Genomic DNA, 286,424 nt, shown 5'->3' with positions numbered 1-286,424 from the left:
TATGAAACCAAGAACTGAAGTTACCCCCAAATAGATGGAGGTATATCACTTTTGTTTCTAAGATTCATGCAGAAGGAATGCCTGTCACACCAAGTGCTCCAACCAGAGGGAAGACAGTTTTTCCACATCCCCCTGGAATGGATGAAAGAAAATTAAAAACAGCAGGAAGCTGTTATGCCTATTTTTATGTCATGAGAACTATAGTCAAGGTGTCCAATGGAACCGTATAATATAATTATATGTGATTATTATATATAATCATATAACATTTCTTGTGGCTAGCTTCTTTTGCCTATCGTAATGTTTTCAAGGTCAGTCATGTTATACCGTGTATCCATACTTCATTTTTTATTGCCAAATGATATTCCATTGAACAGCCATACCACATTTTGTGTATCCATTTACTAGTTGATAGACATTTAGGTCATTTCCCCTTTTTGGCTACTATGAATAATGCTACTATGAACCTTCATGTACAAGTTTTTGTGTAGACATATGTTTTTAATTCTCTCAGGTATTTAGAGGTTCTGGAACCAATTCTAATGTGTATATGTGTGTGTTTGGGAGGGGTGGTTTCCCATATCACCAAGCAATTTTTGGACTCCAGATAAGTATCTTAAAATTCAATTCAATTCTCACGCTATCTACCCAGAGATAGCATCACATTCTGTAAGTTAAGCACTCAGTCCTGCCTGCAACACTGCCCCCTCCTCCACCCCACTTCAGCTGCCAATCACCAGTCCAGGTTGTCACCTGGGCTTTGGACCAATTGGCTATAGATTGAAGGTTCCAGTGACCCCTCCTTGTGTTCAATTAATTTTCTGGAGTGGCTCAAAGAGCTCAGAGAAACATTTTATTTACTGAATCACCCATTTCTTAAAAAAGGCTGTAACTTGGGAAATATATTTAAAATATATTTAAATTAAATTCACCAGGTAAATCTTTATGATTTTTTAAATTTTCTGTCTCTGGTTATTTATCCCTTATTATTTATTCTTATGGTATTTTTTTAAAATTTTCTTTAAGTGACTAAACACATTTACTTAAAAAAGAATTATGCAATAAAACTAACTTTTTTATCCTTTTGGCATATAAGTCTATGAACTGTAACAGATAGATAGATTGATCAATCTGTGTAAACTCTACCATAATCAGGATACAGAATACTCTATGATCTTAAAGAACAAAACTCTCATGCTATTTGTACTCTCCCCCTATTCCCAGCCCCTGTCAATCACTGATCTGTTCTCTATCACTACGATTTTATCTTTTAGAAAATTACATGTTAAAATAATCATACAGTATATAACCTTTTGAGACCATCTACTTTTACTAATCACAATGCCATTGAGATTCATCCAATTTGTTCCAAGTAGCAATATTTTTTTCCATGTTATTGCTCAGTAATATTCTATTTTATGGATGTAACACATTCATCCATTGGGGAACATTTGTGATATTTTTGGTACCTGCTAAGGTACCTGTATACAGGTGTTGGGGGGAACTTAAGTTTTCTTTTTTCTAGGATAAATTCCCAAAAGTAGGATTGCTGAGTCATATAGTAAGTATACATGTAGCTTTTTTAAAAAATTGAAGTACAGTTGACATACAATGTTACATTCATTTCAGGTGTACATCCTAGTGATTTGTCAAGTCTGTAAGTTATGCTATGCTCACCACAAGTGTAGCTACCATCTGTCACCATATAACACTATTACAATACCATGGACTGTATTCCCTATGCTGCACCCTTTAATACAGTGACTTATCCATTCTATAACCAGAAGCCTGTGACTACCACTCCCCTTCACTCCTCTTTGCCCATCCTTCCCTGTTGGGCAATGATCAGTTTGTCCTTTATTTATGGGTCTGTTTCAGCTTTTTGTTTGTTTATCCACTTGTTTTTGTTTCTTAGATTCCACATATAAGTGAAATCATGTGGTATTTGTCTTTGTCTGACTTATTTATTTAGTATAATACTCTAGGTATAACTTTTTAAGAAAATGCTAAACCATGTTCTAGGTTGCTATACCATTTTGCATTCACATCTGAACTATAACCAAACACTTCTAAGCACTGTTTTCCAAGGTGATACCATGAGACATGTCTAAACACTGCATGAGAAGATGAGCATAGAGTCTTCCCTGTGAAGCCCTGTGTTTAGAAATGTGTGGTTCTTATAGTTCATTCTCCTGTGAGACATGTTTTAAAAATATCCTTAGGAGAACTAAGTATATGAGTGCATGATTTTATTTATTTACATTTGCCTGGTACATTTGCCCATCTTTTGGTGCTTCTCTTGTATTCTGTATTGATTTGGGTTTCATTTTGTGATTTATTTTGAAAACCTTTTCTAAAAACAAATGGGAGGACTCATTTGCAATTATCTGTAGGCCAGATATATTAAGTTGGAGCTCCATCTCAAATCCTTTTTCTCTTTCAAATTCTTTTTAGCTCTTTAAGTGTGTGTCATTTTGGTTGCCTGTCTCGTTTCTAACTTCCATGTCCCTTTATAATATGTTTTATTCATGTCTATACTTTCTTTTATTCACTTTAGTATTCTCACATCTTGTATTTCTGCTTTGTGATCTTCCTTCGTGTATGTTGTTGCTTCATAAAGTTTTGGTTTTTTTTTTTTAATTCATAGAAAGATGTTTTGTTATTGACAATTTTATGGCAACAATTTTTAGATGAGTATTCTTTCCTGTTAAGTTTTGCTGATCTTACTCACTTTTCTCCATTTTTGTCTTTGTATTGATGGCATGCCAGCAGTTTTTTACCTCATCATGTCTTGAACCGGATTTTTCATTGACAATTTCTGGGAACTGCCAGTCTCACTCTTTGGATGTTTTTATACTATTTCCTCCTTTGTTCTTGTACATTGCCTCCTGCTCATGCTCCCTCCCTTCTACACCTTGTGTGGGTCTGGTTATAAGTCTATCACTCCTAGTATGTCCCTTACCCATAGGAAAGGAGATTTTGTTATTGTCTCCTGAGATCTGCTGGACATGACTCTTCTCCAGTTTCAGCTTCTCCTGCATTGCCCCATGTGGTTTCTGAGCAAAAGTCAGTTTATTTTAATCGTCCTTACACAGATTTTGAGTCTATAGATTACCATGCCCTCCTTTTGCTGAAGGTGGAGTCTACACCTTTTTTTCCATTATCCTGCAAATTTTGTAGTCTGTCTGGGAGGGGGCAAGAGAAATTACTATCGCATGCCACTCCCATGTTTGTTCCCCAACTCTCAACACCCCACTCTATAATGATTTGGTTAAGGCACTTGTGGTCTGTGAGACCACAGCCATCATTTCTAAACTAGGTTCACAGTCACCCACAATGGTTTGTCTCTAGCCACCCATCTTTTTTTTTAGATTTTTAAAAAAATGTTTGTTTATTTTTGAGAGAGACGAAGTACAAGCAGGGGAGGGGCAGAGAGAGAGGGAGACACAGAATCTGAAGTAGGCTCCAGGCTCTGAGCTGTCAGCCCAGAACCTGACACTGGGCTCAAAGCCATGAACCATGAGATCATGACCTGAACTGAAGTTGGACGGTTAACCGACTGAGCCACCCAGGCGCCCCATCCAACCACCCATCTTATATGTCCAGGCATCATTTTGTGTAGTCTCAACATGTTGTCATTCCTAACAACAGATAGAAGAGTTGGCTCTGCATATTCAGATTATATTCATATTCATACATATTTTTTTGTTGTGTTAATTCATCCACCATTAACATTTCCTTTCCTTTACCTTGACATTATACAGGCCTGCCTGGTATAGAAACATTCCACAGAGGGTTTCCAAGTAGCTAATGCAAGGGTGTGGCTGCCCTTTCTAGGATCATCTATTTCCTGGAGAGTGGCCCTTCTTCTCAGTCATTTTTACAAGCTCATCCACTTCAACAGAGCACATTCTTTAGCACTCTCCATACCTTCAGATCTTACCAGAGCCATTTGCTTAAGTGCCATCATCAGCATATGACATGTTGTTCTAAATTTGTCAAGCACCTTCACAAGGTTGTCTCCCCTGAAGGTTTATTGTCTTAGAATATCACCACTGTTATGGACTGCATAACATTCGTGTCCCCCAAAATTCATATAGTGAAACCCTAACCCCAATAGGATGGTATTAGGATGTGGGGGTCTTTAGGAGGTAATCAGGTGATGAGGCTGGAGCCTGCATTATAAGAAGAGGAAATGAGTTAGCCCTCTTTTTCCCTGTCATGTGAGGATACAAATGAGAAGTCAGCTGTCTATAAACCAGGAAGAAGTCCCTCACCAGAATCTGACCATGATAGCATCCTGATCTTGGACATCCAGCCTCCAAAACTATAAGAAGTAAATGTCTGTAGTTTAAGCCACCCAGTCTGTGGTAATTTGTTATAGCAGCCCAAACTGACTGATAGATGCCAGTGGGTGATCGCCCCTGCTTGGAGCCAGTGGACACTGGTGAGGTTTTCAGGGTCCCACCCCCTTCTACACTGTCCATGTCCCCCCCTTGGTGGTCAGGCTCTCAATCTGCTCCTATCCCCTGATGAGGACCAGGATGTTGCTAGCTGGAGGCCCAGAGCAAGTTTGACTGTGGTGGGGGAATAGGTGCAAGGGCTCTGACGCCCACAGGGCCAGTCTCTGGGGCTGCCTGATCACCACCCCCTCCCCAGCCACCTACCTCTGAGTGGGCCAAGTGCTCTGGCTCTCTAATTTCTAATAGAAACCTCAAGAGCAAATACGTGTAATTCCTGACAAGTTCCTGTTCTCCTCCCTCATGACAATTTATGTACAATTTACCTTCTGGGAAGGAACACCCAGCCCCTGGCACAGCTTCCTTAAGATTCCTAATTTGTCATCCATTCCAAGAGAAAGGAAAAATAATTCATTACAGAGTGAGTACTGAGAGTGAGGTGAGATGAGGAATCTCAACCCTGGAAAGGGTGATTTGGCTGAGGGGCCCCATATTGCCCTGGGTGTATGGCTCCTGGCTGCCGGCTCTGTTCTCTACACCCTGTTCTCTACCTGACACTAGCCCTGTTTTATGGCCCTCTGGACTTCCCATGTCCTGACCCTCCTACTGCCTATAGTCAGAGGGCTCTTACAATGCATCCCATGGGGGGTTTTGCTCCATTTTTATATGGCTTGGCCTGTCTGCAGCTTTTAACTCTGTTTTTTTATTACAAATGTAATACATGCTGGTTACAGGAAAATGCAACTAATACATAAGTATGTTAAGTGAAATACACAATTTTCTTTTCTCATTGCCTTCCTCCAACCCTGATTTCCATTTTCAGGGGTGACCACTATTGACACCCTGGTGGATATCCATCCAGATTATTTTCTGTGCACCTGCAAAAATACACACACACCTATATATCTGTGTTAGATACTGTTGGTGCTGCCTAGATTTTCTTCCTCTGGCCAGTGTACCATCCAGGCTGCTATTGGTTCAGAGTTGCATCCTCTTTTGGAGAGCCACCCTCAGCAGAAATGATCTGCCTCATCGAGCAATGTCTGGAAATTCTTGCCCATCCCATGGGGTAACTCCCAACCAATGACTGAATAATACAGGTACAAAAGCCTGACCTCCTTGCTATGAGGTGGGCAGCTCTGTGGTGCCATTCATGTGCCAGAGCTCCTGGTGGGATCAAGTGAGGCTGGACCCACGATCTTGCCTGGCTTCTTCCCTGTCCCTTCCCTGCTTCCCTCATCCCTTACGGGTTCCACCTGAGAGCACTCAACAACCCCCTTGCACATGAATGTACATGTATAATGTATAGTACATAGGTATAGATGCATATATACACATAGGTATTTTCAGAAAGGAGCCCATGCTTATCCGAACCATTTGGTGATTTACTTTTTTCACTTTGCAGTGTAGCATAGATACCTCTGAATATAAGTCTATTTTATTTTTATGGCAGCAGAGTTCTCACTGGAATGGACTTCCCATAATTTAAGTAATCAATAGTCCTACTAATGAAATTGAGTTTGTTCTTCATTCAATGAGTGGTACAAAGTGCTACTGCATGCCAGGTGCTGCCTTAAGCACTGGGGTTGCCTCCAATTTTTCTCTCTTACAAAAAATATTAATTTTTTATGCATATTCAAGCACGTGCGTAAAAGTGGCTTTGAAGGACAAGTTCTTGGAGGTGGATTTGTGGATCAAGGGGAAACTGCATTTACGGGGTTAATGGTGAGCTCTGATGATACCTCTTCGCTAGGTATCTATTTTCCTCTTTCTAACCTCTTCTGCAACCCATCCACCTGCTCACTGAATGCCTAGAAACCCTCAGGCAGCCAGGACTTTCTGTTCAGCCCTCCTTGCTTTCAGGCTCTTCTTTCCCTGGGCTGCATCCACCTGCCCTTCCTGCAACACCAGGCATTTGGATACCAAGGGCTCCTAGATCAGCTTTCTCCCAGGTCCCATTTTACATAGGAGGTAATTGGGACTCAGACAGGGTAAGTGGCTATACTGGTCAGAATTCTCCAGTAAAACAGAACCAGTGAGAGATATATAGATATATATATAAGAAGAGATTTATTATAGGAATTGATTTATGCAGCTTTGGAGGCAGAGGAGTCCCACGATCTGTCACCTACAAGGTGGGGAACCAGGAAGGCTGGTGGTATAATTCAGTCTGAACCTGAACTCCTGAGAAGGAGGGGGCTGGTAGTGCAAGTTCCAATGTGAGTCTGAAAGCCTGAGGACCAGGAGCACTGATATCCAAGGGCAGGAGAAGATGGATGTCTCAGTTCAAGCAGAGAGTGAATTCACCCTTCCTCCACCTTTTGGTGGATTGGATGATGGGAAGGGCAATCTGCTTTATTCAGTTCACCAATGCAAATGCTAGTCTCTTCTGGAAACACCCTCACAGGAATACCCAAAATTATGTTTTACCAGCTGTCTGGCATCCCTTAGCCCAGTCAAGTGGACACAAAAAATTAACCATCATAGTGACCCACTTTTCTGGACCCCCTTGTCTAGGTTTCTACCAAGCATCTCCACTGGGCTGTCCCAGAGACACTTCAAATTCACCAGGTCCCAAATCATTTTGGGACATGTCCCATCATCTTAGAAGTAAGTTTCTCAGGATCAAAGAGAATTTGGAGAAAACTGGGGAGAACAGACCATTTTTACTGGGTCTTAGTTCTTCTCTAAACGGTGACTACATTGAGTTGAGCCCCTCCAGTGCCTGCTGCAATACCTCATTGCACAGGAAGTAGTAGATAAATGTGAAATAAATGAGGAAGTGAGATTCCATGCTCTTTCACTAGGAAAATGTATGACTTTCCTGATGTAGCAAAAATTGAGACAGAAACCTGAGGCTGTCCTTTGATTTTCTTTCTCTGAATAATTGTTTTAAGTGAGAGTGACTGGTACACTGCTGGGGTCTGTGTTTGTTGGTAAACCTTTTCAGAGGGCAGTTTGGTAATCTCTGTGGAAAGTCCCCAAATTATGCATGCCTTTAATTTTACCTATTGAAATTCTAAAGAAAGAGTTTAGGATGTATGATAAGGTTTAGTCACAAGACTTATCTTTGTGAGGGCTATTTAATATGGAAGATAAGTTGAAAAGAACCCATGTGTCCCACAATAGGAGAGTGGCTAAATTCTGGAACTTGCATACATTGGAATTCTGTGTAGCCATCACTATTTATTACTGAAGTATATTTTTTATATCAAAAGGGAGTCATAATAAGTTATTAAACTGAGTCCTATTGAAAAATAGTATGTACCCTATGGGAAATTTTTAAAACAAAAATGTATATACAGGCATATTTGAAAATATCTGGCAGGGCCTTGCTACTCAAAGTGTAGTCCCTGGACCAGCAGCCTCCATACCAGCGAGGTCCTGGTGCCCTGCAGCACAGCATCCACTCAAATGCAATGTCTGTGTGTGGGACCATGAGGCATTTCTGTCTGTCCTGTTTGCTTATTTATTGGTGACAAATGTATATCATCAGCATAATGAAGAAAGAAGAGGGATGGATGTTCTCTCAAAGCGCACTGGTGGGCTTCACTGTCTTCGAAACTTTCTGGGCTCTTTCCCATCTGAAAGGGTGGCAGGCTGGCCAGGTCACTGCAGTCTGGGTTCCTGCTGAGCACCCTCATTTTAAGCCTCAGCCCTTCTTGGGTGCATTTCACTCTCCCAGGCTGGCTCTTGGCTTAAGAAGTGGCATTTTCAGAGCCACTGCTTTTTTCTAAGGGGCTCTGATGCTTCCAGGGCAGGGCATGAGGTGGAAGGCACTCAGCACCCACAGTTCGGGCACAGCCAAGGCCTTCTGGCCAGCCTTCCTACCCCACTGCATGGTCTTCCCATTAAGATTCAGGCTAGCTTGGTGGATTAGGTCATTTCTTTTCCAGTAAGCGAGTTGGCTACTTATGCATTCTCCTGTGGCACCACCGCCAGACACATTTCTCAATCCTCTTCCGCTGGTCGGACAAGGCCAGGAACAGGCCGAGTCCACCTTCCTTATGTCAATCTGTCAGGCTGTGGCAGGTGGCTCCTTTGGAAGGCCACCGCCCTTGTCCCTGGCTGTCCAGGAGACCGTCTGCCTCCAACTCCAGTGACGTCAGGCAAATGCTCCACCTGCAGAGGAGAACAGCTGCCTCTCTGGAGTGTGACTCCTCCGGTCGGAATCCCAAGACACATAATGAGAGCATGACAATAGTTGGCGCCTCTCGGCGTGCATTTACATGGGGCGGGTGATGTTCTCCAAAGCCTCTGAAACAAGGAAGAATTTCATCCCCCTGGCATAGGGGGAGACCGAGCCCTCCTGTTTCTTCTACTTGAGCAAGGAGGGACCTGGGTTCCTGTCCAGCTGGAGTTCTAACAGCTGGTGACCAGAGAGTGGAGTTGCCAGCGCAAATATTTGATTACAGCCTACAGTTTCCCATAATCAGAGTGACCATTGTTTTTTCAGACCCTAAGAAAATGCTGACCTGTTACCTGGTCTCACTTACTTTATTTCTTCCTTACTGAGCACTGATCTCCCTTCAGGTTTTGGACCAACTTATGTGGGTGGGTTTTGGGGAGGCAGAGAGACTCAAGATACCTACGATGGGTTTGTACTTCAATGAGCCTACCACATGGACGGGAGGGTCACCTTGGCTGGATGGCACCTGAGATCAGCCCTTCTCACATCTTTGCCCACAAATCTCCTAGGGATCCTGAGGGAAATGCAGATCCTGACCCAGGAGCTGGGCTGGGCTGGGCTGGGCCAAGCTCACGGTGCAAATGATGTGGCTGCTCCAAGGACACGTGCTGGGGACCAAGGCCTGAGAGGACATTTGGGCTCATAAGCTCATTTTCAGAAAAGTCCACCCAGGAAAGGGGAAGCTCCATGCACACAGTTGTGATTGGAGGAGGCTGGGTGGGGTTAAAGCTTCTCCCTGCCCTCTCTTCCTCCATCTTTGTCATCCTGTCACCTCTCATGTCCAGCACCCTGCAGTTGGCAAATGCTCCTATGTGGCCCATGCCAGCCTAAGGGATTGTAGGCGATTTCCCCCCCTTGGCACTAGCACGTCTGGTCCTTACTGCTGACTCTAGGGACCTGGTCCTGCACCAGGGTCCTCAGGGCAGGACCATTATCCCGCTGACTTCACCAGAGTGGAGTACGTGTGGAGCCAGCATCATCAGAAAGACATGGGGAGGGGTGTACTATACTGTTCTAGCACTTTCCTGTACATTCCCCCCAAAATGTCTAATAAAACCAGAGGACATCAGGATTCCTTGGTGACTCCTCCTCTCTCCTCTCTGGGCTCTTTTATTATCTTTTGTTTCCTTCTCATCCCCATTTCTCACCACCCCTGAGGACTCTGTGCTGGCCTTCGGGGTCCCAGGTCTCTGCTGACCCTCGTACAGCCTCATTAGTTCCTTAGATGATGGCTCAACTCAGGGCTGAACTTTGTACTTGATTAAGTACATGGATCTAATGAGCCCCCAGACGTAACACAGCAACATTCATTACCCTGATAAATACGACCCCTTATAGTGTGCACATGACAACGCCATAATCCCAGAGCTCCTGTGAAAGGAACTCCCAGACGTGTGTTCTTCCTGGCCTCTTGGGGCTCTTCCCAGAGGCAAGACAGAAGAGGAGGGAGCAGTGATTTCAACATTTATTGATTGATTGATAGAAATATCATTAGACCAGCCTTGTGTGGGATCAGGATGAGGTGGGGTTGGAAGGGATAAAGAGTCATATCAGACTTGGAACTCTTCCTGAAGGATTACTCTTTGGGGGAGAGGGAGAGTGCCTGGCTGAAGACAAGAAGGGGTAATAAAGAAGCAGTGCCCATCTGGAGTGAGTCATCCTGACTGTGAGATCAAGAAGGGCTTCAGGGAGAAGACAGCTTCTGAGATTTCAGTGATGAGTTAGAATTGGGTGGATGGAAGAAGAGATGGGAGAGAGCACCGGAGAAGGGCTGAAACAAAGGTTTGGAGACCTCCCACTCACACTGTGTTTAGAGAGTGCATGGACGTCAGGCGGTGGGCCTGTGTGCCCGGTGTGGTGGAAGATGAACCCAGGCTGAGAGTTCAGGGCCAGGCAAGGCAAGGGACCTGTGTCTTGAAGGCAAGGCAAGAACCATGGAGGTCATAGGGCAAAAAGCACTGGTGCAAGGAGGCACTCAAGTGTTGAAGGAAGAAATGATCAGATGTGTACTTTAGTTAGCTTTTTTTCAAAATGCATTGGATGAAAAAGGACCCCATGATCAAACAGATATAGGAAACACCGCATGACTCCAAACTAAATGTGTTTATTTGCTGTGGGAGGCTCTGTCTTCTCACCAACACAGTGAATCTATGTTAGACATTGAGAAGAAAAGTTGGCAATGAGCAGAGGGGTAGGGGGGAGCGCAGCCTTTTCCATTTACATGGGACTTTGTGGGTCACTGATCCATAGAATACACTCTTGGGAACTGCCACTCCCAGGGAGTACCCCCTCCAGGCTGTGGGAGGGTGGCCTGAGAGGGCCTGGACCAAAGGTGGGAAGACCGAGAAGGGAGTGTTGTGGTCATCGGAGGAGGAGACCAGAGCCTGCTCAGGACAGTGGCGCTGGGGATGCTGGGGAGGTGAATGGTCACTGGGCACGGCAGAATCCTCCCTGGGGTGACTCCTAGTCACTGTGTGCTTCCTGCCCCTTGGTGGGATGGGGCACCTTGGAATAAGATCACAGGACCAAGGAGACCTGGAGCACCAGCCCTGAAAACCCTGGCGGGGACCCCATATCCATTCCTGCTGTTTCCTTTCTTTCTGGTCATGGGCTCTCCTCTCCCAGAAGAAGGCAGAAGGCTGTGCTCAAAGAAGAAAGGCTCCACACCCGCTTCATACTAATCTTGACCGTGTCTCTCCAAAGGGATAAAAGGCCTCCTGTCTAGGCCCTGCTTTCGTCCTCTGATGCCCTGTCCTCCTCTCTGACCCCAGGCTTACTGGGTCCCAAGCTGCTCATCTTCCCCTGTCACTGCTTCTCAGAGGCAGGCAGGATTTCAGTCGTTCTAACCCCCTCCGGTCTGCCAATCTCCACCACCACACGCTGGTTAACGAGGTGGGGAGGGGGGGGACGGAGGCGGGGCCCGCGAGGAGCTGGGGGAGGGGTTAGAGGAGGGCAGGGGAGCGTCCCCACAGCGGCTGAGAGGAAAGCCAGCGCTCCAGTCCTTCTGGGTCGTCTGGTAACCGCTCAGCCTAGCCTCCTGGTTGAACGCTCCGCCCTGGTCCCTGCGCTGGCCCGGCCGACGCTCCTGCCCACAACGTGTCCCGCACAGTTGCCATCCGTGTCCCCTTGCAGCCTTAGTCACAGTCCGCGTTAACCGCTGCCCCGTGGACCGGTCTCCACCCAGCCGAGCAGCCCCACGCTCGTTCGGCCCGCGTGTCTCGTGTGCACACGGGGGTTTGCGCTCACAACCACGCACCGGGGCCCGGTCGCCCCTGCGTCCGTCCCTGCAGGCCCTGTGCGGTGGCCTGGTCTCTCTCTGCAAGGGGCACGGAGGTGACCAATCAGGCTCCTGAGGCAAAAGGGAGGCCAAGGTGTTATCTCTGGGGGGGGGGGTGTTGGGAAAGTCGGGGAGACCGTGGCTGCGAGGGGAGTTGGGGGCGTGGGCCAGAGGGTGCGCGCTGCCATCGGGGGTGGGGTGGGAGCGCGGGTGTGGAGGCAGGCCACCAGCCCCATCCCTCGCCTGGGCCCCCCCACCCCGGGTTCCAGGGGACACGGAAGGACACGCTGCATCCTCAGAGCAACAGGATGGCCAGCTGCCCCCTCCCAGTGCCTGCCCCTACTCTGCGCTCTATTCTGAGGCAGACGGAGCTGACAGAGCAAGTGAGCCGGATGTGGACTTTTGCTTTGGAGCCTCTTCCCCCACCCCCATGTACAGGGTGGTGTAGAGGGGAGAGGCTGGAGGCAGGAGAGGCGGGGAATGGCCTGAGGGTAGAAAGGAGGCACCTGGGCGACAGAAGGCAGGTGTGGGCTGACCTCCAGCCCAAATATGACAGGGGGTGGGGTGGGGTCTTCCCTCTGTAAGAAACGAAAGTGCCCCCAAGCCTTTCTGCTGGAAAGGGAACACCTGTGGAGAGTTTGATGCCCTTGACCTGCAGCGTCCTTGTGGACCCACATGCGAGGGCCCAGGCACACCACCCCCCAACACACACACTCAGAGACGGCCCAGCTGTGCACAGACCCTTCCTGAGCACAGAGCTGGGGTCACAACCTCAGACAGCTGCACAAGGTTTTGTCCTCCCGCCCAGGCCCCTCAGTAATCAGCAGGAGTGTTCCTGGCACAGCCCCTACTGTTGACGCCATCCCTAACCCCCATCCCCAATGAGTTATTTGAACTTGTGACGCCCTCCACCTGCAGGGCCAGCCCAGTGATGTCACCAGCTGATGTCACCACTGTAGAGGAACAGAGGCACACTACAGTTTCCCCACCTTCCTGCACCTGGCCAAATGCCCAGGTATGTGCTCCCCCCCCCCCCCCCCCCCCCCCCACTGCTGCCGGAGGGCGGTGGCTGTTTGGCAGCCCTGAGGTGGCTGACGTTGCCCAGGTTGGGGCTGCAGGTGGAAGGTCTGAGCCAGATGTCAGAAAGGGCACAGACTTGCTGCTGGGGGCCACTGGGAGGCCAGGGATGGAGCCCGCCCCCTCCTCTTCCTTCTCCTCCTCCTCCCACCCTGCGGATGGCTCCAAGGAGCCGGGCAGGCCACATGTCATCCACACACATCTGTCCCAGTGCAGTCTCCCTGGCCTCTGGCTCCTGCTTAACTCAGACATCGGGAGGCACCAGCAGGAAGCAGACAGTGACCGGGGAGCATTTCTTCTCCCTATTCTTCCACCTCCAGTTTCCCATGGTTGGCGGGACTCTCTAGCAAACCCCTGGCTTCTGTCAAGCCCCATCTCCGGGTGACAGCTACCCCGCCTTTGTCCCTTCACACCTCAAGAGGTCACTGGTCATTCCTCTTTTGGTCTCCTTAGCCCCTTCCCCACCTTTATAAATAGACAATCAGACGCTCCCCCATTGGACTGTGCTGTCCTGACTGGTGCCACCGGCTGGATGCTGCTTGTTCGTACGTGGCTCTCGCTGGATTCATTCCATTTCCCGAAGTGTTGACTGAGTGCCTACTGGGTACACTAGGCCTGTGTAGGTGCCAGGAAGACTTGGCTTACCATCGGCTGAACCAAAATTAGGGGAGAGATATGGTAGAGAATTGGGAGCCTGCGGTCCCAGTACCCTCAATGGGCTCCCCAACATCTCAATGCGTGTCCCAGAAGGGGAAAAATGGTAACTGTTGGCAATCTTGTGTCATGGCCTCTAAATGAGCTGTATCAACTGAGAACATACGTAAGTCACAGTCCACATTATATTTCATAACAGTCCAGTGCTATCATTTTTCATTAGAGGCTTTTTTTTATTCTTTAACATTTATTTATATTTGAGAGACAGAGAAAGACAGAGGACAAGTCGGGGAGGGGCAGGGAGAGAGGGAGACACAGAATCCGAAGCAGGCTCCAGGCTCTGAGCTGTCAGCACAGAACCCCATGTGGGGCTTCAACTCACAGACTGCAAAATCATGACCTGAGCCGAAGTCAGATGCTTAACTGACTGAGCCACCCAGGCACCCCTCATTTTTTATTTTTTATCAAGACAGTCAAATAAAACCATCCCTGAAGAGGTTAGACTGTCCTCCCACCATTTTTGTCATGCTCTCCTTCTGCACACAGGACAGGAGATGCATGCCCCATGTGCAACACATACACACACATACGCAGGCACACCAAACGTTCTATATTTCTGCGGGTACAAACGTATGTACAAAAACACACCAAAAGGTCTAGAAGCATCCACATCAAATCTATACCTGTGCCCCCTCTGAGGTTGTGGATGGTGGCAAGAGGGGCATTTAACTTTATCTATAAGGTCTGAAGTTTTAACAAAAAACTGCATTAATGTATTCCTTGAGTAATTAAAATGCAGTAACTTGAAAGAAAATCTAATGAGGACAAGATGCTCTTCAGAGATAAGATCCTATAACATTGAAAATATAGAGAATGCTCAGGAATTGTTGTAAAGCCAAATAAATCATTAGATAAGTAACTAGGTCGGTAGAGAGAGAGATATGATAGATAGATGATACATAGATAGATGATTGATAGATAGAAAGATAGATAGATAGATATCTTGATCCCCTCTTATCCAATCAGGTCTGCTCAGTCACTGTTCATTGAGCTTATGGTCTAAAGAGAGGAAGATGGACATCAGCCTTCTATTGATGGTGTGTCCCAGGAGGGGGGCCTCTGCAAGCCCAGTCAGGATAATGCAGGGGAGGCTTCCAGGAGTTACTCTAAGCAGAAACCAAAAGGCGAGTAAAGTGTAGGTAGTGGCAGGGATGGGAAGGGGAGAGGCGGCCTCAGTAGAGGGAGAAGCACAAGAAATCCCTGTGGATGGAGAGACCCAGTGCTTTCCCCACCTTCCCGTCCTGGAGGAAGGGGCCCAGTCCCTGACCACCGTGAGCCACCACGGTTGAAAGGGTGCAGGCTGCATCTGGGCCCTGGGCCTCACGTCACCACCTGCTAGCTCACTCCACCTCTCTGTGTCTGAAAGAAGGATCTAGACCAGATGATTTACAGGAACCTCTTGTTCCTCTCTGGAAGGGGCTTGAGGCTTCTCAGGTTGTTTACCAGGCCCAGAATGTGTCCCTCTTGGGGCCATCCTGTCCCATCTGCACAGGCCTGTGTCTCCTTCTCAACGCCCTGTGGCGGTTGAGCCCAGTTTCAGCCCCCTCAGCCCGCTCGTGAAAGACATCAGGAGCTCAAGGAGCATCTGTCAGGTGGATGGAAATGTCCAGTCTTGGATGATGGACTTGGCTCTTGATTGAGGCCTCCACTGAAGGAAAGCTGGGCCTCTCGGGGGATCTTCCTTCTTCCTTCTCCAGGGATCCTGTAATCACAGCTGGTGAGAAACCTATTTTTCCTAATTAGCGCTTTAATACCTCATGCAAGCCATTAACAGGCTGCTGCAGTGGATACACATCTTTAGATGTAATTAGTAATGTCGTTAGCCTAATCCATAATCAATACGCAGGTAATTACTTCCTTGGGTTTTTATTTAGTCCTTGGGGTCTTGGTGCCATGAGGAATATCCATCTGCAGACGTGCTAATGGGTGTGTGTGTTGGCCACTGACAGCCCAGCTCACCCAAAGACCCCTCAGGGGCACGGCTCGGCTGAAAGGACGCTGATGGCCAGATAGTAAGCTCTGGTCCTTGTGCCCAGTGAGGACTCTTTGGAGGCTGTGGCTGCAATGCCTCCTGGGTCCCTAAAGGACTCGGGCCCTTGCTCTGGGACTACACAGTCTACTTCAGAAACAAGGTCAAAGGATGGTCCCGGGGCCTGGGAGATCTCAGACCATGGGCAGTGCCCCCTGCATTGCCACCCTTCCAGAAGCATCTGCGGAGAAGCAAGATGCCGAGACATCTTTAGTCTTCCCCATTCCTCCTCCATGTGCTTCCGCAGCTCTCCCTGTCAAAGTCCAGCACACCCATGGCCTGCCTCCTCGGCTTGCTAGGAACCGGGGCTGAGCCCAGAGAGTTTTCCTCCCTCTCTGAGGCTGGTGGCAGCAATGGTGGCTCAAGGTCAGACCAGAGCGACAGGAGAGGAGCCTGTCGAAGGCAATCCTTACGAATGGGCTCTCATCTGACTGTAATTGGAACTAATATTGAGGCTCCGCTTCCAGGAACTTCCCCAGCAGACGAATCCAGGCCTCAGAGGTCTGGGCTGGAATGCTCCGAACGCCGGCCATAAATCTCTCCCCAAAATGACGATGCACAAGCTAATTGCTCTGGAGGCACACAATATGTCACTCTGCATCCTCCCAGCCTCTCTCCACTTGCTGGGAACGGGGCCAGGGAGAGGTGGACGGGAGTTGGCAAAGTCACCGTGAAGGAAAACATTTTAATTCATTTAATTATGAGCCTCTCAGAAAACGGAGCTCTGTTTCTTCTTGAACTGGTCAAAGGAAATGAGAAGTGACACTTTCCCACCCCCACTCTCCCTTGGCTGAGGAAGCTCTGAGTTGGAAGTGTTGGGTGTGGACAGCACCAGGCTGCGTACATCCAGGAGCTGAGCCCTGGGGGGGGGGGCCGGTAGTCCTGCTGAAGCAGGTCTGTGTCCCCTGCCGCTGACCAGCGCTGCCCCTGCCCCCACACACAGAGTCAGCATCATTCCTTCTCTTTCCCTCCATAATGCATATGGCTCCATGTTGGATGTACCCTTTGGTAGTGTGCTAACCTTCTGTACACTTTCTTCCTTTTCTAAGGGTGTGTATCCTCCCCCAGGATGAGTCTCCCCAACCAGCCTGCTCCATTTTAACGAGCAATTGTTGGCCCAGGAGGCTCCTTCAGGACGCTGCCGACCATGGCTCTACCCAGGCCATGGACTCTGGGCAGCCTTAGCCAGGTCAGGGGGTGAGGCATGTACCAGAAGGGCTGTGGGAACTTTATACCTCACTTTACAGGGCAGTCAGTGTAGGCCAGCAAGGGCAAGACACGTGGCCTGCCTGTGCAGGAGCCAGTAGAGGAGCCAGGTCTTGGTCCCACCCTGCACTTCCAGGGCTGGGACCACCTGTTCCAGGCAGGGAGTTGGGGGTTAGGGGCAGGACTAATGTGTGTGTGAAGGACCACAGCTGGTTTTCCCTAGGAGGGGTGAGAGAGAGCCCTGCCCTCTGGTCAAGGCTGCAACAAGGAGGGAAAATGGACTCTTAGCGGCTTCCTTAGTTCCTCTGCCTCAGTGGGTCTCCTGCTGACAGGCCTGGCCTCTGCCCATGTGCTGCTGCTCCCCCAGCACAGAGACCCTGGCCAGTCTGGCCTGCACCACGCGGGCCTACAGACAGCACCCAACAGTGTCCAAGAGGCTGGAGCCAGCCAGCCCTGAGCACACATACATCTATTTGTTGCTTACTGAGCCTGAGCTGAAACAAAACAAGCCTGTCCCGTGGGGCCCCAAAGAGAAGACTGAAAATAAACATATAAACAAATACACATCAGAAAAATTTAGAGTGAGATGTGCGCTATGAAGAAAATGAAACAGCACCCATGAAGCAGCAGGGCAAAAGCTAGCTTGCTCTTGGTTTTCGGTATGAATACAGATCTTGAAAGCAGGGCCCTGTGAAAAACAAAGATGTTAAAAAGAGAAGAAAAAAAGAGAAAAAATGAAATAGTGTAATGGGAACGAGAGTGACAGGGGCTGGCAAGGTGGGGCATCATAAAAAATGTAGGCCTCTGTTTCCGATTCTGTGTCTCCCTCTCTCTCTGCCCCTCCCCCGTTCATGCTCTGTCTCTCTCTGTCCCAAAAATAAATTAAAAACGTTGAAAAAAAAAATTAAAAAAAAAATGTAGGCCTCTCTGTTGAGGCAGTGACAAGGAGAAGCCAGCTGTGCAAACAGCTGTCTAGGGTGAGGGAAGAGCAGAGCAAAGGCCCTGTGGCAGATATGGGTATGGAGTGTTCAGGCAAGAAGAAGAAGGGAGCACACAGAGTCAAGTGAGCCAGGAAAACAGGAAGACCAGAGAAGTAGGTGGCTGGCCTCAAGAGCATATGGCCTAGGTTCCATTCTAAGTGCAGGACACTAGGGTTCAGAGCAAGAGTTGACCTGGTTGATCCTTTTAGAAGAGTCAGTCTTAGGGGCCCTGGATACCAGCCTGAGGAGGTAAGATTTTATTCTGGAGGAGACATGAGGCCAAAATGGCTTTTGAGCAGGGAACTAGCAGATCATTCCTGCTCATCTTTAGCCCCTTGCCCTGCCCAAGCACAGACCCCCTGCTGGCAGTTGTGGGAACCAGCCCCTCCTTGGGGAGCTCACCGAGCTGTGCAGGTGCTGGGTATTGCTGTCAACACAGCTCCACTCCTCCCAGCTGGGAGGTCTGGGACAGGGTTTCCCATCTCCCATTCTCCATTTCCTTCTCTGCAAAAGGGAGAGAAAATTTTAGATGATAATCAGTGACTCCAACCAAATACCACACAAAAGATTGTGGTCCCACTGCCCCCTTTGTCATCAAAGGCTGAATAGCGTAGACTTCCACTGTCACCAGGCTGTAATGAGGTGCCCCAGCTCCCTGTAGGGGTAATGTGAGAGAGGACCAAGTAGAGAGCCAGGACACTCATTTCCACTGGGCAGGAATGAGCCCCCTCCATCCCATGGTGTCAATAGGGGCCACACAGGAAGATTCAGATTCAAACTCTCATAGGTCAAAGACAAAATGTCAAAAGAAGTAAAACTGAATGAAGTAAAAATGTAATGTATTAAGATTAGTAAGAAACAGCTAAAGTATGACCAAGAGGAACATGTATAACACTGAATGTACACATTAGAAAAGAGGAACCAGGGGTGCCTGGCTGGCTCAGCTGGTAGAGTCTTTAACTCTTGACCTCAGGGTCATGAGTTCAAGCCCCACATTGGGCATGGCGCCTACGTAAAAAAATAGAATAAAATAAAATTGGAGTTGAAAAAGAAAGAAAAGAGGAACCATATTAAATCAGTAATCTACACTTCTTCCTCAAGAACTTAGAAAAAGAAGAACAAAATAAACCCAAAGCAAGTAGAAAGAAGGGGATAATGAAAATAAGAGCAGAAATCACTGACATTGAAAACAGAAAGACTATAGAGAAAATCAGTGAAACAAAAAGTTGATTCTTCAAAAAGGCCAATAAAAATCACCAATATTATGAATAAAACAGGGTATCACTACAGACCCCGAGAACACCAAAGGATATTAGGGAACACTGTGGGAAACTCTACACACAGAAATCTGACAACTTATATAAAATGGTTAAGTTCTTCAAAAACCACAAACTACTACAACTCACTGAATATGAAATAGATCATTTGAATAGCCCTATAACTGTTAAGGAAATTGAAGTAATAATTTAAAACCTCCCAAAAGGGAAATTTACAGGCCCAGATGGTATCGCTGGAGAGTGGTACCAATGTTTAAAGAAGAATTACCTCCAATTTTATACAATATCTTCCAGGAAATACAACAGGAGCAAACTCCTTTCAATATAATTGCTAGTATTACCCTGATACAAAACCAGACTAAGATAATACAAAAAAGAGGGAACACTGTAGGCCAAAATTCCTCATGAGTACAGATGCAAAAATCAGGAACAAAATATTGGTAAACACAATTTAGTAATATATAAAAACAATTATACACGATGACCAAGTAGAGTTTATTCCAGAAATACAAAAGCTGTTTCACTATGTGAAAGTCATTTTAATCCACCCTATTAACAGGCTGAAAAAAGAAAAATCATATGATTCTATCAATTGAGGCAGAAAAAGCATTTGACAAAATTTAATACCCTTGGGAGAAAGAGGATATGAGGAATGACTGCTTAATGGGTATAGAGTTCCCTTTCAGTGTGAAAAAAATGTTCTGGAAATGGATAGTAGTGATGATTGTGCAAGGTAGTGAATGTCCCATATGTCACTGTAGAATGCTTAAAATGATAAATTTTAAGCTATGTATGTTTTATGACATTAAATTTTTTAAAAAAATTCAATACCCATTCATGACAAAGTTTTTAGAAAAATAACAGAGGGGAACTTCCTCAGCTTGCTAAGAGTATCTACATAAAACAGACAGTTATCATAATACCTAATAGTGAAAAACTGGATGCTTTCCTCCTAAGATCAAGAAAAAAGCAAGGATACCCACTCTTGCCACTTCTACTCAACATTGTGCTGAAAGTTCTAGACAGTGCAATAAGGCAAGAAAAAGAAATAAAAGGCATTCAGCCTAGAAAGGAAGAAATAAAATTGTCTCTGTTCGCAGATGACGTGATTGTAAGAAATAATAAAAATTATAGAAATTATAAGAAATAATTTAAAAAACCCTCTTAGAACTAATAAGTGAACTTTAGCAAGGTCATATGATACAAGATAAACATACAAAATCCAATGTATTTCTATATACGAGCACGAACACGGAGACACTGAAATTAAATTAAAACTAGACCTACCACATGATCCAATAAACCCACTTTTGTGTTTATATCCAAAAGAAATGAAATCAATATCTTCACAGTGATATCTGCACTTCCATGTTTATTGCAGCATTACTCACAATAGCTCTGTATGGAAACAACCTAAGTATTGTAAATAAAGAAAATGTGGTATACATATATAGTTATTTAGCCATAAAACAGAAGAAAAGCCTGTCATTTGTGACAACATGGATGAGCCTGGAGGACATTATGCTAAGTGAAATAAGCCAGACAGAGAATGACAAATACTGTATGATCTCACTCATATATGGATTTTTTTTTTTAAGTCAAATCCAGCGAAGCAGATAGTAGAATACTAGGTGCCAGAGGTTGGGGCTGGGGTTGGTGGAAGAAGTGCAGAGATGTTGGTTAAAGGCCACAAACTTTCAGTTATATCAGGAATAAGTGCCGGGGATCTAACGTAAAGCATAGTGCCTATAGTTAATGATACTGTGCTATATACTCTAAATTTGCTTACTGAGAGTACAATTTAAGCTTTCCCACCAAACACACGCAAAAAGGCAATTAGGTGAGGTGATAGATGTGCTGATTAATTGTGGAATCATTTCACAGTGATCTTCAAGTCGTATGCTTTAAGTACATACACTTTTATTTGTTAATTAGATCTCAATAAAGCTGGAAAAGTTACCTTGCTATTTAAAATCGCTCAAAGGGGCGCCTGGGTGGCGCAGTCGGTTGAGCGTCCGACTTCAGCCAGGTCACGATCTCACGGTCTGTGAGTTCGAGCCCCGCGTCGGGCTCTGGGCTGATGGCTCAGAGCCTGGAGCCTGTTTCCGATTCTGTGTCTCCCTCTTTCTCTGTCCCTCCCCCGTTCATGCTCTGTCTCTCTCTGTCCCAAAAATAAATAAACGTTGAAAAAAAAAATTTAAAAAAATAAAATAAAATAAAATAAAATCGCTCAAATAGGGGCGCCTGGGTGGCGCAGTCGGTTAAGCGTCCGACTTCAGCCAGGTTATGATCTCGCGGTCCGTGAGTTCGAGCCCCACGTCAGGCTCTGGGCTGACGGCTCGGAGCCTGGAGCCTGTTTCTGATTCTGTGTCTCCCTCTCTCTCTGCCCCTCCCCCGTTCATGCTCTGTCTCTCTCTGTCCCAAAAATAAATAAAAAACGTTGAAAAAAAAAAATTTAAAATCGCTCAAATAGATGAAATGCCGAGGTGTAAGTCAAACAAAAACACATACAGGACCTGTGTGCTGAACACTACCAAACACTGATGAAAGAAATAACAGAAGATCTACATGATGGAGGCACATACTGTACTCATGGATTGGAAGACTGAGCATGGTGAACATTCTTCTGGAATTGATGTTCAGGTTTAACACAATTCCTATCAAAATCCCGGCAAATTTTTTTTTGTAGATATAGACAAAATCATTCTAAAATCAATATGGAAATGCAAAAGAACTAGAATAGTTAACACACTTTTGAAAAGGAGACTAGAGTGAGAAGAATCAGCATACGTGAGTTTAAGACATTATGCAACTACGGTCATCAAGACTTGTGTAGTATTGGCAGAGGGTCAGTTACATAGATGACTGGGGCAGAATATAGAAGCCAGAAATAAACCCACAAATTGGCCCAACTGATTTTTGAAAAAGGTGCAAAAGTAATTCAGTGGGAGAAAGATCACTTTTTCAACAAATCACTTTTTCTACTGGATCAATGTCAATTGATTGTACTGGAGAAATCATAAGCAACCCCCCCACCCCCCGCCAAAACAAAAAACAAAAAACAAAAAACCCCACAACCAAACCTTAACCTCACACCTAATAAAAAATTAATGTAAAAAGGATAATTGACTTAAATGTAAAACTTAACACTATAAAGCTTTGGGGAAAAAAGATAAAAATTTCAGGATCTAGGACTAGGCAAAATATTCTCAGATTTAACACCAAAAGCATAATTTATTTTCAAAAATGGTTAAAGTGGACTTCATCAAAATGAACAAGTTTAGCTCTGCAAAATATCTTATTCAGAGGAGGAAAAGACAAGCTACGGTCTGGGGAAATATATTTGCAAGCTACATACCTGCCAAAAGAATAGCCTAAAACATACGAAGAATTTTCAAAATGCAACAGTGAAAGAAATAACCCAATTAGAAAACGGGCAAAGGGCATGAAGAGACATTTCACCAAAGAGACGACGAATAACTACATGAAAAAGATGTTCAACATCATTGGCTATCAGGGAAATGTAAGTTAAAACCACTAAACACCAATCAGAAAGGCTAAAATAAGAAAGTAGTGACAACACCAAATGCTGGCAAGGGTCCAGAGAAACTGGATCACTCATACACTGCAGGTGAGAATGTCAAATGGTAAAGCCATTCTAGGAAATGTTTTGGCAGGTTTTTTTCTTTTCTTTTATTTATTTTTGGGACAGAGAGAGACAGAGCATGAACGGGGGAGGGGCAGAGAGAGAGGGAGACACAGAATCGGAAGCAGGCTCCAGGCTCTGAGCCATTAGCCCAGAGCCCAATGCGGGGCTCGAACCCACGGACCGCGAGATCCTGACCTGAGCTGAAGTCGGACGCTTAACCGACTGAGCCACCCAGGCGCCGCGGCAGTTTTTTAAAAAAAACTAAACATGCAACTACCATATGATCCAGTGACTACATTTCTGGGCATTTATATCTGAGAAATGAAAGTTGATGTTTACTCAAAAATCTGTTCAAGAAAGTACATAGCAATCTTGTTTGTTTGTTTGGGGTTTTTTTGGTAGTAGCTGAAAACTGGGGACACCCCAATATCCTTCAATACGTGAATGGTTAAACAAATAATGCCACTACCGTGGAATATTACTCAGCAATAAAAAGTAACAAACTGTTGATATAACCATCAACCTGGACGAATCTCTGAAGAATTATGCTGCGTGAAAAAGCCCAAGCTAGAGGTTACATACGTTATGATTTCATTGTATAACATTCTTGAAATGACAAAATGGTAGAAATGGAAAAGAGTTTCATGTTTTCCAGGGGTTAAGGATGGGGTAAGATGAGGGGGTCAGGAAACTCCCCTCCTTGGGGAGCTAGGAGGGAAGTGTGTGTCGACAAGTTTCAACATGAGGGATCCTAGTGGTGATGGAAATGTTCTGTCTCTACTGGACCAATGTCAATTGATTGTGACATTGTAGTATAGTTTTCGCAAGATGTTGTCATTGGAGGACACGAGGTAAAAATACACAAAATCTATCAGTAGTATTTGTTAGCACTGCATGTGAATCTGTATTTCAAAATAAAAAGTGTAATTTAATTTTCAAAAGTACTAAAACAGTTGCCTAGATTTAACAAAATTAAATAAACCTGTGGATTTAATGACATCTTATAAAACATCAAATCAAGGCTATCTTTCATTAGTTATTTTAAAAATTTAATCCAAGTGATATGTAAGCATTGTCTAAAACATTTGAACATATTACAAAGTTTATAAAGAAACATGGCGGCCCCATGCCCTAATCCCCCCTGCTCCCAAAAGCATCCTGTTTAAGCCTTTTGGGTCTTCCTTCTGCAATTTACCTTTATGATTCCAAGTAAAGTGCCTACACTACTGTTTCTTGATTTTTGCATTTTAGATGTTGCCTAAGTGATGGACTTCCTTCCAAGGAGACTGAGAGTTTCGTCTCTACTTCCTTTTAATGGAGTTAGCTCATGATACCCACTTAAATTCATGCTTTCTTTTTAACACATGGCTAAGTAACTGTCTTTCACAGCTGAACCCGATCTTTTTCAAGTTCATTCATCCAGTCATATGGTGAGTGTTTATTGGCACCTACTGTGTTCCAGACACTGCTCTAGGCGCTGGGGACACAGCGCTGAACAAAATAAATGGAACCCCTTACGTTCTTGAGGGTCAGGGAGCTGAATAAGAAACAAACGCATTCATATTTTTCTGGTGTTAAATGCCACTGAAGAGCAGCAGATGGGGTGCAAAATGCTCTTCAGCAATAACCTAACCACCAGATATTATATAACAGACGAGTTACCAAGAATTCACTACATCGGTTATAAAAAGAACGTGTCAATACAACAGATACTCATTGTGCGTTTGCTATTATTCTAAGTGCTGTATTAGAATCTGAGTTTAGTCCTTGTCCCAAGGAAGCCCACCGTATAAAAGCAATTCTCTGTGTCGGATATTTCTTTGAGCGCTAAGTATTTTCAAGCGTGTTGTGACTTTCACGTGTGAGTCAAGAAACAGTGCTGACCTACCAGCACCACCTTTTGGGGATAATTTGGCCTTTGTGATGCTTCTTTTTATTCATTTTCACTGTCATTTTTCCAAAATCATGCAATGTCTCTTGTTAGGGTTTTTTAGTGGAGCTGGGATTAAAATGTTTCTTTGATATCGTAGCAGACATAGATATATTCTTTTCCAACTCACATTGTAGTTTCCCTTAAATACCAAGAATCATGAATAAAATAAACGTGGAGTTTATTTAAAACAGGTGTGACAAGGTTTAGGCAGAAGGGAGAGAAAACAATTCTAACCTAGAGGCACATAGGAAGCATCTCGAATTTAAAAAAAAAAAAAAGGCAATGAGGGGCAGCTGGGTGGCTCAGTCAGTTAAGCGTCTGACTCTTGATTTCAGCTCAGGCCATGATTTCATGGTTTGTGGACTGACCCCTGTGTGTGGAGCCTGCTTGGGATTCTCTTCTCTTCTCTCTGCCCATCCCCCACTCTCTCAAAATAAAGTGAGTGAGTGCTCTCTCTCAAAATAAATAAGTGAACAATGAACAAAATTCTTCCTGTGCCTCATTTATAAATTAAACGTTATCGTAGGCATGTATGCTTCGGGAAGAACTTAGTGTGTACATAAAGTTCAGTACTATTGGCCGTTTCAGGCATCTGCTAGGGGTCTTGGGTAAGGGGGGGGGTGGAGACTACTATACAAACTCGACCTTGATTGGTACATCAGGGATATTTCTTTTAGCCAGTTGGCCTATTTATGTATTTCACGTAACTGTGTCTCCACTTCCCCCGGAAGAGTTTATCCAGTGAGCTTGTTCCAGAGAAACTGAGGCAGTGGAAATCAGAACTACGGGATCAACAGCATCGTAGCAAATCCAACAGTTGGTTGCGGATCCGATTACCTTCCTTTACAGTGACCTGAGACATGTGAACCATGACATTCTTTCCAGGCCAGGGCAAGGCAAAAGGTGGACAAAAGAATCATAAAAAAGTTTCATGGTGTAAGAATTAGGAAAAGGATGGTCAGAGAAGAAAGGAGGAAGGGAAAGAAATGTTCTTGACCTGACGTCTTGGGAGGAGGCAGCCTACTTGGATTTCTGCTACTCCTTTTCCTGGTCAGTTTGATTTTGAGGTCTTTAGTGTTTGTACATTTTGTTTAATGTCATGTGCCTGTATGTTAAAGATGGGACAGTGCCTATGTATTGGAATATAGCATAGTTTGATCTCAAAGTTAAGCTGCTTTCTACCATTAAAAAGAGGAACAGACCTAATGCTCAAGTACTGGACTTTTAAAAAATAGTTACCTTGATCAAGTGTTGAAGACCCAAAGTTCACCTGGTAGCAGCCCTTCTCACAACTATTAAGGGTTGCCAACCCTCAGATCCATGCAAGTGTGTGTGTGTGTGTGTGTGTGTGTGTAACAGATGGTGAAAATATCCTATAGGTGCTAAAAAGGGAACAGTGTTTTGCACCTTGTCAGCCTTTAACCAAACATAAGGACACAGAATTTAAAACTGGAAGTAGAATTTAATATCTGTGTAGTTATTTCCTTTAAGAAATATTAAAAGCTGAGATACAGAAGCAAATCGGTGCCAGGAATGAAGTAATGGTTCGGATAAAGGGCTGCTGACTCTAGACTTAATCATCCCAGCGACTTTTGAACCCTGCACGAGTCTCTCTGCAGAGCCTTACTGGCCACTAACAGGATGGGCTACGGGAGGGCTTCTCTCCCCGCAGAGCTGTGTGAGGAGGGCGCACTTAGAGGCCTGGCAGGTGCGGGCGAGCCCCGTGGGTTTCTAGAAGAGGAGCTCATCTGGGCAGGAGAAACACCTGTGCAAAGGCCCCGCGTGAGAGTAAGCTTGGTGTGTCCCCAGGCCAACATGCTGGAGCCGTGGGAGCGAGAGGGACACTGGAGCTGACAGCAGACGGCCAGTGGGCAGCCAGCTTGCACCCCCTCGTGTCCCCGGGGTCCCTTCTTCCTGGGAAGCTGGCCTTGCTTCCCGCTTATCGACGCCCCATCCCGCCCCTTGTCGGCAGCTAAGGTCCAGCGTCTTCTACTCTGTGGAGTCAGGTACCCCCCATTTTCTCGGCTTCCGTCTTCCAAAACTCTGTGCCCCCTCTCCCCTGCTCCCAGTTGCTCTCTCCTGCTGCATACCTCCCAGGGGGACACGCGCCAGCCCGAGGAGCCATGGGGGCGGCAAAGACCCGGGAGCCCACGTGGAGGGCTGAGGCAGAGGCACAGACTTCTCGGGGGAGATGGGCTCGAGCTGAATTTGAACGAGTAGGGAGGAGGTGAGGATGCTGCCTCCTTTAACAGCTGGGCTGTGTCGTCCTTGTCACGCTCCGGTTTCCCGGCCCAGGCTATTTTGGGTCAAGCTGTAGGGACCCGCTGCGGCAGCGTCGTGGGTGGTGAGCGGCAGGCTCGCCCACCTCTTCCAGCTGGCTGGGAACGAGGCCAGGCTGGTCCCTGCTCGTGCTGGGCGAGGGGTCACCACCCTCTGGAGGAGAGCAGGGAGAAGCCCTTGGAGCCGGGGTAGTGGCCGTGGCAGGGAATCAGTTCCCGGTTAACACAGGCTTCTGAGGTGCTCGGTCTGGGGAGGGGACAGGTATCCAAGCAGACGCCTGCCGGGCCCCGATGCAGTGTGCACAGACTCACGCGGGCCACACCTGTGGCCCTGGGGTGGGCTGGGGCCTGGGGAAAGGCTTCACTACAAGCAACAGCTGACCAGGCCCTAAAGGCTAAAGAGTTTGTCAGGCTGGGTGGTTTTGCGTAAAGGGCAAAAGGCAAGGAATGAGGCTCTGGGACCACTGGGGAGGTGGGAGCCTTACGGGCTGGTGCTGCGGGCATGCGGCGGGGCCAGGAACCAGGGCGCCTCCCATGATGGGCGCACGTGCTTTTCTTATTTGCATGCAACCTTACGGCGACCTGGGAGGTGGCCTTCTGCCCCACCGAGTGTGTCTCTGGCCAGTTCCACCCTCTCCGTCTCAGCAGTCACTACCCCTGATGACCGAATGAAGCACTCTTCACATGGATCTTCTGAAAAGTCAAAATGCAGCCCCCGACACTTGGATGCAGGGAGCAAAAGAGAAAGACAGAAATGATACTAATACCGACTCCAGTCTCCCGCCCCTGCCCCATAGCAGAAACTCCAGAGTCCCAGGGCAAAGGCCAGATGGCATTAACAGCCGAGGGACAGGAGCCGGCACCTTCGTCCTGCCCCTGCCCCGGCCTGGGCTGCTCTCAGAGACCCGTGGGGGGTGACAGCTGCACTGGTTGGAAGACTGACCCTTGCCGTGGTCACTGGGACAGAACCTGCTGCTGTCCCTCAGAGCAGGGATGTGTCTGCCAGCGGCTGGGCTCCTCCTGGAATTCAGCAGAGGACGGGCTCTGTCACCGAGCAACTGCACGTGAACGAGTGGGCTGGGCCTGTTGATCACGGTGGGGCATGTTTCGATTCGTGGGTCATTTTGTTCCAAAGCGTGTCTCCTCAAAACTCAGAATCGCCACATGGTCCTGTTTACTTAAGAAAACAAAACAGGGGGAAAGAATATCTGTAGGGAGAAGGTCCCTTCCTCAGGCTGAAACCTGCTTTACCATTTTACCATCCCCAGCTTTGCCCTGCACCTGCCATGCCGGCTGAGCCAGTGCATGTGGGTGAACACACGGGTTCCCTCCCCTAATGCCCAGACGGTCCTGCCAGGGAGCCTCCCTTGTCCTTCTGTCACAGGGAAGGGAAGAGGAGGCACAGGGGAGATTCAAGGTCTCTAAGCCCAGTGGAAAGAAAAGAAAGTGTTGAGAAGGGCCCCCGCTGCTACAGCCCTGGGTCTGGTTCACCTTCTACAGCAGCCCGCTTCTGTTGGTGTTATGAAGGTCTGGTGGGCGTCTGAATATGAGGATTTCTCTGCTCTGAGTGAAGCATCCCAAAGCTCTCTCTCCTTACTGCCTCTCCCCGGAGGGCCCCATGGGGGTCAGTACTGGAGGGCAGCCCGGTTGATTTTATTTTATTTTTATTTTATTTTATTTTATTTATTTTATTTTTTTATTTTTTTAGTGAAGATTTTTTCCTTTTTTATTTTTTATTTTTTTTCAATATATGAAATTTATTGTCAAATTGGTTTCCATACAACACCCAGTGCTCATCCCAAAAGGTGCCTTCCTCAATACCCATCGCCCACCCTCCCTTCCCTCCCATCCCCCATCAACCCTCAGTTTGTTCTCAGTTTTTAAGAGTCTCTTATGCTTTGGCTCTCTCCCACTCTAACCTCTTTTTTTTTTTTTCCTTCCCCTCCCCCATGGGGTTCTGTTAAGTATCTCAGGATCCACATAAGACTGAAAACATATGGTATCTGTCTTTCTCTGTATGGCTTATTTCACTTAGCATCACACTCTCCAGTTCCATCCACGTTGCTACAAAGGGCCATATTTCGTTCTTTCTCATTGTCACGTAGTACTCCATTGTGTATATAAACCACAATTTCTTTATCCATTCATCAGTTGATGGCCATTTAGGCTCTTTCCATAATTTGGCTATTGTTGAGAGTGCTGCTATAAACATTGGGGTACAAGTGCCCCTATGCATCAGTACTCCTGTATCCCTTGGGCAAATTCCTAGCAGTGCTATTTCTGGGTCATAGGGTAGATCTATTTTTAATTTTTTGAGGAACCTGACACTGTTTTCCAGAGTGGCTGCACCAATTTGCATTCCCACCAACAGTGCAAGAGGGTTCCCGTTTCTCTACATCCTCTCCAGCATCTATAATCTCCTGATTTGTTCATTTTGGCCACTCTGACTGGCGTGAGGTGATATCTGAGTGTGGTTTTGATTTGTATTTCCCTGATAAGGAGCGACGTTGAACATCTTTTCATGTGTCTGTTGGCCATCCGGATGTCTTCTTTAGAGAAGTGTCTATTCATGTTTTCTGCCCATTTCTTCACTGGGTTATTTGTTTTTTGGGTGTGGAGTTTGGTGAGCTCTTTATAGATTTTGGATACTAGCCCTTTGTCCGATATGTCATTTGCAAATATCTTTTCCCATTCCATTGGTTGCCTTTTAGTTTTGTTGGTTGTTTCCTTTACTGTGCAGAAGCTTTTATCTTCATAAGGTCCCAGTAATTCATTTTTGCTTTTAATTCCCTTGCCTTTGCAGCCCAGTTGATTTTAGACGCGCAAAAGGATCCTGGGGAGAATCCTGGGTTGAGGAGTCTGCTCCCTGCATTCTAAGGTGCAGACATGAGCTTCCCCCTAGCCACATGTTCACTCAGCAGGGCCGAATGGCAATGGCTGGGAGCTTCCCTGACCTCTAGGGCCTTGGCGTGAATTAGGAAGAGGAGGCAGCCCTAACCTGAGTTGGGGTGCACAGGGCCCAGTGGGAGCACAGCCCTGTTCTCCCAGCAGGTGCCCCCACTCGGGGTATGGCCCAGACAGCTGTGTGCAGCACCCCTGCAACGGGGGTCCGCGGGCTCACCGAGCAAGCTGGCTCCTAGGTCTGTGACTTCTGCAGAGCCCAGGCTCGGCTGAGTGTCCCACGTCCCAGAAGAATGGCAGTCTGTCCACCCTGACAATATAGCTTCCTCTTGTGGGAGCTGCAGCTCTGGGCCATGGGGAGGGTGCTTGCTTTCCCTGCAGGAGTCAGGGCCCGGCAGGTCTGAGAGAGGGTGATGTAAGGGCTTCAGACTCAGTGTGGTCTCTGCCCTTGGTGGCTGTGGCCTTCCTGCATGTGTCCCAGTCTGTGGAGTAGCGTTGTGTGCCCTTCACGGGCTCGCCCACGCGCTCCCAGCCCTGCTGATTAATTGCATAATTAGCCAGAAGCTACATGTTGCCACTCAGGGGGAATTTGGTCTAAAAATATTTTCTTGTGAGAAACACAACAGAACCTAAAAATATCCCTGCTGCAGTTGCCCAGGGATGCCTCCTACTTGGGCCACCCCAAGCTGTGACTCAGTTTCTTGGAGAGTCTGGGCTTCAGAGGCTGTAGCTGGCCAGGCCTTACTTCCTTCAGGGGTGGGTGAGCTGGGATCGTCCAACCTGTCCCGGCATTGCCAGGTTTCGCAGATGCCTGCTTCCCACCTTGGCCTAGAGGCTGTCCAAGCGGCTCCTGTTCGCAGACAGAACTTGCAGAAGCCAAACTTCAAGGAGACCCAGGCCCTGTGATATGGGATCCGGAAAGGGCTTCCTCACCCTGTCCAAGCCATCAGGGAAGGCCCACAAAGGGCTAAAGCTGGACTGGTGTAACTTTGCAGGCCAGGTGGAGGGGACAGTTGCAGTCAAGTTCACAGGTAGAAGTCCCTGCTGACCTGTGCAGGGACCTGGGAAGGAGGGTGGAGTGGGCATAGGGGGAGCACTTCTGCAGCTGAAGCCCCTGCTTGCCTGGCTCTATGCCCACATGGGACTTGGCCAACTGGCTGCATGTCTGGTGGCCAGTGGGACAGGCAGGAGTAGGGACACTTTGAACACGTGTGTTTTCCGGGCTTCGGTGCATAAACGCCCACAACCCCACTCTGGCATATGCATCTCCCAGGGAGGGTGTATCAAGGGAGGTTGGGATTCACTCTCTTGCCCTTCTCTTCTTCCCTTATGGTCTCCTTAAATTTGGGTCACCACTTTCCGCTGCGGGGCCATGCGCAGGGCCCCACTCGCCAGTCCTGTCCAGGGCCCGTGTGCCCTCCATCTGATCCCAGGTGGGTGGCTAACCCTCTGTGCCCCCAATCCTTCCTCTGGCTGAGGGGAGCATCTGAATACACATCTGGGCCCTCCTCTCTGGTACCATGCCCTTCCTGACCACACGGAGAGGTGGGGGCCAGCCAAAGTGGGCACTGCCTTCTCCCTGGCGAGCTTACGAGTGCTCTGGGGCCCCCTGGAAGCAGAGCAGGTAGGGGGTCTCTGTAGCCCACCCAATGCTGAGTCTCTCTCAAGCCCAAGTTGGGGACAGAGATGGGTGTGGAGTGTAGCCCGCCAAGGAACACGTAGCTCAGAGGTCACACCCAGCTGAGCTTGACTATGGGCACTGGTCTTGGCCAATGTGTGAACTTTGACACATTATTGACAGTCACTGAGCCTCATCTTCTCCATCTGTGAAAAGAGTGATATTGCCCACTGCTTAGGGTGTGTGAAGATAAAACTGACAGTTGGTAAGATGTGTAAAATGCCTGGTGATTGATAGGTTTTGATACATGGTGCTATATAGTCATTACCTGAGTAAATCGTCTCTCCAGAGATGCCCATGGAGGTTCAGCTGCAAACGTTTACAAAGATGTAAGTATAAGAGCTCAAACTGTTAAAATCTCAGCAAACATGGGTGTGATTTTTCACGTTCTCGGATCCAGCAGTGGTTTATTAGATATGACATAAGGCAAGAACCAGAGGCAGAGGTCACACACGGAAGTTTTGGATGGGGGATGGTTGAGTTCATTATCTTGATTGTGGTGATGGTTTCATGGGTGCATACATCTGTCAAAACATCAAACTGTACACTTTAAATATACACAGTTTATTGGATGTCAATTTTATCTCAAGAAAGCCTTTCTTTTTAAAAGGTATCTGAGCATCCAGATGTTTGTATCAAGTCAGACAGGTGACTCTATTTGGAGGAGAGTTCTTCAATGAGCCAGTTTACTCTTACAGTCTCATATTCTTGACTCCAGCCCCATTAGAGGAACTTATTGAGAAAGAGACTCACTGCTGATAGCAGTGACCATAGATGCAAGGAAAGGGAACAGAAAACCTTTAAAAGCTGTTTTGACACGTAAATCAATGGAGCAGAATAGAAAACCCAGAAATAAACCCACAACACTACGGTCACTTAATTTTTGACAAAGCAGGAAAGACTATCCAATGGGAAAAGGACCATCTCTTCAACAAATGGTGCTGGGAAAACTGGACAGTAATATGCAAAAGAATGAAACTGGGCCCCTTTCTTACACCGTACACAACAATAAATTCAGAATGGATTAAAGACTAAATGTGAAACCTGGGACCTTGGCCATAACAGCTTTTTCTAGATATGTCTCCCAAGGCAAGAGAAACAAAAGCGAAAATAAATATTGGGACTACATCAAAATAAAAAGCTTACGTGCAGCAAAGGAAACAATCAACAAAACTAGAAGGCAACTATGGAAAGGGAGAAAATATTTGCAAATGACATACCCGATAAAAAGTTAGTATCCAAGGTCTATAAAGAACTGAAACAACATCCAGGGGCACCTGGGTGGCTCAGTCAGTTATGCATCTGACTTCGGCTCAGGTCATGATCTCACGGTTCGTGAGTTTGAGCCCCATGACAGCTCTGAGCTGTCAGCACAGAGCCTGGAGCCTGCTTCGGATTCTGTGTCTCCATCTCTCTCTGCCCCTTTCCTGCTCATTCTCTCTCTCTCTCTCTCTCAAAAACAAACAAACAAACAAAACCCTCAACATCCAAAAGACCAAATAATCCAGGGAAGAGATGGGCAGAAGACATGAACAGACATTTCTCCAAAGAAGACATCCAGATGACCAATAGACACATGGAAAGATGCTCATCATCACTTACCATCAGGAAAATACAAATCAAAACTATGATGAGACATCACCTCACACTTGTCAGAATTCAACAACACAAGAAACAACAGGTGTTAGCGAGGATGTGGGGAAAAAGGTACACTCATGCACTGTTGGTGGGAATGCATACTGGGGCAGCCACTGTGGAAAACAGTATGGAGGTTTCTCAAAAAGTTAAAAATAGAACTACTCTACAATCCAGCAGTCGCACTACTGGGTATTTATCCAAAGAGTTAAAAAAAAAAAAAAACATTCAAAGGAATATATGCCCCTCTATGTTTATAGCAGCATTATTTACAATAGCCAAGATATGGAAGCAGCCCAAGTATCTGTCAGTTGATGAATGGATAAAGAAGATGTGAGATATATATATATGGTGTGTGTGTGTGTGTGTGTGTGTATATATATATATATATGGTGTGTATATAATATATATATGTGGTATATATATATATATATATATACATATATATATATGTATATGGTGTGTGTGTGTGCGTGTGTGTGTGATGGAATATCATACAGTCATAAAAAGAATGAAATCTTGCCATTTGCAATGACATGGATGGAGCTAGAGAACATAATGTTAAGTGAAATTAGAGAAAGACAAATACTGTATGATTTCCCTCTTATGTTGGAATCTAAGAAAGAAAACAAACAAAGAGAAAGAGAGAGAGAAACAAATCAAGAAACAGACACTTGACTATGATGAACAAACTGATGGATGCCAGAGGGGCGATGAGGGGTGGGGCATGGATGAAGTAGGTGATGGGGATTAAGAAATGCACTTTTGTCATGATGAGCACCTGTAATCTGTGATGTATAGAACCGTTGAATCCCTATATTGTACATGTGAAACTAATATAATACTGTAAAGTAACTGGAATTTAAATAAAAATTAAAAAAAGAAAAAAAAATAAAAGCTGTCTTGAGAAGAAAGTCATGGGGTGCCATATGGTACAGGGGGACCAGTTTGATAGGCCTGGCGGTTATCCTTATTATTCTATGCAGTGAGACCAGTACTGTGGCTTTCAGTACCTAAAACAGATGTGCATTCTAAGAAGGAGACTCTTTAAGAAATCATGAAATAAATGCCTTAAAAAATCTATTAAATAGAGAACTATACCTGCAACGTCAAGAATGATCATTTTTAAAATCACTGAATGTATTATAAATGTACATTATCTTCTTTTAGTTGGTAGTTTATAGTTTTACTCTCCTAATGATACCTTTGAATGAACAAAGGTTCTTAATCTTCCTGTGATCGAATTTCTCAATATTTGCCTCTCTGGTTTATGATTTTTATTTCCTGTTTAAGAAATCCTTCCCAGCTTGAATTCATGAAGACAATTGTACATATTCTCTTCTAACAGTCTTCTATTTCTTTCATATGTAGGATAACTTTTTGTAATGGTGTGAAATAGGGATATAATTTTACTTTTTCCATATGTATTTGCAATTTTCTAAGGACCATTGGGCCATTCTAAGGACCATTTCTAGCCCATTTTGCACTGATCAGCCATACTAGCTCAAGCATATGCAGGTGTCCATATTATATAGTTTATTTCTGGGCTCTCAATTCTATTCCTTGATTCGTGTTTGTGTTTAGTTATTTTTGACCACGAACATTTAATTTTCTTAGTGTATTAGTTTGTTTGGGCTTCTATAACAAAAATACCATAGACCGGGTGGCTTATTTATTTATTTCTCAAAATTTATTTCTCAAAACTCTGCAGGTGGGAAATCCAAGATGAAACACTGGAAGATTCAGTGTCTGGTGAGTGCCTACTTCCTAGTTCATAGATGGCAATCTTTTCACTGTAACCTCACATGATGGAAGGAGAAAGGGAGCTCGCTGGGGTCTCTTTTATAAGGGCACTAATCCCATTTATGAGGTCTCCACCCTTATGACCTAATTACCTCCCAAAGCCCCACTTCCAAATACTATCACTTTAGGGATTCGGTTTTAATGTATGAATTTGGGGGGAGGGGGATGCAAACATTCAGTCTATGGCACTTGGAATATATGATTTGTGGGTTCTTCAGGGAGAATTTGCTTTGTACCTGTGGACACCACCACTATGCATAATGAAAATTGAGTTACCGGCTCAAAGTTTCAGACCACTAAGATCTTGTGAATTAAGACTGGAAACCTACAAGAAAGCCACTGGCTTATGTTTATAGATTCTCAGCAGGGTTTGTTGGTTGGTTGGTTGGTTGGTTGGTTGGTTTTTGGTTTTGGTTTTGGGTTTTTTTTGCCTGTCTCCTCTCAGCACTGATGATCAAGGTACCTGATATTGTTATTCCCTTGAGAGAAGGAAGGTTTATTTCTAGTTTACCCTTCCTCTGAGAATGTAGCTGATTAGGGTCCAACATTGTGGGGATATTCTATAGGAAGCTGAGCCAGTCATGGGTTTTGACTTCTGTCCACTACTCACCGAGAAGTCGTGAAACTCAAAGTTCGAGTTTACTTTGTTTGGCAAATTCCCTCAGGCCAAATGCTGGCTTGCCTGTCTGACTTTTTGTATTGTCTGAATGTTATGACTTGAGAAGTTCTTGCTTTTTGGCTAATTCTTTAACGTATTCTAGATTATTTTTATATTTCATCCACATTTTTAGTGGAAGAGCGGATCTAGGTACTTAGCCAATAATATTATCAAAAAAGTGTGCAGAATGATCCGATTTTTAAATTTCTAAATTATAATTTGAAAATTATGCAGTGCGTTTTGTCTTCTAAGATTCTGAAATATGTGCAAGAGATGTTTTATCCACAAAAGGGCCTGACATCCCTTCCTTTCTTCCTACTCCCACCCACCCTATCCAACTCCACCCATAACATGTGCTTGTAGCTTGTGCAGGGCCAGGGAGTCCTGGAGCCCTCTGTGTCCTAGATCGCACTTCTGACCTTCTTTGGGTCATGGGCCCCTTTAAGAATCCATGAAAGCCAGGCAAGGACATAGAGACCACAACATAGCAGACAGTTTTTGTTGGCTACAACTTCAGGAGGCTTGTGGATCCTGTGCAGTGGAATCCCCTGATTCTGGGATAAAGACTGCCTCCACCCCTCTGTCCTACATCCGTGGGATGGCTATTGGCAGGGCAAGGGGGCAGCAGGAGCTCAGCTGTGGGTGAACCAGCTGTGTCTTTGTCACATGCCAAGGCCATGATTAAGGGCTGCTAATGCAGAGTCAGAGGTGGCCTGGCCCTGGCCCCCAGCTCCTCCGGGGCTCCTCTCAGAGGAGGAGCCAGAGACTCAACAGAGATTCTGGCCAAGGAGTGAGGTCTCCGGCGGACATCTGGACCTATGAGCCATGCAGAGCATTGTCCTTGGCAGCAGCCAGATGGTCGGGTCAGAGCCTGGGCCCTTCCCAGCTCACATAAGCTTTGGTTGGGAGGGAGCTTCTCAGGCCAGGACCTTTCTTGTCCATGTCGCAGCCGTGCCTGGCACCAAGCACCTTGCTAGAGGCCTCTGTCCAGCTGTCAGAGTGGGAAACTCCTTCCTGTCCCGGGCAGCCTTTTTGGACTTGATGAGATCAGATGGTGGGAGGGAGGCTTTCATTTCTGGGGCTCCAGGACAGACAACTGGGAGCAAAAGAAAACACTTTGGGTGGACTGAGTGCCCACAGGGCCCAGAGGAGCAGATGAGCTCAGGTGAAGGGAAAGGCCTTGCAGAGCCAGTCCAGGAATGGCCAGGACAGCCTCCACCCCACCCAGTCCGTGCTGTGCCTCACTCACTGGGAAAACAGCCACCCCTGACCACCTGCCCACCGGCCCCTCCTGCAGAAGATACTCCAAAAAGCAATTGTTAGAATTTTCTCAGGGCTAATAGCGGTTGCTGGCTGTCTCCAAAGCACACTCAGCTGTCCTTGGGGCTCAGCCAGCCCCCCACACAGGAGGGACGAGGCCCCCGGAGGCAAAGGCTCAAGCCACACAGTGCAGGCCTTCTGTCCCGGGGCCTCCTAAGCTTCTTTTTAGGTCTTTCTGTTGATGCAGTATTAGCTTTGCGATGTTTATAAAGATCATCCTGATGGTATATTAAAACCCACATATTGTTTTTCCAACGTAGCCTCACTCAGAGGTGGTCCGGGCTCCGAGGGTGATGCTGCCTGGTGTCTCGGAGCCGACCCTGGCTCAGCCTCCTGACCATCATTCCCCTCTCCGAGGAAGATGAAACAGTTTCGGAGGGCCCTACACAAGTCCTGCCCTGTTCTAGCTGCTGCACGTGTGACCTTGGGCAAGATGCTGGCCCTCTCTGGGCCTCTGTTTTCTCCTCTGTAATGAGAGGAAACAATTCCTGCCTCTCTCAGCGTGTGTGATGGTTTAACAGAGTGTCTAATGTTTATGCCATATCATCGTTGTTTCTAGGATGTCCCCAGACAGTTAGGTCTGAGGCCTCCCACAGACTGCCCCCTCCCCGACTCCCAGCAGGCCCATCCCATGTCCACACTCTTGGGCTGCCGGTCTCCACAGGCTTCTCCGCTGGGGGTTCCTGCTTCAGGGACCAGTGCTCCCGTCCTGGGGCACGAAGAACTGGGAAGAGAGTTCTCCAGGGCCCCCATCTGCCACACACTACCGGAGCCCCTGCCCAGGCCTTACTGTGGCCACACATCCTACCTCAGCCAATGGGAGCTGGGGGAGAGCAGACCAGTTCTCTGTGCCTCGAGCCCAGTATGTTGACCTGATTTACTGATCAACACTGGATCAGCCTGGGCGCCTGAAACCAGAGCCTGCTCTGTGCTAGTGTGGGGAGCCCAGCTGCTCCCCGCCAGCTCCAGTGAGTATCCTCTGGACCCCAGGCGTGCCTCCCGTAGCCCTGGCCTTCTGTGCTCCCGTCCGGTGTGGTGCTTGTTCACAGGCATGGACCCCGCTTGGGCTCTGTGTCGCCCTGATAGCGCCAGTCTAATGCACACAATCCCTCCTCCAGCTGGGCCCCTTCCCCTCCCTTGTCTCTGCCAAGACCCCTTTGCCCTCCCCTCCCTCCTCCTCAAGCTGGGCTTCCCATGCCTCAGGGCTTCTGCATCTTTCTCCCTGGGGCAGGCTGGGCCTGAGGCAGGGGTGGGGAGAAGTGGGGTGAGGGGCTGCAGCTACAGCTGTTATGTCAGGATGGGGACCAGGAGTCCCTGTGAGGGAGGTCTGCCAGGCAGGAGGCAGTTCCTACCGTGCTCTGGGCAGATGTGTCATCCTCAAGCCGAGGTTTCCCGGGGACAGCAGCCGCGGCCAGGTGGCCAGCTGTGCTGGCTCGCAGGCTCGGAGACCGAGGGAGTGCTGACGTAATGGGGCTCTGGCCTCCGCCCAGAGGCCCCCCATGGTGAGGTGCCTGCTGTGGCACGTGCTGTCACATGGTGGGGGGAGGTGGAGGGGAGGGGGGATGCTCACCCCAGAATCACAGGGAGGAAAGAGCTCTTCTCTCTCTGGGCACCCTTCCTGGCCATCCCTGGCCTGAGGTCCCAGGACCGGCCTTGGTCTTCTCTGCACGAAACAGCAGTGATCCCCACAGAGAACTTTTCTGAGTGCTCACGGTTGCCAGGGCTCATCCCACGTGCCATCAATGCCCGGACTCTACTCCTCCCATTGCACCCAGTCAGAGGGGCCAGTGGAATGAAGGCTGGTTCACAGCCCTCCTCTTCCCCACTGGAGCTCCTCCTTCAGGGTAAAAGTCAGACTTCCGTGTGGCCTGGGAGGCCTGGCAAGGCTACCTGCTGCCACTCACCCCCACACCAAGGTGTGGCTCCCCAGGGATACCAGACCCAGAGCACAGCACCACCTGCAGAGGCCCATGAGCATCAGGGGCTGGGAGGCCCAGCACCTACTGTGCCCACCTCCCAGGAGCCCCTTTTAGCAAGCGGCTGGGGCAGCCCAGGGAAAGGAGCAAGGACAAGGGAGAGAGGCACAGGGGCATCTGTGCGGATGGGGCTGTGGACCCAGAGGAGGCCTCTCCACCCACACCAGCCTTTGGCACATGGCAGACACCAGCCTGTCCATCCACCCGATCTCCAGCACACAAAGGAGCAAGACAGGTTGAGGGTCGGCGAGGAGAGCTGACCAAAGCTGGGGAAACTGTTGGGAGCCATGGGGCCTAGAGGGCTCAGCTGGCCCAGTCGGGAGCAGGGCCTCACAAGCTGGGGCGGTCGTTCAACCAGAAGGACAGAGGGCCTCAGGACACCTTTGGGTGGGATGGTCAGGTTTCAGTAACACGTTAGCCACAGTGGTGATTGAGGCTCTCAGAGTTTGCTCATCAGAAAATGGGGATGATATATTCGTCATAACGGATTTCTGGGAAGACAAAATCTTCTGGTCTCAGAGCGTGGTTCCTGCACAGAGCAGATCTTCAGCAAACCTTCCTGCCCCAACAGCTGATTTTTTTTTTTTATTAACTCACAAATAGCTTTATTTTATGTGAGTATAAAGTAATTACATTTTAATTGAAGCAAATTTGGAAAGTACAAAAAACTGTAGTGAAAACAAGGTATTTAAAAACCTTGGCTCAGGGCACCTGGGTGGTTCAGTGGGTTGAGCATCCGACTCTTGGGTCATGGTCCCAGGGTTGTGGGATCGGGCCCCGCGTCTGGCTCTGCACTGACTGTGGGGGCTGCTCGAGATTCTCTCTCTCCCCCTGCCCCTCCCCCCTGATTGTGCTCTTTCTCTGCCTCTAGAATTAAAAAGAAAAGATTAAAAGAACCAAAACAAACAAAAACAACCTTGCCCCTTCCACCACTCCTGACTACCAGTTAGGTCCCTCCAGACTTTTCTGATATGAACTTCTTTTTTTATAAAATGTTTATGTGTTTCGAACACATTCTCTTTCACTTGTGGTAGTAACTCAAGCATATCTTTGTGTTACTAAAGATTTTTTAAAATATGATTTTAACATATGTGGATATACTATAATTCCCCATTAGTATACATTTAAATTTGTTTCTAATTTTTGCCATTATAAGTTGAACTACTTGTGAACAAATCCATACATAAATCTTTGGGTGAGTTTCTGATTATGTCCTCAAGATAAATTTCTAGAAGAGGAACTTTTGTGTCAAAGGATATGATCAGTTTTAAGATTACCCTCTAGAATATTTATGCCCAAATCCACTCTCACCGAGAAGTATGCCCTACATTCTCCTACATGGAATGTTCAATTATTTTTTTTAAATACTGCATTTGCCTTTCTTAGAGGTGGGATCTTATACTTTATTGTTTTAATTTGCATTCCTTGCGAGTAAAGCAAATATTGACTCTCAATGCGTAATTCACAAGTATGAGGCAAAAGCTTATCTTTTTCTCTTTTAAAATCCACTTGATTTCATTTCAAGCTTGGAACTTCTGTGTGGAGCTGCTCTGGGGTCCTGGGGTCTCTCATGGAGACTTTCCAGACTCAGTGACTAGTTGGCACTGGTTATCACTGGGACACCCGAGGTCCTAGTATACGCACAGACCCTTCAGGTTTGCAGTCTTTTTTTTTTTTAATTTAAATTTAAGTTACTTAACATATAGTGTTGTCATGGCTTCAGGAGTAGAATCCAGGAATTCATTTCTTAAATAGGACACCCAGCGCTCATCCCCAAAAGTGCCCTCCTTAATGCCTGTCACCCATTTACCCCATCCCCCACTCCCCTTGCCTCCAGCAACCCTCAGTTTGTTTTCTGTATTAAAATTTTTTTAATGTTTATTTGTTCTTGACAGAGAGAGAGAGAGAGAGAGAGAGACAGGTCATGAGCAGGGGAGGGGCAGAGACAGAGGGAGACACAGAATCCGAAGCAGGCTCCAGGCTCTGAGCTGTCAGCACAGAGTCCGACGTGGGGCTCGAACCCATGAGCTGTGAGATCATGACCTGAGCCGAAGTCAGACGCTCAACCGACTGAGCCACCCAGGCGCCCCTGTTCCCTATATTTAAGAATCTCTTATGGTTTGCTTCCGTCTGTTTTTTTATCTTATTTTTCCTTCCCTTCCCCTATGTTCATCTGTTGTGTTTCTTAAATTCCACATATGAGTGAAATCATATGGTATTTTTCTTTCTCTGCCTGACTTATTTCGCTTAGCAAGGAAGAAGTCAAACTTTCACTCTTCACAGATGACCTGATACTCTACATGGAAAACCCAAAAGACTCCACCAAAAAAACTGCTAGCACTGATACATGAATTCAGCAAAGTCGCAGGATATAAAATCAATGTTCAGAAATCCATTGCATTTCTATACACCAATAACGAAGCAGCAGAAAGAGAAATCAAGGAACTGATCCCATTTACAATTGCACCAAAAACCATTAGATACCTAGGGATAAACCTAACCAAAGAGGTGCAAGATCTGTACTCCGAAAACTGCAGGTCTGCAGACTCTGCTTCTCCTCTCCTTGGCTCTAAAGTCCTCCTCCGCAGCCACAGGGCCCCCTCCTCCAAGCAGGAGCAGGGGTCTGCATTGCTCTGCTGGTGAGGCGACCGGACCCCAGCCGGCACCCCTCCCAGGTTCTGCGGAACCCTTGCCTCCTTTCTGCTTCTCCAATGCTCTCTGCGTCTGCTCCTCTCAGGACACCCAGTGTTATCCAGTCGGGGTTTTAAGCTCTTTGGGCACTGGCTGTCCTCTGGGCGCTATGCAATTCCAGAGAAGCCAAATACCAAGCAGCAACTCCAAAATCACCCTGCGACTCTGGCCAGGATCCCCTGGTTCTCCACGTTTCCCGGGGCTGCCTTGCCTGTCTCCTCTACAACGTGACTGCTTCTGTTCCCCACTCACGTTCATCATCTCCTTATTGAATTAAAAGAGCTCTTTATACAGTAAGGACAGCAAGGACAGCAATCCTCTGGTTATCATACATGTGACAACATTTCCCCTGAGGGCGGCATCGTTTGCCTTTGAACTTGGCTCAGGAGCCTTGTGTGTTCATTTTGTTTTGCTTTCCAATTCTGATGTGAGTTGAATCCTTCATGTTTTAAATTGTTTTCACTGGGCTTTTATGGTTGGAAAGGCCTTCCCCACCCTCACCATTTAGCTGTCTATGGTTTCTGTGTTAATCTTATAATTTAAATTGGTCCGCGGTGCCTTATGGGGTATTAGGGGGTCATCCTCCTCTGACACCAGGAGCCACATAGCTGACTCCTTCCTCCTGCATAAAGTCTTCTGAAATCGTTTCCTTCTTCCTCCCGGGCCTGGCAAGCATTCCCGCTGCACAACAGAATTTGTCCTAAACAAAGGGATCTTGTCACCTAGGGCATAACAGAAACGTTAGGTGACGGCTCCATAGCAACCAGGGCTCAGGCCCTCGTCTCCTGGCTCTCAGCGGCCAGGGTCCCCTAGGACAGGGAGCCTGTCTCCGCTCCTGTTCTGCTTCTCACTAGCGTCCTCACCAGAGCCGCGTGCGAAGCGGGGCGGGGTGAGGGGGGATGAGCAAGGAGCCGATGCAGGACAGAGGCCGAGGGCAGAAGCTGGGGGTCTTTGAATGGTTGCGGAGGCCCGCGCTTGTGATGGGGAGCGGATGCCATCCTTCTTAAGATGTCATCTGAGGGCCCTAAAGTAAATTAGGAGGCACTTTTAGTCACGGTAATTAAAGGGGAGACAATTACCCAGACAAGGAGCCCTTAACCCCGCGGAGTCAGTCAAAGACACGCGGCTGTGCCCGAGGGTCCCGCCAGTGCGGTCATCTCCCCCACCGCTGGCCTGCCCTCCAGCCCTTGGTAACTGCTGCCCAGAGTGCTCCCCATGGGGGCCCAGCCTCTCCGCTGAAGCGGGGGAGGGGGTGGGGCTGGGCCCCCAAACCTTCTGTGTGGAGCAGCTATTTGCTGACCCCAAAGCACCAGCTTGGGGCTCAGATGCAAAGAGGGGGCGGCTATCTTGTGTCTGGCATCTGAACAGAACGAAGAGATCCATCAAGTGCAATTAGGTGAACAGCTCCTTCCTGCTCTGTTCAGCTGACTAATTCAATAGGAGCCAAACCAGAGGCCTGGGCCCGGAGAGGCCCTCCCAAATCGAATGAAGGCCATGCTTCTGCGGCCCCAGCACGCCAGCATTAACATGTCAGCTTCCGCTCAGCCCCAGACTCGCCCCGGAGTCAGGCCGGGGCCACCCCCACCGCCAGGGATGCTAGGGCCAAGCCGCCACCAGCCGGACCTCCACCCCACAGGCACCCTTCTGCCAGGCATGGGGCTCAGGGCTGCGTGTCTGGGAGGGGAGGGGCTTGTAATGCCACAGACAGGGCACCGGCTGTACCACAGCACTCCGCCCCCCCCCCCCCACGCCTGTCCACAGCTGAGGTCCTCGTTAGAATGCCCTGGTCTGAGCAGTGTTGCCCCAGGTCAGGTGGAGGGGCAGGAGGAACTCGATCATGGGCGATTTCAACCACACCCCTGCCCAGCAAAAGCCCCCCACAGATGATTTCTGTGCACCCCTGGGTGCAGGCTCCAGCCAGTTCTGGGGAGGGAAGGCATGGGAGAGAGGACCAGTGGCTTTCCTCCTGGGGCTCAAGCCCAGAGCTGTGTCCCAGAACCCCCGTGTCCCTCAAACCCCAGCCTGGATGTAGTGGGCTCACATGTTAGACCCAGTGAGGCCTGGCATCTCAGGACTTGTGGGGATTTCAGAGAACACCAATCCAGTCCCACCCACGCCACCGCGGGATGCCGTTAAGAGCAAGGCCCCACCACGGGGCACCAAAAGCACTGAGTCCAGCTCGGGGGTAGGAGACCTGGAGACAAGAGACATTTATGACTTTTAAGGATATGGCACTGCAATGCATTTTAACCTCTTAATGTGGGTTTTAGAAACCATTTGAATCAGAGTGTTTTCTCTATAACTCATTCAATCCCACTGGATTTCAGGGGCACCTTCTGGAGAGAAAGGTGTAGCATGCCCCTCACCAGCGGGCAGGCTGGTGCAAGGAAGAGCCATTCTTCCCTCACACAGCCCAGTCGAGGTCCAGCGTGCCCCCGACACCTGTCCCAGCATGCCCCCAACCCCGTTGGAACTAGGGCTCTCTGCTCTGAGCACACCTATTCCGTCTCTGGACCAGCATGCCTGGCCAGAAGCTCCTGAAATGATTTACTATTCATAGACTTTTAGGATAAATAGGTCCATACCTTCAGCACCCTCTGTTGAAGTAATTGGGGTTTTTATTGTTTTGCTTTGTTTGTGTGTTTTCATTATTGTTGCTATTTTGGTTTGGTTTTTAATAAAAGTAAGACCTGCACATGATGAATTTCAAATAAAACTGAATTGGTGAAATAGGTGAAATTAAAAGTAAAAGCCAACCCTCCCCACGGTCCCTCCCAGAGTCACTGCTGTTAACCACTTACTGTATTTACTTTCAGAGAAAAGGTTTATGCATCAGATTATAGGTGTTTTTTGAGAGAGAGAGAAAGAGAGAGAAAAAGCCCGAGTGGGGGAGGGGCAGAGGGAGAGAAAGAATCTTAAGCAGGCTCTATGCCCAGCATGGAACCCAACGTTGGCTCCACATAGGGCTCGATCTCACAACCATTAGATCGCGACCTGAACCAAAATCAAGAGTCAGACACTTAACAGACTGCCCCCCCCTCCAGGTGCCCCAGATTATATGCTCTCCTGAACCCGGTTACAAATGGAACTTCCTTTTGAAGGTTCCATAGTGGATTGACCACCCCCCCCCCCACTTCTGGATCCACGTCCTATGACTCGCCAGCTTCCCAGTGATGGACATTGAGGCTGTTCCCAGCCGTTGGCCCCTGCCGACAACACAACAGGATATTTCACTCATACAAATTTTACCTGGCAAATTCTGCAAGTGTATTCTTAGGATAAATTCATGGTAGTACAACCCAAAATAATCCGCCTGCTCCCAAGAGTACATGCAAATAAATTTGTAAAGAAAACTTGCCAAATTGCATTTGATATGGGCCGTACCAATATGCCTATGTTTCAACGGTGCAGACTATCAATGCTCTCAAATGAAAAGAGCATCTCATCTATTTTGCATTTATCTGAGTGAAGTTGAGTGCTTTTTAATATTTTGGCCCCTTTTTCTATTAGATTGTCTTTTTTTCTTTTTGGTGTATGAGAGCTCCTGGTAAGCTTAGGGAATTGAACCCCTCGGTTGTCATATGTGTTGCAAATATTTTCCCTTGTCTGTTGACTTTACCAAACCAATGTTTTAAAATTTTTCTCTGAAAAAATGTATCAATTATTTTATTTTATTTTATTTTATTTTATTTTATTTTATTTTATTTTTTAATGTTTATTTTTGAGACAGAGAGAGACAGAGCATGAACGGGGGAGGGTCAGAGAGAGGGAGACACAGAATCCGAAACAGGCTCCAGGCTCCGAGCTGTCAGCACAGAGCCCGACGCGGGGCTCGAACTCACGGACTGCGAGATCGTGACCTGAGCCGAAGTCGGCCGCTCAACCGACTGAGCCACCCAGGCGCCCCTGTATCAATAATTTTAAAATCAATTTTTAATGTTTTGTTTTTGAAAGAGAGAGAATGAGTAGGGAAGGGACAGAGAGAGAAGGAGACAGAGGATCCGAAGTGGGTTCTGTGCTGTCAGCAGAAAGCCCAATGTGGGGTTTGACGTCACAAACTGTGAGATCATGACCTGAGCAGAAGTCGGATCCTTAACTGACTGCACCACCCAGGTGCCCCAAAATCAATTTTGTTTGGTGATGCTTAGAGAGGCCTTAATTACTTTTTTTAAAAAAATCTACCTTTACTTCCAATAATGTTATGGTTTTAGGTTTTATGCTTAAATTTATGTTGGGAATTGAGTTAGAGTAAAATAACTTTATTCTATCTAAAATATAGCTTAATTTCTTCCAAATGGCGAATATGTGGTCACATCAGTATTTATTGAGGGGTCCCTCGTTGCCCTTGTTGCCTAATGTGACCCTATCTCCTACTGAATTTCCATACATTTTGGCATAAGTTTGGACTCTGCCCTGTAAACCCGTAATGCAGTACCCATCTCTCCTAATGACTGTAATTGCAGAGTGGATGTTACCCTTCTTGTACAATCCTTTTCCTGTCTTTCCACGGCAGTTCGGTTTTCTTCATGCAAGTCCTATGTATTTGTGGTTACGACCCTTTCTGGATGGCTTTTGCTTTTATGAACTACTTTGCATATGGGATGTTTTATTCCATTATATCTTTGTTTAGTTGCCGTTTAGGTGTTGGAAAACCCCCGCTACGTGTGTATTATTTTTGTTAGTAGCAACTCTACAGAATTCTCGTACTTTCAGCTGTTTGGTTTTGGCTTGTTCAGCAGTCAGTCCTCGGTCAGCATTAAGGATCACTGTAGCCCACTCCCTTTTCCTGTGTCCCTCTTGATTGGCTACTTCCGGAACAGTATCACACGCCAGTGGGTGTCCTGGCCTCACTCTTCGACATTGGTTGCCATAGAGCTCTGATTCTGTTGCTTTGTGGGTTGGTGCATGTCTGCGTGGATTCCCCATCTATTCCCTATCTTATGAAGAGTGATGGCGGTTGAATTGTGTCAAATGCCTTTGTAGTATTTACTAAAGCTTATGTTTTCTCAGGGGCTAACATTGGGCATCGATATATTCCTCGACAATCATTCTTTTTGTGTAGGCATTCAACTTTGCATAGCAATTTTGTGAAGCGGGTCCTCTTAAATTGCTTTTGCCTTTGCAGTTGTTCTCTTGTTCATTTCTACTTTCCTTTCTCATCCCACTGCCAACCACGTTTCCTCCTTGTCTTCTGTGTTGGGAAGCAACGGTCTCTGGCCCGGCTGGCCTCTGACCCCAGGAGGAGGGCTGCCCGGTGTGTGCTCTGCTCCTGCCTAGGCTGGTCAGACCCCACCCCTGCACGGTCCAGGCCAGTGAGCTGTTTCCTGGTTGGTCCCTGGGAGCAGGGCTGTGAGAACCGAGCCAGGGCTGGAGATGCTGCTGCCAGGGGCTGCTGAGGAACATCCCACTGTCCGTTTGGGGTCTGTCTGGTTTCATTTTATTTTATTAACTCTGTATTATGGATGATCCCAAACATACATAAAAGTAGACAGCATTGTATTGTGACCCCCGCCCCACCATCATCCTGCCCCCAGCCATCAACCCACGGCCCTTCCTGCTCAACCCCACATCCCGGCTACTCCCCTTTTATTATTTTGAAGCAAAACCGGATATCGCATCATTTCAGCCATAAACCCTTCACCGTGTATCTTGAAAAAATAGACACGTGTAAAACGTCACCACAATACTGGTATCACATCTGCAAAATTAACCATAACTCCTTATTTTCATTAACTAGCCGATCAGCGTTCAACTTGCACTTGTCCCTTTTTACAGTGTGTTTGAACTGGATCCAAGTAAGGCCCACTTGTCCAATCTATCATTGTTGCCCCTGCTCCATATTTTTTTCTTTCATAATAGTCACTGAAGAAACGTCTGCCTGTGGGGTCCCTCCATCTGCATTTGGCTGGTTGCGGCCCTACAGTGGTATACGACGTGTGCCTCTGTCCTGTGTATTTCCTGCAAATTGACAGTTTGATCCAGAGGCCACAGGAATTTTGAGCCTGTGATAGTGTGTGCTTCTAATATAGGGGCTGACAAGCTTTCCCTTGAGGGGTGGACAGTAAGTGTGTTCAGCTTTGCAGGCCGTACGGGTCTTTGCTGCAGTTACTCAAGCAAAAACAACAGACAACATGCAAACAAATAGACACGGCCATGTCCCAGTGAAACTTAAGTTATAAAAACTGCCAGTCTGTGGAAGAAGCCCACGGGCTGTAATTTGCCCGTCCTTGAGCATCAGTCACAACAGCAGAAAAGTCTCCTTGACTCTGCCTGATGCAGCCCTATGCCTACTGGAATGGCATCCAGTAGGAGGGCACGGGGGCCAGCCTGTCTTCCCCTGCACAGAGTGGGCATGGGGTCCCCACGGTGCTTCTGATTTCTCACCTCTGACATCTACCTGCCAGAAGGACCCCAGGAAAAGAAAAATCTTCTCTCTCTGGACACATTCCAAGAGCAAAGCTAAAGCCTGGGCAAAGGGCTGTCTTGAGCAAGTTGACAGTGGTGACGGGGACAAGAGACTGATTCCCTGGCCTTGTCCCCTGTGCTCTGAGGTGGACTGGGGGTGGGCTGGTTGGGGACCCTCTCGGCCCCACCTCCAGCTCCAACATAGTCACTATGCAGGTCTAGCCTTCCCAGGGCCATCACAGGTGTGGCCGGGGCAGCCCTTCTGGGTGCCCCAGTATGCAATGAGCCCACCTCTCCCTCCTCTGCAACCTGGATCCTTATTGTCAGCGTGGACCGTGGGAAGGTTGGGCTGCTCGGGGAAGGCCACGGAGAGTCCCAGAGATGTCACTTTGGGTGAGTTGTCCCCGACAGGCCCCAGGGTGTTCCAGGGTGGGTCTGCCTGGGTGCTGAGGTTGCTGGGCACGATCAGGGTCCAGGGGGACCTGCAGTAGGTAGGAACCTGGCAGTGGTCTTTCCCTGAGGTGGAAGCTTATTCCAGAGGTGATGCGAAAAAGTCCAGTTCATACACTGGTCCACTCCCTGCACCCCTGTGCCCTCTAGGACCCCAAGATGAGCGAGGCAGAGCTGGCTCCTTGGGAGCCCTGACTCTTTTTGCTGGCAGACAAGGCCGTGGCCTAGATCCAAGTGAGCAGCTCAGAGACCAGCGGGGCCCCCAAGGGTCTCACTCAGTTGGTGCCAGAAAATGGCACCCAGGCATCCTATCTCGGGCAGCTCAGTGCACAGGTAGAGGCTTTGAACTTTGTAGAGCCCCGTGCTCCCTCACAAGAACACGCCAGGCCAAGCAGAAGGAACACTGGGCTTAGGGTCTCACATGAACCCCCGGGGTGACGCCGCACATCTTAGACCTGACTCTGCAAGCCCCAGTTTCTTCACCCGCGAACTGGAAAGGGTCTGTCTTGGCCCCAAAGTCATCATGAGTGTGAGTAAGGTGGGCGTGTGTGTGGCTGACATTTCCTCGGGTGCTCACCTGCTCGCCTTTCCAGGATGCCCCAGGGAATGACAGGCACTCGTCAGCCAAGCCTCATGCCACCCAGCCTTCAGCACGGGAGGAACGTGCTTCTCCAGAGAGAAAGAACCCACCCCAAGGTGAGGGCTGGCGCCAGGGTGGGCCTCTTCCCTTCTGTCGGGGGCCTGGACTGACACGGCGTCAGTCTTTCCTTGACTCCGCTGTCGCTGCTTGGGCCTAACTCCAGCCACAGGGAGTGTGTGAGGAGAGAACAGAGCCGGCCATGTCGCAATTTCACAGCGTTATCTGCAGGCCCAAGGTCGGGGCTGGACCCCTAGTGTGCCCAAAGTGAGGAGGTAGCCCTGTGCGCTTGGGCCTGGCGGGTGCTCCAGGGGCAGCTGAGTGGGCAGCCGTGGGGCCTGGGCCACAAGCTGCCACATCAGGGCCTGTTTGACTGAAATCTAGATGGTGAGGCTAAAGCCTCCAGTGCTCCAGAAGCTCAGCCCACACCCTCTTTCTGGCAGTACCTGCAGGTCTGGGTGGGCCTTTGGCCTTTGCCTTTTAGGTGAGAACTTGCCATGGTCCAGCGATAGCCCTGGGGTGCTCGCTTACCTGGGGTGGGCTGGGCCAGGTGCTATGCAGGGATCACCTCAGCCAACCCTCCCCCAAACCTAAAAAGAGTCATTGTTCTGGTTATCCTCACTTGTAAACGGGAGACAGAGGCTCAGGGAGGTCTCCTGGGGTGAGCATAAGCTGGGGCTCCCTTGCAGAGAACCCCAGGGCCAGGTCTCTGACCTACACCCGAGTGCCTGCCCCTGCTCGGAATCCTGACCACTTCAAATATGGTTCTTCTGTTGAGCAGACTCAATCCAACCTGAATCAGAATGATTTTGAATGAGAGGAACCTCTTATGAGTTAACTCACCACTGCACAATAAACCCTTAAAGTGGACCCCTTCGGGCCGCTCTCCCCCCAACCCTGAGGAAGGAGGGCCCAGGGGCACCTTTCTGACTCACCAGGAGAATCAGGAAGCCTGTGCTTCCTTTATCAGAAAGCTGCCACGTTTCCCAGTAGGAAGGACTGGACATCATCAAATTCAGTTCTGTTGAGTTCTTTTCAGAACATATTTAATTTGTGCCCAATGAAAAATATCCTTGAATAGGGTGCTGTGCCACGTGGAACTGCTCTTGGACACAACCAGGTGTTTTATGGGGTCAGGGCAGCAGCCCCAGAGAGCCCACCTCTCACCTCTGGAGCACCCACCGCCTCACTAAGGGAAGAGCCAGCACACCTGGGCACGTCCAGAGCCCAGAGGAGCAGGGCTTTGCTGGCTCCAGGACTCACCTAGGAAGCTTCAGGCTGGCCGTTGGTCTCACAAGCAGCATCTGGAAGAATATGACCAGGGTGGGAAATGGGTGATGCCGAGGACAGTGGGATCGCATTAGCCTGGGTAAAGGACAGAAGCCATTGAGAGGGAATGGCCCCATAACAGCTGTTGGCCGTCCCTCCCAGCATCCCCAGTCTCTCCCGTGGGCCTGGAAGCTGCCATTAGTGGTCCGGGGTCATCAGATCCTGGTCTGGTAGACAGCAGGCACCAGCGACCCCCTTAGCGGGCATGGCTGGACACATAGCCCCTGCCAGTCTGGTGGAGAATAAAGGGGTCATCGGGTGAGAAAAACAAGACTCCCTAATGAAGTCGTGCCAGCTCCACCGGGCAGTTGGGAAAGGCTCCTTGGTGAAGTGATGTCTACAAGGGTGAAGGGTGGGATGGGAACGATGGGGCAGGGCACTTTACCCCTGAATATTTCAGCCTGTATCACACAAAAGTGAGGACATTTCCTTATATAACCATAATTCCATTGTGCTACCTAAGAAAACTAAGAATCATTCCAAAATATCACAGAATCTCCACTCCATATTCAGATTTCCCAAATCAACCCAAGAATCTATTCTATGGCCTTTTAAACAGTCCAAATTGGGGTGTCTGGGTGGCTCAGTCAGTTGAGTGTCTCTCTTTGACTCAGGTCATGATCTCACATCATGGGTTCGAGCCCTGTGTGGGGTTCTGTGCTGACAGTTCAGAGCCTGGAGCCTGCTTGGGATTCTGTATCTCCCTCTCTCTGTTCCTCCCCTGTTCATACTGTCTCTCTCTCTCTCTCTCTCTCTCTCTCTCTCTCTCAAAAATAAATAAAACATTAAAAAAAATTTTTTTAAGTTCAAATCAATCTGGGACCATGCTGTCATTTGGTTATGCCTCTATGGTCTTTTTTTAAAAATGTTTTTAATGTTTATTTATTTTTTAGAGAGAGAGAGAGACAGATATGAGTGGGGGAGAGACAGAAAGAGAGGGAGACACAGAATCTGAAGTAGGCTCCAGGCTCTGAGCTGTCAGCACAGAGCCCGATGCAGGGCTCAAACTCACAGAGTGCGAGATCATCACCTGAGCCGAAGTCAAAAGCTTAACCGACTGAGCCACCCAGGCGCACCTCCATGGTCTTTTGAGTTGAGAACAGCCCTTTCCATGAAGAATCCAGCCTGATCATTTCATGGAAGACCTGTGTCCAGGATCTACCTCATCATGTCATCAGACTTGTTCCTCTGTCCCCTATATTTCCTGTAACTAGGAGTTAGCCCTGGTTAGGGCTACTTCCTAGCCCGTTTAGGGGGGACTGTCTCATGGGCAGGTGCTTCCTTGGTGGTGACCAGAAGGCTCTCAGTGAGGTTGTCCACCATCAGTTTGACTTCATGGTGAGATGCCAACTTCCAGGTCTCCCCAGTGTGAGGGTTCAGTTGCCTTGAAGGGAAGTTTTTTGTCTTCCTCTCTTGGACTGACAGAGCTGTGGCCCACCAGGAACTTCCAACTTGGGATCTTGGCATTCCTGACAGGGCCAAGAATCAGGGCCTCCACTGATGACCACCCAAGGACACCCTGCCAAGGGACAGGTGGAGGCTGAAATCCAGCCATATGCCGCTCTCCAAGTTGGCAACTGGCCCAAGGCTGGCTTGGTCCAAGTAGACCCAGATCAGGATGGAACGTCCTGTCCACTGTGGACCATGCCATTGTCTCTGACACCCCTGCTTTTCCCTTGGGGTTAGGAGAATCATGTCCCAAATCCCCTGCTCCCCCAATTCACAGTGGAGGGAGATAGCCTCACAGTGGCTCTGTCTTCACATTCCATCATCTCTGACTTCCAAAACCCATGGCCTTCCCATTGACCTCCCTCAGGACTTTCCAGAAACCCTGTCCAGGTTTCTGGAAAGGCCAGGAGGCTGGGGCTAAGCACCCCTCCCTGACCGAGCAAAAGAGAGGAATAGGTAAACACAGAGGACTCGGTCCCCTCATCCTTGCTGGACTCTGAGTGCCTGGGGGTGAGGCAGGCAGCCTGGGTGGAAGGGGGTAGGTCCCAGGCACAGCAGCTGGGCAGCCTACAGTGGCAGCTGGACCTCCCCCAGGACTCAGGGGCCTGTGTGGGAAGAGGAGGGCCAGCTTCTCCAGGCAGGGGTGCCAGCCTCGCCCTCCAAGCTGCCCTGGGCTAACCCTGAGCCATTTGAAAGGGCCCCTGAGATTTCCTGACTAGCGCATGCCCTGGAGCTGAGTGCAGCCCAGACTAATCAAGCAGACCATCAGTCACTCACAGGAGCCTTGAGAGCCCCTGCCTCCTCCAGTCTTCCCACACAGACAGCCCCCACCTCTGCAGAGCCCCAGGCACCCCACATTTCCTTTCTGAGGCCCTGCGCCTATGAGAGCCTCTAACACCCGCACCCACACCAGCTCAGAGCCGCTTTGGGGAAGACGGGTATGGGGCTTGGAGGGAGAGGGATTGTTCTGAGGGCAGAGGGCAAAGGGAGGCATAGGTGAGGAGGGACCCTGCCCTGTGGTAGGGGTCACAGGCTTCTCCCAGGCCCACCCTGGGCCCAGAGACACCTGCATGATCTACTTCCTCATGCCGGGAACCCCAGGAGGGGACTGGGACTGTCAGAGCCAGCAAGTGACAGACTGGCCAGACCTAGATCCTTCTGAAGTCCAGAGAAAAGACAGCCAAGTCAGGATCGGGGCAGACTCACCCAGGGCAGTGGTGAGGGCTGGGACTCCACCTCATTTTATAGATTTACACATGCAGACACTGAGGCAGGGGGCCTAGCTGAGGCCCTGGAGCAGGATTTGAAGCCAGGACACCCCTACCCCAACCTGCAGTGCCGGTTTGCAGGGCTCATCCATCCCCGGGGACACCCACAGTGCCACCAGCAGCCACGTCAATGCCCAGGGTCCAGCAAGAGCATGGTGGGGGCACTGACCAGGCCGAGGCCGGCAACTGCCTGAGAGGGAGCTCAGGGCTGTGGGATGCATGTTTCCTGGGCAGAGGTTTTCTGGTCATTTCAAAGCAGTCCAAAGATCTGGGCATCCAGGACAGGGGACACAACACCTTCTGTGAGCATAATGAGGCCATTTTTACCAGGCTGCGAATATGGATGGGGTCGCAGATTGGACCTATTGATTAACATTCACTTCGGGGACACATCATGAACAGATGAGAAATTCCCGACGGCTCGATGCTCGGGGTCCCCATTCCCCTATATATCAAGGGGAAGGAGATGGATTCCCCCACCGCCCCCCTGCCTGCAGCCTCCACATCGACAGCCCCCGCGGAGGGTGACTGATGGGGGCCCTGACTATTGCTGTTGCTGCTTCCTGAGCCAGCCCGTAGAGCACAGGGAGGATTGCAGGCTGGATGAGGGGTTAATGCAGTGCCCCTTATCTCCAACCCCGCCGGGAGAGGATGCTTTTCTGTAACACAGCCGCCAGCTCTCCCTTCTGCTGGTGGATGAGACTGATACAGGGCTGCGTCCTTGAGAAGCAGAGTGGGGGCGGGGGGGGGGGGTGCTCTGAAGGGAAGTAACCGGTGACTGCATGTCCCTACCAAGGGGCAGAGGCTGAGCCAGGGGGCAGGGGCTGCCTTTCCATCTGGTGGGAGGGCCAGGCAGAATGGGGCCAGCATGTGAGGGTGGAAACTGGGAGTCTGAGTGCCCTCCCTAGTCAAACCCCCACTCGACCTTACCGCGCTGGACTCCTGGGCAGGTTATCTATCCCCTCTGAGCTCTGGCTCCCTGACCCATGAAGTGAGGGGGATGATGATGGTGTCTTCCGGGGATGGCTGAGGAGGAAATTCACTCACCGGGGAAAGTATTTGGTGGGGAGCTGGCAGCAGGGTGGCATTTCACGGAAGCTCTTGTTATTAGGAAGCTTGAGGAAAGGCCAGGGGAATTTGGCTTTCCTCCTGAGAAGACCCCAAGGGGGCAAGTGCCTGAGCCTGGGGGCAGCCCCTCTCTGATTCAGATCCTCTGGTAGCAACTTCCTCTTCCTGTGACCCCTGGAGTCAGAGCCCTTGAACAGACTCTGGGCAGGGCTGGAGGCCACAGCTGGACATCACCCTGTACCCTGAGACCTTTATCTTGTGGCACAACACACTCCCCAGTGGGACTGGGGGCTCTTCTTCACATTTTGGGGGGACAGGAATGCAAAGCCTAGTTCCATTCCCCTTTCCCAAGCCTGGAATAGCACGTGGCAGTGCTCATCCAGCAAGCTGTGTAGCTGCTTGCAGACGCTGGGCAAGTGTTCATGCTCATTAAATTTCTAACATGCCGCTTCACATAGAATCTCACCTGTTACATGGAGCTTTGTGGTTGACCAGGCGCTTGATCGTCCCTAAGTCTCCTCTGCTTATGTTATATCCCTGGGAAGAAGGCAGAAGTCAGGGTAGAGACAGGCGGAATGACTGCTACTATTGTACAGAACTGGAGGGACTTAGCAAGCATCCAGCTGGCCTGAGAACTGGGTGGGGAGGGGCAGTTCCACCAGGGTCAGAGACCAAGTCTTGGGAGGGGGCACCCAGGTCCTCAGAACAGGGTTCCTTCCTTCCTTATCGATCATGTCAGTCTCTAAAAACACTGGAAATAACTTTCAGCCTTATTAATGTTCTTGTTACGTTTTAAATTTTACACGAATGTTTACTTTTTGGCACTTAAAAAAAATTTTTTTTTTAACGTTGAGTTATTTTTGAGACGGAGAGAGACATAATACGAGCAGGGGAGAAACAGAGAGAGGCCGGTGGACACAGAATCCGAAGCAGGCTCCAGGCTCTGAGCTGTCATCCCAGAGTCCGACCTGGGGCTCAAACTCACAGACTGCGAGATCACGACCTGAGCCTAAGTTGGACGTTCAACTGACTGAGTCACCCAGGTGCCCCTAGCACTTCTTTACTTATTCTTCCTGTTTATTTTAAAAATTTTAAAATTTTGTTGCTGTCAATTAATGTGTTCAAGGCTATACATTTTCCTCCAAATCCTGCTTTAGCTACATTCCACAAGTTTTGATATATAGTACTTTCTTGCCCTATAATGCCGAAAGATTGAAATTTCATCTTGACTTCAGTCATTTAGGAGTACATTTATAAATTTCCAAGCATGCTTTTAGAGAGTACTTCTTAATTGTTCATTTCCAATTTATTGCATTGTGGTCAGAGTGCAGGCTATATTATATCATTATTTAACTTTCCTGAGACTTCCTTTCCTTTTACTTACCATTTTTTTTGTCTCCTTGAGCTATACATTTCTGATTTTAAAAGTGTCCTAAGGCTTCCAAGGGGCTGGAGAACGTGTCAGTTTTATGCAAATTGTACTGAATGTGCAAGATTGTGTTATTAAGTGCACACAGTTTGTGGTCGGTGAATCTTATTGGCAGACCTAACTGTAGTGTCCTTTATGCTCATTAATGTTTTCTGCCTCACATCAGTATGTCTGCTATTACTATTCTTGTGTCAGCTTTTTTCACATATTGGTCTAGGATTTTCTGGATCTACCTTTTATTCCTTTCCTTTCCTCTATGGTCTGGTTTTAGGTGCATCTGTGATATCTGTTTCATTCATAAGGAACCAAGATCTGCTTTGTTATAGAGACCTTAACTGGTCCTATAGGACCTTAGGAACAATCCTTAGGAACAAAGAGCCTAGAAATATCAGTGTGGTGTTTGTGCTACACTTGCACACCCACACCTCACACACACACATTCTCACACTCACACATGTACTATTTTGATTTTATTTTATATTTTATTTTATTTTATTTTATTTTATTTTATTTTATTTTATTATTTTATTTTATTTGAAAGAGAGGGGGGGCAGAGATGAATGGAGCCGGGGAGGGGCAGAGGGAAAGAGAGAAAATCTTGAGCAGGCTCCACACTCAGTGAGAAGCCCAAGCCAGGGCTTGATCCCACAACCCTGGGATCATGACCTCAACTGAAATTAAGAGTCGGATGCTTAACTGACTGAGCTACCCAGATGGCTCTATACTCTTATATACATGTGTGCATGTGCACACCATACACTCACATACACACCTACATGTATACTGATACCCACATACACACACCCTCACACACACTTGAAGCAGGTGTGATGAACAGGAAATTTCAGTTTAAAAAAGCTAAAGGTTCCTACTTGGGTATTATACACCCTGGAGAAGATGAAGGAGATGACTGTCATTAGCATGGCTCATTACACACAGAAGGAGGCTTGGTGACAGGGCTGGGTTCTAGTCTCTTTGTGTGACCCTTGCTGACTGGGTGAGGCCCTTTTCTGGCGCCTTTGTTTTCCCTTCCCTAGATTTAGAGGCTCATCTGAGGGCATTTCCTGCTGAGCAGTTTCTAGCCACCCTGAAGGGGCCTGCTGGGAGGGGAAGTGCTCCCTGGGGGCTTTTGTTAAGAGGACATTAATGGGGAGGAGGGGTGGGAGGGGTCTTTGGAACAAGTGGCCAGTGGGATCTGTGGTCCCCTTATCAGTCCACCGCATGCCATGGACACAGGGACACACACTTCTGCCTCCAGGTGTCAGACCAGGCAATTTAATTAAACAGAAATTGAGCAGTCAGCAACGTTGACATCATCGGTCCTGGAAACTGAATTGTAACCATAACTCTAGCATCTCTTTACCTCCTTCAGGAGTTCTAAAATTTTTCTTACAGGTATATCCTTTCAGTGCTCTGGGCTTCATTTGGTTACCTTGGCAGAGGCTGGCCCTCGCAGGTTAGATGCACCTGCTTGTTTGCTGCCCCACTCTGGCCTCACTGTGTTCCCACCAGTAATTAAGCCATTTAAGAGATGTGGGAGCTTCAATAGCAGTAATTCAATCTCCCTTGTTTACTGATCTCTGCCATTAGTAGAGTTGAAAGCAAAATGTTTTAATTAAAAAGATTGGCAATAAGTTGGTGTAAAGCCATAATTTGCGCAGGGCCCCTTCTAGAAAATGACTTTGCCCTGTCTTGGTTGCTATGACAACTAATGGACCTGATTGTTCTAGTGAGAAGCAGCGGGTCTGGCCGGACGGGAGTGAAAGAGGGGCTTCTGCAGGGGACAGAACCGAGAGGTGAAAAGGCCAGACCTCTTGGTAGGCACAGGGGGGTCTTTCAACTCAGAAATTCCGTCTTGCATTTTTGCTGCCATCCTCTTTGGCTTGGAGAGTCTGTGCCCCCGTTGTGGGACCCACCAGAGTCTATAGGTGCCGTGGCTAATGCCGGTGCTGGCCAGTGCTGTCTGCGCTTGGCTGTCCAGCCTGGAGCAGAGGATGAGAACAGCAGCAGCTTACCTTGGAGCAAAGCCGGGGGAGCCTCCCTGCCTCTGAGTTGTGCAGATATGTCGAGGGGCAATGGCAGCTTTGGGTAAACTCACTCTGAGCTGCACCCTCCCACACCCCTTCCCCAACCCAGAGGTGGCAACAGCCAGGTAAGGGGTGCTGGCACTGATACCTGGCCTCAATATGCTGAATAGTGGCCGGGACACCCAGAGAGCTAGGGTGCTGGCCTGGAAAGAGCAGACTGGCCTGAGGGCAGGTTTCACTCAGTGTCTAACCATGAGGGCAGGTCCTCCTGGAAGAGGTAAGCCCCTTGTGGAGCAAAGGAGAGGCATCATGGAAAGGAACCAGGAGGTTCTGATTCTTAATTCCTCATCTGCAAGCTGGGAATAAAAGTATCTTTCTCTCAGTCCCTCTAAGGATCTACAGGGACCCCATGTCTAGCCCGATGTGTTCTATTCTACAGCTTTGCTGGTGGGTATGTTGGTGGGGAGGGGTCAGGGGCCATCTGCCACTCAGACTCTAAGTCTGCACTGAGGATCACTGGGCAAAGTGGGGGGACTCTGAAAGGGCAGAACACAAACTTCTGAACATCTGGGCTTGAACACCAGGAGAGGGGCCCGTGTTCTGTCCAAGCAGGAGAAGGTGAGGTTTTGGGGGGAGTGAACTAGAGAATGTAAAACAGGGTACAGTCATGGGCCCTCACACAACAGTACTTGTAGACTTTGCCCTGGTTCTGTGGCTTCCAACCCGAGGACTGGTCCTCTGTGCCCTGAGTCACAGCTCAGACTTTGAAATGGGGGATGATACCACATTTTCACACTGTGCCACACCTCTCCCCACCCTGCCAGGGCAGGGAGCTCTACTCTGGCAGCTCCAGGCCAGGTGACACTCTCCAAGGAGCAGCCCTGACAAGGGCGATTGAGGTAGTGACCCCACGCACACAGAGGATAACTGGTGGGCAGAGGGTGGGCTGTTTCTGGATGGTGAGCTCAGGTGTGGGGCCCCACACATGAAAACAAGTAGCTCTCACTCCGGAAGCCAACGAGAGGTGACCATCCCAGCATCCTCCACTGTGAGGAGAACAACCTCATTCCCAGACCAGTCCCTAGATCAGATGCCAGGAAATGCTCTGTCCCCACTCTGTGTTGCCCACCACAGATATTCAAGAACATTCACCTCCACTCCCTTCCAAGAGCTATCTCAGAGGGGGCGGGGGAGGGGGTGGACTGGTAGAAGGCAGAGCTTTCTGGAGCTGGGGAAATGGGCGGGGGGACCAGGAGGCCAGGGTCCTCAAGCCCTGGCGCCTGAGGGCTTGTCTGACCAAGCTGAGAGCGCTCCTTATCAGCAGCCAGGAGGGCAATCGATCATGTGGCGTGGTACTGGTGTGGAAGGACAATAAAACCGATATTAACTGCGATCCAAATCTGGCATGCTTGGGACTCTCAGCCCCACAGGCTAGAGTGCACTGAATGATGGATCCAGATGCAAGGGAAGGCAAGCCCGCTTCTGAACAGGAATGAGATAAGAAAATGCCCTGGTTTATTTAATTTAATGGATCGAGCATTCAGAGCGTCTATTATTTGCTAAGTGCTATGGGGGGGGTACAGAGACATATGAGATACAGTCCAGGATTTTCTGTCTGACAGGCAGGTGCAGGGCCCTGCCCTGGTGGGGATTTAGAGGGGGCATGGTGACAAATATCCTGGGGATCGCTGGGGACCAGACTCAAGACAGGGAATGGAAAGGCAGCATGTGAGGTGGGGAGAGCTGTGTGTAGCTGTGTAGAGGAAGCACCAGTCCTAGCCCAGCCCAGACGGAGTTGATGACCTGGAGCTTGGGGCAGACAGGCCTTCTGCCAGGAGACAGCTCTTTCAGCACCAAACTGCGCCCTCCTCTCCCTCACTCGCAGAGGTAGAGCACCCCGAATCCGTCCCTCTCCTGTGGTCTCATTCAGCTCCTCCCTGTCCTTTGCCACATTTCGGACTGAGGCGGGGAAGCACATCTCTAAGCTTCCCCCACTCAGCTCGGAGGGGCTGGCAACTCAGACCCAAGCCCCGTGCCCATACTCTCTCTGGCCCCGCCTCCCTGCGCCCCGCCTCTCCCTGGCACAGCCTCTTTCTGGACCCGCCTCTCTTCCTGGCCCCGCCTCTCTCCCTGGGACCCTCCTCTTCCTGGCTCCGCCTCTTCTGGACCCCGCCTCTCCTGAACTCCTGTCTCGCTCGCCAGCTACTTCCACACTGTGTCCCCTTGACGCCTACAGCATCTGGTACCCAGGGGCCAGAAGTGAACCAGGATCCACCCCAGGTCTCCCTGCCTGAACTGAAAACCCCGGTGAGTCCCCTCACCACCGTTCCCTCACCCCCCACATCCAAGCTAAGGACGCCCATCTCCAGACTACCAGAACACACTTTCACCTGGACCTCTCCCTCACCTGGCCCCTCTCTCGCCTAGACTCCGCCCCTTAATCACCTCAGCTGCCAATCACACTGGCTTAACCAGCCTGAGCTGCCCCTTTCCGCGGCATCGCATCGGAATCTTTTTAAGCGCGCTGTTGGGTCCTGTAGTTCTGGCCTTATTTCCCAACGGCTGCTACTGCAGCCAGGCCAAGCCCGCCCTCCTCACCCCTCTACATGACCGTCTCCTGGCCCCTTGCCACCCTCCAATTTCATCTCCTCTCCTGCCTCAGCACCCACCGATGCTCCGGCCACTTCTGCCCTTGTCAACCTCACCACAGGTGTCCACTTGCTGGGTCTTTGCTCAGCTGTGCCTTCTGTTTGGTACCCTTTATCCCATATCCCCGTGGGTTGCTTCCTTCCCCTCCACGCCAGCACCCCTCAGGGGCTTTCCCTCCTGCCCAGCCAGAGCCCCCGCCCTGAGCCCTCTCTCCACTTACAGGGTTGACCCAAGGATTAAATGAGGGATATGCATCTAAGTCTTTAGGACAACGTTGGGTGTGACTTGTATTGATGTCATTGACATTGAGCTGCTGAATCTGTTTGGGATAATGCAGTCGAGGAGGTTAGGGAAGGCAGGGAGGGCGGATGGCACAGAGCCACCTGGCCACCATAGACTTGGCTCTACTCAGAGCAGGCTGTGTCTTTTGTCTTTTTTTTTTAAGTAGGCTTCACACCCAGTGCAGAGCCCGATGAGGAACTTGAACTCATGACCCTGAGAAAAAGACCTGAGCTGAGATCAAGAGTTTGATGTTTGGCGCCTGGGTGGCTCAGTCGGTTAAGCGTCCGACTTCAGCTCAGGTCATGGTCTCACGGTTCGTGGGCTCGAGCCCCGCATTGGGGTCTGTGCTGACAGCTCAGAGCCTGGAGCCTGCTTCAGATTCTGTGTCTCCTTCTCTCTCTCTGTCCCTCCCCTGTTCGTGCTCTGTCTCTCTCTCTCTCTCTCTCTCTCTCTCTCTCTCTAAAAATAAACATACATTAGGAAAAAAAAACCACTTTGCTTAAAAAAAATAAAAAAGAGATGGACGCTTAACCAACTGAGCCACCCAGGTACCCCACAGAAAGTGGACTGTCTTAAACAGAGTCCTTCTTTCTGGTGTTTCTCATGCCTGCCTGCCATTTCCTCCCTTACTCAGCAGTGTCCTTGCCCTTCCCTGCCCCACCTCTGTCGGCCAGGGCTCTAGTTTCCTCGGTTTGGGGCTGGGGGAGTGACTGGGATGGCACAGTCCAATGGTCCCCACTTACATATGTGCCACATGGACCCCAGTGCCAGACTCATTCCAAAGAGCCAGGTCCCTGATTTGATTTGGCTCTGGCCTCCTGGCACCTCTCGCCCATATCCCGGGGCCTGAGGATAATTGTAGAAAGTAATTCTATTTGAGGAACAATCGCTCCAGCAATATGACGGTGCACTCAAAGCTAATGGATCCAGCGCCCTTGCATACTAAGGACGAGTTTCAGCTGAACACAGGGTGTTCCTCAAGAAAGGTCTCATTACCCATCAAAGCTCTGCTCTCACCGAGCTCTCAGCAGGCAGGCAAAGAACGTGAGCATTGAGGGGAGGTGAAGGCTCAGAGATGACATGTGCCCTCGGCTCCTTCTGGGGGACCAGGAGGGACTGGGGCAATGGGTCAGCTTGCAGGAAGCACGGGCCCTGGACAGGTGCTCTGCATACCTAACTTCAGCCTCCCCTTGGAGGATTGTCGTTGCTAGCCCAATTTACAGGTGAGTAAATTGAGGATGGGAAAAATAAAGGGATATGTCTGAGTCTTCACAGCTGGTAAGTAGGGAAGCTGGGATCTCTCCAGAACATTGCTCACATCTTCCCCGACTCCTGCTTTCCTTTTGTTGACTCAGTTTCCCACTTCTGCCTAGCTTGTGGCACTGCCTCCTCACTGTTCTCCCTGACTTTGGTCTCCCCTCCAGTCTATCCCACACCTACCAGTTTGACTCATGAAATACAGAAATGATGCTGTCACCCCCCCCCATTAAAATTCTTCACTGCATTTCAAGAGATGCTGGGGCTCTTTGATGCAATCTTTGCTGGCATCCCTGTGCCTAGCCCCCACCTATACCCCAGGCCCACCCCCACCAGCCCTCTTCTGGCATGCTGTCATGAGCCCAGCCACTGTGCGTCCTGTGTGGTGTCCTTTCAGACCCAGACACTGCTTGCCTCCCAGCCGTGCTCTCTGCTGCTCTGTCAGGCTGGAAAGCCTTCCCCATGTCCTGCCCAGGTAATATCCCCTCATCCTTTGGGAAGGATTCTGCTGGGCATGTCTTTCCCTGGGCCTGTGAATGGCACTTCACCCAGAAGCTCTTGCTTTGATGGTGCTTCTCATCTGCACTGGGGGCTTCTCCAGGCCAGGAGAGAGTGGGGTACAGTACTCAGAGGGCAGCTCCCGGCAGCCCATGAGCTCATGCCCAGCACTGTGCCGACTCAGCCTGTTCAGGCTTCTCCGTCACTCACTCAACACATATGGATTGAGGGTCCACCTTGTGTCAGGCCTGGCTCTGGGCACCGGCCACAGCTGTGACAAAACAAACATGAACCCCGCCCAAAGGGCTGCAGCATTCACTGAGGACAGACATCATTGAGGTACCAGGTGTGGGGTGAGGGGGTGGGGTATCAGAGCCAAGTCCCTGGCTGGGGGAGGCCTGGTGGATTAGAGATGAGTGGCAGGTCAGTGGCAGGAGCTTGAGGGAGAGCGGAGTGAGGTCACAGAAGTTGCCATGGGGAAGGATGGGTAGCCACTGCAAGGTCCTGACTTATGCCCACCACTGTGGCTTCTGGGAAAAAGATAGACTGTCGGGCAGATGGGCACAGAAGAACAGGTATAGGCTGGTGCAGGGACTGAGTAAGAGACAATAGGGGCTTGGATAGGGTGGGCTGGGAGGTCAGATTCCAGGTTTATGTGAAAGGTGCAGGCCATGGGATCTGCTAGAAGGTGGGATGTGGGTGATGAGAGAAGGAGGCACCCAAGGAGACAACGGCACTTATAGCCTAAGAAACCAGAAGGATGGAGGTGGCATCAGCTGGGATCAGGGGAAGGAGGGATGCTTACTGGGGAGGGAGATCAGGACAGGTGACTTTTGAATACCCACTGGACATCCAAGGGAAATGTCTATGATTGGACATGAGCCTACCATGGTGGTCCCACCCTGGGACCCTATCCCTGGCCCCCTCACAGGATCAAGGCAGTGACAGCAAGTGGCACATGCCCCCCCCCCCCGGAGTCTGTCCTAGAGGTCTTGGCAAACTGTGATGGGTCCTAGGCACCGTATACACACGCCATTCACACAGGGGTGCCTAGTGCACGTATTGTCCCCGAGGGCTGGCCCCTGCTTCAGGGGACGTTCCCTGGGAGCCAGCACACTGGCCTATATAGAGCAAGGGTCATGTCTGTGCCTTTGATGGTAATAGGGGGAGGGCAGCCTGGAGGCTCAGGAGAGCTGCTGCATGCCTTCCCTGGAATCAGTCCCCCGAGGGGTGAACTCCCTTCCTGTCACTGCTATTGAAGGATGACTTTTCTTCTCTCCACAAGCCGGCAAATTAATTCATGCCATCTATTTTCCCGACTCGGATCAAAGGTTGTCAAATTCCTTTACCCACTTAATGATCTGTAATATACCTTTCCATTTCCTGACCAGGCTATTAGATGAAATAGAATTCATAATAGCCTCCCAACAGCATCTGTGCACCTGTGTACATATGCAGGGTCAGACAGGAGACCCTAGGAGCCTCCTCATTGAGGATACCACTTTTATTAAGAGATTCTGCAAACCTTATGGTACTCTCGGTGCCAGATTCTGTGGGTCATGTGAAGCTGAAAATATGGCCTATGTGCCACTACTTCCCCTGACATGGCCATGGCAGACATTATTAATCAATTGTAAGCACTCTTCACCATTGAATTCAGACAAGGCTTCCCTATACAGCCATCAACAGATGATATCAGTCCCAGCCTGGACTAGGAAAGTGCTTAACCACCCAGACAAGAGAAGATTTTACCACACTGCCTCAGTTCTTCCTTCCTTTCCCTTCCCTTCCCTTCCCTTCCCTTCCCTTCCCTTCCCTTTCTATCTACATTCCTTTCTTCCTTTTCCTTCCTTTCCTTTCTTTTCTTTCTTTCCTCCTCCCTTCCTTCCTCCTTTCCTTTCCTTTCCTTTCCTTTCCTTTCCTTTCCTTTCCTTTCCTTATTTCTTCCTTCCCTTCCCTTCTCTTCCCTTCCCTTCCCTTCTCTCTCTTTCTTTCTCTCTCTCTCCCCCTCCCTCTCTTCCTTCCTTCCTTCCTTAAAAAAAAAAAGTGCATTGTAGCTCCTAAGCATGGATAAAATTAGGTGACCAGGATCCTCCAGCTGAACCTCCAAGCTGTTCAAGTACACCCAGCTTAGAAGCCTATTCCAGAGCCTGGAAAGAGTAGCCCCAAGCCTCCTTACCTCCAACTTCACAGGGCTGTTGTGTAGACCACCCAAGCACCCAGGCATGCAAACACCTTGCCAGACAATGCTGGGATTGGCAGTCAGCAGTGATCAGGCGATCCTTAGAAGACACACACTGAGTTATCAGCCTCACCCTACTGGCTTTGTGGCATTGAAGAGTGAACATCAAGGCCAACCATCAAAGCCCATGGCCACCTCACCTGGCCTTCTTTCCCTGCAAGGTGGGCTTGCTTTCTGGCCTGAATGTGACACCTGCTTGGGGCACAGATTCCTGGTGTCTCCCTGGTTGTTTACCTTGAGAACAGTGTCTGTGCTGGCCTCTTGTCAACCTTGGCCTCTTTGGGCCTGTCCATTCCCTCCCTCCTCTCCTGGAAGACCTCTTCCCTGCTCTGACTCACCAGGAAGGGCCTCCTCCCCCAACTCTTGTGAGCTCAGCCCATACCAAGAGCAGAGGAGGCCAGGACAGGGTCCCTGAGAGTGGGATGAAGACAGATGCCTCTAGAAAAAGCCAAGAACCCACTGTCAGCTTAACTCCAGGAGAAGTCTTCAAGAAGAAGAGAGGAAGATAGAAGGAGGATCAGCCTTGAGGGTCATCCTGAACTGGTTGCCTTGGAGGCCATACGACTTGCCATATGTCCCTTTGTCACCCAGCCTCTCCCAGACCCTCACGATTTTCATCAATCACAGCGTGGTCTTCCTGGGCCTTCAACCGTGCTCTGGAGCAGTGAGGCCCGCTTCCCTCACCCCTGCCTCGACCTGAGCCTTTTAAGCAAATCAGCAATGTAATTATTGATCTGTAAGAGAAAAGGAATTAATACGGCCTCCCACATCCTTTGTACATAAGAGTATTTAACAATGAACTCTGCTTAAACTTCATAAAAGCCTCTTCAGCAAATCAGCACACAAGTATTGATCTGGAAGCCCGCCTGTGAATCCCAGCTGTCTGCCTCTCCCACTGAAGGACCATTAGTTTGTCTTGCCGGACTCTCCTTTTTACGTTTATGGCCTGGCACTTTCTCCTGGGACGGTTTCCTCTGTTTCTCAGCAAGGGCTTGGCTCCCCGATTTTGCTGACCCTCCCTTTTCCTGGAGTCCAAGGTATCGACTCCAGAGCATACCAGGCGGGTACTCTCAGGCTCACATTCTGCAGGCTCATGTTGGGCCCAGAACCCCAAGGACCAGCCTGCCTGGGGGACCCTTGTGTAACACAGCTGGAGTTCTTAATGTTCACCCACGTGTTCACCTCCCAACGAGGCCAGGCATTCCCATCTCTACTTTGCAGAGGAGAAAACCAAGACCCGAGGTGTACTGACCCTCCTAGAGTCACGACAGTAAGGGCCAGGCACCAAATTCAAACCAATGGCCTGAGCAACTTCCTTCCTGGAAGTGTAAGCCAGGGACTGGCATTGCCCACAGTAGAGCAAATTGGGACAATTGTCCAGGATACCATGGGCTCTAAGGCCAGATGCATCCCTGAAGGGGACTCTTTCAGGCACCAGATGAGGCCAAGTTGTGCAGCAAGGCTCAGCCATAGCACCCACTAGACTTGCCTCCCACAGGATGACTTTGACCCTTGACACCTTCCTGTCCACTCTTGACCCAGGCTATCAGCCCACCCATGTGCCCGTGAAATGGGGGCCCTGTCCTGTATAACGGGAGTGGCAGGGGCTAGTGGTGGGAGGGTCATTCCTACCTTGCAAAGCAGTGCTCTTGGCTCGTGCCGGCTGCATGGGGCCCTCAGCTGCCCAGTCCCTGGAGCAGGGCAGCCTGGGTCCCGTGGCCTCACATCTACCTTCCCAACTATGGCTTTGGAGCCTGGGTGTAGAATCAGGGTCTGTGGGTCTGGTCTGGCTCAGGCCTAATCTCAGGGGCCCCAGAACCCCTTCTCCTCTGGCTACAATAACTGCCTCTGTGAAATGGGCTTTGGCCTTGGTCTCTAGGAGCCCGCTAGCTCCAGCACCCTGCACAGCAGCAGAGCAGGGGTGGGAGAGCCCCCAAACCACAGACCCCAAGTCCCTTAGAAATGCTGGGCGCATATAGGTGCCCAACCCTGACAGCCAGGAACTGGCTGTGGCCGTGCCCACCTCAGCCCATCCTCTGCGAGCTACCAGCCTGCTCCTTGTCTCTCTCAGTTTGGCCTGGGCCTCAGTGCTTCTCTCCCCTCTGGTCCCTTGCACTCTTCTCTCTGTCTGTCTTTCTTCAGTCTTTGCCTTGTCTTCTTCCCATTTCCCTGTTTCTGTTTTCTTCTCTGCCAGTCCCTGTTTTCCTTTCTCTCAGTCTCTGCTTCCTTTCTGACATTAGGTTTGTCTGTCTAACCCGTCCCCACAACAACGCATGTGCAGAATTCCCTGGACCTGGATTGGTGATGGTCATGGCCAAGTCTTGGGAAGGCCCTGGGCTCTGGGATGCCACGTACCTGGAACAGGGGTGGGCCATCCTGTGTGGGCGCCTATGCCTCAGGGGCTCAGAGAAGGCATCTCCTGAGAGCCCGTTGAGGCTGGGCCTCACTCCTCCTGGGAGGTTGTGGGGCTAGCTGGGGGCCCCTAGCCTGCTTCACTGTACCTGGCGGGGTCCTCACTGGACACAGCTTCCATCATGTATGCTAGAATGGCGCCTCTCCTGCCCTGCAGGCCTCACTGGTCCCACTGCCTTTCATGGTACTTTGTAGGGCCTACATAGTCAGGGGGTTGGGGATGGCTCTGCTCAAGAAGATTCTGGGGAAACCAGAGGACCCAGTGGGTGCCGTGTTTCACAACATCCCTCCCCACCCCCTTCCACTCCTGGCTCTTACTGGCAGGGAGAGGCTCAGAGGGTTGACCAGGATCCTGCCTCTGGATGGGCCATCCAGGAGCTGAGGGTCACTGCTTCCTCGCCTCCAGCCCTGGCCTGGCTGGGTAAGGTGCTGTCCTCAAGCTCAGACAGCTTTGTAGAGTGTGGGTCCCCAAAGGCATATGCCTTGGTGAGAGAACATTTAAGGACCGTTGGTGCACTGGGAAGGAGGGGCTCCACTGGACCATGGGCTGGGCACTCGGGCTTTAGTAACCTGCACCCATAAGGGCAAACCAGGCTGAGCCAAGGAGGGGCAGGCTGAATGCCAGGCTCTGTTCAGGGTCTGCAGCTATGGAGAGGGGGTGTTACACCTTGGAGTGCCCTGCCAGCTCAGGGTCTGTGTCCTCAAGCTTCATCAGGATCTTCCTTAATTGCAGGCTGCATCAGGAGGGTGTTCAGGCCTCAGCACAAAAGGGTAGAGTGGGGTCAGGTCCTCAGATTTTTTAAGAAGTTGAGGTGGGGCAGCTGAAGGGTCCTGCTGGTGGGGGCAGTCCTGAGGTTAATGCTCCCAAATCGGTGACCCCCTAGAGATGCGGTGCAGAAAGCATTTTAAGGAGCCTCAGTACAGCTTGTTTACTTTTGGCTCCTAAAGGTTGTAACTGTTGCAAGGGCAGGGACAGTTCCCAGAGGGATTCTAGAAAATGAAAGACCCCACTCTCCTGGAGCTGACCACACCCATACTGGGTCAGGACATACCGGGGCCCACCGAGCTCCATCTGGGGCACCCCCCTCGAGAGGGCCCTGGAGCTATGCCATTCCTCTGCAGAGATCCCCACCCGGGTAGGGGCCTTCCCCTCCCTGCCAACCACAGCCCAGCTCTCCTGCCCCCTTGCCTGCCCCCCTGCACAAGGTATAGGAGACTTAGAGACCCAGTCAACACCAGCTGTGGGCTGTCAGAAGGGTAACCCGCCCTCCCCCCTCCCCCTCTGCTTCCTGCTGCCCTGAGATCAAAGGGTGTCTCCTGGGTGGCAGTTCCTGTCATCAGCCTTAATGGAAGCTCTCCCGATTAGTAGAGGGGCTGGAAGGAGAGGCAGCCAGGCGGGAGGTGGGAACATCAGATCTGGGCTCCAGAGTTGGGGGGAGAGTACAAGAAGGTTCCTTTCCACCCCAGGTCTAGCATGGGATTTGGTAGGGCTTGTGCTGTGGTCCTGTACGTGGGCCTGCCCCTCCCTGGGCCCCTCCAGGATGCTTTAGAGCCCTCCTATGTGGAGGTGACATGGGGTGACAGAGTAGGGGGTTGACACCTGGGCCCCAAATATGTCCTGCTTCTCCTTTGCATAACCCTCAATTGGGTGGCCATGCCCCACAGTGTCCCTCATGAGTGTTCGAGAATGGGTATAACTGAGAGCCCAGGCCTGGGCCTGCATCCTCTCTGACCTGTGGCCTGTGGACCTTAACCACTCTCCCTTATGTGATGGGTACAACTCCAGGCCTGTAAAGCTAGAGAGCCACTGTGCCTGCCCAAGTCCCTTGAAGCCCTGTAAGATACACAAGCACATGGGATGACGAGTCTCCCAGGGTGTGGAGCCCAGACCAGGTAGCAGAGAGATGGCTGGCTCGTGACTCAGAGGTCCCCAGCCTGGCCTGGCCCAGCTGGCTATATGGCTTGAGCAGGCCACCCTCCCTGGGAGTCAGTCTCCTTGCCAGGACGTGAGGGTCGTGGCATGACCCCATCCTCTGGACACTGTGGTGGCCCGGTGGGGCCCGGAGCCCTTTGTCCTTGGTTCCCTCCCCCTGGGCCAGAAGGTTCATGTCTGTCAGCTCCTAGCACTTTGCTGCCCCAAGCCAGATCCCCTTCATAATTCAGTTTAATGCAATATGGCACCACTTTTATTGACACTGCTCCTATCAGGAGACTGGTGAGAGTGATGCCTACCTGTACCTTCCTCACGTTGCTGGGCTGGCATTCCATTTTCACAGACCCCTGGGGCACCCCCAAGGATAGGATGTTGACAGAAGCCTGGGTGGTTATCCCAGTGGGCCTCCTTTCATTTCCTGAGAGTGGGGTTGGGGGAGGGCAGCCGCCAGTCTCTGGGTTCCCAGAGTCCAGAAAGCCCAAGCCCTGCACTGGCCTGGCTAGCAGCTCTGGTTCAGGGGCAGGTGCGGGAGCTGTGCCCTGGCACCGAGGGCCAGGCTGAGCCGAGAGGCGGGGCGCCAGAGGGCCTGTGCATGGTGGTGAGGCTGCTACTCTTCAGAACTTTGCTGTGGGGTAGAGACCATGGGCTCCAGTCAGCCCCGTGTGCAGGACCCCACATCTCTGCCACACAGGGAAGGTACTGGAGCCTCAGACCTCCTTCCTGCATCCCCCTCACACCATTGCCTCTTCTGGGCCACAAGGTGAGCCCCAATGTGATTTGAGGGCCAATATCACTTCCTCTGATATACCAGCTCAGAAATACCAGCTGGAGAGCTTAACTCCCAAACTGAACACCCCTGGGCGGACCAAAGATTTTTAACAAACCCATGTCACCTCTGGGCAGGGTTAGGCCCAGAGGGGCTCCCCGTGGGTGGGTAGATGCATGCACGTCCATGAGAAAAAGGAACCCCGTTCAATGGCCCCATGGCTTCCCGTGTTAGCCAGCCCAGACCTGGCTTGTAGGGAAACATCTGCTAGTGGAGGGTTGGGTGTCCCCATGGGGTCCATACTGCAGCACCGCAGACCTCTCTCTGGCCTACATGGGATGTGTACCTAGAGATGTCCATGCCCATCCAGCCTGGGGGTGGCTCCAAAGAGATGTATGGACAGCAGGCCTGAGGGGCTTGAGCTGGCCAGGGACCCCCCAGAACTGCCCATGTCTTCCCACCAGGAAGTAAGCACCCCGCCTTGTCTCTCTTGAAACAGGTCTAGGAACAAGGCAGTCATAACTGTGGGAAATGTTGATCGGAAGCATGATAGAGCCTGCATTGCTCTGTAGGCCACCTGGAGAGTTCTGGACAGAATAAACCCTACAGGCCAATGTACCTGTGACAGCTACCCTCCCACACCAGGTAAGATCAGCCCGGTGTGCCACCCAGTCATGAGGACAGTCTGTCACACGTTGCCATCTGAGCTCTCTCAAGGTGGAGGTGAGGTTCAATGGCTAAAAGAATGACTGATGGAGGCAGCCACGTGGAGGCTGGAGGGGTGGTAGAGAGGGGTGGGTGCAGTCCTGGGCAAGAGCAGGTCAGGGGAGGCAGGTCAGAAGAGGTCATGGCGGGCTGTGACCACCACTCCCGGAGAATGGAGCTCGGAGCCAGTCCCACATTCATCTGGCTCTGCACTGCCAGCTGGGAGTGGCTGTGCTCTGCTTCACCGATAGTGTGGCTCAGGTGGCCTCAGACAAGGCCACGCCCGTGAGCTGTGGCCCAGGATGGAGGGAAGATGTTCCTCCCCGCACAAAGCGTTCAGGGAAGCAGCTCGGCCTCAGCCCAGCTAGGCCCATCTGAGGTGCAATCGACCTGCCCAGCTGAGCTAATGGGACCCTCTGGGCATCGGGTTCAGGGGCGGGGTTGCCTGTAAGCAAGAATCGCGGGTGCTTCATCAGCAGGCTGCCTCATGCAATATGTAACAGCACATTAACCTGCACTCCAGGATGGAGCCAGCACGGCAGAATCTGCTGGTACTTGGAGGAAGAGGCACAAGAATGGGCCTGGATGGTTCCATAGCATGCGAGGCTGGGGACGGGAGGTCTGGACCCAGTGGCAGAACCTGAACGCCCTGTCCTTTCGGCACCCCCTTTGCTTCCGTCTGTGGAGCTTCCACTCACACCAGCGTTACTCCCACCTTCCCCGTGGAGCGCGTTGGTAATCACTTGCAGATCCCCCTCCCACTGTGGCTCCAGGAAGCCACACCAAGCTACCCGAGTGGACAACAAGGTTGAAGCTATTCTGACACTTTGAGCTCTGACGCCCCATAATTCTAGGGGGTCCCTGGTAGTTACTGCACCTACCTCTGCTACCTGCACATTCACAATGTCTGCACTAACACCTTCTCAGCTCCTGGGGAAACCAGACCCAGGAAAGTCTATATTTAAGACACAGAGCAGGCAATATGATCCTATTTTATATGCCAGGAGACTGAGGCCAAGAGAGAGCCCGACGTTGTGCCAATCTGCCCAGATACCCATGGTGGGAATCCAGACTTGGAGGCGGCTTCCTGACCTGCTTTCAGATTTCCCATATAGGTTCCCAGCCTCCCTTTCCTCAGGCCTGTAGGTGGTACCTCCACTGCTCATACCCTTAGTGATGGAGATGTCTCTGCCAACAGCTGTTGCTCTTCAGGCCTGGGCACCCCCTGCCTTCTGCCTCATGGGCCATCTTATGCCAGAGTCTGAGACATGGAAAGACACATCACTCTGGAGGCCACCAGACTAGGAGTCAGGGGAATGGATAAGTGTTCCAGCTCTGCTGTTTGCCAACTAGGGGAAGTTAGGGAGCCATTTTGCCCCTTGGAGCCTCAGTTACATTGTCTATAGTGTGGTGTTGCACCTGCTGTGTGAATTCACTGAAGTGTATGTTTTAGATGTCCAGGGTCCTGGCAATGGGTAGAGTCAACACCTAGAGAACTCACATCCCCTCCTCTTCAAAGCTACTTTGTGAACCAGGAGGAGGACTCAAGTATTCAAAGGAAGACCCTTTGCCATCAGCTCAGGAGGCGGCAGGAGGTAGATCCAAGTTCAGATCCCAATTCTGACCCCGGGTGCTGCATTGCAGTCATCAGTTGGGTTTCGTGCTGTAGACCTGTGCTTCCTGATCTGTATAAAGGGCACAGCAGGCTCCATTTCAGCAATGCTATGTCTTGGAGATCCTGGAAATCCTCTACACACACACACACACACACACACACACACACACACACACAGACATGCCTTAGAAAAACTGGGAAAAATATAACAAGCAACATTTAAATACATGGCTGAGCTTTTGAGAAAGTGAGGGACATTTCCAGGGATATATATGAAGAGAGAGAGCCCCATTCCCTTACCTGATATTGCACTGATCAAGAGGGAGGCAGGGGGGTGGCTTGGGGAAGGACTGAGGCTTGAATATACTCACAAAGAGACTGCATTGTGTGATGTTAGCATCCAACTACATGAACCTTTCTTGAAGGGCTGTCATGAAATAAAACAACAACCATCCAGTTAAAACATCACAAAACTATAAAACTATATCACCCAATAGCTGCATACTTTATTATCATCAGAGAAACAAATGTTCCTCAGTTTGGCAAATTTTGTAAATTGGTCATCTGACAAGTTCTGTCTTCATCAAATTGATTTTTTGAGAAATTGACTTTTGGCAAATTGGTTTTCAGTAAATTGGCACTTTGGTGAACATGTCAGCCTGCTTCTAGTTTTAAAGGTCCTCAGAAGAAAGAGGTCAAGGGCTTGGGCCCATGAGAGGCAGAGAGTAGGAATTGAGACCTAGAGAATAGGCAAATTCCAGGAAGTGATGACTCCAATGCTAAATTCCACCAAATATTTAGAGAGGAATTAACATTAGTTCTTCTCAGACTCTTCAAAAACACAGAAGAGGAGATATGCATGCTAACTCTTTCTATGAGGCTAGCATTACCCTAATACCAAAGTCAGATAAAGACATCATGAGAAAAGAAATTACAGGCCAATATTCTCTATGAATATAGATATAAAACTCCTCAATAAGGGGCACCTGGCTGGCTCAGTCGGTTAAGCATCTGACTTCGGCTCAAGTTCCTCAATCATGCTCTCTCTGTTTCTCAAAAATAAATAAACATTAAAAAAATCCTCAATAAAATATCAGCCGACCAATTTGAGCAGCATATTAAAAGGATTATATATCATGACAAGTGAGATTTATGCCAGGAATGCAAAGATAGCTCAATATAATAAATCAATCAACATAATAAAGCCTATTAGTAGAATGAAGGGGGAAATACCCAACATGGTCATCTCAATTAACACAGAAAAGGCATTTGACAAAATTCATTACTCTTTATCAATAGAAACACTCAGAAAACTAGGAATAGAAAGGAGCTTCTTCAACATGATAAAGGGCATTTATGAAAAACCCACAGGTAATATAGCCAATGGTGAAAGACTGGAAGCTTTCCTCCTAAAATCAGGAATCAGACAAGGATGCCCACTTTTACCACTGCCATTCAACACTGTACTGGAGGTTCTAGCCAAAGTTATTAGGCAAGAAAAAGAAACAAGGACATCTAAATTGGAAGGGAAGAAGTAAAACTATCTCTATTTACAGATGGCATGATCTTATGTGTAGAAAATCCTAAGGGATCCACAAGAAAAGTACTAAAACTGACACATGAGTTCAGCAAGGTTGCAGGATACAAGATCAATAAACAGAAATCAGTTATATTTGTATATTCTTGCAATGAACAATTGGAAAATGAGATTAAGAAAACATTCAATTTATAATAGCATCAAAAAGGATAAATTATTTAAGAATAAATTTAACAAAGGATATACAAGCCTTGTTCCCTGAAAACTCTAAAACATTGTTGAAAAAATTAAAGACCTAAATAAGTGAAAAAATACTTCATGTTCTTGGGCAGGAAGACTTAATATTGTTAAGATGTCAATACTACCCAAACACTACCCAGATGCAACACAACCCTATTAAAATTCCAAAAGGCTTGTTTGCAGAAATGGAAGAGCAGATACCCAAACTCAGATGGAATTTCAAGAGGCCCTGAATAGCCAAAGCAATGTTGAAAAAGAAAAAAATGTCGAAGACTCACACTTATAGCAAAACTCATTGCAAAGCTATAACAATCAAAACAGTATGGAGCTAGTATCAGGATAGACATACAAACAAGTGGAATAAAATTAAGAGTACAGTCTATGGTCAACTGATTTTTAGCAGAGGTGCTAAGCCCATTCAATGGGGAAAGAAGTCTCTTCGACAAATGTGCTGGGACAACTGGATATATATGTGCAAAAGAATGAAACTGGACCCTTACCTCACACTATATGCAAAAAATTAACTCAAAATGAATCAACAACCTAAATATAAGAGCTTAAACCATGAGACTACAGGAAAGTATATAGGTAAATCTTCATTAACTTAGGTATGGCAATGGATTCTTAGTTATGACATCAAAAACCTGAGCACCACCACCAATAACAAAAACAGATAACTCTGACTTTATCAAATTTAAATGTTTTGTGCATCAAAGGACATTAGCAGGAAAGTGAAAAGACAGCCTACAGAATGGGAGAAAATATTTGCAAATCATATATCTGATAAGAGTTTAATATCCAGAATATACAAAGAACGTCTAAAACTCAACAACAAAAAGACAAAACAACCAATGTAAAAATGAGCAAAGGACTTGAACAGATAGTTCTCTGAAGAAGATATACAGATGCGAATAAGCACATGAAAAGATGCCCAGCACCAGTAATCATTAGGGAAATGAACAAAAAAAAGAAACTTCAATTAGTTACCACCTCACACCTACTAGGATAGCTATAATTAAAAGCAAATAAACCAAAAATGGAAAGTAACTGTTGGCAAGGGTATGGAGAAACTGGAATCCGCTTACATTGCCTGTGGGAATGTAAAATGGTACAACGTCTGGAGGAAGAATTACCATATGACCCAGCAATTCCATTCCTAAATATATACTCAAAAGAATAGAAAACGGACTCAAATACTTATATGTCAATGTTCATAGCAGCATTATTTGCAAGAATCAAAAGTGGAAACAACCCACATGTTTATGAACAGATGAATGGATAAATAAAATGTGGTGAGTACACACAATGGAATAGTATTCAGCCTTACAAAGGAATGAAGTTCTGGTACATGCTATTACATGGATTAACCTTGAAAATATTATGCTAAGTGAAATAAGCCAGACATACAAGGGCCAATATGGTATGATTCCATTATATGAGATATCTAAAATAGGCAAATTTATGGAGAGAAAGAAGATTCGAGTTTATTGAAAGTTGGAGGTGGGGCATGGAGAGTTATTGCTTAGTTGCCATAGAGTTTCTGTTTGGGATGATGAAAAAGTTTTGGAAATAAATAGTGGTGAGGTTTGCACAACATTGTGAGTGTATTTAATGCCATGAAACTGTACACTTAAAAATGGCTAAAATTTTTAAGCCATTAAACTTAAATATATTCTATATATTCTATTACAATAAAATATCCTATTACAATAAAAAATGTTAAGGAAACAATGGTGAGCAAACAAGTTGGTAAATCTGTGGGGAGATCCAATAAAGCATTGACAGTTCAAAGAAAAACAATAATGATTAATTTGTGGCCGTACAAACACGACAAGGCTGATATATTAAGAACAAAATCCAGTGCATATTTAAGGAGTGGGGCAGAGAGGTTGACTGTGTCCAGAACTAGTCTGCATGTTCTAGTACACGGGTTAAAACTTTCAGGGCAATTTATTAAAGTAAAAGAAAATATGACTTCTGCATTCGTTTCCTGTGGCGGCTATTACAAGTTACCACAGATGTGGTGAATTACAACAACGGAAATGTTATTGGCCCAGAGGCCAGAAGACAGAAACCAAGGTGTCAAGAAGGCAGGGCCATGCTCCCTCCTAAGGCTTTAGGGGAGAATCCTTCCCTGCTTCTCTCAGCTTCTGGTAGCTGCGAGAGCTTGTGTCTCAGCACTGCAATGTCTGCCTCTGTCTTCACAAAGCTTTTTCTTCCGCAAGTCTTTGTCAAAATCCCCTCTGCCTCTCTGACATAAGGGTACATGTGATTGCATTTAAGACCCACCTGGATAACCCAGGATAAGCTCCTCCTCTCGAGACTGTTAATTTAATCACATCTTTGGGGGAACCAGTTGTCAGCCTACCACAACTTCCAAATATCAGGAAGAGGAAAAGGAAATACAGAAAACTCAGTCTCTCAAGTAGATGTTAGGAGAGCAGAGGGAAAATAGAGGTCTAGAAAAATTCAGGACAAAAATTAAGTGATGGAAATAAATTCTCATAGATCAATGAAAACAACAACCACAAGTGTACTGAACAGCGACTGTCAGATTGGACACAGAAGCAAAATCCAGCCACATGTTGCTTACGAACTTCACACTGGAGCATAGGAGGCGAGAAGACGAGGGAACCCTGCCACATAAATACTAATTGTGGCCGTGTTCATCTGCAGACAGCATGGACTTGAAGACACCAAGTGTCACTGGAGACAAAGAGGGCCATTTCTAGAGAGTGAACCAAAGGGAGAAAGTGTAGCCTGCTCGAATGCATTGAACCCTCACTCCTGTGAGGCCAAATAAGTCAGAGCGTGTGACCCAGATTTATGAAGAAAAAGGCATTTTCCTGAAGGTTGTGGGGGTGTGTTCAAGATCATCCCAATCCAGCTTGGCTCCTGGAGAACAGCTGGACCCTGTTTTGGGTGGAGCCGCCTCAACAGCCTAGGGGCAACCCAGTGATTAAGCGTGCCTTAACTCTCCAAGCCAGGAATTGCCCAGATCACCTTCGGGGAGACTGTGGGTGGAGGGGGAAACGAACCCAAGTAATTGAATGTATGGTTTGAATGAAGTCTATCGTTGCTGAGAATGACACTAGGTAAGAAACAGAGTTGATTTACAACCAGTGGTGACAGAACTACCGTGAGGCTTACACATGGCAGAAATGGAGAAAGAAGGGCTGACTCCTGGGGTCCCCTGTGGGGCAGTGACCAGAGCAGAGCCTGGCTGGTCTTGGCGTCGGGGGCCTGGTGGGATTCTGCTCCTTTCCCTCAGGGCCTCATCTGAGGGATGGGGGTGGGTGTGCTGAACCCTGAAGCCTGGAGAGCATGAATTCTGTGTGAGGTGGGGCCTCACTGTGAGCGGCCCAAGGCCAGGACTTTCCCTTCTAGGGATGTTCCTTCCTGATCCCAGAAGCCTCTATCTCTTCATCCTTGGCCTACAGAGACCCTGTCTCCAGAATGAGCAGAAATCAGAATCTACCCTTGAGGACATCATAGGCCATCCTGTGGGCTGGAAGGCTTATCAAGGGCTTTTAAGACTATAACCTCTCTCCAAGCTTACTAGCACCTTCCCTGCACCATCCCCCTCCTTCACACACACACACACACACACACACACACACACACACACGATGACTTTGGACTGAGTTCCACAAATCTCAGCATGTATTTCAATATTATAAGAGCCTGTATTGATTTTTGGAAGAAGCCACTTTTAAACTGCATGTGAAGACCATTCTGTCTGGAATCTTATGCCAAGTCTAGGGGTCTCCATGTGAGGGCCATCTCACCAGGGCATGGGGAGTTTTGCCCCTTTCAAGGTCATCCAGCATCCTTCTGCCTTTCCTGGACATGCCTTCCCCAAGGCCAGCCCCTTGGGGTTCCTGGAGAGATGTGGTCCTCTCTTGGAAGGAGAAGGTCTTCCTCATCACCCTTAAAGCCCCCCACTCTGCCTCAACACCATACTGCATGCACATCCAAGATTGCTCCAGGGACCCTGGGCTGACAGGCCACTCAGCTTCAGAAAGAGCTACCAGTCAGCAGGAGCAGGGGAAGCGGCACAACCCCCCAGCAGGAGGCAGGTGGCAGGGTGGTCTGGGACTGGGAGCCAGATAGCCTGGGTTCAGATCCCAGCAATGCTTCTGACTGGCAGCAGGCCCTCTCTGAGCCCCAGTGCCCTAGTCTGTATACTACATGGGTCACTGGCTATGGGCAGTACACCTATGTGCAGAAGATGAAGGAGGCTCAGAGTGTGAAGGGCATGCCCAGGGGACACACTGCTAAGTGGTGTCATCTGCATCCAGGCCACACAGCCTAAGCTTGTCCCAGACCAGGTGTGTGAATGGAAGCTGGGACACACTTGGGACTCCTGGGCCTAGAGTCTAAGAGCCTGTGATAGTTAATTTTATGTGTCACCTTGACTAGGTGCCCGGATAATTGGTCAAACAGTATTCTGAGTGGTTCTATGGGGGGTTTTTTGGATGACATTAACATTTGAATCTGTAGACTGAGGAAAGCAGATTTTCTTCCCTAATGTGGGTGAGCCTCATCCAGTCAGTTGAAGGCCTGCATTCAACAAAAGCCTGACAGTACGCGGAGCAGAGGGCAACTCCTCCTGCCCGACTGGAGGAGCTGGGACATTGGTCTTTTCTGTCCTTCAGACTCAAACTGAAATACTGAGTTGGCCTTCAGACTAGAACTTATACCATCAGCTTTCCTGGATCTCCAGCTTACCAACTGTGGATCTTGGGACTTCTCAGCCTCCATAATCATGTGAGCCAATTTCTTATGTCAGAGAGAGAGAGAGGCAGAGAGAGAGAGAGAGAGAGAGAGAGAGAGAGAGAGAATATCCTATTGATTCTGTTTCTCTGGAGAACCCTGACTAGTATAAAACCCAAAGATGAAGTGTGGCCCTGGGGTCACTGTGCCCAGAAAGGATCCACTCCTCCTATGCTCCCAGGCAGGGCTCCTCCTGGAGAGCAGGACCACACTGATGCCTCAGCCAGAGCTTCTACAGTCTGTAAGGTCAGCAGCCATGGGCTTAGGAAACCCACCCCGAGGTCTGTGCTACTATGAGGAGAGGCAACATGGGCTGTGAAATTCAGTGGGCTGAGGTGTATGCCTGACTCAGAAACTCAACCAGCTATGGCCTGGGGCACGCTACCTACCCCCTGTAAGCCCCAGTTCCCTCCCTGTGAAATAATGATTTAAAAGCACTTACCATGGGGTGGCACCTGGGTGGCTCAGTCAGTTGAGCACTTGGCCCTTGATTTCAGCTCAGGTCATGATCTCACAGTTCATGAGTTCGAGTCCCATGACGGGCTCTGGACTGACAGTGCAGAACCTGCTTGGGATTCTGTCTCTCTGCCCTTCCCCCTTCCCTCTCTCTGTCTCTTTCAAAATAGATACATAAACTTAGAATAAAAAAAGATTCTCTCCCTCTCTGCCCCTCTTTCCTGCTTGCATACTCTCTCTCTAAAATAAAATAAAATAAAATAAAATAAATAATAAAGTAAAAATAAAAGCAATAAAATCCTTGCAGGATTTTAAATGCCCAGCCCAGTGCTTGGCACATAGCTGACACTGGATAAATATTAATTGGTGGCAGAAAAACTAGAGACAACTGACCACCACAAAAAGGTTGTGCCCTGTAGCTGAAGAGCCCAGCTCCCAGGGCTGCATGCTCAGAGGCCCCTGGCCTAGAAAACCTGCCAGTGTCCACTAAATGCCTCTCATAGACACTCCAGAGGGCTCGCCCAGCAACAGTGCTCAGTGCTCAACACTCCTTAGACTAACCTCCAGGCCGCCTGGCCCAATGTGGACATTCTCCATGGCCAGCCCGGCTTATAGCTCCAAGCTGAAGTGGAGACATGGTGTTGAGGGTGGCAGCAGGGCCGTGGGTCCAGAACCAGCCTGTCCCTCCTGGGCCACTGAGCTGTCATCTTGCTGATGCTCTGTATTCAGAGCATCACATCCCTTTGGGTCGGACAGCCGTGGTGTACAGGGTGCAGACAAGCAAGAGGGCCTCTGGCTAGGCTGCAGAGCCATGGCCCTTTGTGCCTCCCATGTCTTGTGCACAGCCAGACCATTACCTCCTTTCAGAAAGAGCCTTTCAAAGAGGGAGGGCTTTAGAAGGAGGAGTTTCCCAGCAGAGATTTCACATCAGCCCCTTGTGTAGGATTTGGATCATTGATTTTATTGATAAACAGAGAACACCGCTTGACAAAAAACAAGGGAGGGCTATTATAAATACATGAAGATGGAATGGAGCCTGTTTTCTGAAGGCAGCAGGGCTGTCAGACTTGTGCTGAGATGCCCCTTGCTTCCTTCTGCCTGGGCCTGGGTTCCATGCGAGGAGAGGCGGTGACACAGCGCCACAGTGGATCTAATGACTTCCTCTGGTGGCCTCACCTTCCTCCCTGTGAGGGTCTCCAGGTCTGCTGCTGGGGTTCTGCCCTTGGGAAGCTTCTTCTCTGTGTAGGCAGCACCTGACATGGGCTAAGGCATATTTTTAGTGCTAGAATGCAGGGAGGGGGAATGCCCTTAGGGAGTGCGTTCTGCAGGGTCCTGGTAGGAGAGGACATGCTGCAGAGAGGGCCTTTGGCCATGGGCCAGATTGGTCCCAGAAGGGCCAGGTGGGGGTGGACACGCAGGGAAGGGACTGCCCAGCAAGAGCCGGGCCTTGCCAGAGACTCATGGTCATTCACCCCAAAGACAGGAAAGCACTGGGGCAGGATACCCATTCTCCACTTTGGGATCGTGCCCACCTCCCAGGGCCCCATGAGGGCTAGAAGACATAATGGTGCTATCCAGCCCAGGATGTGAGAGGACCCCCTGGCTTTCTATATTTTCCATACTATGAGATGGTGTCACTGCTGGGAGGAGAAAGCTTTTCAGACTGACACTCAGCCTGGCCCCAGTAGGGAGGTGAAACTCCACCTCAGGCTCTGTGTGAGGATGGGTGGGGGTGAGGGGTGGGGGTAAGGGGTGGGGTGGCAAGTTTCAGGCCTGGTTGTCATCCTGAGTAAAATTAACAAAATAAGCAATGAAATAGGGAACATTATTACTAACCTTACAGAAATATAAGGGTTCAAGAGGAATAATATGAATAATTATATGTCAACAAATTATATGCCTAGATGACATAAACACATTCCTGTAGAGACAAAGACTACTGAAATGGAGTCAAGAATAAACAGAATGTCTGAGTAGACCTCTAACAAATAAGTTGATTATTATCCCAATTATTACCCACAAAGAAAAGCCAAGGCCCAGAGAACTTCACTGGTGAATTATACCAAAAAATTTTTTTCCACATGAAAAGATGCTCAATGTCATTCATCACCATGGAAATACAAATCAAAACCACACTGAAATACCACCTCACACCAGTCAGAATGGCTAAAATGAACAACTCAGGAAACTAAAGATGCTGGCGAGGATATGGAGAAACGGGAACCCTCTTGCACTGTTGGTGGGAATGCAAACTGGTGCAGCCGCTCTGGTATACGAAATATTTTAAAATGAATTACCACCAATCGTTCACATACTCTTAGAAAAAATAGAATAGGAGGGAAAACTTCCCATCTCCTTCCATGAGACCATTCCATGATTGCAAGACTTGATGAAGATACCACAATAAAAGAACACTATAATAGACCAATATCCCTTATAAATATAGACACAAATATACTAACAAATCAAATCCAGCAACATATAGAAAAAAGGATTATATACATGAGCAAGTGAGATTTATCCAGGAATGTAAGGTTGGTGTAACACTGAAAAGTGAAGCAACCTAAAACACCATATTAACTAGAATAAAAGGGGAAAATCCACATGATTATCTCAATAGATGTAGAACAAGCATTTGATAAAATACAACACATTTTCATGTGACAAACAACCAGTAGACTAGGAATAGGAGAGAACTTCTTCAAGTTTCTGAAGGGCATTCATGAAAAGCCCACATCATACTTAATGGTGAAAGACTTGTGTTTTCCGACTAAGGAACAAAACAAGGGTGTTTGCTTTCACTACTTCTATTTGATATTGTACTGGAGGTTTGAGCCAGGACAATTAGATGAGAAAAAAAAAGCCATATAGATTGGAAAGGCAGAAGTAAAATGATTTCTATTTATAGGTAATATAATCTATAAAAAAAACCTTAAGGAATCCATAAGAAAGCTATTAAAACTGATACATGAGTTCAGCAAGTTTTCAGGATAGAAAATCAGTAGACAAAAATCCTTTGTATTTCTATATACTTGCAATGAACAATTTGAAAATGAAGTTAAGAAAAATTCCATTTACAATAGCATTGGAAAGAATAAAATAGGAAAAATTTTAATAAAATATGTGCAAGACTTGTTCACTGAAAACTATAAAACATTGCTTCAAGGCATTAAAAAGGATCTAAATAAATGGAAAGACATCCCATGTTCATGGATTGGTAGACTCAATATTGCTAAGATGGCAATATTTCTCAAATTAATCTACAGATTAATCCCAGATTAATCCCAGATTTTGTTTTTGTTTTGCTTTTGCTTTTTTGCAGAATTAGTCTTAAAATTTATACAGCAATTCAAGGAACCCAGAAGAGAAAAAAAACAAAAACACAAAACTTTAGAAAAAAGAATAAAATTGGAAGACTCACAACTTCCTGATTCCAAAACTTACTACAAAACCCCAATAATCAAGAGAGTGTGGTACTGGCTAATGACAGACATATAAAGCAATGGAGTGAAATTGAGAGGCCAGAAGTAAGCACATACGTTTATAGTCAATTGATTTTCTACAAGGGTGCCAGGACCATTCAATGAAGAAAGAGTAATCTTTTCAACAAATATTAAAAACATGTATAACTGTGTATCTACATACAAAAGAATGAACCTAGATCTCTACCTCACCCCATGTACAAATTTAACTCAAATGGATTATAGACCTAAATGTAAGGGCTAAAACTATAAAACTCTTGGGAAAAAGCCCACAGGAGTAAGTGTTCATTACCTTGAATTAGGCAATGTTTTTTTAGATATGACATCTAAAGCCAAGTGACAAAAAAAAAAATAGATGAATAGAATTTCCTCAAAATTATAATCTTTGGGGCTTCAAAAGACACCATCAAGAAAGTGAAAAGAGAAGGATGGAATAAATGTTGTAAATCATATATCAGATAAGGGACAGGAATCTGGACTATATAAAGAAATCTGACAATAATAAAAGGACAAACCTAATTATTAAATAGGCAAAGGATCTGAATAGACATTTCTCCAAAGAATCCATACAAATGAATAATAAACACATGAAAGGATGCTTGACATCATTAATCATCAGGGAAATAAGTCAAAACCATGCTAAGATACATCTTCATACCTGCCATGATGGCTAGAATCAAAAAGTCAAATAACAACAAATGTTAACAAAAATGTGGAAAGATCACAACCCTCATACAATGGTTCAGCTGCTTTGGGAAGCATTCTGGCAGTACCTCAAAAAGTTAATACACCTACTGTAGGACCCAGCAATTCCACTCCTTAGTATCTACCCAAAAGAACTGAAATACATTACACACAAAAAGGTACAGAGATGTTCACTGGCTGTATTATTCATAGTAACCCCAAAGTGGAAACTACCCCAGTGTCCTTCAACTGATAAACGGATAAACAAATCTGGTGTATCCATACAATGGAATATTATTTGGCCATAAAAAAGAATGAAGTACTCAAGTGCCTGGGTGGTTCAGTCGGTGAAGCATCCAACTTCAGCTTAGATCATGATCTCATGGCTTGTGAGTTCAGGCCCCACATCAAGCTCTGTGCTGAGGGCTTGGAGTCTGGAGCTTGCTTCAGATTCTGTGTCTCCCTCTCTGTCTGCCCCTCCTCCACTCTCTCTCTCTCTCTCTCTCTCTCTCTTTCTCTCTCTCTCTCTTTCTAAAAACCAAATAAACATTAAAAAAATTTTTTAAAGAATAAAGTACTGACACATGCTACAATATATATGGCTCTTGAAAACATGCTAAGTAAAAAAAAAAAAAAAAAAGCCAATCACAAAAGACTATATACTGTATGTTTCCTTTAACATGAATGTCCAGATAGACAATCTTTAGAGACAGAAAGTAGATTAGTGCTTGGCAGGGGCTGGGGACTGGGGAAGGAATGGGGTGTGCTGATAATTTGGTTTGGTACTTAATTTGGGGGTGATCAAAATGTTCTGAAATTAGATAGTGTTGGTGGTTGTACAACTCTGTAAATATACTAAAAACCACTAAGTCTATACACCCTTCAGAGGGTGAATTCTATGGTATGTGAATTATAGCTCAATAAAGACATTATTTTAAATTGCCATGTGTTTCAACAATTTTTAAAAATTTCTGTGCTTTAAAAAAAATTTTTGTTCTTGGAATCGGTCTAGAGCCCAGTGGAAGTTGCTAGCCTCTGACTCATTGTTTCTCTCTTTCCCCTTGCTTGTTTAGGCCAGGTCACTGGTGACTTTCCCAAAAAACCTCTTCAAAAAATCTGGGAGTCTGGAGATCCCCAAGCTGGGCCTCCCGTTCTGCAGCCTTGGCAAGACTCGCCATGTCCTTGAGTAATGCCTGTCCCTGAGAACCATCACCCCCAAGGTCCGCTGAGTCAACCTGAACAGCAGGGGGCAAAGGAGTTAAGGGCCTGGCCCTGCCCTGGCTCTGCCTCTTAACCCCAAGTGCCTACTCGTCCTGTGAGCTATGCATCCATACTGCCTACCTCCCAGCTCCAACACATGCCGTCCCTGGGCTTGTCACACCACAGACGTTCTGGACTCCCAGGACTCATTTTTTAAGGCATCTGAGTATCCACATTTCTCAGGAATCATTCTCAAAAATCCCCATTTCTCCCTAATGAATGCTCCTGGCATCTACTGGTGGTCCTGAAATGGGCCAAGTCACTGAAAGAACCATTTGTCAACTCTGTCCTGACAACATCACTGGGGCTGCAGGTAAGTGGATGCCAGACTCCGGGGTCTGGGGTCTGGCCCAGCTCTGCTGAGGACTCCGGAGGGGACCTTCTCTGTGTATATCAGAAGGTATCTGAGTTTCAATTCCCACAAAGGCAGATGCCGAGACAAGGATTTGCTTCAAGGCGTCTATCTGGCAGGTGTTTGGGGGAGGCACAGTGAGTGAGGCAACAGAGGAGGACGGCTTGGGATCCCAGAGAGCACTCAGGAACCGCAGAAAGTCTGGCTCCAGAGCCCGAGTGCATGACATGGCTGTGCCCCTGTCTCTTGGCCAGTTAAACTCACGTGAAGATCCGAGATATAACGGTGAAAAGCTCTGACGCAGAGTCAGTGCTCTGGAAACAGCAGTTGCTATGATAATAGTTATGAGAACCCCTGTGAGGATTAAATAACACACTGAGATAGCCCAGTCCTGCATCATCTCATAGGAAGGCTGATTTCTCTTCATTCGCACGTCCCTAACCAATCTGCCCAGCCCCACCTTGCTGATCTCCCAGAGGAGGTCGTGTGTGTGTGTGTGTGTGTGTGTGTGTGTGTGTGTGTGTGATTGGTTCCTCCCCCCTACACTCCAGCCTGCCCGGGACCGCTGCAGAGGACCTGAAGCAAGTGCACAAGGGAGGCAGCCGTGTTCCACTTGGCCCCAGAGCTAATGGAACCGCTTCCATCACCACCAGCCTAGGCTTTAATCATCCACGCTTTCAAGTGGAAGGCAGAGCTCCCCAGACGCCAGATAGGCCATCATCTTCCAACTGGGGGTGCAGAACAGGGCTGATGAGGAGAGACGCTGGACCTTCTTTGCAGGCAGACCCCACGAGGGGCCAAGATCACCTCTTGGCTGGGAGTGGGGCATGATGGTGAACAACAACCAGAGGCAATGAAATCAATCACTCCCCCTAACCGCAGCTCCCACAGACCCAGGTGGGGAGGGAGTGTCCCCCACCTCCAGATGGCTCTGGGACATAAGGCTGGCAAGGCAGAAAGCCAGCCCTGAACTGGGACTGCCTACTCCATGGTTCTCCAAATACGTCTTGGCCTCAGAGCCTTGTTCAAGTGAAACGTTACATGGAGACCCAATGCATAAAACTGTCTGCTTGACATCAGCCTAGGGGCTGCTCCCTTTCTGCCCTGCGCCCCCACTCCCAGGCTGCCCCTAAGAGAACACTGAATAGCACACTTGAGTGGTCCCCTGTCACCCTGCCCTACTTCCCTACAGTGACCATGATCTGGTGGACGGCCACCGTCTCCCCAGACCACACCGGCCCTTCTCACAGCCTCCTCTCCCACCATTCCCTTCTCCCCCACATCCTCCCACCTGCCCTTTCCACCTGCCCGTGGCCCTCCCAACCCAGTGCAGAATGAGGCAAGGGAAACATGCAGTTAAATGTTGTGAAGCTTCTTCCTTTCTCTGTCTTCCTTTTTTCCCCTGTGTTTTCATTTGATGTTTAATGTCCTTCTAGGTAAAGAAAAACTAGAATGTTTAATTGTTGGTATGAACTTTACCATTCATCTTTCTATTGTCCTATGCCAGTTTTAAATGCAAGCATAAGAGTATTTAATTCATATGCAGAATCAGTAAAACTTCTGTAACTTGCAGGTGCACTTTAATGGCGTGAACATGTCATACAACAAACTGTTTCACTTTCACTCCTTGCCACCACAGCACATTCTACCAACACTCTCCACCTCAGGAAGGAGGTGAAAGAGACAGGAAGGAAAGTCACTCACTTTTCCTCTCCTGTGTCACCAGGGCCCAACGATGCTGGTTCTAACAAAAAGCAGGGCCTCTGCGGCTGAGCACCCCCCCAACCCACACACACACACCTCATCCGCTGTCCACAGGACGAGCTCTTTGTCCTCCCTGAATCCCAGCCCCACACGGTCCACCAGCACCCTGTGCTCCTGAGATTTCTGAAGACATATGCAAACAGGGCTCTGCCCATATCCACGTATCTCCCCGATCACCCATGCTCCCTCAGCCCAGGACAGCACTTAGAGGACACAAGTTCAAAGATAAAGTTATTAAGACTTTCGGGTTTGCTACAGCTGAGCATTGAACCCAGCACAGGCTCTTGAGCGCAGGACCCTGTACCGCTGTGAGCACGCCTGCTGCCCGCTTGCTTTCTCCCTTGGCTGACTGATTCTGATTCCACATTGCTGGGACCTTATGGGGTAGAGGCCCTCCCAGTGACCCAGGGCCTCCTCTCTCAGGGGCTCCTCCTGCCACCCAGGCTGCTGTTTATAGGTGTGGCTCTCCCACTAGACCACAAGCTCCCAGGGGCAAGGCTGTGTTGGTCCGGTTGGCCACTGGCCCCAGTCCAGAGTCTGACACAGTCACTATTTGTTAAACGAACATATAACGAACAAATAACTATTTGTTAAACGAACATATCAACCGCTCACTGAGTATTAGTTGGGCACCTAAGATGGGCCAGGCGCCTCCGGAGTCAGGGAAACTCTCTCCCAGCCCTCCCCTGCTGCCCTGGGGCTCCTGTGGTGGGGAGGGGCAGCCTGTCCCCAGAAGGAGGCCTCCCTGACTTGGAGCTGACCTGCTTGTCCCACATTATCGATTTTCAATTGACCTCCACCTTCCACTTTACGCTTCAGAGCCTCTGCGGCCTGAAACCTCTCTGAACAAACCTTCACACCCTGGGAAGACCAGCTGGGCACCCGGGTCGGGTCAGGTCAGGTCAGGTCGCAGGGTACCCTCGCCTCCCCTGGGGAGTCCTCAGGCCTTCAGCCATCAACACCCAGACCATGACTTCTTTCCTTTTTTACGCTTTTATTTTGAAAATCTCAAATCTACAGAGAAGTTGCGAGAGTACAATGAATTCGCGTGTACCCTTAAATTCAACAATCGTTAACAAGGTGAGGACACCCTCTTGCAGGAATACCACACAATTATCGAGGCCAGGAAATTGAACAGTGATGCGACTCTGCTTTCTAATATTCAGTCCATATTCAAACTTTACCCATTGTCCTGACATAGAGATCCTGCATTTCATTCGTTTATCAGGTCTTTTCATTAAGGACCTTTTCAGAGAAAGGAGGGAATCACAGCCCTGCCATCCCGCCAGGCCCCTTTCTCTGTTCTCATCCCCATGCTTCCCATGCATGTGCAAATATGTACACACACGTGTGCACGCATGCACAGGCACACACACTGACACACACACACACACACACACACACACACACACACACACTGGTCCAGGGTGGGGTCTTGAGGTCTGCACACAGACCCTGTGTCTGCCACCTTCTCACACATGTTACCCCTTCAGGCAGCTAATTCCCCTCTCATGTCTGCATTACAGTCCTTATGGTAGATGTGCTGTGCTTTGTTTATAGATTTTTCCAGAGAAGGAGGGCTATCCCTGCCTTCCTTGACATCATAAGGCCTACTGAGTCTGAGTCAAGGGATCCTCTGAGGGGCCTCCCTCTGGGTCAGGGCCCAGTCATCCCTGCCATGGGTATTCTCCTCCAGGCCAGCCTTGTTCAGGGCCAGCTAGCCTGTGGTACAGGAGTCGACCCTGCCTCCAGAGACATCGGCAGAACTGAAGGAGTGAGTCTGGGGCGTGTAGCCGTAACCCTGACTTAGCAGGAGGCGTGGGGAGCTGCTGGCACAGAGCAGTAGGTTCCACCCCTGGGTGAGGCATTTGAACCCAATGATTCTGTGAGTCTCAGCTCCACAAGACCTTGGGCAGGTTCCCCGGCCTCTGGAAGCCTCAACTGTGCCCCTCTAGAAAATGGAAAGAATAATATCTATTATAGGAAGATTAACCCATGCTCAAAAAAACCTTTCCTATCATTCTGGAAATGTATTAGGTGCTCAGTAAAACTTGGCAACCACCATTACCATCACCCCTTCCTTCCCTTCTGAGAGCACAGAACCCGGACTGGGCATGCTGTCTACAGGGCACTCAGGCATTTTGCCATCTGCCCTGCTTTCTCCTTTGTGCCAGACGAGTCCAGGAGTCAACTCCTGTACCAGCAGAAGGGTTTCTTGTGAGGTTCCCAGGCCCTGCGAGCACTACACCTTCCTCTGCAGATCCCCCTACTGTCCATGAGCACCCACACGTGAAAGGACCAGAAGAGGGCCGGAGCCCCAGACCCATGTGCTCAGTAGCCCCAGGGCACAGAGCCCAGCCCGGCAAACAGCAGCATGAAGCCCAGGTCCCCTACTCTTGGCAACCAGGAGAGGCTTCCTGTGGACGCCACCTTCCTTGGCAGTGGAAAGAACAAGGAAGGTGCCTGTTAGGGGCATGGTCCAACCCAGTGACACTGCCCAGTGCAAGTCTCAAGCCCTACGGGCTGCATGCAGCCCCTGCGGAGATAGTAAGGTGCACGAGTCCACTCACAGTGATGTGCTCAAGGTGACCTGTTGGGTCAACTGGCGAAGCCAGGCCTCTGTGCCTCCAGAGATCTCAGACGTGCACACTTGGCCCCGACACCAAGCCCAGACCCCATCACTCTGACCTCTGGGGCGGCCCTTCTGTGCCGCCTTCTCTGTGTGACAAGCCTGTGCCCCACCCAGGGTGAGGCACATCACTGACACTGGGGGACTCTAGGGCCATTGTGCTTCGCTCTTCCCAGGGCTTTCTTGGTCACAACGCAGACAGTTACCAGGTTACTTCCAAGCCTACACAAGACTAGAATTGTGGCTCCTCGCTCAGATTTTGCAAACAATCGGCATTTACTGACAGAGGACCTGCCGACGTTCAGTTGCCCTGTTTTTCCTGCCTGCCTACTTTTTCTTTGTAGTGCAACCTTGTTTTCCCAAAGATGATGAAGACTATTGCTAACATATTTGTATTGATCAGATTTACTTCTCACGACTTCGTTTTGAGAGAGCAGGCGTGTGGATGAGATGCCGTCTGAGATCAGAGAGCCTGCTTCTTGCAGGGGCAACCAGGCAAGCAGACATCCTGGGGAACGTGGACTTTGAGCGGACCCTCTGGCTCAGGGACAGGCATACTGGGAAGGGTGACCTGTACAAGCACCGGGGTGAAGGTGGGAATGAGCACAGGTGATGCGAGAAATGGTTGCGGGGGCCCAGCGGGAGCCAATGCTGGACAGATGGGTGGAGTCAGTCCCAGCCGGGCCTCAGCCACTACGGGGCCTCCCCGCCCAGCCCCGTGCTGGGGTCACAAGGCGTGAACATGATACTGTGGCAAAAGCTCTCTGCACACCGTTGCTCGGTGGTGATTGTATTACTGTCCTTTCAGGCCCTCCCCCGGCAGACGCAGTGGTTCGGAGCCTCCCTCCCTGGGGTCCACTGTGAGCAGACACCATGACCAGCTTCTTGGGGTGGGGGTGGGGGATGCAGGCCCCAGAACGACAACCCCATCTCAATTACCACTGCACTCTGACATGCAAACATGGACAGGCTCCAGCAGGAAAAATCAGACCCGACCACAGAGAGCGCGGCATGGTGCTGGGTGCCTGGAACGGATTTCTCTTCATACACAGTATGCACGTTAGAGGCCAAGAGTGAAGCTGCTGCCTGCCGTTGTCGCAGCACACACACACCTCTACCCCTGGCCCCTGAGACCTGAGCGGGCCAACTGGGGGCCAAGGTCAAGTGGAGCCTCTGGGTGCCCATGCCATGGGCTGTGAAGAGAGACCGGAGCTGGCGGGCAAGGGGACCAGCAGGCGACGTCCTAGAACACGCACAGGGCTCGAATTTCTCATCCAGGGGCGCCCCTCACAGCCCTGGCCTGGACCCTGCCTCTCCTGACCCTAGGGCAACTCTTTCCCTCCCCCAACCCCCTCCCCCAAAGCAGCAGAGAGGAAGAAGGGAGGCTCTCAACCCTGGGAGAGGGGCCCACTGGGGACGCAACTGACAGCTCTCACTCATTCTTAAAACCACTCAGATGTGAGGTCATCTTATTGTCTGTGTGACAGAGACAAAACCAAAAAAATGTCGAAATAATAGCACCCCCAGATTTTTCCCCTCTTCCTGTCTGTACTGGGCCCTTTCTTTGCTCCTGGGTCTTGACTGGGCTGAAAGGAACACGGATTTCCCTTGTGAGGTCTCCTGGTGTTTGTTCCCACAGAGGGTGGTTGGTTGTGAGGGGTAAAGCAGATGATTACAGAAAGCAGCCGGTGCCTGCCGGCAAAGTCTAAGCCTAGCTCTGGTGTAAACCTACCTCCTCATCCAGCCAAAACAGGAAGGGTGCGTGGAGGGTTGCACGCAGCTCCAAGCTGGCCTGGGTTCTAGAGTCAGACGCGGGTGGGCGCAGACAGGGGTGACCTCTGGGTGGGGCTGGAGCCACCAGATCCCTGAGTGGCTTCCTGGTTGAGGGCGGAGCTGGAGACCCCAGGGGCCGCCCAGAGGCCAGAGCTGGACCCGAAGTGAGGGCCGGCATGGCCTGAGCACGCAGGGACCAGGACTGTGACCCAAGGTGCCCGTGGGAGCCGCCCTCCAAGGGCGGTGGGGAGGCTTTGTGGGCTCAGGACCAGTCATGGGCTGAGCAGGTTGGTGACTTGTGAACCTCTGAGATTGGGTCCTGCCAGAGGCTTGCCCTGTTCTGGGAGTGGCATCAGCTGCTACCTTCTCCAGCACGACTTTTTAAAAAAAAAAATTTATTTATTTTTGACACACAGAGAGAAAGAGAGGGAGAGAGAACAGGGGAGGGGGAGGGGCAGAGAGAGAGGGGGACAGAGGATCCAAAGTGGGGATCCACTCACTGTGGGGCTCGAACTCACAAACGGTGAGATCGTGACCTGAGCCAAAGTCGGATGCTCAACTGACTTGAGCCTCCCAGGCACCCCTCCGCAGGTCTTTTTGAGGCCTATGGGGTTTTTTCCCCCAGTTAATTCCTTTGGTTTTCTTTTTTGGGTTTTTTTTTTTTTTCCTGCTTAAAGTTTACCATAGAAAAGTACAGAAACTAACAGACACCAGTGTCAGAATTTATAAATGTTGAGACCTGCTCGTGTTTTGTTCCGAAGTTTTCAATTCGTAGAACAGAAAAACATTGCAGATGACCCTCCCTTCTGACTCAGGGTACTCTCCCTCCCCGCCTGGCCAATGCTGGCATGGCCTCGGGGGCCTCTCTGCAGTCCGCGTGTTCGTATTTGTGAGGCATCTAGACTCACACATGTACGCACGTGCAGGAACATGCAGAAACATGTACACGTGCACGCATGTGGAAACCGCTATTTTTGAGCTTATCCACATTGATGCATACAGATCCGATTCGTTCATTTGAACTTCTCCATGAGGATTGTAGCTCACAAATATCTCACACTTTGTTTACCCACTTCCCCCATGATTTAAGTTATTTCTGATTGTGTGCCATCACAAGCGATACCATAATGAGCATTCTTTTTCAGCCTCCCAGTGGTACCCAAGGGTATGTGCCCAGGGTGGGATTTCAGCATCTTTCCAAAATGCATTGTTTCAAATTCACACGTTTTTGCTCTCCACTCCTCCAAGTGGTTGGATTCATTTACACCCCTGCCCGTGGGCGTGAAATTTCCCACTGCTCATCATTTTATCTACCCTTGGGATTATCAGACACGATTTTGGCCTAAGCTGATGGATATACAGTGATATTTCATTTTTATTAATTTGTATTTTCTCGATAATGAGTCGAGTCTCTGATTCCATATTTTCATTGGCCATTCACGGTCCCTCTTCAGTGGATTGTTCATTTTTTGATTTTGCCCACATTTCCTATAGGTTGTTTGTATTTTTCCTTATTGGTCTTTGCGTGGCTGATCCTGCGTGTGGTGTATGTATGGCAAACAGCTTCTCCCTGTTGGTTGCTTTTCTTCTTAAACTGTTTTTGAACACCACAGCGACTGCATAGCTCCCGACAGTACACCAACACGAGTTTTTCAAAGTCCATGGCACCCCCTAGGTCAGAGTCTTGCTGGGCCCTGAAGCCCCCTCACGCCCATCCAATCACTGTCCACCATCTGATCCATTAATGAGTGGATTCTGCTAATACCTTTCCTAGCACTGTAAACCCTTACTCACCAGAGGGACGTCCTCCCGGTCATGGGGTAATTATCCCCTTCATGCACCATGGCTTCTATTTCTTAATGATTTCGTTGAGGTTTTTGTATCTGTCTTCAGAAAGGAGAGTGCTCGGTGGTCTGGGGTTCTTCATTTCTTGCTGCCCATCAAGTTAAAGTATTCATGATGGACTGGCTCTGTAATAACTGGTTTCCAAATATGAGTTGATTATTAATCTTGGAAGCTGTGTTAGGGATAACAGAAAGCAGCAAAGGAACGAGGTTCAAGTGAGGGTTTCTCAGTGGTCCCCGAAGCTACAGCCGGGCATCAGGAGAGCCACGATGGGCCTCACTGGTCACCTGGGCTCTCTTCTGGCAGGGCATAGATTCCCCTCCACTCATAACACCCTTAACACCTCTGCCCAGTGCTGCCCGAGGGGATCTCCAGGACCATTGGCTTTATGGGGTATCGATTAGTCAGGGTTTTCTAGAGCAACAAAACCAAAAGGATCTAAAAAGGATATATATTATATACAAAGGAAAATGTTTATTATAAGGAATTGGCTCATGCAAATTTAGAGGCTGAGAAATCCCACCACCCACCCTCTGCCGGCTGGAGACCCCGGGGCTGCTGGTATGATCCCCTCTCCTCCAAAGGCCTGAGAGCCAGGAGCCCCAAGAGCAAGACAAGACGTGAGATCTCAGCTCAAGCAGTAAGGCAGGCAGGCAGAGGGGCTAATTCCTGCTTCCTCCATGTTTTGTTCCATTCGGGCCCTGACAGATTGCCCCCCACACACATACTCACGCTGGGGAGGGCAATCTCCTAAAGCCCACCAGTTCAGACACTAACCTCATCCGGGAACACCCTCACAGACACACTCGGAGATGGTGTTTCATCTAGACACCTCCTAGCCTAGTTAGTTTGACACATAAAATCAACCATCACACCCACCAAAATGTCTCGGGGGCCCCAGGCATTTGGGACACGCTGGGTTCTATCGAGCTACACAGGCTTTTACTCTTGTGTGTGGGGCTTCTCAGAACTTCTCTTATGAGTCTCCAAGAGCGGGACAGGCAATGACACTCCTAGACCTCTTGAGGCACAGGCCTCTTCTTTCCATGGGGCACGCTGGAGGATGGTCTGGACTGGCCCAGACACCTTCTCCACACTCATCCCTCTCCAGTATCTGTGTTCTGCCTGTGCTGGCTCAGCCTCTCTGTGCAGGAGCTCTGGAGCTCTGAGCTGGGGTGGGAGCACCAGTACCTGCCCAGCATGCAGCCGTGTTGGGCGAGGTGGGTGTCAGAGACTCGTGCCCTGTCTGCAGTCCAGGCCTGTCCTGAAGGAATCCCACGAAGCAGAGGGCGTACCCAGGTAACACTCAGGTTGGTAGCTGGGTTGTCTCATGCTCTGGGGGATGTGGCCAGGTCATAGGAAACACGGGGTTCAGGTTACAGCATTTTCCAGCTCCCATCCCCTGAGACAACACGTGTACCTAGAAAGCTAGAACAATCCATGCCATGCCTCCGGGAAAGGCAGCTGGGAAAGACACCAAGGGATGTAGGAAAAAGCACCACCCAATTCAGAACAGAAGAGAGCTCTTAGGCAGCCCCATGCCAGCACTTGATTTCATAGAAGGGAAAACCAAGGAAAAGAGTGCAAGGCTTGTCCACAGTTGCACAGAGAGGGCTTGGGGGACCGCCTGCCAGGTGAGGACTGTGGAGCCCCAGGCTGGGTTTCTGGTCAGCTGCACGTAGGGAATAAACTGTGCCAACATCTTATTACACGGAAGGTGTTCAGCTCAGCCCAGAGCCAGCAGAGTTAGAACAGGGACATGGAGGGCAAAATAATAACATGAACTGGCTTGTTTTTTTTATCATTTTTATCACTTGGATCCTTTCCCATAACACTGCAGCTTGGACCTCGGGTGGCCCCAGGAGCAGGCAGACGTCCCGGGGCAGACGATGCTCCCGGGAGATATCTGAGGCCTGGGGGGTGTAGGGGACTGCCCTGACCCAAGGGGGCCCACTCCAGGTGCTAGAGAGCCTTTCCTTCCAGCCGCCCTTGTTTTTAATCCTTCCTGCATGCCAGGCCGGCTGCTGAGGGCACAGTGGAACACCTGGAGAGCACGTGGGTCCTGAGCTCCCTTGGGTGGCGGCAGGGGATGTGGGGCCTACCCAGAGGGTACCAAGGGGCTGGCGTGTGATAGTAGCTGCCCCCACGGGCATCCCTAGAGACCCCCCACGCCCACCCCAGGCTGGATGCAGGGCTCAGTGCACCCTCTCCCTGCAGGTGGGCAGCTTTCCGAGCTTCCTGCTCCTCTTTAGCCCGTGGAAAACCCACAGGATTCCTGAGGGCTGGTGCGCTCCATCTTCCCAGGCTGGAAAATCTCAGGAGACTCCAGGAAAAAAGCAGATCCCTTGGATCTGCTCAGAGCCAACAGTCGAGGCCAGAACAGAGCTCAGATTTCAGCCATGATAGTACCTATTTCTCTAACTCCTGGCACCGGGTTGGGCTTCTCAGGCCCACGTCATATCACGGGATGCTCACAGCTGCTTCCTGAGGTAGTTGGGGAAGACAAGGTCACCTCCTAGTTCACCAGCTTGCCTGAGGTCCCTCCACCGAATGGCTGGATTCCAAGGGCCCCCCTTTGAGCCCCCCCCCTCCCCCAACCACCACCCAAATCCACTCAGCTCCAGCTACTGGCTCCTCAGCAGCAACACTTTCTAGCACTTTCTCTGGGCAGACGCGGCCCTCAGCACTTGACAAGCATTTCAATCCTCACAGTGAGCCTGAGAACGAGGTAGAGTTGTTCTCCCCATTTGCCGGGTGAGTATACTAAGACCCTAGAGAGGTTGAGCCATCATCGTTAGAGTTGGGCACCAGAAGTGGGACCTTTGAGCTTCCACAGTGCTTAGGCTGTCCATGATGCTGTCTCTTTAAAACAGAGTAAACTGTGCCGCTTCTCTGCACCAGACCCCTCAGTCCCCGAGGAACAGCTGCATACACGCACGCGCGCACGTGCACACACACACACACACACACACAGGCACACGCGCACCTGCAGGGGAGCCCCGCCCCGAGCCCGCCCACAGCCGTGGCCTCCCCAGGCCCCGGGAGCTAATTACATCACAGGAAATCTCAGTGTGAGCCTCACATCATCGGAGATGTCCCCAGCGGATGGTTCGAGACAGAACACATGTGGCAGAGCCCTTGGCCAGGCCCAGCTGCAGCAGATGTCCACCGCAGCTGGAGGGCAGCCAGGCCCCAGGCCACGTGCAGCTCGTCCAGGGCAGGCCCGCGGCCGGGGCTCTGCAGAGCAGTCGGAACACAGGCCTTCAAGCTTCTCCACTCCCCGGGCTCCGGCCTGCTGCACAAGGCTTCACACTTTGAGGCAGAGTTTCCTGCCTGCTCCACGGGGTCACCGTGACCCTTAGCGAACTGAGCCCCGGCGTGCGCCCAGCACGGAGGCACAGGGAACAGTGTTCAGGACAACAGGAAACATGATCTCCACCCTCGAGGAGCTGACAGCCTGCTGAGGGGCAGGACAGAGTCGACTAAGCCAGGACCACTCAGTGCATGTGCCAGACGGGTGAGTCTCCGCCTTTCTTGGGGGAGAGGCAGCAGCGACCAAGTCAATGAAGAAGATGCTACCCGACTGTGACAAGCAGGCTAGGTGAAGAGGACAGGTAGGGCAAACAGGACGGGAGTGCTCAGGGAGTGCCCCCTCTGGAGAAGGGTTGAGCTGAGCAGAAAAGTCAAGTGGGAAGAAAGGGGACCTGGCAGCCAGAAAAGTGCAGGGGCCCCAGGTGGCAAAGGGCTAGAAGGATGAGCCAGTAGTGTGGTCGCAAGGAAGGAAGCAGCCGAAGAAGGAGCAGGGGATCTGGAAGCCATGAAGCGCCCTGGGGGCCATCACAAGGAAAGCGGGATTCTACTAACAACAGGAAGCCACTGGGGGCTGGGGGGTTGGTGCGCAAAAGCGTAGCAGGACCTGACTGTCATTTTGGAAAGCTAGCTCGGGCTAATGTGTGCGTGAATAGGGGAGGGGTACTACGGGGCCCTCAGGGGAACAGGGAGGCCGGTGAGAGGCTTCTCCTCCAGTCCAGCATTGGGATGGTGGTGACCAAGGTGAGGGTGGCGGTGAGGGTGGAGAGAAGGGAGGGGTCCAACGGAGTGGGCTGAGGGCTGGCTTCCAGGTGGCAGGAGCCAACCTGAGCTCCTGGGCTGGCCTGGGAGGGGAGCGCTGAGGCAGAAGTGGGCAGTGCCATCCAGGCAAGCATGGGGAGGAAGCGGCTTAGGGCATGGAGTCAAGAGTGGAGAAAGAAAGGAGAGGAGGTTCAGGGATAGGATCAGAATCAGAGAACCTCAGAAAATTCATGGGAAAAGGATTCTCTGGTTTTCAGTCTCCCGCAGTGAGACGAGAGGCCAGAATTGGCCCCCAGCCTCCCATCCACTATAACCCATCTCTCTAGAACCCCAAAGCACCTCCTAAGTTACCATGGGGTCCACGGAACACACTTTGAGAATGCTGGAGGCGGCCAGCTGTATTGGTTTGGGAGTCACCTAACGGTAACCTGTATCCAGAGAGGGAAAGGGAGTGGCCCAGAACACACAGTGAGTTCGAGGTGGGGCAAAGGCAATCCTAGGACAACAGAGACCAGCCCAGGGCTCCTCATTTATCCTCCAGAGTTGACTCCCACTGCTGAAGCCTCCCTCACCTTATGCCTCACCTCAAGTCTCTCCTTCCCTCTCGGTAGTTCCTGGCTTTGTCACCAGCTCCAGCGGCTTCTCCTCCCTGCTCCTGGGTGTATTAGGTCAGAGATATGGAAGTCTGCGAGCAGTAGGGGCGGGGCGGGGGGGCAGCCCTAGAAGCATGTATCGGTAGGTACGGGAGAGGCCTATGCCTTAGGAGACTCCAAACAAGTGGCCTCTCGTTCCTGGATGAGGCCCCCTGACCTGTTCACCTCCCCGCACTGAAAGCCCTCTCAGCATCTCAGCCAGGAGCCCCTGAGGGCAACTTCCCCAAGTTCAAGGCAGGCAGGGTTAATGCCAGGCTTTGCCACCCCACAGAACTCCAGGAGGTGCCGAGCTAGCGGGCTCCTTGCAGCTGGCTGTCACGTCCGGGAGGCTCACACCGAACTGGGATCCCAGCAGGAATCCCTACGTGAGCATTTTTGAGCCCAGTGCGGGTCTGGCCTGGAGATCGTACCACCCGAGGAATTCTCAAAAGTTGAAGAGAGGGCTCTGCCTTCTTCCCCCTGGTCCTGCACCTGCCCCTGCTATGACATCACTGACGTCTACTCCTGGTCTCCTGAGCAGCCCACATCTACTTGTCTGACCAGCCTCAGCCACCAAGGGGTTGAGGGCCCCAGTTCCTGCCACCTACTGTCATCTGCTCGTGTGCATGGAGGGGAGAGGCCCAGCAGCCCCTCACTCTGGGCTTCACTAGAGCTGGGGCAGAGGCAGAAGTGGGGCACCTCCTGCTGGCCCCCCACTTCTTCCCCTGGGCCCAGGCATGGAGGTACCTCTCAGGATGGAGGCCACACCGCGGGAGCTGGCAGTGCGGGAACAGCCAGATCTCAGGTGCCTGACCCTCCCTTCTCCCTCCAGCCCACCCTACAGCTAGGGGTGCGTTGGCTTGCTGATCGGGAGATCTGTGAGGGCACTGGCACTGTCCCAGGAGACACCTCAGCCCCATCTCTGGCCACCCCGAGCTGTAAGTGCACCCTGAAGGGGAAGTTGGCACCCAGAAACGAAAGCTCTATCCAATCAGGGCTTATCTCCTAGATTCTGGGATCCTTGCCAGGACCTCATGGGTCCCATTCCCTGGTCAGGAGCCAAATGAGTCCTCAGTCACTCATCCACAGGGCCTCTGGAAGCCCAGGTGATGCAAAGTCTTCTGACCCCCACTTAGATGTGTCTTTTCTCCTCTGCTCTAGGTCTTGGTTCTACTCCTGGGTGTACCCAGAACCTCCACATCTCTCTCCTCACAGATCCAGGACCTGCCGGGTTGTGTTGGAAGCTTCCACCATGGTACGTGCCTTCCCACTCTAGCCTTTGGCCATCCTACCACAGCCGTGTCCCAGACCTTACCCAGGGGCCTGAGAGACACAGGCAAGAGACTTTTAACTCCCTGTGCTGAGAGAGACTCATATTGCCCCCTCCTCATCTCACTGGCCTCTTTCCCCGTCCCAGAGATTTCAATGGTTCTACTGCTTCTGTATGAAAAGAGAGCCCAAGAAGGGACAGGCAGGGCGGGCACTGGGCCTGTGAGATCCTCATTCTCCTGCCTCAGCTAAGAAATGTTCCACCCACCAATCCCTCTCCCTCCTCCTGTGTCCCCTTCCTTTTCTACCTTTCCTGGGAGGATGCTGCAAATGTCAGGCCTGGCCCCCAGGCAGGCTCTCAGCAGCTGGGAGCTCCCATTCTGTATGACAAAAACTTTGAGTGCCCACAGAGGGGATTCCCGGCAGGAGGGATCAGCCCCGCCTCTGGCAGGTGGAATCTGGGCTGGGGGCCCACAGCATCCACGCCCCACCCCACCTGCCCAGCCAGGCCTGGCGGTGGCCCACTGGGCAGCTCCATCCTGGGAAGAAGGTGGCTGTGCTCTCCTGATCCACAAAGGCGCGTAGCCCTTTGGAGGTGGTTGAGGATGGCGATGACTAATTGTGTCAGCAGTTGGTCTCCACTGGAGCCTTGTCCCGATTAAAATGGAAATGCTTCCTGTGATTTGCGGGCAGGAGCTGGAGTGGAGGGAGTGGGGATGTTTACGCAGATTTGCAGGGATCCTGCCCGAAATGGATCCGCGGAGTAAAAGCGATTTATCTCAGCGAGTCAGGGCCTGCAGGGTGATTTAATTAAGGCCAGATCAGCCATAGTCTTTGGCTTTCCCGTGCCCGGCATCGCTGGGTGGCGGTGCTGAGCGGGCCCTCCTTCCCTCTCCTCCAGGGACCAGGGAGGTCGGAACACACTCCTGGACTGTGAGGTTGCTCCCTCAGCTTGCCAGGCCCGTGTTCAGGACCCTGTGCCTGGACCGCATCCCAGGCGCAGTGGGGAAGAGCAGGATGCCTACAGTGTGGCCCTGGAGAGGGTCAAACACGTACAGTCACCTCTCTAGGGCTTCCCACATGGGCACTCATCACGCCTCACAGCACAGCCAGGTCAGCAGCTGCACGGAGGGTTTGTGAAGTCACACGGCCAGTAAATGACAGAGTTGGGACCCACATCCCAGTCAGTGTGACCTGTGACACCGTGATCCAGGGCTGAGGACGTGAGACTCAGGGTGTAGTCAACTTCTCAGGAATGCCTGGGTGAGGACTGAGGGAGAAGAATATTCTTTGGGCCTCAGGTGGGCCTGGCTGTGGATGCTTCGTCTTTGAGATAGGTCCTAACTGATAATGATGACTGTTAGTAATGGCATCCGCCAGTTGCCGTCCCACTCCTGGCAGATGCACACACAAAGACACGAAGGAGAGGAAAGGGCACACCAAAGCCCGGGAGAGACGAAGGCAGGGCACAGTCGATGGAGCCGGTCAGGAGACCCGCGTGGGTCAGCAGGCATCTGCTCCATGAACTGTAGTCCCGCCCGTGACAAAGGTAGTGGTCTCGCATGGCCCTCCATCCATCCCGCCTCTCAGAGCGCAGCGTGGGACCAAGCAGAGCCTGGAGCATCCCCACGCCTGCCAGGGGGGCTGCTGCCACCCCTCCTTCTCAGCGAAGGAGAGGGGAGAGGCTGACACCCCTGGGCCTTGCCCGCCTTTGGTGTGCAGACCCAGCCACTCTGGGGCGCCGGGGGGCCAGAGGCAGAGGGCATAAGCTCTGTGCAAACATCCTGCCTTCTCCCCAGGATATTGTCTTTAATAAAAGACCATGGAAATGTCAGCTAGTCTAAACAAATAGCCAAGTTTTATGGAGGATGAGCAGCCTGCCTACAAGCGCCTCCAGGGCCTGCTTTTCAAGGTGGCCTTGGAAAATTGTGTGCCAGCAAGGAAATGTGGAATCTTGCCTGTCGGGGTGAGCATTTAGGATCGTGACAACTGAGCCCAGAAAGGCAGGGCTTGCAAGGTCCCTGGGGAGGAAGGGGCAGGTAGACCCTGGGCCTGGTGTGGGGTGACTGCCCTTTAGGGTCTAGGTTCCCATCAGACGGGGCCTCCCTCTTCAAGACCCTCAAGCAGGGCCGACCGAGGCCCTGGGGGCAATGGGGTCGGGGGTAGCTCTGACCACAGACACCTCTTGGGCCTGGCGTCCGTCCCTCCCTCCTGTGCCCTCCTGTGCAGGGGTCTACTTCCTGGACCCTCATCTTCCGTCTTATTCATTATGCACATGTCTGTGTTAGGGAAGGCACACTGAAGGCGGGGGAGAAGGACGCCCAGAATAAAGAGGGAACTTACAACCAGCTCCTGACAAACTGGGGACTGGGCCCGGCTGGGAGCTGCAGAAGCAGCTGCTGGCTCAGCCCCCGACAACAATCAGGATGCTGAGTCCACTCAGGGTTTGCGGTGTCCCCGGGGTCCTGCTGCAAACAGCAGGCTGTGAGCGCCCACACTCCATGACGAGCAGCTCCAGTCATGCGCAGAGCAGGCGTGCGGGCTGATGTCACAGACGAGAAAGGCTTCCAGGGTGCTGGGCCCTGTGTGGGTTCACACGGCTCCCACGGATTGTGGCCACTTGCAGGGAGAGGCACCGAGTCAGCTCTGGCTCAGGAGAGTGAGGCCCTGAGAGTGAGCCTCAGAGGGCTAGCGGGTCACTTTTAGGGCAGCAGTGAAGGTGATCCACACGGCCTTGGGGCCTCATTGTGGGCACCCCACCCTGCCCCGTCACTGATGAGGACGGTCAAGCCCACCCCAGGCAAGGCCACCGAGGCTGTGTGGGTGGATGAAGAGCCAGCACCGAAGCCAGTGGCGAGCTCCCCAGCCAAGGCAGGGCCTCTGGGGTGGCCATACAGGGAGAGGGGCACAGGCTTTACAGTCCTGTGGCCAGGCTTGAATCTCAGCTCTGCCCCTGAGGGGCCAGCAGGGAGACCTTGGGCAGTAACTCAGGGAGCCACCCAGCTTCCCCATTTCCTCATCTGTGAAGGTGGGGAATGACTTCCACCTCACGTGCTGTGAGGAGGAGAGTGGGATGATGAGCTGGGTGCCAGGCACAGAGCAGAGCACTCCGGAGGAACATCCCCCTCCTCGGGATCCCTCTGAAGCCGATGCCAAGGCAGGCCCTTCTCACTGTGGAGGACTCCAGCCTCGGGCCTCTGGGAGAGGGGTCCAATGTGGCAGATGGTCTTTTCCCCAAAAGCCCACAAAAATAATTCTGGTCCCTCATGTTATCCTGGAACCTGCCACTCCTCCCCCAGGAGGGGATCTGTTTCCTCTCCTGTTGAACTCTTGGTGAGGTGGGGATTTGGCAGGGAGTGGGCCTTTGTGGCTGGCTGGCTGAATAGAATTTTGCAGAAATGACACCAAGTGAAATCAGAGACTAGGTCAGACAAGGCAATTTGTTTTCTACCCAGTTCTCTCTCTCTCTCTCTCTCTCTCTCTCTCTCTCTCTGGAGTTTCACCCTTGGTGGCCGCCATGTTTGGGAAAGCCCATGACTCCCAAGGGGCCGCACGGAGGTGGTCAGCCTGACAGCCCCAGTGCGGGTCCCAGCAGCAGCATCCATGGCCAGACCTGGGAGCCACAAGTCTTCAGATGACTCTAGCTGTGCCAGCCGACTTCAGTAGGACAGAGACAAACTGTCCCCACCAAGCTCTGGCCAATGTGCCGTTTTGTGAACTGAATCAACATTGTCATTGAAGCCGCTAATCTGCGGGGTGATTGGGTATGTACCAAGAAATAACTCAGCATTCTGGGGCTGGGCCTTTTCTCCTGAACTCACAGAATTGGGGCCTGAGCATGGGAGGCTGAGTGCCAGTGTCCCCAACTCTGCCTCTCGTCAGATGAACCTGGAAGACCCTGGTCCATGAAGCCTGTCTCAGGAGACAAGGCCCCAGCAAGCATTCTGTCCCTCCTAGCACGAGGCCCCGGCACAAGGCTCTACTTGCAGTCTGGTTGACTTGTGCAAGAGAACCTTGTGCCAGGCAGGACTGTCATTTTTCACATGAGAAAACTGAGGCTCCAGGATCGGCAGAATCCCTTGTCTAACGCGTCCCCATTTGACCTTGAAGAGGCATACCGGGGAATGATTTAAGAGCCTCTGCTCTAGATCACCCCCATGCCAGCCATGGCCCCACATTGCTGGGGCAAAGCAGCAGCTTTCAGCCACAGGCGCCCCCATCAATCAATATTTTTAATTACTTACATGATTGACTAATAAAATTCTCCACTGACTAATTGATTTTTTGATTAAGCGAGAGCCTCTGTTTTTATTAAAAGGCTACTTAGATGAGTTTTTTTTTCCCCCCACTAAAATGGGAGGTTGTATGTCTTTTGGTCATTTTGGAAGAAGAAAAATGGGAGGGGGCAAGACCAAGGGAGACCTGGAGGCCAAGAGTACAGGCCCAAACCGAGAGGCCCTGTGATAAATTAATCGACAACCGTGCTCACCATCTGCCCGGCCAGACACCCAGAGTCTCCAGCAGTGGGCTAAGTGCTGACCAGAGGGACCCTCAGACTTGGGCAAGCAGCTCTGGAAACACACTTTACCCGAGACAGGCTCAGCCAGAACTGTTTCCAGTGTTTTTTAAAGTGAACTGGAAACTTCCCTTTGTATTTTTTTTAAATTTTTTTTAATGTTTTTATTTATTTTTGAGACAGAGCATGAATGGGGGAGGGGCAGAGAGAGAGGGAGACACAGAATCGGAAGCAGGCTCCAGGCTCTGAGCCATCAGCCCAGAGCCTGACGCGGGGCTCGAACTCACGAACCGTGAGATCGTGACCTGAGCTGAAGTCGGACGCCCAACCGACTGAGCCACCCAGGTGCCCCTTCCCTTTGTATTTTAATAGAAGTATTGGTTTTTATTTTTATTTCTTTAAAATTTTTTTTAATGTTTATTTATTTTTGAGAAAGAGAGAGAGCATCAGAGCATGGGCAGGGGAGGGGCAGAGAGAGAGGGAGACACAGAATGCAAAGTAGGCTCCAGGCTCTGAGCTGTCAACACAGAGCTGGGTGCAGGGCTTGAACCCACGAGCCATGAGATCATGACCTGAGCTGAAATCAGATGCTTCACCGACTGAGCCGCCCAGGCGCCCCAAAAGTATTGGTTTTTAAATGATAGAAGTAACTCATTCTTCCTGCACAATTTGGAAAAGACAGACAAATCTAACAAAACAACAAAGCAATAAGAGAAATCTCTCAGCCTTGGGCTGTGGCCTGAGAGGGCAGCTGATGGGGGCACTATAGTGTGCTTTCCCAGGGGTCCAAGGCCCCAGAGAACTGTCACCATAGAAACCACTAATGTCCCTGGGCCCAGAGAAATCTGCTCAGGGCTACCACACTGGTGGGCCTCTGTTTTATTTTTTGCTTTACCACACCTTTAAAACTGTGATGTGGTTTTTTTTTTAATGTTTATTTATTTTTGAGAGAGAGAGAGAGAGAGCAGGGGAGGGGCAGAGAGAGAGGGAGACAGAGTATCCAAAGCAGGCTTCGCACCGTCAGCCTTGAGCCTGATGTGGGGCTCAAACTCACAGACTGTGAGATCATGACCTGAGCCACAGTCAGACGCTCAACCAACCGAGCCACCCAGGCACCCCAAAACTGTGTTTTTAAATGGCTCCAGAGGAGCCTGTCCTGCTGAGGAGCCATTGTCTTATGGACACTTGTCATTGACTGGGGAAGACAAAGACAGGTCATGGTTAGAGTGAGGAAAGGTGGTTGTTTGGTGAAGGAGGGACAGGGAGTAGAGGGCAGGCCTGGGCTTTAGGGAAGGGCACCCGCCATGGCCATGAGATGGCCCGGTCCTCAGGTTCCTCCCCGGTCCCTCCCCGATCCTCAGGTTCCTCCCCTGGAGCTCAGTGCTTCTGCAGGGGTTCTCCAGGGCCTGGCCGGTCCCAGGTCTCAGTGGGTAGGCACTTCTAATGGGAAGGGTGCTGCATTAGTTCAGCTCTGGGCCCCAGGCTCACCTCTGCCCGTCACATCCATAGTTACTGCCATGCTGCTCGCCCTGATCCCACTCTGACCTCATCTTTTATTAACTGCTATATTTCCAGCAACCAGAACAGTAGGCAGCACATGGGGACTCAGTGACGACGTGACAAGTGAATGCTGAATAAACCCACCTTACCCTTGAACACTCCTTCTGAGCCAACCCTGGAGCTGTGAGATGATGACCTAGGCACCTGCCCCCTTAGGAAGCTCATGGCAGATGTACAGAATGATGGGTGATGGCGCCCCCTCCGTGTCATGCCAGCCCTGTGCACAGAGACCACTGTAATGTCCTCATGGGCAGAGGTGGGGCCTACCACCCAGAGGTCTTGTCCACCTAACCAGTGACCAGGTGGCCTGCCCTCAGCTGGATGTGATGCCCCTAGACCCAGGCAGGGCCCAGAGACTTTCCCAAGCCAACCACCATGTCTGTGGGACCCAGAATGTCTCTAGAGTAAATAAAATAAAATTCACTGGGTTTTTTTCTCATACGAAAATAACATCTGCTCAAAGAAAAAAACCAGAAAGAGGTCACTTGTCCTCCTCCCCCAAGTGCTAATGACATGGGAAGGAAAAGTGGGGACATTTCAGGGATGCAAAGGCAGAGAAGAGTGCCAGCCACTCCTCTCTGGATCTTAGAATGTCCAGGGGACACATTCACATCCAGGTGCACTGTGACCTCCCCATGGCTGGCTCCCCTCAGTGCAGTGAGTCACTCCCTCTTGGAAGTGCTTCCCTCCCTGGCCAGGGCCAGAGAAGCTGGAGCAGGTGGCCACAGTGGGATCCTAGCCCATGCAGGAGGCCCTCGAGTGATACCCACCCCGAGTGGGTATACTCACCTGCCACCCACCCCGAGTGCCTGGTCCCCTGGCTGGCTCCACACTCTCATCCCGATGGGTGGACTTTGGAATGTCCCAGGATCCTCAGTTCTTGGTCCTCTTCTCTGTCACACTCCTTCCTCAGTGATGTCATCCGAGCTGTGGTCTCAGTGCATCTGTGTGCTGATGCCACCCACGAAGATCACTCTGACTCTCTCAAAGACACCCCAAGGGTAACTTGAGCCAGCTCCTGACTAATCCCACTCACGCCAGTCCCCCCAGATCTCCTCCCCATTGTAGCAGGTGGCAGCCTCATCCTTCCAGGTGCTCAATTCAAAGCCCTGGAAGCTAAGTGACTATGACTCTGCCATTGTCCCCCAGCCTCCCTCAGCAAACCCTCCGAACCCACCCAGGGGCCTCAGCCATGCCAGTCTGCCTAAACCACTGTAATTGCTCCTAATTGGTCCTGCACCCACTTGGTGCCTGGCCAATGACTGTTAACACAGTGATCCTGAGAAAGCAGAGGCTGCTCTTTATCTCCTGGCTCACTAGCCTCCGTGCTTCTCACCCTCTATCCTCTAAAGGAAACCCATCATGTTCACCATGGCCTTCAATGCCCACAGAACCTGGTCCTTACCTCCTTGACAAACATGTCTCCCAAACCCTCTCCCTTCTCCCTGTGCTCCAGACACAGTGACTTCCTGAGGCTCCTGGAGCCCACCAAGCATGTTGCTTCAGACCCCCAAAGCAGGGCAAGCGTGTTGCTTCAGACCCCCTAATAGGGCCCGAGACAAGGACTTGGGGCAATTTGTTGATTTGGAAGGGGACGCAAAGAGGCAGAATTGAGAGAGAAGGAAAAAGCCAGTTGAGGGGTATGTCATCAGTGGTGGCTGGGGGCTGCTGGGACCCCCTGAGAAGCTTCCAGAATCATCCACCTGGAGGATATGCAGCTGGGGCATTGTCCATGCTCCTGCCCCACTGCATAAAGGCTGCTACAGCTTTACTTGCCCACATTACGAGTCTGCCTTAGGAAGACCCCAAGGCAGAAAAGGGAGAGACCGAGGGCATGGCTTGAGGGGGACCCCATACTGGGGGGTGGGTCTGAGCACACAGAAGTGTCTCCCATAGCTGTGAATGAAGACAGGCAAGCCAAGGGCTGTACTGGGGACACCTGAAATCTTTGCCATCTGAGTGCTGTCTTAGGGTCTGGCCCAGAATGTCCCTACTCCCTGGTGTCATGCTGCTCACTCCTATCAGATCCCTGCTTGAAGTCACCCTAGAGCCGTCCCTGAGCCCCGATTGATGGGGAAGCCCTGTTGCTACCACTCCCCATCCTCCTGATTCTGCACTAATTGGGATATGAGAGCAGCTCTCATCGCCTCCTCACATAGTTTATATTTATCAGTTTAATAACCAGCCTCACTCACCAGAACACACACTCCCCAGAGCAAGAACCGCTCTACTCTGTTTTGTTTACTATCCCCAGTGCCTAGAGCGGATCTACACACAAGAGACACTCCATACATCCCTTTTGATGGACAAGTGAATGAGTTTCAGCAAAATGAAAAATGGATCCAGAGGAAAGATGTAGAATAAGGGAAACAGCAGTGGTCACATTTGAATAATTTGTAGGCATTTGTTATGGAAAAAAATTCAAACATACAAAGTAAACAGAAGAGTACAATGAACTCCTGTGTACCGTCACCCAGTTTCAACAGCCATCAGATACCTTTTAGCATTCTTGTATCATCTATAACTCCATCAACTCCACACTCCACTCAATAACTATCTTATAGGTAAAATTTGCATACATTTTAGAAATAAACAAGGAGAACACAAATGAGAAAAGCAACAGTTACTTATTCTGAACTTGCTATAGCAAAAGAGTCAACCATGGTCACCTGCATATTGGCAAAGACTCAAAGGCAGTGGAAAAAAAGAGAAGGCTTCAGGTACACCCTGCTTGGAGGCTGTGGGCCTTGGGAAAGCTGCAGGCAGGCTAACAATAAGCTGAGCATCCTTTGTGATTGGTTAGGGGGAGCACATTTAGCTTCCTCTTGTTGGTCCTAAGTTGTAAGTGGGAACCAAAATTAGGGAAGGTGTCAGTTATTAAAGCCTTGCCATTTTGGGCCAGTTGTCATCAAGGTTATTGTTTAGCTTCTTGGATTGTCACTAGAGATAGCAATCTGGCTTCCTGCAAGACTGACTTCTAGCAGATTGGCTTTCTGGGCTGGTTATTGCAGATACGGGGTTGGTGTCCTGGGCAGGTTGTGGGTCAGAGTTCTATTTTTAAAATATTTTTTAATGTTTATTTATTTTTGAGAGAGAGAGAGCGCGCACGCATGCACATGCATGAGTTGGGGAGGGGAAAGAGCAAGAGGCAGGGAGACAGAGAATCTGAAGCAGGCTCTGCACTATCAGTGCAAAGCTCAGCATGGGGCTTGAACCCACGAGCCGTGAGATCATGACCTGAGCCAAAATCAAGTCAGATGCTCAACTGACTGAGCTACCAAGTGCCCCCAGAGTTCTACTTTTATATACAGTCTGACCATTGTCTATTTGTACATTCAGTTCCTCAATTGAAATATACAAATATTAGCTGTATCACTTTGATAAATGGCTATACCTATGTCACACATACTCTTGACAGGATATAAAACAAGGTTTAAGTTGTTTTTAATGGCTAAAAACTGTGAAACTTAGATGTTCAATTAATTCTGTGTAAATGAAAAGAGGCTGAATGAAGGGGTAAATGAAGGAATGAAAATTTAAATCCTAGATCCTTGCAATATGGGAGGTTGCAAAAGGGAGAAGAGGACAGTAGATGTACACTATGATCCTTATTTCTTTTTTTTTATTAGTTTGTTTTTGTTTTTGTGTGGGTGTTTGTTTAGTTTTAAGAGAGAGAGAGAGAGAGAGAGAGTGCACAAGCAGAGGAGGGGGCAGAGGGAGAGGGAGAGACAGAATCTTAAGCCGGCTCCATGATCTGTGCAGAGCCCGATGAAGGACTCAATCTCACAACTGGGAGATCATGACCTGAGCCAAAATCAAGAGTTGGACACTTAACTGACTGAACCACCCAAACACCCCTATAATCCTTATTTCTTGATAGAGGAAATACAGTGGTGATTAAACTTAGACTTGATGGAAAAATGTAAATTTAAACATTTGTATAAAAATTTAAGAGTAACTACAAGAAAAATAAAAATAGAATGGGTAGCTTTCAGTAAACACTAAAACAAAGATAACTTAATTCTATCATTTCTTTGAATAGTTTTTGAGGTTTTACTATGTCCTGGGCACTGTTCTAGGTGTTGAAGGTACACCAACGACAAACAGATAAAATTTCCCGCCCTCCTGGAGCTTACATCCTTATGAGAAAAATGAAAATAATCAAAATAGATAAGTCGGTCTATAGCATATTAGCCAATGATAAATGCTATGGGAATAAAACAGAAAAGGGGATGAGGAAGTGCCACAGGTGGCTTGCAGTTTCAAACAGAGTGGTCAGGAGACTGGGCAAAAACATATTCCAAATATATACTGTTTACAAGACACACACATACACAATACACAAGAGATTTAAAATACAGCAATAGAAAAAAGTGTACCAGACAAATGCTACGAAAAAGGTAGATATGCCCATGTGAATTTTAGACAGAATAAAAATCAAGATGAAAAGCATTAAAAGGGACTCAGAGTGGTACTTCATATTTGTGAAAATTACAGTCTATCAGAAAAGTGTAAGAGTCATAAATGTGTATGTACATAATAACTTAGCTTCACAGTCAGCTTCCTTGACTGAAAGATGTAGGGAAATTGAAATTCACAATCAGAGTGGGAAATTTTAGGACATATTTTTCAGAAGTCAGCACATAAGAGACACCAAAGAGAAACGAATACAAAAATTTTGAATTACTATAAACTTAACCATAAATATGAAAAAATTTTACCAAAAAACAAAAATTCACTTTTGCTTCAACCACAAGTATCACATATTAATCCTCAAAACATTTCCATTGAATTCCAAAATCAATATTCCTAAGACTACTATTTGTAGCAATGAAATAAAAGTTGAAATTTAATAATGAGGGAATTAAGCTCCAAAGTCTATCAACTTCAAAATGTTTTTAAAAACTTCTAGGTAACTCTTGAATTATGTTCTGATATATACAGTTACAAAACAATGTCATTTATATTTAAACTGCCTCTAAACAATGCCTCATATGTTTTATGAGTATATATGCATGTACTAAATGAGCAGACAAAAATCTGACAATGTGCCATTATTCCTCCCACTAAGCGCAAGTCAAAACTCTGGATATTAAATATGAAACAAATATAAGAAGACTCAAAAAAATGAGTGAGGAAGGCAGGCTAGCTAGGGACCTCAGGATCCAAGGAAGGACAGTGGTGGTTTCCCTGGATTTTCTTTTTGCCTTGTATAACCCAGACTTGAAGCTGAAGAGTCAGCAACCCAGAAAGCCCAAAGAGCATAGACCAAAAAAGCTCCAACAAAACTGGCTTAGTCTACACCAAGGACAGGAAAGGCATAGCCTACTAAGACAGAAAACTTTAGACAAGGGGCGCCTGGGTGGCTTAGTCGGTTGGGCATCCGACATCAGCTTGGGTCATGATCTCGAGGTCCTTGGGTTCAAGCCCCATGTCAGGCTCTGTGCTGGCAGCCTGGAGCCTGGAGCCTGCTTCAGATTCTGTGTCTTCCTCTCTGTCTGCCCCTTCCCCACTCATACTCTGTCTCTCACTCTCAAAAATAAACAAACATTGGGGAAATTTTTTTTAAAAAAAGAAAGAGAACACTTTAGACAATCACTATTCTACTCCAACCAATCATCACAGAAAAAAAAAAACCAAAAAAATGACCCCAACTACACCCATACCAGCAAAGGCCTAGACCTCCACCAGTCTCAGAGAAGGCCAAGTGTGCTTCTGGGAACTTCCATTCCAACTAGCTGTGTCAGTGAGGACCACATAGAAGCCAGAATCCCCACCCCCACCCAGCACTAATGAGGATCGCCCATCCTCACTTCAGGTGTCAACAGAGGCTGAGTGAGGAACCTGAGCTTCTAATTCTACCTGGTTAGTGGAGGAGCTTCCCCATTTTCCTTGCTAGAGCAGTGACAGGAAGACCCAGCTAAAACAGAATGTTTAAATAAGATCCAGAGACTCACAGCATAATATGAAAATGTCCCAGTTTCTACAGAGAATTACTAGTCACACCAAGAACCAAGGACACTAAATGAAAACAGACATTCAACAGATGCTGACAGCTAGATGACAGTGATGTTAGAATGATCTGGCAAGGATTTTAAAGTAGCCATCATAAAAGTGACTCAACAAGCAATTATGAATATACCTGAAACAACTGGAAGAACAGAAAGTCTCAACAAAGAAATAGAAGATATAATGAAGAACCAAAATAAAACTTTAGAACAGAAAAATACAATAACTGAAATAAGTAGATAGGCTTAACAAAGTGAAGAGGACAGAAGAAAGAATCAGTGAACTGGAAGGTAAAACAGAAGTTACCCAACCTGAACAACAGAGAGAAAATAGAACAGAGCTTCAGGGACCAGAAAAATGGTAACAAAAGATCTAACCTTCATGTCATTCAAATCCCAAAAGGAAAGGAGAAAGAGGGTAGGCTGAAAAAGTACTAAAAAAAAAAAAATAGGGGCTAAAAACTTACCAAATTTGGCAAAAGAGATAAACCTGCAGATTTAATAAGGTGATTAATCCCAAACAGAATAAAAACAGAAATCCATGTCATGACACACGATAATTAAACTTGTGAGATATAAAGACACAGAAAAAAATCTTGAAAACAGCTAGAGAAATGATCCCTTCAAATGACAGTGCATTTTTCATCAGAACCATAGAAGTGAGCATGAAGTGAGCATAGTATTTTTCAGATGCTAAAAGAAAAGAGCTGCCAACCCAGAATCCCCCTGTGAAAATGTCATTTTCACTTTTGTCCTCAATCTCAGATGAAGGAAAACTAAGTGAATTCATCACCAGGAAAACTACCCTGAAAGAATGACTAAGGGAATTTTTCAAACAGAAAATAAGCAATTAAAAGAAGGAAACTTGGAACATCAGGAAAGAAGAAAGAATGTGGCAAGCAAAAATATGGGTAAACACAACAGATTTTTTTTCTCATCTTGAGTTTTCTTTTTTTTTTAACGTTTATTTCTAAGAGATGGGGGGCGTGGTGGGGAGAGAGAGAGGGAGACACAGAGTCCTAAGCAGGCTCCAGGCTTTGAGCTCTGAGCTGTCAGCATGTAGCCCAATGCGGGGCTTGAACTCACAAACTGGGAGATCATGACCTGAACCATGAGAACATGATCTTAGCCAAAGTCAGACACTTAACCAAATGAGCTACCCAGGCGCCATTCTCATCTTGAGTTTTCTAAATGATGTTTAATAGTTGAAGCAAAAAAAAAAAAAAATTGGCATGCAGACCTAGTTCTAAATGTATGAGGAGGAAATATTAAAGGCAATTATGTTATATATGAGAGAGGGTAAAGGATGTAAACAAAGGCATATTTCTATTCCTCATTCAAACTGGCAGAACAGTGATGCCAGGAGAGTATGATAACTTATGTATATGTAATGTAATACCTAGAGCAACCACCAAAAAAGCTATACAAAGACAAATACTCAAAAACACTAGACATACATCAAAAGGGAATTCTAAAAAATGTTCAAGTAACCTGAGAAAGTCAGGAAAAACAAAACAAAAAATTTAAAACGGAACACACAAAAAAAATGGAAGACTTAAGCCCTAACATGTCAATAATTACATTAAATGTAAATAGTAAGGATATACTAACTAAATGACAGAGACTGGCAGAGTGGATTTTAAAATATGACCCAACTCTATGTAGTTTGCAAGAAATTCCCTCAAATATAATGATATAAACAGTATGAAAATAAAAGAATAGAAAAAGGCATACCATGAAAGAATTAATCAAAAGGAAGCAGTAATGGTTATATTAATATCAACTAAAGTATTCTTCAGAGCCAAGAAAATTAGCAAAGGCAGAGAGAGACATTATGGAATAATAGAGTCAATCCACCAGGAAGACATAGCAACACTAAATGTATACACACTAAACAACAGAGCTAACAAAATATGTGAGGCAAAATCTAAAAAACTGGAAGGAAGGGGGCGCCTGGGTGGCTAAGTCGGTTGAGCATCCGACTTCGGCTCAGGTCATGATCTCACAGTCTATGAGTTCGGGCCCCGCGTCGGGCTTTGTGCTGACAGCTCAGAGCCTGGAGCCTGCTTCAGATTCTGTGTCTCCCCCTCTCTCTGCCCCTCCCCTGCTCATGCCCTGTCTCTCTCTCTCTCTGTCAAAAATAAATAAACATTAAAAAAATGTTTTTAACTGGAAGGAAAAATAGACAAATCCATATTTATAGTCAGAGACTTCAACAATCCTCTTTCAACAAGTCAGAGAACTACAAGACAGAATTAGCAAGGATATAAAACCCAACACCATCAACCAACAAGATCATATCAGCATTTATAGAACACTTCAACCAACAACAGCAGAATTCACATTTTTTTCAAGTTCCTATGGAAAATATACCAAATTCATCATATCCTAGACCATAAAACAAATCTCAACAAATTATAAGAATTGAAATCATACAGTACTTTATATGACCACAATGGAATGAAATTAGAAATCAATAACAAAAAGACAACAGAAAAATCTTGAAAAATTAGAAAACCAAACAACTCCATTCTAACTCATCCATAGGCTAAGGAGGAAGTCTCAAGGGAAATAAAAAAAATACACTGAAGTGAGTGAAAGTGAAAATATAACCTATCAAAATTTGTGGGACACAAATCACTACAGCAATGATGAGAGCGATGAGAGAGAAATATATAACACCAAATGCATATAATAGTATCAGTTTACTAGGGCTGCCATAACATATGCCACAGACTGAGTGGCTTAAACAACAGAAATTTATTTTCTCAAAGTTCTGGAGGCTTGAAGTCCAAGATCAAGATGGCAGCAGGTTTGATTTCTTCTGGGGCCTCTCTCTTTTGGCTTGCAGATGGCTGCCTCCTCTCTCTCTCTCTCTCTCTCTCTCTCACTGTGTGTGTGTGTGTGTGTGTGTGTGTGTGTATCTGTGTCCTAACCTTCTCTTCTTACATGACTGCCAGTCATATTGAATTAGTGTGCCATCCTACGACCTCATTATACCTTAATTGCTTGTTCAAAGGCCCTATTTCCAAATACACTCACATTCTGAGGTACTCAGGTTTAGGACTTCAACATATGAATTGTTGGGGTTGGGGACGTAATCAGCCCATAGCACTTTTCAAAACCCTAGAAGAAAAGTGAAATAACTGTAAAGCAAGTAGAATGAAGGAAACAATAAAGATTAGAACAAAAGTCAATGAAATTGAAAACAAAAATAATAGAGAAAATCAATGAAACAGATTTGGTCCTCTGAAAAGGTCAATAATATTGAGAAACTTCTAGCAAGACTGACAATGAAAGAGAGAAGTCACAAATTACCAGTTAGGAATGAAACAGGCAATTCTCAAAAAGCTAATAATTGCGAACAACTCTACACACATAAATTTGAACACTTAGACAAAATGGACCAACTCCTTAAAAAACACAACTACAACAACTCATCAAGATAAAATGGATAATTCGAATAGGTCTATACTATTAAGGAAATTAAATTTGTAACTTTAAAAACTCCCCCAAAGAAATTTCCAGGCCCTTATGGTTTCATTGGGGAATTCTACCAAATGTTTAGAGTTAACACCAATTCTAAACAATCTCTTCCAGAAAATACAAGAGGAGGGAATTTCATTTTATGAAGCTAGTATTACCCTGATGCCAAAACTAGATGAAGAATACAAAAACTATTGATCTCAATATCCTTCATCAGTATAGATGTAAAAATACTTAACAAAGTAATAGCAAAGAGAATTCAGGGGGAAAAAAACATTTTTAATTTATTTTTTTTTAAGTTTACTTATATTTTGAGAGAGAGAGCATGCATAAGCAGGGGAGGGACAGACAGAGGGAGAGGGAATCCCAAGCAGACTCCACACGCCAACATGGGGCTCAAACTCACAAACTGTGAGATCATGACCTGAGCTGAAATCAATTTTAGGGGTGCTTGGGTAGCTCAGTCAAACATCCAACTTCAGCTCAGGTCATGATCTTGTGGTTTGTGAGTTTGAGCCCTGTGTGGGGCTTTCTGCTGTCAGTGCAGAGCTGACTTCAGATCCTCTGTTTCCCTCTCTCTCTGCCCCTCTGCCCTGCCCCCATCATAAATAAATAAATAAATAAATCATTAAAAAAAAGAATTTTAAGGGTGCCTGGATGGCTCAGCCAGTAGAACATGTGACTCTTGATCTTGGAGTTGTGAGTTCCAGCCCCACGTTGGGTGTAGAGTTTACTTATTAAGATAGATAGATAGAGATATGTTTTAATTAAAAACTTAAAAAATAATGAAAGAATTTTATACTATAACCAAGTGAGTTTTATCCCAGGATTGTAAGGCTGGACATTTGAAAATCAATCAATGTAATCTACCATATTAACAGGTTAAAGAAGAGAAATCACATGAACATCTCAATTGGTGAAGAAAATACACTTGATAAAATTCAACACTCATTCCTGAAAAGAAAGTTTCAGAAAAAATAGTAACTGAGGAACTTTCTCCACTTGATACAGAGCAGGTATAAAAAAAAAAAAATCTATAGCTAACATTATACTTAATGGTAAAAGACTGCTTTCCCCCAAAATTAGAATAAAACAAGTTTCTTCATCCTCACCATTCTCATTCAACATAGTGCTGGAAATTATAGCCAGTGCAACAAGAGGGTCGGAGAGAGGGGAAGGAAATAAAAGACATGCAGATTGAAAGGGAAAAAATAAAACTATTGTCCCTGTTTGCACATAACATGACTGTCTAGGTAGAAAAGCCTAAGAAATCAACATAAAAAATCTCTTAAAACTAGTAAGTGAGTCCAGCAAGTTTGCAGGATACAAGATAAACATACAAAAAAAAAAAAAAACATACAAAGTGCTATATCTATACACTAGCAACAAATACATGGACACTGAAATTAAAAATAAACCACTTACAGTAACTCAAAAAAAGAGATATTTATATGTAGATCTAGCAAAACTTGTTAGCCTGAAAACTATACAATACTACTGAAAAAGATCAAAGAAGATCTAAAGAAATGGAGAGATATGGAATAGGAGACAACATACTAAAGATGTTGATTTTGTCCAAATCAGTATATATGCCTAACACAATGCTTATAAAACTCTCAGCATAATTTTTGTAGATATGTATGAGATTATTTTAAAATTTGTATAGAAAGACAAAAGAACTACAGTAGTTTAAACAATCTTGAAAATGAAGAATAAAGTAGAAGAAATCAGTGTACTCAATGTTAAGATTTTTATGTTGCTGCAATAATTAAGACTGTGTGGTCCTAGCAAAGGGAGAGACACATGGATTTATGGAACAGAACAGAGAACACAGAAATAGACCCACAAAAATACGCCCAACTGATTTTTGACAAAGGTACAAAAGCAATTCAATGAAGGAAAGATCACCTTTTCAACAAATGGTACGGGAATAATTGGACATCCTTAGTCATAGATCTGAACCTTGACCTAAGTTTCATATCTTATACAAAAGAGAATTCAATATGGATCACAGAGATAAATGTGAACCTTAAAACCAAAAAAAAAAAAAAAAGAGAGAGAGAGAGAGACAGAGAGACAGAGAGAGAGAGAGAGAAACTTTGAGATCTAGGTCTAGGCAAAGAGTTCATAGACCTGACATCAGAAGCATGACCTTAAAAGGTAAAATTAGTAACTTGAGTTTCATCAAAATTTAAAACTTTTGCTTTGCAAAAGACCCTGCTTTTAGGATAAAAGGTAAGCTATAGAGTGGGAGAAACTATTTTGTAAACCACATATCCAACCAAGAACTGAATCTAGAGTATATCATTTTATGCCATTTTGTAGGACATTTTCCTACTTAAAGAACTCCCAAAACTCAACAAGTAAAAAAAAAAAAAATTCAATTAGAAAATGGGCAAAAGACATGAACAGACATTTCACTGAAGATGATATATAGGTGGCAAATAAGAATTTGAAAAGATTCAACAACATAAGCTGTTAGGGAAGTGCAAATTGAAACCACAATGACACCTCATCATCAGAATGACTAAAATAAAAAAGTGGCAACACCAAATCCTGATGAAGATGTGGAGAAACCAAGTTAGTCATACATTGTTGGTGGAGATGTCAAATGGTAGGGCTGCTCTTAAAGACAGTTTGACATTCTTAAAATAAACAAAAACAAAAAACTAAACAGGCACCTACCACACAAGCCAGCAACTGCAATCCTGGATATTTATCCAACAAAAATTAAGACTTACGTTAACACAAAAACCAGTACATAAAAATCTGTAACAGCTTTATTTGTAGCAGTCAAAATCTGGAAAGAGCCCAAATGTCCTCCAATGGGTAAATGGTTTAAGCAAACTTCAGTACAGCTATACCATGGAATACTATGCAGTAATAAAAAGGAACAAGCTATTGATACAGGCAACAACCTGAATGAATCTCCAGAGAATTATGCTGAGTGATAAAAAACCAACCCCAAAGGTTACATACTATATGATTTTATTTCCATAACATTCTAAAGTGACAAAATTGTAGAAATGGAGAACAGATTAGTGGTTGGCAGGGGTTAAGGAAGGATGGCGAGAGAAAGTGGGTGTGGTTATGAAGGACAACATGAGAGATCCCTGTGGGGATGGAAATGTACTATATCTTGACCATATCAATGTCAACATCCTGGTTATGACGTTGTACTGGAGCTTTGCAAATTTGTACCAATGGGGAGAACTGGGTAAAGAGGATATGAGATCTTTGGGGCTCCTGGGTGCATCAGTCATTAAGCATCTGACTTCGGCTCAGGTCATGACCTCACGGTTCATGAATTCAAGTCCCATGACAAGTCCCAGGGATGAGCTTGATCCCTGCTTCGGGTGAGCTGGAGTCCCACATCCGGTGAGCTCGTACCCCACTTCAGGTGAACACAAGCCCCACTTTGGGTGAGCCCGAACCCTGCTTCAGGTGAGCCCCACTTCTCTCTCTCTCTCCCTCTCTCTCCCTCCCTCTCTGTTCCTCTCTCTCTGCCCCTCCTGGGATTTTCTGTCTCTGCCCCTCGCTCACTTGTGCCTGCTATCTCTCTCTCTCTCAAAAAAAGAGTATATGAGATCTTTCTGTATTATTCCTTACAACCGCATGTGAATCTATAATGATCTCCAAATAAAAATTTTAATTTTAAAAAAATGATGATGAAATTAGAGGCAGACTTGAGCTCTAGCTATACTGTTTAATTACTAAAGATTATACATGTTTCATACTCTTGCAGGGGGAGGGAAAGGTGATAGATTTGATTCATAAAAATGTAAAACATCTGCACAGCTAAAGACACCATAAAAATCAAAAGACAAATGACAAAATAGGAGAATTATTCACCAAGTACAAAAGAGAAAAGAACTTTAATACAAGTTCAGAAAATATTCCATTTAGTGAAACAAAAACAATTTAATAGAGAAATGATTCACAAAATAACTAGAAATGACTAACCTGTGAAAATATGCTCAACATTGCCTGTGATGAAGTGAATACAGATTAAAATACCTGTGAGATACGATTTTGTACGTAACACTTTGGCAAACATAATTTTTCCCTTAAACCTTTTATTTGAAAACAATTCTAAACTCAGTGCAAAGAACTCCCTTTCACCACTGGCCCGTACATTTTTTTAATGTTTTTAATGTTTATTTATTTTTGAAAGAGAGAGAGAGAGCATGAGCAGGGGAGGGGCAAAGAGAGAGAGGGAGACACAGAATCCGAAGCAGGCTCCAGGCTCTGATCTGTCAGCACAGAGCCCGACGCGGGGCTTGAACCCACAAGCTGTGAGATCATGACCTGAGCCAAAGTTGGACACTCAACTGACTGAGCCACCCAGACGCCCCATCCACTGACCCATATTCACTGGACTGTTCGTATTTTGCTGCATTTGTTTTCTCTACCTCTCCCTTTCTGTGTGTGTCTCATATGAATACATACATGTATACATATGTACATATATTATATATATATGTGGTTTATTTTCTGAATGATTTGACAGTAAGTCGCACACCTCCATGCCTCCTTACTCTTAAATTTTTAAATCTATGTCTTCTACAAACAAGGACATTTTCCTACTTGACCACGATACATTTATCAAGTGCAGGAAAACTAGCATGAATACAGATGTTATCTGTTAGTCATACTCTCATATATTATCTGAAGTCATACTTTAATTCTGTTAGCTGTCCTGATATTGTCCTTAATAACAGTTTTTTCTAGTCCAGGATCACTAATTGTCACAGCCCAGGAGACCCCTGGAATCTGGAGAAGGCTCTGCTTTACTTTGCTTGCATAACGTTGACATGTATGAAGGGGACTGTCCCTTTATGTTGTACAATGTGCTTCAGTTTGGGTTTTGTGATATTTCCCCAGGATTAGATTCAGATCATCAATTTTTGGCAAGAATGCCTCAGAAGTGCTGCTGTGCCCTCTCAGTGGGTCGCCAACATGGCCATGGGAGTGTGGTTCATCGCTGGTGATATGGACTCTGATATTCACTGGGTTTCTCGATTATAAAGTGGCTTTTTTCCCTTCTGTGATAAAGAAGTGTTTTTGTGGGAAGATACGTCGAGTCTGTGGTTCCTGTTCAAACTTTCACCCACAAATTTTGCATCTGTTGATGATTCTTGTCTGATCGATTATTATCGTAACTGTTGCCAAATGAAGCTTTTTCTAAATTCTGTCTACATGTATTAGCTGAAATTCTAAAAGTACAAGCTTTTCCTTTTTATTTAATATCATTACAGACTGACTCATGGAGTTTTAGTTTCAATCGCTATAATTCATTGCTATAATTTAGTCTGATGCTCAAAATGTCCCAATTGGGTCAGCGGGAGCTCCCTCGAGTTAGCTTGTGCCTCCTTGACATGTCCCTGTCATTCTTTGAGTGCTTCCTTACTTTCTGTCACATCAAACTGTTCTAAGCTCTTTTTTCGTTGTTGTTCCTCACCCCAGCCCTGGAATCAGTCATTTCTCCAAGGAGTCATGATTCCTGGTTCCTTTTAGGGGAGACAGTATTTAGAAACCAAGCTTTGGGCTACTGGGGTGTTTGCAACATTTGTGAAGATTAAGTGTGTCCAAGTTTAGTGAAGGCATAGGGAAAGAGCGCTCTCGTTCTCAGTCAGGGAGAGAGTAATTGGTGCAGGAGTTTAGGAATGACATTTGGCCACACCTGTCAAATGCAGGCTTGGACACAGCCGGGCCACGTGTGGGAGTCTCTACAGCCCAAATTGATGTACAAATACACAGAAGCAACACATTGGAAGTAACCAGTGTCCGTCGACACAAGGTTAGCTAAAGAAATCATAGTACTTTCTTCCTAAGGAAAAGTCAGCATACGTTGGAAACAATGAGCCAGATTTAAGTCCATGAGTTATTATTGGATAAGAAGTAACTTACAGACTCTCGTGTAGAGCCTGAATTTTTTCTATTTAAAATAAGATGTGTGCGGGGCGCCTGGGTGGCTCAGTCGGTTAAGCGGCCGACTTCGGCTCGGGTCATGATCTCGCGGTCCGTGAGTTCGAGCCCCGCGTCGGGCTCTGTGCTGACCGCTAGGAGCCTAGAGCCTGTTTCGGATTCTGTGTCTCCCTCTCGCTGACCCTCCCCTGTTCAAGTTCTGTCTCTCTCTGTCTCAAAAATAAATAAAACGTTAAAAAAAAAAAAAGATGTGTGCATCCTACATATAAGTGTGTTTATGTAGGGAAGGCTCTGAAAGGACACACTCTAATCTCCTAGGTAATGCTATCCCTCTGAGTTATGGGGAGAGGGGGGTGGAGGTTGAAAAGATGGGAGCAGAAAATTATACTTTTTATTTCGTAAACTTCTGAACTATTTGAAGGTTTTATAGCAGCCTCGTATTTCTTTCATAACTTAAAAAAAAAAAAAAGCATTAAGAGATAATAGGTAAAGAAGAGACAAGCCAGCTCCCAGCCCAGGAGACTCTCCAGTATTTCTGAATAGAAAAGTAGCTTTAAAAATAAAGAAAAAGACGTTCATCAGAAGTAGGGTCAATCAGCTTTGGAAACAGAGGAAGAAAAAAAGAAAGAAAATCTTGGCAGTGTTTGCTCATACGTGCCCTGGAGCAGAGGAGGGGCCTTGGCCCAAGGTCTTGGCTCTCTGTGGAGTGGCCCCACAGGCTCTCCCAGACTCTTGAAGATTCCGGGTGTCTAGTCCCCTGTTCTGATCCTGACTCCCCGCCCTCCTTTGGAAAGTAACTGGCTTTCCCGGAGTAGTGCATGGAGGGAGAGAATGGGGTGGCCAGGAGGCTTAGGACAAGAGGCCTGAGACCTGGGTTGTGCTGTTCTTCCTGGCTTCCTCATCTTATAGACAGATAATACCACCACATGTGATTATGAGCACCCAGAGCCACACTTTCCGAAATCACATCCTGGGTCACAGCTTACCAATTTGGACAAGTTCTCTCAATCACTCGATGCCTTCATTTCGATACCTATAAGATACCCGCCACGGGGCTGCAGGAAGATAAAATGAGTAAATATGCCAAGTGCTTAGGAGAGTAGCTGGCATGTAGTGAACACTCAAAAAAAATGAAAAATAAAACAACATTTGTAATTATTAGCAATCCTAGCTGTTACAGCAGGCACACCCTTGTCTCAGAATGTAATGGAAATGCAGCTAGAATTTCAGTGTTACTTGTGATGCTGGCTGATAGTTTGCTGTAGTGGTGTTCATTAGCTAGGAATCCTTTCTATTACAAGAATTCCAAACACAGCAGCGTAAACAAACAAGGCTTTGTTTTGCCTCAGTTTACAAGAAGCCTGTAAGTAGAAAGATGCTGGCTGGTGTTCAGCACCTCAGCCGTGTCAGGGCCTTGTCTCGGCAAGTGCTTAGCCTCTCTTTCATGCATTCTGCCTCAGTGTTGCAACATGGCTGCCCCAACTCCTGGCATCGCATCCACCTTCAAGGTAGGGAGAAGAGAAATGGAGCGAAAACCAGAAGCACCAGCCACATTTGGCTCTTCTATTAAGAAAACAAGCCTTCTCAGAATCCCCCAGCTGACTGCCAGTTATGTCTCATTTACCAGAACTGTGTCTATTTGACCGCACTTAGTTCAAGACGGGCCGGGAATATAGTTAGCTTTTCAGCCTCAATAGTGCAGATCATAATGGAAAGGAGGTCGGGGATGACCTCCGCAGAGCCTGCCACAATTTCTTTGTCCTATTAAAGAAAATTCCGTGTGACCATCTTTTAGTGGATCAGGAGCAGGTGGTGGCATTCAGCAAATGTTTCCTCAGCAGTGAGACCTTTGTAGTGTTTCTGTCCCTCTCCTGCTCTTGGGGTCCGTCTAAAGAGAGGCCCACCTGTTGTGAAACAGGAGGGGAACCTCTAGCTACACGGGCCAGCTGGTTGCTCACATTCTCTTGGGAACTCAGCAAAGCTGGGAGTAGTGCAGACCAGGATCCAGGGCGTCCAGAGCCTCCAGGTCCAACTTCCCAACTCAGCCAACCCCCTGCCAGAAACTGCCATCGCTGCGGCGGAGGGAGCCAGAAGCAGTCAGGCTGCTGGCCCCAGCCCTTGGCAGCGAGGGCGCCTCTGCTCATTTCCTTCTGGACTGGAACCTGTTTTCCATCTTCCGGGCTCCCAGGAGCACGGGGCAGGCCGGCCTGGAATTAGGCGGCTCCCATGTGTGACAGCCACAGCCTCCCTCCACATCCGCTGGGCAGGCCAGGCTGATGGTATCTAGTTCCTGAGACCCTACAGTGAACCCAGACCCCAGATACTCTCTCCTGATAACAGCCTCGCCTTTTTCATCTCTTTTAACGAATACCAACCACTGGCTGAAACCCAAACTCCTGGCCGAATACCAACTCCTGGCTGAAAACTTGCTGCTTCCCAGAAACGAGCCTGGTCGGAGACGGATGGTGGAGGAGGAGAAGCCGGCTGCGTGCCCGGGGCTTCCTGCCTGCCCCCCCCCCCCCCGGGGAGCTTAGCGCCTTCTCTGGGGCCCTGTTCCTCATCAGTAAAGTGAAGAGAGCGGACCAGAAGCTTTCTGGGATTGCTGTCCTCTGTGCACACTCGGTGGTTCCCCTGGCTCACCCATCACCACGTGCTGGCTCTGAGGACAGCCATGGGCCACCTTTGGCAGGAAAGCCACAGCCACGGTCCCAGGTCTTGAGGAAAGGCAGTTTGTTATTTGTGAGTTTGTGGGAAGTGCACCATGAACACATCTGCACCAATAGAGGAGATGATATCTCTCCTAGAGGCCAGAAGAAAGGGAAAATTCGATTTTCCCTGACACCCAGCCCTCTGTTTCTGCTCCTACTACCTGTGTTCTCGGCCATTGAGAGGAAGCAAATCCTCCAGGGCACAGATGAGGAGGAAGGGGAACAGAAGCTGTTTCAAACAAGGGACTTTTCCTCAATTCAGTAGCAAGTTTAAGCTTTCTTTCAGAAGGACTTTAGCCCCCTGACACGGCAATACGTTGGCTGCTCAGGGCACCTGACGTCCTATTTGCACCACCTTGATCCCACTCCTAGTGGATGACTAATCCCTTTCCTCCACAACATCACTGCCCCACGCAGGCCTTCCTCGCACACCCCTCACACAGCCTGTGAGAATGTGCTCTCACTCACTCCATTCTCCAGATGAAGAAACTGAGGCTTGGGAAGGTAGTCCCTTGCCTGAGACCATGGCCGGAGCCTGGGCCTGAGCCTGATCTCGCAGCCAGGATGTTCAGCTACCCGCTGCTCCCTCAGCAGTGACCAGCCGCTGTGTCCCCAGAGTCCCTGTCCTGCCCCCAGCACCTCCGAGGGTCAGTCAAGGGTGTCTAGGGCTGGCCTCCACTCCGCTCTGTAAAGCTTATCAATCTATTTCTTTCAGCTTCTCAAACGCCACATGAAACAAGGCTGTAGATGCAACATGAGATTAAAGGCTGAACCTCGTCCAGGTCAGGAAATTCCAAGGGCAGTCTCCCAGCTCGGCTCCAGCTCCCTCGGTCACCCCCAGGGTGACTTGTCTGCCGGCTTGCGCGGTGGGATGTCAGGGGACCCATGCGTGCCGCAGGGGCACCCGCACCCTCCGGAACTTCCTGAGGATCTGATGCTCTGATTTCCCAACCGGCTCTTAAGGACATTTCCAGCTCCCTCTCTCGGGACAACTTCCAGCCAGCCTCCCTCATTGCTGTGTCCTGATGTTTCCTTCTCTAGCCAAACCATTCCCATTGGGTTTATACACTGCTATTTCCCCATCTTTAAGACACCCCTCTGTTGTACTCACTTTGTTCCTTCACCTGCTGTCCTATTTCTTTGCTCCTCTTGGCAGTCAAACTGGTTCACATTGTGTTCCTATATGTGGTTTGCCCCTTGAACACTCTCTCGAGCCCTCGGCAAAAGTTCGTGACACTCTCACTGCCAGTGACCCTTGAGTTGCTAAACCCAAGTCGGCGCTTGGCCTCACCTTATAGACATCAGGGTGACTGAGCTCCCCAGCCCCTGGTCCTCCACGCTGTCTTCACCTGCATTCCAGGCTCCCTACCGTGGCCCTGCCACCCTGGCCTCCCCTCCACTCCCTCCTGCCTCCCATCTCATGGCTCAGAAAGTCTCCACATGCCGCCCTGCCCAACCACCTCAAGTTCAGACGGGCGCCCAGAGCTTGAACCCCAACCTCCCGGCCTCACCGGGCCTGCTTGCCTCCACCTTCCTTCTGATGCAAAAACAGCTCTCTTTCCTTACACACACCTCTCATCTGGTCGCCTGTGAAGGAAACCCAGGACCTGACGCCTCTGGTCATCTCCCTGCTGCCTCCCACCTGCCCAAACACTCTTATTACCCCCTGAATCCTGTTGAAATGTGCAACTCCTCAAAGACCGCACGGCTCCCTTTTGCAGAGCTCAGAGCAGGAGCCCAAATGCCAGCATGACACCCCCAGCTGCTCTCTCCCTTCCCTCTGCCTCTTGCCCCTCTTGTTCTGTTCCTACAAACCTTGTCTCCTGAGCTCCCACAAAATACATGTCCCCAGTTCTAGCTCTGCCCCTGGGGCACCATGGCTCTCCCTTCTTCAAGTCTTATCTCAAATACCTCCTTCCCTGGCACCCCATTTTAAACTGCACCCCTTACCCTGGCACTCTCTATTCCTCCCTGTGTTAGTCAGCTTTTGATGAGTAACAAGCGAGCCCAAAACCTTGTGGCTTAAGAAAACAACATTTGTACGTTATCTCACAGTTTCTATGGGTCAGGGATTGGGTGTGGCTTAGGTGTCCCTCTGGCTCAGGGTCTCTTGTAGGTTTCAGTCAAGGTGTTCGCTGGGCTATGGTCACCTCAGGGCTGGATCTGCTTCAGGCTGCCTCATGAGGCTATGGGCAGGAATTGGCTCCTTGTGGGCTGCCCTCAGTCCCTTACACACCGGCCCACCATAGCACTGCTCCAACATCAAAGTGAGCGAGGGAGAGTGGGAGTGCATGTAAGAGACTCCCAGGCATTCGCAACCTAATCTTGGGAGCAACTTCCATCATTCTGCCTGTTCTGTTCATAAGAAGCAACTTAGGGTGCCTGGATGGCTGAGTTGGTTAAGCATCCGACTCTTGATTTTGGCTCAGGTCATGATCCCAGGGTTGCAGGATCGAGTCCCAATGTCAGGCTCCATGCTAAGCATGGAACCTGCTGGAGATTCTGTCTCTTCCTCTGTCCACTCCCCCCACCCCACCCCCATTCACTTGGGCTCTCTCTCTCTCAAAAGAAGCAAGTCCTAGGTCCAGCCTAGGGAGGCTGGACTCAAAGGGAGGGCAGAGGGGAATCACACAAGTATGTGAACACCTGGGGGTGTGAATACCTGAAGCCACTTCTGACACTGGCTACCACACTGTTTTTCTTCTCATCTAACATACTATACAGTTGGCTCATGTATTTTCTTCATGGTCTGTCTCCCCAAGTAGAATGCAAGCTCCCTGTGGGCAGGGCCTTTTTGTGTCGTTGCAGGCTGTATCCCTACCACCTCCAACAGCACCGTCACAGCACAGAGCAGGTGCTGAGTAAATGCTCGTTGGGTAGGTGCTGGTGAACTTCAGGAAGCGCTTTACAATGCAGCCTGAGTGACGGCCATCCACCCCGAGGGTACTTTCCCTGGGTTACAGAGTGATCTGGTGACAGGCACTGAAGATTGTTCTGTAAAAGTAGGAAAGGCTGGGGCCATCCTGATTACCACAGCCACGGCGGCCAAGAGATCGCAGTCCCACCCCCTCTCTGAGCCTGGGCCTTGCTCCTGGGAAGTGAGACTCAGTCCCAGAGCTTGAACTCATAGTCTCAAGGGCTCTGTAATGCAGTTGTGCTAATTTCATTCTTTTAAACTATGTGTTTTCAAACATTTTTAAAAATCATAATTTGTTAAAAACATACTTAGGAGACAGTTTGGCATTCTCTGCCAAAGCTTTAAATGCACCCAGCGAGTCCAGAGCCTGGAATATTGATTTTTCACTATATTCACACATGAAGGCAAAGACATGTACAAAGGCATCCAATGCAATTTTGTTTACAGTAGCAGAAGAATGAAAACGCTAAATGTCCTCAAGCAGGGCAGCGGTTAAATAAACTGTGGACCAGCCACACAGTGGAATTGCACATGGCTGTAAGGAAGACCAAGGGAAATCAGATGTCCTGATGTGGGCACATCACCATCTCGTTCATTCATTCCACCAGTCAATATTTGTTGAGCACCTACTATGTTCCAAGTATTGTTCTAGGCACTAGGGACACAGAAGAAGGAGGTACCTGGCCTCAGAGGTTTACATTATAGTATAAAATCATATACAGGTGCAAAGATACATGCAAACAAAGACAATAATGAAATATAACAGGGTTCTAAGGAAAGCAAAGCAGGCCAGGGATAGTGTGGGAGCATATGACTAGGAGAGGCCTGTTGAGGAGCAACATCTGAGCAGACACCTGGGGAAGTGAGGGAAAGGCCAAAGCATGCAGGACCAGTGCCCCCAAGATACAGGGAACAGCCAGTGCAAAGTCCCCAAGCACAAACACACTTGCTCTACTCTGGGAAGAACATATCAGGCCAGAGGGGCCCAAGTAGAGTGAGGAGGCGGAGGGTGAGGCCAGGGAAGGTGGGTGAGCTGGGCTGGGGGTGGGAGGACAACCATCCATCAGAGCAGGCTCCACTCACCCCCAGGCTGCAGGCTTGGGTAGGGCAAACTGACATATCAACCCCAGTAGGCAGGGGGCCTCCTCCATGTGATAGGGCCTTGCTATTTTCCAGCATCACTCTGGGGCTGTGGGGAGGACAGATTAGGAAGGGGTGAGGACAAGGGCAGGAGCCCCAGAGGAAGCCACCATAATGGCCTACAGAGAACATCAGCTTGGACCAAGGTGGCCACGACCAAGGTGAGTGAGTGAGATTCCGAATATGTTCTGAAGAAAGAACCAGCAGAATATGCTGCTGGATCAGATTTGGGGAATGAAAGAGAGGAGCCATGGGTGACTCTTTGTTTTTTTTCCTGAGAAACCGGATAAATATGGGAAGGCTGAGGGAGAAGCAAGATGTGGGGGTTGGGAAGGATGCAAATCAAGTTTCTTTTGGATGCATTCAACTTGAGATGCCTGCTTGATGTCCGAGTGGGAGAGGCCATGGAGGGCAGGCAGCTCAGAAAGCAGACTTCACAGGGAGGAAAGGCTGAGGGAATGGCTGGGCAGCCAGGCCTGGGTGAGGATGCCGAGGAGTGGGTGTGGGTAAGCAGAGGGCCAGTATGGGGGTCCTTGGGGACACTTTTCACGTTTAGAAATGGAGGTGTGGAAGGCACACGGATGAGGAAGAGGAGAGCCAGAGGTGGCGGGATGGGGGCAAGTGTCCAGGAAGCCAAGTGAGGGAGGCCAGAGAGCAGGTGTCCAGGGGAGCCAAGTGAGGGTGGGCACGTCCAGCACTCCCAGGGACTGAGTGGGTGCAGAGGATCACTGCAGGCCCGGCTGGGTGGAGGCCTTCGTCCTTCAGGCTCCAATAGGGACAGAATCAGGGGAGTGGTGGGGGCCACGAGGAGTGCAGGGGCCAGGAGAGGATGCAGTTAAAGAACGTAACATTGTCAAGGCAAATTTCTGTCAAGGGAGCAGAGAAATAAGAGAGAGGCATGGGGTCTTGGAGCTTGGATTTCCATAGGAGGAGCATCGCAGGCTGTTTGCATTCTGAAGGGAATGTTCCAGTAGGCTCAAGACGGGGTGTTGGTAGGAGGGGGGGCGCAGCCGAAGGACTGGAAAGGTGGACAGGGCAGGTTCAGGAGCCGTGGCTAAGTGCGTGGTGCTTCTCCTCCAGGGTTCAGGTTTTGCCAGGTGAGTAGGAGAACATAGCATTGTTGGGGTCAGGGTGGGGATGTACATGGAGCGTCCTGGTCACGCTCACTTCCCAGGGCCCTTACCCGGGCCCTGCTCTGTGGGTTTGCCACACCACCACCCTGGGCGAGGGGCACCACTTTGAACCACTTTGAACACGAGGCTTGCAGTTGAGTTACAGGAGCTGGGTGCTCATGAGATGCAGCTGAGGAAGGCTTCCATAAATGGGCAGGTTCTCCACCAGGAGACCCAGGGATTAGTGATGGGCTGACCTGCAAAAGAACATGGGGGCCGGATCAGGGGTAGGAGAGGCTCCAACTGGTCCAGGACCCCCACCTTTTGAAAAGCTCCACACGTGGCAGGGTTCAGAAAACGCTGACCGGGTAAGTGAAGAGTGGAATCCTTCTCCTTTTCTAGACACTGGAGATTGCTGACGCCCCTTCCAAGTCTCAAACCCAATGGTTTCAATCAAGAACATGGACATTCAGAGGGAACTTGAGCCAGAGGAAGGAAAGCGGCAGCCCTGCCCCCTCCACCCCTTCTCAGTGACCCTGGGGTTCCACTTCCTTCTCCAGTCCTGGCCAGCCTAAGTTGTGGCCACAGGTCAGTCCTCGTTCTGAGAATGACCAGGAGGCCAGAGAGGCCAGCAGCTGCTGACCTAGGACCCCGAGTGTGCCCAGCACTGTGCTAGGCCTTGGGGGAAGACCGAGAGAGGAGACACCCAGCACTCGTGGGTCCGGACCCTTCAACACACATTGCTCCAAGGTAGGTGTTAACCTGTGTGACAGGTAAGGAAGGAGACCTCAAGTGGACCTGTGAACATTGTCCCCCAACAGGCAGCAGAGGAGCAGGATGTGGGTACAAACTGCTGTCCCAGCACCTTCATTGGCTCCTCCCTCATGGTGGGCCCCACAGGAGCCCAGCTCAGGGCACAAGTCACTTGCACTGTCCCTTGCATGAGTGTCACAGGTAGAGAAGGGCAAGCTTGATGAGTGTGCAGATCCCACCCAAATCGAATATCCTGGCTGGGAGGAGCTGACCACCGAGGGTCTTCCGCCCCTAACCCCCTGGGCAGGTGATATCTGGTGGCCTCTACTGGGGAGGAGGCAGCCAGAGCACAGGCCCTGTGTCCCTCTCCACTTGCCCTTGATCAGAGTGTCTGATTCGGCAACATCACCTCAGGCGGGCCGTGCTGTTACTAATGGAATCACAGCTTGCCAGGCCGAGTGACAAGATTTATAAAATGCCCCAGGCATGACGAATCCTCCCTTTGAGTGGGTCATTTGCTGAAGGAGATTCCGCTGATGACTCATTTCAGACTGGAGAGTCCTGACATCACAGACGGTCATTGCTAAGAGGACTTGAGAGAGGTGCAAGGCTGCTCTCTTCATGCTGATGGACCCATGGGGCCAGAGGGAACACAGTGCCCCATGGGGTATTGACTCAGCCTCACTTCAGTGGCAGTGGGGAGGCATTTTTGGGCTGTGTCCCCAATCCTAGGGGTGAATCATATTTGGGACCTGCCGCCTTGACCCAGAGTCCCCAGTGTGACCTCTGACCCATGGTGTGGCAGGCTGCATTTTCCAAAAATGACCACAGCAATATTTCTCAGCTACATGTTCTTCCAGAATCTCACCACCCCTATTAAGAGGATTCCATCTCCACTCTCCTTGAAACTGGGTGGGCCTTTGTGACCTTCGTGATGAAAAGAACATGGCAGAGGGGTGCAGGGTGATTTCTGAGGCTCGATCACCCTATGACTTTGACTGCCATATTGTAAGGCCCCAGATCCTTGCTACGGTGTCAGGTGTCTTTGTTCTGGCCAACAGCTCCAGCAAATGTTGAGGTTCTGGGCTGACACACCAGCAAAAGCCTCCACCCCGTGAGGGAGCCCTCGGATGATTCCAGCCCTGCCTGCAAGCCACCCCAAGCTAAGCTGAGTAAAGCAGAGACAAACTACCCCAGACAGCCAAGTGCTGCTCAAATTGCAGACTCGTGGGCAAAAGAAATGAGGGTGTTGCTTTAAGACACTCACTCCACTGGGGATGGTTTGCTATTCAGCAATAGATAACGGGAACAGTACCCTGGGTGATCTCTAGGACTTCCAGGGATATCTCTGTCCCAGGGATGCAGCACTGACTCTGTAGATGACTGAGAGAAGACTCTGGGTGAGCATAGGGCTCCTTGTCCTGGGGGAACTTCCAACTAGAATGGATCTGGGGGAAGAATGGAGAGCGACATTCAACTGGACCCACCATGCATTGGGTGGGGGGAGGGCAGGGCATGCTCCATGCCTGGAAACTCTGGCTGGGGTTTTCTATTCAATGGGAAATGTTTTCATGCTAGCCAGATGCTAGGCATTAGGCTTCTGAATTAGATACTTGGTCATTTTCCCAAAGGTTGTGAAGTCTCTGAATCCCTTCTGTGAACCTGTAGCAAGCTGAGTTCTGGCCTGAAGAGAAATTGCTTATTTTAGGCCTCCACTGAAAAGCAGCGGTAATGGGGCTGCTGTAAGAACAAAAACTGTCACTAAGCTGAGTGGGTCAGTGGGGCTTTAAACAACACATTGACGTTCTCCGGAATAAGCTTCATCAAGTGAAGGTCTGTGATTTTATTTAAAATACATGTTGTACGATGACGCCTACACCAGTAATTCCCATGAAGTTCTTTCTGTTAAAATAACACTGACCTGCTATTTTGTGAAAGGACAAGCAAGGGCTCAATAGCCTGTTCCCTCCGTCTCTTTGGCTGGATGGTGGTGCCCTAGTTGGGTTGCCATGGGGTTCCTGATCAATGTCACCGCCATCGGGGACATTGGGGAACAGAAATGTCACCAAGATGGTGGGAGATGTGGGCTGTGGCTCCCTGTCTGCTCTGCACCTCAACAGCCCACACATCCAGCAATTCTCTGACGCCCATCCCAGCAACTGTGGACCCAACCTCCCGTTTCGGCCTCCACCCCTAGAATGCGCCAGGCAGCCTTCCCCATCAGTGTCTCCTTCTAAACCACTGAGTGTAAATAAATACATTCCAATTTGTGAATCCATAAAAACAAAACAAACTAAAAAAATTAAAACCACAAAAAATATCTGAAACACCAACCTCCTCACCAAAATAAAAACAAATAAAAGTAATAGTGCTCTGGGGCATCTGGGTGGCTCAGAGGGTTAAGCCTCCAACTTCAGCTCAGGTCTTGATCTCGCGGTTCATGGGTTCAAGCCCCGCATCGGGCTCTGTGCTGACAGCTCGGAGCCTGGAACCTGCTTCAGATTCTGTGTCTCCCTCTCTTTCTGCCCCTCCCCTGCTCGCACTCTGTCTCTCTCTCAAAAGATAAATACGCATTGGGGCGCCTGAGTGGCTCAGTCAGTTAATGGTCTGACTTCGGCTCAGGTCATGATCTCACAGTTTGTGAGTTGGAGCCCCACGTCAGGCTCTGTGCTGACAGCTCAGAGCCTGGAGCCTGCTTCGGATTCTGTCTCCCTCTCTCTTTGCCCCTCCCCCACTCGCGCTCTGTCTGTCTCTCTCTCAAAATAAATAAGCATTAAAGAAAATTTTTAAAAATAACTACACATTAAAAAAAAAAGTAATAGTGCTCTAAGTTCATTATCATGAACTTTATCAACTGTATCAGTTTCCTGGGACTGCCACAACAAAGTGGCCCAGACCACAACATAAATGTGTTCTCTCACAGTTCTGGAGGCTGGAGGTCTGAAATCAGGGTTGATTCCTTCTGAGGGCCGGGAAGGAAGAATCCATTTGAGGCTTCTCTCCTCAGCTTGTGCCTCTTCACGTCATCCCTCCCTGAGTGTCTCAGCGTCCAAATTTCCCTCTTTTTATAAGGAGACTAGTCGTATATGTTTAGGGTCTACCCTAATGACCTCGTTTTAACTTGATTACCTCTGTAAGGACCCTATCTCCAAATAAGGTCACATTCTGAGGCACCAGGGGTTAGGAATCCAACATATGGATTTGGAGAAATACTTTTGAACCCATGACATAATGCGAAGAATAATTTGTGGATTTATGTTTATCTCCTTAGTATGATTCAATACGATACTATGGTAGCCCAGACCAGCCTTGTGGGCAGCCCCGCAGCCACGTCCAATAGGCAGAGGGCAGAGGGCACTACCCTGGAGGCTGGGAGGCCTGCTTTGTTCTATAGCCTTGGCCAGTCTCTCCAAAGGCCTCAGTTTCTCCATCTTTATGATGAGGCTTAGACTGGGTGGTCCCCCGGGGCCTTTCTATGCCTGAGATTATTCAGGGTCACTTGTCCCTAACATTAGACTATAGCATGGGGGCTTTCCCTGGGTTGGCCCAGTGTGAGCATGGGCAGCAGTGTGGGGGGACACACAGGCTCTCGCCTGGGCTGCTCAGTGTGGGGCACACAAAGGAGGCATCAATAGGTCTCCCTGGGAAGGGCCAGGTTCTCATGTCATCAAAAACAGGAAAGCAGGCCTTTCCCCACAATGTTCCTTACTACTAGCCTTGCAGAAATTTTCCTTAAGGAATGTGTGGTCGGAGCTCAGCAGAAGCAGAGGGCACACCTGAAGGGCAATGACTACAGTTCAGTGTAAGAGCAGAGGGCTGAGCAGAACATGGTGAGAGGCTGGCATGGTGGGGAGCTGGAATCCCTGATCCCTGACACAAGCTAGGAGTCCAGATCTGGTAGAGCGTAGAGGGAGAGGGACCCCCAAGGGGAGGTGGGGCTTGGCAGAGACGGGCTTGGGGAGAAACACTCCATCCTCCTTGAATTGGTCTCCTCCAGGGCCTTGTATCAGGAGACAAATGGTCATGTGTTCCTCTATCCCTCAGGAGCAGGTGTACAAAGGATGGAGAGCAGGGAGCCAGCCTATGGGGGGGAGGTGCGGGGGGGGGGGGGCAGACACCACTGTGTGAGGCTGGAGCCTGGCTGGCCCTGACGCCACTCGCCCACCTGGCTGCCCAGGTGGACATATGCACAGTGGGGTAGAATTGAGCTAGTACGGCCCTCACCACGAAGGAGTGAGTATACCTCACCGCTCAGCTGGCATGGCAGGCAGGCCAGACTGGGACCTACAGTGAGCCCCACTGTAGGTAAAGTAAGCTTTAAGGAAGCTTAAAGCTTCCCTGCAGAGAAGCACCCCAGGGACTGGCCAAAGGGCTTGGACATCCATCTCCTGGAGGGAAAGAGTGGACCTCAGCTTAGAGGTAGTGAGAATGAATGGTTGTTTAGGCAAGCGTCACCTAAACCAAGAGTTTGGAGCAGTAATTCTCACAGAGCAAAGATGGGTGTGTGTGATTGGTTACCATTAGGAGGTTCACCAGAGCCCCAGCCCCCCGGGGCAGGGGGGAGGATCCCACTGCTCTGGTCTCAGGCAGCACCTGGCCCTGTCTACCCTGCGCTCTTCTCCTCTGGCGCCTCCTGTAGCCGGGAGGGTTGGGGGTGGGGTGAGTCCTAGTGAGGGGGTGTCATAACCCAGGCCTCCAGAAGCCTGTCAGCCACTGGCCTGGCACTCACCAGAGAGGGAGAGGAAGGGGAAGACAGGAAGGTGAGTGGGCTTAGATGTGTCCCCTGCTCCCAGCAGCCTCCAGGGCAGCCATGTGCTCCCCTGGGCTCCTTTCCCCAGCCTGGAGGCAGGAACAGCTCAGTGGCCCCATTTCTCATCCCTATTGATTATGCCACAGAGCCCTACAGTACAGAACGTAAATCATCATCCCCAGGGTATTTAACCCAGGGAGGGTTAGTTGGAGGTGGCATCCCTTATAAGTCCTGCATCTGATGTTTTTATATTAATTCCTATAGTGGCCAGATTAATTTTTATTCCACTGACCGTTATCTCTTCTTCATTGACTAGGAGACATTTCTAAGCAGTGCATATCTCGGTGAGTATCAGTCATTTAGTGGGGTGCTTCCTCTCGCTGCAAGGTTTTCATTAAAGAATGAAAATTCCTTTGTTCCAAAGCCTTAGTCTTTGGAAATAACAATGCACAGGCCAGCCAGAGTCCTTGCTGCTGCTGCCGCCGGTGCGTGCTGTCCTGGAGGGGCCTACGTGCCTCCAACTAAGAGCACAGGATCCCCTGTCCCCCTCTCATCCCTTGGCTTCCCCAGGCCCCCATTGGCCATACACAGGTCCTGAGTCAGCCTTTATCAAATGACCATGGCTTGGCAAAGCCAGTTCTCCTAGAACTAAGGTCATCAGGATGATGGCAATAGCCATCTTGCTCTACAGACTGGAGAAATGCATTTGCTGTAGATTCCCTGAAGCCTAATACTGTGCAAGGGTCAAGCCACGGATCATGCATTGAATCCAGTCCAACCATGGAAATAAACACCCTATTTGCCTGCACTGTGAAGGTGCTGGACGCTCCCCATCCCAAGCGGACTCCGAGGGGTCTGAACCTCACATAGGATCCTAGCTGAAGAAATGAGTGTTAGGAAGAAACAGAGCTGGCTGCAAATGCAGGTGGGTCCTTGCAGAGGAACACAGCACATGTGTTCTTGGTGGGCCCCCAGCAAAGCCAGGACCGTGGGCATAAGTCAGGGGTGGATAGAGGCTAGAAACCAGGAGGTGACACAGGGGAGGTGGAGAGGCCCGCCAAGGACACAGTGCACTGGTCAGAGTGTGTGTGTGTGTGTGTGTGTGTGTGTGCCTTCCACCCTGAGACTGTCACCCACCTCTCTGCCATCCCACTTGCTCTGGAACAATGGATCCCACATTGTGGGCCTGGAACCAGCAGCACTGGCAGCTCCTGGGAAGTGGTTATGAGTACAGTCTCTCACCCCCACCCATGTCCAGAGTCGGAACCCAGGGGGGAAGGCCACATTGTGTTTGATCAGCCCTCCACCAGAGTTTGGGAACCAGGAACAATGTGGCATGAGGGCTCCAGAGAAAGAACACCTGGGCTTGCACCTGAGTGACCTCACCTGTAAAGTGGGACACTGTTACCACTTGAGCAGGTGCTGTGACCCTGAGTGAGTTGGAGGTTCCAGGTCAGGGCTGCCTACAGGTAGTTTCTCAATAGCGACCTGTGAGCCATTCTTATTCAGGCCCCTCTAGGGCTTGCTTCTTTCTCTAGGAGAGATGATTCAGCCTCACCACCCCCTCTGCCCCAAAGATTTACCTCCCAGAGCATCTTATTCAGAGGTCAGACATGCGTAATCAAACCCTAAACCTCTAGGATTTGGAGAATGCTGATAAGTTACAGATGTAAATAGGTAACGAGCCAACACCCCAATCCAAGCCTGGGTGTCAGCCTGGGAAATAAAACAGAGGTCATTGCCTGCTGCCCCACACAGGCAAGGTCACAAGAGCCCTCAAAGATTATACATAGTTTATGGGCTGCTTTCAGTCTGTGGGCAGCTGCTTCCAAGACATAACTGTGAAAAAACAAAAGGGTTGTAAATGGTGCTAAGAAATCAGCTGCATCCAAGTGCCTGGATCCTGCAAGGAAATAAATTATGAGGCAGGAGTAAAGCTTTAGAAGATCGTGGGTACTTTGTCTAATCTGTTCTCATCTACCCGTTAGATGGACTCCTGATCAGGGTCTTGGAAGGTCCCAGGGGCTGAGGAGGTGAGTTCAGGGCCCTAGTAGGGGAAGGTGACCCTTGGGGTGGGGGGAGGGACCCAGACCCCAGCCTCTCAACATCCACCTCCCTGTCCATTCACTGCCCGAGACAGCCAGGACATAGCTACCAGGACTTTGACCACACACAATCCCATTTACACACAAACTCCCATCTTGGAAGATGGGGAGATCCTCACAAGTGGGGTCTGAGGCAGGGAGGGTCTGAGACAGGTCCCTGAGGGCCAGGCTAGGAGATGGAAGATGGAGGAGCAGGGTGGGAGGGCAGCATATCCTCAGAAATGGAAAAACTGAGGCCAGGTTTCTCCATTATAGCAGCCGGAATTGTTGAAAATGTGCTGAAAAAGTCACCTGGGCAATCAATGTTGAGTCGTGGTGTATCGATTGAATAGAACATTTCTGCTGCCCCCGGGAAGACAGCACAGACACAGCTGTCCCTTCTCTCTTGGTCCCTACCACCCCCAGTGCTCATCAGACAGCTGTGCTAGGAGGCAGCTTGCCTGTGCCCTCAGAGCCTGCACTGCCTTGAAGCCTCTCAGTTCCATCCGCGTGTTTACTGGGAGCCAGGTCATGGATCGCAGTGGGCCCCTCCTGGTCCTGCCTCGGCTCTGTGTGCCCCAGCCCACCCACGATGATGGGAAGACAAGCCTGAGGTCAGGCCAGCTTGGCCAGGGACACCCTTCCTCCACCCCACATCCCCAGCCTAAGCCACAGCACAGGTGATCTGGGGCATAGTTCTTTGGTGCTGGACCCATTCAAGGATGGGTTGCAAGTCCAGGAGGGCATTCACCCCCTCATAATGTAGCCCTCGTCCTGGGGGGCAAGGCGGGGGCTGAGAGCAGGGCAGCATATGCACAGGGGTAGTGGCACCAGCCCCACATGTGAGCACTTCGTGTCCAGGCCAGAGCTGGGCAGAGGGCAGCTGCAGGACCCGGGGGTCCGGGCAGTCCTGGGGCAGAGACTGGGATGGGCAGGTGGGGGCCTGTCTCTTAGCTGGAAGGGAGAAGCTTCCAGACATGACTGCATTTGACCTTCTTCTCATGTCTCTTCTCTCTGGCATGGGGCCCGAGGTGAGCTCAGCTCCTTCATACTCCTGGGCTTCAGTGTGGGGAACTTCGTAAGATTTCCAATCCATAGAAAATTGCCAATCTCTGGAAGCCTCAGGGGGACCCACGTACTCCACACAGAGCCCTTCTCCTTCCTGAGGACCAGCCATCCAGACTCCTCCGGGGGAGGGGGAGGGGGGCTGGGGCAGGGAGGGGAGCTGCTCTGAATGAAAAGGACACTTCTTAGCCACTAAATCATTTTCCCAAGAGACCCCTCCCATCCCTCACCCCTGCCTGGAGCACTGAGGTCTTAAGAACCTTCTTGAACATTCCTCAGTTGAGCAATCCCAGCCCAGGACAAATCCCTAGAGAACCTGAAAAGGAGAATGCACCCCTGGCTGAGGATCCTTGTATCCTTATGTTTAAGGGGCCAGAGGGAAAAGAAGGATTCTGAGCTTTTTAAGAGAAAGCCTCTCAACAAAACACTTCCTGATGCTTCTCTGACACTAAAAACCTATTAAAGTCATAAACTTCTCCTACGGAACACTTCTCAAAAATGTATTTATCTAAAGGGCATCTGTGTTTGGTCTCAAACTCAAACGCTCCAAATGTCAGGCCCCAAATGATTTATTTGGGGCGCCTTTTTCTCTCCCTGCAAGTTATTCTACAGCTCAAGCCCATGGTCATGTAACTCCTTCCGGTGATTTTTACAGATGGCTTTTAGTCACACCAAGGGAGGCAGCCCAGAGGAAGAAGGGGCACAGGGGCATGGGGGTGCACGTGGGGAGGGGGCAGCAGGACAGATGCTGTCTCAGCCCAGGACCCCATGCTCCCCCACCTACCTTCCTGAGCACACCGCCTTGCCTTGCCCAGGCTGTCCCCACCACCTGGAGGACTGTTTCCTATAGCTGGACATTTAACCCATGCTCTGAATCCTCACTGGGTCCCCAGTCAAGGGCTCAGAGATAAATCCAGCACAGTTAGAGCAGAAGGTATACCGGGTCCCCTTTGGAGTATCTATGTGGGTTGGGAAGAAGGTGCCTTAGAGCCAAGACTTCTGAGTGACAAGTAGGAGTTGAACAACAGAGGGGGCCAGGAGGAGGTGGGAAGAATGTTCCAGGCAGGAGGAACAGCCAGTGGAGGCCAGTGGCCAGGCAACACGTGGGGAGTCTGAGACCATGGTGAGGGTGGGGGGAGCTCACTAGCAGAAGGACAAGGATCGTGGAGAAGGGCCAGGTGCTGAGCTCCCAGCATCAGCGAGTAGGCCCTTGGGTCTCAGGCTGCTGCACAGAGTCCCCTGACAGCCCTTCATCACTGCATCTTAATATGCACAAGCTCATTAGCCCCTCTGCGAAGAGGCCCCTGAGAGCTGCTGCACTCTGCCTGAGGAGGCCCAGAGTTTCAGGGGGGGTGGTCAGGCCCGGGGCTGGACCTGGAGGGAAACAGCCGTGCCCCAGGGTGAGGGGTGCCTACGGTGTGCCCCAGCAATGCTGCCCTTCTCCTTGGGGCTGTGGCCTCTCCAAACCACAGGAAGAAGGCTTCTGGATCAGAGAGCCCATTGGTACCACACTGGGCGCCCACATGGTCTCTGGCTAAGCAACTCAGAAGGCTCTGGTTGCTCTGCCTTCACTCCAGTAGGGGAGCTTTGTGCCAGGAAGTCTAGGAAGGGGCTGGGGAGCTGTTTCTTAAAGCTTCACTGCCCAGTAAGTCTACTGGTCACGTGTGACTATTTAATTTGACATTATTATAAATACAGTAAAATTAAAAATTCAGTTCCTCAGTCCCACTAGCCAAATTTCAAGTGCCTGATAGCCACACTTGGCCATCACATTGGACAGCACGGAGGAGAATGTTTTCATCATCACAGAATGTTCCACTGGACAGCACTATTCTAGGAGATGAAGGCCAGCCTGGAAAACTTCTGAGCAAGCAGAGAGGGGACCCCATCTGGCCTGCATGAGGGGTTTGCAGCAAGGGTGCGAGCTCTGGGCAGGCCTAGGCTCAGGAAGCAACCCGGAATAGAAGCAGTCATCTGCCCAAGACTGGCCTGGGCGTTCTGAAATAGGCTAGCAAGTTCTGCAGGAGAGCTCCAAGCTCGGGGGCAAGTAGGTGCTGTGTTCCTGGGCCCGTCTGCAAACAGCGGCTGTGAGAGCCACCCAGTCTATACCTCCAAGCTCTGCCAGCCCCCCTTCCCCCAGCCCATCTAGCTCACAGCTACTACCTGCACCCAGGCTTGAGATGCACCTAGAAGTTGCACACCACGCCTGGAGTGTCAACCCACGCCATCCTGGGCAAGGATCCTTCAGAAGCCATTACAGGGCATTAAGTCAATGGACTTCCTATTTGTCAGCATTCCAACAGCACGGCGGACGTTTTTGGCTCCAAAACACTGCCCAGGCCAGAGTATTTGCCCTGCAGATCCTGCCCTGCAGAGACCAGAGCTGCAGATTCCAGAAGGCAAGGGTGAGGCTGCTTGAGGAGACGCTCTCCTAAGAAGACCAACTGTGGCATCTCACTTGTGCTGGGGCAGAACTCCAAGGCCCCTTCCCACCTCCAGCACCATCTCCAGGGAGAGAGCAGCGCTCTCCCCAGCAGCTTGCCCCAAGTCAGCTCCCTGGGGCAGCCAGCCCTGACAGATGTCCTCCCCTGTGTACTTTCTTGTCTGGGGTCACTTTAAGATGTACTGCCTATGTGCTTCCTGTGTTGGTAACGGTCTGCGAGAAGCACCATGAAGGGAAGGCCTTTGGTTTATTCACTGTCGGGTCTCTAATGCTGAAAATAGCACCCAGAATATGGTGAAGTGCCCAGTAAATGTTTGTTACATAAATGAACCCTTCAAGAAGGAGGGTAAACGGGAAATGCGCAGACTGGGTATAGTACGGATTCATGCATGAGGTTTTGAGCGAAAACAGATCTCAACTTGATCAATTGATCATTTTAGGTTCTGTGACTGGGGAGGGAAAATAAGAACATTGGGGGACATTAGGGGCTCAGATGGCACTTCTCCCTGTGGGCCCTCGTTGGGCTGCTGGGTTGCTTCCTCCTCTGCTTCCGCATCTTTCCCACAGAGCAGGCTTTCCAGCTGGTCCCCCCTGGCTCCACACCCCCCCCCCCACTCCCACACCGGGCAGGTGATTCTGTCCTTCCTGTAGCACACTGCTACCTTGTCATCAGTTTGGTGTTTTCGTTGTTTGCTTTTTTGTTTTTTGTTTTCCATTTGGGCCATAGACCAAATCGAGAAGCATCATCCATCTTGCCTGAAGGTTTTGCCATTTTAGTCTTGAAACCAACGGAGAAGTCAGAAGTCGTAAGTAAGTTTTGCTCCGGTAAAGATAAGCTTAATTTTTCATTCGCCTCCAGCTAATAACCGATGGGGAGGTCCTCCTGCGCTTTCAGAAGCAAAAGGGAAAAGAAAAGGCTTCCTAGTGACAGGATAATTTGTCAGAAAGTTATGAGTGAGTACAAGCAGGCCTGTATAGGAAGTGTGTATTGAATAATATGACACACTGGCTTCTAATTGCTGCTGCCTTTCTGATCAATAATACATGTTTTCAAAAAGCCTTCTGTTTGCATTTACACAATGGGCTGTAACTACTGCAAAGGATCCATTAAGACCTATTTTAAAAAGTGCATTCGTAAAAACTTGTCTAAATCTGCATTACAAGGCAGATTATGAAACTGCCTTGGGAGATGTTTTTTCTAAAAGGCATTCAGGCCACATTTGCTGGACTTGCCAATCTGAGCCCCCTTGTATCTCCACAACGCGCCTGTCAGCCAGGATGGGCCTTCTCCTTGGCGTCCACAGGATGCAAGAGGTGGGCACGGTCAGGCCTGAGGCCCCACCAGGCTCCGGCCTCCTCAGGCCAGCGGTGCCCTGGAGCTGGGGACTCAGCTGAGGTGGGGCACAGGCATTAATCAACCCAGCATTCCCGAATGTGTAATTACATGGCCAGATAAGTGCTGCAGCGTCCAGAGACTCTGCGGTTCCAGGGCTCGCTCTGTCTTTCCACGGAGAAGGCAGCTTGTCACGTGGGGTGGGCGAGAGACGGGGGCCAGGCTCACGTGGCCAGGTTCGCTTTCGCCAGCCCCAGGCGGTGTGAATTGTTCCTTATGCAGGTGGGGAGCCAGAGCACAGAGAAGCAGACAGCTCAGGGTTAGGAACCACCTGCTTTCTGTGCTACCTTAGCGACGTCCACTGACCTCTTTGGCCTCTTAGCTTCAGCTTCTCCAGCTGATGGGAACCAATGATAACAGTGACAGCTCACATTGACTGCATGGGGACTCACTTGTTCTCGGGCACCTGGGGGGAAGGAACTCTGCTTTCCCTCCCACCTAGGCCCAGAAACACTGGGAACATACTACTGGGAACACGCCCAGGTCATACAGACAAGGACATGACTCAGAGACCACCTGCAACCTTCACAGCACACCAGTACCCCTGGCCTACCACCCGGATGGCTCCCTGCCCTTCAGAGGAGCCCTTGGAAGAACAGTAAGAAAAATGTCCATTTCCTGCTGAGCCAGGAACTGTGCTGATCCTGTCCAAACCTCGTTTGGGTTTAACTTCACATCCCTGCATTACTATTATTATTTATTATTATTATTATTATCATGTAACATGTGGAGAACCTGGGCCCCACTGATGCAGCGAACCTGGTTCTTGTGCTGGTGGAAAGGAGTGGAGGACGGGGCACCTGGGTGGCTGGGTCAGTTGAGCATCCGACTCTTTGATTTTGGCTCAGGTTGTGATCTCACGGTTCTCGAGCTGGCGCCCGGCATCGGACTCTGCGCTGACAGGGCCTGCTTGGGATTCTCTCTCTCCTTCCTCTCTCTCTGTCCCTCCCTCCTTCCCTCCTTCTAACAAAATAAATAAGATAAACTTAAAATAAAAAAAAAAAGAAAGGAATGAGAAGAGATTCCTTTGAGAGAAGGGGGGGAGGGAAGGAGGTGAAGAAGGGGAAGGGAGAACAGAGGAGGGAAGGGAGTTGAGGGAGGAAATTCAGAGGAGAAAAACAAGTCTGTTGAGGGGGCCCACAACAGGAAGGGGGAGTGGGGGTAAAGAGCTGAGGTCAGGCCCTCTGGGTGGAGGTGAGCTACACGGGGGCTCTGACAGACATGCAGGACCCAGTTGCTCATGCTCTGGAGCCCTGGGCTGGGGCCTCAGGCACCTGCTCCTTGTCAGGCCCACCAGCCAGATTGAGGCCCTGTCTGCAAATACCAGCTGCGGGTGGCAAGGCAGGCAGACGGGGCCTGCTCAGAGTAAGGTGAAGAGCGTCCCTGCGCCATACCCTGCGAGCCCAGTCCTGGTGTGTTGTGAGTGTGCCGTGGGGACAGCATATTTACATATTTAATTACGTGGGTGGGGAGCCCCACTATGGGGCCCTCAGAGCCAGCTGGTGGGCCTTGGCTCTTTTGGCAGCTGTGCCTCGAGGAGGGAAAACCGTGCAATGGCAATAGACCTTCCTCCCTCTCGACACCCCACTGGGGTTGCAGAGTGTAGTGGTAGGGACTATTGATACCCGCGTTTACAAGGGGGAAAGTGAGGCACTGAGCAGTTAGCTAACAGCACCCACAGTCAGTCTCAAAGTCTATGCTTCCAGCCACTGCGTCAAGCTGCCTGCAGGAGGGACTGAGATCCTCTGCCGTGCTCACTCTGACCACATCTGGCAGGAGCCTCTGTTGGTAGTTCTAGGAACGGCTGCCTGGTCTTTCAGTAGCCCCTGGACTGGGCTGTGTCCCCTTTCCTGCAAGGCCCCCCAGGGCCAGGGTTTCCTGTCCCTGCACTCAGTGTCCCTCCCTAACAGCTGGCCTTCTCAGCTTCCCTGGACCTCCCTGAGTCCCCATAGCCACCTGGGTCATAGTCACAATGCATCCTGCCTAGCCTCGTACTCCCAGCAGCAGCTTCTCCCCACTTGGGCAAGCCTGTGCTGGGTGGGATCCGTTTCTGTGTTGGGCTTGACCTCCACCCTCCCTTCCTTATGCTGTGTTTGGGGGCCAGACCCAAGGGACTCCAGGTAGGCCTCACCTGCTCGGAAGCAAAGACTGCCGTTGGGAGCACATGTGAGCTGCCTGCCCACTGAGCACCTTACCCTGTGCTGGCGACAGGGCCTTGCAGACACTATTCGATTCTCAGCCCCCATTTTATACATGACAAAACTGAGGCTCAGAGAGGTCAAGGACTTGCACAAGGCAAAATAAAAACTCAGGTCTGACTCACTTCAAAGCAGAATCCCCTATCAGAATCTCTTGGGGAACTTTTTTTTAAGTTGGATTTTTTTGTGGAGGTGGGGCCCAGGGATCTATCTATTGATTAAACTTACCCTGGTGATACTCCAAGGGGGTCTGTGGGCAGCAGTGGGGAGCACTAACAGACAACACAGTAACGCACCCCCTCCCCAGATCCCAGAAAGCCTCTCAGTGCCTGTGGGAGCCCACGCCCCACAACACTGTGGTCTTTTGGGGCAAGGATGCCATAGCCAACTCCTAAACCTGGGCAAGACAATGGCCATGATTTCTTGAGCACCTGCCACTGAGGTCTACCCTCAGGTGTACTCCCTCTTTTTATCCTCACTCTTCCTTCTGAGAGGGGGATGTTTACGGTTGGGGAAACTGAGGCTCAGAGAGAGATGACTAGGGGAAGCCAAGACAGGGAGCAGGAGCCTCCTGCAGGCTCTCCCAGGCAAATGTCCCAGGAGCCCCTGGGACAGGAAGTTAGGAGAAGGACTTCCTGGGAAATCACAGCCTGGCCTCTTTGGATTGTACCCCAGTGTGACCTCTGACCTCCCCTTGTCGGTCCTCAGGGAGACCACATCTATTTCCTCTCTGCTGATTGAGGAAGCTCCTTCCTGCTGCTCTGATATTAGGGATCCTGAGCCGATGCCCAGGCCCAGACAGGGCTGAGTCACTCCCTCCCTGCAGTTCTCAGGCTAGCAAGACCAAGCTTTCACTTCTGCCCTCTACTGGATGCCACTCTGGTCAGGTCCCTGGGCATGCAGCGGGAGACAGTAGGAATGTCCATCTATGTGAACACAGGCATACGCACATATGTATAAATGCGTGCATATGCACCTGTGTACAGGAGTTTACATATGAAGCCTCCCAGACCTTTTTCTAAGAAGAGGGCAATGCCCCACCATAGTGTCAGGTGTCCACTCAAAACCCTGTGAGGTGGCCCAGGCAGGACCACAGCCTCAGCCCTGAGACAGTTACACAGAGCACAACCAAACATCCAGGCCGTCCAGTGTCAGCCATGGCCTAGCCAGAGTGGTCCCTGGGAGGTGTGGGGGTGAGACTGGTTGAAAGAATGCGGCAGGCCACCCCTCTCCTTCTGCATTCTCCTGCCATGGGATATTTGTAATGAAGAAGACCCCCTCAGCCCCTTCCTTCCTGCTCAAGTCCCTTCCCTGGGAGGATGCCTGAGTATACAGCCTTGGCAATCCTTATTAGCACCAGAAGTAGGGCCTGTCCGCACCCAAGAAAACCCTCCCATGGCGAACTCCAGCCCCGGAAATCCAAGGGCCCCGGGGGCTCTTGGTGGGGGGTGTGGCAAGCAACACAAGGTCTGGTGGCCACAGGGTGGCTCCCCTGAGCTGGCAGCACTGTGCCCTGGCCTCCCGCCAGCAGGCTTGCTCTGGACATCTCAGCTGGCAGAGCCCCCAGCCAGCTTCTGTCTTGGCAGCTCCTCCTGCCTGCGAGGGTGACTTCACTTTGACTTCATATCTGCAGAGTGATGTGCGGATCTCTTATTCAGCCCTGAGGGGGGCGGGGCTTTGTGCGCAGCAGGCGGAAGAGACACTGAAGTAGGGGCGCCCCAGGCCCAGGAACCCTCCCACCCCAAGGCTCCATGGGTTTCTATTCCTCTTCACCTAAGTGGAGACCATTCCTCAAAAGACAGCGAGGAGTGGTAGAACAGTGGATCTTTCCCACAGAGACCAAGAATCCAACCGCAACCTCACTCCAGGACCCCCACGTTAGGGGCCCAGAGTCTCCCCCTTTATGGGATTGGATGTGTTCATGGGTATCATTTATTTGGGCAACAATTAAATTACTTTGGGCTCCAGCTCCTCCCTGCTACTTGCTCTCCTACCCCGTCAGTCCACATTCTAAGAGTTCTTCTGTTTGGGAAAGGACACCTGCCCTCCAAACACTCCATTAAGCTGCCAGTGCCAGGCCTCTCTGAAAGGTGTGCCCAGACCCAGTTTCCTGCTCCCATTGGTTGAACCAGTCCTAAAGAGAGGGGGATCACAAACTAGCCCCGGGAAACGTTACCCTACCCCTCAGCGCGACCTCGGACTTTGTAAGCCATACGCCAGGCTCGCTCCAGGAGTGCGCAGAAAGCGCTCAGGCTCCCCTTCCCTTGCCCAGGCTCTTCCCCTCCTCCCGCCGGGCCCCAGGAGAGGCCGCGCTCCCACCGCGCCTCCCCCCTCTGAGAAATGGCGGAGGATGCGCTCCGCGCCGAGAGCCTGGAGGCGGGGCGCCCGCGTCGTCTCCTTGTCGGATCGGGCGCACCCCTACCCAGTCCGCCGTGACTCCTCATCCCCGCCGGGTTTCCCTGCCCTCAGCCGGCGGGCGGCCGTAAAGAGCGGAGCGCAGGGACCGCGAGCGGGAGCACAGGCTGAAAAGAGTGGCTGTGCGTGCAGAGGTGCGCTCACTGGGGCTGCGGGTGGCAGGCCCGCACCCCGCGTCCAGCACCTCGCTCCTACTCGTACCGGGCCCGGCCAGCATCCCGCGTCCCGCACAGGTTTCCTCTCCGCGCCCGGCGGGATCCCCACCAGGCGCCCGCGGCCGGTACCCCGAGCCCCGCCCTTACCCCCGCACCCCGCCCGCACCCTGGCCCCGCCCGGCCCGCCCCTGGCCCGCCCCCCTCACCGCCCCGCCCCGCCCCTGCCCACTCCTCCGGCGCAGTCCGCGCCCGCCCCGCCTCAGTCCCGCGACCCGAGCCCGGCGCGCAGCATCGTGGAGCAGCCGGAGTCCGCGCCCCGACGCTCTGCGCCCGCAGTGTCCGCCGTGTCCGCCGCGTCCCGGGCGGGCATGGGGCGGCCAGGCTGACCGCCGCACCCCGCCGCCGAGACCCCCAGCCCCAGCCAGCAGCCCTCTTGCTGCGGCCCCGGCGTGCGCGGGCCATGGCGAAGGCGACGGCGACGGCCGGCGCCGCGAGGCTGCGGTTGCTGCTGCTGCTGCCGCTGCTCGGCGAAGGTGAGTCCTGCCGGGAGCCGGTGCCCGCAGCGGCCGGGGCGAAGTTGGCGCCCGGCGCCGAGCGGCGGAGTGGACGCGCTCGGAAACGCCTTTCTCTTTGCGGCGGGCAGCGCTCTGCGCAGTTGCCGGCCGCCTGGGCTGGGCCGGGAGCGAGGTGGAGCGGCCGACCCGGCGCCTCGAGGCCCAGACTGGGCGGGTCTCCGGCCAGAACCGGACGTGAGCCGGGCCGGGCGGCCGGGGTCGGTGTGCAGGGCCCGAGCCGCAGCGGCGCGTCCCAGCCTGGTTGCGCCCCGCGCCGCGGCCGCGTCTTGGAGCGACCCGGACGGATCTTGTCGAGGTTTTCGGCGCAGGTGGGGGAGGCCCGGTGAGGTAGCCCAAGAAAGCCCGCGACTTGGCGCGGGGAGTTCTGTCTTTGCAGATTGTTGCGTCCTGGTTTCCTGTCCTCGCTCCACGTCGGTGCATTCCTCCTCCAGCTCTGATATCCTGGCCCGCCAAGGGTTGCGGAGGGGATCTGCTCTTTTGTAAAAGGTTGCTTTTCCCTCGTGCGTTTTTGCCGCCCTGGTCTTTAAAAATTCGAAAAGCCCATGGTTTCTGGGAGGCTGCCCTCGACGGCCCGCTCTGACTGGCCCAGCGCAGCCGGCTGAGGCCCCGCCATGGCCAGAGTCCCAACAGGCAGCATTAGAGCCGCACGCCGCTGCCAGGCAGGGCCACCTAAGGGAACAGCCTTTGGGACGGAGAGACCGCTCTGGGCCAACCTTTACCAAGCGCTTTTGATCATCCTAGAGTGGGGCAGGGCTATGTGCCGCCAGCCAGCGTAGGGGCTGAAAGGATTAGATGTGGCCTTGCAAAGGCTGGGCACCGCCCCCGATGCCAGACTGACAGAATGAATCCTAAGGCCATAGAATCTTTGATCCCTTTGGCCATACATTTTAGTGTTCCTGGAAGAGTCCTGATTTGATCTCTTCCTTCAGTGCTTTTGTATGCACCAAGTTTCTCTCTGACAGGGAAGCCTGCCCGCCCCCACTGCTTACAAAGGACTTTCCCTCCTTGTGGCCTTTGGGAACAGAAGAGGCGGTGGTCCCCTGCCTCTAGCCCCTGGTCTTGCTGACTCTGGGTTCACAGGCCTGCCCCAAGGCTTCATTTGTGTGACTGGATCCTGGGTTCCACTGGTAGATACTGAAGCCAGAATGGGTTCCCAGCCTGACATGGGGAGGGCAGGGGAGAAGCTCTTTCCTTGCCCTGAGGAGGAATGTAGTGGAGGGAGCCTGTTTCCGGTATTGGGACTCTGGGGTCATTGGGTTGCAGGGGGAGGACCCCTAGGAAGCTGCAGTCAGGGCAGAAGTAAACACAAACAGAATGTTCTGAAGATCTCTTGTAACTCTGAGTTGCAACTTTGTACGTGCTCTTCCACAGCCATTAGCTTAACTGGGGTGCCTGGAAAGGCTTCAAGGGCTAGACTGTGGGGCCCAGGTTGCAAGAGTCAACCTGTGGCACTTGGCGTGGATGTAGTTGGCTTTTTTACACCTTTGGCCCACGCAATTTGGTGGCCAGACTCTCCAGTCCAGGGCAAGTGAGCCTCCCGCCCCGCCCACCTTTCCCTTGGGATGACCAAGGTGCCATGATTGGCTGGTGCTGAGGGTGGAGAAGTGGGCCTGCAGCACCCACAGGAGACATCTGGGACCTTTGGAGAGGCACATGGGCACCCTTCACTTGAAGCAGCACTCCTGGAGCTCGTGAGCCTGGCTCTCGTTGAGCTGCACCGGATGAGCCCTGATGCTGCTCCAGGACCCACCCAGGCTGAGAGCAGCTCAGCCTCTGGGCGCCCTCTTGTGGATGCAGCATTCCGGTGACCAGGCCTATGGCTCAGGGGATGTGCTGCGTCTCTAGAGGATGAGACCTTCCCCCTGTGGCCAGACAATTCCCCAAGGCAGGAAGCTCTCTTCTGTGCTGGGAGACTGACAGGATGGGAGCAGGGAGGTGACCCAGATGAAGAGGCAGTGGCCTAAACCAGAGCACAGCGGAAGGAGCCCCACTGCTTCAGGGCTGGCCAAGAAGCGGGGGACGGGGATGCCCGGAGCAAGGCCATGGGACATAATAAGCAGACCCCTGAAACTTGTTCCCCTTCCACATGTGCACAGTGTCATTGTGTGTGACCGCATATGCCTTAAGAGAAAGGTGCTGACACAGACTCCTCTCTCACATCCTGGTGTCCATGCATGGGTGCACACCCACAGGGTGTCTCTCTCTCTCTCACACACACACACACACTCATAATGCTCATCACTAGACATGCTCCTGCCCTTTCTCAAGGATAATGTGATCATGACACCTATGGACACACACACACTCCCACAATGAGTGAGGCCTAACCCCACTCATACTCCACCCTCACCCAGGGAACCCAGCCCCTGTCACTCACACGTACTGGGACCTCACATATATACATAGGAACCCCTGCCCTTCACCCCCTCATACACTCAGGGACACAGCCCATTGGCCCCGGGGATCCTGGAACCAGAGTTGGGAACTTCCATCTAAGACTTGTTCTTAGGAGAGTCTCTGGCACTTTGCTGCTCAACACAGGTGCAGCCACCCTTGGGGCATGGATGAGCAGTTAAGTCCCAGCCCAGGGCTCTCCCAGCCTGACTCCCCGGGTAGCACCATTTCCCCGACTTTTGGAGTTCCTCAGCAGGCCTCACATCTCTCGTCTTTCTCGCCTGTCTCCTTGGGTGCCATTTTGCTGAGCACCTGTGGCGTCAAGGACGGACCTGCCCTCTCTACCTGCAGACCCCTGGGACTTTCAGCCCCTGACACCAAAGAAGGAAGAACTTGCCATGACTTGGCATGCTCCCCTCCAGGATGCCAGGCCCGGCCCTCTGTAGTGTGGCCTGGGAAGGCCACTTATGCCTGGACCAGCAGATGTCAGAGCAGCCATGCTGGGAAGGCTGCCTCACCTACTTCTTACTTTCTTTTGGACCCTCCCTCTTTTTGGCCGGGGCCTAGTAAAAGACATGTCCTCCTTCACCAGCTGACCTGGACCCCTGCCTTCTGTCTCTTCCACCCTAGCCTGCATCCCCACTATGCCTCTCTGACCTCTGGGAGCTGCTTGCATCCCACAATGCCTGCCCTGGGCCCTACCAGGGCCCAGCCTACCCAAGAACACAGGGGATGGACTAGCTGGTGGGCTCCTAAGGGTGGGGCCTGCAAACAGCAAATGAGGAAGTTTATTGAGCCCATTGCTAAATTGCCTTTATTCTGCAGAATTGCTTTAGGGATGGCTAAGTAAATCGCTGTTTCCTTGATGGTGTGAAGAAAATGGGATGCATTCACCTAATGGGGAGCTAATGGCCTTTTAGCCAGGGGAAGAGAAAACTAATTAAAAATTATGGTATCTGTTAAAATGGAGCCCAGGGTGCCAGGGGGAATGGAAGGCCCGGAAGCTGCCACTTCCCCCGAGGCCTTACCCCTCTCTGTGACCTGAGGGAGGACTCCTCTGTCCTTGGTCTTAACTGGGTAAGGCTGAGGAGGAGCCACCCCAGGGAACTCACAGCCTGCTGGTCCTCTGCGGAGCACTGCCTATCTGCCAGCTTCCTGTAACCTCCCGAAACCCTGAAGGACATGGCCTTGGTATCCCATTTTGCAGGTGAGGAAGCCGTGCCCCACATCACCTGTGGACTCCAGCCTATGGAGGAGATTTAGTGACTCCTCACCCCTAGTCCTACGCCTTTTGGCAAATGCCTTCTCTGAGCCAGTGGTGGTGGGGACCAGGCATGGGGCTGAGGAGGGCTCCTGGGAAGGGAAAGGAGCCCTGAGCCTGCTCGCCCACCAGTGACTCACCTGCTCGGGGCTCCAGCAGGGAGGGAAGTGGCATGGGAGGGAAGTGTGGCACTGTGCTCGAAACAGAAGCTCATCTGGGTCGTGGCAGATTTCTTTGGCTGGACCATTGCTTTAGCTGATGTCTGGGAGTCTCATGGGTCTAGAGACAGCCACCAAGCATGGCCCTGTCATAGCCGGCCCCAGGAGAGGGGTGTGTGTGCTCTTATGTGGCAGAAAGGGGTCTCTGTGAGGGTGCAGCCTCTGCACCCACCCTCTGCCTGGGGACGCAGTACCTGACCGAAGCTACTGTGCCGAGGTGGCGGGGGTGGGGGGGTGTGGGGCTTCAGGAGGTGTGGGTACAAGTGTGTCTCCGTATCCACGACCGGGCTCTCCTCCCCAGGGCTCCAGGGCACACTGGGAGGAGAAAGTGCCCAACCAGTACCCAGGAAAAGCACAGAGTTGGAGAGGCACTCCCCCACTCCCATAGTAGTGCTTCCTTCTGTCCTGTGGAAGTGGCTGCATTTCTGCTGCGGAACCATTTCCCCCTTCCTGTGGGTGTGGGGGGGACATTTCCTATGTGAGGGCCCTGCTCTGGCTCCTGACCTTGGCAGCACTCAGCTCAGGTCCCCCATGTCCTCTTCCTCCTCCTCATGTCCTCCTCCTCTTCCTCATGTCCTCCTCCTCCTGTGGCCCTCCTCTTCCCTGTGTCTTCTTCCTCCCTGTATCTTCCTCCTCCCCTGTCCTTCTCTCCATGCCCTCCTCCTCCTCCCCGTGTCCTCCTCCTCCCATATTCTTCCCTGTGTCCTCCTCCTCCTCATGTCCTTCTCTCCACATCCTCCTCCTCCCCACATCCTCCTCCCCATGGCCTGCTCCCCATGGCCTCCTCTTCCCCATATCCTTTTCTCCATGCCTTCCTCCTCCCCCCGTGTCTTCCTTCTCCTTCCTATAGACTCTTCCTCCTCCCCATGTCCTCCTCCTCCTCATGTCCTCCTCCTCCTTCTCAGGTCCTCCTTCTTCCTGTGTCCTTCTCCTCCCTGCATGCTCCTCCCCATGCCCTCTTCCTCCCTGTGTCCTCCTTCTTCTGTGTCGTCCTCCCATCCATATCCTTCTCTCCATGCCCTCCTCCTCCCTGTGTCTTCCTCCTCCTCCCCGTGTCCTCCTCCTCCCCACATGCTCCTCCCTGTGTCCTCCTCCTCCGTGTCCTTTTCTCCATGCCTTCCTCCTCCCAGTGTCTTCCTCCTCCTTCCTATATACTCTTTCCTGTGTCCTCCTCCTCTCCACATCCTCCTCCCCATGTCCTCCTCCTCCTTCCTATAGACTCCTCCTCCTCCCAGTGTCCTCATCCTCCTCCCCATGTCCTCCTCCTCCTTCTCACATCCTCCTTCTTCCCATGTCCTCCTCCTCTTTGCTGTGTCCTCATCCTCCTCCCCATATCCTCCTCCTCCTTTGTGTACCCTCCTCCCGTGTCCTCCTCCTCCTTCCTGAGTCCTCATGCTCCTCCCCATAACCTCCTCCTCCTCCTGTTGTCCTCTTTTTCCCCAGTGTCCTTCTCTCCATGTCCTCCTCCTCCCCATATCTTCCTCTTCCTCCCAGTGCCCTTCTCTCCATGTCTTCCTCCTCCTCCCCATGTCCTCCTTCTCCTGCCTGTGTTTTCCTCTTCCCCATTCCCTCTCCTTCCTCCTGGTGTCATCCTCTGCCTCATTTCTGCAGTTTCTCCGAGTGAGTGGTTTAATAGTGATAGTAATAGTGATCTACAGACACTCCCTGAGGGACCGCCTGCTGCCTAGAGAGCTTCTCCAGGGCTGGGGATGCCCCTGGGGAGACAACAGAAGGGCTCTTTGACCTCAGAGCTGTCACTGTGCAGGGAGGGACAGGCAGTAAAGGAAGCACTAAGCCGTCACTTACCCCAAAAGCATGTGTGTGATTTCAGAGGTGCTCAGCAGGAGCACCCTGCCCCCTGAAGGGCAGGGGAGGGGAGGGCACTGGGCTGCCAGGCAGGCAAGTGGCCCTCCCAGCTATGGACTGCAGTGTGGTTATGACAGCAGGGGATCATGCATCCCTGCTGGGCTCCCTCCTCTTCCCTGCTCCCTCTCCTCAGCTTCCCATAGGTCTCTGAGGCCTTTCTTCCGTGCTCTGTGGGTCGGGGTGCTTCATCCCCTAGAAGGCTGTGGGGTCAGTATGACTCAGAGAGGCCACACCCAGCGTGGCCCTCTGGTGGCCTGGGGAGGGCGCTCCTGAGAGGCTTGAAGGGGTGGAAATGCCCAGGCCTCCCAGAGCCCACCTGACTTTCCCTTCCCAGCCCCAGAGTGGCAGTCCAGGCCTGGTGTTTGAGGGTTTAAGGGAGACTGTGACTTCTGAGGCAGGGCTCCACCTCACCTCAGAAGACCTTAGAAGACCCCTCTTTGGGCCAACACTCCAAGACCCTTGGGAGCCCTGTAGACTGGGCCCTCCTGCCCTCCCTCCCCTCCTGATCCTCCTACCATCCACCTTTCCTGAGCTCTGGGACCAGATGAGGGCCTGGGCTCCCATCAAGCTCAGACTTCACAGCTGTGCAGTTGTAGGGGCCCCTGGGACCTCCCTTTGTCCCTGAGGCTGGAGGCTGTGAAGCCGGTGCACCCCTGCACTGTCCCCTCTGAGACTCTGGGCCAGGAGGGGGTGGGACAAGAGGAGGCAGCAGTGTGCCATTGTTTCCTCAGCTGGAGCTGATGCCCCTAGAAAATGCGGTTGTGGGGGTAGGTGACACTAACAGGACCTTGAGGGAGACAGTTTAGGCACCACCTGGGCCCCCAAGGAGAGCAGGTGGCCAGCCGCGAGCAAACACCTCTGTTTGCCTTTGCCTTATGAGTGGCTCCACAAAGTACAGCAGCCCGGGTGCCGCTGCGGAGAGGTCACCTGTGCACTTGAACAGGTGTGTGCCCACCTGGTGGGCTGGCTAGTGCAAGTTGTCCATGACAATATCAAAGCCGGGGGGGTGGGGGAGGGCAAGGCTAGAGTTCTGTGTTGGGCAGGGCTCAGTTCTGGGCCCAACTCAGGGAAGGTGCCTGTGCCCCCGTAGCCTGGGTCCTAGGGCCCCAGCCCTCTTCCCAAGTTCAGGCGCTGGCGGCTGTACCTCATGGCCATCTTGGGCCTTTGCTCCTATGTGACATGGGGTGCTGATGTCTGTGATCTGCAGGGCCCAGGGCTCCAGAAGTGCTTAGAGAGCAGTATGGCCTGGGGGGCTGGGGTGGGGGAGGGGGAAGGGACCGCAGGGGTGTCGAAGCTCTGAGCCCTGCCCCAAGCACCAGCCAGATTGGAGAAAGGGTTCTGCTGCTAAAAATAAGTTAGAAGGCCCCTGGCAAGCTAGTAGCCACCAAAGCTGGTTCCAGTGTCCCATAGGTGGCTGTGTGATCACCAGAAAATTGCAGTGATTCTCAGCCTTCCAGAAGGGGGAAAAGAAAAAATGTGATTAATGGCCCCAAATCATTAATGACCTACAAAATGCTGGGGGAAATGTGCACTCTGTGTGCCAGGACCTGGGGGTGGGGTGTGTGAGGGTGTTGACCTGGACGTGTGCAGAGTGATGGGGCCATCCAAGAGTCTAAAGAGTTTGTTTCCTCAATTTCTCTTGCTGGTGAAACCAGCAAAGACACAGAAACAGTGAAATGGTTCAAGACGGAAGCTGGGGCTGCTCCTGGGTGGGTGCGGGTTTCTCCTTGCCTGCTCCCCCGTCCTGCCCTCCCAACACTGGCTGTGGGGCATCTTCTGCATTCTGTCCTTTCCGGGGAGGAGAAAGGGTAGAGTTGGGGAGCAGGGCACCATTCCAGCAGCCACTTAGTGGGGTAGCCACCCTCCATCTCCTCACTTCTGGAGGCAGGGTTAACATGCACTTAGCCCTATGCAGATGGGTGTTGCCACCAGAGGGATGACCCACGTCAGGTAGGCAACCTGCAGGGTGGTCTTTGCAGGAGATTCATCCAGCAGGACCACAGACATGACTCCACAGAGCCTTGAAGTCTCTTGAGTGAGAACCCACTCGAAGATTCTCTGCTTCCAAGCCTCCCACCGACTCCTATCTTTGAGGGCAGGTGAGACTGCACTTGGTAAGAGAAAGCCCCACAGCCTCAGTGATTCAACACAGCCAGTTTGTCTCCTACTAATGGTCCCTCCTGCTAGCCCCTCTATGCCCAGCTGTGTGCTCAAGGAGGGGCACAGAGCCAGGCCTGGAGGGACCCGCAGCACTCTGCCCATGTTCCACAGGCTAGAACCCCATCACGTGGCCCTTCTCTCCACAAGAGAGGCCCAGAGTACAAAGGAGGGCATGGCGGGTGGGAGGGCACACACCGGAGCACCTGCCTACACTCTCGGGGACCCCTGCTCCCGACACGGCACCCCTGCGCACGGACTCTTCCATGGCAGTTCTCCTGGTCAGCACAGCCAGGGCCTGTGTCCTGCCCAGCATCTGCCTGAGGGAAGGGTAGCAAATAATTACAATTTGCTTCTTTTTGGTGAGGTAAAATTCACATAACATGAAATCAACCATTTTAAGTGAACAATTCAGTGGCATTCAGTACGTTCACAATGTTGCATAGGTATCACATCTATGTAGTTCCTAAACGGTCTCATTGAGGCAGAAGGAGACCCCAAACGCATTTAGGCACTGCCGTGTATCCCTGCAGCCCCCAGCCCATGGTAACCACTGCTCCGCCTTCTGTCCCTATGGGTTTGTCCACTTCGGATATTTCACATAAATGGAACTTTGTATCTGGCATCTTTCTCTGAGCATGATGTTTTCAAAGTGCACCCACATTGTAGCATGTATCAGTGCTTCATTTCTTTGTAAGGGTAATATTTCCTTGGATTGTAAATATCATGTTTATTTATCTGTTCATTTCCACCTTTTAGCTATTGTGAATAATGCTGCTGTGAATATTCACGTACAAATACCTGTTTGAGTCCCTGGTTTCACTTCTCTTAGGTGTGTCCCTAGGAGTGGAATTGCTGGGCCATATGGTAATTCTGTTTTATTTATTGAGGAATTCCCAAATTGTTTTCCATGGCAGCTACACCATTTTGCATGCCCACCAGAAGCGTGGGAGAGTTCCAATTTCACCACATCTTCAACACTTGTTATTTTTTGGATTGTTTTGTTTTGTTTTGTGTTAATTATAGCCAGCATACTGGGTACGATGTGGTATCTCATTGTAGTTTTGATTTGCATTTTTCTAATGATTAGCAATGTTGAACATCCTTTCACGTGCTCATTAGCCATTTGTATCTTCTTTGAAGAAATCTCTAATCAGGTCCTTTGCCCATGTTTTAATTGGGTGGGGTGTCTTTTTGTTGTTGGGTTTACCTTGCTTCATCAAATCTCCACCAAGTTTTGCTAAGAAGCTGTTTTGTGTCATTGCATTTCATTGTGTCAGTGGCATTTCTGTTGGTATCTGAGCCCCAGATCCCTTTTGAGGAGGATGTGGGTTCATCTGATGTTCAAGGTGGGAGGCTGAGTCACCATAACCCCACTGGGACCCTGAGGACATTCTCAGAAATCCTGGACCTTGAGGCCACTTTAGGCTCAAATGCCCCAGAGGCAATGGAGTCACAACTTGTGTGTGTGACGCCCACGCCCAGAAATCACCTTGTGAAGGACCAGGGAAAGGAGTGGTGCCAGGAATCAGCAGCCCACCCAGCCCACCTGACAAGCCAGGACTCAGCAACAGGGGAACCCAGGGCTGCCCTGTCTTGCTAAACCTCAATCCTGACTCTAAAAATAACCAGGCAGATCCGGTGTAAGTTGATTACCGTAATTGTAGCTCTGTGATGTCATGCTGCCAGTCCCTTGAAGCCATTTTCCTGGGACAGCAGTGTGTACCGAGGCATTGCTCAGCCTTGCAGGAGGGCTGGGCAGTGGCATGGGCATCACAAGGCCTTGACTGAAGAGTGGCTGGAAGGCTTTGTGGGCCCCAGGCAGATCTGATTCCAGACTGGGGAACCAGGAATGCAAAGAGAGAACAGAGGAGAACCGGCTTCAGTCAGCAGGTGCTGTATGCCTGGTCTGTCCCAGCCGTGCTTCCAAAGAGGAGTTCCTGTCCCAGTTCACAGCTGGGAACAGACCCAGAGAGGCAATTGCCAGGCCGGTCACACAGCGAGGCAGTGAAGGAGCGTGGGCTTGGGCCCGGCTCTGCCCTTGTCTTTCTGCTTCCTTGTACTGCACTAAAATCTCTCCTTTGGATCTAGGCCAATGTCTTTTTGCCTTACCGTTGGTGGCCTAGGGAGATACCTGTGATCCTAATCCTATTCCATCCCATATCCCACTCCCCTCCCAGAGGCCACCTAGGTCAAAGCCCATCCCAATTTCTAATATGCCCACCATCCTGCCTCCTGGTCCCGGGTCAGGAAGTTCATGCAGTGAATGCTTCTGCACCAACATCACATAGACTCATAGGAGAATCAGAATTTAAAGGAGCCTTAGCATCGGATGCAACCTTATCATTTTATAGATGGGGAAACTGAGGCCCAGAGGGAGCCATGAGTTGTCACACATGTGAGAAGCATCAACTGAGGACTTGCCTGCCATGACCCCATCTCCATACAGCTTCTCCAGCCCTGCAGTTAGGCTCCTTTTTACTCTTGAAGTTGAGGCCTTAGAGGTCTGGTGCTCCAGTAGGCTTGATAACAACAGCCAAATGCAGGTGCATGTGCCCCAGCCCTAGGCTTGTCTGGCCCCAGGTCCATGCTGTGCTGGAACCTGCCTCTCTCAGAGGCTTACCCTCCCAGCAGAGCAGACTCTTAGGCCTGTTTTGAAACCCCACATCCCCAGAGAGAACCCAGCTTTTCCATCGTGGTGGCCCTGCCTCAGGGTCCTGCCTGCTGCTCACTCTGACTGCACCTGCCCTTGCTTACAGCAGGAGTAGGGAGAGGAGGGGGCAGCCCAAAGCCACAGGGAGGGACTGAGGGGGGCTACCAGTGGGAGCACTGTGACATCCCAAGCCTGCCCCACATAGGAGGGAGTGCGTGCTGGGGGCAGGAGGGCAAACCTGTTCGCTCAGCCCTTGAGGAAAGGGGCTTCCTTTGAGAGGTCCCTTGGTGTTCCTCTCAGACCTAACAAAGAAGCACGTCCAGACCACAGGATGGCCTTCCGTTCCCCCACTCAGCTGCAGCAGTCCCAGTAGGCCCTGCTCTGACCGACAGGCTGCTGCTGGCTCAGGGAGGTGCCTTTGTCCCAGCCACCCTGTGTAAGTGCTACCTTCCTAGGAGCTGCCCTGACCCCTCCCCTCAGGAGGTACAAGCCATGGATCACTGGCCACTTGCAGAAGCCAGACTTTGCTGGTTCCACCTTTTCAAGTATTTGGTGATAATAGGACCCAATGGGGATGGAAGGCACGACCCCGTAAGAGTCATTTCTGGTCCAGCAGAGATAGACATGTCAGGCCCCTGGCATCGGTGGGCCCCTGCCACGTCCTGCCTGTGCATTCAGCAACCATCGCTGTGTCTGTCCCTGTCAGGCAGATAACTGCCTGAGCAGACTCCCACCCAGTCACACTTTCCTGGGCCTTCATCCCATTTCATTGAAATGTTAACAAATTTATACCAGGAAACCTCTAGGGGCACCTGCTTTTTAGAAGAGGTAAGGGAGGCATGGATCGTTATTTATGATGGCATCATCGGTCTGGGCTGTAAGCGGGTGGGTAGGTGGTGCAGGGTCCCAGATCTCAGCGCCCTGGCTTCTCTGCGTGTGTGTGCATGGCCGTCACTGAGCAAAAGAGCTTGGTGGCCATGCCTACCACCCTACACAGGACCCTAGCTTCAGTCCTGGCTCACTGTCTGCTTGGCCTTGGGCAAGGTACTTAGCCTCTCTCTGCCTCAGTTTCCTCCTCTGCAAAGACAGGGATCATAATCATCCTGCTTCTGGCAGTTGTGTTAATTCAGTGGGACAATGCATGTGAAATACCTCAGAACAGAGACTCTCACAAGGAGTGCACCATAGAAGTCTTGCTGGTTAATGTTGCACAAGAAGAGTGCTGCATGGGGCTAGGGGTGGGGGGGTGGTGGACAAAAATGGACAGGACCATCTCTGTTCAGGGATCTCAAGATAGGTGGGATAACAGGTTTGTTTAAGTCTGAGTCACAGTGCCCTGCTGGGTACATGAGGGACAGCTCCCCAGGCGGAGGCACCAGGGTCAAAGCCAGTAATGTCCTGGCCAGTCACCCCCAGGCCAGAGCTAGCACCCCCCAAGTCAGTTGGGACCTTGCAGCATGAGAGTCCTGGAGCCAAGTGGGCCTGGTGACCCCCACACAGTCATCAGCAGGCCACTTGGGTGGCCAATCTTGTTCCAGCCAGGCCTTGCTCTGGGTAAGAAATTAATTGTAACCTAATTGGCAGTTTCCTTTGCATAGAAGCCGGAAGGAGCTGCCAGTGAGGCTGGTGATTAACTCAGCAGCAGCTGGGAAATCACATTTGGGCAGGAGCGTCCATCATCTCAGTGAGGCCACTGCAGCTGGCCTTGATGGGTGTGGAAGTGTGGGCGGTGGCTGCGGGTGCATGTAGGGTGCAGCCTGGGGCCCAGACCCCTCGGAGCAGAAGGCTGGGGCCTGTGTGCAGAGAGTGAGCCTGGACCACTGGCTCCCATGCTGCCTGGGCTGTAGACCTCAGTCATTGACCTCACTTTCCCAAACCTCAACCTCAACCATGCAGAGACCCCTTCCCCACTCTTGGCAGAGGGCTACATGGATGACGTGGGTCGTGTCAGGAGACCTGGGCCCCGATGGCACTTCCATGAGTGTGAGAGGTGAAACCCAGCTTCTGTTTCCCATCATTGAATGGGGGTGGGTGGGTGGCCGAGTGATGTCCCTAGACTATAGCAAGAGCTTAGGCGAGGGGTGCGAGGAAGAGCTTTTCACAAAGGTAGACGGGTGTGCCTGTGTGTGCAGAGTGGTATCTCTGAGGCAAGGGCTGGCCCCCAGCTCTCTCTTCCTCCATCCAGCTGCTCTCCCAGGATGCTGGCCACCTTTCCCAGCCAGGGCCCAAGAGGACAGGTATGTAGGGAGAACACCACACCCCACGTTGGGTCTCCTGCCCTTCTCTACCGTGAACCACACGGTGAGGGCTTAGGCTGCAGGGATGATGTGGACCTTGAGAGCTGAGCTGGTGCGAAGTCCCTGGCCAGACAGGAGCCCTGGGCATTGTGCTAGACAGAACCTTTGGGAACATCGAGAGCCCCAGAGCGCATTATTGAAAGCTCAGGCATCCACTGTGTGTGCCAGGATCCCCATTCGTTCCTCCCTGTGTGCCAGGCCTACCCAGCTTGCCCTTGCTGTGTGCCCAGGCACCCCCAGGAAGGCCACTCAGCCTTGTGGCCATAGTGGCATAGGCTGCCTCCTGAGGGCTGCTGGCAGCATTTTGGGAAGAAGGAATGGAAGACTGAAACTGAAGTTGCACTGCCGTGATGTGACTAATGCCCTCATTGGGCACCAGGGAAGTAGCTAGCCCTCCTTCAGTTCCTTCTTAAAAATAATTAAGATGATAAATTGTAGGGGTGCCTGGGTGTCTGTCAGTTAGGCATCCAACTTTGGCTCAGGTCATGATCTCGCAGTTCGTGGGTTCAAGCCCCACGTTGGGCCCTGTGTTGACAGCTCAGAGCCCAGAGCCTGCTTCGGATTCTCTCTCTCTCTCTCTCTCTCTCTCTCAAAAATAAACATTGAAAAAAAAATTTTTTTAAGATGGTAAATTTTATGTGTATTCTACCGTGATTAATTTTAAAAACTGGGATTCCCTTTGTGTGCCTCCCCAGATTTGTTCTTTATAAATTTGATTTGCAATTTGATCCGTACTTTTTTCCTAAAAGCTGAATGACATCACAATCCCCTGTAAAAGCAGGGCCTCCGGCTGAGACAAAGCACAGTGATTGCAGGGTGACCCTGCCTGTGCACGCACACTTGTGTGCATGTGTGTGTGTGAGTGAGCACACACATCCTGGCCAACACCTACAGTTGGCAGTGCTCCTCAGTCACCAGTAAGTCATTTGCTGAGCTGGGATCAGAGGTTTTGTTCTCAGCCTGGTGGCTGTTGGCTCAGCACCCACCACCGGCCTCACCAAGATGGCCAGTGCACCAGAGGGCCCTCCACGTCCCTCGTGTGTCTTGTGCATATGACTCTCTCTGGCTCATCCTGCTGCTGACTGTCCCCCTGTGGCTCCCAGGGGAGGAGGTCAGTCAGGGCGTGGGAACATGGCATTTGTCAGCACAAGACTCATGAACCTGGCCACAAATGCTGTGGGATTGACTGCCGTTTGCTAGCAGAGAACGGGGAGAGAGAACGAGGAGCTTCCGACACCCAGAGGGGCGGCGAGGGGGAGGAAACCAGCGCGGGAGGTTGGCCACCTGGCTTATTGTAGTGCAACTGGAGAGAACACCAGATAGGAGCCAGAGAGAAGAGGGAATACTAAGGAGTGACAAGTAGAACGAGGATAGAGTTCTCAGCAGCAGCAACAAAAGCAAAAGAAAAAAAAAAAGTCCTCTGAAGGACTGAGAGAAAGTAACTGTCCTACAGAATCCTCTAACACAGCAGAAGTACCTTCCATGAATGAGGCAGAAGGTTAAAAAAAAAAAGTTTTTTTTAAGGCAAGAGAAACCCAAGACCCAGGTTCATGTTCGAAGTGAGTGGGATGAAGTGGAAGGTGGGGACCGGCGAGGGGCAGGAACATTGCGAAGCGTCCAGTAAGGTTGGCCTTGGGCTCGGGGTGGTGGTGGGGGGGGGGGCTATATTTACTTGCAGTGTAAATGTTCTGTATGACGTATTTGTGTATATCAAATATACAATTAGAATAAAGAGAGAATGTGAATGTGATAGAGGAGGGGCCGTGGTGTGGACAGGCCACATCCTGAGAGGGTGACAGTGCCAAGCATGGGTCTTGGGGGCTAGAGAGACCCCCTCCAGGGACAGCTGGCCTGCAGGGGAGGGGCTGCCCCTGGGGAGAAGTCAGTGAGGGCTGTTTCCCATTCCCAGCAAAGATGATGGCATTAGGAAATCGTCTGTTAAGGAGATTCTGCTGGGTTATAATAAAACTGTCATCTGCACGATCTGGCGCTCATCAAGGGCAGGAGCCAGGGCTGTGTAGAGAGTGGATTCTGCAGGAAGGGCCTGCCCTGCACACAGTGCTAACCCTGCCCAGGTCTTGGATCAAACCGTTTCACTCTTTTTTTCTTTCTTAGGAGCCCTGAGTTCCAACTTTCATGTTGCAGTGCAGCACATTTTTAGTTGTTGGGGGCTCTCTGCACTTCTCTGGCAGGGTGAGCGTGTGCCACGGGGAGTGTGACTCACCGGTGCTCATAGCAGCCGGGAGGACAGGCCCCGAGATGGGGTGAGAGACCAAGGGCACCCGGCCAGGAAGTGCCTGCCCAGATACGGACTGGCATGGTCAGAGGGCGGCACAACCACCACAGAGGGTGGCACCGAAATCCGAGGCACCTCGGGTGAGCTGTGTGTGGCCGTGATGGCCAGGGCTGGCCAGGACCATGGAGAGCTGGCGAAGGTGAGCCCACAGTCAGGACCGGGCTATACTACACTACCCTAAGTGAGCCACAGGACGTGTGCGTGAATATGTAACCGTGTGTGTGTGTGAGAATGAGTGTGTGCATGAGAGATGTGTGTATGAGTGCGGGCTCACCGAGGATTCAGCACTCACACAGCAGTTGAAACAGGAGAGGTGAACATAACTTATTAATCTGTGTTGACAGGACAACAGTGGGTATAGGAGAGCTCTGTGGGCTACCTCAGGCTGAGGGCACCCAGGGAAGGACCCTGCTCCCCGGCCGGGGGTCAGAGCCTGCTGGCGGAGCTGGACAGCAGCCCACTGCTCATGGGGAAGTTGGCTGAGTTGCTTGGGCCAGGACTGGCCTGCAGCTTCGAGCTGGCTGGAGACAATCCTCCAAGGCACAGGGGAGCCAAGGCTGTGGACGGGTGGGAGCCAGTCCCTTTCAGGGCCAGGCAGGGTGGGAGCCGATGGGGTCTCTTTGAACATGAGCAGTGACTTCAGCCTTGGGTGGGTGTGCCATGAGCAATGTGGGAGGGACCCACCTGTGCTGTGTGAGGGAAGGTCAGCTCCTCACCCCTCAGTGTGGTGCCATGGAACAGGGGCAGCCTGAGCAACCAGACCCACTGTGCAAGGAGGTGCCACCAGAGGGTGATGCTGGCCGACTCTGTCCAGACAGAAATGTTAGACTAGGTGCGGGGGACGATTCTGACACCCTGTGGCATTCACAGGTGAGAGGGATGGGTACGGAAGGCTTTGCAAGTTCTGTGTCGACCTATCCAAAGTGCCAGGTTTGGTCCTCACTGGAGGCCACTCTGAGCCCATAGGCCAGACAGCCCTTCCTGGCAGAAAGTTGCCAGCAGTGAGCCTCTTGGTGGGCTCAACGTCTGCCTTTATCCTGACTCCCGCTGCCACTTCGTTAGCCCTTGTACCAAATCCCGAGTCTCAGAACCTCCAGCCGAGTGACCTTGGTAAGGCTTCCTACCTCCCAGCTTCGGTGTTCTGAACTGTGAAATGGGGTAGTAAAGCGATCTGCACACAGTGGCTGTGAATCTGAAGTTAGCAGCTTTGTGTAATACATGCCTATGCAGAGGTGAGGCCTGGCTGCAACCTGCACTGGCTGCTCCTCTCCCCAGCATGCCCTGCTCTGATTCACAGTTGGAGAAACTGAGGCTGCAGAGGCTGCACAGCCCTGTGGAAGTAGACACCAGTGGCCCGTCTCAGGCTCTCCTCATTCACCTGCCAGGATTGGCTACATCATTTGTGGGGCCCCGTGTAGAATGAAGGTGGGGACCCCTCGTTCTAGAATTGTGAAGAATTTCAAAACCGTGACAACAGAGCATTAAACCAAGTGTGGGGCCCTTGGGGACTGCCTAGGCTATACCCCCCTGAGGCCGGCCCTGCACCCACCTCCTCAGTTCCCTGCCTTGGACCATGTGTTTTTCCATCTAGAAGTGTCTGTGACACTGAGGAGCATTAAGGGAGCCATGCCCTGCGTCAGAGACCACCTGGGAGGTATTTTAAGTGCATTTAAGTCTGTTTCTGCTTACAATCATCGCCCAACCCACAAATCCCTTCTGGCAGCAATAGATTGGGCCCCACACGGATCCCGTAGGGCTGAGCTCTCTGAGATGAGAGCAGGCAGGGCCCATTTTCTCCCGCACATGAGGACTGTGTGGCAGTGACCAGCCTGGAGGAGGGGTGGGAGAGGGCTCTGGGAGCTCGGGCTGTGCTGCCTCCCAGCCCCTGTACCACTGGAAGTATGTGCAGTCAGGGAGGCCCCCTCCCCCCGCCGCCCAGAGGGTCCTGGAGCTGCTCCCACGTACCTGCGAGGTGGGGTGCTCTGGGTAGAGTAGTTCCCCCAGCAAGACCTGACAAGACCTTCTGCAGCCTCAGGGGTTACCACCCCCAAGAGGCCCTCCCCACAGTGACTCCAAGAACAGCCAGGTTCTACTGGCTTCTACCCTGCTGACCAGGGCCAGGAGTGTGGGTGCTGAGAGAATGTCCAGCAGCTGCTGTATTGAGTCTCATGATGTAAGCTCAGTTGACATGCAGCGGCCCCTCACTGGTACTCTGGAGGCCAGAACGCACACCCCACCTCTCCAGGGAGGGGTCGGGCACCCTAAGGAAAGCTGGTGGCCTGATAGGCTCTGGAAGACATAGTCTGCCCTGGTCTGTGTCTACGGCCGATCCTGTAGACCCAGCAGTGTTCCCTGGGGGGAGCCCTGGGTGCTCAGGCCCAAGGGCAGCATCTCAGAGCATTAGCGGTTAGCGTGTGCCCTTCTGCCATGGCGTTGAGGAGGTCGGCAGCACTCATCCAGGCTGAGCCCCCTCTTTACCTGGTGTTGGTGTCACAAGCCCAGACTGCCCCTGGCCACCATCCTGTGAGGCCCCTGGGAGTTACAGTCTCCTCTCCTTTCTGTGCCCGGAAGTGCCGAGCTGCCCAGAGACATGGTACATCATCAGGGTCCACTTCCCCTCTTGAGCTGGTGTTCCTGACTTGCAGTGAGCCCTAGCACCACTGAGGGCTTTGTCGGGGAGCAAAGCCTGTCCCAGCAGGCAGGGCCCTCTGGGTGGGGGGGGTGGGGGGGGTGGGGGCCCAGGCCTGGTCAGCTGGGGATCAAGAGCATGGCAGCTGTGGGGGCCCCCAGAAGCTGAGTGGGCTGGTGAAGGATGTGCCTCTCTGGAAAGACAGCTTTACGAATTCCAGTTTCTTTCTGTCCGTGCGTGTGCCCTTAAGCAAACAAATGACTTTCCTTCTTTCCGCCTCAGTGTCTGTGTTTGCAAAGCAGTGGTCCTGACAGTGCTTCTGTCTGGGGCTGTGGAGAGGATGGAAGGTCAGTGGGTATGCGTGGGGAATTGCCTCCCAGAGCCATCCAGCGCTCTCCCCACACTCCACCTTTGAGAGGCAGCGGGAGGCTGCAGGGGGCCGGCCCCTTCAGAGAATGTCATGGGGGCAGGACACGGTCAGGGGGAAGGGGGAGTCGTTCTTTCCATGGGGCAGTGAGCATCACTTGCCTTGCCCCCACCTCAGCCCCTCCCCCAGGGCTCTTGCTGGATGCTCTGACTTGGAACCTTCATGGAATGTTGGAGGATAAGGAAGCTTGGCTGCTGCTCATGATTCAGGCCCTTGTCATGGAGCAGCCATGCTGTGCCCGGCTCTGATCCCCCTTCTGAGCCTGCCTTCCGGGACGTGGCCATGCTGGCGCTGGGGCAGGATGCTGCCATGGGTTGGGAGCCCCCATAATGCCGGATTCCTGTGGAGGGAGGCCGGATGGCCCCGCAGAGGAAAGCAGGCCAGGGGTTCCCCTGCCAGGTAGCACAGAGGGGGCTCCCGCACGCTCCTAGTGGGAGGTGGCCGCCAACCCCCTTCGGGAACTCCTCCACCACTGTCCCCTCCCTGTGGGTGAGGAGACACCCACAGGGAGCTTTCCTGTCTTTGCGTCATGACTTGAGTGGTTGCTAGGGTCCTCTTTGGGCCCCCACACTGTGGGGAGAGTGAGTACCCCTTTTGGAGTGAATCCCAGCTGTGCGGGGACCCTCGGAGGACCTGACAGCCATGGCCCATCACTCAGCTCAGCTCTGTGCTGGTACCATGAGTGACCCTTCAGCAGGAGCAGCAAGAGGCCAGTTTTGTGGCCCTTTGGGGCCAACACAGCCCTCTGAGCTGCCCTCCTGTCCCTGCTGGCATCAGCGGCTAAATCCCAAGGAGGTCAGCCCTGAGTGGCTCTGAGAACCTGTGTCCTCCTGGACCATGCTCTCTGCCCTAGCTGTCTCCCCCTTGAATGGCAGCCCATGTGGCACTCTGGAGCAGATCCTTCCCCTGGGAAACTTCAGCTCAGAGCAAAAGGCGGGCTCCTTGGAGGTCCTAGCCTGCTCCTCCTGCCTGAACTTCACCCACAGGGACTGAGTAATTCTAGGTCCTACCCCAGGGACACCTCTCCTGGAGAAGGGCTTTCCAAAGGTCTGAAAGGCCACATTATGGGTGTTGTCATCATCCCCCGACCCCCACCCCCACGTCCCCCCATCACGGTGTTTAGGGTGGGGTGTGCAGGGCCAGGCCTTCGGCTCTGACGAAACCATCTCTCTCGCCCTCCTCCCCCCTTTCCTGTTACCCCTTGTCTCTCTCCTTCTCTCCCTTCTCTCTCCCTCTCCCACCCCTTCCCCCTTGCTCCTTCCCAGCCCAGGCCTGTCTGACATGGCAGCACCCACACTGGAGCAGGCAGGGCCAAGGGTCTCCTCTGCTGGTGCAGACTGGCCTGGCTGCTAACCCCGACAGCTGCAAAAAAAGTGGGGTCTGGGTGGAAACAAGCTGATTGAAAGGAGAAGTTGGCGGGGCACCTGGATGCCTCAGTCGGCTAAGCATCTGACTTCGGCTCAGGTCGACGATCTCACGGTTAGAGCCCTGCATCGCATCGTATTGGGCTCTCTCCTGTCAGCACGGAGCCTGCTTCAGATCCTCTGTCTCTCCCCACCCAAAATAAATAAACATTTAAAAAAGAGAGAGAAAAAAAAATTGGCTACAAGTGCATGAATAGTCTTAAAGTTTGCGTTGTGTGCTGGGTAGTTCCTATGCATTATATTTTCAGGACTTTTGTGGTTTTTAAGCATCGTTTGCCTATTTATCCACCTCCTTGAAAATTCTTACTATTTTAAAAAACTTTTTATTATGAAAGATGTTGAACACACACAAAGTCAGCAGAGGAGTGAGCTCCTACGTGGGCTTACCCAGTGAGGTCATGGTCAGCATCCTCTTCTCGTGGCAACCACAGCTCTACCCACAGTGCCTTGGTGATCAGGTTTGTAGGGAAACTTTACAGAAGTCGAAATGCACAGCCCTCAGCTGTACGTTGGCAGCAAATGTATGTGCCCATGCGACCCACACTGCTGTCAGGATGTGGAACCTTTACATCCCCCAGAATGTTCCTTCCTGCCCCTCCCAGGCTTGTGTCTCCTCCCACCCCAGGTAGCCAGGCTACTTTCCGTCACCTGAAATTAGCCTAGAATCCTGCCATGTATATTCTTTTGTGCCTGGCTTCTTCCTCTTGGCATGGTGTCTGTGAGAGCTTTCCAGGCTGTGATGTGTATCCATAGTTCATCCCTTCTTGTCGCTGCATAGGATTCCGTGGTGTGAAAACCACTTTTTGCTTATCCACTCACCTGCTGAAGGGCATCTGGGATGTTTCCAGTTCTTGGCTGCGTGAATAACCCTGCCACTTGTGAATAAGTCATTTGATGGACGTGTGTTTTCATTTCTCTTGGATAAATTTAGGATTTCTGGGTCCAAAGGTAGGAGTATGTTTAACTTTAGAAAAGGTTTGTTTCTCTTATAAAAAGTGCCCAGGTTCATTTTTGGTGACTACTGCCAGCCCTGCTTATGTGACATCATCTTGTTCACTTGAAAACTCTGGATCCAGGGGCACTGGGTCTCTCAGTCAGATAAGCATCTGACTTCGGCTCAGTTCATGATCTCACGGTTTATGGGTTCGAGCCCCGCATCAGGCTCTGTGCTGACCGCTTGCTTGGAGCCTGGAGCCTGCTTCAGATTCTGTGTCTCCCTCTCTCTCTCTCTCTCTCTCTGCCCCTCCCCTGCTCACGCTCTGTCTGTGTCTCTCTCTCTCTCTCAAAAATGAATAAACGTTAAAAAAATTTTTTGAAAGAAAGAAAACTCCGGATCCAGATGATTTGCTGAGAAGCCTGTGTGAACTCCCAGCTCTGTGCAATTCACATACTTAACAAACTTGGGTAATTGAGAATGATTTTGCACTTGTCTTATACTGCCTCTTCCTCCTCTCTTTTCTTTTTCTGTTTTAAAGCAGTCCGTTTTCAGCTTGTGTTTAGCTACACAGATAGTTGTGTGCTGATGTTATTAGGACTACAGGTGAGAAAGTCCTACTAGGATCAGAATTTTATTATTTATTTATTTATTTATTTGTGTATGAAAGACTTTAATCCTATGAATTATGGAGGATGATGCCTCTTATAATTTAAGAATGAGGAGACTTAACACTTGCATCTGATTTTGCTTGCAAACTATTCCTTACGCTAGGTTGGAATTTTAAATTAGGAAGTTTTTTGGTCCACAAAGAAGCTTTTATCAAGGTGTGAAATAAAGCTGCTGGGGAATGCTGGTCTGCCTGGGGGGCTTGCTCTGGACATCATCCTCACCCCTCCCTCCCTCACACACTTCCCTCCCTTCTCCAGCTCCGCTGGGACTCTACTTCGCCAGGGATGCTTACTGGGAGAAACTCTACGTGGACCAGCCAGCCGGCATGCCCCTGCTCTACGTCCATGCCCTGCGGGACATGCCGGAGGAGGTGCCCACCTTCCGCCTGGGCCAGCACCTCTACGGCATCGCCTACCGTGCAAGGCTGCATGAGAACGACTGGATTCGCATCGAGGAGGACACTGGCCTTCTCTACCTTAACCGGAGCCTGGATCACAGCACCTGGGACAAGCTCAGCATCCGCAGTAAGGGAGCTGCCTACCCCCAGCCTGTCTCCTTCTCCTCCCACAGCCCACCTCATGCCTCTCCTCCTCTCACAGCCACGCGGCGGCTCAAGAGGGTGGTTGCTATGCAATTCCTGTTGTGTCAGAGTAAAGAGTGAGGCGAGGCTGGCCTGCCTCTGTGTCCAGCCAGGCCAGGGCACGGATGAGTTTGGGGGCTGCTGATGATCCTTGGGCCTCCTAAGTCTGTTGGGATTTTGGAGAACCCCTGGGAAGGATTGGGTGCTCTCTCTATGCTGGACTCAGATGCCTTTTCCAGTTGGGCGACCAGGATTTGGGGTTATAAGAGGGGTTAAAAGGGGCTAGAAAAATCAGAAGGTTTTTGATTTAGCAAATGATCTGGAACTTCCCGGGGAAGGAGCAGTTCTGCAGAAAGTTTGTCTTCCCATCCGCAACAGGCTGCCCTTGGTCCCTGGTGGGGACTCCAGCCTGGTGCTGGGGAGAAAAGTGATGTGGAAGGAGGGCCTGGCCAGCTCCTCAGAGTCGGGGACAGAGCAGAACAGAGGCCACATGTGACCCTGGTCCTGGGGGGGTGCAGCAGCTTTGCCTGGTGGTACAAAATGGTGTTCACATGCCCAGTAGCTCCCCACCTCCAAGCATCTCCTCCAAAGACATGGCCTCACTGCCTGCTCCCACCAGCCCCGAGCGCCCTCATACGGGCAAGAGGCAGGTGGCATGCCTATGCATGCAGAGCGGGCGGCACTGCCCAGCAGGACGGAGTGATTGCACCCCTGTCTGCCAGGTAAAAGCCAGGGTCACATGACGGAGCCCCCCACCGGGTACCCCCAGTTCTGGAGGAGGTGGCATCTGAGATGGATCTCGGTTCTGTGCACACTTAACCGCTGCCGTCTTCATCCCAAGCCCCTGTGGGGATCTTGAACTAGGGCTCCAGGGGCAGAGGCCAGAGTGGAATTTGCCAAGGTGCCCCTTTTCATAGGAGTCCTGTTCTCTTCGTGATTGCACCTGTTAAGTCCAGTCAGGAGAGAAACCACACGGTAACTTGAACAGGGCAAGTTTGTATAGAGAATGGTTAACTACAGCCCGGGATTGAAGCAACAAAGGACAGGCTGGTAAGAAGCAAAGAGAACTCTAACGAATATGGGAGGAGGAGATGTGGGGGAGCAGCCACTACCCTAGGGCTGAGAGAGAGGGCCCAGGAAGCGTCCTGTCACTGTGGCAGAGATCCAGACCTTGTTGGAGAAAGAGCCTCCATAATGGAATTTGCTGGAAATTCCCCCTCCAGGTGCTGGGAAGTCTGTCCATGGGTATGTCTCTGCAAAGGCAGCTCCACAATGAAAGCCCTTGGGGAGGGTGTGGAAGGGAGCGGCCTGCTGATCACCACATGCAGTAGGAACCAGCCTGGGGAGTTGGACCCAGGGCTCAGGGCACCCCTCTGCGGGGGGTGATGATGTGGGGAGAATTAGGGGGAACAATAGACCCCAGTGCTCAGGGCACCTGAGGAAGCAGTATTTGAGCTGAGACCTGAATGACAAGAGAGGCGGGCCTGCCAGGTACATCCAGGCAGAGGGAGCAGAACCATGGGACCCTGAAGCACAGACATGCCCCAGGTCCAGGGAAGTCGGTGGTGGGGTGCAGAGAGCCCAGTGGAACCCTGTGGACAACCGTGAGGACTGGGCTTTACACTAGCCCTTCAGCTCCTGTCCCTTCCCTATTCTGTTCCCTACCACCTGTAGATGTGGCTGATGACCCACCAGACCTGACTTCTTTCTCTGCAGATGGCGGCTTCCCTGTGCTCACCATCTACCTCCAGGTCTTCCTGTCACCTACATCCCTGCGTGAGGGCGAGTGCCAATGGCCCGGCTGTGCCCGTGTGTACTTCTCCTTTGTCAACACCTCCTTCCCGGCTTGTGGTTCCCTCAAACCCCGGGAGCTCTGCTTTCCTGAGTCAGGTGTCTCCTTCCGCATCAGAGAGAATAGGCCTCCCGGCACTTTCCACCAGTTCCGCCTGCTGCCTGTGCAGTTCCTCTGCCCCAACATCAGCGTGACCTACAGGCTCCTAGAAGGTGAGTGCCAGCCTTGTAGGGCCATCCTCAATGCCTGCTATGTGCCGAGCACAGGACCACTAGCCCTTGACATGAGCCATCTGGTTTACTCTCCACCACCACACCACCCGCTCATTTAGTATTCCAGAAATATTTCTTGTCATGGATGATGGCCTGTCAGGGACTAGGTACTATTGTAGGGGCTAAGGATGTGACAGTGAACTAAAGTCAAAATCCTGCCTGCCCGCAGCCTCCATTTCCCTGGGAGATGGAGACCATGCACATGCCAAGGAAATGGGGTGGCTTCTGGAAGGTGCTATGTGGGAAGTAAAGCTCCAAGGATATAGAGGGGTGGAGACTGCGGTCTTAAATCTCGTGGCTGGGGAAGGGAGAGCTGGAGCAGAGGTGGGAGGGCCCCAGGCAAGCTGGGCTGGCCCCTTTGAGATCCCTGCAGTGGAGCCCCTGTATAGCTGGAGTGGAGTGAGCGACAGGGGACAGTGGAGGTGCATGAGAACAGAGAAATTCTTGAGGGTTTCCCCTTGAGGGACTGGGGAGTCATGGAAGGCTTATCGGGAAGGGGGGCTTGGCCAGACCTGACCTACCTCTAAAGGATTATTCTGGCTGCTGTGCTAGGGGTGATTTGGTACGGGGCAGCGTAGGGTGGAAGTAGGGAAACGGTTAGGAGGCTACCTGAGAAATCCCTGAGCCAAGAGGATGGAGACCGGAAGAAGGGTGAAAGCCACAGGGACATGAAAAGCAGGCAGCTTCTGGGCATGTTATGAAGGAAGACCCAGCAGGATTTCTTGAGGAGTTGGGTGTGGGTGTTGAGGGGAAGGGGGAGCTAGCGTGGCTCCAGGATTCTGCCCTAAGCGGCTGCAAGGGCAGCAGACTTTGCCACAAGATGGCCCTGGGGAGGCCGGCCAAGGTGGGGATGGGGGGTGAGTCCCAGTGGAGGTGAGAGGGGGCACCTGAGAAGACCTCCGATGGGAGGCACCATTAAAATACTCAAAAGCAAGAAACTGGGACCCAGAAGGTAGACTGCTAGTAGTAAGAGGAACCTGAGTTCACAGCAGGTTTACCGTTCACACCATAATGAGGTAATCATGTTACAGAAAATCTCAGTAAGATAAGAAAAGTAGCCACCCACTCCCCCAGCATCCTCACACTGCCCCGCAGCAGGGATGGGTGTCTTTGTGCAGGATTGTTAGCCAAACGTAAGGCTGAGCATGCTGCCCTTCCTCATAAAGGTTACATCATTAAATTTTGTTGAGCGTGTTTTTTGTAGCCATAAACATCAGAGAGAAACATTATATCATAAGCATTTCCCACATGTAATCCACATGTAATATGTGGCTTTGAGGAGAGGGAAGGGACTTTTGATTTCCCACCGAATGGAGCTGGCCTAACCCTTCCTGGTTGGCTGTGGGGGCAGTCAGTGTTGACCTTCAAGCCTTCAGCGTTTCCCCTTTTCCGAGTTATTCCTGGAGGATGAATTTCAGGACAGGCTTGGGCTGAAGAGTGTACCATGGTGACTGGCCCTCCCCTCAGCGGGTAGCGGGAAGGTACATAAGTCACTGACCAGGTAGCAGCACCTGGTCAGGAGCAGGCATGTTAGCCTTCATCATCCCATCTCTTGGTGAGGAAACTGAGGCACAGAGAGGCAGAACGACCAGTCTGGGATCACACAGCCAGAGACACAGCTGTCCCCGCCCCCCAGAGAGGCAAGGTTGGGGGTTGGGCAAGTAGTGTGAGCAGCCTTCCCTAGGTTATCAGGGTGAGGACTTGATCCAGGCCTCCTGGTTCCTGCGCGTCCCCATCAGCACGAGTGAAGGTGGCAGGCACAGGACAGCCGGTTAGTGCACGGTCATCACTGCAAACCCATGCCTGAAGTTCCACACCCACCACCGCCAGAGCCGAGGAGGAGTAGTTCAGGGCGGGGCCAGCATGCTCCGCAACTCCGACCCACTGGCAGGGCCCCTGAAAAAGGCAGCTCGCCCTGCCCCCCTCCCCAGCCTCCTCCCTGCCCCGGAGTCATGTTGGGGTTCCTGGTCTGCTTGGTGCATAGGTGAGAACCTGCCCTTCCACTGCGCCCCGGACAGCCTGGAGGTGAGCACGCGCTGGCCCCTGGATCGCGAGCTGCGGGAGAAGTACGAGCTGGTGGCTGCTTGCATGGTGCGCGTCGGCGCACGCAAGGAGGAGGTGGTGATGGTGCCCTTCCCCGTGACCGTGTATGATGAGGACGACTCGGCGCCCACCTTCCTCGGGGGCATCGACACCGCCAGCGCTGTGGTGGAGTTCAAGAGGAAGGAGGTGCCTGTCTGCCGCCCTTGGGCTTGTCTGTTTTCTGTCGTCCATCTGTTGGGTGTCTGTCATTCTGTCCACCATTTATTCCTTGGTCTGTTCAGCTGTCCATCTAGCCATCCAGCCGTGTGGCTGACCATCCGTCTAGCTATTCGTCTTTTATTGGTCCATCCAACTGTCTGTTGGGGCTTTCTTCCTGTCTTGGGGGTAGCTGAGGAGGAGAGGGGAGGTCAGCCTAGCTGTCCTCTGATGAATGTCCGGGCGCCCTGAATGCCTAGCATGTGTCCGACCAGGCTGTCAAAACCAAGGGCGGGCATTCGTGTCAGGGGTGTACCTGTACCGCTGCCCGTGGGCACAGCGGTGCTGCCCTGAGGGGGAGAGGACAGCTGCCAGAAGGGCACTCCCTTCCACCGTGTCAGCTGTCACTAGAGGGCGGTAGAGGCTCGTGGAGGGTGGCCAGGGAGTGCATAAGACTGGCAAGTGCCGCTCCCAGCACAGCACCGCCCACCCACCTCCCTGCAGGCGGATCGTGACTGCCACCTGCTGGGCATTGGGCCGTCCTGCAGCCGGCTGGCCAAGGGCACAATGGGAAATGTGTTGTCCGTCACTTGCCTCTCTAGGCACCCCAAGTGGTAGATGGGCGGATGGGAGGAAAGCACGTCTCGCTGGTAAAGATCGCATGAGCTTGGAAGAGCTGCCTTGGGGTGACAGCAAGGAGTCTGGTTAGCAGTGGAAGCAGAGATGCCCTGTGACTGCTCAGAGCTCTCCTCATGATTCCCTCCAGCCTGGTATATAGAAGGTCCTTGGAGGAGGACATTTTGATGTACACCTGGGCTTGGATCTGGCTCTGCCACCTATCACTATGTGACAGTGAGCTAACTCCTCCACCCTGTGGGGCCCGGCTTGCTGTGCTCCATGGAGACCTGGGTGAAGCCTATCAGCAAAGCACCTGGGCATCTGCTCTCATCCATTCTTAGGGGAAATCTGTAGATGTCTGTCACACCTGTTGCACAAGTGAGGCACAGTGGCCCAGGGAGGGTGACTAAGCCAGATTGGCAAGGGACCCTCTGGGAACTTGAACCCAGGCCAGTGTGTCCTTAGAACTGGCTCTGAGTGTGCACATTTGCCCCGCCTTTGGTGCACGTGCCCTCCTGAAGTCTCAGGCTACAGGATCTCTGAGGGGTCCCTCTCACGAGCTCTGACTGGCACCCCCTACTTTCTGCAGGGCACTGTGGTGGCCAAAATACGTGTCTTCGATGCAGACGTGGTGCCAGCATCCGGGGAGCTCCTGAAGCGATACACAAACACACTACTCTCTGGGGATGCCTGGGTCCTCCAGACATTCCGTATCGAGCACTCCCCCAACGAGACCTTGGCCCAGGCCAACGGCAGCTTTGTGCGGGCAACTGTGCATGACTACAGTAAGAGGGACCAGGCGTGGCCTGGCTGGACCCCCTAGGGAATCCCACCCTTGTAGCATCCTACAAACACAGATACTTGTCCTTGCTCTCTGACCCTGGGATAAAGATCCTTCCACTCCACCCAGCCTTTCCTCGTCTCCCACTGGTCTCACCTTGGCCACCTTGGTGGGTTTTTACCGGCTTTGTTCTCTCACTGAACTGCCTCGTGGCAGGCCTTGGCGGGACCCTCCCACATTTCCCCATGCTTACCATGCCAGGGTTCACTGCCCACTACAAACAAATACATCGTTTCCTGAGGCCTTCCTCTGGCTCCTGGCATCTGCTTTGCTGCCTCCGAGGTGGCCAAGTACCTGGGGATTATTTCTCCCTAGTCCCCATAGCTCTCTACTCACAGAGGTTAGTACCCGGTAGCATCTCTGTGTGCTTGAGCCAGAGGATCCTGCAAAGATTGTCCTGTCTGGCTCCCACAGGGTTAAGCTCCAGGGGCCTGCTGTGCTCCCTTGCAGGATGGGGCATCTGCATCAGCTGCCTTGCCTCCCCCCCACCCTCCTGCCCATGTTTTCTGGGATTATCCTTCCAAATACCCTAGTTGCACTTGAATCCTTGTTTTGGGACCTGCTTCTGGGGGAACCCAGAATCGCTGGTACCTTTACCCCTTTCTGCCTGGCCTGATCCTTTTTGTTTCTCATCTTCCTCACACACTCTGAGCCGTTGAAGGTCTCCTGCCCTGTACAAGGGGAAATGTCATCCTTGCCCGGGCTCATTCACTCTAAACACCCTGTGTACCAAAACCTCCTGACCCTCATCCTCCTGTCTCTGCGAAACTAGAACCACAGCCATGCCATTCAGCAGGTGCACGGAAGTGTGCAGGCTCCGAGCACTGGGGGCCTGTGGAGTCCAGGACTCCACTGGAGGCTGCTGCTGTTGGGAGGAGTTCTCTGGGGGAATGGAGGCCAGTATAGTTTTCCCAGGACCTCGGTGGTGGTACCTCTTTACCCCGTGTACACCCACACATACATGCTCCACACGTACACATTCCACGTGCATACCCGATACCTACCACATATACGTACATATACCCTATACACGACACACAGACACCGCATAACACGTACCACACACACATACAGGTTACCTCCCAGCTGAGAAGGATTTTCTCAGCTTCCAGCTCAGCACAACGGTTAACATTTAAACAGTGGTTCTGACTTAGCCGCATCTGTTATCCATGCACCATATGTGTGAAAATCTGTGTTTGCACACATGTGTGTATGTGCCGGGGACATGGCTGGGAGGAGGCGCGCGGTGGCATGGGGCAGTGGGCCCAGGCAGTCATCACCGTGCCCCCACCCACAGGGCTGGTTCTCAACCGGAGCCTCCCCATCTCGGAGAACCGCTCCCTGCAGCTGACCGTGCTGGTCAATGACTCGGACTTCCAGGGCCCCGGGGAGGGCACCCTCTTCCTCCACTTCAACGTGTCCGTGCTGCCTGTCAGCTTGCACTTGCCCAGCACCTACACCTTCACTGTGAGCAGGCGGGCCCGCCGCTTTGCCCAGGTGAGCCCACAGCCCAGTGCCTACCTGGGGAGGGGCATGGAGGGACCGAGGACCCCCAGGGTGGGGCACTCTGTTTTACAGATTGCAAGCAGGGCTGGTGTTGAGAGACACTCCCTCCCTGGCCTAACGTGTACACAGAGTGGCCCAGGGGGAGCCACGGGCACGGGACCAGGGAGGCTGGGGCCATGACAGAGTTGACAGAGTCACAAGGGTAGGGCTAGTGGGCACCATGGACCTCTTTGTGGCCGTCTTCCTTTGTATTTTTAAAACATATTTTGTCCAACTGTAAAAGCAATGCCAGCTAAATCTACGTAGGCTGACTTGGAAAGATGCTCCTGGTGGATTGTTAAGTGAAAAGTGATTTGTAAAAATACTGGCCTCCCATGACTCCGTATGTTCAAAAACAAATTTTCATTGATGGAATTTGCGAGCGTGTGAATGCAGGCAGCAAGTAACAGTGGCGCCCTCTGCTGGGAAAGGTGGGGAGCACTTCCACTTTGCCTTCTGCATGTGCGTTTACTAGAGCTTATCTTTCATTTGTCATTGAAAAATAACAATTAGAAGTGGAAAAAAAAACATAAAGTAGTAAGTATCCGTTAAAAAAGATGAAGGACAGGGAGGAGAGATCCCTTCTCTCCCTATCAACTAGTATTTAGCATTTTAGTACAGTTCTTTCTAGAATGTTTCTCTTAAGGATTTTTGTAGTTTTGCTTGCCATTACAGCATGCATATGACTTCACATACTGCTCTTTCCTAATGGAGCAGCTTCGGATACACCTCTTCAGAATGTCATGTTTAAGGCCATCTCCAGTTGTCCCCGTTTCTGTTGTTGGTTCCCATGCACCCTCCGCTCCTGACAGCCACCCAGGTCCAGCACACAAAGGACCCCACCCTTGGACATATCCAAGCTCCCTGACCTGCCACCCAACCCCGGACCTTTCATGGAAGCAGAGGTCAAGGGTGGTGGGAGGTAACAAGGCAGAGGGGTCCGAGGGGTCTCTGAGGGGGTGCCAAATGGAAGCAAATACCGTAAGAGGTGTGTCACCTGTGCTCCAGCAGACTTGAGATCAGAGGGACTTGAGTCCCAATACGGCCTCACACTCACTGTGATCTTTCACCCCCCCTCCCCGGTCTTTGTGATTGTAAGTTGAGGATAGTGACCTTGGGCAACTTTGAGGACCGTATGGGAGAGTGGAAGTAAGCACATTTTATATGGGAATGTGCTGGGAGATCTAGGAGGTAGTAGTTTTATTGTGGTGTCAGGCCTGTGTGTGGAGGAACCTGGCTGTGCCCTGGGCCTCAGCAGGGCTGAGTGAACGCCTGCTAAGTGGCTGCAGGCCAGGCCCCAGCCTGCCCTCTGCCCCCCGGCCTTGACTAGTCAGAGCTCCTGGTTTTAAGCCACTGAAACCAGTGTCTAATTTGAACTTCAGTGGCCGAGGGGTAAGGAGAGTTCCGGGCCCCAGCAATGGCACTGCCTGCCTAGCATCCCCTGGAGAAGCATCCCCTCTTTCCCAGCGGCTCCAGCCAGAGTGCCAGGAAGGCCCCTGGGTCTCGTGTGGGACAGGCAGAATCATATGGCCTGGGCACGGTGCTCTGACTGACCAGGCAGGTGACCTGGAGCAACCGGGCCACATGCACTCAGGATGGCAGTTGGTGGTCCCCAAAACCGGCCTGGCCGGAAGTCGGGGAGGGCAGCAGGGGGGGACCCAATCGGCCTTCGTGCCTCAAGGAGCCAGTGAGTAAAGAATGAGCCGGGAGAGTGGGCACCTGCCTGGAGGCAGGGCCCTGAGTTCTTCCACCTCTGGCCCCCAGGAGGTAGGCGGTGGTGTGATGGGCAGGGCAGGGGAGGTACAGGCATCTGGATGGGTCTGCAGGTTCCAGGGGCATGGAGGACGGGGACTTGAGGGGGGTCTGTCATACCTGGAGCCCGTAGGGGACTGTTCCAGGACTCAGGCCAGCCAGGGGCCCCTCCAGCCACCATCACAAGCCAGTGCCGCACCCAGCTGAGGCATTTCCTGTGCCCCGTGCCTAGATTGGGAAAGTCTGTGTGGAAAACTGCCAGGAGTTCAGCGGCATCCACGTGCAGTACAGGCTGCAGCTCTCCAGCACCAACTGCAGTGTCCTGGGGGTGGTCACCTCAGCAGAGGACACCACAGGGAACCTTTTCGTGAACCACACAGAAGCCCTGCAGCGGCCCGATTGCTCTCAACTCCGGTACACGGTAGTGGCTGCCGACCGGCCAACCCGCAAGCAGACCCAGGCCCTGCTGGTTGTCACCGTGGAGGGGACATGTGAGTGCCGGGGCCGCGTCAAGGATGGAGATGGGCAGGGTATGGTAGAGCCATGGGCTTCCCTCATAGAAGTGGCCTGGGCCTGCCCCCTTCACCCAATGGCAGTGCCCCTGGGCGCGAGTCTCCTTCCCTGCAAAATGAGACTAAGAGTGCCCGCTGCATAGCCAAGCGTGAAGGGTGACAAGGAGAAAGTATAAAACAGCTTAGCCCAGAGTGACTGAGTAGTGAAAGGTCACTATTCCCCGTCACCACTGCCAGTGCATTCTATACACGCCCTGCTATAGGACTGCCAGATAAAATACAGGACCCTGGTTAAATTTAAATTTCAGGTAAGCAACAAGCAATTCTTGTTGTAAGTATGTCCCATACTACATTTGCAGACTTCCAAGTATGTCGATGCAGTGTTAGGGATGTACTTACACAAAGCAAGCATTCAGTGTTCTCTCTGAAATTCAGGTGTAACCGTGCATGTGTATCTTTGGCTGAGTGTAGCCCTGTCACATCCTCCCTCCATGCTTAGCCCAGTAGCTGCCCCACCCCTTGCTGTGACCGTGGTACCACCCTACTTCCTCAGTGGGCCCCATCCTGCCCTGTGCCCTGATGCAGAGGCACCCCCACCCCTCTAGCCTCACCCATGAGAGAAGCTTGGCCAGTGCTTCCCTCTGCCCCTGGATGCTGGCTGGACACCGGACCTAGGCCAGCCCTCTGTGACCAGCTTTCTGCCACCCCCAGATGTGGCTGAGGAGCCAGGCTGCCCCCTGTCCTGTGCAGTCAGCAAGAGACGCCCTGAATGTGAGGAGTGCGGCGGCCTGGGCTCTCTGACGGGCAGGTGCGAGTGGAGACAGGGAGATGGCAAAGGTAGGCCCCACGCAGAGCCAGGGGCCTGCGGCCAGGCGGGGGAGAGGGGTAATGGTGGCTGAGTGGAAATGGGGTCCATGTAGGCCCTGCCGGCCACTGTGATGGCCCTCCCCTCTCCACATGTGTTCTCCAGAACTTTGTCCCCGTTTGTAGTTCCTGATGTCAGGAGAGGGTGAGCATGAACACAGAGCACGGGCGGCACAAGGACGTGCAGTCTTCTCATCGCCATGGGACCACAGGTCCTCTTGGGTTTTGGAAGGTCTGGGCCAAAGTTGGGATGTGGCCCCAGGCAGTAGGGCTTGGGTGTAGATGGCAGCAAATTCTGAACTGTGCCCACCACCCCATGGATCCCACTCACGGATTCTCTGCTTGGGCCTCAGTTTGCTCCTTTAGGGGTACAGGGTTGGCCTGGGAGGCCCTGGGGTGCCGCCCTTCTGGCCCTGGCCATCTGACCTTGTGGTAGTGACCAGCCTGCCGTGTGTCGTAGGAATCACCAGGAACTTCTCCACCTGCTCCCCCAGCATCAAGACCTGCCCCGACGGCCACTGTGATGCCGTGGAGAGCAGAAATGTCAACATCTGCCCCCAGGACTGCCTCCGTAAGCAACTACTGGGCCTACAAGTTCAAGGGCCCTGGGTGGGTGGGAGTAGCCAGCGGGAGGGAGAGGCTTGGACTCCCACCTGCACTTCAGCCGGACAAGCCTCATGCCTGGATTTTTTTGCCAAGACTTTTTCTAACATTTCATTTGAACAAAGGGCTTTGCACCACCTCCTGCAAAAAAAAAAAAAAAAAAAAAAAGCCTCTGGAGACTGGTGCCTGGACCAACACTCCCCAGTGTCTCCCTGGGCAGCTCACATGGGTACAGCTCCCAACCCCTGATTGTCCTGGCTTCCTGCTGCCTCTTGTCTGCTTCTGAAAAGTAACTATGTGTGGACCTCAGCGAGGGCCCTGGACAGCCTGTGGGGGCCTTCTTCTACCTGCTGGGGCCACTGGATTGGGGGCAGACTGTGCTGATTCCTGCCCAGGTGACCCAGACTTCAGAGCTCACTACCCTTCCCACCCCCACCTACCCCCATGTCTCCCACCCACCCCACCCCCTGGCCTAATATGCTGACATCATGTGCAGAGGGACTGCTCATGCTTCTTCCTGGGTGGTCCTGGTTGGTTTGGTCACACCAGGAGGCTTAGTGGGCTACATCTGTCACCAGGGGGCGGCAGCATCATTGGTGGGCATGAGCCAGGGGAGCGCTGGGGGATTAAAGCTGGCTTCGGTATCTGCAACTGTTTCCCAGAGGAGAAGAAGTGCTTCTGCGAACCTGAAGACAGCCAGGGTGAGTGGGTGGGGGGCACTGCGGGGGCCATATGCAAGGCAGGGCTCCCCGCACCTCCCTGAGCCCCAGCGAGCCAGGGAGGAAATTGCAGGAAGGCAAGTGAAACCCCGGGAGACCCTCCTCCTTCCCTCTGGGCCTCGGTTCCCTCATCTGTGCAGAGGCATCTAGGTCAGGGCCTCTACAGAGTAAGTTTTCTGCCCTGAAGTTTTATGGTAAAGGTTGGGCTGGAAAATTCTTCCACCTAGTAACTCCACATCTATTCAGTTTGTCCTTGTGCAGGGCCTTCTCTGGGCCCATGGCACCATCTGACTGGAACCCCACTCTCCCAGCCATAGCCTCCAGGTGCTCCTTCTGGGCCAGCAGGTGCGGGTAGGTGGCATGGGTCTGAGCACACGGGAAGCTTTCCTGCCTGGGCCCAGGGATGTTTTTTTGTATTTGAGTTGTTGCGGCATGGCACTAGGCCCTGAGCCGCTTTCCTTCCCTCTCCCAGTTTTACAAAGAAAATACAGAATACACTGGGAACACAGCAGAGGAACCCTGCCTGCCTGCCTGCCAGCCCCCCGGGCTGCCAGCATCCCAGGGCTAGCACAGTGCATACACTGCCTCTGCTGGGTGGCCTCGGGCAGGCTGCTTAAACCCCCTGTGCCTCCTGGCCCTTCCGTAGGAGGGTGATAGCAGTCTCCGCAGGGAAAGTGACCTGCCAAGCGGTCGGTGCCGTGTGAGTGTCTGCGTTATGCTCACGACTTCATGCTGCCACACTTGCCGGGCCGCCCGGCTTGTCACAGCAGTCCTCCCGCTGCTGCAGTCATGCCACGCTGGTGCCCATTGGTATTGGGGCACCCTCGCAGAGCGCTGTCCCTCACGGCCGCCCCTGCCTGCAGAGCCGCTGTGTGACGAGCTCTGCCGCACGGTGATCGCGGCCGCTGTGCTCTTCTCCTTCGTCGTCTCCATGCTGCTCTCCACCTTCTGCATCCACCGCTACCACAAGAACGCCCACAAGCCACCCATTGCCTCTGCTGAGATGACCTTCCGCCGGCCTGCCCAGGCCTTCCCGGTCAGCTACTCCTCGTCCGGCGCCCGCCGGCCCTCTATGGACTCCATGGAGAACCAGGTCTCTGTGGACGCCTTCAAGATCCCGGTGAGGCTCCGCGCAGGACCTCCGCCTGGGAGGCGGCCCTCCTGGAGGCACTGTGGGTGACAGACACCCCAGGCCTGGGGAAGCTAGGAGGTGCGGGGAGGGGCACACGGGGTTTCCTCGTGCCACGTCCTGTAGCCCACAAGTGGCTAATGCATCCTCACTCACCAGGAAGACATCACAAGCAAGGCCCCAGCCTCCACGGAGCTGCCTTCCAAGGAGGGCAGAGGACATGGAGGCAGTTTAGCAGAGTGGAGAGTGATGGGTGCTCATTTAGGTGGACTGAGATTTGGGAGGGTGGGCCATGCCATACCTGATAGGCAACTGTCCTCCAGATGCCCCGAGGGCTGCGGGCTCCTCCCTGAGGAGGAGTGTGGATTTTATTCCCAGAGGGTGGGGCCCTGGGGCTTGGGGGTTCAGCAGAGGAGGCCCGTATTCTGCCTTCATTTCTGCAGGTTCCTCTGTTGGGGAGTCTCCGGGGTGGGTGCAGAAGTAGGAGCCCTGTGGGGCACCTGGATGGCTCAGTGGGTTGAGCATCTGACCGACTCAGGTCATGATCTCACAGATGGTGTGTTCAAGCCCCGCTTTGGGCTCTGTGCTGACAGCTCAGAGCCTGGAGCCTGCTTCAGATTCTGTGCCTCCCTCTCTCTCTGCAGCTCCCTGGCTTGTGCTCTTTCTCTCTCAAAAGTAAATAAACGCTAAAAAAAAAAAAAAAAAAAAAAGAAGAAGAAGAAGAATTAGGAGCCCTGTGATGAGGCACTGTCCTCAGCTAGGCGAGTGATGGCAGCAGGCAGGGGCTGGGCCAGGGTGGCAGCAGTAGGGAGGGGAGTTCATCTGTGGAGTGGAAGAGGGGGTGGCATGGGCCTCTGGGCCAGCTGTGGAGGAGGTAGGCCCGAGAGGACCCTAACTGGCTGGCTGATGGAGAGTGCCACCCAGAGCCGGCAGCCTCCCGATCCCCTTTCTCCATGGGAGGTCCTGGGCCTGCAGTCACTATGTGCTCCTGAGAGCCCCCATCCTGGCCAGGCCAACCCTCAACCTGCCACGCTTCTTCTGTATGCCTGCTGGCAGGTGCCACGGAGCTGGAAGCCAGGTTCTAAGAGGACCTGAGAAGAACACTCAGCGCCGAGGGTGCATGTGAACAGAGGCTCCCCGCCCACGGCCTGGCAGCAAGCATCGCAGAGTGTGCACCTTGACAGGGGTCACCGAGTAGGGAGCTTAGGAGTCACGGGGCCTTTGGCAGTGCCCAAGCAGGGCTGGGAGGTGGCTGGGGTTTGCAGGGGGCACTACTCAAGGGTACTCCCCCGTAGTGAGGGTCTGGGCCACGGACGCCATCCCCAGCTGTGGCAGACACTGCGGCCTCCGTCCTGGCTTTCCTAGTTCTAGTCACTCAGCAGACAGGGGGTCTGTGACCCCTGTCCCAGGAAGCGTCTCAGCCTCGACAGCAGGCCTGTGGGATGAGCCACTTGAATCCTTTGTAAACCCAGGCAGTTTATGGTGAGGTGCACAGGAAGGGCAGTGCCTGTGGGCGCTTGTGCAAGTGGACACACACCAATCTCAACCCACGTCCGCTTGGGCCCACGGCACAGAGAAGCCAGAGCCCAGCCTGAGGACCCTGACCAGCTCTATGGACATATTACGCAACTGCTGGACCTTACTTGTCTCTTGTATAAAGTGGGAAGAAATGTTAATGTCTTTTAAGAGGATCAAGTCAGTGCTGTCTACGCATGCTTAGTGCAGTTTCCGTGTGCAGTGAAAACTTCTCCAGTGCAGTGTGGGTTGAGGACACCAGGGTAACAGTGATGACATTGTCAACCCTGACCCTGACTATGGGTTCCTGGGGAACTTGAGGCAACACCAGCACGCCCGGCAGCTGGCCAGCAGGGACCCTGGATGTGGTGCCGAGGGGAGGCTGCCTCTGCCCATGAAGAGCACGCACACCTGTACATGGGTGTTGGAAACCATGGTCCTGCTCAGCAGGGCAGTGGGGCCCAGTGGTGTCATCTGTGTGGGTCAGATGAGTCTGGCAGGTCACATCATAGCAGTGCCCCCAGGCCACACCCATACCCAGCTGCAGGGAGAGCTGGGGCAACAGACACCCATAGTGGCCCAAGAGGGAAGGTTCCTGATAGGCTTTGGCATCCCCAGTCAGAGTTCAAGGATGCGGGACCAGGCTGGGGTCTGGGAAGGTGTCCCAGAGTAATCTGAGTTGGGTTTCAGTGGGAAGGCAGGGTGGGTAGAGGGGAGCGTGGGAAGCGTGGGGAACAGGTAGAGGCAGGTCCAGGGAAATGGCCAGTCCCATGGGAGGAGCAGCATCTTCCACAGAGGAAGACGGAGGTTCCCAAGTAGCACGGTGGTACGTTTTCTGGAGCACCACACAGGGAAGTTGCCCTGGACGCTTCCATCCATAGCTGGGGGTCCTTGGCCAGGAGGCAGCTTGGGCCACTGGTGCCAAGTCAGTCCTCTTGGGGATCCGGGGGTTCTCTAGAGAGGACAGATTGGGACCTGGTCTGTGGGATGTCAGTGGCTTATGGGCCTGGTGTCCAAAGCAGAGGCAGCACTGGGAAGCTTGGGCTTAACTCCCAGGGAAGAGGCCACACTCCCATGTGAGTACCCCCTGGGTGCTAGGCTAGCCCTGAACCCCTTGTTTGAGAGACAAGGACATGGGCCTGGGAGGGCCCAAGGCATGTTCAGTAGACCAGGGATAAGCAAGGGTCCAGGCATCCAGAGTCCAGGCCATTCTGTGTCAGCACCTATCTTCCCATAAGGTGTGGGATCCTGCCCAGCTGGGGTCCTGCCCTCAGTGCAGGTGGGTGCCCATTGTCCACAGGTTCAGGTGACTGTTGTTTACACACTGGTGCTTGCCCACGGGGGGGGGGGGGGGGGCTCACTTATGGGCCTTGCTGTCCTCTTTTCCTCCTACCCTCACCAGCTTTCTCCCTTCTCTTCTTCTTCCTTCAACCCCACGTAGGAGGATCCAAAGTGGGAATTCCCTCGAAAGAACTTGGTTCTTGGGAAAACCCTGGGAGAAGGCGAATTTGGAAAAGTGGTTAAGGCGACAGCCTTCCGGCTAAAAGGCAAAGCAGGGTACACAACCGTGGCCGTGAAGATGCTGAAAGGTACCTGTCTATGCACTGCACAGGTGGCTCTGCAGGAGCCCCGAGGGCTGGACGAAGCCCCCCTGACAACCAGGGTGCTGGCAGCCAGCCAGGAGCCTTCTCCAGAGCCCCCCATTGCTATTCTTGAGGGGCTGCATTCTGGAGACCCCCGTCACAGATGAAATGGGCCAGGGTGGGCCCTGGAGAAACAGGGCAAGAGGACTTTCCTCACTTGGAAGGTTCTAGAGTGGTATTGCTTTTGCATCAATATTGGGTAAAGATCTGAGTTTTAAAAAAATTAAAAGCCCTTTTTGTCTTGAACTGACAGCTCTCCCTCCCCAGTCTGCCCCATTCATTCCTCTCAGCCCCTGGGGTCCTGGTGAAGAAGCCACCTGTAGGGACTGACCCCTGCCCCCTGGGGCCCTGCCTGGCCTGTCCCTGTGGCCCTCAGCGAGGGCCCTATGACCAGTCATGCCACAAGTTTGCCTCTAAGTGGGTATATGCTCACCTACCCATACGCAAACACTGGTGTCCACCCAGAGACTGGGTGGACAGTCCAGTGGCCCAAGGGCCCAGTGGCCATGCAGTGGGTGCAAGCTGGCAGATGTACATGAGAATTCTAGTGCCGCAGGTGGGGCTACACCGTGACAACCATTACCTGAACCAGTGGGTGCTTCTGAATGCTTACCTAGGCCCTCAGACTGGGGTCTCCCCATGCCCCCCTGAGGCTCCAGGAACTAAGGGGCCACACTGAGACCAGCCCAGGCCGCCACATGTGGGTCCTGACACCCTATCTCCCAGCCGCCCTCTCACTTCCAGTGCACAGCCAGAGGGTGCAATGTGGCACAGCTGCCCCAGGAGGCCTGTTGAGCCCCAGCTTCTGACTCCACATCCCTCCCCTCGAGATTAGGCTCCTGCTGGGAGCCCAAGCACAGCTCTGCCCACCCTCAGGACGCACGTGCTCAGCATGGTGAGAGGCCACCTCTGTGAAGCCTCATCGTCTTCAACTTTCTCCAGGGCCTCACCCTCCTGTTGCGTGCTTGGTCAGCAGGTGTTTTAGGACACGGGACAAGCGTCTTACCTTCCCGGGATTTATGAGGACGGTCTCTGTGCACCACTGTCCTTGAAAGATGACAATTGCAGGGAAATGCAGCCACTTCCACACACAGCCTGGTCCCAGGAGGGTTTCCATGGAAAGAGCCTGCCGATAAGGAAGTTTGCTCCTCAGGGTTGTTATTCCCCAGAAGCAGATGAGGCAGCTGTTGACCCTCTCTACAGGCTGAGAGAAGCCCTGAATAGCAGGGTCTTTGGGGGCCTTGTCTAAACCTAGGTAGGCTGTCTGGGAAGGAGATAACCAGGGTCTGTGCAGACCCGTGATGTGGGTCAGTGACCCAGGGTGGTCACAGAGGGGGCTTCCAGAAGGGATTGGTTTGCAGCCTGCTCTGTTTACGTGCATTTCAGAGAACGCTTCCCCAAGTGAGCTGCGGGACCTGCTGTCAGAGTTCAACCTCCTGAAGCAGGTCAACCACCCACATGTCATCAAGCTGTACGGGGCCTGCAGCCAGGACGGTAAGGCCGGCCAAGGGACAGGCAGCTGCCCAGTGCAGGCTGGGGGCTCTGGGCTGCTTCGTTCTTCCTCCTTCCCCTTCCTTGTCCTCTCTGGCTCTGGCCCCACCCAAAGCCTGCATCCTCCCGCATCAGTGAGAGGATCAGGAAGGGCTGCTGCAGCGGTGTTTGCATGAGGCTCCTGCCCCCGGGCCTGCTGCAGCTGCACAGAGGTCTGTGGTGACATCCTGGTCTGTCAGCACCCTGCTCCAGGCAGAGTTCCAAGGCAGGGAGCCCTAGAAACAGATGGTATGTCGTGGGCACCTACTGGGGACTAGGAGTGTCGTGACCTCCAGGTGACCCCAAGCCCAGCCCTGCATGGTGAAGGCATCGTCACCATCTCTCACATAAGGACACAGGAGATTGGCCTGGTCTGTGCTGCTCGAGGGCCTCTCACTGTGTGTCCTCGTACACGCAGATGTGCGTGCTGGGGGAATGAGAGGGCAGGGTCCCCCAGGGAGAGGGCAGCAAGGACACTGATGGACACCAGCAGGACTCGAGGCTGGGCTTGGGACAAGACTGCAGCCTACGAGCTGCTGAGAACAGGGAGCAGGTGCCACACGAGGCTCCAGATCCTCTGCGTCCGTCAGCCATCCCCAGCCTGTGCTGCAGCAGGGCCGAGGATGTAGAAAGACGTGACGTCCTGGCAGCAGGGGGCTGGCTCCCGGGGCAGCACTAGTAAGGCAGCCGCCTGCCTTGGGCACCCCAGAAGAAGGCTGCGCCCGGCCGCCCAGGGAGCCTCTTTGGCATGGCCAGCACAAAGAGGAGAGCAAGCCGTACGAGAGTGAGCCGGGACTGAAATACGTGCTGCACGGCGCCCAGGCCACTGGCCAGAGAGGGCTGTGTCCTTGTGCCTACTTACTGGTGGGGGCAGAGCCTGCCTAGGGGCCCTGCAGCCTCCTCCCGGCCCAGGCTCTGCAGGTAGCCAGCTCACAGCCCCCTCTCTGCCCCCAGGCCCGCTCTTCCTCATTGTGGAGTATGCCAAGTACGGTTCCCTGCGGGGCTTCCTCCGAGAGAGCCGCAAGGCGGGGCCCGGCTACGTGGGCAGTGGAGGCAGCCGCAGCTCCAGCTACCTGGACAACCCCGAGGAGCGGGCCCTGACCATGGGCGACCTCATCTCCTTCGCCTGGCAGATCTCTCGGGGGATGCGGTACCTGGCTGAGATGAAGGTGTGTGCCTTGCCAGCCCGGGCCCCCACCACTTGCGCTGGGGCCCAGGCTGCAGGCATCCCTGTTGCTGTCTTCCTTGCAGCTTGTCCATCGGGACTTGGCAGCCAGAAATGTCCTGGTAGCTGAGGGGCGGAAGATGAAGATTTCGGATTTTGGCCTGTCCCGAGACGTTTATGAAGAGGATTCCTATGTGAAGAGGAGCAAGGTACCGGGTCCCCAGGGGTGTGGCCCAGGGCTCCCAGAGGGGTTGGAGGGCGGTGGGGGGGTGGGGTGGGGGTGGGGGTGGGGCAGGGTTCCCGCAGTGGGCCTGGGCAGAGCCCTTAGAGCACCTGGGGAGGAGAGAGCAGATCATTTTAGAGTATAAACTTCTAGCTGTCATCTTCAGATCCCTCCCTAATCGTGGGTCCCCAGAGACCCAGCTCAGGACTTGTCCCTGTGTCTGTTCCTTCTCTTCCTGAGGGCCATACCCGCCCTTTCAGAGCACCCCTGGGAAGCTGGGCCTGCAGCTTCTTTTGCTTTTCATCACTTTTGAAGGTCAGCTAGCGCTGCAGAAATGACAGTTCTCTTCTCCGCAGTTGTTCCCCTCCCTTCTACAGGATGAAAGGTCCCTTGTTTTCTCTGTGTAACTTAGCTCTTCGCTCAAAGGAGACTGAAGTCAATAAGCCTCACTGTGGCAGTCATTCTGGGCAGAAAGGAATGAACTGCGTTACAGGTGGGGGTTCCCCTGGAACAGGGACCTGGGAACCCCTGGCTGAGCGACTTTGGAAGGCTCACAGGGAGGCCCTGGAGAGGGAGTCCAGAGATGCAACGTAGGATTCTTAGACGCTTTCTCCAAACCACTGGAATAGTTGGTTGGGGGCCCTTCTGGGGAAATTTGTGTCCCTGTATTGTCCAGTGCCCTGTGGCAGTCCCAAGTGATGTATAAGTGTGGGTGTTGCCTTCCTGGGGTCAAGGTTACATGCATGGGGCACCACGATGCCCATCTGGCAGCCTGGCAGGGGGACATAGTTCCACTGCCCTCTCAGCCCCTCTCCTGTTGCCTCCTGGTGACCGGACAGGATCACTCCTGGGGCCTTTCAAGAGCTATGCCTACCAGCTTTCAGAACAGACACTGCTCAAAAAAGAAAAGCACAAAAAGTGACCACATACACTTCAGATTTGTTCTAAGGGATTAGGAGAAGCCCCGTGTCGCCACAGACTGTGAGGATGATGTTTCATTTTTTTCTGGGGTTTCTGTGGTTCTGTTTTGTTGTTTAAGCTTATTTATTTTGAGAGAGAGAGAGAGATCATGGGCTGGGGAGGGGCAGAAAGAGAGAGAGAATCCCAAACAGGTTCCGTGCTGTCAGCATAGAGCCCGACACGGGGCTTGAACTCACAAACTATGAGATCGTGACCCGAGCTGACATCAAGAGTTGGTCACTTAATGGACTTAATGGCACCCCAGGTGCCTCTGGGGCTTCTGTTGTGACAGCATATCTCAGAACTGCTAAAGGGGAAGTGGAGAGGGGCCCTATGGAGGGGTGTGGACACAGCCTTTCTATAGATGCACTGATCCCCCCAAAATGGCCTGTGTCAGGGAGCAGAGAAGTACAGACATCCAAGCACAAGGCCTCCTAGAGAGCACAGGCAGCAGGCAGTGTTGTTACAAACACTCACACCTCAGAAAGTCACACTTCATGAAGGTTGGAAATCGTGAAGAATGCTTTCAAGAAAAGGAAACTGCAGTAAATTTTGCATTAAAATCAATCAACCACATTTTTGGTTGATTCTTGTCCTAAGACTTACCTACTAACTTGTTTCTCAGGTTGCACTGGAAAGCAGTTGTTAGGTCTGACCCCAACAACTCTGCAGTGGGCACAGTTTCTCAGAGGGTGCTAACAGGGCTGTGGGATAAAATGATAGGGAAAAAAGAAGCCCCAAGACGTGGAAACAGATTTCTTCTCTCAGGGCTTCTCAGAAAAGCCTTTAGTGTGTTGGTTTGCCTCAGAAGTCCCCAAGATGGAAACGCTGGAAGTTGGTTTCCTGAACTCATTCACCCTCAGAAATCAGGAGATCTTGCTGGATGGTGTTGTTGGCCCACACATTGGGCATCACCACCCAGGGCACCCCAGAGCCCTCCGGACCTGGCCCTAGGGAAACCTGGCTTGGGTGTGGTCTTGATTCCTTGGGTTTCTTCTCAGCAGGGATGTGATACATGACGAGCATGCCCTGTGTAGCTGTGGGCAGGCCAGCTGACTCCCTCCAGCATCTCAACTGTGCCTGGGAGACCAGAGTTCCAGCCCCCCTGAGGCTCTGCCGCCAGTTCTGTGCCTGGGAGCACTCTGGACATTGCTCCTCAGCATCCTTCCAGAGCTGGAAATGCATGGGACATGGCCCCACACTCCCCACCCCCAGTTCCCAGGGTGTCAGAGCCATGTTAATGTCTTTCCGTCGTTCCCTTTTTAGGGTCGGATTCCAGTCAAATGGATGGCAATTGAGTCTCTTTTCGATCATATCTACACCACCCAAAGTGATGTGTAAGTATGGGTGTTGCCTTCCTGGGGTCAAGGTTACAATTCATAGGGTGCCACGATGCCCATCTGGGCAGCGTGGCTGGGGGGTCAACACTGGCCCCAACACTGGCTCATACCAACCATCTGCAATGACCACCCCCCTGCCAAGTTGAGGGGCCTTCATGTATTCATTCAGCAAACGGCAGGGGCCCACGCAGTGGTTCTGAGAGTCACAGTGGAATGCGTGAGAACAGTGAATGGGTAACTGGAAATTTCCCTCACCATCCTCCTTGCCAGCCCCTCCCTCTCCTCCCTGGGCATCTTAGTGCCACGCAGGCCCAGCTGAACCGTTCCCCTCTGTGGGCCTGAGCGTGGGCTGGGCTCAGACAAGTCCTACCATAGGTAGGGTGGCCTTGGGTGAGTTGCTGGGTTGGCGTGTCCCAATCTGCTTGAAGAGAGGAACCAACACTTGGCCTTACAGGTCAAATCATAAGACCACAGAAGAGGTGAAGGAGTTGTACAGGCAGCCCCGTGGCCTCAGTCCCCGCCTCACATGTTGGTGTACCTGCCCGTCTGCTCTGTGCTGTCCCTGGTGCTTTGGCGCATCTCCACAGGGCCAGCCGAGTACCCCTTGTGGGTGTGGGGGCCGAGCTCTGGCGGCGGCCTGGTGGGCCTTGTGCACGGCAGGTGTGAGAGCAGGGCAGGCAGCCGGCTCATCCCTACCTCCATTCCACATCCATCCACGCAGTCAGGCCCAGGCTGAAATCCGTGAGCACTTGGCTGGCTCTTTGCGCTGGGGGCGCTGATGAGGTCAACAACAGCTGGGGGGATGGACGTCTGGTCTGCCGAGAAGGGGACGCCACTGGCCCAGTGCAGCCGCCCACTGGTTGTCTCACTCCCCTTAGGTGGTCCTTTGGTGTCCTGCTGTGGGAGATTGTGACTCTGGGGGGCAACCCCTACCCTGGGATCCCTCCGGAGCGGCTTTTCAACCTCCTGAAGACAGGCTACCGGATGGAGAGGCCCGACAACTGCAGTGAGGAGATGTGAGCAGGCTTTGCTTTGGCCCAGCCTCCCTCAGACACAGACAATGCACTCATTCCCTCGCTGTTCCTGAGCAGCCCTGGGCACGAGCCCACGGTGAACCAGGGAGTAGGTAGTAAGAGGGCAGAGCACACCAAGGCAGAAGGCTGAGAACCAGCACTGGGCACGATGGCAGGTGCTGGGGACCCTGACTCTGCTGGGAGCTGAGTGGGTTTCTTGTGGGTGGAGGCTTACATGGATGAGGGGGAGTAAGGCCAAGGAAAGGTGGTGGAAAGGATAAAAGGGTGCTTCAGACCCAGAGAGCAGCTTGAGCCCAAGGCCTGTCCCTGTCAGACACCTGGGGAGGGGCAGATAATTCAGAATGACCCTAGGAGTGCACACTGGGGAGGGCCCACATGGAGGCACAGAGGCCGGCAGGTGGCAGGCAGGAAGAGCCTGCCCCACAGCCCAAGAGTGCCGGAGTCTCCACATGGTAGTTCCAGCAGATGATTCTTAGAGGCCAGGCTGAGAACACATGGGAAAGGCACCACCAGGGGCAGAAACAGGCCAGTCCATTCATTCAACACAACCTGTTGTGTGCCTGCCACGCGCCTGGCTCAGGGCTAGATGAGGGAGTGCAGGGGTGAGTAGGTGCCACGTCCCTGGGCGGCTCAGGGCACACCCACGTGGCAGCCCTGGAGGCCCTGCAGCCAAGCCCGGGCCCCAGGGAAATGAGGAAGTGAGGACGGCCCAAGGCAGAGGTGTGGTTGGCAGAAGCTTTTGTTTGTTTCCATAACCAGTTCATACTTGATAAGAGTTTAAGGACTAGCCCCCGTACTGAGCATGGCATCCTGTCAGCTGTTTACCAACATCTTTGAAAAGGAAGGGAAAACAAATCTCTTTCAAGGGCAAGGAGACCCACAGGATGCTGGACCACAGCACCAGGCACCCTGACCCCCTAACGACACTTGGATCTTGGCTCAGCTCAGCAAAGGATGTCCAGTGACGCAGAAACAGCTTTGGGGTTTGAGAACAGAGCCCTGTGGGCCCAGGGCACCGTGCTGGCTATGGCGGCTGTGATTGGGCAGTCCATGCTGGGTCATAACTGCTCATCTGTGCTTCCCGCCAGGTACGGTCTCATGCTGCAGTGTTGGAAGCAGGAACCAGACAAGAGGCCAGTGTTTGCTGACATCAGCAAAGACCTGGAAAAGATGATGGTTAAGAACAGAGTGAGTACCTGGGGCTAATTCCTGGCGTTGCCCACCTGCAGGCGGAACATGGCAGTGGGGGGACTCCAGCCTCACCCCTGTTCTGTGGAGTTCCCAGTGCAGGATCAGAGCAAGGCCGTACAAAGGGAGATGGTCGTGCCGTCCCCTGAAGGCAGCCAGCACCTGAACCCTTCTCCTTGAGCCAGGCCCCTTCTCAAATCATAAAGAAACCAAGATTCTTCCCTTTATGCTTAGAGCTGTCCACAGACAGGTGTGGGAAGCAAATATTCCAAAGTCAAACAACATCATTTTCAGTAAAGAAACAAGTCATCAGAGTAGAGCTGCGAGGGGCCCCGCGGGGGGTTGGAAGCGGCTACAGAGTGGTGGGGACTGCGGCCAACAGGAGCACACCAGCCCCTCTAAAGGACCTCTCGTTGTAGCCACACATAACCTATAGGAATATGAGTACCAGAGTGCCTAGTCTTCTGAATTTTAAAGAATATTTATGTAAAGTTTTGCAGGTTTTTTTAATGCTTATTTATTTTTGAGAGAGAGACAGACAGAGCTTGAGCAGGGGAGGGCCCAGAGAGAGGGGGAAACACAGAATCTGAAGCAGGCCCCAGGCAAGCTGTCAGCACACAGCCCGACGCAGGGTCTGACCTAACAAACCATGAGATCACGACCTGAGCCAAAGTTGGACGCTTAACCCGCCCAGCCACCAGGCACCCCTGAAGCTTTCCAGTTTTTAATGTTAGTAACTCACTTAAATTTCCAACAGCTGGGGCGCCTGGGTGGCTCGCTCGATTAAGCTTGAAACTCTTGATTGCAACTCAGGCCATGATCTCACAATCAAAATCAAGCCCCGGGTCAGACACTCTGCCCCTCCCCCGCTTGTGCTCTTTGCATTCTCCCTCTCTCTCTCTCTTTCAAAATAAATAAATAAATACTTCCAAAAGCTCAGTCTGGTCCAAATAAATCATATCTGGGACACTCAGTTCAGCCCATATGCCTCTGGGTTGCAACTCTGTAGGTAAACGAGAAAGCCGACAAGTTTCAATTAATATTTACTGAGCAACTGCTATGTACCATTTTCTGTCTCAGATGCTGGGGATACAAGTAAACAATACAGACACAGATCTTACCTTCAGGGTTTCAGGGTTTCATCTTTACCTTGGCACATTTACTAAAAGTTGGCATTTCTTCAAACACAAAAACAAATGTGCCTGGTGTAGGCCGCTTGTAATAAAACCTAACATCAGGGTACCATTTGGGCCAAGCCTCCAAATCCTGTGAACGCAGGATTACCTTAAATCAAAATAACAGGTGATGCCAAGAGAGCCAACCTTCCTAGAGAAGCATCCAGGAAAATGCTACAACTGTTCTTTACACATTTAACCAGGGCAGTGGAAGTGGCAGGCACTGAGAAATCATCACGCTTGGGAGCTAAAGCCCAGAACAGCCTCCTATGCAAAACCCATGTCAATGACTTCAGATTTCTGAGTCCTGATGCTCTGTTCTAGATGGGAGTCCTCAGAGGAAAGCTGAAAAATGTTAGCAGGTCAGAGATGCTTCTTGGCACTCGCACATGAGTAATGGGGCTGCAGTGAGCTCTCCCAGAGCCTTGGGTTTGGTAAAATGGGCCGGTTCCCCAGTGCTGGATGTAGTAACCCACCCCCTTCCCGCATGTTGCAGAGGTAAGACTAGGCAATGAAGGAGCACATTTCTGTCCCAGGCAGGTGACTTTCTAGAGGGAGCAATGAGGGCTGTGGAGCAAGGCCAGCAAAGCAGAGGCTGGGAGGGCTCAGTGCTGGCTGTCTGGCAGGGGGCTCAGGTCGTGAGGAGAGGCTAGTAGGCCAGCATGAGGTGGGACTCAGCCAGTGAGTCTGCCTTTGGGAGGAGAGGAGCAGGGGCCATGTCCAGTAGTGACCCACGCGGGGATGACCAACTTTCTCTGTCTTCCAGGACTACTTGGACCTGGCTGCCTCCACCCCATCCGACTCCCTGCTTTATGACGACGGCCTCTCGGAGGAGGAGACGCCCCTGGTGGACTGTAATAATGCTCCCCTCCCTCGAGCCCTCCCCTCCACGTGGATTGAAAACAAACTCTATGGTAGAATTTCACATGCATTTACTAGATTCTAGCAACATCGTTCCTCTCTGCACTATCCTTACTCTCTGTAATGCTTTTTAAGAGTGTTTCTGGTCTGAATGAAACCAAAGTTCTCTCTGAACCTTTTTATTTGTAAATGTCTGACTTTGCATCCGTTTACATTCAGGCATTTTTGAAACTGTGTGTGTGTGTGTGTTTTTTTTTTAAAGGATGTGAAAATAAGTATACTTACCACACTGCCTAGCAACTTATGATAATAGAAAAGAAAGAGCTGGGCAGAATTCTCAGGGGATATTGAGAAAATGATAAACAAGTCATTTCTGGGTGGGTATGCATCAAGTCATAGTACTTCTAATTTAACCACTGGGATAAATTTACCCAATCTGGGGAGGCATTTCATTAAGACAGGAGGAGCCGGCACCACCCCGCCTGCACTGAGGGCACAGCCTGTGGTCACTCCCAGAACCCATCTGGGTGGGCAGGTGGCTCTTGGGAGGCCACTCCATACTAGGGAGCTCAGCCCAGCCCACATGCCCACCACCAGGGAGGACACATGAAGACTGCTGTTTTCACATCCTTTGCGTTACACACCGTCATGACAGTTGTCACTTATGAAGTCAGTGCTACAAGCTGGAGCAAATGCTTCTGAAAGAACATAGTCTGTGGTGCTGTGGTCTTGCAATGGACAGTAAATACGGTTCTTGCCAAAACTCCTTCTTTTGTCTTTGATTAAATACTTGAAAATTTTTTCTGTTTCCTAACTTGATCATTGATTGCTTTTAAATCTTGGAGTGTCAAGCATTTTTCAGCCGAGATTGTTCCTTTTGCATGCCTCCTGAGTCACTGATTCCTTGCTGGCTTTGGGTCTGGTGCCACACACCATTGTCTTGTCGACGCTGTGGGGCTCGCCCGTGCGCACCCTTGATTTGGAAGATTCTCTCCTCCATGGTGGGTTTGGATGGAAGATGAGTAGGCTTCTTTACATTAGAAAACTTTTTATAGAAGCTTCCCACTGCAGTGAGCCCTTTAATTCAGCAATGCTTTATGCTGCCTTAGAAAAAGACTTAAACAGGTCAACAAATATTTATATCAGATTTGGGAGTTTGAAGCTTATAAAAGTCAAAATTGGGAGTTTCTGTTAAGTTACAGTTACCAAGAGAGCACGTGATATTTCCCCCCAAATATGACAGTGTTTTGGAAACCTGGAGCACGAAACCATTCATGTAATTGGCACAGAAAACCAGAAAGTTTGGTTTGAACCTCAAAGGGAGTTTTGCCAAGGCCTTACTGTCTGCACATGAAGTTTTGGTTCTTCAGTGCAGAGCAAATGATCTGTTTTCATTTTTAGGCATGTCAGACCCGAACTGGCCTGAAGAGAGTCCTGTACCACTCACGAGAGCTGATGGCACTAACACTGTGTGTCCAAGATATGCAAATGATAGTGTATATGCTAACTGGATGGTTTCACCCTCAGCGGCACAATTAATGGACGCATTTGATAGTTAACATTTCTTTGTGAAAGGTAATGGACTCACAAGGGGAAGAAACATGCCGAGAACAGAAAGTCTGCCGGCCCCTCCTTTGTGCACTTCACACTGGCTGGTGATTTTCCCTCCTGGCAGACGTAGCGTGCTGGACCAGAGTTCTGAGTCCAGCCTTTAGGTATTCCTTCCTCTCCAGCCCTTGGCAGTGCTCTGTGTTGGTCTGTGTTCATCAGTGACCACCACACCCTGTGCTCAGACGTGTGGGTCCCTCACTCACTACCTGAGCGGTTTGATTTTTCTTGTTGCCAGCAAACAAGGCAACACGATTTAAACATGAAGCACACACACCAAAAAAGTCAGCAGGAAAAAAAAAAAAAAACTGGCCCAAATGACACATCCTTGTTCAGAACAAGAAGCCCAGCAAGGCCCTATCGTGGTATCGAACCCTTGGCCAGGGCTGGAGGGGACAAGGGGACCTTGGGACAGGCCTCAGCTCAGCATTTGAGATCCTGGGAGCGGTTTGTTTTTTGGTTTTTGTTTTTAATCGTGTAACCTTTTCTTAGGAAGACATTTGATTTTTATCATGATTTAAATGGATTCTTCAATTTAGCACAATAGATTTGATGCTATGTAGATAGGCAGTGTGAGAGGACAGGGCTCACTGAACACTTCACTGTTGTTCCCATCACTGAGTGATCACTACCTTCTGGCAAGAACAGAATGAAGAAGAGGGGCGTCTGAGTGGAGTGGCCTCCCATCCCGGGATTGCTAACAGCCGAGACTCGGCTGCCATGAATCCCACCCCTGCCAGCCCCCAGGGTGCCGCATCCGTCCAGTGCCAGAAAGCGGTGCCTCATCTCGCACATTAGGAGCGGGTGGGGTTAGTGCACAGTTTAAAAGGGACAGTTCAGCTAGTTCTGTTAGAAGTAACGTTGACAGTGACCGAGGATTGCTACCCTTCTGATCACAGTTCTGATGCGGAAAAGACAATGTTTTGGCTCTCATAGAGCTTGTGTGAAAAGGTACGTGTATCCATTCATTCTGTGTTTGTAACTCAATGCTGCTATATAGCAAGACGTTTTTGTTTATTAGATTCTGACCATGACTCATAAGCTTCTTGTCATTCTTCACTGCTTGTTTGTGGTCACACACACTCAGTGCCCCTCCCATCTTGTGGAGGCGGCTTTCGGGAAGTCCCCGACAGCTCTTCTGTCTGTAACTTTGCAGGAGAGGGTCGGTTACCAACACACTGCCTGGTCTTCAGACTTAAAGCACTGTGAAAGATTGACAGTAGCCTCATCCAAATACTGTATCCTACAGGCATTTCACAAAAGCAATGAAATGGGGGCATTTTTGTGGCCAAGAAGGCTTGGATGAGTATGTATCAGAGCCTCGTGATGTGTGTGTATGTGTATGTGTGTGTACACACACCCAGAGAGAGCGCTGGAAAAACACTTACTGGAGATGGAACATGGCTTTAGTTTAGGCCGTTTTTTAGATGCACTGTGATGAATTCTGTTACATATATCTAATTGTGGTAAACTTTTGGTTTTCAGATGTGCTTAATGATAGTCTTAGCAATGCAAAAATAGGGAGAAACTCTCTCACATAATTAAAAATACCTTCCCAATAAGTGCGAGTTGCCACAGTAGGTTTGTTCTTGGCAGGGTGAGAACTCCAGGTCAAACTGGCTGACCCAGTGATGGGGAATTAACTCTTGACCAATAATCTAATTGTCTGTTCCTGAGTTTTAACAGCATTCATATTTACTAGTCCTATCAGACAATTTTCATATACATATACACAGAAGTTACTAAGTATTAAATATTACTGGCTGTAAGTAGCAATCTGTCAGTTATTAAAGTTTGTAAAATCTATTTATGAAAGGTTATTAAACCATACCATGTTAATTTGCTTTTGTAATCAAGGTGACTAAAAACATAATTTCAGTTATGTAAATAAAATTGTGTGTCATAAAATGTGTAAACTTCTTTTCTCTTTTTAACTTCCCAGTTGGAAACCTCGGGTTTCTGCTTTTGAAGTTTCAATATAAGGATTGAAGTATCACAGGGAAATCTGTTGTATTTATTGACTTGTCTCACCCATTATGTATGTGATGAGGCCCGTTTATGGCAACGGTTAAAACTCCTCTAACTCTGCCATTCAGGAAATTCCTTCCTTTATGTTTCCTTCCCTAAAATAGAGTAGCAGCCAGTCTAGTTCAGGTATTTGTGGCTTTCTGGCAGTTTTTCTATGGCTTATTTCTTGAAACTGCAGTTGGGCAGTTGTAGGAGAGAGGATGTAAAATGCATAGCCATAAGTGAAGGTCCATTAGTCAGTCAGAGGGAAAAATTTGCCCTGAACCACCATGAAGCTTTAAACACTAAGTGCTTCTGTTTATGTCTTCCTGTTGGGTCATGGAGGCATGCTCTGAGCTCCCCCTCCAAGGCCTGGCAAGGAGCAGGCGGGTCAGTTGATAATCACATGTTGTTACCAACATAAATCTGATTTCTGGTTGTATCGTGTGCTAGATGGTGAGGGCCTGTGTCATTTCCCTCGTGTGTGTGCACATGTGTGCATACACAGGCTGTCCTTGGCCCTCGGAGCTGTAGCTCCTGGCCCTTGGCACCCATGTCTGCTCTTGGTGTCCTCCTTCAATCTGGCCACAGGGCCTGGAAATAAATATAATTTCTAGGGTCAGTTATTTGCTACAGCCTTTCTCTCTGAATGTTTAGAAACGTATGCCGAGAAAATCTCATACTAAAAATACTAAAAACCCCTTTTTCAAGAGCATTGAACTTCCATCAGGAGTGTTTGTGTGTGTGTGTGTTTGGTTTATTTGTCTTTAAAAGTCCCATTTCTCCACTGTCTTCCACAAAGGATGCTTTCCCACCACAAGGCCAGCTTATTTGGGTGGAAATTTAGCTGAATATAATGTCTGAGAATGGGGTCTGGACAAATACTTCACACATAAAAGAAAATTCTAAGGCAAAACATAATTTCCCCCAGTAGAAATAAAGCATTTTTTCTCCAGTGAATGGTTTCCTGTCCTCCTTTGAGCATATTGACTTGTAGGATACTTAGCAGGTGGTATTTAGGGTGGTTCTAGGAGGTGCCTGAGAAGCCCTTACCTCTGTGGCCCCGGAAAGACATAGTGTGGGTCTGAAGGGCATGTGCAGCGGTAGGGGGTGCTGGGAATGCCTCATATCTTCAGTGTGGAGGTAGGCACAGAACTTATCCCCTGCTGTCGCCCCCTCATGTCGCCCTTTCCGCTGAGGCCACCTGCTGTGTCGTCTCTTCCCAGGCAGCAGCCTCAACGGCCTTGTTAGAACCGTGTTAGGGATTCACATGAAGCGTTCTTAGCAGACATTGTGAAAAAATCAGAACCTGTATGTAGAGAGTTTTTCAGTTTGGGGCAGGTCTGAAGCCGAGGCTGGATGGGTGGCAGTGTGACAGCAGGAAGAATAAGCGTCACATCCAGAGTTAAAGAGGAACACACTATCGATGCCCAAAAGACATCACGGTTAATCTTTGCAACTCAGGTTTTGATTGCTGTGTCAAGCGAGGAGATATTTTTTGCAGAGGTTTCTGGGATGTGCTAAATCACAGGACCTGGCCAAGCAACATCTCTCAGCTGGAGCCCGGGCCCAGAGTCGCAACAGGGAAGCCATCTGCAGGAACATGTGGCTGCAGGAACATCAGTGTCACGGGGAACTGGGCCAGGCAGCGCCGAAGGAGTCACGACCCGAGACCACCACAGCCACTGTGACCCCAGGAGGCACCATAATCCTGCATCCTTTCAGAGGATACTGAGCAATTCAAGTTCAAAGTTAGCATGAGCAGGCAAGGTAAGGACAGTAAGTGCATTCTAAAACTAAAAAAATATTTTTTTGAGAAAGAAATCATTTTGATATTTCATACACAGATAATACTTACCATGAAAACTGTCAATTGCTTGAATAAAACCGTGAGGCTTCATTTTAAGCATCCCTGTTTTTATTTATCTTGGTCAACTTTGTAAACAATATCAGAGTAAACCATATCCTTTTTGGCTGCTCTCGGGAGAAGGATGAATATGAGGCTGCCTCTTACTACCTGAGGCAAAGGACTTTGCCCAGAGGACACACAGTGCCTGTATCACAGCCCTGTCCTCAGAGGCTTCGCTCACCAAGAGCCTATGACTTGCTTCATAGATTGTGCCTCTTGAGGGTTTTAAAGAGCTTGAGGGGCACCTGGGTGGCTCCAATCAGTTAAGCATCCGACTGTTGGTTTTGGCTCAGGTTATGATCACAGATTCGTGAGTTCAAGCCCGTGTCGGGCTCTGCACTGTCAGCACAGAGCTAGCTTGGGATTCTCTCTCTCTCCTTGCTCTCTGCCCCGCCCCCCCTCCCCACCATCACTGTCTCTCTCAAAATAAATAAACTTAAATAAATAAATAAATAAATAGCTTCAAAATGTTCCTGGAGGCTCTGTGGCCACAGTGGGCCAGGAGCATGCCAAGGGTTTGAGGGGCTTTGTAAGCGTGTGGAAAGGAAAGATCATCAGATGTGATTTTTAGGAAAAGGAGTGACACACAGGTTGCCAGGATTCTGGTGTGTCATAAGATGGTGACTGAAAATTGTATTTTTTAAGAGAAGTCTAATTATCTATAATCTTTAGTTTCGTAGAAATAAGTAAAGACCATCCAAATGAGAACAAGCAGAGGTTATTTATTCTGAACTTGCTGTATAGTAAGGGAGCCGACCACCAGCACTAGCTTTTGACAGAAACTCAAAGGCAGGCAGAGGAGGGAAAAGCTTTATAGTAGAAAAGGGGGTGATGGAGAGAGGCCTCAGGCGTGTCGTGATTGGAGGTTGTTGGCATGGGAAGACTGGAGGTAGGCTACCTGGAAGCCAGGAATCTCATGCGATTCGTTTTGGGAACATAACTGGCTTTCTCTGGTTGGTCCTGATTCAGAAATAGGAGCAAAAGATAGGGAAACAGGCAGTCATTGACCAAGCCCTGACCATTCCGGGCTGGTTGCTGCACAGGTGTGGGTCAGAGTGTCTCAGTTTACATGTGGTCTGATCATTGTCTGGGTGTTCAGTCTCTCCGTCCGCCTCTCTGGTCATTTTCTTGCTTGTGAGAGGTTGACCAATTTAGGGAAGCCTAGAAATCCAGATCTTCACCGCTTTGAGACTGATCGTCCAGTCATCTCCATGGCCAACTGTACCATGAGGTCTTCTCGGCCTTTCTGTTGTGCATGATGGGTTCCATCATGTTGTTCCATCTGACGAGGAAGTGTCTGTGCAGAAGCATTTCAGGCCCTGGATAGAATGCAGTGGACCAGTATCACGACCACTATGACAAAAACAGGAATAATCAATAACCCCTGTAAGATGCTTTGAATCCACAACCCTAGTCCAGGCCAAGAATAAATCCCACACAGGTCATGAGAGTCAACCTTACAGAGCAAGTAGCTTTTGCTCTTTAAGGCATTGTGTAGCCTATCCCACCTTCCCTGTGTCACTGATCCAAATACAGTACTAGGAATGACACACACCATGACGAACCTACGTGACATTTAGAACAATGCCACTGTCTCTTTACAGTCTCTCCTCCAGTGTTGATGTAAGGTAGTAATCCATTTGTGCTCTATGAGTGGTTTCAGGGAGAAATGTAGCTGTTTGGTATCATGATCTGCTACAGCATTTTCTTCAGCTTCAACATTCTCTTTTTTTGCCTCATTCTCAGACTTCATAATAGCCACCGCTGTGGTAAGTAGAGTGTATCTAAAAGTTGCTTAAGTTGCTCTCCATTTTTGTGGAGGTTCTAGCAACCCAAAGTCGTGTAGCACTCCAAAAGCATATTTCCTATCTGTATATATGTTCACTCCCTAGTCATTGGCTAGTTAACAAGCTCTAGTAAACGCAATAAGTTCTGCCATTTAGACTGATTTTACCTCAGGTAGAGGACTATATTCTAAAGGAGACCTTTGATTAATGATAGTATATGCTGCTTGATAACGTCTAGCGTTGAGAATGATCTATCAACAAACAGGATTAGCTCAGGGTTCTCAGCATGAGACTGTAGTAAATCTGAGGGAGGTGCAGAGTGCTCCCAAATTATCTGAGGCAAAATCATCACAAGGCTCCCCTTCTTCTGAGAAGGAAGGAGAGTGCCAGGATTTGGGGGGGGGGGGGTTGTAGCGGTGAGTAGTACCTGAGAGGGAGAGAGTAATAGAATTTCATAAGAGGTTAATCAGCTGCCTGAAAAGTGCTGTGTTCTCAGTCAATAGTAATGGCTTTACTTCAGGAAGAATCATGAGGTCAAGCGAAGAGCCTGGAACTAGCTCAGCAGAAGCATCAGCAAATTTTGCAGCAGAGCACTTGTCCTAACACTAGGGAGAGACATCTTTACAGCGTGTCAAGGGAAGGCTATAGTAAGTGATGGCTTTTGGATAGTTCCCATGAAACTCCAAGGGCTTGTCCAAATTGCTCATGCACAAATAGACAAAAGGGCTTTCTGTTGTTTGGGATGTCTAGGAAAGGAGGCCATTGGGGAACTACCTTCAGGTTCCAGAAAGCCTGTCCATGTTTGGGCTCCCAGAAGAGAGAATCTCTTACTAAGAACATATAGTTCCTTAAAAAGTGTCAAAATTCCAGAAAAAGCACCGATAGTCTGCAAAATCTAGTTAAACCTTTAAATCCTCCCAAATGCCATTTTGTCAGGGATCTACCATTGATTTGAGTAGTTTTTAGTCTATCACAAAAGAATGGTTTCCCCCTTCTACATGGATCATGCCCTAAACAACAGACTGCATTCTGGAAAAATGGTCATTTATCTTTTGAAATGTTTTTTTTTCTAAATATTATTTATTGTCAAGTTAGCTAACATACAGTGTACAGAGTGTGCTCTTGGTTTTGGGAGTAGATTCCCGTGATTCATCACTTACATACAGCACCCAGTGCTCCTCCCAACAAGTGCCCTCCTCAGTGCCCATCACCCATTTCCCCCTGCCCTTTCATCCTCCCTTCAACCCTCAGTTTGTTCTCTGTATTTAAGAGTCTCTCATGCCATCTGCCTGAGGGGCTAGTCAATGATTGGCACCCTTCTAAGAAGAGAGAAATTTGGACCTAAGGAAGGCACACAAGGAAGAACATAAAGATGGATGCTGGTCTGATGAGAACCCCAAACTCAGGTCTGAGAAGCCAGCCAGAGAAACAGGATTCCAGAGCCTGTGTCAGTGTTCTACCCCACTATTCCCGATATGACAGACAACACTCTTAGGACACAAAATAGTAACCTAAAAGACAGCAAAAAGGGATGAAAGGAACGGACTGATTCCATCAAAGATGCCAAACAAATGGAAATCAGTAACAAAAAACAGATTGCCACACTGAGAATAAATAGCCAAAGAACTCAGTGCAAAGCAAAGCAAAGCAAGCAGAGGTCAGACCCAATGCCAATTTACCATATCCTTATAGACTTGATAAACCAAGAAACACAAGGCACAAGGAGCTTCTGTGGATACCACACTTAATTGAAGGCAACAAGCAGTGAAGACCATACCTTGGTGGGGCCACTAGGAAAACTGGAGACAAAGATGGCCCAAATGAAAACAGGAAAAGGCTATCGAGAGTTTGCTACAGCAAAGGAGTCAGCCTCCATCACTTTCATTTGGCAGGAGCTCAAAAGCAGGCTTAGTGGAGTGGGAAAGCTTTATAGTTAAAAAAGAAGCCTCAGATTGGATATTTGGGGGAGGGACACTATATTCTTCTGATATTAATATACCACAACTGTACTTTAGTATTTTTCTCAATGGAACTACTTATTTTCCATTATTTTCCATAGATCACCCATTATCTGCCAAAGAATTTGAATTATGCATTATTTTCTCTCCAAATTTAAATTATACACATTTAATATCTGATGTAGCAATTTAAAAAATAATAAAACACTAACAATTTAAATCCATTGATGGCAGAATCTCAATTATTTTAAAAACAACTGTTCTAATGCAGGATTCAAATAACAGTTTACGAGAAGTGACAACTAGTTAACGTTAACCCCATTGCTTCCATTTCATGTCAGGTCCTGTGCTGGAAGAGCCTCTGCAGTTTCCTCTCGGAGCTTCTGTCTTCTCCATGGTAAACTGAGGACCATAACCTACTCCACAAGGATGTCAAGAGGATTAGAAGGATTAAAACGGAGGGAGCAGTGGGAAAACCACCTGCTGCTGAGTGCACCCTCAGCCTGTGCCAGACGTGGCTACACAGCATGATCAGTAAGGAAAGTATAGGATAAAGGAAGAAAAACAAATGCTATAAAAAAGAAAGGCCAGCACTTATAAGGCTAGTGGAAGTAGACAAAGAATGGAAGGTTTAACATGGAGGGGAGTGGTTTTACTGTGCATTGCAGCACATTAGGAAATGAGCCTGTTTTGCATCTGGTGAGTGAAAGTATAGACTTCTCTTGCTGTTACTTTGACACCCAGTAGAGGAAAGTTAGAGCTGTAGATTTTACTATTATTCATTCATTCATTCATTCATTCACATATCCGTGGGTATGCAGTGAGCACCTATAATGGGGTCAGGCCCCTTGCCTGGCTTAGGGGTGCTGTCCCTGCCCTAGGAGACAGATAGTCTTGGCCAATTTAAAGTGTCTAGGGACAACATAAGGAACAGCCTAAGAATTTGCCATTATTGGATATGAGGCTAGAGTACCAGGTCCAGATACTCCTTTTTCTGCGGAATGCCTAAGGGCCATCAGCAGGAATTTCAAGTACAGGCTGATTATAGCATCTTAACTAAGAACATGTAGTGAACTTGGATTGAGAACTTCAAAGTTGCCAGCCTGGGAACATAATCCCCTGGCCATTCAGTGGCCTGACATTTATGTTTACTTGAAGTAACACCTTAAGCATTTAAAGAATTTCTGTCTTATCCTCTTAAATCCACCAATGCTGTGGATCCACTCTCTAATTCTCCCAAGACAGAATACTTTACCTTTGCATTCACACTCCCAAGTCGGGTCCTCAGACTTACAGGACAAACGCTCATGGCAGGTTTAAACACTAGATAACTAATTTACACTAAGTAGACTCCCACAAGGCTGATTGCCATACTAGAGCATAACTAGGCATCCAGACAGAAAACTTAATTTCATGACAGCAAAGTTAATCATTCGTGCCACCTGCCGGAAGGGCTAGTCAAGTGGCAGAGATTCTGGATAAGGGAGAGATCCTTGTGTGTTCTTATTTTAATCAATTCAATTCACATTTATTGAACATTACCCTTACTATGCGTAAAGTACTGGTGGATTGAAAAGACATGGTCCTTATCTTCAGAAGGTCACAGACCCATGGAATCTATGACTAGATGGATTATTTACTCTTGGACCAGGTTAGGAGGAAGGAATGTTAATGTTTATTTATTTTTGAGAGAGAGAGAGACAGAGCATGAGTTGGGGAGGAGCAGAGAGAGAGGGAGACACAGAATCCGAAGCAGGCTCCAGCTGCTTCTGAGCTGTCAGCACAGAGCCCAACGCGGGGCTTGAACTAACGAACTGAGAGATCTTGACCTGAGCCGAAGTCGGACACTTAACCGACTGAGCCACCCAGGTGCCCCAAGAGGGTTAAAACTATAAATGTTTACAGTTGCTCACAAGTGATATGAGAAAAAAAAAAAAATAACATGAGTCGTGACACCTTGAAATTAGGAAGAAGTTGCACATTCAGCAAGCCTGGCTTAGAAACGGGCTATTCAGACTCTCTTACTGGTGGAATTTCCCACAAGACATATCTGAGGAGAACATCTGTGGTAAAGACGTCCCAATAACCATCATCAAAGGAAGACAGCTGTGATTAGGAGCAGATCCTCCCAGCAGTGCCGCTTCTACAGGGTGCATCTCAGACTTCACCTCAGTCTTCTGCTCTAATGTGCTTAATGGTGACAGTGAACTCCGACTGCCTGCCATCTGCCAGGCACGGTGCCAGACACTTCAAATACAAAACTGCATTTAACCCTCACAACCACCTTAGGAAGTATGTGCTGTTGTTACTGTCCCTACAACACCGCTGAGGAAACAGGCTTAGAGAGGCTAAGTATGGTAACCTGCCAAAGTAGCCCTGTAAGGAAAGCAGAACCTGGTGAGAGGCAGACCCCAGAGCTGCTCTTAGCACCTCCGTGTCCTTTCCAGACACAGGCAGGTGCCAGTGCTCTCTGACATCCCCTCCCCTGCTCAGGCCACTGCTCTCCAGGGCAGGACAAAGTGCCTTGGGGATGTCCCTAAAATAAGCAGTTGAGTGGAGGGGGTGTTAGGGAGGGCTTTCTTTTTTTCCACTCACTAAATCATACAATGTCAGATCTCAAGCCGTCTTCCAGAATGTCTACCTCAAACCCTTCGTTTCACATATAAGGAAACCCAGGTTCAAAGAAATGGAATGGCTAAAGGTCCAGCGGCAGCTCAGGACTTCCTCCCTGGGGCCTCACGCACAGCCCAGTGCATGCTAGGATGCTCGGACACTTGTGGCGACCTGTCAGTCCTTAGCTCAGTGCCCACAAAGGCACTCATCGCCCCCTTTGGGCTCCCAGGACAGGGGTCCCCGACAGGACAGCGCTGCCATCCTCCGCTGAGTTCCTCCCTCTGGCAAAGTCAGCGGTCCGCCAGAGTTGGTACTCCTGTCCCTGCAGACGCTTGCTCCAGGAAGAACGGTTTTCTGCCTGAGGCACTCTCCTGGTCTCCACAAATCGTTTTTGGAGCTACACACACACATACTTGAAACAGATAATCGATTAATCAGTACCGTACGCCAGTTACTGAGCTTCCGGTGCCTGACACTGGGTGCGGGCGGGGCAGTGGGCGGGGCCAAGGCGGGGCTGTCGGTGTTGGGCGTGGTCGGTGTTGGGCGTGGGCGGGGCGGGGCTGGGCGGGCGCAAGCCGCAGCTGCAGCCTCATTTCCTCACGCGCGCCGGAAGTGGCGGTTGTCGGCGCAGAGGCGTGCGGTGGGCTGTGGCGTGGCTGCATCCCTGTGCGCCGGGCGCCGCCGGAGTATGCCCGCGGCCGGGGAGAAGGCGGCTGGGCGGCGGTCGCCTTGCGAGGACTGAGGAGCGCGGTGAGTACCCGGCCCCACCCGGCCTTGCCTGCCCGCGCGGCTCTCGCGACTAGGGCCCGAGTGGTGCCGGGGCGCGCGGGCCGAGGGCTGTGGATCCCTCCTGTGCGGGTCGGGTCGCTTCTCCGACGAGCCCTCCGGGGGGGGCCCTGTCCGGGTGGGGTCGCCTCCTGGAGAAGCCCTCCGGAGACCGCTGCGGTGTCAGGAAAAGCCACAGTTTTTCGGAGCGGTTTGAGTTTTCTGTTGAAGAACGATGCTGTCAGAGACCGTTGGTTTGGGTGTGTTTTATTTTTGTCACTTTTTTTTTTTTTTTAAGCTGTAACTCACCCCCGCCTCTGCCTCTCTCAGTGCATAACTTTGCAGTCCGCTGTTAACCCTTTTATTGCGTTGAAGTAGTATTCTCCAGCTGCAGCCCCTCGCAGTTTCTGCCAGACACCAGGCGCCTTTAAAAGATGCACATTTGTGTCGGAATTAGTGGGGCCGCGGGGACTACAGGACAGGGAGCTTCTGGCATTTTCAGGCTGCATCTGGAAAATTGCACTATTGCTGAACAGCTTGCTGAGGAATCATTTGTAAAGGCAGTAGTGATGCTTTTATGATGACAGGATGAAACATTGATTATAAATCTTAAGCTTTTATCCTTCAGCCTGCTCTTGAGATTTATGTGCAGTGTGTGGACGTTTAGCCTCATGGAAGGTTCTCAGGAGCTGGGCCTTCATTCCTGGTGGAATTCATGTTGTCTTTAAATGTCGCATCAAAACGGTACTTCCAAACTTGGAGGTGGGAAACCAAGTATTTTATGACTGAGAATGTTGACCTTCATTTTGTATTGTTATTCTGATACCATTTGTTTAAAACTGTCTTGTGACTAAAAGAATGTAAGAAGGATGTCGGATGTCCAATATCTATGGCTTAGGAGATTTTGACATCAGTACACACCGTTTTGGTTCCCAACGGTTCGGAAATTACGTTTCTTTCTTAACTTTTTTATTGAGGTATAAAATACATATGAAGTCATCAAGTTCATAAATCTTTATTGTACAGCTCGGTGGATTTTTATAGATTTATTAACTTGTATAACCACAGGCTAGATCAAATTATACTTATAGAACGTTTCCATCATCCCAGGAGTTTCCCTCTGCTTCGTCCAAGTTTTACTGCTGCCCCCCACCCCCACCCCCATCAGTAATCTGATTTCTGTCATCAGCTCTTAGGTTTGTCTATTTTGGGCTCGATGTTAATGGATTCAGGCAGAATGCTGAGCAGTTGCTTGTGAGATTCACCCATGATGTTCCACGTATCAGTAGTTCATTCTTTTTTTTATTGCTGTTTAATATTCCATTGTATGGCTATGTGACTGTTCTTTTGTTGATGGATATTTGTGTTTCCAATTTTTGTTATTATGTATTTTGGGGAATGCTATGGAACATTCTTGTAAATGTTCTTGGTGAACACACACCTGTGTGCATTTCTGTCAGCTGTGGAGTAACTGTCATAAGGTAGGCAGAAAATTGTTTTAACCAACCTGGACTCTTTCTTTTCTTTTTCAATAGAATTTGTTATTTTAATTTATATAACATTCAAGATTGGTAAAAAGCAAAACTATTATGAGTTCAAGACTTAAGTGATTCGTTACCCTATGGTTATTTATTTTTTGAATTGTACACCTCTGACAGTCTTCTCCCAGACTGTCATTACTTATTTAACTATCTGTTAGAGAAGTCTGCTAGATAGAGCTGGTGTCCCTGAAGCTTATTGCATAACGCTTAGGTAAGAACAGTGTTACTCAAATTGGTGGTTGTTAGGGGAAACGAAACACCAAAAGGATATGACTAAAAATGGATTGAAGAATCATGGGATTGCAAGTCAGTAAACTTAACATTGTTGTCATACTATACAAGTACTAGGTGTAAATGTAAAATTGAATTCTAGGGTTATTTACAAGTACGAATTTACTGTAGGAGTGCAGTGATTTCCATGTATACTGAGATGCTGATACATTTATATCAGAAACAGAAACATTTAAATCAGAGACATTCATATCAGGGGACAGACAACAGAAATCTGTGGCATGTGAGAGGTGCCCCAGACTGAACAAATAACGAGACCTGAAGCAATGGAATTGATAGAAGAAATAGAAGAATACTTTAAAATTAATATTAGTATGCTCAGATTTGGGAGGGTACCATGCTTATTGAACAGGCTGCCCTGAAAACAAGCAATTAGTTCTTGAATAGTAAAACATAGAAAGAAGGAAAAATAGCTATGACATGGAAAATAGATCCAAAAGAGTCAATGCACATCTAACAGCAATTCCAGGAAGGAATAGAAATTAGAAGGGGAGAAATAACCACAGAGATTGTGAGGGTAGAAGTATCCAGGCAGTATCTTGGTCATCCAGAGCCAAACAGAAAAATGTTATCAGGAGACAAAGTACCAGCAAATGTAAATCAGCCCTTCCTTCTCACACCTTCCATTTCATCTGTGTTGTGGGGATGATCAGTAAGTATAATCTTTTAAGAGAGCTTGTAGAAAGATGTGGCACAGGTTGAGGGCTTCTGGCTGTGCTAACAACTCCTATTCCCCCGTTCTCCTCCCCTCGCAATTGACAATAGATGCCAGATTTCCCATTCTTACCTTACGGTAGAATGGAAATAAAATACTGTGTCAAGGAAAGAAAGGAAGGAAACAAAGAAATTTGTCTTAGTAGAAGTATCTGAGTTTATGAATGGACTAGACACACTGAGTGTCTTAAACGAGTGTTGATAGACACGCCTAGATACATTCCAATGAAATTTATGAGCTTCCATGGATAAATAAATATACAGTCTCATAAGCTTCTAAAGAGAAATATATGGTTATCTATAAAGGAGTGAAAATCAGATGTGTGATCAGACTTCTAATTTGGGATGTGGTTATCTAACATAATATCTAATATCTAATATAATATCTAACATAAATAGTGTCCATGAGACATATTTTAGACTCAGAAACTTCTCACCAACCAACCTGTCATTCAAAGTGAGGGCATAATTGGAGCACCTGGGTGACTCAGTTGAGTGTCCAACTTTTGATTTTGGCTCAGGTCATGATCTCACAGTTTCTCGAGTTCAGGCCCCATGTTGGGTTCTGTGCTAACAACACAGAGCCTGCTTGAGATTCTACCCCCCTCCCCCACCCTCCCCGCACCCACTTGCATTTTCTCTGTCTCTCAAATAAATTAAAAAAAAAAAAAAGGTGGGAGCAAAATAAAGTCATTTTCACCCATACCCACTAGGAATACCCCAAGAGGTACTCTATCAAGTAAAAAATTAATCCAAGAAAAATAGATATGGAATTCAAGAAACAGTGACCAAAGAAAATAGTATAACTTATTTCTTAACTCCAAGACATTGATAATGATAAGCTAAGAACTATAATGGAATGCTAAGGAAGGATTAATGGACCAGAGTAGTTATAGTTTAAAGTCTGTAATCTGGAGCAAATATTTAACATAATTTTTAAAGTTGATTGGGAAGGTGAGATATAGATAAAGCCATGCTGAAAGGCTTATCCTGAGCAAGGAAAGGCTATAGAAACTGACCAATTACATGCTGAAATGAATACTTTAAAGAATTTTAACCTAGCAGTCCTGTTTTCAGAGATTTATCCTATGGGTGAAATAATACATGGGAGGTCATGTATATATAAGGCTGTTTATGCTGGGATGTTTAATAGTGGCAATAGGTTTGGAAGGATACACAAAAACTGAAGAAGGGACCTGGGCCTCTGAGATAGAAGGCAGAGGTTTCACTGTATGACCTTATATCATGTTTAACTTTTTTCTCACATGTATTTATTTTGTAGAATTTTAGAAATAGAAAAAAATTCTAAGAGTGTATACAAATGTAAAGGTTTAGAGCACAAGTTGCCAAATGTGACTAGGAACCTATTTTAGTATTACCTGTGACATAAGGGTGACTTTTATATTTTTAAGTGCTTGGGGGGGAAAAAAACCTAAAAGAAGAATATTTTGTGACATGAAAATTATAGGAAGTTCACATTTCAGTATCCGTTGGAATACAACTATGCTCATTCATTTGCACATTTTCTGTGGCTGCTTTTGTGCTGCAAGGCAGAGGTACTACATGGCCCTTTACCTGAAATGTTTGTTAATCCCTGGTTTAGAGACAGAAATAGACCTCCATATGTATAAGGAATTGTGCTTATGATAAAAGTGAAATTTCAAATTAGTGACAAGAGCATGGATTGTTTAATAAATGATAAGAAATGGTTATTTGAGAAAATAAGTTTTATATTAGGATAATTTCCAGTACAGACGCTAAAATCGAGAAGTCATGCAGGAAAAGACTGATAGATTTGACTCCATTAACAACAGCAACAAAAGAAAACTTTGCACAAGGGAAATAACACCCAACACTTACTGAGCACTTAATGCTTGCTTGTCATGTTTTACTTGACTGTTACAATAACACTGCAAGTAGGTTCTATAATTATTCCCACTTAACAGATGAGAAAACTGAAGCTTGTAGAGATTGAAGAATATATCTATAATAAAGAATTAGAAAGTGATAGAGCAGATGTATGAATTTAGGCCATCTGGCTCCCAAACCTATTGTGCAGACAAGATATTACTTTATAGGTATTATCTATGTCAACACATCTAGATCTACCTCATTCCTTTCAAATGCTCTGTTGTATAAATGTCTCCAGTTTATTTATCCTCTCTTATTGATAGACTTTAAGTTACTTTTATTTTGCTGTTATATGTAGCAGTAGTAAACATCTTATATATGTGACTATATGCTAGTATAAGTATTTCTGTAGTATGAAGTCTTAAAAATCTTAAAAGTGGAATTGTGAATTGCTGGATTAAAAGGCGTAAGTCATATTTGTCCTTCCAAAAATAAGGTGTGTGTGTGTCTATTTTTAATTTATCTTTAATCAAAGGAATTGAAACATCTTGGAAGGAACCTTGGCCATCCAAGCAAATTATTTTATAGATGAAGGCCATATAGGTTAAGTATTATGTCCAAGATTACACAGCTATTAAGTAGCTATTACACTTGACTTTTTGAGTTGTTTTTACTGTGCCACGGGCTGCTTTTGGCACATTCTTCTGTTTTACCTGTAATGATAGCATTAGTATTGCTGCCATTTGTTTTGCTGAAATCTGGGTACCTTGAATATAGTTTTCCCCAGAAACACTTGTCAGAATGATTATTCTGGTATTATTTGTTCTCAGCACCCAATACAGTGTCTGTCTTAGTCAGTTTGGATAGCTATAACAAAGTACTGTAGACTGGCTTAATTTATTTTTCTTAATCTGAGATCAGGGTACCAGTTATAGTTGAGTTCTGGTGAGGGCCCTCTTCTGGGTTATGGACTGCCAACTTGTTTCTTCAGATGGCAGAAAGAGGGCTACATTAATTGCTCTTTGGGATCTCTTTTATAAGAGCACTAATCCCATTAAAGAGGGCTGTACCCTCATGACCTCTAGTTAACCTCCCAAAGGCCTTTTACCCCCTTATAAGTAACACATTGGGGGTTAGGATTTCAACATAAGAGTGTCTGAGAGAAACATTCAGTCCATTGCAGTGCCTAACACACAATAGGTACTCAAATATTTTTTTTAACGTGTTTATTAATTTTTGAGTGACAGAGACAGACATTCATTTTTAACAGACATTTTTGAGTTAGACAGAACACTAACAGCGGAAGGGCAGAGAGAGAGAGAGAGAGAGAGAGAGAGAGAGGCACACACACACACACAGAATCCAGAGCAGGCTCCGAGCTGTCAGCACAGAGCCTGACACAGGGCTTGAACCCACAAACCATGAGATCATGACCTGAGCTGAAGTTGGACACTTAACCGACTGAGTCACCCAGGCACCCTGGTACTCAAATATTTGTTGAATGAGCACTACCTTCTGGTGATCAGTACTTTTATTTCTAAATACAAACCACTTATTCATTGACATGTTAAAGAATCCGTGTATCACTGTAACTCATAAATTGCTCAAGGAATAAAAGATTCTAATTCCTTCCCTTACAAATATTTATACTTCATAATGTTTTAGTTTGTTTTTTTCTGACAATGCTTATGTTTTCCAAATAATGTTTTGGCTTTTTGTTGTGTAAAAAATGAACTAAAAATTATAAATTTAGTTTTTGAAGACTTTAGTAAGACATTATACAGAAATTCAGGAAGATTATACAGAATAGAACTTTTTAAAATATTTTTATTAAAAGCCAAATTAACATACAGTGTAATACTGGTTTCAGGAGTAGAATTTAGTGATTCATCCCCTACATATAACACCCAGTGCTCATCCCAACAAATACCCTCCTTAATGCCCATCACCCATTTAGCCCAATCCCCCATCCAACAAACACGCTTCCAGCAGCCCTCAGTTTGTTCTCTGTATTAAAGAGTCTCTTATGGTTCGCCTCCCTCTCTGTTTTTATCTTCAGAATTGAGAATTTTTAATTATTTTTATGTTAATTTATTTTTTTGCGAGAGAGCAAGCTGGGGAAGGGCAGAGAGAGAAATCCCAAGCAGGCTCCATTCTGTCAGCACAGAACCCAGCATGGGGCTCAAACCCACGAACTGTGAGTTTGTGACCTGAGCCAAAACCAAGACTTGGACACTTAACCAACTGATCCATCCAGGCACCCCCAGAATAGAACTTTTAAAGTAAATAGATTCAAATGAATTGTTTGTATTTTGCAAAAGGCAATAGGTTATTCTAAATGCAAACATTACAGTGTAAGTATCATGGAAATTATGTATGAAATATGTATTAGTACTACAAAATTATAGAATCAAAAGATTGAGTAGAAATTGCTTAAAGGCCATAGTGTTATGTAGGGATCAGTGCCACAGAATGAACTATGTTTAGCAATCTTCTTTTGTCTCAGAATCAAGGCAAATAGAAAGATGTAACGAGACCTTGATGGTAATATGAGTTCTACTTTTTTTGGAGAGCAGGTTTTGCTTATTTTTGTTTTTGTTTTTTTGTTGTTGTGTTTTTTTAAGATTTTTAATTTTTTAAGTAATCTCTACACCCAACATGGGGCTCAAACTTACAACCCTGAAACCAAGAGTTGCATGCTCCACTGACTGAGCCAGCCAGGCGCCCCTCTTATTTTTGTTAAGTCCAAGCTGGTAGTCAGCAAACCTTCATGCTTGTCTTCTTAATGAACAAAATGGAGGTTTCTTAAAAATGCCTCTTTGATGCTACTACTCAAACTAAATCTGATTTTTTAAAAAGTAGCTTCACTGAGGTATAATTGACATATGATAAACTATGCATATTTAAAGTATACAATTTGATAATTTGAACATATGTATATACCTGTGAAATCATCACTACAAGTCAAAATGATAGACTGTATCTGTCACTCCCAAAAGTTTCCTTGTGCTCTTTTATAATTGCTTACTATTACCACTTCCCTAACCCACCCCTGGTCCCAGTAATCACTGATTCATCTGCTCTCTGTCACTACAAATTACCTTACATTTTCTAGAATTGTATATAAATAGAATATACACTCTCATTGTTGAGCTTCTGTCACTGAGAATAATTACTGAGATTCACCGGTGATGATACATGTATCAGTATGGCTCTACCACAGTTTGTTTATCCATTCACTTGTTGATAAACATTTGAGTTGTTTCTAGTTTTTGGTTGTTACATATAAAGCTGCCATGAGCATTTGTGTACAAATCTTTGTATGAACATATGCTTTCATTTCTCTCAGATAAATATCTAAGAATGAAAAGACGCAATCATGATAGGCTTATGTTTAACTTGTTAGGAAACTGTGTAAAACCGTCTTACATTCCTACCAGCAGTATATGAAAGTTCTGGTTCCTCCACATTGTCACCAGCACATCAGTCTTTTTAATTTTAGCCATTCTAAAATTAGCCATTCTATGTAATGGTATCTCATCGTGGTTTGAATTTGCATTTCCCTAATGACTAAGGGTGTTGAACATTTTTTTCATGTTCTTATATAAAGTGTTTGCTCAAATATTTTGCCAAGTTTTAATTGAGTTGTGTTTGTTTTGTTATTACTGCATTTTGATAGTGGTTAAGTATGTATTCTGAATGCAAGTCCTTTGTCAGAAATATGCTTTGCACCTATTTTCTTCAGATCAGTGACTTGTCTTTTCATTCTCTTAACAGCATCTTCCAAAGAGCACAAATTAACATATTTTGACAAAGTCCAGTTTTTCAGTTATGCTATTACTGTTTTATCAAAGAAATCTTTGCATAATAACTTAAGGTGACAAAGATTTCCTCCTGTGCTTCTACTTTTATAGTTTTGGGTTTTTCATTCATCTGTAATTCATTTTGAATTATATCCTAGTGGATGTGAAGTGGTTATCTCATTGTAGTTTTGTTATGTGTTTCCCTATTGGCTAATAATGTTGAGCCATCTTCTCATGTGTTTATAGGCCATTCTTAATCTTTTTAGAGAAATGTCTAGTTAGATCTTTTGCCCATTGTGTTATTTATCCTTCTGATACCGAGTGATAAGAGTTATTTACATATTCTAGACACAGACCCCTATCAGGTATATGATTTACAAATATTTTCTCCCATTCTGTAATTGTCTTTTCACTTTCTCAGTGATATCCTTTGCAGTACAAAAGTTTTTAATTTTAATGAAGTCCAATTTATTTATTTTGTCTTTGCTCTTTTGGTGTCATATCTAACAAATCATTGCCTAAAAGCCACAGAGATTTATACTTAGGTTTTCTAAGAGCTTTATGTTTTTAACTCTTACATTTCGATCTCTGACCCACTTGGAGTTAATTTTTGAATATAGTGTGAGGTAGGAGCCCAGTTTCATTCTTTTACATGTGAATATCCAGTTGTCCTAGCACCATTTATTGAAAAGACTTCTTTCTGCATTGAATTACCTTTCCACCTTGTTGAAATCAATTAATGTGGTTTATTTCTGGACCCTAAATTCTATTGATCTATATGTCTATGCGTGTACTAGTACCACACTATCTAGAAGTAAGTTTTGAAATGGGGAAGTGTGAGTCCTCCAGTTTCGCTCTTCTTTCTCTAGACTGTTTTGGCTATCCTGGGCTCCTTGAATTTCTATGTGAATTCTAGCTTGTCAGTTAGCTTGTCAATTTCTGTAACGTCAGCTGGATTCTGAAGAGGATCATGTTGAATCTGTAAATCAATTTGGAGAATATTGCTGTCTTAATAACATTAGGTCTTCCCATCCATGAGCATAGGTGTCTTTCCATTTATTTAAATCTTCTTTAATTTCTTTCAACAATGTTTTGTAGTTTTCAGAACATAAGTCTTATACTTGTTAAAATTATTCCTGAACATTTTATTCTTTTTGGTATATATCAGATTGTTTTCTTAATTTCATTTTCAAATTTTCAGTGCTGGTATATAGAAATACAATTGATTTTTATGTATTGATCTTGTATCCTGCAAACTGACTAAACTTATTTATTATAATAGATTTTTAGTGAATTCCTTAAGATTTTCTATATACAAGATCATATCATGTGCAATATTTTCCAATCTAGATGTCATTTTATTTCATTTTCTTGCATAACTGCCCTGGCTAGAACCTGTTCCAGTACTGTGTTAAAAAGAAGTGATGAGAGCAGACATCCTTGTCTTATTCCTGATCTTAGAGGGAAGCATGTAGTCTTTCACCATTAAATGTGAAGTTAGCTGTGTGTTAGCTTTTTTGTATCTGCCCTTTATCAGGTCGAGGAAGTTTCCTTATATTCTTAGTTTGTTAAGTAGTTTTATCAGAGGTGCAGGATTTTATCAAATGCTTTTTCTTTGTCTATTGACATGATTGTGCAGGGTTTGTCCTTTATTGATATGGTATATTAAATTAATTGACTTTTAGATGGTAAACCAATCTTGCATTTCTGTGATAAATCTCCCTTGGTCATGTTATATAATACTTTTTATGTGTTGATGGATTCAGAGTACTAAAGTTTGGTTGAGGATTTTTGTGTCTCTATCATTAAGGAATATTGGTATCTAGTTTTCTTTTGATGTCTTTATATGATTTTGGTATCAAAGTAATACTGGTCTTATAGAATGCTTTGGAAAGTGTGTTTTATTTTTTGGAACAGTTTGTGAAGAATTGGTATTAATTCTTACAAATGGTTGGTAGAATCCGCTATTGAAGACATCTGGGCCTGGACTTTTCTTTGTGGGTAGTCTTTGATTATTAATTTGGTCTCATAGGTCTGTTAATATTTACTATTTCTTCCTAAGTCAGATTCAGTGGTTTGTGTCTTTATATTTTAAAGGGATTTAAATAATTTGAAACTTATATCCATGTTGTTAACATTTCTACTTTCTTCATGCTTTGTATAGATTCATATTTCTATCTGGTATTATTTTACTTCTGCCTAAAGGACTTGTAGTACAGGTCTGATGGTGATGAATTCTTTTAGCTTTTTAATGTCTAAAGAATTACTGGCCTTTGTTCTTGACAGATACTTTTTGTGTGTATGGAATTGTAGGTTGACATATTTTTCCTTTCAGTTCTTTAAAGATAATGCTCCACTCCCTTTGTTTCTTGTATGTGGTGTGTGTTTTTTTTCTGGCCACTTTCAGGATTTTCTATTTATCATAGAATTTGAGCAATTTGATTATCGTGTGCCTGGCTTTAGTTTTCTTTATGGCTTTTGTGTTTGGTAATCGTTGAGCTTCTTGGATCTGTGTTAATAGTTTTCATCAAATTTGGAAAACTTTTCAGTTTTATTTCTTTAAATATTTCTCCTCACCCCCCTCTCACTTCTTTAGAGACTCTAATTACATATATATTAGACTGCTTGAAGCTGTCACACAGCTTTCTGGGTGCTCTGTTCATGCTTTTCATTCTTTTCCTTCTGTATTTTGCATAATTTCTATTACAGTGTCTTCAATTTGTTAATATTTTGCACTGAAATATCTACCACTAATTACATTCAATGTATTTTTCATCTCAGACATTGAAGTTTTTATCTCCTAAAGTTCAGTTTGGATGTTTTTATGTCCTTTGTGTCTCTGTTTAGTTTTTTGAACATGAATATATCTTTTTATTTTTATTATTTTTTTTTTAATTTTTTTTTTTAACGTTTATTTATTTTTGAGACAGAGAGAGACAGAGCATGAACGGGGGAGGGTCAGAGAGAGGGAGACACAGAAACTGAAACAGGTTCCAGGCTCTGAGCTGTCAGCACAGAGCCCGACGCGGGGCTCGAACTCACGGACCATGAGATCATGACCTGAGCCGAAGTCGGACGCTTAACCGACCAAGCCACCCAGGCGCCCCATGACTATCTTTTTAAATACAGTTGCAACCATTTTAATATCCTTTTCTCTTTTTTATAATGCTTATTTATTTATTTTGAGAGAGAGAGAGAGCAAGCTTGTGCACGAGCAGGGGAGGGGCAGATTGCAAGCAGGCTTCATATCAGCACAGAGCCTGATACAGGGGCTCAATCCCATGACTGGGAGATTATGACCAGAGCTGAAACCTACTAGAGTTTTAGTAATAATAATCACTCTATTATTGTCAATCTCAGTAATAATAATAACTCTATTATTGTCAATAGAGTTGGACACTCAACCAACTGAGCCACCCAGGTGCTCCCTAACGTTCTTTTCTATGAATTCTGGCATCCGTCATTTTTTTTTATTATTATTTATTTATTTAATTTACATCCAAATTAGTTATGATATAGTGCAATAATGATTTCAGGAGTAGAATCCAGTGATTCATCCCCTACATATAACACCCAGTGCTCATCCCAACAAGTGTCCTCCCTAATGCCCCTTGCCCATTTAGCCCATCCCGCCACCCCAAATCCCTCCAGCAACCCTCAGTTAGTTCTCTACATGTAAGAGTCTCTCGTGTTTGGGCTGCCTGGGTGGCCCAGCTGGTTAAGCTTCTGACTTCAGCTCAGGTCATGATCTCGTAGTTCATGAGTTCAAACCCCGTATCAGGCTCTGTGGTGACAGCTCAGAGCTTGGAGCCTGCTTTGAATTCTGTGTCTCCCTCTGTCTCTGCCCCTCCTCAAATTCTGTCTCTCTGTCTCACAAAAATAAATAAACATTAAAAAAAAAAAGTGTCTCTTATGTTTTGTCCCCCCCACCCTGTTTTTATATTATTTTTGCTTCTCTTCCCTTATGTTCATCTGTTTTGTATCTTAAATTCCACATATGAGTTAAGTCATATGATATTTGTTTTTCTCTAATTTTGCTTGGCATAATACACTCTAGTTCCATCCACTTTGTTGCAAATGGCAAGATTTCATTCTTTTTGATTGCTGAGTAATACTTCATTATATATATGTACCACATCTTCTTTATCTAGTCATCTATCGATGACTCTTTTGGGCTCTTTCCATACTTTGATTATTGTCAGTAGCGCTGCTATAAAAATTGGGGTAGCATCTGTCAGTTCTAAAAAATTTTCAGTCATTGATTATTCTCATTATAGGTTATATATATATATATTTTTTCTGTGTATGCCTGATCATTTTTGTTTGGATGTCAGACATTGTGAATTTTATTTTGCTGGGTGCTAGATATTTTTATATTCCTATAAATATTTTTGAGGCTTGTTGTGCAGTTACTTGAAAACAATTTGATCCTTTCAGGTCTTGCTTTTAAGATTTGTTAGGCAAGACCAGAGCCATGTTTAGTCTAGAGTTAGTTTTTTCCCATGACTGAGGCAAGACCTTTTTGAGTACTCTACCCAATGTCCCATGTATTTTGAGGTTTTCCAGTCTGTCTGGTGGGAACATGCACATTATTCCTGGCCCAGTATGAATGCTGAGATCTGTGTCCTCTAATTTTTTTTTAGCTTCAGTTAGTTTCTTTTATATGCCTGCACTGGTCAGTGCTCTGCTGAATACCCAAAGGGTGTCCTTCTCAGATCTCTGGAGTTCTCTCTTTGTGCAACTCTCTCTTCTGGTACTGTATCCTTTCATGCTAGCAGCCTTGGTCTTCTCAGCCTGTTGGCTCCATCTCATCAACTCAACAAGTCAACTGGTCCCTGCTTAGAGGGGACTCCCTGTGTTATGACCTGGAAACTAAGGCAGTAAGCTGGGCAATCGTTTATTTTTTGTTTCTCCAAGGATCACTGCCCTTTGTTACCCAGTGTTCAGTATCTTGAAAAACATTGTTTTATATTGGGAGGGGCGGGTTCTGGATTTTATTGGTTGATTTTTTATTGTCCCAAGTACAAGAGTAAATCTGTCCTTGTTGTTTCATCTAGGAAGTCTCTTTAATGTGTTTTTAAAGAATAAGAATTGATGGCTCCTAAGGTTTCTTTTTAACCCTGAGATCTTTGATTTTGTATTACATATTTTGAACAGCTCATTTTCCTATCTCCATAGTTTCTCATTCTCTCCTCACAACATTTAACTGTTTGCTGTTTGTTCATAGAAGGTTGCTTGGGATTAACTCTGGGTTATGAATGAACCTTGTTTATGATATAAACACATAGAATGAGGGCAGTCAAGCTGTAACAGCCGAAAAATGGATGTTTTCTCCAACATACTTAACATATTTAAAGTTTTTATAATCTAGTTGAGAGTTTGGCTAAAGAGTTTCCTTCACAGACTAGGCAAGTAAGACTTTAATTTGGTATCTTTTATTTTTAACCACAGAGCTATGCAAATAACATTTATATTCTAAAGTAATTACAGCAACTTTTCTTTCATTTCAACTGTAAGAGATTTAACTGTAAATAGGCATGTAAGATATCTCAAAACCTGTATTTTGCTTGAAGGGGGGGAAAGACCTTGGTTTTTTAATGCTACCATGTAATAGTTTTATAGAACCTTTATTTAAACCTTTCATTTCTGCATTTATTGTTCTTAGCCAAAAGTTGGCATAGGAAATGTATAAAAATACTTTTTAAATCAGTATTGTCCAGGGTTTTTGGACCACAACCCTCTTATAAATATATTTTATGTGGAGATCTCATACATATACATAATTGTAATAAAAAACTTACTGCTATATGTGGTATACACTGATAGTTCCTGTTCAATTTCAGTGAAAAGTAAGCCTTTAGAAGTGACCCTTGTAATGGATCACATCTCACAGTTTCAAATACAATGCTATATAAAGAAGAAAGCTATGAGGTACCGTATTAATAAAATGTAGACATACTTCGACTACATGCTGTTAGTTCTATTAATCAAATTTCATTTCAAAACAGTTTGAGTATACTATATTTAGTTAAATCATGTCTGGTGTTTTTGCAGCATCTTTGCCACAAACATTTTTGCTGCATAGCTAATTGGCCATAAAGCAACTTCACCATAAAAGATAAAATCATGAAAAATAAAAGAGGGGCATTTATTAAAAAGGACATAGTGAAAAATGAAAAGTGAATAACAAAATTTTAAAAACTATTGTAAAATACAAAATATTTGAATATATTTAAAATGTGTGTAGATTTATGGCAATGTTGTGCAAATAACTGATTTTATTTTGTGAATTGTACCTAAACACTTGTCTTCAAAGTCTTTTTTTCATAGTATTATACTTTTTTTTTTTTTGCTTGTTGATTCATGTCCGTGTTCAGCATTGCACTTTATTTTTTCATGAAAATTTTTTCCTTCATTAAAGAGAGGCAGCAGTTTCCAAATACTAGGATACATATTTGTAACTTAGCTTTGTATTGTATTGTGAAATCCTTCTACACTGTTGTTTGTTCTTGTCATATTGTCAGATGTCCATTGATAGACATTCCAAAGTTCTGTGGGAAGGGTGGTTTCAAAATTCCACCACTGGATAGAATATTATGGGGGCTAAGATTTATATAATATAAAAATGGGAGTACTACGGTCAATGGAGAAATGAAACCAAGCTGTCATCTAGTTGATAAAACCAAGAAACTGTCAGCCAGTTATTTTTTTAATCTTTGACAGCAAAATTGCCTTATGACCTTATTAGTTATTCAGCAAAAATGCTTGTGGGAAAGATGCTTATAGCAAAACTACCTAGAATGTGTTAAATATGTATAACTTTATTAATAACTTATGTAAGATTGTGGCTCTACATTTTCAATTTTAGTCTTTTCCCTAATAAGCAGGCTAGTAATAACTTATAAGTAGTTAAAAGAGATACCTCTGAATTTTATCTTTTAAGTAATGACATTCAAGCTAAGAACTATGGTTTTGAGACGTGGTAAAGTCCTAGAACTAATATTAGCTTTGCATCCTTATTTTTTAATTAGATACCTTTCTTAAAATAATTTTTTTAATGTTTATTTATTTATTATAGAGGGAGAGCACAAGCAGGGGAGGCGGAGAGAGGGAGACACAGAATCTGAAGGAGGCTCCAGGCTCCAAGCTGTCTGCGCAGAGCCTGACGCAGGGCTTGAACTCATAAACTGTGAGGTCATGACCTGAGCTGAAGTCAGACTTTCAACTGACTGAGTCACCCAGGCACCCCTAGATACTTTTATTTATACCAAATTTTTTTCCTGTTTTTTTCTACATCACTTAAAATAAGATTTATAATCAATAAAAGAGATGCCATCATAGTAAAACTTCCTAGTAGTAAATTAAAATTTTCATGATACTTGGTTATCATTTGGTTAACGTAAGTAATAAATGGCTAAGGGTGATTACCATTATTTGCGGTCTACTGGCCATAAGAAGTTTGAATCTATCCTACATTTTTATACAGATATGTTCCACACACATACACACATATACAACAACAACAACAAAACCACAACACACATTGCAACATTTTTCACAGAAGGCATCCAGGCTTTCCCTACTCACTAAGAAAGTGACTAGGGCTGATGTTCCCTGGTGATCTTCCATAGGGTCTGCCGCACCGGTAGAAACCATCTTTATAAAAAGTCTGCTGGAGGGGCGCCTGGGTGGCTCAGTCGGTTAAACGTCCGACTTCAGCTCAGGTCACAATCTCACGGTCCGTGAGTTCGAGCCCCGCATCGGGCTCTGGGCTGATGGCTCAGAGTCTGGTTCCTGCTTCTGATTCTGTGTCTCCCTCTCTCTCTGCCCCTCCCCTGTTCATGCTCTGTCTCTCTCTGTCTCAAAAATAAATAAAACGTTAAAAAAAAATAAAATAAAATAAAGTCTGCTGGAGTATCACATATCCTTCTTGACAAATACTTTGTTAAAATAAAAGTTCTCTCTGCAGCAGGGACCTCCCCTGCCACCAGTCTCCTAAATTTAACCTTCTCTATTTATAGAATGAAGAATCTTTAGTTTAAATAGAAATACAGATCTCACACAACTGGTTGTGGTATGAACAGAGCATGTGATTTTGTAAATTTATAAATTGTTTCTGAATTTTTTTCCTCATAGGTAAACATTAAAATGGTCGTTCTGTTTTGTTTTGTGGTTTGAGTTTTTGTTGTTGTTGTTGTTGTTGTTTTTAAAATAGACTCTAAACCTTTCCAGACTTGTAGGAAATCTGTTGCTGTGTAATACAGTGGAAAGAATTATGTGATCTAATGTCCAAATACTCTATGGGAGGACTTTGGATGTAAAAATATTTCTTAATGTGTTTTCCAGATGTCTGTGACCTTTTGGAATTGTCCCTCCCCTCCACCCCTCACTTAATTTTAAGGCTTTAATATTGGTTGAGTTCATCCATTGAAATTTAATAAAACAGAATGCTTGAGCTGAATAAACTGGAAGAAAATATATCTCTCTAGTAAGCCATTATCAACATAACAGAAACAATTTATGGAAACTCAGTTCCCAAATGGTGATATGCTCTAGGTGGGAAATGGGGTATTAATCTAAATATTATGTTAATAAAGTTATAAATTATATAATTTTCAAGTAATTAGAAACATTAGTGTCTATGTAACAATAACTATGCTAAACATAATTTTAATGTTTTTTTGATTTATTCAGGTTATGGATGTGTAGACATTCTGGTTAAAAGTATTACATATGGCATTTTAGTGTTATATAAGGTATTTTTCTTAATCCTTTCTCCCAGCATTTACTGAATATTCTACATTGTTATTAGCACTTCTTATGGTGTTCTACATATAGTAGTCACATAGCTAAGTTTACTGAAACTACCAACAATTTGATATGTTTAAGGAAACAAAATTCTGATTGATTCTGATCTGTTTCTTTCAGAAAAATCACCACACATATAATGGAATTTTATCTGATTCTGTAGATCAGATTTCTTTATTCTGGATGTCATGGTAACAATACAGGAAGTATGCACTATTTTTCATTTCTGCAAGCAGCCTTCACTGCTGACGGAAGAAAGTTTTTAAGCTATAGCAGAGTTCATTTTGGTACCTTTAATGGAAATCCTGATTTTGTTTTTAATTTGTGATAACCTTTTTCTAAAGGAATGAACAACCAAAGAACTTATCCCATTAGGCAAGTCCACATGAATAAGAATGCCTAGAAGAGGATTGATTCTTCAGACCCGGACCCACTGGCTGCTGTTGGGTCTTGCTTTACTCTGCAGTTTGGTATTATTTTTATACCTTCTGGAATGCGCCCCCCAGACTGATGGAAATGCACCTCTTCCTGGTGTTATTGGGGAAAACTATGGTAAAGAGTATTACCAGGCCCTCCTACAGGAGCAAGAAGAACATTATCAAACCAGGGCTACCAGTCTGAAACGCCAAATTGCCCAACTAAAACAAGAATTACAAGAAATGAGTGAGAAGATGAGATCATTGCAAGAGAGAAAGAATGTAGGGGCTAATGGCATAGGCTATCAAGGCAACAAAGAACAAACACCTAGTGATCTTTTAGAGTTTCTTCATTCCCAAATTGACAAAGCTGAAGTTAGCATAGGAGCCAAATTACCTAGTGAGTATGGAGTCATTCCTTTTGAAAGTTTTACCTTAATGAAAGTATTCCAGTTGGAAATGGGTCTCACTCGCCATCCTGAGGAAAAGCCAGTTAGAAAAGACAAGCGAGATGAATTGGTAGAAGTTATTGAAGCTGGCTTAGAGGTTATTAATAATCCTGATGAAGATGATGAACAGGAAGAGGAGGACAGTCCCCTTGGAGAGAAAATGATATTTAATGAAAATGACTTCATAGAAGGTAATGTGAAAAATGTGCTCATACATAGTTGTTCGTATGACAAAATCCTATTATTCTATGTTGGAAATATAAGTCATTATCTACAGTAGTGAAACATTTAATTTTTTACCTACTTCATTCCACCAAGAATTTGAAGTGGCTTTTTTTTAAGTTTATTTATTTATTTTTGAGAGACAGGGAGCGAGTGGAGGGAGGGGCAGAGAGAGAGGGAGAAAGAATCCCAAGGAGGGATTCTGTCAGTACAGAGCCTGACATGGGACTCAGTCTCACAAACCCTGAGATCATGACCTGAGCCAAAACCAAGAGTTGAATGCTTAACCAACTGAGCCACCCAGGTGTCCTGAAGTGGCTTTTTAAAAAAAGTTATATTGTGATCATAATAAAAGAATAAGGACCAGGGAAATAGAATATTTCTAAGATTATGTAGAAGAGTACTAGTCAAGATAAAGGGCTCTTAGGGCTATGTGTGTACATGTATGTATTTGCATTCCTCTCTTATCTGGTCTTGATACTCCTTTTTATGTTTTTTTAAATGTATGAACTAAGGTTAATGATTTGAAAACTATTTGGTAAAGACAAGAAAAAAACCCTAATTTAGTAGATTGGTAGTTATTCTGTATTTTAGGAGGAAGAGAAGCACATGTCAGAACATCAAGGAGGCATACATAATTTTGAAAAGCATATTTGGCTTTTGGAAAAGTAAAGAAATAACCTGTTTTGCTAATACAGACTGCAGAGAGGGGATGGCATTTATACATACCAAAATGGGGTATGACTCAAAAGTTGAGGAACACTTCTATAAATTTAAGACATTTGCTGATGGATAGAAACAGGAATAATTACAGATTCCTACCCATTTCCAACTTTATATCTCCTGCTAGATGTTTAATTACAAACTTAAAAACCATTTTGGATATAAATCTTTCTTAAAAGTTCTCTTGGGGCGCCTGGGTGGCTCAGTCGGTTGAGCATCCGACTTCAGCTTAGGTCATGATCTCACAGTCTGTGAGTTTGAGCCCCGCATCGGGCTCTCTGCTGACATCTCGGAGCCTGGAGCCTGCTTTGGATTCTGTGTCTCCCTCTCTCTCTGCCCCTCCCCTGCTCATGCTCTGTCTCTCTCTGTCTCAAAAATAAAAACATTAAAAAACTAAAAAAAAAAAGTTCTCTTTGCTTGATTCTGTGAACAGTATACCGTATGTAGTTTCTTTGACCCTGAATCATCATGGATAGTACTTGCTATACTACAATATGGTAGCACCTTGAGACCTTTGGAGGGCTTGTGCTTTTCTGTGGCATTGCAGCTATCTTTTCATTGTAGTCACTTCTTTTTTTCTGCTCTCACTTACTGCAATTTTGGATGGGTTGTTTCTCTCAAAACTCTTCTAATTTTTGTGCAAGCTCAGTTTTTTGTCTTTTCACCATATTTGTAGTTTATGGCAGAATTGAAAGCCGCTGAGGAAATAACTCACTAAAATGCAAAATGTCTTCACATTTGCCTAAAAGAAAGGAAGCTATGTCAGTTTTATATTCTACAACCTCTGCTTATCTTATAACTCTTTGGAATCTTTCACTGACAGGAGTTTTCTCTGTATGGAACATATTTTTTTCCCCACTTTTCCTCCACTCTGCTACTCCTCTTGCCAAAAAATAAATAAATAAATAAATAAATAAATAAATAACTAATGATTGAGTAACTCCTATTCCTCTTCCAGACTTTAACTTAGATGTCACTTCACTTAGAAGTCATCTCCAACCTACAAGTCTAAGATATCAGTGCTTCCTGTGTCCTCCTGTTACCTCTACCCATGTCTCCTCTCATAGCACTTATCACAGTATTTGGCATTGCCCATTTCCTAATTTGTAGTTCCTCTTAGACTGTAAGCCTCAGGAGGGAGTGGAATTGGTCTATCTTGTTCATTGTTTTATTCCCAGATATTGGCTGACTCACACATCTATAGGTCTTACCTCTCTCTTGAATGTCACACTTAAAAATCAGATTGCCCGATAGACTTCCAGACTTTTCTCCTGGAGGCATCTCACAACACCATGTTTAAATCTGTACTAATTTTTCTTTGACTTCACTCTCTTCAGAGAGAGAGAGAAAGAGAGAGATTTGTGTGTGTGTGTAGAGTAAGGTATATATCACTGTATTGTTTTTACTTATTTTTGTCTCCCTCACTAGACTAACCCTTTCTCAAAACCAGGACCACATAGCCCTCTTTGTACTACCAATGAATGACACGAAGGTATTCCATTTATTTTCATTGAACCGAACTGAGCAATAGAAGTTTTGACTCTCAAGTCTAGAATTTAATAGTGCTAGAAGTAATTTATTTTTATCATAAGATTACTATGTTGATAGGCTCTACTATTTAAAAAAAGTTATATGCAAAAAGGGGCAGTTGTGACTTGAAGCATATTTATGGATTGAATAATAATAGAGCAGTGAACATTTTTTTTTAACGCCTCCTTTTAAAGAAAGAATTGTTTACAACTGTACAATGGGGTAAATATTTTCACAAAATGATTAAAAACCCTTCAGTCTACTGTTGTACTGTTGATCTTTGAGTAAAATCAGTATTCACATTGAATTTGTAAACTTTGACATAGAGACATCTTTATCCCTAACTCTTTCCTTTAGGTTATTATCGCACCGAGAGAGATAAGGGCACACAGTATGAACTCTTTTTTAAGAAAGCAGACCTTATGGAATATAGACATGTGACCCTCTTCCGCCCTTTTGGACCTCTCATGAAAGTGAAGAGCGAGATGATTGACATTACTAGATCAATTATTAATATCATTGTGCCACTTGCTGAAAGAACTGAAGCCTTTGCGCAGTTTATGCAGAACTTCAGGTAACTCTCAGGGTGTCATGATTTGACTAAGCACTTGTAAAAAATCACATTTCATGCAGATTTACTTAATTCATCTTCATTGAGTATGATTACTTAGAATTATAGAGTAATTTTGTAGGCTTTGGGAATTTTAATTTTTGCTATTCTTTTTTTTTAAGCATGTATAATATAGTGTGTTATTGACAGTTTGAACTTTGAAATAAATTGAGAGTGACAACTATTAGAAACTACATTTGATGACCTTTATAATTGTGTGTGAATTCACTTTAGGGCAAGTTGAATCTTTAAAAATAACTTTATTAAGGTATAAATTACATAAATAAAACGCACATATTTTAAGTAGAAGTTTCATGAGTTTTGACAAATCTATACACTCATAATTGCCTTCGCAATCACGATATAGGACAATGCTATTTCCCCAGAAGATTCCCTTGAGTAAATTTGAATTTTAAAATTGAAATGAATTTCGGAAATACAAACATTCAACTAAAAATGGGAGACAGTTATTCCATCTTGAGAAGCAGAGAGTTTAATAATTTTTAAAAACTTTTTTGTCATTAAATTTGGATATTTTAAAATGCTAAAGTGTTAAAAAAAATTAGTAAGTATGTTATTAGGGTAGCTAGCTGGGGAAAGTTTGCTTTTTTGTTTTAATTTAACCTTTGCCATGTTTTTAATATTTTAATATGCTAGTTTTAATGCTTTATAATCCCATCTTTATTCTCATTTTGAAATCATTGGACTTAAAAATTAGTTAATGCTGTTCTGTAGCAAAATATATAGAAATCATTCTTCCAAATGAGTTTTACCTGTTTGGAATAGCTCACTTGAGATCTGATTTCCTAAAACATTTTTTACTGCCATTCTTGGAATTGCTTTCAGATGCTACATTGTTCTTTACAGTAAGTAACATCAGTCATGGCAAATATTTATTCCTTAATGATAGGTATAATTTCTGGAATTAGCCAGTCTGAAGACAAAATAACTCTTGACCAACAACTTGAATATTTGTTTATGAACTGATTAGACTTCTTTCCTTGAATAGCTTGTATTTGCTTCTGAAGGCAATACCAAAGCAAATGTTTCAAAAAGATTTTGAAATATGGCAACTTCTATGGGCCTCAAAGGGTTATATTCATGTGCATATGTTGTTATGCGTTTGCTGTGACTTCTTTAATAATTCAACGATATTGCCGCTTTTGTATTTACTTAAAGTTTCTGCAGTTTCATTCTAAATGAGTAATGCCTCATTCATTTTGTTAAGGCTTCATGTGATGGCTTTCTGAATGAGTAGTGCCTTATATATTTTCTTGAATGAACTTTATTTTTCAATTCTGTTAGGGATGTGTGTATTCATCAGGACAAGAGAATTCATCTCACAGTGGTGTATTTTGGTAAAGAAGGACTGTCTAAAGTCAAGTCTATCCTAGAATCTGTCACAAGGTTGGTGAGCCATGTCCACATTGAAGTCCTTGATATGTAACATTAGAAGAATGAGAATTTCAGATATTTAATTAGTTAATTTTAAATAGCTGCTATTTAAAAGTTGGCTGGGCACATGAGTGGTGGTGATAATAAGTTCCTCATTTCACCCCTCAATTCACTCACGCAACTCTAAATAATATGTCTTCCCTGCCCTCTTGACAGATAGCCTAGCATGATCTGGGCCCTCTCACTCTGTGGCCCACCTACCTTCTATTTATTTGCCTCCATTTATTACTTCTTCCTTCCCTTGTGTTGGACTCTTCTCCTTTTTCTAAATCTAATCCCTTCACTTTAATATTATCTCCTGAGCTTTCTCTCACTTGTCACCTTTTCTTTCCTTCCATTTCCCCAAGTTCATTCTTCTTGTCCTGCAAATGATGCTTAGGTCTCCCCTGTCATTAAGACACCACCACCCGACTCTATAATACTCATCAGCTACTAGTAGGTTTCTGTCCTTTCTGGCTAAACCTCATAGAACAGTAATTCTCTAATTAGGCAACTCATACAGTACCTGGCACATAGTAGGTACTCAGAGGTTTGAATGAATGAATTTGTAATTCCTTAATACTCCATTATTAATTCTACAGCTCTTCTGCCTTTTCATCTCTAAGTTATGAGCCCAAAGTTATGACCTAGCTGCCAAATTCAAACTTTTCTGTTATCCTCTTTGATCGCTTTTTTATATTTGATGCCTAACCACCCAGTAGTTCCTTCTTGACACTTTCCTCTGATGTTTGTAAAATGTAAATATTTTGTAAATATAAATGTATTACTGTGTAAGGTATTAGGTTGATTGTCTTGTCCGCTGCCAACTCTGTATCCTTTTACTTGCTTCTTTACCTTTCTGCTAGTTGTGGCCATTCCCTAAGAGTCCAGATTTGGCCGGCCATTCCTCTTGAACCGTTCAACTAACATTCATTGAATCCCACCGACTATGTTCCAGGTACACCGCTTGGGAGTCTGACTGGGGTGGTTGGAGTAGGACGGGCACAGAGGAAGGACTTGGAGTCCCTACCCCAAAGGGACTCTCACAGCACATGAATAAAAAACAAGCATTGTCTCCTACTTCACACTAGCTATTCTTCTCCCGATGGCCCTCTTTCAGTTCGGACTAAGACCATTCTCATGATCCCCTGGGCTTAATGTCTGAGAGCTAGCATCTTTCACTCGTTCTTTACCTCTAATAAGTTCTTGCTTACTACACAGGACCTCTTCTCTGTTCTTTCTTGCTGCTGCCACCACCTAACCCAGGTTTCCCCTCCCTTCATTTCTTCCCTGCTTACCATTTTCAGGTCACCTACTAAGTGCCAAGCACTTCTGTTGGTATTACTGAAGTTGTCCCTGCTTTAATCAAGACTCCTCTGTGGCACATGATGGAAACCTATCTTAAACTTAGGGAATACTTAAGGAAACTGGGAATGTTATGAAAGAATTTTGGATAGCTCCCAAACTAAGGGGATTATTACCAAATTTGGGGGAAAAAAACAAAACAGCTTTGATGTCTTAGGGACTGGAACCAGAGACTTGAATACCATGAAAATTCTCTTGTTATCTTCTTGTCTGTTTTTCTCTGCATGTTGATTTCATTCTCCTATTGCAGATTGGCTTCTTCCACATGTGAGGTATATGGCTGTTGGCGGCTTTGGGCTCACATCTTCTCAGCTTTGCCATCAGAGAGGAAAGAGCTTTCTCCCAGATCCAGTTGAGAAAAGCCCAGGGAAGGAGTTTTGCCCACTCATGAGGGGTGGGGGTATTTTGATTGGCCCAGCTTGAGTCTGGTCCCCGCCCCTAGGAAGTTACTGTGGTTGGGGTGTTCTATGATTAGTTCCTCTGCTGGGTGCTGGGAGTGTGAGGTGGTAATCAGCAGTTTTCCCAAAAGAAAGGAGAGATTTGTATCCCATGAGGAGGACATTGTGGGCATTCAGAGCATGTGGAGTCCACGCCATACACTATTTGAGCCTTTGCTTCCATCTCTCCATTCCCCATTCTATACTGTTATAAGAATTATCTTCCTAAAATGTCCCTTTTTTGAGCCAGCTGTACCCTAGCACAGCACTTCTCCCAACTTTAACATCAGAGCGACCTGGAGTGATCTGTCTCAAGAGAGACACAGATGCTCATTGTCACCCCTAGTATCTGATTCAGAGGTCTGGGGTGTAGCCCAGACCCACCCAGGAAGGGTTTCTAATACTTTCCCAGGGAGGCTAATGCTATGGGTGTGGGGACTTCATTGTGAGAACCACGGCCCTGGCAGAAAAACTCCTCCTTGCCTCAAGGACACTGACCAGGTCCTTTAACTTCTCACAGAAGGCACTCACTCCTCAGTCTGACCCTTTTCTGGTCTTCTCTCATTGATCCCATTTTAGGATCCCTTTGTTCCAATCTGATTTGTCTGATCCCTGTTGTCTAAAATGCTTTCTACTCTCATCTCTTTACCTTTGAGAATAATTAATTGGAATAACCTCTAAACGCACTACTGAATTCAGGATTTTAATCAAGGCATAAGTTAAATTCTGCTTCTAACATCATCTCTAACTACTCTCAGACAAAAGCAATCTTTTTTCTCAGAACTGCTGTTCATTCATTCATTCATTCATTCAGCAAATATTTATTGATCTCCTACTCTTTGAGGAGGTGCACTGTATCCATAGTAACAAACAAAACAAAGTCCCTGCTCTCATGGAGTTTATATTCCAGTGTGGGAAGACACACGAATAAACATGTCTGGTGGTCCTGAGTAAAGCAAAGCCAGGCAGGGCGGTAAATATTGAAGAAAGAGAGGGAAGTCAGAGCAACTTCACATATGGTGTGAGGGGGACTCCTCTGATAAGGAGATGTGTGAGCAAAGATCTGAAAAACTCTAGAGCAAGAGGACTCTTTGCATGTACCATTTACATGGAATGCATTATTTATTACCAAATATTAATGACCATTTTTCCATGTGTATGTTTCTTATCTGCCCAATAAGTTTTTAACATCCTGAAGGTCAGTGGCCCCTCAACAGTTTTTAAGCTCACACCAGCAGCACATTGCCTCAAATATGGGCATTTAGTGAGTATCTGTCTCTGATGATGATCATACATGTGAAGCTGAAGATTTCCTTTCCCTGTATGAATGTAGAACCAAAGTAAAAAAATATCTAGAGTGTAAAACATATTGCGTAAGTTGTGTTGAAAGAAGAGAGTTGTTAAGCTTTAAATGGGACTTATCCTTTGTTGTATATGTTTTCCTCCTAGTGAGTCTAATTTTCACAATTATACTTTGATCCCATTGAATGAAGAATTTAATCGTGGACAAGGACTAAATGTGGGTGCCCAAGCTTGGGACAAGGGAGAGGTCTTGATGTTTTTCTGTGATGTTGATATATATTTCTCAGCCGAATTCCTTAACAGCTGCCGGTTAAATGCTGAGCCAGGTGCGTAACATGTTGGTAGATGAACTGAGTGTAGAAATTTAGCGCAGTGTCAGCATGTCCCACATTTGGAATCGAGTTGATTATGTTTTCTTAAAGGTATATTAGGCATACTTTAACTGGAATATTAAGTAGAAAAGTGAAAATTTGCCCTTCTGAAGTTCATACCCTTCTTCTCTTATGGCCAAATTCTGTTGCCAACAATTGAATCCAGATAAGCAAAGGCCTTAAAATTGACAAGGAGGAAGCAGCGCTTCTCAGAAAAAGAGCCAAGCAGACAATGTGGAGATGTGTGAGAGTCAGTAGCACTGTGCCTCAGGCAGGTGGTGCCAACACAAAGACACACGTGCAGGTCCAGATACAGATGGTACTTGGTGTCCTTGCTGTGTGTATGGGGACGATTTAGATGATTTACTATTCTTTGCCTATGTTGTAGATATTTTTTGAAAATGTATGGGCAGATGACATTTTTATAAAGCAAATCTTTTTTTTTGTTGTTTTTTTTTTTTGAGAGAGAGAGAGAGAGAAAGCACGCGAGCAGGGGAGAGAGGCGGGGAAGAGAGAGAGAGAGAGAGAGAGAGAGAGAATGAATCTTAAGCAGGCTTCACATGGAGCCCAACACAGGGCTCAATCCATGACCCTGGGATCATGACCTGAGCCGAAATCAAGAGTTGGACACTCAAACAACTGAGCTACCCAGGCACCCCCAAATTTTTTTTTTAATGCTTGTTTATTTTTGAAAGACAGAGTGCGAGCGGGGGAGGGGCAGAGAGAGAGGGAGACATGGAATTTGAAGCAGGCTCCAGGCTCTGAGCTGTCGCCACAGAGCCTGATGTGGGGCTTGAATTCATGAACTGTGAGAAGGACTCTTAACCCACTGAGCCACCCAGGCATCCCTGGGCACCCCAAATCTTATTTTAAATGTGAAAAGGAAGTTTTCTGTACTAAAAAATCTCATAGTAAATTTTTTTTGTAGAACTGTTCATATCATGAAAATTATTACTTTCTTATTATTTTCATGAGGGATGATTGTCAGGAACTCTTTGAGAACCTAGTGAATAAATGAGGGTTAGGTTTACTTTTGTGACACCAGTCATCATGAAGTTCACAATGTGGAAGTAGAAGGAAACATGTTTGCTCAACGTGAAAGATATATTTTTATGTCCAGAAATAGATTGGCCTCTGAGAATTGACCTCCCCATTCCTAAGTGAGTTTTAACAAAAGTGAGATGAGCATCTAGTTGGGATCTTGCAATAAAAAGCCTACCACATTGCCACAGGTACTTGATAGTTACTGAGCACTTCATATTATCACAACTGACTGAGGCCAGTCTTTATTGGGGGGAGGATGGGCTAGTCTTTAGCTTCCCTTTAGTGCTATCAATTTGAATACTAATGACAAAGGCTTCTGCAGCAGCTATTAGATCAGGTAATTTTAACTCTTCCCAGCTTTTACAAATCTTATTCATATCCATCTACAGTTCTATATTTTAATTCTGTACATATCTGTTCACTGTATAATATTCTTTGGATTTACGGTTTCTGATTTGTTTTGAAGGATGGCTTTAACAGAAGTTTCTAAGTTCTTGGTGATTGTCAAAGGTTAACCTACATCTATCCCCACTAATTAGATGAAATGATGAGTAATAAATGGCTTACCTAATGAATAGCTGAGAGAACACCTTTGTGTATCTTTCTAAAATCAAAGAGAATAAATGTGTAGAACACCCTTTAGTCTATTTTTTAGTCTATTTTAGCTTATAATTTCATAGCCTGGCCTACTGATGTGTCATCATTATTTCGTCAAATCTAAGTCATTATTTCATCAAATCTAGCATGATGTTTGGTAGCCTGAAAATTGATAAAATACAATATTGATAAAGTCATATGACTGAAGAAAGACTTTAATAAAATGTTGATAATGCAGTACTGATGAGTCTTTTCATTTTAGGACTTCTTTGTGTGATGTAATCATATAATTTAATTTATAGGTAAGAAGGTGTTTTACCCTGTGGTGTTCAGTCTTTACAACCCTGCCATTGTTTATGCCAGTCAGGATGTACCACCGCCTGTGGAGCAGCAGCTGGTAAGATTCACTGTCAGGAAAGGCCACAAAGATCTTGCTAGATTCCTTTATATTTGTTTCACAAGTAGAAAAGAAAGTTTCCATAAAAAACTGTAGTTATTATAAACATATTTTCATTGTCTCTTTTACACCCCCCACGATAAGATGGTTTCACGTTTATGGCTTTAGAATTAAGTACTATTCTAGAGGGGGAAAGAAAAATTTAGGACACAGAGAAAACAATGTTCTAGAATATGAAAATTTTAGTCATTTCTGCCAACATATTTTCAGTAATACTAAATAAATTTTAGGGATGCCTGGATGGTTCAGCCTGCTTCAGTTTCTGTGTCTCCCTCTCTCTTTGCCCCTCCCCAACTCATGCTCGCTCTCTCTCGCTCTCTCTCTCTCTCAAAAATATTAAAATTTTTTTAATAAAAGAAAAATAAATAAAAATAAATTTTAAGTTTAAAAACCTTATTAACTAAGGGCGCCTGGGTGGCTCAGTTGGTTAAGCATCCAACTTCAGCTCAGGTCATGATATCATGGTTTGTGGGTTTGAGTTCCGCATTGGGCTCTGTGCTGACAGCCTAGAGCCTGGAGCCTGCTTTGGATTCTGTGTCTCCCTCTCTCTCTCTCTGCTCCTCCCCTGCTGACACTCTGTCTCTCTCTCAGAAATAAGTAAATAGTAAAAAAACAATTTTTTTTAATTAAAAGAAACCTTATTAACTAGAAATTAAAACTAAATAAGAAGGAATAATATTCTGTGGGCAATTACATAGAAAGTCATGGTGTGGAAATGCCACGTATTAGAACTTCTAGTTCTTGATAGAGTTAATATACTTTTTTTTTTTTTTAATAAACTTCTATGTTGGAATAATTTAGATTCACAGAAAAGTTTGAAAGATAATATAGAGCCTTCCTGTACTTCACCCGGTTTCCCTAAGGTTAATATCTATATAAGTGATGATCACAATTAGAACTTAACATTGGTAAGTACTGCTAACTACACTATAGATTAGGATTTCATTACTTCTTCTACTAACATCCTTTTTCTGTTCTAGGTTCCAGACCAGGATACTATATTGCACTTAGCCTAATCTTTTATTGTTAATATTAAATAAAAATGGAAACAAACTAAGAAGTCAATTAAGATGTTAAAAAATGAAAAATAACTCTGAGGAAAGAAAGATAAAGGCAGAAATTAATGAACCAAAAATAATAGTTTCACTAATATATAGGACCTTAATCTTTATGTGCAAAAAAATTTTTTTTTCTATTTTTTTCTTAAGTTTTATTTATTTTTGAGAGAGACAGAATGTGAGCAGGGGAGGAACAGAGAGAGGGAGACACAGAATCCAAAGCAGGCTCCAGACTCTAGGCTGTCAGCACAGAGCCCAGTGCAGGGTTTGAACCCACGAACCGTGAGATCATGACTTGAGCCAAAGTTGGACGCTTAACCAACTGAGCCACCCAGGTGCCCCATGCTAAAAAAAATATTTTAATCAACGTGGACAGATTTGGGGTAAACAGAAAAACACATCATTGGAAATTAGAATAAGAAAACATTGAGAGAAATCGTTTTTATATGGTAAGTTTAAAAAAAATCTAGATAAAAGATTTGAGCATTTATAAACTATTAACATGAGCAAAGTTTTTGTTAGTGCTTTATGAATAAAAAAGATGGAAGCTCTGAAAAGACTAAGAACCACTTAAAAAATTAGAACAGTTATCAAAAAATTATCCTGCAGGTGCATAGGTATAATGTTTTACTGGTGAGTTTTTCCAAAAAAGAACAGTTAGTACCATATGATCTACTTAATAAATTTTATGAAGCCAACATTCTCTTCAGAGGAACACCTGGCAAGGCGTTTATATACACATACCCTGTACCTTATCTGTAGGCCAGTGTTACTGAGGAATATAGAAACAGATGGGATCAAAATGACAAACCAAGCACCCACATTTGCCTTATCTGACACCCTAAATTCTTTGTAAAAGTGAATTACTAAAAACAAAAAGGTATATTAGCACTGCAAAATGAGAGAAGTGCCACTTACTGGTAGATCCATATTTTGAGAAATTTCTGTAAGATGGCAGTAGTTGTCATAGGATCAGTAGTGGAGAGAAGAATCTGGAACGTGTTCAGGAGAACACAAGATGGGGCTGCTCTGCATCCTCTGAGCTCATAGAAGGCAGAGAGTAGTGAAGTATGTATTCTCTGGCCGTGTGCTCAGCAACAGGCATCCTAGGCATTGGACTGTAGCCTGCAGCAGGGTATGTAGTTCTGGAGCAAGAGAGGCAGAGCAGGGTTTGGGGAATATTGAGTTGCAGGGTGGATAGGAAGCCCCAGGCTCTGAAGATGAGCTACTCTTGGCACATTTGCCCCTCTTCCACTATTACTGGAGATAAGCCCCTCTACTCACAGCTAACAGCCAAGGGTTTTTGAACAGTGACTTTTGAAACAAAAATCAGTAGCGGTTAACCAGGAGTAGCCAAACCAACAGAAAAACAGAAAAGGTAACACATGAGAATATGAATACAGAATGAAAACAACTTTAAGATAAATATGTGTTTAGGAAGAGAAAACTTTAAATTCATAAAACCAGATTTGGTGCTAAAAAGGTCAGAATTGGGAAATTACGAAAATCTAAAACTCACTAAATGGGCTGAATAGTGGAATGGTCACAGTTGAAACAAATTTGTAAACTAGAAGACAAGCCATCTGGGCACACAAAGACCAAGAGAGATGATGTGAGAGAAAAACTGAGACATGAGAGATCAGTCAAGAAGCTCCCGAAATTGTTGATTGAATAGGAGTTCCAGAAGGGAGAAAAAAGAGAAAACAGAGGAGGAAATAGAAGAAAACTTCAAAGAGCCAAGGAAAGACAAGTCTTCTGGCATTTGAGAACAATGAAGGGACAATCCTGATAGCTTTTAGAGACACCAAAAATAGCAAACCCCAGCTTGTCTACAAAGGAGTAAAAATCAGATTGGCATTCACCTTCATTTTGATAATATTGGTGCTAGAAGACAATCAAACAATACCTTGAACATTCTGAGAGAAACAACTTTAATTCTGGAATTCATATTTGATCTGAGAGCAAAATAGACATTGTTGAACATTCAGGGACTCGGTTTACTTCTTACAGACCTCTTCAGCAGAATGAGAAATGAGCCTGTATGAAAGAAGATCTGAGAATGTAACAGTAGTCAACAACAACAAAACCCCAGTAAAACTTTTGTTTAAACAGTTGTTGATGAAACACATAATAAAAAAGAAATGAATAACAATTAGGGATTTAAAAGTCAAACGGTACATGCTTACAAGTATTACCTAGCTCTATCCCCTGAGAAGACCTAGAAGCAGTGATACCCCAAGAGTAACAAGCATACCAGGCTTCCAGATCTTAGTGCTGGGACAGGAAATTAAGGAGCCTGAAGGTCCAGAAAGTAAGGAAGTACTCAAACAACAAAAGGGTGAGGTGAGGGTCTGTCAAAGGGACACAGGAGCCTGGAAGAACTCTCAATGGCAAAGCTGAACAATTTGAGCACAAGATAAATAACATAGTCCTGGATTGCAACCCCAAGCATAAAATAAATATCCTTGAGCCCATACTGGTATAAATACATAGTGGAGGTGCGCCTAGGTGGCTCAGTCGGTTAAGCGTCCAACTTCGGCTCAGGTCATGATCTCGCGGTTTGTGGGTTCGAGCCCTGCATCAGGCTCTGTGCTGGCAGCTCAGAGCCTGGAGCCTGCTTCAGATGCTGTCTCCTTCTCTCTCTGCCCCTCCCCTGTTCTCTCGCTCTCTCATTAAAAAAAATAAAAAACATTTTAAAAATTAATAAATGAGCAAGTAGATAAACAATAATCAATGGGTAGACAAGCTCTTTAGATAAAATAAGAGTAGATGAGGGAAAAGAGATCAGTCTTCTTACAGAATTCCAAATAATTTATGTAGGTATTTTCTTTTCCAGTAGGTGGAGCTAGGTGACTCATTTCTAAAGAATCAAGTATGGAAAGAGAAAAACTAACTTTTCAGGGGAGAAACCTGGTAGACACCACCTTAAGCCCTAAGTGATGAAGGCTAACATTACCAGGGTTGTTATGCACCCCTGATATGATGTAGCAAGAAGGCCATTTCACTTCTGTGGCCTTCCCTCCAAAACCCTAATCATGAGAAGCATCAGACAAAACCAGTATTCTACAAAATACTTGACCAGTACTCCTCAAAGTTGTCAAGATCAGGAGTGCCTGGCTGGCTCAGAGGAGCAGATGATTCTTGATCTCGGGGTCATGAGTTCGAGGTTCACGTTGGGTGTAGAGGTTACTAAAAAAAATAAACTTAAAAGTGTCAAGGTCGTTAAAAACAAAACTAAGAAACTATGACAGGTTCTCAGGAGACCAAGGAGACATAACAGATAAATGCAGTTTGGTGCCTTAGACTGGATCCTGGAACAGAAAAAGGACATTGAAGGAAAAACTGGTGGAATCCAAACAAAAGTCTCAAATTTAGTTAATAGTAATGTACCAGTGTTGATTTCTTAGTTTTTATAAATGTACCACAACAATGTAAGATAATAACATTTAGGGGAAGTTAGAATTAGATGAGAAGTATATGAGAACTCTCTGCTGCTTTGCAACTTTTCTATAAACGTAAAATTACTCCAAAACAAAAAAAAATTATTTATAAAAAAATTACTTGATAAAAAAAGTGCCAAATGGAGTCAACATATGAGGGTGAAGAGAAATATAAAAGCATACTAATATTCTTGTCTGGTTTGGGAAGATGTGAGAAAAGAATAGTTTGAATGTAGGTTCATTCTAGATGTTATGCAGAAAGATAAGTTTAAGTGCTTCCACTTCAAGCTCTAGCTTCGCTCCTTTGTAACCTTTGCAAGTTACCCTTTCTAAACTTCAGTCTCCCCACTTAAAGGAAGACAAAAGCTTGCTCTCCTTAATGTGTAATATTATCTCCTTAATATTCAAAGTAAGTAGGAAATATACCAATAGAAAAAAATGATTAAAAGACAGTTGGTAATAATTCACAATAAACATATTTAAATAGTAAACTTACGAAGAATAAATTAAAACAGCAGTGCGAAACTTTTTTGCTGCTGTGAAATCACTGTTTAAAACAGCCATGCAAGCGAGGCCGGCAGGATGGAAGTCTCCCATCCCTGCAGGTGGTGTAGGAATGCAGGCAAGCTCCCTGGGCCAGGAGTTTTCAAACAGGTTCATCTCTCTGATCCAGTAATCTCCACTCCCAGGATTCTCTCCTGAGGAAGCAGAGCTCTGGAGTAGCAATTCACATAATAATATTGACAACATTGAAAGCAAGTAAAACTCTAATGATAAAATAATAAATTGAATTATAGTACCTACAGTGGTGAATATGTACCTAAAGGAAAATGTTCATGAAATGTAGATATATACAGCAGTGTAAATGTAGCGGAAAATACAAAGTTTAAAAAGTGGGGAATGGGGGTGCCCGGCTGGCTCAGTCAGAGGAGCATGTGACTCTTGGTCTCAGGATCATGAGTTCAAGACCCACGTTGGGTGTAGAGATTACATCAAAATAAAATTTTTAAAAAACGGGAAATGGTGTATCTTTCTTAGATGATCCTTTAATGTTAATGATGGCTATTTTTTTATGTACCCTTTTCTCTGTGTAAGGTACTGTTCTGTTTTTCATACATGTTAACTCATTTAATCCTTCTTACAACCTCTGAAGTAGGTGCTATTTTTACCCCTGTTTTACAGACAAGGACACAGCTGTATGGTGATTGAGTGCCTGCCCACAGGCCTGGCAGGGTTGGGGCCAGAAGGCTGGGCTGTGTGTCTCCACTCTTACCCAATGCACAAACTGCCTCTGTTATATTAATTCATCCAGTAGGGCTCATGCTATACCAGCCATTATTCACCGCTGGAACCCCCAGCACCTGGAACCATATAGACATGGTTACCATTCACAGGAATATTTATTCTGATAGGAAGAGATGGAAGATAAAGTCAATTAATAAATACCATACAGATCATTAAAATAGGCTGAGTTGTGAAGAGTGATTAGGTGGTTTCTGTGGTGTGCTTGGTCAGAAAGACCTTTCTGAGATTGGGCTGTAGGAGAGGCCATCCAAGTAACAAGAAGGAACCTGCTACCCTTACTGGGGAAAAGCAGTTGCAGGCAGAAGGAGACACTAGTGGGTTTCCTAAGGCGGCTGGAGCACAGTGGGCAGTAGGGCACAAAGCTGAGCCAGTCACGTAGAGCTTGTTAGCACTAAGGAGTTTAGGCTAAGTGTGATAGAAAGCCTTGGGAGGGTTTTGATTCTATGGAGAATGGATTGTATGTGGCTCCTGTTGCAAAGAGCCAGTTGGGCTTTTGCAGCGGACCAGGGAGGTGACTGTGGCTTGAGTAAGGATGGTGATTGTGGAGAACGGTTTGGGTGTGACTTGGCTGACAGAACTTGCTGGTGGACAAGATGTGAGGAGTAGGAAAAAGACAAGAATGGCAAGAGGAGAGATCAAGAGGTCAACCTGAACATGTTGGTCGATTAGACCCTCAAGGGGAGGTGTCAGGTTGCCACATGGATTCTTGAACCTGGCAGCCTGTGAGGCACTGAGGGCTAGAGATATAGGTTATAACGTGGATAGCTATGTCCCCCACATGCTTAGGAGAGGGACAGATAAAAATAAAATATTAATAACCAGGGATTATTGACAGTGGAAATGTGGTGGTTTAAAAATCAAACAAAACCAATGACTTCTTCCCCCGAATCTGATAACTGGAGATTTTTAAAAGAAGTTAAGTTATAAAGGAAGTCATAATATTTGTAAAATCAGAATTGTCATGGAGTAGAAATGTCAAAGTGAGTGTTTTGTTGTAATACTTTTGTTTTGACTAAGGAGATAAGAATATTAGAGCCTGGTTTTGCCACAGAAATTATGCCTGTATAAATTTGTTTATTCATTTAACCAATGTTTATTGAGAGCCTACCATGTGCCACATGTTGTTCTAGGTGCTACAGATATGGCAGTGATCAAAATCAACAAAAATTCCTGCTGTCTAGGAGCTTTACATTCTAGAAGGGGAAGAAGCCCCTCTCCTGCAAAAAAAAAAAAAAAAAAAAAAAAAAAGGCAAGAAGGAAAATGCATACCTCACGTATTAGCTCCAACTTAAGCTGAATCCTCAGTTGCTGCCTTGTTCTGTTTCCAGCCAGTTCTCCTATTCCACACAGCAGCTTTTTCAGACTCTCCTCACTCCCCTCAAGATTTGCCTCCTCTATAGATAAGCAGTAATTCCCATGTGGCTTACAGATCACTCGCATTCATTATATCCAGAACCCAGCTCTGCATTGTTCTGCTCTGGGCTGGCCCTTTCCCTAGTGCCCCCACTCTTGGGGGATGGTACTACCATTGTTCAGGACAGCAGCCTGCTGTCACTCTTGGTTGATCCTTCCCTCTCACCCTTACTCCTGCCCATTTAGTCACTTGCTAACTTGTCAGTTTTTGTACTCAATCTTTTTTACCTCCATGCAATTTTTTCTTTCTGAACATACCATGATAGTCTAAAACTAGGCTTCCCATTCCTAGATTATAACTGGTGCCTCTTTAACCAGCCTCCCTTCTTGTCCCCTTTTATATCTCTTCTTTACACTGTAACCAGAGTGATCTTTCAAAAATGTCATCTGATCCCGTTACTCCTTCTGCCCTGACTCTTCAGGGAAATTTCCATTGCCATTAGGAAAAAGCCAAAACGTGTGACCAGGTACCCCATTCTTTCTGATGAGGTCTGTGGATCCCTTAAACCAGGGGTCAGCAGTCTACAACCTGCTGCCCAAAATACCTGCTGCCTAATTTTCTCTGGCCCAGGGGTGAAGAGTGGTTGAAAAATATTTTTGAAATAATACTTCATGGCAGATGAAAATGATATGAAATACAAATTTCAGTGGCCATAAATAAAGTTTATTGGAACACAGCGTGCTCATTTGGTTACTTATTGTCAATGACAGCTTTCACACTATAGTGGCAAAGTTGAATAGTTGTGACAGACTCTGTGTTCTGCGGAGCCCAAAATATTTACTGCCCATTGTGTTGCAGACGTTTGCTGAGCCCTGGCCTAGATTTGTGGTCACTTCTACTTCTGTCTCTAATGTGGTCCCACCATCCTTCACCCACAGTGCTCTCTCCCATCTCTGGATCTTTGCACAACCTGTTCTTTTGTCTGCAACTTTCACTTGGCTAACTCCTGCTTCTCTCTCAGATCCCAGCTCCAACTTCATTTCTTCTAGAAAGCTGTTTCAGAACCCTGCACGTTGGATGAGATCTTTCTTTTCTGTCATCCTCCTCATGTCCGCATCCTTACATCTCTCCTTACCCAACTCAGACTCCATAGTCAGTCATTATCCATAGCCTTCTTGCTATACTCACCTCCTTCATCCCTCCTCCCAATGTTTTCTCTAAAAACCCCAGCCTGGTTAAGGGCAACTCTCACCCAGGCCCCTGAGCAGTGAATGTGGAGGGCAAGAAACAGCCCCACTATAGGGCCATTGCTTTAAATATATGACCATAGGCCTCAGGGTTCCATGGCTGCCCTAACGTTCTGCTCCTGACCATAGTCTACCTGCTGTCTGTCCTCCAAGCCAGCCACACTGTCCTTCTCGTGCCTCCCAGCACTCCTCACCACTCCTCCCTCTTCAAATATCTTGCTTCATTTTTCACTTAGAGGAGTGGTCAGACATTCTTCTTTACTCTGTCATGAGATCTCTCAGCCTCTCCCCATTCCCAGTGGACAAATTCCCTGTGACCCCTCGTAAGCCTAGCCTGTCCTTTTCTGTTGAACTAGAGCTTATCCCTCATGACTAAACAAGGACTCCCGTCCCCGCCATCCTTCACTGTCTCCTATCCTAACATTTGCCTCTTATGGATCATTACCATATACATACAAAAATCTGTAATACCAATTATCTTTTTAAAATGTTAATAGCCCTTTCTTGTCTTCAGGGCCTCATTCTTCTGCTCTTGCCCTGGTTTTCTCTACTCTTGCCTTAGTCATTCACTTACTGCCTCCGAGCCATTGTACATGTTACCCTCTTTACCTGGAATGATCTCCTTTAGATATTTGCACAGCTCACTTCAGTATTTCATTACAGTCCCTGCTCAAACATTATCTCCTCAGAGAAGCCCCTTATGGCAAAATAGGCTTTCTCTCTCTCATGTTCTCCCATTGTCCTACTGCATTTTTCTTCCTAGCATGTGTTACCACCTGAGATACAGATTTATTTGCTATCTTTCCATCAAAACAGAGCTCTGTGATGGCAGAGTCTATTCATACTGCTCTATTCATACTGCTGTGTCCCAGCTCCTAGTACTGTGTCTAATGGATTCAAATACTTGTTGAATGCATGAATAAAATGAAGGTTTATCGAGGTTCAACGTTTACTTGATTCTGGGGGCTCTATATCATCAAAGCCCTGCTTTTCTTTTTCTTTCTCTGCTTGGACTTTAGTGGTGACAGCTTCATTTTAAAACTGGTCTCCCATGTGATAGAGAAGGAGTGCAGCAGTTCCAAGCTTCATGTCCACCCCTACTTTTGAGGCGTTGTCAAACTTACTCTGTAAAGAGCCATGTAGAAAATATCTTGGGCTTTCTGGACCATACAGTTAAATTCCTATTGCAACTACTCAGCTATGCCACTGTACCATGAAAATATGCATAGACAGTTTGTAAACAAATGAGTATGGCTCTATTCCGACGAAATTATTTTCAGAAACAGGCAGCAGGCCAGATTTAGCCTGGAAGCTGTAGTTTGCTGACTCCTGCCCTATACCATTCAAAAAAAGCAAGCGTCTTTTCTAGTAGCTCTCTCGGAGGAACGAAGGGGCTTTGTCTTCCAGAGTTCCCAACAACCCTCTTCTTTTGCCATGTTGTCCTGAATTTTGTCTGATTCCTGTTAGTGAACCAATTCCTCCAATTAGTGGGGTGACAGTGTGCCACTGGTAAAGAGTAGTCGTGGCCCAGTCTGAAGCTGCAGGTGGAAGGAGCTTCCCTGAAGCTCATGGGCTACATGAGGCCAGAGAATTACCAGAGCAAAAGTGTGTACAGTCAGGAGAGGGGCAAGGAATAAATGCTGAGTAGGCACCAAATAAGATTTGTGTAGAAGTAATTATATTGTATTACAGTATGTGTGCAACTGTTACCCTCCCAGAATAGAATGTAAGCTCCTTTGAGCTCAGGCACCATACTGTTTACTAGTAACTTCAGCTTGCACCTTGTAAGGGCTTGAATTCGGGTAAATTAAATATGGCAAGAATCCTTTGCTCATGTAGAGTACTGTTTTTTTGTTGGTTTTGTAAGGATTTAATAATATAAATGCATGTGATCCATTTTCAGTCACATAAGTGATAGGAAAAATTATTATTTGGAAAGTATCTTAATTTTTTTCATTGTTGATTGAAACCTAGGTCTTGAGGGATTAAATTGAATTTCTTTTTTTTAACCAAAGGTTCACAAAAAGGATTCTGGCTTTTGGCGAGATTTTGGCTTTGGAATGACTTGTCAGTATCGATCAGATTTCCTGACCATTGGTAAGTATATCTTACATTTAAGAATAGGACTATACAGGGGCGCCTGGGTGGCGCAGTCGGTTAAGCGTCCGACTTCAGCCAGGTCACGATCTCGCGGTCCGTGAGTTCGAGCCCCACGTCAGGCTCTGGGCTGATGGCTCGGAGCCTGGAGCCTGTTTCCGATTCTGTGTCTCCCTCTCTCTCTGCCCCTCCCCCGTTCATGCTCTGTCTCTCTCTGTCCCAAAAATAAATAAAAAACGTTGAAGAATAGGACTATACATGTTTACTGTAGGGCCTTATGGCATTTTCTAAAGGTCTGAGAATCGAGTGTTTTCCCATTAAATTATGAATGTCTGAGATTGGCTAAAAAGAGGAGTCTGGAGATGTGAAAGGCAAAGTTTATAATAATGTCTCTGAGTGGCAAAAATGAGATCATAAAGATGAAGGTGTAACAGAATATTTACTTGTTTCTTGAAAATCAAACACTGGTTTTTAAAAGCATCGGTTTGTCTTATTGCCAATATTTGCAGTTGTTTTGAATGCTCTTACAAAAGATCTCTACATAACTTTGGTGTTGTGCTCATGGATTATTACATCTGGAAGTAATATTAGAGTATCTAGTTCAGGGGCTTTGGCATTTTTTTATTTAGAGATGAAACCCCTTTAATTATCTGTTAACTCTTATGAAAATCCTAGTATTCAAAAAACAAATGAAAAGACAACTGGTCTTTCTAGCTCTGATTGAAGTTAGAGTGGGGGACTTATAGTCACTGGCTTAATCATGCATTCCTTGAAGCCAGAGATGACCCTGAAGAATCTGGTCTAAGCCCCCTGCCCCCACTCTGGCTTCAGCCTTACCCAGCAAAAAATAGATTGTCAGAGTACAGTTTAAGAAAGCAGGCTGAAGGGCCACTTGGGTGGCTCAGTCAGTGAATTGTCTGACTCTTGATATCAGCTCAGGTCATGATCTTGCTTCCTGAGTTTGAGCCCTACATCAGGCTCCGTGCTGACCTTGCACAACCTGCTTGGGTTTCTGTCTTTCCCCATCCTGTGCACGCTCGCTTTCCCTCCCTCCCTCCTTCTCTCTCTCTCTCTCTCTCTCTCTCTCACAGAATAAAAAATAAAATAAAGCAGGCTGAAACTTGATTCCATGTCTCCTAATCAGTCAGTGGCTACATTTCCACAGCATATAAAAATATATTTTACATATTTATGCATGTATGTATACACACATATATATATATACACATACATACATATATATACATTTATTTTTTTATATTTTATAATAGAATATATTTTATGTACTTTTTAGGTCTGTCTTACATTCATTTTTATAATCATGCATTTGTTTTGGAAATTCCTCCACCTTGTCTCTTTATTATTGTAACATTTGAATCATGGAAAATCAGCAAATAGCAATAAAAAGACTATTAAATGAAACTAATGCCCTTTTCCCTTACTTCTGGCTTAATAAAACAGCGAGTATACATCATTGCCTTCTAACCTGTGTTACTTCTCACTGCTCCTTTCTCATTATTTTCTCTTCATATTCCTGTTTGATCTGTGTTGGTGCAGTTAACGGTGTCCCACATTTCTCTGGGATTGTTCATTTTTCATTATTCTTTTTTTCTCTGTTCTTTGGATTACATAATCGCAGTTGATCTGTCTTCAAGTTTGTTGATTCTTTGTTAGATCAGATCTTCTGTTGAGCTGCTCTAATGAGTTTTTTATTTAAATTGTACTTTTTTAACTCCAGAATTTCCATTTGGCACTCTCGGTCTCTCTATCTATACATATCTATATATATGTTATATATATGTATGACTTCTGTTTTTTCATTAATATTCCCCATTTGATGAGACATTGTTATCTTACCTTCTCTTTAAGTATGATTTCTTTAATTCTTTGAACATATTTATAACGATTGTTTTGGAATTTTTGTAAAAACCAACATCTAGGCCCTCTCACAGTTTCTGTTGCCTACTTTTTTTCTGGTATACAGGTCACACTTTTCTGTTTATTAACATGCCTCCTAATTTCTTTCTTGCAAACTGAACATCTTAATCTATTGTGGCAAGTCTGGATATTGAATTTCCCCCTGCCTCCAGGGCTTGTTTTTTGTTCTGTTTTCTGCTTGTTTATTTATTGACTTGGCTTTACTATGTTAATGAATTTTAACTCCCCACCCTCCCTCCACCCCCCAGCAATATGAAGCCTCTCCTGTCACTCCTTAGGGCCTGTGCACAGTCACCCTGGGATGACATGAATTTAGTAGAGCTCTCTTTTACTTTTTCTGTGCCTCTGTTGGTAACTCCCATCTGTTAGACTGCACTAATTGCTCACTGGTTTGCGCTCTTGTTTTTGACAGGGCTCTGGGGCATAAATTGCTCCACAGTCTGACCCAGTTAAATTGAACCCTTTTGCAAGGTAGTTTTTGAGGCAAATCTTTGAGTTTTGTTCAGACCTCAAAAGGGCTCTTCTTAGCTGTCTCTTTCCCTGTTTCTCTCCAGTAACCTAACTGGCCTATTTTTAGCTTATTGCTCTAATGGAGCTATCAGCTTCCTCTGAATTGCTTACCACCAAAATCTCCATTATTTTCAAGAGCCCTGTTAGGCTTGAACTTCTGCACACTGTTTCAAATAAAGTCAGTTTCGTTGCGTAGAGCTTTGAAGCAGTTTGTTCTCATGTACTGCCTCCTCCCCTGGGGAAAAAATCTCTGAGCCTCTCCAGAGCGGGGGGGGGGTGAAGACAGTGGCACCCTTCTCTCAGAGTGGCATCCCTACCTTATGGGGTAGGGGAAGAGCAGTCCCACTCCCTTCTGGAATGAAGCGTCTACCTTATAACTATAAGCTGGATGAGAAAGGGAGTCCCAATCCTCTCAGCGCTTGTTTGGAATTTGGCCTCTTTCATTGTGGAGCTTCTATTCCTTTCTCCCTTTCCTCGCCTTCTGATATTCCCATTATACATACGTTATACCTTTTGTGGTTGTCCCACAGTTCTTAGAAGTTCTGATCTGTTTTTTCCCCCAGTCTTCTTTGGGTTTGCCTTTTCAGTTTTGGAAGTTTCTATTGATGTGTCCTCAAGCTCAGAGATTCTTTCCTCAGCCAGTACAAAGGCATTCTTCCTTTGTTACATTGTTTATCTTTAGCATTTCTTTTCTATTCTTTCTTAGAAGCTCTCAGTCTGCTTACATTACCCATCTGTTCTTGCTTTTCCCAATGGAGTCCTTAGCATATCAATTACAGTTGTTTTAAATTCCCAGGCTGATAATTTCAATACCCCTGCCATATCTGAGTCTGGTTCTGATACTTGCTCTATGTGTTCAATCGTTTTTTGTCTTTTAGTATGCCTCATTTTCTCTTCATAGCTGAACATAATGTATTGGGCAAGGCCTTTAGTAATCGGTGGTGAAGTGTAGGAAAAGAGGAAGCATTCTATATACCTGTGATTAGGCCTCAGTCCTTGAAGTGAGATTATATGTCTTCACAAGTGTTTCTCAGACGCTGCCCCAACCTAAGGTGGAACAGGATGGATAGGGTGGGCTAGAGTTGGATATGTCCTTCCCCCAGGTAGATTCGACTCAGGTAAAATAGTTTCTCCTAATGGCAGGTTTTGTTAAGAAGAATAAAGTGTTCTCTCTGGCTTGTTTCAAAATGATCACTTTCCACTGCCCTGCTGAAAGCACTAGGGGATTTTGCTCCAGTCTTCACAGTTTTGCTAGAGCTCCTAAAGGAGTACAGGGACCTTCCTATGACTGGGCTGCCTGAAATTTTCAACTCTCCGTCATTTACGGTTCAGATTTCCACCCCACTCTGCCCACCGCCACCTTACCCCAGTACTGGTTCCCCTGGAGATTTCTATTGGTAGGTTTCTGCTCTGATACTTGTGATTCTGTTTTACCTGCCTGTCTCTCCAATTTGGAGGTAGCCATTTGCTCTGTGACCTTATTTCTCTGAGGGATCTGAGAAGAGTTGTACATTTTTCAGTTTGTTTTTTTTACTCTTTGGTAGGATGAAATGACTTCTAAGCTCTGTTTGTGCTGGACCAGAAACTGGAAGTCTCCCATTTATGTTAAGTATCTACACCATCTCTAATATTTGAACAACTGATATCTACAAGGAAGAAAAACCAAGACATATTATACATAGTGTTTATTAGTAAGGCCGTGACTATTTAAAGTAATACTTTTCAGAGAGCTCAGGATTATTGTCATCCTTCAAGGGTGAAATTAAGTGGCATATAATTATTTGACAGAAGACATAATTTGGAAACCTAGCTCCTAAAGAATTAATTTGTTCTCAGTTTTTAAAAATCTTTTCTAGTTTTTCAGAAAACTCCAAATGGTTTATGTTCTCCGTGTTTCTTTAGAAAGTTCATTGTTCAGCTTAAGCCAGTTTGAAAATAGTCTCAACTTTATCTCCTGTTTCATGTGTTTACCCATTCCAGTTATCCATTTGCCCCATCACTGCATCAGAATTGTTCTAGTAGGTAAGATTATAAATAACATGTATGTTTCCAGGTCTACCTGGGTCTTTTTAAGTTCTTAACTGAGCAGCACACACATGAGCATTTCTTCTTCACGACACTTTCTTCGTTTGACTACTCTGATAGCTTGATCTCCAGAATTTTCTCCATCCTCTGGTGCCATTTTTCAGACTCTTTTGCTGACTTATCTTTCTCTGCATGTTTAACCTGTAGATGTTGGCATTACTTACTTAGGATTTAGACCTGAGCCCTATTTTCTTTCTAAATTCCTTCAGTAATTTCATCCATTCCTATGGCTTTAAATCATCTGTGTGCCCATTCTCAAATGTATATGTTCAGCTTAGACATTTCTTCTCTTTTCTCCTCTGGAAAATTTTCTGTGACCCAGAAAAACTTAAGTCTCAAAGGATAATTATGTTAATTATAATAAGGGTGGTGAGATTATGGGTGATTTATATTTCCTTCTCCTTTGATTTTCTCCAGATTTTCTATATAACTTTGACGTTTACAAAGCATTCTCAAATATTTAATCTCATTTTGATACTCTCAACAACAGACCCTGCGCTCCTAGATGTCTGCTCCTAACTGACTTCCAAACCAGGTTGTCAGTCTTCTCCATGAGGTGTCTTTAGGCTATACCATGCCATGTCATTTGAAGCAGAACATCTTGATCCTTATCAGGTCTGACTGTGCTCTAGCTGTCAGACAGTTATGTACAGTGTCCATTTTAATCCTGCAGGTGGATTCGACATGGAAGTAAAAGGTTGGGGTGGAGAAGATGTTCATCTTTATCGAAAATACTTACATGGTGACCTGATTGTGATTCGGACTCCAGTTCCTGGTCTTTTCCACCTCTGGCATGAGAAACGCTGTGCTGATGAATTGACCCCCGAGCAGTACCGTATGTGCATCCAGTCCAAAGCCATGAATGAGGCCTCTCACTCGCACCTGGGAATGCTGGTCTTCAGGGAGGAGATAGAGACCCATCTTCACAAACAGGCATACAGGACAAATAGTGAAGCTGTTGGTTAATGTCATCATTGGCACACTAGTCTGAACCACAAACCAGCACTATTTTTTTAGCCTTAATTCCAATTCCAGATGCAGTGCCTCTTTCAGAGAAGACATGCTTATTTTTTGTGTTCTTTCTGGCATTACTTTAAGCGGTTTAACTTGATATGGGAAGAAAAAGCAAGTGTTTCAGTGCAAAGCCTGTTTTGTGAGAATACCGTACTTTGGAATCACTGACAAATTGAAATCTGGTGTTTGCCCCAAAAGTAGTTTTGAGGTGGTTTCTACCCTGCACCCATGTTCTGATGTGTTCGGGTTGCATCTGGGTTGAGGGATGGAATGTGTTGTGCTCAGGGTGGGTCAGGAGCATCCAGTCCTGCACAGAGGACAGAGTGTTATGGAGGGATTGTGTTGACAAGGGTTCTTCACCTGCTGACCACTGAGTCAACCTGCTTTTATATTAAGACCTTTAGTCAGTTGCTTGAAGAAACCTTTTCACTGAAGCAGAGGATGACTAAATGACACATCTGAAATTCAGAATCAATCAAAAGAAATCAGAAATAAAAACGCTTAATGTTGCTTAGCTCCCTGAATGTCTGGTATTAAACAAATGAGTAATAGTGAAAATACTTAGGTTAGAATCTATGACTCATGATTAAAACTATAATGTGTTATCGTGTTCTGGATTAGTAGTCAGAGTTGCTATGGATTGTTTTAAGTAAACAAACATGGAAATGTCTTTACTAGAACATTTACTTATGTTGGAGAGCAGGTGATCTCTGGGAACATCCGTTTACATGAGCCAGGTGCTACCGGGGCCTTCTTATAGTGGTTCAGAATAGATGAACATAGCATGCTTTTGTGTTTTTTGCTTTGCATTGTCTCATTTAGCTTGAATCCGTATATATTTATTATCCTTTTTTTCCCTCATATGTTAATATATGCTACATCTGTATTTGTAATGTTATGCTACTTTGAGTTGAGAGAGAGTTTCTTGAAGAAAAACAATTTAATGAGGTATACCATAGATTACACTGATTTGCAAAAAGAGGTGGAGGGGAAAGTAATCTGAATGGAAATCTGAATTACAGAATATTTTAGAGAAATGTATTGTTTGCAGATAGAATATTGTTTTACTTGAGGTATAAATTATGTTAATGAGACAAGATGCATAAGAAGTTGTATTCAGATAGGACTGTACTATGTTATTTATCACACATGGATCTTTTACCATACGGTCAATTGCTAGATCCAGAAATTGGAGATAAGGTGAAAGGCATGCATAGATTTTGATTTGGCTTTTAAAAGGGACCTATATTGTATCCTTCCTATTTGTACATAAACCCCTGAAAATTCACAGAAGAAAAGTCATTACTTTTTACTTAGTAAATCATACCATCTGAAATATAAATTCCAAATTTCTTGGTGCTACATGAATTCATTTTACAGTAACTCTTATGAATTATTCTTACAAGTTTTAAGTTCGGTAGCATTTAGGCTTTTTTTTTTAAGATGTATAAAATATTCTCTACAGAATTATTAGGCTATTGTTCTCCTTTATATACAGTTATTTATTATGAAGACCAGTGAATTTTGGTATTTAAAGTGAGAGAACCTAATTATTTGCGAAGGTAAGTTGCATCTTGTTTTTTGACAGAATCAAGTGATTTTACCTTTTCTCCTTTTTTAAAAAAACTAGCCTTTAATTTAAAAATGGAAGCTAAGCAATGGAAACATACTGTGGCTTTGACATTAAATGGTACCAATAAAGTATTTTATTATCAAAATTTAAATGAAAATGTGATAATTTTTTTCTGTTGCAAAATACCATAAATACAGAAAAGAATATAACATGTAATTGTGTAATTTAAAGAGTAATAAAGCAAACAGCTACCCAGAGTGAGATAAAGAACATTGTCAGTGAAAGGCCTCTGTGTGCCCCTTCTTAATCACACACCCTCACCTCCCATAATAGTAGCCATTCTGATTTCTGTGATAATTTTTCACTTGTTTTTCTTAGTTTTCCCGACTATATATGTGTCAGTGTACAAGAATTTCTTTAGTAATAATGTTGGGTCATCAGTTGTGTGTACATTCTGTTTCCTTTCCAAAGTGGACCATCTTCAGCAGTGTGAGACAGTTCATTTTGCATCCTTGGCAATACTTAATTTTGTTAGGTTTATTAATTCTTGCTAATCTAGTAGGCCTTAGGCATGAATTAGAATTACAATTTGCATTTCAGTCTTTTTGCCCATTTCTATCAGTTCATAGGAATTCATCACATAACCAGTTCTTATTGGTTAACTATCTCCTCCCAGGATGTGGCTTGTTTTTTCCCATTCTTGATGGTACTTTTTCATTAATAAAAATTAACTTTAATGTGACTATTTTTTCCCTTTATGGATTCTACTTTTTATTATTGATTTATAACCTTATATTAAGGAAAGAGGGCTTAAAGCTATTGTTCTATATTGTCTCCTGAATACCTCATATATAGCTTTGCTTTTCCTAGTTAGGTCTTTAACCTAACTGGAAGAGCTTTTTATATGTGCCGTGAGGTAAGGATTGTATTACACTGTTTCCAGCATCACCTTACAATATAGTCCATATTTTACCCACTGATCTGCAGAACCACTCCCATCCATCAGATCTCCATACATGGAGAGAGGTCTGGTTCTGGGCTCTCTCTGTTCAATTAGGCTTTCTGTCCATCACCATACCCTTACATCATGGCCTAAATTACTATAACTTTATAAGAAATCACTATTTCTAAGAGCTAGTCCATTTGCCCATTCTTAACAATTGTCATGGCTACTTGTAGCCCTGGTATTTTCATATAAATTTTAGAATAAGCTAGTTAAGTTTCACAAAACTGTCATGAATTTGATTGGGATTTCATTGTATCTCTAAGATCACCTTGGGGACATTTCACATCTTTATGATACGGAGTCTTCCAGTCCTTGAACATGACATATCTATTTAGGTCTATATTGTCTTTCAATTAAATTTTATACTTTTTCACACAGTGGGTTTACATGTATTATTTTATAGATTTTTCCTAGATACTTTGCATTTTTTATGCCATTGTAACTATCTTTTTTCTTTTTTTATTGTCTATTGCTGGGCTTAGAAACCCAATTGATTCTTGTGTTCAGCAACCTTGCCAAAAACACTTAATTCTAGTGATGTATTTCTGGCTTCTTTCGTATTTTTCTGTTATGCAATCATATCTCTATGAGTAGTAAAAGTTCTGTTTCTTTTCAGTTTTTATGTCTTTATTTTCCGTGTCTTACTGTGCTTGTTGGGATTTGTTGTGCAGTGTTGACTGGAGGTGATAATAGTGGACTTCCTGCCCATGTTTCTGATTTCAAGGGGAACATTCTCAGTGTTTCATCAGTAAGTATGGTATTTGTTGAAGGTGTTTTTATAAATGCCCTTTATCAAGTTAACAAAGTTACTTTATATTACTGCATCTGTTGAGATGATCATATGGTTTTTTTTCCATCTTTGAGATGTTAAATTAAGTTAATCAGTTTTCTGAAGTACCCTTGCATTCCTAGGGTAAACTCCAATCTTTCATGATAGATTAGTCTTATTATGCATTGCTGGATTTAGTTTATCGTGTGTGCGTGCGCACACACACACACACACTTCATTTGCATATCTGTGTATGTATTCGTGTGTGTATGGGTGTTTATGTGTATATATATTTGAGGTGTTTTTCATCTGTGTTCATGAGTTTTTATTAAGGTTATGCTAACCTATAAAGTAAGTGATAGGTCTTCCTTCTTCTGTTTCTAAAAAAGTTTTGTAAGACTGGAATTATTTCTTCTTTGAATATTTGAGAGAACTACCTGAAAGCCACATGACCATGAAGTTTTCATTTTGGGAAGATTTCTGATCATTGGTCCAATTTATTTAATGATTATAGATCTATTCAGATTTTCTCTTTCTTTTAAAGTCAGTTTTGATTGTGTTATTTTAGATAAGGTGCAGTCTTCTAGGAATTTATAGTGATAAATTTGAAAATTTAGATGAAATATACAAAGTTGTTTACAATATCCTATTATATCTGTAATATGTACAGGATCTATAGTGATAACCCTTCTTTCATTCCAGATATTATTTGTGCCTTTTGTTTTTCCTTGATTAACCTTACCAGAGGCTGACCAATTTTTTCAGTCCTTTCAAATAACTCACTCTTGCCAGCCACGTGTGAGGAATCCAGTTGTGTCACGTTGTCCCAACATAGTATTTTCAATGTTTTCAATTTAGACCCTTTAATCTCTATTGAGTATGTACAGTTCTCTCATTTTGGTTTTATTAGTTTATTACTAGGGAAATGATATCTTTTCATGTGCTTATTGGCCACTTGAAGATCTTCTTTACTGAAATGCCTAGTAAAATTTTTTTACCTGTTTTTAAATTGCCTTTTTTTTTTTTTTTTTTTTTTTAATTGATTGGTAGGAGTTACTTCTGTATTCTGGATCAAGTCTTTTGTCAGGTTTATGTATTGCAAATACCTTCCCCGAGGCAGGGGACTGTTTTCATTCTCTTAATGTTATCTGTTAGTAAACAAAAGCTGTTAATTTTAATGTCCATTTTATCATTTTTCTTTCTTTTATAGCCAGTGATTTTGGTATCCAATTTAAGAAACCTTTGCCTGCTCCAAAGTAAAGAAGAAATTTTCCTGTTTTCTTTTAGATGCTTTATTAAGATTGCTTATAACTTCCCTTCTCATCTTTGTTGCACCATTCATACTTAGATCTATGATGCATCTAGAAATAATTTATGTATATAGTGTGGGAGTCAAGAGTCAATCTTTAAAATTTCAGTGAAGGTCTGCTGATAGCAAACTCCATTTTGGTTCATAAATATCTTTATCTCATTTAAAAAATATTTTTTGAAGAGTATAGAATTCTAGGTTGGGAATTTTTTTTTAGCACATTGATGTTATTCTGCTGTCTTCTGGCTTCAGTTATTTCCCTCATAAGTAAGTTATCAGCTTAAGGTTGATACTCCTTTGAAAGTAATCAACTTTTTTTTCCTGGCTGCCTTCAGGATCTCCTCTTTATCTCTGTTCTGTATCACTATGATATGTGTGTTTGTAGGGTTTTGGGGGTTTTTTTGTTTGTTTTTGTTTTTTTTTTTTTTCTGATCCTGCTTGAGATTCTTTGGGCCCCTTGGATTATTATTGTCTTTTATCAGTTCTGAAAGATATTCAGCTATTATATTTCATTGTCTTTACCTCATTCTTTCAAAAGCTCCAATAACATGTTAGACCTATTGTTATATTCTCCATGCCCTTTATGTCTCTTGTTTCATATTTTCCAATCTTACACTCTCGTAATTTCTTCAGAATTGTGACCAACAAATTTGGAGAAGAGCCTCTATTCGTTCTTTAAGAAATGAAAATGAATTTTTTAAATCCCATGTTTTTTATATACTTGACAACACTGTTTCCTCAACAGTGTTGCTTAAGATCCATACGTAAGAGTTTGGGGTATGTTAAGATAGATATTTAGGGGAGAGGGGTTGGTAGCCCTTCACCTTCCTCACATTATCATGACTTCCTTTCTGGGAATAAAAACAGAAATCGTGTTGGTATGATATAAGGTCACTAGCCTGTATGTGGGTAATAGGTTTTTCATTTAGAAAGTAGTTCAGAATCCCCAATTTGTGGGATTTTTCCTCATATATGTATATACTGATTAAATTTAACACAAGTGACTTTTCAGTAATGTTAGAATATATTAACCAGAACATCACTTGTCCCTTTGAGAAGGTCACTTACAATTCTTGTGTCACTTTTCCCAGGAGATTCTGCTCTGTGGGAAAAGTGGGGTTCAGTTTCATCAGGGGTGCCACTGCAAGTACCCAGCTAACACTGACTGCTTCTAATGAACCAGGCACTGCACTTTCTGCCGTGTAACATTACAACAACCCCATGAGACAGTATTGTAATTTCATCTCAATCTTAAGAAAATGGAAGCTTTAAAAGACAAACAACTTTTCCAAGTATGCCCTGCTGAGAACTGGAAACTAGGATTCGAATCCTAATAGTTTAACTTTTGATTCCTTGCTCTTATGCTTATCCTGTCTTGCCTCCCTGGAGAACAGGACATTATTTTTATATATAGGTGTAATGGGTATATATTTCGCAAATAATCTTTGTTTTGTCACAGAAGTCTCTATGGCCTTAAGAGAGATCTTTAGCTTATTTCCTGTCACATGATGCTGTAACATAGATTTGTTCTTGAAATGTGTGTGTGAAGTGAAAGGCAGCATTCAGTCGTCATATGGTGGTGATAGGAGCTGCACACCTTGCTGATCGCTGGCCACACAGCTACACAAGTGGCTCCTACTCAGAAAGCCAAGACTGGTGGGCAAGACGGATGCCAATGGTATAAGGTGAGAAAACAGATGGGGCCCGGAGGAGCACAGAGCACCACTCACCCTACAGAGAAGCTGTAAGAGGACTCTGGAAGAATGTGTGCGAGCACAGGACCATAGTACATTAAAGGACGTGCACTAGTGACGTGGAGGTTTGATGTGTGCAAAGCAGAGTGCACTGGGGGAAGTGGGCTGTACCTGGGAAAGGTAGGCTGTGAGGATCAGCAGAGGAGCTTCCCAAACACTCTGGACTCCCCAACCCCGTTTTCCCCTTTAGCGAGCCTGCAGAGGGACTGTGAGATCGGTTTGACCAAGTGCCCAGTGCTGCTAATGCTGCTGTCAAAGAGCCACACCTTGAGAAGCATGCCCTAGGGGGACTACTCTGTGGGTGCAGGAGCACCACAGCTAGCCAAGAGAGCTCACCATGCACTTCCAGCTCAAGCTCCATGGCCAAGACACACACTGAAGGATGTGCTGCCCCTTCTTCAGCTGAGGTAGGTAGAAACGTTCAAAAATGACTTTACCAGGAAATGAAGAATTCCATTGAATCATAAAGACTGAAAAAGTGTCATTTCCCCAAAACTCACTTGTGCATCCTCATAGGTGTCCTCATTGCTCTACAAACACCTAAGCACCTATTGTGTGCTGTCCATAGGCCACTGGAAGGACAGCAGGTGACAAAGCCCCACAGGCCTAGCGTTCAGTACAGTGGCCACTAGGTGTTTACACCTCAAATTAGAAATTCCATTCCTCAGTTGTATTGGCCACATCTCAGTGCACAGATGTAACCAGCAGCAATGCAGGTAGAGAGCACGCCCATCACAGAAAGGTTTCTGTTGGGCAGATGACAGACACTGTACACGTTGAAAAATGAGCCCGAGTTAGCTCTGAGGGAACAGGGTAAGGTTCAGCGAACTGTAGAGCAGACCTCGTCCAGCCTGGGCATTGTTGACAGAGTGGCAGTGGGATAGGCTGGAGAGGGACAGGTGGGAGTTTGGCTTCCATTCCGGTGTCTCAATGCTTTTCTTTCAATTCCACAAACTCTCATGTGCCTTTCAACAAATCCCTTTTCTTTAGTAGTCTTGAAGGTGACTCATCACAACAGAAAGAGCCCCCATCTAGAACTGCATTCTGCAAACTGTTCTACAGAAAGATGTCAGCAGGTGCCCCCAACTTCCCTTGCCCCAGCAGAGCCCCACAGAGCCCACTGACAGTTCTGACTAGTCCTGTAGTAAAGGAGCATTTACAGTCTTACATGGGTTAAGTTTGCCAAACTTTTAGGACCATGTGATACAATCAACTAGTGATACAGTTTTGGATCTTTCCTTGAGGAAAGCAGGACCAGAACACAACTCTTCTACAACTTGGTCTCGTTTTGCATTATTTATTTGAAGCCCTTTGTCAGAATGTGTTGTGTAGGTGGGAGACCCTTGCTCCTTCTTTGAAGGGCCGTATAGGACCTAGACATCCTCACACCTCTTTGTCAGCAGCCAAGCCATCAGGCCTCACCAGCTACACGCAGAGAGCAGGCATGCAAGGGGAGCAACATGTTCTTTTATTGATGCAAGTACGTCCAGTCACACCAACTGACATCCTGTGTTACGGTACAGCTTTGTACTCAGAGTTCATCTCAAAATACCAAAACATCATAAGGTGTGTATCAAATCAGGAAAATAAAGTAGCAAACATAGACACTGTATCAGGTAGGTACTAGGACTGATGACCCAGTGGAGTGCACACTGACATGAAAGCTCCTTAACTCGCAAGACAAAGTGTTCTAACATTGTATTCCAAATATATATTCTCAAGTTTTTAGCCTTTCTGTATCTCAAATACATAAACAAAGCAATATGTACTACCAAGATACAATATGTACTATCTAGAACATCTGAAAAGTGCAAAAACACTGTGACAATACAGTGTAAATAATCTTGTTCCACCCAGGGCTGAGGGCGACGTCCATATCGGATTGGGGAGCCACCCGTTCCTGAGGCCTCACCTCCACATCTCCAGGCTCTCCTAGGAGCTTTGGGAATTAGCAACTAACTGACCCATCCTCACTTGGGCATCTCGGCTGCAGGCTCCTGGGAAGCCAGGCATACGGAGAGAAACAAGGGTGAGTAGTTCTGAATCTGCTTGTGCAGAATGAAAGCCCTGCTGTGAGGGAGAGAGAGCAGATGGCCCACCTCTGGCTTTTGAGGGATCAGGACTTGCCCTCCCACAGCCAGAAAGACAGAAAATGGAGTGTACTCAAGTTTGGGTATGGAAAATACCTCCAAATTCTGGGCAGTTTTCTGTGAGTGGGCTCCAGCAGTCTGGTCTGGCTAATATTCTGTTTCAGATTCCCTTAGGGGAGCCCCCCACCCAGAGGGAAGGAGGAGGCAGTCTGCTGAATACCGCTTTGTAAGTTGCTTCTTTTCATTTTGTACTGGAGTTTCAGGAACTGCTTTAAATGTCCCTATCCTCAAGTCTACTTTGTACCCTCTTCATTACAGCTCAGTGTACCTTTCCGTTATAGCCTGGGAAACAGACAATTCCACCACACCCTCCCCCCTTACATTTATTTTAGATTTTCTCTTTTCCTAAAATGTAGTTGAAGAACAATTTGCCAGACATATTCCAATGGAAATATGCTGCCAGGTATCCCCCTGCCCCTCCCCGACCCCCTAAATCCCTGATAAAGGAAAATGAAAATGTAAACTTTGGAAAGCCTGTACTCAGGGTTTGCTTCTAGAAGTATGCAAATGAGGCCCCTTGGCCAGCCAAGCCCTTCTTGCTAGAACCTCTCTGGCCTAGGTTTTGAGGGCAGGTACTTTGTGGCCCAGGGCAGAGCTTTCCTGGCATTTCCCTGGCACTGGCTGGCTGAGGGCTAAAAGAATAGAGTGGGAGACCGGCCCTCCAGTACTCTCTAAGGCACTAACCCCGACATCAGAGACACTGGCTGGAAGGGCGTCCAAGCAGGCAGGGCTCACGTTGGTTTTGGTTGGGTTTTTTTTTTTTTTTTAATATTTTTTCGTAAGATGTTAATCAAAAGTAGAAAATAAAAATCTACATTTCATTAGAATAAGATGTTATCATGGATGCCATCTCCCATGATACTCTTTCCCCACCCTCCCCGAAGCAGGGCCCTGCCCTGTTATTTAAAATAAACAAACAAAAAAACTTTTGTAAGTGCCAAAGGTTGATGCATGAAATAATTACTTTTTTTTTTTCATAAAAGTTATATACAAAATGGACCCCAACCAGTGAGGCCTCCTCATCTCAACCCTTATCAATCAAGATTAAAACTCAGTGCATGTGTGTGCTTCGTCCCGCGTCTGCAGGCTGCATCCGTGCCTTCAGGCTCTGTTAAGGAGAGTCGTCCTAAAGGTAAGCAGGGCACAGAGAAATGGTCAGGTGGTTGGCAGGCCCTTCCCCTGAGCAGGCAGAAGGCAGGCCACGCTATTTGGGGACGGCCTGGATTCAAAGATCCGGCCAAGAGGGGAAGCGTCAGCGACACTCAGACCCAAGTCCTCAGCCTCCCACCGACTGGCAGCCTGTATAGAGACACCCCTGGCTGCCTTTCAGAAGGGCAGATCCATCACGCTCCCCAGTCCTCTCCCTTCCAGCAGACTTGGGCACGGGACTGGTCTCAGGGGCTCACAGGCCCGTCCTGGGGGTTCTCCTACCTGAGAGTCTTCCAGCTATCCTTCTCCATGTGGTTTTCAGGACCTTCACTTTCAAAGGAGGCGATGAAGAGAGCTGAGAGAAGAAGCCCCTCAGAACCCACGTCCACATGCAGTCAGTCTGCCTACCACACCAGTTGTCCCTTCCTTTCTAGAGGTACAACTGGGCCTGGGAAGGGACAGTGACTTCTGGTCTAGACCTGTCCACAGGTCTCTGCTCCCTGGGGTTCTAGAGCTCGCAGCTTGGGGACTGAGAAGCTTCCTGGTTCTGCAACACTATCAGGGGGCTTCCAGAGCCCCATCTCTCCTTGTTCTCATCCTGTCACCTACCCACAGCCCACCCTCACGTACTCAGCCCTGTGGGCTCAGCTTCCCCTGTGATCAGGCCTGCCTCCCAGGGCAACCCCCCATGAGAGGAGAGGCCCTGGACGTGGGGAGTCAGGTGACATGTACAGTGCAGGGAGGTGGATGTGCTGCCCTGGGGAGCCGGGCCTCACCTTCCTCGCTGTAGATGGGTGCCGTGAGCAGGTAGTTCTGAATCTTCTTGTCCTTCTCGAAGGGACACTCTACCTGAGTCCATGTCATGAACTCATGGATCTGTCTGGAGATTTCCCAAAATTTCTGAAGGCACAGAAGACCAACTGGATGTTCATTTGTCACCTTAAGCTTGAAATCCTTGGTTTGGGCAGGGGATGTAGGTTCCGGTTTCATTCTGTGCCCCAGCAAGATGGGACGGTGACCCTGCTCAGCTGACTTTGTGGCCACGGCAGCACTTTATGCAGCATCAGAGCCAGTAAGTGTCCCCAAGACCACTCGGTCCTGCACTTTGCCTAGGCCCGAGGTTGCAGCAGGGTCTGTGCCTCCCCCGTGCAAGACCCCAAGAGGGCCCCATCGGGGACTCCAGGCTGAGGCAGGTATGCCAGCCATACCCAGCACAGCACCACCAACCTGAACGTGTCATGATCTCATTCTCTGGGGAGCTGTAGGGGAAACGGGGCTGTCCAGTACTTACCTCACACAGGTAAGGGGTAAGAAAGAGTTATGGATTCTTACACAGGCCCCCATAACCTTTGTCCTACCTTCCCACCATTGGCCAGCTACCCTTGGTTTCCATCTGGAATTCTGCTGCCTCCTCCCTGCTCAAGTACCTTCTTGCCTAAAGCCTTCCTCACTCCCAAACCCCCAGAAGTAGCCCCTTCTGTGTCTCCCTGGTGGGGTCAGTGTTGGGGCCACCCTTATACTTCACAAACAGCACACATAACCCACCCTGGAGCTTTCAGTCCTAAAGGCCTTTCCGCAAAGGGCCACTGCTTTTCAGCTCTAGTAGCACAGATTCTACCTGCCCTAGGATAAGGCTGAGAGGTCTGTTCTGCCCTGTGTTGGGACAGTCTGGCCCCCCTCCCCTCAGGCCACAAGGGTGCTGAGCTCACCTTAAAGTTAACATGCCCATTGGGCAAGTGATTGGTATGGATTTTGTGCAGGAAGTAAATGTCCTTAACGAAAAGGTTGAATACAGGGATAACAATCTTCTCTCTGCTGCTGTTGGCCATCTGGGACCTTTGAGTGGCCCCCTGCAGGGCAGTGCGGTAGTTGCAGAAGTTGCTGGATGGGTCCATGTGGTGCTGTGGGCAGACAGGAGGACCTGGTTGGCTGTGTTCTCCCTGTACCCCTGACTTGTTCAGAATGCCCCTTCGCAGAGCAGGAAACAGCGATGGGGAAGGCATTTCCCTGCTGGGCAGCCCTGGACTGTCACCAGAAGAGACCTCCTTTCTGGGAGTGAGCACCTGGCTGAGTACTGGGTTTGGATCCAAACATGAGGAAAGTTACAGAGAAGTCTCACAGCTCACACACACCTCTTCCCTGCCCTGCTAAGCCTGGGTCTCACTTCTTTCCTTTCAAAACCTTCCTTTGCCCTTCTACTTGGACCAACACCTCCCAAAACTGACAAGCTCTGTAGGACACATTTGCAGAAAGTAGATTCTGTGATCAAATACTTCAGGGAAGGCTGCAGGTGAACCTACCCACTCTTGGGCCACCCGGATGATCCAGGACCGCAGGAACTCAAGCCAGGAAAAGGCCAGCCTCTGCTTCGTCAGCATCACCCAACACCCCAGCAACACCCTGGGACCCACTTTTGTCAAACTCTTTCCTAACCACTCTCTAGAACTTGCCTTAGGCAATGCCAGTTCTGCCTAAAGTTCCAAGGGCCGAGGAGAGCTTCAGCTACCCACCTCCTAGAGCAGCCAGGCCAGCTCAACATGCCCTACACCAGATGGCACTGTGGGCAGTGGGTTCTGAGCAAGGGGGCAGAGTGGATGAGGCTCACCCCTCCTCAGGCCAATGTAGGACATGGCTGAGGTGCTTACCTCCAAGACGTCAAACTTGGCCGTCTTGACTTTGGACCACGTTTTCTTCAGCCTCGCCACAGGACTGAGGTTCATGCCAGCTGCAGGGAACAGCAGGTGGAGTCAGGGTGGGGTTAGGTAGGCCATGCAGAAGCTGGATAGGAAGCCCCTGGGGCCTGGCCACTCACAGATGATGGCCATCATGGAGTTGAAATTCCCGATGTTGAAGCACTCCCGGGCCACATCAATAAAGAACTCTAGCATGCGGGTCCGGTGCTTCTTCTTCACCACCTGGAGAGCAGCCAAACAGCTTCAGGGTGAGCCCCCTACAGGAGTAACCCCCCAACCAGTCCCTGAAGAGCAGCCTAGACAGGAGCTACACTGGGCCCTCAGAGCTGTCAGACCCAGGGCTGGGGAGATGCTCATCGGCTGCAGAGGCAGGAAACGCAGCTGTAGCATTTTCGGTGCTGGGCAGAGGGGCAGGAGGGCAGTCTGAGAGTACTAAGGGAGTCCCAGATAAACACAGAACATGCCAGGTACACTCCATGGATGGGTGTCTCATAATTACTGTGAGATTGGCTGGAGGGTAGGGGGGAACAGGGATGTTGGTGCCCCAGCAATGGAGACTTCTGTCTCCACTTTCAAAGTTTTATCATCTCAGGGGTGTAGAAGTCAGAGCCTCAGGAAGCACTGTGGGTCCAGAGAAGGGACAGTGTCACCCCACCCATATGGGCCATGCAGCACTTACCCGGCACACCTCGGTGGCCACTAGCATGCTAAGGCAGTTGAACCAGTTGTCATAGGCCTCCAGGCTATAGGTCTTGGTCAGGTCCCCTCGGCACTGGGAGAAACACAACAGGTCACAGGGAACCTGAGGACCCTGCCAGCAGGTGCTGCCCCAGCCCTAACCCCAGAAATGAGCAGGAACCATGGCCAAAAGAGACTGAAAGTGATGGTGGGGTGTGGGCAGCTGACAGGTCCAGGTCTCCCAGGATGCCCCATCCCCAGGCTCCTGGGAACAGTGGCCCCCTTCCAGTATACAGCACCCTGAATAGCTGTCTGCTGACCCCTTGGGGCAGGCACCAGGCCACACCCCTAACATTTGGTTGTAAGGCCCCCACCCTGCATAGGTATAGGTGCTAGGCCCACCCTAAGGCCACCACAGAGCACACAGCAGCCCCTCACCCGGTGCTTGTCCCGAGAGTCCATGTGGCTGACGATCTGCATCAGGTCCTCAGGGTGAATGCTGCTGACCCTCTCCTAGGATGGGCGAGGAGGTAGCACAGGAGGGGTGATGAACCTGCCATTCTCCGGCAGGCCCCACACTCGGGGTATAGGCCATGTTTAGAGTACCTGTGAAGACCTTTCTGCAGGGGTGCACTGCAGGCCCTCCTTGATCAGAGCACCCAGCCAGTGGCAGGCCTTGAAATGCACCCCAGGGGTCTGCAAGACCCTCCCCTCCCAGGGCTTCATGGGATGAGGTGGAAGTCTTGGGGGCAGTGGCTCCTAGGTGCAGGGTACCTTCTCAGCCCAGGGCATAGGCAAGATGAGGTGACAGGGCAGGGGAACAGGCCCTCCCCCTCTAAGCCTTTCACCTCCTGGGCCAGTCCCCATCATCCCAGCCCCTCCCCTATACATGGGGTTGCTGTGATCCCAGGGACCCAGGAGCTGACAAGTGAGCTTCACCTGACACCCCAGTCTGACCAGCAGGGGAGGCCCTGCAGCACTATGTTGAGAAAGATGCTGGGGGTCCAGCATTGGTGAGTTGCACCCCTGCCCCCATGCCAGGCAGGGCACAATGAAGCACTGACCAGCTCGATATGAGTCAGCTGCTGGGCCAGCACCAGGGGGTCACAGCACACGCCCAGGATGTCCTTCTGAGTGGCTGGCGGCTTAGTCTTGAGGACAGACCCTTTGTCCATCGCCGGTGAGCGAAGCTTGTCCCGCAGCTCCTGAAGCTGGCTCCGGGCAGCCAGCGACAGCAGCAGGCTCTGTGTCATTTGGGCAATGGCCTTCTTCACTGTGCCATTCTCCTGTGGAGGTCAGGGGACAACAAAGGTGCAGGTGTGGGCCGGCAAGGCCACCACCTCTCCAGAGAAACCCATTTCCTCTCCAGGGATGTGCCTGAGTTTGAATGCACTTCCCTACTAAAACCTGCCATGAGTGTTTGGGCTTTTGAAGGTAGAATGGAACATAGTGTGGGCTTCTCTGAGTACCGTTGAGGAGGGTGGCTCAGCTGGCTGTCCTGTGGGGATGGGAACGGAGGGCCAGGGCAGGGCCAGGGGTAGTCTTCTGGGTCTGAAAACCATGGTTTTCCTAATGCTGTCCAGCTGAAATACTTTTGGCCTCCCCACAGCAGGGAGGAGAGCATCTGGAAGGGCTTCCTCCAGGACCAGAAACCTTTGCTCTCTAGGTGGGAGCAGCCCCCCGAACTCTCCCTGGGCTTTCTGAGCCCTCCAGCCAGACAGAAACTGCTGAGCACACAGAGCACTTTCATTGTGGAGGCCCAGCCAGCCAGGTTTCCTGTCTCCACAGAAGGCCAGGAGGGAGCTGGGAGCCAGAGATATAGACGGGCTCTTAAAACCTCTTACTAGGTCCCCACTCCACTCACCCCACGCCCAGGAAAGGTGGGGCCTGGGCTCATTCCAGCCCGTCACTCGGGACACAGGATTTCCCACATGCAGAAGATGCCAAGGGCAAGTCTGGCCCATTGCTGGACAGCTGAGCAGTCTTGTGGGGAGGGGCAAGAATGGAGCCATCCAGCAGTTGTCTTGGGAGGGTGACCGCATAGAAGACCACATACAGAGCTGTCCCTGAAGACCTATCCTCCTGTGAGAGTAGACCCCCCTTCCCCAGACACATACCCAAGGGGTTCTGCCAGGGTCTAAGGAAGACCTCACCTCATCACACTGCGTGACCCGGTGGGTAATGGCCTTCAGTTCAGCCATGGCCTTCTCATCCTGGAAGTCGTAGGGGAAGGCTTCTGTCCACTCCTTTAACAGCTGCACAATCTTGGCTGAGAAGGACTTCAGCTTGGCCTGGGATGGCAGGGTGTAAAGTCACCCTCCAGAGTGGGCACAAGATGACCAGTGGTACAAGCCTCCCCATCTCCCCCAGGTCTGCAACACCCCCACCCCCATTATCCCTCGTGGGACCTGCTCCCCAGCCCCATGCTGGGGCGAGGGTTCTAGAGAAGGACATCCCCACTCTGTCTACCTGTGGCTGTGTTGTACCTGCTTGGTTTCATATTCCCCCTTACGTCAGCATTCTTTTTCACTTAAATTTATTTTCAAAAAACTTGTCCTCTCATAACCATGACATAGAAAACTAGTTTCCGTTGCTGTAATTAGAAGTTAGCCATTTAAAATGACAACAATGAAAACCAAGGAAAATTATTAAAAATCAGAGACTCTCAGGGCACCTGGGTGACTCAGTCGGTTGGGCATCCAACTCTTGATTTCTGCTCGAGTCATGATCTCATAGTGTGTGGGTTCAAGCCCCGCATCGGGCTCTGTACTGGCAGCGCGGAGTCTGCTTGGGGCTTTGTCTCCCTCTCTCTCTACCCCTCCCCCACTTGCTCTGTATCTCTCTCTCAAAAACAAAAATAAAAATTTTTTTTTTAAATGAGAGATTCTTGCCTGCCCCCTCTCAGTTAGCAACAGGTTGGCAAGTGCCGGGAAGGGGTGCAGACACTCAGAGGCATCTCTCTCTGGACCTCCTATCCTTAAAGATGGGCTGGGCACCCCTGCCATCACCCTGGGTCCACACACCGGTAAGGCCTGAGGAGGATGTGCCAAATGCTTGGCCGCAGTATCCCAGCGGGTCTTCAGGGCCCAGCCCCACACTGTCCCCCACACACACATGTGCCCACACCCCTCCTGTGCCCACCACAGCTCCCTAGCACTGACCAGCTCCCTGCCTGCCCAACCTGGACTGTTCTAGCTGCCCTGTGGGCCTCTCACCACCCTCCACCCCCACTTCTTCTTGCCCACATCTGCCCCCACCCCTGCTGAGCTGCCTCCAACCTGCCTGATTCTGGCCATGTCCTCAGCTGGTCCCCTAGTGATGGCTTCCCATGCTTTGGGGAGCCTCTCCCAGCTGGCCCCTCACTCCCTGCAGCCACTCCTCCTGGCCAGAGTCCAGTGCAGACGGCATCCAGGAGGCCTTGCTGATACTTCCCCAGAGGACCACACCCCACACTCAGCAGGAGCTAGAGCCTTGAAGCCCCTCAGAGGCCCTGCGGTGCATGTCACCATGAACACAGGCTGGCAGGTTCATGCCAGGCTCCTCTTAAGCTTCTGTCTCCATGCTGACCTTCAGCCTATAATTTCATCCAGCCACCCCGCTTGGACTTATTTCCACCTGTCTCTTCAGGAGCCTTTCCTAACCCTCAGGCTGTGCTCAGTGCCTGTCTTCCTGCATCCAGGGACTCCAGGAGCGAATCCCCGCATCCCTCCAACAAGGAGACTCAGTTCACAGGCCTGGGCAGGTGGCCCACACTTGCAGGGGCAGGTGGCCTAGCCTGGTGGAGGGAAGGTAGAGGGGAAAGTCACCAGCAAACAGGGATGGGACATGCTCTGCCACAGCCCAGACTAGGCTCTGCCAGCTCTCTGATGGCACACTGACCACCTGGTCTTCTGCACCAGACCCTGGGCTTCTAAAAGTCTCATCTGAAGCACATGCCCCCAGGGACAGCCTGTGGTTTCTTGACTATCCCAGCTGCCCAAAGCCTGGCTCAAGAAGAGACAGCAGGGGCAGAGAGCCCCATTTGAGTCACTGCAAACCACTCTGAGCAGGAGTCAGCCTGCGAGTGCTGCCACCTGACCCCCACCCCGGAGGGGTCAGTGACCCAGGTCCCACTGCGGCCTTTCTTCCAGCGGGGGGTCCCGGCACTGACCAGGATTGCTGGCAGAGCTGTCTGCCGTGGCTCTCTCCTGGAAAGGGGTGTGAGTGCCCACCAAAAGCAGTTACTTTCAGCATCCCATGAAGAGTACCCGGCTCTGTGTGCACCCCATGCCGAATGGGGCGCCATGCCCCAGGCGCATGCACCCCATGCTCCTCTGCCAAGGAGGCCAGAGACCAGCCAATCTGCCCCATCAGGGAGGGCCCCCTGCTGGGCTCAGCCAGACCTGACCTGCCAGAAGCACGGAGACAGGCAGTACCCATCTGCTCCTTTACCTTCTCAGACCCGGTCTCCAGCTGCTGCCTCTGCTCCAGGCAGATCTGCCCCACGCGGGCCAGCAGGTCATGAGGGGGGATGAAGACCCGGGAGCTCAAGAGAAATGTAAAGATGTATGTCCTCTGAAGAAGAGACAGGGAGAGGGGATGAAGAGGAGGTCAGGCCTGTGCCGCCCCCTCCAGCTATGGTCACAGCCTGTCTAGCCACCTGCCGGGCCCAACAGCACCATCCAGCAGCCATGCCTTCCCCTGCATGGTTTACTCCACCTTGAACGTCCTTCCTTTTCTCTCACTGCCACCCAAATTCCTGCCTCCCTTGCAAGGCACAGATCAAACCCCACTTCCCTGCAGCTCCTGGAGGCTTCCCCGGACAAGCTCAGCTCCCAGCAGTCTTGCTCTGTTGGGATTCTCCCCCACCCTCCGTCCTACCCCACGGTGGGAGCTAACACCCAAACCTGGATGTTGGTGGGACTCTCCCAGCCTGTATGAGCCCATTGCCCAGCCCACAGTGCCTCCAGGGTCAGTCTCCAAGCCTTCTTATCCAGATCCTTACTGGTCTTGCCAATGGCGGGCAGAGTGGGGCATTTTTGGACCCAGCACCCAGCGTCAGGGACTGTCAAAAGCCCCTGTGCTAACAACCAGCTCTGGGCCTTATGTCCACCTGCTGTACCACAGCCCCTCTGGCCCACATCCATGTGCCCTTGTCCCTGGGCTGTGTGGTACAGTTTCTGAAGGGCCCTCATGATCTGGACTAAAAGGTGTCAGGGAACAGGGCCCAGGGCCAAGGGTTCTCTGAGGCCTTTTGTCTGACATGGGTCAGCACCTGGGAGACCTTCACACTGGCTCCTGCCTGCAGACAGGTTGGACCTAGGAGTGGGGCAAGATGCTTGAAGCTCTCCTGGGGACTCTACCCCTACGTGGGTGCTGCAGGCTGGGGGGCCTGGGACCCTTTGCCCTCACCCTGGGCCCAGGGCAGGTCTTCCTTGTTCCAGCCCAAAGCAAGTGGGCCGTGTTTGCTGGGAAGCGCAGGCCTTGCAGATCAGGCCTCAAGGCCTCAGGCCCTCACTGCCCCCCTGCAGCCTTCAGACGCCACTTGAGGAGATCCTCCTGGGAACAGCAGGGGTTCCTCCAACCCCCAACAGACTTCCCATGCCCTGTCCCCAGGCTGTGTAGCATGGGTGCTCAGGGATCCCAGCTGCGTGGTGGCCCCCTTCTAAACAGATGGCTCAGAAGTGTGATGAATGTCACCCAGGCATCACACCTTGGAGTTCCTAGCCAAGGCAAGAAGAGAACCCAGGGAGGAGCTGTGCATTTCCAAGGAGCACAGAGACTCGCTGGTGTGTGTGTGCATCCCCAGCTGCCCACATACACAGGAGAGGGGGACAGTGGGGGGAGGGAGGGAACCCAGGAGCTTGGCAGAGAAGCTGATGCCCAGCTGGACTCTGCCGGCCCTATCTCTGCACTTGCACCCCTTTACTCTCTCCTGGAAAGCAGGGGGTGATCCCAGGGCATAGTGTCTGGGGGAGAACACTGGGTAACAGCTGAGGAGGCCCCTCGGGACACACCTAAAAGAGAAGTAGCTCCTCCCACAAGGCCACAGAACAGTTCTGGGGTTGGAGGTGCCAGCCCCTGGGAGGCTGATGCTCTGCCCTAGGCTTCTTCAGGAGACCTGACCCTCAGCTGCAGTGTCTGCACCACCAATTCCAGCCCCAGCCCAGCTTTGGGAGGGTTTTCAAGTAGCATGGAGTAGACAGCCCCAGGAGGAAGGTAGGAGGCCTGACATGTTGGGGGGGTTGTGCCAGGAACACCCAGAAACTGAGTTGGCTCCAGCACCATTGGATAAAAGCTGGAGAGTGGATGGGGGCAATTCCTCCCCGACCCTCCCATGCAAGCCTGTGTCAGACGCCAAGGCCAGCAAGCACAGCTCTGTCCTCAGGAGGGAGGGGGCACCTGGAAGGGGACTGTTGCAGCCTGGCCCTCCAAAGGGAGCAGGCAGGCCCAAGACCACTGCTGCTAAGAGATGTGACCTCTCAGAGGCAAAAGGGAAGCCACACATGACAAGGGAACTCTTTCTGCCTGTTCTAAGAATGTACCAGTGGCATCTTGAAATGAAGAGGGGGATCCGAATTGTAGTGGAAGGCCAGTCCTGCCCACGCAGGCATGTGCCGTGGGGTCTGCATGCTGGCTGGGCATGGCGGGGCTGTCCCTCTTTATTCTGGACCATGGCATTTCATGCACAAAACAAACTTCCCAGCTGGGTGGAGCCTCACCAGGACCCCAAGGCTCCAGTCTTACTCCTTAGACTCTTCCCTAAGGACCCTGTTCAGAACTCTGACCCCTGTTCCACCCCTTGTGTATCTGCTTCCTTGTGCCACCAAGGCTATCTCCCAGCTGCCTGGGGTCAGCAGGGACATCCCTGCAGATTCCTCTCCCCTGCAGGGGCAGGAGGAGAGAGCAGGAGGTAGGGCTGAGACTCCCTGATGGCCTGCCTCTCCCCTGTTGCTCTGTCCAGCTCTGTCTGGGCCTCCCTTCCCATCCCCGAAGCAGCTGCCCCTGGAACCTAGGTGACCCCGAACAGTCCCACCCATCTCCAGGCCCCAGGCACTTACATCCGGGTAATAGTCCACTGTGGGGACCAGGTGCTCCATCAAAGCCTCTAGGGACCCAGAGATGAGGCGTCCCTCTTGGAAGACGAGGTCCCCGGAGCTGCTGGCCCCACTTCCTCGCTCCCCCATGCCGGGCAGCACCTGTCCACTACAGCTGGGCCCAAGTATGCTGGAGAAGACGACGGACGTCTGGGGCATAGTTTCCTGGGAGAGAAGAAAGAGGCGTCACAGGCCTGGTCACCCGCAGCCTGAGTGCAGGTGCACAGTGAGAGCCCCAGCAGGGCCAGGAGGGGCACCCCACCCAAGGGTGGGCATTGAATGGCAGCTCAGATGGGCAGGCAGATTCCTCAGCAGCCCTACATTCACTGAGTGTCTGAGAAATATTTCTTGAACACCTGCTCCACGCATACCAGGTCTCATTCCTAGAACCTAGACACACAGAACCCTGCCTCCTGGGGTCACATCCCAGTGGAAGAAGAGAAACTATGGAGAAAAACAATGCCTGTAGGAGAAGGATCTGGAGCATTTCGGGGTGGTCATGGCAGCCTCAGGTAAGATGGTGTTAGTCATGCAGCTGCCCGGAATAAGAAAGGAACATTCTAGGTATAAGAGACAGCAGGTGCAAAGGTCCTGAGGCCAGTGTGTGTGGAGGAAAGGAGCAGGGAGAGTGGTCTGAGTAACAAGCCAGACCCTGCACAGTGTGGGCCAGGGGGCCATGTCTATTCCTCTGAGACAGGAGGCATGGAAGCTCTGAGCACAAGAATGACTTGACTCAGGGTGAATGTCACTATTTCTGCTATGCGGAGACCCAGCAAGGAAAGGATCGGAAAACCAACTGGTGGGTTTTGCCATAAGCCAGGGAGGGATTGCTCAGGTCAGGGGGTAGCAGAGGAGGGGAGCAGCGTCAACTCCAAATGCTGCAAAAAATGGTCTCAGGCCTGAGTGATTGATCAGCACAGGAAAGGACGTGAGAGTGGGGTTTGGAGAAAGATCTGGAACTTCATTTTGACATGCTACGTGTGAAGTGCCCATTAGATGCACATGTCAGACAGCAGTCTTGGGGGTGCTCAGTGGTCCCACAGTGGCCTGGCCTGTTATGGCCAGGAGGCTGAGGGTGCCCACCTCACCCTGCAGCAGAGCCTCTTAGTGGAAGTCCTCAGGAGGTCTACAAGAGTCTGCAGCCCTCCTGGGCCTCAGTTTCCCCTTGCCCAGGGGGCGGCACCTGGGAGGTGCTGCGTGGGGATCAGAGTGAGGAGCGTTTGCCAGCCTGAGGCCTCCGAAGCTAGTGCCCACGAGTCTACTCTCCCTCCTGCCGGCCAGAGTAGCCTGCCCTGCTAGCTTGACCAGCCTCATCCTCTCCCCACTTAGAGGGCAGGCTAGGCTGGAGTAGAGCAGGGCCTTCCTGCGCCCTCTCCCATGTCGGGAGAGCACTGGTGAGCAGGCACCACCACCCCAGCACCTCCATCCCCAGGCCACCACGCTGCCCTGCCTCCCAGGGGCGGAGGCTACCTCCTCGTGCTTAGGGGCCTGGGAAGTGCACACACTCTCCTTGGGCTCCTGCAGCCCTGAGCACTCACCTTGCTCCTGCTGCTGGGCTGCTCCCAGCCCTAGCCTGCTTTCTGACTCAACCTGGGGCAGGCTTCTGAGCCACTGTGGCCTCAGTTTCCCCACTGTGCAGAGCAAACAGTAGCCCTGATTATTTTACTGCCATGAGAGGGGCAGTGAGGTGTCTACACAAGCAGATCTGACTTCCAGGCCACAGCACATCAGCTGTGCTTCACGTGAGAGAAAAGGGGCACTCGGCCCAAATGACCTGGCTTTCCTGCCACACACACACCTGAAGGTTGCCTTGGAATTATCACAAAAATCCTTCGTAAGGAGAGTAAGAACTCAAGGAAAGCCCCTGAGGTTGAGGTGTCCGTGGTCCCCAGGCTCAGCTGCCTCACTTGGGGATGGGGTTTCAGACTCACAGAACACTCTCCTCAACACGTTAGAATGCAGATTCTCAGGCCCTGCCAAGTCAGAAACTCAGGGATGGCCCTTGATCTGTACCTTGACAAGCTGTCTGAGTGGTTTCTGAGGCTGCCCGAGTCAGTCAGAGAGCTACTGACTTGGGTAAACCCTTCATTTTTCAGATAATGAAATAGTGGGAAGAACTCAACTGAGGAAATCCTAAGAGTCCCAAGTGCAGCCAAGGTGTCACCACCTCCAGGAAGCCTCCCTGGGTTAATCCCTAGACTGCTGACTGCAGGACTGATCATTTGCTTTCGTGGTCTCCTGCCTAGCCAGAACCCAGCCCATTAACCATTTGTGGGATAGAATGACAATGGTGGGCTCCCCAGCAATCCTTATCAAAATAACACCAGCATTCTTCACAGAGCTAGAACAAACAATCCTAAAATTTGTATGGAACCAGAAAAGACCCCAAATAGCCAAAGCAATCTTGAAAAAGAAAACCAAAGCTGGAGGCATCACAATTCCAGACTTCAAGCTGTATTGCAAAGCTGTCATCATCAAGACAGTATAGTACTGGCACAAAAACAGACACTCAGATCAAAGGAACAGAATAGAGAGCCCAGAAATGGACCCACAAACATATGGCCAACTAACCTTTGACAAAGCAGGAAAGAATCTCCAATGGCACAAAGACAGTCTCTTCAGCAAATGGTGCTGGGAAAACTGGACAGCGATGCAGAAAAATGAACCTGGACCACTTTCTTACACCATACATGAAAATAAATTCAAAATGGATGAAAGACCTAAATGTAAGACAGGAAGCCATCAAAATCCTAGAGGAGAAAGCAGGCAAAAACCTCTTTGACCTTGACTGAAGCAACTTCTTACTCGACACGTCTCCGGAGGCAAGGGAAACAAAAGCAAAAATGAACTATTGGGACCTCATCAAAATTAAAAGCTTCTGCACAGCAAAGGAAACAATCAGCAAAACTAAAAGGCAACGAATGGAATGGAAGAAGATATTTGCAAACGACATATCAGATAAAGGGTTAGTATCCAAAATCTATAGAGAACTTACCAAACTCAACACCCAAAAAACAAATAATCCAGTGAAGAAGTCAGCAAAAGACATGAATAGACATTTCTCCAAAGAAGACATCCAGATGGCCAACCGACACATGAAAAAATGTTCAACATCACTCATCATCAATCAAAACCACAATGAGATACCACCTCACACCAGTCAGAATGGCTAACATGAACAACTCAGGCAACAGCAGATGTTGGTGAGGATGTGGAGAAAGAGGATCTCTTTTGCATTGTTGGTGGGAATGCAAGCTGGTGCAGCCGCTCTGGAAAACAGTATGGAGGTTCCTCAAAAAACTAAAAATAGAACTACCCTACAACCCAGCAATTGCACTACTAGGCATTTATCCACGGGATACAGGTGTGCTGTTTCGAAGGGACACATGCACCCCCATGTTTATAGCATCACTATCGACAATAGCCAAAGGATGGAGAGAGTCCAAATGTCCATCGATGGGCAAATGGATAAAGAAGATGTGGTATATATATATACAATGGAGTATTACTCGGGAATCAAAAAGAATGAAATCTTGTCATCTGCACCTATGTGGATGGAACTAGAGGGTATTAGAGCAAAATTAGAGAAAGACAAATATATGACTTCACTCATATGAGGACTCTAAGATACAAAACAGACGAATGTAAGGAAAGGGAATATAATAATATAATATAAAAACAGGGAGGGGGACACAACATAAGAGACTCTTAAATATGGAGAACAAACAGAGGGTTACTGGAGGGGTTATGGGAGGCGGGATGGGCTCAATGGGTAAGGGGCATTAAGGAAGCTACACCTGAAATCATTGTTGCACTATAGGCTAACTAATTTGGATGTAAATTTAAAAATAAATAATTTAAAAAAAATTTTAAGTATATTTTCAAAGCACAATTTTGCTACAAAACATGAAAAAAAAAAAAAAAGTGGGCTCCCCAGGCACCCTGACGCCCTCAGCTGCTCTTCTGTGCCATTGCTGGCTCCCAAGGGGACCTAAGTGCCAATCCTTCACCTGAGGCCCATGCACTATGGGGGGTCTTCCCCAAGATCACACAGTTCCAGGTTCAAAAGGTGACCCAACAATGGTAACCTTGGTGAGTTGGGCCCTAAGATTCTTGGTCACAGAGATGGCGTTTTCCTGAGCCGCCAGCCCCTCCCACCTTGGGGGCAGCAGGGGCTCCGGTCAGGACGGGCTATGGGCAGGCATGCTCAAGTACTCCACTAACTCTCACGGCCGGTGCCAGATCCCACACAAAGCAAGGCCACCCTGTGTCCAGCCTGCAGGGAGACCCACCCCAGTGCTAGGGAGGCTGCCTCGAGCCAGCCTGGGGACTCAGCACCACCCCCTGCTGCCCAAGACGGGCCAGCAAGCCAAGGAGGCCAGGGTGCTGAGCTCTGTGCTGGACAGCAGTCCACAGCTGCACCCTGGGGAGCCTCAGCACTCACTGTCACTATGGACAGGTAAGGGACAGAAGTTCAGGGTGGTCACCTGCCCCGGGAGGGTGGGGCCCAATCCATGTGTCCCAGGCAGCCGCTGGACTGTGCTTCCCCCCGACCCTGGCCAGCCCAGGAATTATCACACCGTTACTCCCCCAGGGCTCCCTGCCCTCATGGGGGCCTCAGTCCTCCAGTGACTGCATCCCACCCACGTCCCGCCCATCACAGCCCAGAAGGCCACAGGAAGGAGTAGCCAGGAGGGGCCCATCTGTTCGGCTTGGGGTGGTGGCCCTTCCTGCAGCATCTGGGCTGAGGACCCCATAACTGGACTCCCCAACTGCACAAAATCCCATATTGCTCATTTTTCAATGACATCAATATAAGTGTACGTAAATGCACAGAAACATGTGGCCGTCCATGACCACACTAGTTACAGAGTTCACTGCAAGGGAGCTGGACAAGGAGGAGACTTCCACTTTCCTTCTACACATTTGTAAACTATTTGGTAACTTTTCTAAATGGCACATCTATTTTGTCAGTGTTAAAGTAACTTTGTTTTTCAGTACAAAGAGGCTGAGTTTTGAGATCAGCAGTTTTTATAAAGGCATGTTAAAGAGGCTGGGCCTGTGAATGGAAGCGGTCACTGCCGCGGGGCACCTTCCAGGCAGGGCCCACAGGGGCTGCGTGGGATGGCCCCAGCGCCTACCCTGCCCTGGGACCCGCCCAGAGACGCTGCCTGGGGCTGGGTCTCCATGACCTGGTGTCCTGCCCACGTGTCCTCCTCTGTCCTCTCCTCTGTGCCCTGAGTCCGTGGGCCTCTCAGAGCCCCTTCTCTGCCCCCATGCAGTCCCTAGCGGAGCCTCCCCCACCAGCCCTGGGCACTGAGGGGGTTCTGGGCTCTGTGCCGAGTGGGCAGGGATTTAGGGCACCCTCAAGTTTGAATCCCACTCTTCAACGGCCAGCTCCTGGCCCCTGGACAAGTGTCCCTAGCCTCAATTTCTCCAGCCATTAAATGGGGATGAGGGCGACCCCTGCCGAGCCCCCTGCTCAGTTCTGCCGGCCACCCCCACCTGGCCCCGTGGTCCCTTCTGTTCTTGCCCATGGGCTCCTCCTCCCAATCCCAGCACCAGCAGGCATCGCGATCACTGGCCACACCCCTGTGTGTCCTCCGCACCCCTCCTCAGGAAAGGGCCCGAGTGGAGCCTCCAGGATACCTGGGCTCCTGTCACCGTGGGGAACACACAGCAAGCGCAACCATAATAAGAAACGATACGCTCTGACTACCTCACACGAGCCATCAGGGACACTAATGCCAGCACCAAGTCAGCTCATTAATCCTCACAAGCCTCACAAAACCCGTTATTCTCCATCTGCGGCAGAAGAGGACAAGGCACAGAGAGACTAAGCAACTGGCACAGGTCACACAGCTGGATTGCCGCAGGGCCAGGATGGCAACGAAGGCAGTCAAGGGGACCCGAATCTGAGCCTGGCTCGGCCACTTGCAGCTTGTCAGGATCCTCGACCTCCCAGAGCCTTAATCTGCCCACCTGTGGAATGGGCAGAGGGTGCACTACTTCAGAGATTTGCTGGGAGGATGAAATGGGCACTTGGGTAAAGCATCGCACAGCAGACATGGGATCACCTCCCCATCCCGGAGGAGCCACCTCCCCAGATACGCCTATTCAGCACCCCACACAGGCCATGTGGGTCGTCTGGGACAAAGGAGCACTGGATTCTTGTAGACACGCAGGCCCCCAGAGGCCTCAGCGAGCCCGGGCCTACACAGATGCTCCAGAGCAGGTGCCAGCGCGTCAGCACCACCGGGGGGCTTGTGGGAGTGCGCTCATCCTGAGCCAGAACTCACCCTTTCTCGGGAGATTTAGGTCCTCTTCTAAAGTATCGCCGCTGCTTCGAGTGGGGCTCAACCAGCAGGACCTTCACCTGGCGGCTCACTAAGATGTAGGACCTGGAATCCCAGCCCAGGCCTGCCGGCTCAAGGCTACGGTTTTTTTTTTTTTTTTTTTTTAACGTTTTTTTTTATTTTTGTGACAGAGAGAGACAGAGCATGAACAGGGGAGGGGCAGAGAGAGAGGGAGACACAGAATCGGAAGCAGGCTCCAGGCTCTGAGCTGTCAGCACAGAGCCCAACGCGGGGCTCGAACTCACGGACCGCGAGACCGTGACCTGAGCTGAAGTCGGATGCTCAACAGACTGAGCCACCCAGGCGCCCCTCAAGGCTATGTTCCTGAGGACACACTTGTCCCTTTGAGAGCGTTAGCCTGCAGGTGAGCCAGCTTCTCCTACGTCAGTGCCGTGGCTGGACACCAGAACCACGCGGGTCTTTAAAAAAAACACTTTGCCCAGCCCACCCTCCGCCCCAACGATACAGATTTAACTGGCCTGGGGTACGGTCCACGCACTGGCGGTTTTTCAGAGTTTTCCAGGTGAATATGGGAGCAGGAGGCACAGGGAGCCCCTCTTCCACCTCTGCTGCCCGTGGCTATGTCCAGACGTGGCTGGAGGCTGTGGACACTGGGAGGAGAGCTCTGGAAGCTTCCTGAGGCCAGGCCCCGGGGGTGGGGAGGATGGAGCTGGGCCCGGCCAGCTTTCCACACCAGCTTCCTCCACACCAGCTTCCTCCACACCAGCTCTAGGTCCTGAGACTGGAACCCGCACCTCTGCTCCCAGTCAGCTGGGGCCAACCCGGACTCACACCCAGCCTCCTCCGACTCTCTGCAGCCCCTCCTCTGTTCAGGCAGGAAGGCGAGCACCTTCTAGTTATAGCCGCGCTCGGCTCCCGGTGAGGCAGGTGAAAGCGGTTCACCATCTCCGGGAAGCTGGGCCTTGAGAGCTTCCCACCTACCTCACAGGGCCAGGTGGGCACAAGGGCAGGCCCACGTGCACAGGTACCCAGGTGCTCCTGCTCAGGGGAGACCCGGCCCTGAGTTTAGAGACAGCAGCCACGTGCCAGCGCATGCCCATTCCATGCCTGGTTTTACTTGGCTCTCTGGGGGCACCATCTATGGAGGAGGGGAGTCCTGCCTGCCTCTGGGCCCCAAGTCTCAAGGGTGCCGGGGTGCCAGGGGAGAGGCCAGGCCACTGCCCCTCCCGGGCAGAGTGGCGCTTTGGGGGCTGGCGTGGGATGGGGGCAGCAGGGCGGAGAGGCAGAGTCCGAGGGCCCCTTCGCTACCTGCCAGCGGCAGTGTCCCGCAGGCTGGCCGTAGATGAGGTGGGCCAGGCGGGCAAAGCACTGAGGCAAAGCATCTGGTCCAGCCCAGCTCCATCCTCCCCGCCCCTCCCCCAGGGCCTGGCCTCAGGAAGCTTCTTCCATCTTCCTGCCCTTTCCCACCACGCCCCCTACCACTTTGTTCCATCCAGCACATCTGTGGCTGCTCCCCAAACAGGAAGTGACTACAGAGGGGCCGCGGAGCTGGGAGCTGCCGCTGCTTCAGGGCTCACACCTGCTGCCCCTCCACGGTCCAGTAAGGGACACGATCTTGGGGGACCCCCAGCCCCCTGCAACTCCATCCCTAGAATGCTCCTTGTCTGCACCCCCGCCCACACCCACCAGCGTCCTTTCATGTGGGCTCAGGTCTGGGACTACAGTGCGAGAGTCCAGAGTGGAGTCGGGAGGCACGCACTGTCTCAACGACAATGGGGAAGCCTCTGAGCTGCGCTGAGCCTCAGTTTCCTCCCCTGTCGATTCGGTGTGTAGTTTCTTGTTCCAGGTCCCTGGCAGGGCAGTGGTGAGGGCCATGGAGGCTCATAGGAAAGGAAGGAAGGAGGCTCAAAGGAGGAAATGGAAGCTACCATCCTGTGAGTGGCACCTGATGCCACTGTGGGCCACCACATCTGTGCTTTGCCTCGATGACGCCGGAGTGGCCCAGCGCTGGCTGCCATGGCTTCGAACCCACTACCTCTGGCCTGGGGCCTCACGGCCATCAGCAGACCACACGCCTCCTGCCCTAGGCTGTGGGCTCGCGCTGAGGCCATGCGCTGTGGATCCATCCAGGCCCTGTGAACAGCTCAGAAGCCAGGGTGTAGCCAGGTTACCCCCCAGGGGCGAACTTGGACCAATGGGACATGGGAGGCAGAGGTAAGCTCCCCTGCCTTACCCCAGATGGACTGTTTGAGATACAGAAGCCTCAGAGAGGCTCCCCAAAGACATCAGTGAGACCGACTCCTACAGGAAGGCATCCCCCATATCCATTCACCCCCTCCATCCTTCGTGCTTCCCTGGGACCACACTCCCCAGTAAGTGCTGGCACATCCGCTCTGGCTCAGGCTCTGATCTCTACGGAAGCCGGGCTTGGAGGAGAGCATCTGTTTGTCTTGTTCCTGCGCCTCCTTCCCATGCCTACAACAGGCACACGCCTGTGGCCGACTGTCAGATAAGGACACCGGCCCCTGAACTTCACAGCGAGGGTGTGGGAGTGCAGGAGGGGAGAGCGCATGGAACACGGCTTCCAGCCCAGAGCAAGTGCTCACGCACCAGGCAGTCAGAGTCCAGAAAGTAAACGCTGTTGTCTGGGTTCTGCTCAGCCTGGCTGAGGACTGCTTGCACGTGGTCCTCGATCCCTGGGTACCTTCCCACAGCGCAGTCTGGAGCTCTGCGTCAGTGCACCTCAGCCAAAGTACTCAGCTCCTGAGTACTCGCAGCTGCCCCGCGTGTCGCGCACACACACGCACACGTTCTAAGGAACACACTGACAAAAGCATCGGCAGCGTGGATGCTGCCTGGACGGAGGGCCCAGGAGAAGAGAGAAGCACAGTGAGTGGGGCAGACGGTCTCAGAGACCTCGAGAGAATAAGTGGCAAGAACGCAGGCAGCCCCAGGGCCACGAGAGACCTGGCAGAGATGGGGAAAGGGTTTTGAGGGGCTTTCTGTAGAAGATTATGAATCAAATTCCCTTTTGCAGCCTCCTAAGAGACATTAGCTAGAGATCTGAATGCCGCTCGCTGGCACAGTGCTTTTCGATATGGCCCTAGCAGCAAACTCGGGCCTTGAGGGCTCCACGCCCCTCCATCGGGCAGCAAAACAGAGGAGGGCATCTGTTTCCAGCCACACGAGTGCAAAAGCCAGACGCGCCCTGGGAGGGACGCACACATCATACCTTCTGTGACCTAGGACACAGATCTTCTTCTCCAGCTGGGCACAAGATGGCCTCCCCAGACCCTGCATCCCACTCGCATCTCCCCCCGACCTCTCCCGGCCCCTGGGAGCTGCAGCTCAGAGGCCCAGGATCTGTTGTGAGCACCCAAATGTGCCCATCGCTCCTCGCCTCCATACGCTGTCATGTCTGCCCAGGCCTGGGTAAGGGCTACACTCCTTCCTGAGTGCCTTTCCTGCTTTCTGTACTGAGATGCCCAGCAAGGCCCGGGGGAATGGGGCGGGGGCGGGGGGGGGGGGGGTCACACCACCCAATGGTCTTGTAAAACACTCCCACAGCTGATGAGCTGATGTCACAAACAATTTATTTGAACATACTTGAGTAAGGAATATAAGTGACATTGACTCTAGAGAAACATCCAGTTGCTGCAGTAACCGTATGCAGAGTTGTCCGTGTTTGCAACTGTCCCGGCAGTGCACCTGTGCACCTTCTGGAGGTGTTCTCATGCCCAGGGTCTGCTCTCATCCGAACTGGCCTTCATCCCTGGCCTCTCAGCCCCGGAGGGAGCCTCCAGTTCATTGCCTCATCCCACAGGGGCTTTACCCTCCCAGCTCTGGGCAGGAAGGGACTCAGGGCGGCCAGGTGGGGGCAGGAGCCTCATCACAGGAGGGGCCATGGCCTGTCCCACCACTGGGTGCCCTGGGGCTCTCAGGCCTCCTGGCCTCTGATATCCAGCTACCTGCTCCCAACACCAGCTCTGCCCCACAAGGCATCTTCTGGGAAAGAGGAGGCAGGGCTCAACCCCGACCCAGGGCTTTTGCAGGAAACAAGCACTTCCTTCAGCCCAAGAGGGGCCTAACAGAAGACTGCCAAAGATAACTGGCTACCCTCAGCCACAGCCAACTTCGCCCCAGTCGATAGTGGGGACGGCAGCCCGTGGAGGGGACGGTATCCTGCATAACAGGACAGGAACAGTGTCAGGCCTCCATTCAACTCTGAAGGAGAAGAACTGGGGCAGGTTCCCAGGGCAGTCAGAACTTTAGGACCTCTTCCAGATCCTGGAGCCTGCAACTCTCGAAATTTCTGAGAAACACAGAAGCAAAAACAAGCTTTCTTTTGACTAACCTTGTTGTACTTCAAGTGTTTGTCATCGGGACTTGGACGCCGGCCACATGCCGGGCATCACGCGTCTCACTTGATGCAATGCCCCCTCACCCGGCGGGGCGGGGCAGGGGGTGGGGGTGGGGCAGCACAGAGACACCCATTTCTCAGATGAGGACACTGAGTTCACAGCACTTCTATAATGTTGCTTAGGTAGGCAGCGGCGACTATGTCTGTCCCACAGCCCTGTTCCTTCTCAGGACTGTCACTTCTGCTCACCAGTGTCCCTGTCTGGGGCATGACCCCCTGAGCATCAGATGTAGGCTGAGGCCCTCACCCCAGACACATGGATAAATGCACATTCCCACGGCATCCTGCATATAATTCCAGGGATTGATGGGTTCCCAGAAGCTCATCTATGGATGCAAAGTTAAGAATCGCAGCTTCCTGGAAAATGGGGACAAAAATGGCCTTCAGGGCCCATCCTGCACGAGTCCCCAGGGATCTGCCAGGAGGTGGAAGAGGGACCCCGATCGGCCCTTGCCTCTGCCAGGCTTTGCAAGGGGTGCTGCTTTTGGAGGCAGCACATGGGCTTCTATTTTTTAACCTACTCAACAAAAATGAAGCCTATTTTTAGCTCAGCAAGCTGCAGGGCATCACAATTAGCAACTGAAAATTACACATCTTGCCAGTCTCCCCTCTTTTGGCTGGAGGAGAAAGAGAGAGAGAGAGACAGAGAGACAGAGAGAGACTGGGTAGGGGAAGAGAAAGTGCTCCTGGAGGGAGCTGGGTCCAGCCTGTGATCCCACAATGGTGGGCCACTTAACCAAGAGGGTAGGATTTGGCAGAGATTTCAGAACGAGTGTATTCATGGAGCTATCTTGGGTTACATCCTGGCTCCAGAAAAATCCAGCCTTAGTGGGAGCAGGCAGGAGCCCCACTGGCACTCAGAGGCCGCATCTGGGGAGTAAACCATGCTGGCTACTTGGACAAGGGCCAGCAACAGCCAGGGCTGGGGAGGAGCACCATGGACCCCATCACCCTTCTAGGGCTGTCTGGTTCTCTGAAATCATTTGCACTGGGGTGGGGGAGGAGGTGAGGTATTCCACAGAGCCCTTCCTCCTTGCCCATCCACCCACCCATCCATCCATCCATCTACCCACCCAGCCAGCCAGCCAGCCAGCCAGCCAGCCACCCACCCACCCACAAATGTTAACGAGGACCTGCCTAGACATTGTAGACCCACCAATGAAGGAAACAAGGCTCTCTGTCCCCACTAAGCCCCCACGGAGCAGGCTGTGGCTGCCATGCATGATGATCCATATCTGTGGCTGTGATATTAGAGGTCAGCCGGGGATCAGTGCTCTGGAAGAGAAGAGGGTCAGGAGTGTGGGGACAGAGCAGATGGTAACCTAACCAGGCGGAGAGACAGGCCTCCCTGAGGAGGTGAGGTCTGAGCAGACTTGAAGGAGACTTCTGGAAAGGGAAGAGCACTGTGAGCAGAGGGAAGGGCTGGTGCCAAGGCCTCTGGAGCCTTCCATCCCACTTGCCCCCTGGAGAGTCTTCCCTGGAGCATGTCCTCCTTGCTCATTTCCAAACAAATACTTCCTGATCATCTATCTTTCAGCCATGCGGGGCTGCCGTGGGCGGGGTGCCCTCCCTGCCTTCTCCACTGCCTATGTGGGTCTCCAGGGAGACTCTTCTGGCCTTTGTCCAGGATGAGGCACCCCTTCCAGGAGGCCCTCCTGGGATCCGAAAGTGACCTCCCCTTGGGGCACAGACCAGGGAGAGGAATTGGCTGAGGGGAACTTCACTTTACACACCAGGGAATTCTAAGCAGGAGGTTGCAAGGCAAATCTGTGAATGAAACGCTTGTTTCAGTGCATGCCCCCCACCCTGCCCCCAACCACTTCTACAGGATTCCCGGTGCATATGCAAAAAAACCTTCCAGTAAACCTTAAGTGGGTCCTTGGCAGCCGTGAAGATTTTGGCCTACTCTTTGGACCCTCACAAGTCACACCGCCTAAGCGGGGGCCAGCAGTGGGAGGGGGCTACCCCTGCCAAGAGAAGGCCGTCAGGATGCTGAAGGTGGCCTGGATTCTCCAGAACACTGTGACTCTAAGTTATTAACTTACGAATCTGCCTGCTGGGGGTGGGGGAAGAGTAGGAAGCTGTGTGTTCGGTGAGTGAACCAAGGGGCCCAACTCACCTATTGGCTCTGTCGCCCACTGGGGAGGGGCGAAGGGAGTGGGGAGAGGTCCAGGAGCCCTCCTGGTGAGGACAGAGGCTCAGGGACTCACATGCAGTCGTGTCTGCATATTCTGTGCCTTGAGGCAACAGCCAGCATCTTGGGGCCTCCTCCCTTCCCCAGCAAAACTAAGGTCTCACCCCCAACTCAAGCAGGACAGGTCAGGTGGCAGAGGCAGTGCCTCCTTCATTTCCCCCATCTTAATCTTAATCTTAATCTTAATCTTAATCTTAATCTTCCCTATCCTGCCATCCTGCTGTCTCCCAACTAGTATCACAGACCAGAAAATGGCAGCAAAAGTGGGAGGGCCAGCAGTGGGCAGGTCACTTCACCGTGGCCTCTGGAGTCCTATCTTCATTGCTGGGTGCGGGGGAGGGGGAGGGACCTGCAGGGCCTTCCCTCCCCCCACCTCCTGGATCCCACTAACTGGCCGGAAAAACCTAGTGGGAGAGCCCAGACTAGCTGGGGGAGCTGCGTGCCAGACCCTTGGGCTGGCGGAGGTGGGGGGTGGTTGGGGGCTGGAAGCCCAGAGGGCGTAGCGCCCACAGCCAGGGAGTGAGAAGCGGTGGGGGGTCTGAAGGGAGACAGGGGGAAGAGGGGTGCCCGCCCCAAGCGCAGCCACCTCCCTTCTCCAGGCCTCCCTCCTCTCCCCACTTCTCTGATAACACCTATTATTCATGACAAGCTCAGTGTCCCCGCCTCTGCACCTCCCCTCCCCACTCCAGTGCCTTGGAGCTGGAGCTGCACCCCTGCACTGGGCATTCAAACCGTCTCAGGCAGTCTCCATCCCCACTAGGGGCCACGTGGCACTGGCAGCTGCCCAGGGACCTGCCAGTGGCCACAGGTCCCTCGGGGCATCATCTGCAAAGGGCACAGGTCACACCTGCTTGAGAGAGTCTGTGTTTGCAGCCGACAGTCACTTCCAGAGATCCTGGTGGGTGCAAAAGCTTCCAGGAGCCAGGACCCTGAAAGCCATACGTCGCCCCAGCCCCCCAATAACCCCAGGCCTGCCCTCTGGCTTCGGGGGTTGGATCCTGGGCCACTGGGGAGCAGACCTGCTACCCATTCGTCTCTGGCTCCCCCAGCCCCAGGAATGAAGGACCACCCACCACAGCAGAAGGGCGCGAGCAGCCTCCAGCCCGAATTCAGGTACTCCTAAGGCAGGAACCTCCCTCCTGGGGGCTGTCCTCCCCTCCTCAAACCCCAGCCCTCAGATCTCCCTAACTCGGAGTTGATATGTGTCTCCCTTAAGCACCAGAGAGCTCTGGTCCTGTCCGCTGGGGCCACACGCTGCAGATACTTGGGGTCTGGCTGCAAGCATGAGCTGGGGGTCCAGGACACTGGCAGCTGGAGCCCCACCCTCCTCTGTAAAACACCGGCACCTCCAGCACCTGTTTCAACAGGTGGTAGCAAGCGCGCCATGAGGCCACCATGCTCGGGACATGCTCAGTACTCGCCGGTTTGGGTGGACTTGTCAGTTACCCGCTTCCTTCCTGACACAGATTGTGGGTGGGGCCTGGTGCTGACCTCTCCCTGATCTCACCTCTCCCTCTCACCTCCCCATGCCCAGGTCAGCCAGTAGGCCCCCTCCTGCACACAGGAAGAAAGTGGAGAGAAGCTACCCCCTGCTTCCAGGCAGGCAGACCCATTGACTTGGCTGCGCTGCCCTGCCCTGGCCTGAGGGGGCTCTGAGCTGGCTCTGGCCTCGGGGCGGCTGCTTGGCCCCTGCCCAGGGTGGGAAGTGGCAGGGGTGACACGCCCCTGTGGACAGGTCCTCATCCCTCCTCCCTCTGCACCCCCATGGACTTTCTATCACGGAAGTCCTTGGGAGGACATGGCCTGCCCCCTCCCCGCAGGTCGGGCCAGGGAGCACCCTGCAGCTCCCACCTCTGGATCCTCCCAGCCGGGTGGGCATCTGGAGCTCCTGGAGGACAACGAGTGACATTCCTTACATAAACCAAGCTTCAAGAAATCACCTTCACAGATGCCCTGAGGAAGGGCTATATTTACCTATTTACCTCGGCGGACCCTCTGGGCCTGGCAGGGCGGTCCTGGGGCCCTGGGGCCCGGTGGAGGCCTGCAGGCCGGACCCCTGCCAGGAGGCGGCTGCCATGGGAACCAGAGCGAGGCAGCACCTCGCGGGGCGCCTCCTCGACAAAGGCCCGGCCTAGGGAGCGATGCTGATAATTAAAGCTTTGTTACGGACGGACGCATGATTCATTTTTCTCCCTCCGGATTCCTTCCTAGCACCAAATACTATTCGAATTGACTGAAAGAATCTTGCCGTCTCCTCTTCACACTCCAAAGTACAAATTCCGCCGAGCCCGGCTGTTTTCCTCATTTTTTTCCTCCTTCTTTTCTCCCTTTCTGTCCAGTCAGCTTCTTCTGGTGGCTGCTCAAGGGACAGAATGTCATTGTCCACCAATAACCGTCCCATTATTGAGGCCGGAGAGGCCCAAGGACAGAGCAGGTAGGATTTCAGAGAATCCCTGCCCTTTCCCGCAGGGCGGCGGCTGGCATGCTGGCCTCCCACTCAGGCCACTCAGGCCCGCGTTCCCCGCCCCTTCCCCTCTGGCCTCCCTCCCTCTTGAGCCGACTCCACCGGATTCCACAGGGGTCACCCCAGCACTTCTGCACATGGGCGGGCGACTTGGCCTCCTGGAGGCTGAGTGGGGCACAGGCTGGGACAGGAGAGAGTGCAAACGGAGATAAACTTGGGAGCCAGTCCTGTCATTTCTGGGAGCCCACTCAATGTGCCCCAAAGGAGGAGGGCTGGGGGACCAGGTCACAGACCCCCACCTCACCTGAAATCACCCTCTAGGGCCCCCTTTCTATGTGGAGGGTCCACTTGCGGGGCTGCTACTCAGAGCCTGCATAGTCACTAGAGAGAGCTCCGGCCATCAGGCAGGAAGAGCCCCGGGTTCCAGGAGGGAATGGGACAGTGAGGGAACCGCATCAGAGTTGGGGGTCTTTGAGAGGCAGGGAGTCTGGGCCCCTCAGAATGGATGGGTGCGGTGGGGTACAGGCCACGGCTCAGACCTTTCAGGAGTGAGTGCCAGCCTCCACCTCCGAGGCTGCCTGGGGTTGCTGGGGTATGGAAAAAAAAGAACACACAGTTCCTTTATTTTTAAATGACATCTAATTAGGCTGAGCAATGATTTTCCTTTGTGTTTAAAAACAAATAAAAATCAATTTTCTTTGCTTGAATTGTCATACTCCGGGCAAACGCCCAGAGTGACACCCCTGGGACCCCGCT

General features: G+C 48.9%; 3 protein-coding genes and 2 long non-coding RNA genes across 16 annotated transcripts; 3 read left to right on the top strand and 2 right to left on the bottom strand.

Annotated features, from left to right (window-relative positions):
• The first annotated feature begins 62,868 nt into the window (after positions 1–62,868).
• Positions 62,869–85,418, top strand: LOC125933371 (uncharacterized). Its single transcript, XR_007460932.1, has 3 exons — positions 62,869–63,055; positions 70,333–70,478; positions 84,402–85,418. It is a non-coding gene; the product is annotated as an uncharacterized LOC125933371 (long non-coding RNA).
• Positions 85,419–145,832: 60,414 nt separating this feature from the next.
• Positions 145,833–196,546, top strand: RET (ret proto-oncogene). 2 transcript variants are annotated; one of them, XM_049646323.1, is made up of 20 exons: positions 145,833–146,087; positions 167,615–167,881; positions 169,654–169,941; positions 171,986–172,230; positions 173,447–173,642; positions 174,996–175,195; positions 177,228–177,486; positions 178,219–178,344; positions 178,832–178,942; positions 179,553–179,675; positions 180,557–180,813; positions 183,779–183,926; positions 185,367–185,474; positions 186,465–186,679; positions 186,762–186,884; positions 189,125–189,195; positions 190,077–190,214; positions 191,321–191,420; positions 193,362–193,509; positions 194,858–196,546. In XM_049646323.1, the coding sequence occupies exons 1-20, from the start codon at positions 146,015–146,017 to the stop codon at positions 195,013–195,015; spliced, it is 3,354 nt and encodes a 1,117-aa protein (XP_049502280.1). In that variant the 5' UTR covers positions 145,833–146,014; the 3' UTR covers positions 195,016–196,546. The 2 variants fall into 2 exon arrangements, with proteins under 2 accessions (XP_049502280.1, XP_049502279.1); XM_049646322.1 differs by lacking the exon at positions 145,833–146,087 and having other exon boundaries at positions 167,500–167,881.
• A 3,136-nt stretch (positions 196,547–199,682) lies between these two features.
• LOC125933377 (uncharacterized) lies at positions 199,683–205,855 on the bottom strand. Its single transcript, XR_007460938.1, has 2 exons — positions 205,780–205,855; positions 199,683–200,333 (listed from the first exon to the last, which is right to left on the bottom strand). It is a non-coding gene; the product is annotated as an uncharacterized LOC125933377 (long non-coding RNA).
• Positions 205,856–205,932: 77 nt separating this feature from the next.
• On the top strand, positions 205,933–251,846 carry CSGALNACT2 (chondroitin sulfate N-acetylgalactosaminyltransferase 2). Of its 11 annotated transcripts, none has more exons than XM_049646325.1 (8): positions 205,933–206,088; positions 223,232–224,167; positions 226,809–227,025; positions 228,367–228,468; positions 231,747–231,925; positions 233,914–234,008; positions 244,488–244,569; positions 249,776–251,846. In XM_049646325.1, the coding sequence occupies exons 2-8, from the start codon at positions 223,507–223,509 to the stop codon at positions 250,066–250,068; spliced, it is 1,629 nt and encodes a 542-aa protein (XP_049502282.1). In that variant the 5' UTR covers positions 205,933–206,088; positions 223,232–223,506; the 3' UTR covers positions 250,069–251,846. The 11 variants fall into 11 exon arrangements, with proteins under 11 accessions (XP_049502282.1, XP_049502283.1, XP_049502284.1 ...); XM_049646327.1 differs by lacking the exon at positions 249,776–251,846 and adding an exon at positions 248,562–249,769 and having other exon boundaries at positions 205,934–206,088; XM_049646326.1 differs by lacking the exon at positions 228,367–228,468.
• Positions 251,847–259,464: 7,618 nt separating this feature from the next.
• On the bottom strand, positions 259,465–270,450 carry RASGEF1A (RasGEF domain family member 1A). The gene is made up of 12 exons (XM_049646367.1): positions 270,238–270,450; positions 267,629–267,751; positions 265,351–265,488; positions 264,262–264,483; positions 263,636–263,710; positions 263,199–263,291; positions 262,639–262,741; positions 262,472–262,551; positions 261,536–261,727; positions 260,603–260,726; positions 260,109–260,181; positions 259,465–259,803 (listed from the first exon to the last, which is right to left on the bottom strand). The coding sequence occupies exons 1-12, from the start codon at positions 270,430–270,432 to the stop codon at positions 259,779–259,781; spliced, it is 1,443 nt and encodes a 480-aa protein (XP_049502324.1). The 5' UTR covers positions 270,433–270,450; the 3' UTR covers positions 259,465–259,778.
• Positions 270,451–286,424: the final 15,974 nt, after the last annotated feature.

Source organism: Panthera uncia, chromosome D2 (genome assembly GCF_023721935.1).
Source record: "Panthera uncia isolate 11264 chromosome D2, Puncia_PCG_1.0, whole genome shotgun sequence".
Classification (NCBI taxonomy): domain Eukaryota; kingdom Metazoa; phylum Chordata; class Mammalia; order Carnivora; family Felidae; genus Panthera; species Panthera uncia.
The sequence above is the reverse complement of the archived record's forward strand: the minus strand, read 5'-3'. Positions and strand labels throughout refer to the sequence as shown.

Bases quoted from the DNA above. Each gene is read 5' to 3' on its own strand.
- RASGEF1A (XM_049646367.1), bottom strand. From the start codon at position 270,432: ATGCCCCAGACGTCCGTCGTCTTCTCCAGCATACTTGGGCCCAGCTGT. The intron at 265,489-267,628 runs GTAAAGGAGCAG...CTGCCATCCCAG, and splicing joins TGGAGACCGGGTCTGAGAAG to GCCAAGCTGAAGTCCTTCTC. The intron at 259,804-260,108 runs GTAGGAGAACCC...GCTTACCTTTAG, and splicing joins GATAGCTGGAAGACTCTCAG to GACGACTCTCCTTAACAGAG.
- CSGALNACT2 (XM_049646325.1), top strand. From the start codon at position 223,507: ATGCCTAGAAGAGGATTGATTCTTCAGACCCGGACCCACTGGCTGCTG. The intron at 224,168-226,808 runs GTAATGTGAAAA...TCTTTCCTTTAG, and splicing joins TGAAAATGACTTCATAGAAG to GTTATTATCGCACCGAGAGA. The intron at 227,026-228,366 runs GTAACTCTCAGG...CAATTCTGTTAG, and splicing joins CAGTTTATGCAGAACTTCAG to GGATGTGTGTATTCATCAGG.
- RET (XM_049646322.1), top strand. From the start codon at position 167,536: ATGCTGGTCTGCCTGGGGGGCTTGCTCTGGACATCATCCTCACCCCTC. The intron at 189,196-190,076 runs GTAAGTATGGGT...CACTCCCCTTAG, and splicing joins TACACCACCCAAAGTGATGT to GTGGTCCTTTGGTGTCCTGC. The intron at 191,421-193,361 runs GTGAGTACCTGG...TCTGTCTTCCAG, and splicing joins AGATGATGGTTAAGAACAGA to GACTACTTGGACCTGGCTGC.